Source organism: Aythya fuligula, chromosome 27, assembly GCF_009819795.1.
Source record: "Aythya fuligula isolate bAytFul2 chromosome 27, bAytFul2.pri, whole genome shotgun sequence".
Lineage (NCBI taxonomy): Eukaryota > Metazoa > Chordata > Aves > Anseriformes > Anatidae > Aythya > Aythya fuligula.
Window position 1 is genome coordinate 900709 of NC_045585.1, and position 251303 is coordinate 1152011.

At 64.2% G+C, this 251303-nt stretch overlaps 29 protein-coding genes across 32 annotated transcripts in view; 15 read left to right on the plus strand and 14 right to left on the minus strand.

The window, feature by feature from the left end:
* Nucleotides 1-14270, minus strand: part of GMCL1 (germ cell-less 1, spermatogenesis associated) — a 19366-nt gene extending 5096 nt beyond the window's left edge. The window contains exons 1-10 of the mRNA XM_032204101.1: nucleotides 14054-14270; nucleotides 12918-13041; nucleotides 10307-10403; nucleotides 9430-9527; nucleotides 8839-8951; nucleotides 8157-8222; nucleotides 7906-7990; nucleotides 7605-7695; nucleotides 6880-7020; nucleotides 2485-2554 (exon numbers count right to left, since the gene is read on the minus strand). Of these exons, the coding sequence (XP_032059992.1) occupies nucleotides 2485-2554; nucleotides 6880-7020; nucleotides 7605-7695; nucleotides 7906-7990; nucleotides 8157-8222; nucleotides 8839-8951; nucleotides 9430-9527; nucleotides 10307-10403; nucleotides 12918-13041; nucleotides 14054-14253 (1085 nt within the window). The 5' untranslated portion in view covers nucleotides 14254-14270. The remainder of the gene's footprint in view (nucleotides 1-2484; nucleotides 2555-6879; nucleotides 7021-7604; nucleotides 7696-7905; nucleotides 7991-8156; nucleotides 8223-8838; nucleotides 8952-9429; nucleotides 9528-10306; nucleotides 10404-12917; nucleotides 13042-14053) is intronic.
* Nucleotides 14271-14840: 570 nt separating this feature from the next.
* KCNIP3 (potassium voltage-gated channel interacting protein 3) lies at nucleotides 14841-18731 on the minus strand. Its single transcript, XM_032204199.1, has 8 exons — nucleotides 18421-18731; nucleotides 16836-16960; nucleotides 16689-16758; nucleotides 16526-16596; nucleotides 15965-16072; nucleotides 15684-15788; nucleotides 15548-15610; nucleotides 14841-15355 (listed from the first exon to the last, which is right to left on the minus strand). Exons 1-8 carry the CDS (start codon nucleotides 18521-18523, stop codon nucleotides 15308-15310), a joined length of 693 nt encoding a protein of 230 aa, XP_032060090.1. The 5' UTR covers nucleotides 18524-18731; the 3' UTR covers nucleotides 14841-15307.
* Nucleotides 18732-20325: 1594 nt separating this feature from the next.
* On the plus strand, nucleotides 20326-21446 carry LOC116499394 (cytochrome c oxidase subunit 5B, mitochondrial). The gene is made up of 4 exons (XM_032204113.1): nucleotides 20326-20478; nucleotides 20607-20680; nucleotides 20962-21061; nucleotides 21176-21446. Exons 1-4 carry the CDS (start codon nucleotides 20385-20387, stop codon nucleotides 21286-21288), a joined length of 381 nt encoding a protein of 126 aa, XP_032060004.1. The 5' UTR covers nucleotides 20326-20384; the 3' UTR covers nucleotides 21289-21446.
* Nucleotides 21447-22474: 1028 nt separating this feature from the next.
* PURB (purine rich element binding protein B) lies at nucleotides 22475-24071 on the plus strand. The gene has a single exon (XM_032204060.1). The coding sequence runs from the start codon at nucleotides 22475-22477 to the stop codon at nucleotides 23528-23530; it is 1056 nt and encodes a 351-aa protein (XP_032059951.1). The 3' UTR covers nucleotides 23531-24071.
* Nucleotides 24072-30379: 6308 nt separating this feature from the next.
* Nucleotides 30380-34786, plus strand: LOC116499362 (histone H2A.V). The gene is made up of 5 exons (XM_032204061.1): nucleotides 30380-30459; nucleotides 33438-33515; nucleotides 33790-33903; nucleotides 34113-34242; nucleotides 34451-34786. Exons 1-5 carry the CDS (start codon nucleotides 30457-30459, stop codon nucleotides 34510-34512), a joined length of 387 nt encoding a protein of 128 aa, XP_032059952.1. The 5' UTR covers nucleotides 30380-30456; the 3' UTR covers nucleotides 34513-34786.
* A 2026-nt stretch (nucleotides 34787-36812) lies between these two features.
* MAT2A (methionine adenosyltransferase 2A) lies at nucleotides 36813-40801 on the plus strand. The gene is made up of 9 exons (XM_032204189.1): nucleotides 36813-36947; nucleotides 38255-38332; nucleotides 38424-38546; nucleotides 38622-38734; nucleotides 38808-38951; nucleotides 39062-39280; nucleotides 39356-39538; nucleotides 39629-39762; nucleotides 40255-40801. Exons 1-9 carry the CDS (start codon nucleotides 36857-36859, stop codon nucleotides 40355-40357), a joined length of 1188 nt encoding a protein of 395 aa, XP_032060080.1. The 5' UTR covers nucleotides 36813-36856; the 3' UTR covers nucleotides 40358-40801.
* Nucleotides 40802-41595: 794 nt separating this feature from the next.
* On the minus strand, nucleotides 41596-46932 carry GGCX (gamma-glutamyl carboxylase). Its single transcript, XM_032203979.1, has 15 exons — nucleotides 46908-46932; nucleotides 46582-46815; nucleotides 46341-46499; nucleotides 45121-45286; nucleotides 44545-44623; nucleotides 44351-44457; nucleotides 44108-44271; nucleotides 43755-44023; nucleotides 43205-43336; nucleotides 42966-43117; nucleotides 42706-42875; nucleotides 42487-42617; nucleotides 42269-42416; nucleotides 41862-42057; nucleotides 41596-41782 (listed from the first exon to the last, which is right to left on the minus strand). The coding sequence occupies exons 1-15, from the start codon at nucleotides 46930-46932 to the stop codon at nucleotides 41629-41631; spliced, it is 2286 nt and encodes a 761-aa protein (XP_032059870.1). The 3' UTR covers nucleotides 41596-41628.
* A 455-nt stretch (nucleotides 46933-47387) lies between these two features.
* Nucleotides 47388-50136, plus strand: VAMP8 (vesicle associated membrane protein 8). Its single transcript, XM_032204202.1, has 3 exons — nucleotides 47388-47473; nucleotides 48922-49074; nucleotides 49904-50136. The coding sequence occupies exons 1-3, from the start codon at nucleotides 47471-47473 to the stop codon at nucleotides 50045-50047; spliced, it is 300 nt and encodes a 99-aa protein (XP_032060093.1). The 5' UTR covers nucleotides 47388-47470; the 3' UTR covers nucleotides 50048-50136.
* A 1109-nt stretch (nucleotides 50137-51245) lies between these two features.
* On the plus strand, nucleotides 51246-54198 carry VAMP5 (vesicle associated membrane protein 5; the record flags this gene model as incomplete). Its single annotated transcript, XM_032204203.1, has 3 exons — nucleotides 51246-51284; nucleotides 52621-52752; nucleotides 54091-54198. Coding segments are annotated over exons 1-3 (243 nt in total), but the record flags the coding sequence as incomplete, so codon positions are not given.
* Nucleotides 54199-55412: 1214 nt separating this feature from the next.
* C27H2orf68 (chromosome 27 C2orf68 homolog) lies at nucleotides 55413-57352 on the minus strand. The gene is made up of 4 exons (XM_032203981.1): nucleotides 57175-57352; nucleotides 56511-56621; nucleotides 55700-55838; nucleotides 55413-55596 (listed from the first exon to the last, which is right to left on the minus strand). Exons 1-4 carry the CDS (start codon nucleotides 57270-57272, stop codon nucleotides 55474-55476), a joined length of 471 nt encoding a protein of 156 aa, XP_032059872.1. The 5' UTR covers nucleotides 57273-57352; the 3' UTR covers nucleotides 55413-55473.
* On the plus strand, nucleotides 57271-61682 carry USP39 (ubiquitin specific peptidase 39). The gene is made up of 13 exons (XM_032203982.1): nucleotides 57271-57306; nucleotides 57670-57898; nucleotides 58314-58383; nucleotides 58483-58577; nucleotides 59016-59152; nucleotides 59249-59401; nucleotides 59499-59724; nucleotides 59807-59884; nucleotides 60008-60075; nucleotides 60177-60508; nucleotides 61192-61327; nucleotides 61414-61500; nucleotides 61584-61682. The coding sequence occupies exons 1-13, from the start codon at nucleotides 57271-57273 to the stop codon at nucleotides 61629-61631; spliced, it is 1695 nt and encodes a 564-aa protein (XP_032059873.1). The 3' UTR covers nucleotides 61632-61682.
* Nucleotides 61683-71151: 9469 nt separating this feature from the next.
* Nucleotides 71152-72713, plus strand: MRPS24 (mitochondrial ribosomal protein S24). The gene is made up of 4 exons (XM_032203983.1): nucleotides 71152-71184; nucleotides 71970-72056; nucleotides 72155-72266; nucleotides 72364-72713. The coding sequence occupies exons 1-4, from the start codon at nucleotides 71152-71154 to the stop codon at nucleotides 72645-72647; spliced, it is 516 nt and encodes a 171-aa protein (XP_032059874.1). The 3' UTR covers nucleotides 72648-72713.
* Nucleotides 72714-73437: 724 nt separating this feature from the next.
* Nucleotides 73438-82756, minus strand: NPC1L1 (NPC1 like intracellular cholesterol transporter 1). Its single transcript, XM_032203985.1, has 18 exons — nucleotides 82703-82756; nucleotides 81008-82533; nucleotides 80049-80157; nucleotides 79784-79948; nucleotides 79578-79706; nucleotides 79313-79495; nucleotides 78588-78702; nucleotides 78318-78445; nucleotides 77117-77206; nucleotides 76640-76830; nucleotides 76435-76562; nucleotides 75522-75642; nucleotides 75372-75427; nucleotides 75152-75302; nucleotides 74362-74593; nucleotides 73908-74021; nucleotides 73640-73802; nucleotides 73438-73547 (listed from the first exon to the last, which is right to left on the minus strand). The coding sequence occupies exons 1-18, from the start codon at nucleotides 82754-82756 to the stop codon at nucleotides 73438-73440; spliced, it is 3765 nt and encodes a 1254-aa protein (XP_032059876.1).
* Nucleotides 82757-83873: 1117 nt separating this feature from the next.
* DDX56 (DEAD-box helicase 56) lies at nucleotides 83874-90303 on the minus strand. Its single transcript, XM_032204174.1, has 14 exons — nucleotides 90256-90303; nucleotides 90015-90173; nucleotides 87921-88081; nucleotides 87643-87813; nucleotides 86739-86829; nucleotides 86382-86626; nucleotides 85913-86035; nucleotides 85195-85311; nucleotides 85000-85094; nucleotides 84798-84871; nucleotides 84627-84716; nucleotides 84427-84532; nucleotides 84188-84285; nucleotides 83874-84084 (listed from the first exon to the last, which is right to left on the minus strand). The coding sequence occupies exons 1-14, from the start codon at nucleotides 90301-90303 to the stop codon at nucleotides 84004-84006; spliced, it is 1659 nt and encodes a 552-aa protein (XP_032060065.1). The 3' UTR covers nucleotides 83874-84003.
* Nucleotides 90304-93925: 3622 nt separating this feature from the next.
* TMED4 (transmembrane p24 trafficking protein 4) lies at nucleotides 93926-96173 on the minus strand. Its single transcript, XM_032204175.1, has 5 exons — nucleotides 96020-96173; nucleotides 94825-94925; nucleotides 94605-94730; nucleotides 94355-94501; nucleotides 93926-94263 (listed from the first exon to the last, which is right to left on the minus strand). Exons 1-5 carry the CDS (start codon nucleotides 96159-96161, stop codon nucleotides 94114-94116), a joined length of 666 nt encoding a protein of 221 aa, XP_032060066.1. The 5' UTR covers nucleotides 96162-96173; the 3' UTR covers nucleotides 93926-94113.
* Nucleotides 96174-96580: 407 nt separating this feature from the next.
* Nucleotides 96581-98152, plus strand: LOC116499451 (interleukin-1 receptor antagonist protein-like). Its single transcript, XM_032204176.1, has 5 exons — nucleotides 96581-96610; nucleotides 96903-96963; nucleotides 97045-97133; nucleotides 97216-97340; nucleotides 97943-98152. Exons 1-5 carry the CDS (start codon nucleotides 96607-96609, stop codon nucleotides 98150-98152), a joined length of 489 nt encoding a protein of 162 aa, XP_032060067.1. The 5' UTR covers nucleotides 96581-96606.
* Nucleotides 98153-99564: 1412 nt separating this feature from the next.
* LOC116499305 (interleukin-36 receptor antagonist protein-like) lies at nucleotides 99565-101718 on the plus strand. Its single transcript, XM_032203986.1, has 5 exons — nucleotides 99565-99593; nucleotides 99699-99856; nucleotides 100415-100582; nucleotides 100675-100799; nucleotides 101509-101718. The coding sequence occupies exons 1-5, from the start codon at nucleotides 99565-99567 to the stop codon at nucleotides 101716-101718; spliced, it is 690 nt and encodes a 229-aa protein (XP_032059877.1).
* A 10668-nt stretch (nucleotides 101719-112386) lies between these two features.
* On the minus strand, nucleotides 112387-114334 carry ASTL (astacin like metalloendopeptidase). Its single transcript, XM_032203987.1, has 8 exons — nucleotides 114286-114334; nucleotides 113781-113836; nucleotides 113596-113686; nucleotides 113391-113508; nucleotides 113005-113186; nucleotides 112830-112911; nucleotides 112608-112738; nucleotides 112387-112520 (listed from the first exon to the last, which is right to left on the minus strand). The coding sequence occupies exons 1-8, from the start codon at nucleotides 114332-114334 to the stop codon at nucleotides 112387-112389; spliced, it is 843 nt and encodes a 280-aa protein (XP_032059878.1).
* Nucleotides 114335-115288: 954 nt separating this feature from the next.
* Nucleotides 115289-122422, minus strand: STARD7 (StAR related lipid transfer domain containing 7). Its single transcript, XM_032204092.1, has 8 exons — nucleotides 122322-122422; nucleotides 118930-119135; nucleotides 118622-118671; nucleotides 118124-118234; nucleotides 117946-118028; nucleotides 117504-117603; nucleotides 116951-117035; nucleotides 115289-115650 (listed from the first exon to the last, which is right to left on the minus strand). Exons 1-8 carry the CDS (start codon nucleotides 122384-122386, stop codon nucleotides 115460-115462), a joined length of 891 nt encoding a protein of 296 aa, XP_032059983.1. The 5' UTR covers nucleotides 122387-122422; the 3' UTR covers nucleotides 115289-115459.
* Nucleotides 122423-124249: 1827 nt separating this feature from the next.
* TMEM127 (transmembrane protein 127) lies at nucleotides 124250-130212 on the minus strand. Its single transcript, XM_032204179.1, has 3 exons — nucleotides 129945-130212; nucleotides 127050-127214; nucleotides 124250-126134 (listed from the first exon to the last, which is right to left on the minus strand). The coding sequence occupies exons 1-3, from the start codon at nucleotides 130210-130212 to the stop codon at nucleotides 125827-125829; spliced, it is 741 nt and encodes a 246-aa protein (XP_032060070.1). The 3' UTR covers nucleotides 124250-125826.
* A 108-nt stretch (nucleotides 130213-130320) lies between these two features.
* CIAO1 (cytosolic iron-sulfur assembly component 1) lies at nucleotides 130321-132673 on the plus strand. Its single transcript, XM_032204109.1, has 7 exons — nucleotides 130321-130477; nucleotides 131053-131201; nucleotides 131278-131389; nucleotides 131471-131559; nucleotides 131645-131846; nucleotides 131951-132038; nucleotides 132124-132673. Exons 1-7 carry the CDS (start codon nucleotides 130339-130341, stop codon nucleotides 132362-132364), a joined length of 1020 nt encoding a protein of 339 aa, XP_032060000.1. The 5' UTR covers nucleotides 130321-130338; the 3' UTR covers nucleotides 132365-132673.
* A 543-nt stretch (nucleotides 132674-133216) lies between these two features.
* SNRNP200 (small nuclear ribonucleoprotein U5 subunit 200) lies at nucleotides 133217-154258 on the minus strand. The gene is made up of 45 exons (XM_032204114.1): nucleotides 154161-154258; nucleotides 153290-153453; nucleotides 152080-152251; nucleotides 151779-151971; nucleotides 151502-151557; nucleotides 150820-150918; nucleotides 150338-150490; nucleotides 149764-149863; nucleotides 149451-149587; nucleotides 148424-148507; nucleotides 148020-148193; nucleotides 147240-147377; nucleotides 146915-147070; nucleotides 146382-146552; nucleotides 145998-146191; nucleotides 145259-145382; nucleotides 144704-144853; nucleotides 144420-144530; nucleotides 143524-143655; nucleotides 142959-143147; nucleotides 142221-142418; nucleotides 141599-141751; nucleotides 141391-141471; nucleotides 140980-141063; nucleotides 140421-140527; nucleotides 140071-140189; nucleotides 139650-139804; nucleotides 139302-139491; nucleotides 138931-139104; nucleotides 138165-138325; nucleotides 137655-137882; nucleotides 137135-137326; nucleotides 136861-137039; nucleotides 136504-136655; nucleotides 136116-136224; nucleotides 135869-135977; nucleotides 135506-135695; nucleotides 135189-135353; nucleotides 134839-134960; nucleotides 134555-134698; nucleotides 134296-134472; nucleotides 134021-134181; nucleotides 133853-133934; nucleotides 133680-133772; nucleotides 133217-133586 (listed from the first exon to the last, which is right to left on the minus strand). Exons 1-45 carry the CDS (start codon nucleotides 154203-154205, stop codon nucleotides 133443-133445), a joined length of 6411 nt encoding a protein of 2136 aa, XP_032060005.1. The 5' UTR covers nucleotides 154206-154258; the 3' UTR covers nucleotides 133217-133442.
* Nucleotides 154259-161542: 7284 nt separating this feature from the next.
* SEMA4C (semaphorin 4C) lies at nucleotides 161543-167809 on the plus strand. Its single transcript, XM_032204140.1, has 14 exons — nucleotides 161543-161669; nucleotides 162929-163077; nucleotides 163182-163244; nucleotides 163344-163442; nucleotides 164095-164191; nucleotides 164275-164391; nucleotides 164462-164613; nucleotides 164711-164886; nucleotides 164969-165113; nucleotides 165195-165417; nucleotides 165498-165613; nucleotides 165696-165853; nucleotides 165928-165998; nucleotides 166147-167809. Exons 1-14 carry the CDS (start codon nucleotides 161561-161563, stop codon nucleotides 166971-166973), a joined length of 2502 nt encoding a protein of 833 aa, XP_032060031.1. The 5' UTR covers nucleotides 161543-161560; the 3' UTR covers nucleotides 166974-167809.
* Nucleotides 167810-168730: 921 nt separating this feature from the next.
* Nucleotides 168731-171282, plus strand: ANKRD39 (ankyrin repeat domain 39). The gene is made up of 5 exons (XM_032204141.1): nucleotides 168731-168833; nucleotides 168956-169059; nucleotides 169651-169854; nucleotides 169927-170705; nucleotides 170971-171282. Exons 1-4 carry the CDS (start codon nucleotides 168731-168733, stop codon nucleotides 170062-170064), a joined length of 549 nt encoding a protein of 182 aa, XP_032060032.1. The 3' UTR covers nucleotides 170065-170705; nucleotides 170971-171282.
* Nucleotides 171277-179237, minus strand: CNNM4 (cyclin and CBS domain divalent metal cation transport mediator 4; the record flags this gene model as incomplete). The annotated part of the gene is made up of 7 exons (XM_032203988.1): nucleotides 171277-172522; nucleotides 172607-172782; nucleotides 173545-173644; nucleotides 173772-173941; nucleotides 174534-174671; nucleotides 174761-174904; nucleotides 177935-179237. Coding segments are annotated over 7 exons (2226 nt in total), but the record flags the coding sequence as incomplete, so codon positions are not given.
* Nucleotides 179238-180856: 1619 nt separating this feature from the next.
* Nucleotides 180857-190432, plus strand: LMAN2L (lectin, mannose binding 2 like). Its single transcript, XM_032203990.1, has 9 exons — nucleotides 180857-180995; nucleotides 182443-182561; nucleotides 183609-183726; nucleotides 184491-184573; nucleotides 186160-186192; nucleotides 186562-186723; nucleotides 186798-186912; nucleotides 188168-188287; nucleotides 188785-190432. Exons 1-9 carry the CDS (start codon nucleotides 180857-180859, stop codon nucleotides 188925-188927), a joined length of 1032 nt encoding a protein of 343 aa, XP_032059881.1. The 3' UTR covers nucleotides 188928-190432.
* A 151-nt stretch (nucleotides 190433-190583) lies between these two features.
* Nucleotides 190584-206331, minus strand: FER1L5 (fer-1 like family member 5). Its single transcript, XM_032203991.1, has 38 exons — nucleotides 206272-206331; nucleotides 204868-204996; nucleotides 204729-204791; nucleotides 204608-204658; nucleotides 204503-204533; nucleotides 203906-204003; nucleotides 203624-203667; nucleotides 203480-203553; nucleotides 203310-203404; nucleotides 203110-203223; nucleotides 202833-203013; nucleotides 202622-202760; nucleotides 201207-201633; nucleotides 200359-200472; nucleotides 200109-200272; nucleotides 199922-200036; nucleotides 198926-199102; nucleotides 198361-198463; nucleotides 198203-198280; nucleotides 197937-198118; nucleotides 197521-197619; nucleotides 196872-197033; nucleotides 196692-196787; nucleotides 195717-195830; nucleotides 194930-195061; nucleotides 194684-194839; nucleotides 194519-194610; nucleotides 193693-193863; nucleotides 192870-193018; nucleotides 192657-192796; nucleotides 192080-192168; nucleotides 191907-192002; nucleotides 191680-191821; nucleotides 191501-191600; nucleotides 191184-191377; nucleotides 190978-191087; nucleotides 190743-190890; nucleotides 190584-190658 (listed from the first exon to the last, which is right to left on the minus strand). The coding sequence occupies exons 1-38, from the start codon at nucleotides 206329-206331 to the stop codon at nucleotides 190584-190586; spliced, it is 4704 nt and encodes a 1567-aa protein (XP_032059882.1).
* Nucleotides 206332-207671: 1340 nt separating this feature from the next.
* KANSL3 (KAT8 regulatory NSL complex subunit 3) lies at nucleotides 207672-232446 on the plus strand. 4 transcript variants are annotated; one of them, XM_032204206.1, is made up of 22 exons: nucleotides 207672-207846; nucleotides 209165-209335; nucleotides 210002-210092; nucleotides 210400-210585; nucleotides 210762-210893; nucleotides 212009-212125; nucleotides 212692-212793; nucleotides 212908-212979; nucleotides 213290-213364; nucleotides 214251-214408; nucleotides 215302-215365; nucleotides 215870-216070; nucleotides 216313-216469; nucleotides 217640-217717; nucleotides 220588-220779; nucleotides 222465-222549; nucleotides 223387-223541; nucleotides 224022-224134; nucleotides 224718-224937; nucleotides 225158-225291; nucleotides 229340-229499; nucleotides 231754-232446. In XM_032204206.1, exons 1-22 carry the CDS (start codon nucleotides 207680-207682, stop codon nucleotides 232335-232337), a joined length of 3414 nt encoding a protein of 1137 aa, XP_032060097.1. In that variant the 5' UTR covers nucleotides 207672-207679; the 3' UTR covers nucleotides 232338-232446. The 4 variants fall into 4 exon arrangements, with proteins under 4 accessions (XP_032060097.1, XP_032060095.1, XP_032060098.1 ...); XM_032204204.1 differs by lacking the exon at nucleotides 220588-220779 and having other exon boundaries at nucleotides 207680-207846; XM_032204207.1 differs by lacking the exon at nucleotides 229340-229499 and having other exon boundaries at nucleotides 207680-207846; nucleotides 231754-231797.
* Nucleotides 232447-235398: 2952 nt separating this feature from the next.
* Nucleotides 235399-238898, minus strand: ARID5A (AT-rich interaction domain 5A). Its single transcript, XM_032204115.1, has 6 exons — nucleotides 238877-238898; nucleotides 238055-238223; nucleotides 237898-237950; nucleotides 237718-237815; nucleotides 237476-237623; nucleotides 235399-237271 (listed from the first exon to the last, which is right to left on the minus strand). The coding sequence occupies exons 2-6, from the start codon at nucleotides 238107-238109 to the stop codon at nucleotides 235979-235981; spliced, it is 1647 nt and encodes a 548-aa protein (XP_032060006.1). The 5' UTR covers nucleotides 238110-238223; nucleotides 238877-238898; the 3' UTR covers nucleotides 235399-235978.
* Nucleotides 238899-251303: the final 12405 nt, after the last annotated feature.

Genomic DNA, 251303 nt, shown 5'->3' on the forward strand with positions numbered 1-251303 from the left:
AGGTGGGATAAACACCCAAACTATTTACTTTAACACAAGGAACAGCCACATGTCTTGCCCTCTGAGATGAGTTTTAACCACAGGCACCTCAGCAGAGGTGTCAGCACGGCTTGCCAGCAGCAGAGAGAAGCAGTCACAGGAGCTCGGGCGAGACTCAGCCTCGTCAGACACTGCACAGTCCCGGGGAGCGCTCTGCACGCACACATCTCCCTCCCACGCGGCTCCGGAGGGCAGCATGTTCAAAGACCGTGAGCCATTACTGGCTACTAAACAAACAGTAACCTGGACGCCACCTCAAACCAGCGAGTCCACCAGAAGCTGAGGTGCAGCGAGATGAAACGCTTCGTCTCACCCACCGCTGGCCGCTGCCGCCAACAGAGACCTCGGCGATGAAGGCCAGAATGAAAGGCTCGGGCGGGAAGGTACCTGCTCCGTGAGCGCAGCCTTCTCCCCCTGAGATTTGCAGTTGTAGCCTTTAAAAAAGCTGCAAAAGAGAAAACCAGACAAACCAGACCTGGCAAAACACCCTGCGCATTCCAAGAGTCACCGAGATCGCCAGCACCGCGGCCGAGCGCGGGCGCTTCTCGTTTTGAGCCGCCGTGACCCCCGGCAGCTGCACTTCAGCTCGTGCAAGAGCTGCCTTTTCAGCAGCACGTATCGATGGCTGGCAACCCACACGGTCACACTGCTAACAGCAAAAAGCAGCAAACACAAAAAAGCTTATCTTGTGACTGAGTTTTGACGACTGTCGGTGCTCACTCTCTCGTTACCTGCGGTTTCTTATTGCACGTCAGCAACCTGCAGGCCAGATTTCCTGATGGGCGCCCATTTCTCGTAAAGTCGTTGATGGATCTACCAGCAAAAGGCTTCCCAAGACAACCGGCGTACCAGAACTCAGCTACGACCCCCCTATCTGAAACTGCAGGAGCTGCAGAGGCTCAGAGCTCCGGCCTTCACCACTTCCTGAAGCGCTGCTGCTGCCAAAGAACCGCTGCTTAAAGATCTCGATCAAAAGACCCCAGCCAGAGCTCTGGGGAGTTGTTATCCTGCTACATGATTACATTGAACAGAATAATTTACGGAAATACCTCCTGTACAATACACAATTAAGCCATGGAAGACACTGCCACGGGGCTAAAGGGTGAAGTGCCTCAGCCTAAAGGTATTTAAGAACAGGGCTGTTGGGGGCTGGTCGCTCTGTAGGCACCCAGGCCTGACCTCCAGCTGGAAAACTCTTCATAGCTCACTGCCAAACGCATCCAGGTAGCGCCTGCTCTTCACTTCTACCACTCTCCCATCCTCCTGCACGTAACTGCCACGCAGCACTGCCACAGACTGCACAGCCTTTGGGTTCACGTCAGGACACCGGCTCGTAGGCTCTTCAGAATGCAATTCATAAATTAAGCCCCGCTCTGCAATCAGGCGTGCTCATCTGAACGGCAAACGCTGGGCTAAGAGAACGGGTGGAAGAGGCTGTTTGTGGGTGTTTGAGAGGCAATAACACACACATCGCAGCTTCCTGACCTGACATTTGTCCTCCACAAAGCACACTGAAACCAAGGTCAGAAGACAAAGGCAGGAACAAGTTGCCCCGCTGCATTTCACCACCGTTTGGCTATTTAGAAGACACCTAGGAACCTGCTCCATGCAGCAAAAAGCAAGCAGAAGGAGAAGAAACAGCTCATGATCCCCACACGGGTGCAATACACGCCAAGTCAGCGTGCCTCGCTGCCCAAGTCACCAGGGGCTGCAGAAACCCCAAGGGGTCAGGGAGTTAGAATGAAATACAGCCACGTGCAGACCTCCAAAGGGCACAAAAGCACCACGTGCTCGCTGGTGGCACACTGTGGAGCTTCCTCGATGGCTACGAGGGAAAAAGCTGGAGGTGCTCGCGGCAGGGAGAGCGGTCAGCCAGATGCCAGAGGGGGAAGGCTGTGAAATGAGACGGGAACGAGGTGAGCAGGGTGCTGAGCCCTGCTGGTGCCGAGCCCACGCTCGCTGCACAGCAGAGGCAGGAGCAGAGGTGGGCACACAGCCACCCCTGCACAAGCACGACGGGACAAATGGCCTTCTGTGCTGGCACGGCCGCTCGCCCCGCGCCACAGCCGCTGGTGCACCTCGCCCAGGGAGCCGGGAAGCAGAAGAGGAAAGGCAGCTTCTGCATCCACAGGACTTCGCCTAAAATCACCCTTAAAATGTAAACTAGATAAGCGTAAACCAACAAAAGAAAAAATACAGGAGAAAAAAAAAAAAAAAAAAAACACAAACATTTACCTCTAGAGATATTTTAATTTACTGCGTAAAGGCCAGGAGGTCAGCCAGCCTGAGGAACAAATGGCTCCACGGAGAACAGTTTAAAACCAAAACATCCTTCCCCCCACCCCTCGGTAATGTCAGCTCCACACACTGAACATGGCAGAGTTTATACAAGAGGAAGGTTTCCAATTTAAGAAATAAATAAAGGAAATCCTGTAATATACCTACCCAATATCATTGTCTTGTTCTGCTCTGAGCATGGCAAACCACTGCTGTTTGTAAACAGAGGACAGCCATTCTAAAATTAAAAAAACATAAATGAGCTTGGTGTTGTCTTCGGAGCCGGGAAGGGGGATGTTCACAAACATTTCAAATAGAGAAATGAGGTTACAGTGAAATAATAAGCTTACGCCTGCTAACGGAGCGGCCTGAGCTCACCCACCAGCAGTAAGGGACTCGTGGTGTTCGCCTCCAGGCCCCGGCCACAGCAGCAGCAGCAGCACAGGTACGATCCAGCACCTACCACCGAGTAGCTCAGCACAGCGTTTGTCTTATCGAGCACTCGTGACTGCCAGGAATTAGGCAAGCAAGTAGATTTTGCTTGACACGAGGTCCTGTCAAGCAGAGGAGCTCGCTGACAAGCCCCAAGGAGAACCACAGACTTGAAGGGACCTCGAGAGGTTATCAGGTGCAGCGCTGCTTCCTGAGCTGCCACCACAGCTCTGCAGCAGTTGAGCAAGAGGAAAAACAAATGAAAGGGAAAGGAAGCAGTGACTCTTCCCAGATAGTGTGAAAAAGTTGCCCTCTGCTAGGAATAAACCTGAATCAGGGCTTTGAGCGCACTGGGAAGGTTTTATCGGCTCTGGTAACTTAGCAATTACAACCACGAGATAAAGCAAAACACAAATGAATAGTCTGTGAGTCAGTTACACACAAGGAATCACAGGCACCCAAAAGCACAGTGTGTAAGTCCTCAGGCGAGATAACAAAAGGGGCAAGTATGCAAGGTCACGTCCAAGAACAAGTTGCAGAGGAAGGGCTGCGATGAAAGGAACAGCGAGAGCCACCAGAAGCTTGGAACGAAGCACGTAGCTGATGAAGATGATAAAAGGGGGAAGAAGTGAGATCGCTGCTGAGCTCTCCTTAGATGTTCCCAACAAAGTTTTAAGCCAGCCCTCGCCCCGCTAGCTTAGAAAGCCAAGACTTGGACTCCACAGGACCAAAAAGTACAACAGAAGGTGTAAAAATGGCTTAAGGAGAACTACACAGTTAAGGAACAGAATGAGTGAACTAAAAGGGAGAAAAAAATCAGGAGGCAGGGCATTTTCTCTCTGTTCTTTCATATATACACATACAGCCCTCTTTTTCCCACCTCATGTTTCAGCTGCAGCTCATCTCTCAGCTCATAAACGTTACGAGGGAAAACAGCGCTCAGGAAATGCTCAGATGTGACCAGGTGGAACAGAAGGAGGAACGTTTCGCCCAGCAGACCCACGATGGACTTGTCTCTTACTTCCCCTCCGCACAAACAAGAACAGACCCTGCTGGGAGCCCTTGGTATGGTGTTGCAGTCCCTCCTGCAGCTTCCATGCACGTACAGAGCACAAAGAAGGAACTGCACCATTTCTTTCCACTACTCCCCACGCCGTTTCTTTCTTTCCCTCCCCGAGAACAACAGCCTGGAATAATCTAGAAGGCCCACACGTCACAACACGGAGCAGCCAGCAGCTGACCCAGGTACAACACAACCACCCCCACGCTGCCCGCTAGTTCTCTGCTCGAGAGGGCACCACCAAGACTTATCCGAGCCTCTTTTAATTGATGAGCAAAAGTTCCTCGTCTTACTACAGGTTTTGGCTGCAAGGAGGGAGATCAACGGATCACAAGGGCTCTCAAGCACCGAGCCCAGCAGCAAGACTTCATCGTGCACGCAGAGAGCTGCAGGGTTTGTTGTTCTTCCCTCCCGTGCTCCCAGCTCCCTTGGAATTCAGGCTTTTTGTTCTTAAATTAATAATCAGAGGTAGAGCAAACACCAGAAACTCTGCCTGCACTAACCACACACTCAAAACCTATCAGCTGCCTTTCCCTCTGTGCGACTGCCAAGCGTCCAAGCCCCTGCTGCAGCATTTATCACAGCCCTGAAAATGTAAACATTTTGTTCTCTCCTTCCCTGTGACTACACGAAAATTGCTTTCTGCTTTTCATTAGGCACAAGCAATCGGCTTCACAATTGCAATTAAAACTGTAATGATTTAGGGATTGCTCTTGCTTTGACATGCACAGAAAGCTGGCTGCTGGTTCTGTGTGGAGACGATTACTTATCCCTAGAAGAACATTAAGGAAAGGCTGAGCACTGCCCTTCTGGGAAATGGTAACAGCAACACGAAGAGAAGGAATTCCAGCCTGACGCTGGCAGATTTCTGGTTCTGTTTTATTGTTTTTCTGGTTTTCTTTCTTACTCACAAGCCGACAGAGCCACTTCACACACAAGTGGTCCGCAATTCTGCCGTGTCATCAGTAAAGCAGGTGAAGGCTTACGGGGTCATCACCCAACACCGTTTTATCTTTTGTTACAGAACGAAGATGTTTTGCAGCTGCATTATAACCTCTGCCAACATCAATCTTAAAAGCACTTAGCAGGGTGGATCGTATTTGCTTCCTAAATCACTTAGGCATATCAAATATCCCGCAACGAAAGAACAGATCTGTTCTTCGGATATTTTTTTTTATGTATAATGTAAAATTTCATCACTTGCTGCCCCAAAACTGCCCCACCTGCTGGCAGAACCGACCAAACCGTCCCCAGCCCGGCCCTCAGCTCTCCACAGCCCTCTGAAGTGCGCTGCCTCCCCCTGCTGGTCCCAGAACACTTTTTAAGAGACATTTGGAGCACACGAGTCGTGTTGCTCAGTTTTACTTTGTCAGGTTTCAGGTAGAAGACAAGTCTCTTCTCCATCTCTTAAGGTATTAACCCGAGCCAGAACTGGGGCAGGGAAAGCCAGAGCCTTCAGGCAGCAGCAAATGTCCACATCCACTCCATCAAAAGCTGCCTGGTGAGGGAAGACTGCCAGCTAGAAGAGCGACTAAACCATTATTTCTGGCAGAAGACAGGATGCAGCAGCACAAGGGAGGCAGAGCAAGTAAAGGGACGCTCGCTGCGTCATCTCAGTGACAAGGAAAGGGTCAAATCATTTAAGAAGGGTCAAAGAATTTGATCAGGCCAGCAGGCTTCACAACAAACACCCCACTGAGCCCGTTTTGGCACCGAGGTATCACGGTGCTGCCATCCGTGGAGGCATGAAGGAGGGAGCCAGACTGAGATCAAGAAATCCTTTTAATTCTACAGGAAAGGAGCAGTGGAACTGAAGGACGGGTTAAATATTTACGGGTGGCAAAAGCCCAGAGAAAGCCCAGGGCTACAAGCACGGACAGAAAGAACGCGGATGTCAAGGGGGTGCAAATAATGAAGAGTGATAAACAGCTCAATAAAGCGGCCTTAATTGACATCTGGCACCTGCACCTCCAGACACACTGAGGTGCAGGTGAATGGACAGGTAGAGCGGGGGCAGACACAAAAAATCAAAGTTGTATAAAAGAAACAGAGGGAAAATAAACCTGTCCTGGAGTTAAGAAGCAAAATTTAATGCTAGAAATCAACTATGATAAGAAAATAGAATGAAATATGGAACAAAGATACAAGGAGGCAAATTCCAAGGCAGAGCATCAGAAGGCCACTGCTACAGGGAGCACGTTAAACCGAGAAGAAAAACGTGGGGAGGGGGCAGCTGCTTCACAGGATAAAGACAGGAATGAAAGTGGGAGGGCATTTCCAAGCGAGACCCCAACCTGGCAACTCGTTTCCAGCTTTATTTGTCCGTCAGCAGCCAGGTTTGTGCAGCCTCCAAGAGCAAAGCCTGCCTGTGAGCTCAGACTTCAGCAGCAAGGCGAGAGGGGGCCTTTTGATTGCTTGGTATCCACTGATAATGTTATCAGCAGGAAGCTACAGCAACATGTACGTGGATTTCCATTCTACAGGCTTCAAAAAGCACCGGGGTCTAGAGATGGGATATAACTTACACCAGGCAAAGTGCAAAAAGAAAAAACCAAGAGCAGAGGAGTTACTTGCCCTTTCTCCTTTAAAAATATCCTGAATATCTGCTAGCAAGTACCATTTGCCTTTTGAGATGGGAGAAGAGCTTACAGTGTCCTGTGTTTTTGTTTTCATCACCAGGAATTATTCCAAAACCTATTAAAAACTGCCCAACTCTTTTTAGAAAGACACTGGCTAGAAAACAACTGAGCTACAGCAAGTTTTGCTCTCTTAAAAGGATTTTTCTTTCCACATCTGGGTCTCTGGAGTCACTTAAACCCTGGTAATGCACCGAGTATTGATTACAGCACATTCTGATAACCTGACAGAACACTTAACACACCTACGTATGCGCCTATTAAGACTTTTATGCATGTAAATATGCAGCTTCTGCTGAGTCTGCAGCCACAATTTAGGCTTTGAAGACCAACCGGGAAGCGATGAGGCAAGGCAGCGCACCCGGATCTCCCCGGTTACTCCGGGGAAGGCAGACGAGAAGCACAGGGAACTCGACCAGCTGGGTGCTCGCTCACCTGAGGGTATGAGGGAGTCTCTCTCGATAATTCGTGCCGATGCCAGGTCACTGATGATGTACTGCAGCCTCAGGTGTGTGAACACCGACAGGAACGCGTTCCCCTGCTCTGATTCCAGGAACGCAATGTCATCCTCAAAATCTGCAAGGCAACACACCCAGATTACAACTTGCTTTCCTAAGTATCTTCCAGCTCCTATTTCTGTTTGGGTTTTAATTGATTGGTCTGGCAGACAGGCTGAAATGGCTGGGGTTGGTCAGCCTGGAGGAGAAGGCTCCAGTAAGACCTTAGAGCAGCCTGCCAGGACCTAAAGGGGGCTGCAGGAAAGCTGGGGAGGAATTCTTTGTCAGGGACTGTGGTGACAGGACAAGGGGGAATGGCTTTAAACTAAAAGAGGGTGGGTTGAGATTAGGTATCATGCAGGAATTCTTTGCTGTGAGGGAGGTGAGGCACTGGGACAGGCTGCCAGAGCTGTGGGTGCCCTGGAGGTGCTCAAGGCCAGGCTGCATGGGGCTGGGGGCAGGGACTGGGGGCAGGGGCTGGACAGGATGATCTGTAAGCTCCCTTCCAACCCAAACCAGCCCATGATTCTTTGGCTGCTGGCAGAGATGAGCCTTCCCAGAGCAAACAGGGGAAAGCCTGGAGGCAGAGGCAGGCTGTCACATTTTACTTCTAGCCCACGTCTGCAGCAGCCCAAGGCCACACAGGCAATCCACCCGTCCTACCTTTCCTGCGCTTGGCAAACCAGGCATCAGCTTCGGACAGGAGTTGTTTCAGAGACCCGTTCCAAGAAGGCACTAGCTGAAGGAACATCCACTAGGTGAAACAGACAAACTCAGTAAGCCCATTGGAGAACTTCTTTTAAAAGAAGTAATATATTCATTATCAAAGTGATATTTTCATGATGCAGTCGTTCCTAAAAGACTTTGTGATGCCCCCTTAAATACCTGCACTAAATACCAAAAGGACTAAAACCATCAGCTTCATAAAGCAGCTGATGCAGGAGCACAACCCTCTGCTGAGTACCTTTTTGAGGGCAGTATACACGTCCATTTCCACTTGCATTACAAATAGGTTTGAAGAGCTGATCAGCTGTTTCATGAGGTTTATGCTGAAAAAAAAAAAAAAAACATTGTAAGAGTTCTGTGAAACAGCACAAAGACAAGAAAAGTTAGGTAATAAGCGTCAATAGCCTAGGAAGTTATGTGCAGTAATATATACTTCAGGAAAAAAAAAAAATGTACTTTATGACTGAAAGTTAACTGAAGCCTGAATACCTGAGTTCTTTGAAGAGCTCAACACTCTGGTGAGTCATCAGGTTATTCAAGAGCCATTCAAGGCACCTGGATTAAAAGCAAGGAATTAGTGCCTTTGGTTTTTTCCTACACACACCAACATTTCTGCAACAGCTGCTTGGGCTCCTCTAGATCACGACACCTGATTTCGCACAGCAGGGATGCCACCCACTGGATCAGTGTTCCCCAGGGTACAGCAAAAGCTAAACTCAAAATTTAAGAACTCAAAAACTACCACAAAAAGCCCTGATTCACAGCAGAAGGCAGCAGTTAGCTCTAACCTCAGCACTCTGCTCCCAACCACGTATTTATCCCTCCCAATTAAGATAAAGTTAACCTTCCATTTTTAATATCAGAGCAGCTTCGCTCTAAAGCGGTCTATAATCACAAATACTATTTTATTGCTACACTGAAGATAAAATAGATTGTATTTACTAATATGCTTCAGTAATCAACTCATTTACAGCACAGGGCAATCGATCTACTACAATCTACAGTAATTTTAAGGTAGATGATTGTAGTAGAAACTGGAAAACTAAATGGGATGAGCAGAGCTCAATTCAGACAGCTTTAAAAAAAAACAAGGTAACATTATTTTACTGTTTGTAACTTTACAATTCTAATTAGCAGCGTACAAAGCAGCAGGGAGAAAGTAAATTCTTACTTTTTCTTCACAGAGTCTAACCCGTATGTCCCTGCTGAATTATAATAACCACACACAGTTTTTGCATTAATGGTTTCCTTCATCGTTTCACCACATTGCTGGATTAAGCCATCCTGTGGAGACAAAAAAATAACCACAAATATTCAAGGTGTAATTTTCCAAACAGGAAGCGCAAGAGATTATGCAGTTCATATGAGTTTTCATGCCTGAGCTATTTACCCAAATCACACGCCCCACAGTGACCTGTGCAGCGTTATCTAGATGATTCCCCAGAAAAACAGCTTAAGTTTTTCTCGAGGCTCTCTCACTTGGAAGAACAGCTTGATGAATACCTCCAGGGCAGAACAAATGAGCTGGGAAAACCTACTTTAATCTATCTCCAGATACGATTCCTCCAAATCTCACTTAATATTCCAACCGAGTCTCAGCCACAGAGTTTTGAAACAAAACCAGGGCATTGTGTTTGGCTTTCTTTTCCACTTATTATACGAGAATTATGCGTTTATCTGGCTGAAACAGGACGTGTGTGTGTGTGTTACGAGCTGTTTGTCTGACAGGAGAGCACACAAACACCGCGCATTTATTACTTACAAGCTGCAGCATGCAGGCTGCTGCTAAAAGTGCAACTACTCGACTGGGTTTTATTAACACATCGTCTCTGTACAGTGAGCCGAAAGCCACCTGTAGAGCTGAAAAAAAGCACAGCTGTCAGACAAATGCAGGACGTTGAACCTGGAGAGCTGAAAGAAGCCTGAAATACAACCACGGCACTCGAGTGCATGCTCTCTACGACCATACTTATTTGCTCTTTAGCTAAAAAGCTAATATTTACCAGCCAAGCACACACACACACGGTACACACAAAACACACCATTAACTAATGAAATACGGCCCATTTCACTGTCTCAACAAAATATCCATCCCAAAATAGCTGCCACGTCATGTCACGGAGCAATGCAGAGAGCAATAAAGCCAGATAAGAAGAACCTACACCTCACGATCCCTCCGTGCAATCGATCAGCAGCGTTACACAGAGATATTCCTATCACGTTAAACATTTCTCTGCAGTTCTTCTGAAAAAAACTCTGCTGCTTCACTCCACAGGTCTCGGAAGCGCAGGAAAACGTTTTGTCAGCTCGCCTCTGTCCCCTGCCAGCACTCCACTCAAGAGCTTTTCAGGAGCTGGCAGACGAGGAGGCGATGTGCTCCACCACTGGGGTTCCCACAAGTCACGTACCTTGTTCTCAAGAGCTCCCTGCTGCCCAAACACCAAGGCGAGCTCCTCAGCAGCAGGCACCAACGTGAGCTCAGCCCTACCCGTGACCCAAATTCAGCTCAAAACCAAACGAGCACCGCACTCTCTCTCTCAAGTTTCTGATAGTTTTAAATTTCTGGGTTTAATTTTCATTCTATTTGTCAAATTCAAGCTAACTGCTACCTTCAGGTGAAGATAAAGGCTCCCCCTTACCTTCTACATCAATATTATGGTCAGGAATCTCCAGCTCTATGACGTTCATGCTCGATTCTCTCCATGATCCGCTGAACATACTGGAGAAGTAGCCTGACTACAGGAGGGGAGACGAGAGATACAGACCTCAGCTAAGAGATTCCGTTCAGATTAAAACACCCACAGCAGCACAGAACCCAAACCGTTCCCGTTTCCCTCTACGCCAAACAAAAGGCATTAGGGGAACATTTCACAAGCTGAAACATTCCGGCACACTCGAGAAAGGGCTACGTGTAATTGCTTTATTTCTGAAAGTGAAAACGCATCCAGAGAAATTGGACCGCACGGCTACAATCAAAGTAAAGAGCTTTAGAGGGCCAGAAAAGCCACATAAGCATTTCTCCTACAAACCACAGCACCGATGGGGATATAATTAGTCCAAGAACTAAGTCCTTAATGTTACCGGTGGGCAACAAAGCCTGCAGGCATCAGGGAACGCCAGTTTGGGTATTAAAGAAAAAAAAAAAAAAAAAAAGCATGCAAGACATCCAAATTAATGTAGAAGGCTGTAGTCTCGTACCAAGGACAGACACACACACCACTTATGGAAATATACCTTTATGATAAAGCGCAAGGCATAAAAAACTAGAATTTGATTGGTTTCCGTCCAAATGAAGTGAAATACACTGCTCTACTAGGGCTCAGGACTGTCCTCAGCGGCAGATGTGCGCATCCTGAGACTCTATCACTCCCTGAAGTTTACCTGGGAGATCAAAAAGATAAAGTCTATTTGTGCCGTGCCGCATTCCCTGACCTCGTAACTCAGCGCTTCAGCTCAGGGCAGGAGCAAATACCCGGTTTTACCTGGAGATGGAAATATTCCTACACCTTCAGCACACCCCGCAGTGCTGACGGCACACACCACGCTACGCTCAGAGCCAGGATCACCTCGCCAGCCACGAGGCTACCTCAGCTGTGCCACGCAGAGCAGCTCCTCGCTTTGAGGAAGAGTTTATTATTTCAGCGAACAGCGTAAGGAAAAGGTAATCCTTCATTTCTTAGCTCTGTCAGTCAGGAACTTCAGACACCAGGGAGACGCTCAGAGCCAGCCTGCTCAACCAGGCAGACGAGGAGACAGCTTCATTAAGAGCAATTTACAGAGGTGTTTCCGACCTCCAAAACTATTTCCTAGTGACAGAGCTTCAACTCCAAGACAAACCTAACTTGTAAGAACAGGAACTTAACTGCAGAGTTCCTCCTTGCAGGAGCCTCGTGTGCAGGAGGCCTCTGCAGAACAACACTGCTGCTTTCAAAGCCTGGTAGAAGCACCCAGGACGTGGTTTAACATCACCAGCAGCCACTCACACCAGGTTTTGAGGAGCAGCTTCATGGATTTGTGCTATAGCACCAACAGAACCACAACAACAATTAAAACCACCCATAACTATCAAAGGACTAACCAGCAGTGTGTCTATCCTGTTTGAGTCTGCCTGCTCAGCACGCTCACATCCTCCCTTTGTTGGCTGTAGATCAAAAGGGAGCTGGCAATCGGGGCTGTGTGCACCCTGACAAAGCACACCCTCTCTTCCATCCAGAGATTGGGGCTCTCCTCCCTCATTCATGCTCTTTAAAACACTCTAACATGTGCAAAACTAAAGGCTTTCTCCTAGAAGAGCACAGTGGAACTTTCCCACCATGGCTGATGTAAGGAATTGTTGTACCTGCACCATATTTGGTTAATAAAAGCAAAAAAAAGCCAGAATTCACTCCTGCTGTCATTTGTGACACCAGGAAAACTGCACCCAGCCACTGAGTGTCTCACCCTGACACCTCCTCGTAGCTCAGAGCCCTGCACTGTTTGGCTGCAGCTAGCAGAGAGGCACACACATCTTCAGGTAGAGCACCTGGAGCTGTTTCCTCTTCTGGCTCCAAATAAATTGCTCCCGAGGCCAGACTCCTGCTTTACAGGTGCCGCAGCCAAGCGAGAGGCTCCAAGCTTTGCCCCCACTTCTGTCCCAGGAGAAGCAGCCAAGGAAGCACTGCACAGAGAAAACCTGGGCGATTCGTACCAAAACCCAGAGCAGGGCACAGCACGTGCGGCGTTCACACAGACCTCCACAGGTTGCTCGAGGGCTGCTCTGGAGACGCAGCCACAGCAGAGCCCCTGCGGGTCCCTCCCCGAGGGAAGCCAAATCGAGGCGGGGGCTCCACGAACAAACCCCTCCTGGAGGCGCTTTGCTTGCTCTGCAGTGACAGCAGCCTCACGGGAGCCCCCCAGCTGCTCGTCTAACAGACAAGAACAGGTTCTCCAGACGCCAAGAGACAACTCCCAGCAGTTTTCACAAAGGCCAGGCCGTGGTTAAAGCAAGCAGGTTCGAAAACTAACAGCAGAAGGGAGCTGAAGAAGCCGTTTGCAGGCACGGAGCCACAGCCACGCTCCCTGAGGTTGCTTCCCAAAGCCCAACAAACAGTGCTCGGGGCCACCACACAACGAGAGCGGAGTGGGAAACACAGGAAAACAGACAGGAGCAGGAAAACCTCCATCCGTGTGGACTGCTATTATTTTGGGGGTTATTTGGGTACTGTTTCATTAGCCGCCTTTATCGCACCTTGCTGTAAGCCAGCAGCTCACCTGGCACAGATAGATCTTGTGCAAGTTCCACTCCTCCCCCAGCGCGCAGATCTTGATGTCACTGTTCTCGCCGTTGAGGAACAGCGTCTGATAGATGTACTTGGAGGTGCTTTTCAGCTTCTTCCTGCTCGGAAAAGCAGACAGAGGCACGCTCCTTGAAAACCCCCTGTTACACAACAACACTAAGCAGAGCACTTCACAGTTTGGGCTTTTTTCTTCCCAAAAAGCTTGACCCTACCCCAGTTTGTCCCTGCCCCCAGGTGCTCCCCAACAACCTCCCCCAGCCCTTTTCCCTACCCCCCCTTTTTGCATAACCTCCCCGCAGCCTCACTAGGTCCCCACACGCCCCCCAACCACAGCCCCTCAGCCCCAAACCCTGCAGCAGCCCCTGCGCCCCCCACCTCCAGTTCCTGCAGCAGCAACCCCCAGAAGGAAACCTTTAAAAGGCCCCAGAACCCCCCCCCCTTTAAAACGCCCCCAGAGCCCCCCCAAGGGCCCCAGACTCCTCCAAGAAGCCCTGAGCCCTTCCCACCTTCCCCACAAATGCCCCAGAACCCCCTTTAAAAGTCCCCCCCAAAAGTCCCCCTGAACTTTGGACCCCCAAAAGGCCCCCCAACCCACCAAAAAAATCCCCAGAACCCCCCCAAATACCCCCAGATCCCCTCCAAAACCCTCAAACACCCCAAAACCTCCAAACAGGCTGCAGAGGGCCGCTTTAAAAGGCCTCAAAATCCCCCACAAAACCCACCCCCGAATTTCTGACCCCCCAAACGCCCCCCAACCCACCAAAAAAGCCCCAAAACCTCCCCAAAATTCCCCAACCCCCCCAGAATGCCCCCAAAGGACCTCAGAACGCCCCCAAAGGACCTCAGAACGCCCCCAAAGGACCTCAGAACGCCCCCAAAGCCCCCAAAACCCCTGAGAACCCCCCAAACCCTCCCAGAACACCTCAAAGACCCCAAAACCCCTGGACACCCCCCCAAAGACCCTCAAAACCTCCCTAAACCTCCCCTACACCCCAAAAAACACCTCAAAGACCCCATAACCTCCCAGATCCCCCCCAAAGAGCCCCCAGACCCCCCAAAAAACCCCCAGGCCCCCCAGAACCTCCCCGAGCCCCCCAAACCCCCCCGGACCTGCGAGGGGCGTTGAGCAGCCGCTCCTCCCGCTCGGCCTCCCCCTCGCTGTCGCTGTCCCCGGCCCCCTCGGCCCCGCCGCGCTTCCTCTTCCCCCCTCGGCCCCCTCCGCCGCCGTCCCCGGCCCCCGGCGACGAGGAGGAGGAGGAGGAGCCGCCGCCCCGCCGCCGCCTCAGCACCCGGCTGCTCAGCGAGCCCATGGCCGCTCCGCCGCCGCCTCCTCCTCATGGCGGCCGGGCGGCGGCGGCGCCTCAGCAACGGCCGGAGGCGGCCATGGCCCCGCGGGCTCTGCGCATGCGCGGCGCGACGGCGGGGAGAGGAGGTGCGCATGCGCGGCAAGCGAGCCGCGCGTCTGCGCGCATGTGCTGGGGGGCGTGAGTGTGCGCGGCTCGCTTTGCGCATGCGCAATCGCTTCGTTCCCCTCCCTGTGCTCACTTCGCCCTGTGCGCATGCGCAGCTGCCTCTGCCCGCTCCCTCTGCTCCCCCTTCCTTTGCACCCCCTCCCCTTGCGCATGCGCAGTGCTGGGGCCGGGCTCCATGATGGAGCCAGGCTCCATGGAGGGCTTGGCCTTCCTTCTCCTCCTCCTCCTCCTCCTCCTCCTCCACCACCATCACCAATAAAATGTCCGTTTCCCACCCACCCAGAGACCCCCCTGTCGCCCTTCCCAGACAGCCCCGCTTCGGTGTAGGTGTCCACTTGCCAGCCCCATCTTTTGGGGGAAAAAAGCCGGAAAATGGCTTCGCCTCCGTGTGAGAGCCGCCCCTGGTGGTGGTGGAGGCATGCGGCTGGGTGCTGGGTCCCTCAGTGGTCACCCGTTGGTTTATTTAAAGAAAGCGAACAAACAAAAAGAAACAATCAGCCCAGGTGGATTTGCAGAGGGTTCCCGCCCTCACCAGGACATTTTGGGGTTTTCGCCCCCATCCCTTCCCCGGGGCCCTCCCCACCGCCCCGTCCCCAAAGTCACTTTTATTTTTTTTCTGTAAATCCTCGAGGTGTCAGTTCCGGTGCTGTGACAAGGTCTTCTGCACCCCTGGCCGTCCCCTGGGGCAGGGAGACCCTGCTTTGGGGAGTTCTGCCCCAAAAGTGGCTGGCAGGGGCGGCTCTGGCTGCTCAGGTGGACAAGCCAGCAACGTTCTCACTTTTAACGTTTCCTGCTTATTTCGAGTGTTTCTTGCACCTTGAGCATTAGGAGCCTCGCGTTGTGTCTTGAAGGGGTCAAAACCGATCCTCCCCTGCACCCCACGGCAGCGGCTCTAGATGGTGTTCTCAAAGATCTGCATGGAGCTCATGATGTCCTCGTCCTGCGAGGGGCGAGAGGGACAGGTCGCAGCCCCCAGACCCCCTGCTGGGACCTGCGCTTTTGTGTCGCCCCCCAGAGACCTAAAGGGTGCAGCCTCCTCTCCCCCCAAACCCATAGGGACGTCCCTTTGGAGGGGATGAGGCCAGGGGGTGAGGAGGAGGAGGTGGCACTGAAGCCCCCCCAGGTGCCCCACCTGCTGGCACGTCTCCAGGAACTCCTCGAAGGTCACCACGCCGTCCCCGTTCCTGTCCATCTTCTGTAAGGGAAGAGCTCAGCGGGGGCCGTCCCCGTCCCTGTCGGCAGTGTGCCGGGGGAGAGGCCAGGCTCACCTGGAAGAAGAGCTCCACGTGCTCGGCGGGCGCACTGTCCCTCAGGGCGGGCAGGGTGCAGCGCCCCATCATGTCGTAGATGGACTTCATGATCTCCAGCATCTCCTGGGGAGGGCACAGAGCGGGACCGGGGTGACAAAAACCTCCCCAATCCCCCCCCATGCTCCTTCCCAAGGAGGCCACCTCCATCCCCCAGCCCTGTCTCCCTTGGTTTTGTCCCTCTCTGGATGTCCCTATGGGTGCCACCACCCCCGCCGCCCCCTCCTCGTCCCCCGGGGCACCTCCTTGGTGATGAAGCCGTCCTTATTAATGTCGTAGAGGTTGAAAGCCCAGTTCAGCTTCTCCTGCACCGTCCCCCGCAGCAAAACGGAGAGGCCACCGACGAAATCCTGCCCGAGGGACAGTGGCCATGAGCGGTCCCCACACCGGGACACGTCCCACCTGCAGTGACCCCCTTCCAGACCCCACAAAAGGCTCCGCAGCGCGGCCATCGACCGCGGGGACTTCTCCTATCGATCCCGCTGCTATTCTGGCTCCTATCTATTTTTAATCGCCTGGGATGCGCCAGCCGCTGCCGCAGGCTCCCCGCAGCCCCCCGGCACCTGCTGGCAACGGGGCTGCAGATTTTCGGGGGGCACCACCATTTGGACCGGCTGATCCCGACCATGCAAAGCCTCGCCGAGCCCCTACCCAAGCATCCCTCCTCACACGGCCCTCCCCGGGACTCCTATCTGATGAATCACGCTGCTGGGCACACTCGCATCGAGCCCAGCATCCTCAGCACCGCCGAGGGTGGTGGCACCGGTGTCCCCCTGCGGCACTGGTGTCCCCCCACTGCTCACCTCGAAGCAGAGCGCCCCGCTGCCGTCGGCGTCGAAGGCGGTGAACAAGAAGTGAGCGTAGGCGCTGGCGTCTGCGGAGGAGAGACAGGGGAAGTGGGGGTGTGGGAGCACCCCGTATTTTTTTTTTGGGGGGGTGACGCCACCCCGGGGTGCCCCCACTCACCGCCCTGCGGGAAGAATTGCGCGTAGATGAGCGTGAAGGTCTCCTCGTCCACCCGGCCACTGGGGCACTCCTGGGGGGGCAGAAGGGGCACCAGGTGAGCCCCATGGGGCTGCGGCCGCTCCCTGAGACCCTTCCCTGGGCACTCACGCTCTTGAAGCCGCGGTAGAGGGACTGCAGCTCCTTTTTGGTGAACTTGGTCTGCGCCTGCAGCTGCTCCAGCCCCTCGGGTTGGTGCCGCACGGCCGAGAGCTCCAGGTCGCCATCGCTGCTGTCTGCGGGGACGTGCGGGGCTGAGCGGGGCCTCCCCAGCTTTGGGGGTGAGCGCCGGGACCCCCGTGGTCCCCAGGGAGGGGATGTGATGGCGAGAGCATCGCGGCACCCCGCACCTTACCCGCCTGGACCTGGCTGTGCTCGGGAACAAACCTGGAATCCCCCAAACCTGGCAAAACCCGGCAGCTCTCCCCGTTGCGATGAGGAACTCACCCGGGGCGGCTCCATCGGCTGCTAGCTCCGGGTTTCACCGCCCGGGTGAGGAAACGGCTCTGTCAGCGCTTGGAGGGCTTCCCAGGAGCTGCTGGACTGTGCCCGCTCCGGCAGCGTGATCCCAGAGCACCCCAAAGCATCCTGGAGCATCCCCGGGCATCCCAGAGCATCCCGGAGCATCTCCGAGCATCCTGCAGCCTCCCCAGGCATCCCAAAGCATCTTGGAGCTTCTCAGAGCATCCCCATGTGTCCCAGACCATCTTGGAGCATCCCCGGGCATCCCAGAGGATCCCAGAACATCCCAAACCACCCTGGAGCATCCCAAACCATCCCGGAGCATCCCCTGCCCAGGCTCCCACCCGCACCGCGTCTGCCTCTCACGTCCCTCTCCCCCCTCCCCGGCTCTCTGCGCCGTCCGTGCTGCCGGAAGGTAATTAATAAATGATGCCTCGTTAATGTTTCCAGCCCGGGAAGCCCCCGCGGAGCCGTTCGATGCTGAGTGGAGTCAGCAGGAACTTCGGGATGGGGAAGGTGGGATGGGGTTGGGGAGAGCCCCGGTCATGCCGCGTGTCCCCAGACTGGGGGGGGACACCCTGGGGACCCCCAATGGGCTGCACTGGGGGTTACTGGGCTGCCGGGCTGGGGTTGGGGTGTAGAGGGGCAGTGTGGAGCCCCCTGTCCTCCTGGCTGGGGTGGGATCGGACTTGGGAGTCCTCAGAGAGACATTTTAGAGAGGTTCGAGGGGTCAGTGCGGGATTGGGGATCCTCAGCACCCCATCTCAGGGGGATTTTAGGGGACCCTGCAGGCTTGGTGGTCCCCAATCTGCCATCTTGGGGGGTTTCAGGGGTCAAGGTGGGCTTGGGAGGTCCCCAGCACCCCATCTTGGGCAGGTTTGGGAATCTGAGGGGGCTTCCCCAGCACCCTGCCCCATGGGCTATAGGTTAGTACAGGCTCAGAGCTCCCCAGCACCCCATTTGGGAGGGTTTTGCGGGGCGGTGTGTGCTCAGAGCCCCCCAGCAGCCCATTTTGGGGTGCTCAAGGGGAGACCAGGGCCGCAGCATGCTCAACGGGGCTGTGACGTGGTGGTGAAGGACACCCCAAAACCTTCGGGGTTCACCACGGAGGTTCCCGGAGAGGCACCCACACCACCAGCAGCCCCTCCACGAGGAGCATCCCCGGGGTCACGTCCCCACCGTGGGCACCCCAAACCACGTCCAGCCCCAGCCCGGGGAGGGGGCCGGGGGTTACCTTCGGCAGAGATGGGCTCCAGGATGCCGAACTGCTTGAGGACGGCGATGAAGAGGAGGATGACCACGGCCACAGCGCACAGCTCCATGCCCTGCATGGCCATGCTGGGCCGGGGGCACCCCGGGGTGGCGGCGGCAGCGGCGGCGCCTTCGGGTGCTGCGGCGGGGCCGTCCCCTGCCCTCCGCCCCCCCGGCCCTGCCCTCCTCCCTTGGCACGCACCCACGCCTTCGGACACGGTGCTCGCCCTTTTTTCCAACAGTCTCTCGCTTTTTCCAATACTTTCTCCCTTTTCCCCAATACTTTCTCCTTTTTTCCTATACTTTCTCCTCTTTTTCCCAATAATTTCTCTTTTTATCTAATAGTTTCCCCTTTTTCCCTATACTTTCCCCTTTTTTTTCCAATAGCTTCTCTTTTTTTCCAATACTTTCTCATTTTTTTCCAATAGTTTCTCTTTTTTTTCCCAGTAATTCCTATTTTTTCCTGTAATTTCACATTATTTTCCAATATTTTATCATTCTCTCAATAGTTTCTCATTTTTTTTTCCCAATAGCTTCTCCTTTTTTTCCCAATAGCTTCTCCTTTTTTCCTCATTCTTTTTCCAATAGCTTCTCCTTTTTTCCTCATTCTTTTTCCAATAACTTCCCCTTTTTCCCAATGCTTTCTCTTCCTTCTAACAGTTTCTCATTATTTCCCATTTTTTCTCCCTGTTTCCAATGTTTTCTCCTTTTTGCCAGCAATTTCTCCTTTTTTTTTTTTCCCCAATAGCTCCTCGTTTTGTCCATCTTTCCACCTTTTCCCCCATATTTTCTCTTTTTTTTTTTTTCCCATATTTTTTCTCTTTTTATTCTTTCCCAATATTTCCTCTCTCTCTTTTTTTTTTTTTTTTCTGCATTTTCTCATATTTCCAATACTTTCTCCTTTCTTCCTTCAAAACACAGCTGGGGGGCAAAATGGGTGCTTCCTGTCTCCCCCCACACATCACCCATGGGTGTCCCCTTTGCCTTGACATCCCCCCCCCCATTAAAAACACACCAAAAAAAAGGTTCCTTTACCCCCCCAGCAGACTGAGGCGGGCAGTAATTACCCCCCAGCAGGGTAATTAACAGCCCCCCTTCACAGCCCGATGGCTGCCAGCAGGCATCGATCCCTGCCTGCAATATTAACGAGGGCGAGCCATTACCGCCGCTCCCGCGGGTGCGATGAGCGCAGCCTGTGCTCAGCAAAGCGCGGCCACCCCCGCCACGGGGCCAGGGCTTCGTGTCCCCATGGGACCCCCAAGGATGAAGGGGGAGCCAACTTGGCAAGCACCAAGTTGCCAACACGCAATTAGCGCGGCGAGGGCTAACGAGCCCTGATGGGGGAGCGATGGGGATGAGTAAGCAGCGCAGGTAGCGGCCGCTGGCACTGGGCCTGGGCTGTGCTGGGGGGGGCACTGAGTTATGGGGGGAAACTGAGTTATGGGGAAACTGAGTTATGGGGGCACTGAGTTATGGGGAAACTGAGACATGGGGAAACTGAGGCACGGTGTGTTTGTGGGGACTTTGGCTGTGTCTGTCCATCTGTCCGGCACCAGGACCATGCCACCACGTCACTGGGGTTATGGGGACCTGTCCCCATGGTTGCGGGCCAGCCACGATGTCCCCATGGCCCTGGGGACGCGTCCCCACCGCCATGGGGCCTGGCCTCAAGCAGCCCCATGGCCGCCTTCACCCGCACAGGGCCCGTTGCTAAGGCCAGGCCCCGTTGCTAGGGGCGTGGCCTCACACGGAGGGCGTGGCCAGTTGCTAGGGGGCGTGACCAGTTGTTAGGGGGCGAGGCCTCGATCTCAAGGGCGTGTCCGGACACTGAGGGCGGGGCTCGTTGCCCCGGGCAACTCGCGCCCTGCGGCCACTTCCGCCGCGCCGCCACTTCCGCTTCCGCCGCCGCCTCCGGAAGTGCCGGGTGCCGCCGCTGTCGCCGCCGCCATGGCCTCAAGGTTACTGCGGGTGAGCGCGGCCCTGCGCCTCCTGCCCGCCGCCACCGCCCGCGCCGCGCCCGTCCGGCACCTCGCCACGCCCGGTGAGCGGGGACGGGGAGGGAACCGGGCAGGGAACGGGCACCGGGAACGGGGAGCGGGAACGGGAACCGGGGGGGGTGCGGGGGGGAGGCCGCGGGTTCCCGGTCTGACGGCGCCGCCCCTCCCGCAGGAGGCCTCGCCAGCGACCAGGAGCAGGCGACGGGGCTGGAGCGGAAAGTGCTGGAGGCCATGAACAAGGGGCTGGTGAGTGGGGGGCGGGGCGGGACCGGGACCGGGGGGGGGGAGGGGGGGATGGGAGAGGCCGGTTTGGGGGGGCTGGGAAAGGAGCGGGGGGGCCGCGCCCAGTGTGGGGGGGGCTCGGGGGGAGGGATCAGAGCGGGGGGCACCGTGATGAGGGGCGGGGGAGGGGGGCGGAGTGCCTGGGGGGGGCTCAAGGGCTGGGGGCTCACCCTCTGTGCCCCTCCCCCATTTTCTGTCCCCTCCCCCCTCTTTGTGCTCCCCCCATCTCTGTCCCTCCCCCCCAGGACCCCTACAGCATGTTCCGGCCCAAGCGCTACGCGGGGACCAAGGAGGACCCCAACCTCGTGCCCTCCATCGGTGACAAGCGCATCGTGGGCTGCGTCTGTAAGCACCCCCCCCTTCCTCACCCCCTTGCCCCCTCCCCCTTTTCTCGTGCCCTTGTCCCCGTCCCTCTGTCCCTGTCCGTCCATCCCAGCTGCTTTCTGTTCCCCCCCCCAGGTGAAGAGGACAACAGCTGCGTCATCTGGTTCTGGCTGCACAAGGGGGAGGCTCAGCGCTGCCCCTCCTGCGGCGCCCACTACAAGCTGATCCCCCACGAGCTGCCCCACTGAGGGTCCGGCCCAGGGGGGGCCACACCGGACCCGCCTCAGCACCCTGAGGACCCCCCCTCCCAGCACCCATCTGGAGTTTTCAGAGCCGCGCCGTGCCGCTGCGGCGCTCGTTGTGTTGTTTGTGTTCCCCCCTCGTATAAAAACGAGTTGTGTGTGGAGACCTGGCCCTGGTGGTTCTGTACCGGGGAGGTGGGGGCAGCACCCATGGGTGCGGTGCTGGAGGGTGCTGCAAGGCGGTGGGGTGGGGGCACTGAGGGGGTGTTGCTCACCCTTGGGTGCTCCCCTTGCGAGGGGGATGGCGGGAAGGGCACTCTCTGGTGCTGGTTGCCAGAGAGGTGACACTTGGGGTTGTGGGGGGGTGACAGCGCCGTGTCACTGTCCCCAGACTCCCAGGAATGCGTCCCTGCAGCCGTTATTTCACCAGGGCGGCTCCTGCCCTTGGCAGAGGCGCTTCCCAGGGGTGGGTTTCCTCCAGCAGCCCCCCAGGGAGGATGGAGGTGAGGCTGCTGCATGCTCTACGGGGGTCACCGCGCTGTGCCCCAGTGCCGTGCCGCCCCTCCCAGCCTCCAGAAGGGGCCAAGGACAGCGAGGAGCTGGGGGGGCTGCCGGGGGGGGGGGTCCCCATAGCCCCAGTGCCCCCCCTGCCACCGACCCCGGGAGCGGGGCCTCCCCCGGCCTCCCCCTGGCCACAGGTTTGGGCCCCAAGGGTGGGGGTGGTGCAGGCCCAGGGGCTCCCAGCCCCCTCCCCCACCCTGCTGGGCTCCCCCCCAGACGCTGCGCTCCCTGTCCGTGACGTCACGCGCGCCGCCGATGACGTCACGTTGCTTTGACGCAGCGCGGCGCCGCGTCCTCCAATGGGAGCCGCCGCCGGGCGTGATTGACAGCGGGGAGGCGGGCGGGACGAGCGGGGCGGTGACGTCACGCGCGGGCCTCAGGGCGGAGCCGGGGGCGGGGCAGTGGGCGTGGCCTCGCGCTGGGGGGCGTGGCCTCTCGGCGGCAGAGGGCGCGCGGGGACGCGGCGGGCGGAGCCGCTCCCCCCCCCCTCTTCCCCCCCAACGGCCCCACGTGGGGCGCGGCGGAGTGCGGCGGTGACGTCACCCCTGTCGCAGAGGGGCGGGGCCGCGCGCCGGAAGCGGGGCGGGCGGCGCGCGCGGAAGGAAGGGCGGGCGCGGGGCGGGCGGCCAAGATGGCGGACGGCGACAGCGGCAGCGAGCGCGGCGGCAGCGGCAGCGGCAGCGGCGGGGGGGGCGGCGGGGGAGGCTTCGCGGCGCCCCGGGGAGGCGGCGGAGGAGGGAGCGGGGCCGGCGGCGGCGGCGGAGGAGGCGGCGGAGGCGGCGGCGGGGCCGGCCCCGAGCAGGAGACGCAGGAGCTGGCGTCGAAGCGGCTGGACATCCAGAACAAGCGCTTCTACCTGGACGTGAAGCAGAACGCCAAGGGGCGCTTCCTGAAGATCGCCGAGGTGGGCGCCGGGGGCTCCAAGAGCCGCCTGACGCTGTCCATGGCCGTGGCCGCCGAGTTCCGCGACTACCTGGGCGACTTCATCGAGCACTACGCGCAGCTGGGGCCCTCCAGCCCCGAGCAGCTGGCGCAGGCCGCCGGCCCCGGCGGCGACGAGGGCGGCGGGCCCGGGCCGCGGCGGGCCCTGAAGAGCGAGTTCCTGGTGCGGGAGAACCGCAAGTACTACCTGGACCTGAAGGAGAACCAGCGCGGGCGCTTCCTCCGCATCCGCCAGACCGTCAACCGCGGCCCCGGCGGGCCCGGCGGCTTCCCCGGCGGCCCCCCCGGGCTGCAGAGCGGGCAGACCATCGCGCTGCCCGCCCAGGGGCTGATCGAGTTCCGCGACGCCCTGGCCAAGCTGATCGACGACTACGGGGGCGAGGAGGACGAGCTGGGCGGCCCCGGGGGCGGCGGGCCGGGCGGCGGGGGGCTCTACGGGGAGCTGCCCGAGGGCACCTCCATCACCGTGGACTCCAAGCGCTTCTTCTTCGACGTGGGCTGCAACAAGTACGGCGTCTTCCTGCGGGTGAGCGAGGTGAAGCCGTCCTACCGCAACGCCATCACCGTCCCCTACAAGGCCTGGGCCAAGTTCGGCGGCGCCTTCTGCCGCTACGCCGAGGAGATGCGCGACATCCAGGAGCGCCAGCGGGACAAGCTCTACGACCGCCGCGCCGGGCCCCCCGGTCCCGGCAGCGGCAGCGGCGCTGGCGACGACTCCGACGGCGACGACGTGGACGACGACTGAGCCCCCCGCCGCCAGCGCCCGCCGGCCTCCCCCCTCCTCTTCCCTCCCTGCCCTCCCCGGACCCCCCTTCCCCTCCTCGCCGCGACGGGGAGAAGGGGGCCCCGAGCCCGCCTCCGAGTCCCCCTCCCTGGCCCCCGGCTCTGCCACCGGCGAGAGGAGAGAGAAACCGGCCCGACCGCAGCCACCGACCGCGTCCCTCCCTCCTCCGCGCACGCCCCGACCCGCGCCACCGGGACGAGCCACCGGCGTCCCCCCGGGGACGAGCGCCCGGCCCCCCCCCTCCTCCCTTCATCCCCCCCCCCCCCGCCTGCTGCAGCCCGAGGACTCCGCGCTTTTTTGGGGCCGGGGGTGCCTGGATCCTCTCTCCTCTCCCGTCCCGCCCCGACCCCCTCTGCCCGTGTCGGCGTCGTGCCCCCCGCCACCACCGAAACCAGCAGCCCGGCGCCCCCCGGGGAGCCGCCGCACGCCGGCTGGGGGGGAGCGAAGGAGCCGGCGAGCTTTCGGCAGCCAGATGCCATGCGGGGGGGCCGTCTCTGGACCAACGTCCATTGTCTCTTATTTTTTTCTTCTTTTTTTTTTTTTTTTTTTTTTCCTCCCCCCTTTGCGGAATCGTTTTGTTTTCTGGGATGCGAACTGCTAAACTCCAGGCGCCTGAACTGGAACCCGTAACTGAGCTAGTGCAAAGCTGGCAGGTTTCTGAAGATAAAGGAACACTTCTCCTGTTCTGATTTTTTTTTTTTTTGGATTATTATTAGTTTTTCCCCCCCTCCTCCCTTCTTTTTAACATGGGGGTTGCAAAGAGAGGTAGGCTAGAGAAAAAAGCAGGCACAAAGCACAAGGCAAGCTCGACGGATCGGCTGCTGCTCGCTGGAGATCTTCCCCTCCTCTCCAAATAAGGTGGGCTCGAGCGAGCGCCGGGTTGGCAGCGGGAAGGCCAGGCAGGATTCCCCGGGCGGCCGCGAGCGGGGCCGCCGCCGTCGGATGAATTTTTCCAAGCCCTGGCTCGGCCGGGAGGACCGGCGGCCAGGAGGAGCGCCCGGCGCCGCGCGCGGGACTCGGAGGCCTCGGCGGGCACGCGCCCGCGCGACGCCGGCGACCTCAGGTGCAGAAACCCAACCCGTTGGTCTTCGCCCGCGGATTTTTAACACGAACTCGATGCGTTTCCTCAGTACCTCACGCCGTGCGAGCGGCGGGGCCGGCGCCGGCCGGCTCGTTAGCGCGACGCAACCTGTGGGAGCTCCGACGAGCGCTGGGACCGCGCACCCCGGCGGCCGGGGCGTTGGATTTTTATTTTTTTCTCTTTTTTCTCTCTCTTTTTTTTTTTTTTTTTTTTAACCACCTCGCCGTTTTCACCAGAGACTGGCTCCTGCCAACAACTCGTCCAGCTGCTCCGGAATAAAAGTGGGGTCCTTTCAGCGATCACCTCTGTTATTAAATGGATTTTCACTCTCAAATGGTCTTTTTTTTTAGCTGATCGGGTCAGTCCTGCCCCTCCAGAAAGGTATTTTTTTAGCCACATTATCCTAGTAACTTTGAACTGAATGGGGAGCCCGCTGTTCATTCCAAAGTTTCAGGTATCATTGTGTGACACCTTCTAGAGTCTCTAGGACTTTTTAATTTTTTCCTCTCATGATTTTTTTAATTTTTTTTTTTCTCTTTTTGGAAACTGTGCATGCCTGCCCTCTGAGCTGCCTTGTTAATTTATTGTTGCGAACCCTTCTGCTGGCATCCCCCTCTCCGCGCTCTCTGTTCGCTCCGTATTTATTGGAAGGCGAGGAACGGCCCCGCAGCGACTCCCCACGCGGCCGGCCGGGGGGGCACCGGCTCCGTCCCCCGCCCCGAGCCACGGGGACAGCCCCACGCGGCCGCCCGCCACCACCTCTCGCCGCCCTCCCGTTGTCCGTAGGTCTTTTTAAGGGATTTTTAACGAGAACTTATTTTTTTTTTTTCCTTTTCCTTCCGTTTTCCCCCGTTTTTTAATTCTTCTCCGTCGCAAAGAACTCGGTTTCCTAAAATCCTAACGGGAGCAATAGTATTTCTCGATGTCCGAATCACATCCGTACACTTGTACTGTATTTTGTACTGTAAGGCAGCTGTTTCCAGTAATGTCCTGCTGTATTTACCGATGTGTTTTGTTCACACGCGTTCAGTTCTTTGCCGCGGAGAACGCAGCGCCGCGGGCCGGCGGCGAGGAGGAGGAGGAGGAGGACGAAGGCGGCCCCGGCCCCGCTCGCCGCCCAGGACGCCGGCTCCGCGCGCAGACCAGCATCTCGTCCCCTCGCTTCGGTGGTGATGGACTTTCTGTTGCTCAGCTGCTGTGAGCCAGTTCGGTTCTTGCAAAGATGCAGGCGGTACCTCTCCTTTTGAAGAGGATTATATATATATATATATAAATATATATATTCTTTTTTTTCTTTTTTTTTTTTTTTTTTTTTTTTTGGCTGAAATTGCAGTAACTAGCCTTACCTTTCTACTCTGTGGTAGCGGCGCGGGCTTCGCGGGCCCGGCTACGCTGTCGATAGCTGCCTAGGAAAACACGTGGAAGAGGCAAAGAGGCAAAGATCACGTCCGCCAAAAAAAAAAAAAATGTCCAACCCACTGCCGCAGACGGCGTTCGCTTTGGCAACCAGAAACCTTTCTCCCGCCGGCGCCAGGCCGGCCGAGCGATGTATCTATGTACAGAAACCTTCCGCAGCTCCATTTGACCTTCCAGCACACAGGTGAGAAGAGCAGAGCGCGTCGGGGGAAGAAATCTCGCAGCAAAAAAAAAAAAAAAAAAAAAAGGAAAAACAAAACGATTAACAGAAATTAGTTTTTTTTTATTTTTATTTTTTATAACCCTGCCAGCGGCCGGCGAGAGCGATTTTCGGAGAGGTGGGCGGGCGAGGAGGTGCTCCTCGCGGTGGGCTTCAGCGGTCGCTTCGTGCTCCGGGAGCTCGATCCCAAAATCGCCCCCGTGGCGGGCGGGTCGGCCGGTGGCTGTGCGATGTGTGCACCTGTAGGGGTGCGCGCAGGAGGCTGGGGGTTGTTTCTTTTTTCCTTTACGGTTCGGATTCGGTAGAAAACGGGCAAAATGTTGTTTGTGTTTTCTTTTAATGTTTTATGCCGGAAGGGGGAAATCCCAAATGGTTGGAGCTTCCAGATTTCTGTTGCCCCAGAAGGGACGGTTTGAGAGCGCAACTCTATCAGAGCATCTGCTGTACAAAAGGCAATGTAAATCTTGTATAGCACCCCAAAAAAAACTTAATGTAAATACCCGAGACGTCTGGGCCGATCGCCCGGAGCCCGAGGCGGCCGCAGAGGGGTCCCCGCGGGGATCACCCCCCAAAAAAAACAAAACAAACCCAACCCCGCGGCTCCACTACAGTCAAAACTGCTTCAATTTCCCCGCTCCCTCCTGAGAGAAAAGGAAAAACCACGGAGCGTCCCTGCCGTGCTCCCGGCCGGGCGCACGAGGCCGGTGGCCGCCGTCCCCACGCCGAGCGGCCCGCAGGACGACTCGCGAGGACGGAGCTCTCCGGAGAGGGGCGGTTCCTCTCGTTGGCGAAAGCCTCGCCAACTTCTTTTAGAAAAGAAAAAAAAAAAAAAAAGAAAAAAGAAAAAAAAAAAAAGAACCGTGAGCGAGTGATGACGGTACTTCAGATGCACAAAGGAATCTCTCAGCAGATATTCGCCCGAGGAGCGCGGCCTCGGCTCGCGCCGCGGGGCCGGGAGCGGTTTCCCACGCGGGGTTCCAACGGGAGCGCCAGGCGTGCCGCGAGGACGAGGCGGCGGGAGGAAGGCTCCCTCCTCCTCCTCCCGGAGCTGGATGTTTGCTCGGGGTTTGTGTTGCTGGAAGCTCCCGTCCGGCTTCCCAGCTGCTGGGGAGCGGCGCTCGGGAAGGCACCCGCTCGGACGGACGGGAGCGGAGAGCCGGGACAGAGGGGGACAGAGGGCGGCGGGCTCGCGGCCCCCGCCGAGCTCCCCCCGCGCCCGGGGCAGCGCGGTTTTGGGGAGCTGGCGGTGCTGCTGGTGGCCGCGAGGCTCGAGGCCGCGTTACCAGCCTCAAAAATGCGTCGGGAGGCACGAGGCCACCAGAAGGGACGACCGCGGGTCTGTCCTGCACGGGGAGTGCTCTCGTCCCCGGGGCAGAGCTGAGGAGGTGAAACATCGGCGCAGGGCGAGGCAGAGCCTCGGCGAGAGCTGGAGGCTGAAAGAGAGAGAGAAAAGAGAGAGGCACCAGGGCCGGGCCTGGCTTCCGCAATATCTGCTGAGAGCCCAAAACGTTCACCCCGAAGTACCTTGACGAAAAGAAGAAAGTTTTATTCCTCTTATTTTTTTAATGAAAGAAAAAAAAAAATAAAAGCAAACCATGCACTTTACGCGGCCCAGCGCGGGGGCTGCCGGCGCCCGGAGGGGCCCCGTCCCCCTCTCCCACGGCAGCGGGGCCGATTCTCATTCCCTTCCTCTGCGGCCGGCGGGGCGGCTTCGGGAGGCGCCGGGGAGCGGCCGGCGGTTGCCGAAGGCAGGTCCTGGATTTACCACTAGCAAAGATGACGCCCGACGTGACGAACTCCTCATGCTAGCGAGCACTCCTTACCGTAGCAGATTTTTGCAAATGGAGTTTTACAGTCTATATTTAAAGAATTGTATGTTTGTAACAAATAAAAAAGTATGCGGAAAAGTGAATGAAAAACCCACCCGGCCCCGGTCTCGCTTTTTTTTTTTTTTTTTTGGGGGGGTGTTGGGGGTCGGTGTGGGGGGCTTCTGATCGCTGTGGGATCCTCCCGGAATTGCTGTGGGGGCCCTGGTGCTGGTGGAAGCGCCCCGAGGGCCACCTCGTCCCCCAGTTGGGCTCTGGGGACAGCGCAGCCCCTTGGGGGGCCCCCCTGAGGCGTGGGGACAGCTGGGGTGGGCTGCGGGGGGGGCATCGCGTGCAGCTGGCGGGCGCAAGTGCGAGAAATCGCCCCCGTCGAGGGAGGGGGAGGGCAGAAAGGGTTTGGTGCAAAGCTCGGTGCATACGTGTGGCACGTGCGGGTGCCCACGGCCGTGTTCCCCCCCCTGTTTTCGCCCCCCCCCCCCCTCCCAAGCAGCGCTGCAGCCCACGCCGGGCCCGCACGCGGTGACGCAGGCGCCGCAGCCCGCGCCGCATTTAGCTCTGCGGCTCCCTGCGGGCGCGGGCTCATCTGAGGACACGGGCGGCAGCCGCCTGCGCACTGCGAGCCGTGGCCGTCGCCGCCGCCGCCACCACCGCACGCAGCCCCTGGGCTCGGGGACCTGGCGTGACCCCATCCCCAGAGCCGGATCCGTGCTGCTGCCTCGTAAAAACGAAGCGGTTGGCGCTCCCCCCGGGTGCCAGCTGCTGCGGTGGGGGCCGGGGGAAGGCTGAGGGGGCTGAGGGGGGCTGCAGTGAGCCCCAGGGACAGCTGCGGGGGCTGCAGGCGCCGGCAGCAGTTGTTGCCTGCGGGGCAGGTGCAGGCAGTGGGGTTGGGGGGGGCAGATCCACTGCTGAGCTCGCCCCACACCCCAAAAATGCTGTGGGTGCATTAATAGGCACGGTGCTTGGTGCTGGGGGGGTTGGTGGGGAAATGAGGCATCAGGGGGCCTCTCCTCCTCCTCCTCCTCCTCCTCCCCCTCCTCCTCCCCAGCCCACACTCCCCTACCTCTCCTCCATCGCCTCCTCCCTGGCAGTGTCCGTCCCACGCATCCTGAGGCAGCAGCCGGGGCGCCCCCTGTTGTGAGGGCAGGTCTGGCTCCGCAGCTCCTTCCATGTTTTTTTTTTTTTTTTTCATCTCTTTCCATTTTTCTTTTTTTTCCCCTTTGTAGAGTTCACAGCCACGGCCAGCCCAACGCAGAGCTCCTCTGCAAAAGGGCCTTGTGCTGTGCTCCCAGCGCAGCTTCCCTGATTTCTGTCCCAATCCCTGCTCACTAAAATCCAAATTTCCTCCCCAAAATTCCCCTCCCCGCCTCTCGGTGTGTGCCCCGAGCTTGGCTTCGCAGCGGAGCAGGGAAGTTTTTTTTCCCACCTACCATCACAGCCACCCCAAAGACCTGCAGCGGCCCCCGGGAGGGATTTTGGGGCTTTTTCCGCACTATTTGACCAAGGCCGTTACCTGCGGCCTTCCCCTCCAAGCCCCTGGGCGAAAAGCTGCCCTCAGCCCCCCGGCCCCGACCGAAACCCGCACCGGGGGGGCACCGGGGCCACTCCAGCCCCTCCGTGCTCCCCTTTAGGGCATCAGCGGCCTTTATTAGGGGAATTTCCTGCGAAAAAAAATAAAAAAACACCACACAAGGGCGCCCCCTCGGCGTCCTGGGGGTGAATTCCCCTCAGGCCAGGCTGGGAGCCGCGGCCTCTCCTCAGGGGGCGGCGCTGGGGCCCCTCAGGGGGACGGGCGGGCGGACAGACGACGGCCTCGGGGCCTGGATCACAACCGGGAGCCCTCCCGAGGCCGCCCCCGGTGCCCGGTTCCCGTCCCCGGTTCCCCTCAGGGCCCCGCAGCCGCCCCCTCCCCCCTCGCCTCACAAACAAACAACCCGGGGGGCGGGGAGAGAGAATGGGCGGGAAAGCCTCTTCTCGCCTCCCATTGGCTCCGCCGCCTGTCTATCTTCTCAACCCCGCCTCCCCCAGCGCGATCCTCTCTTTCTATTGGCTCTCCGCTGCGTCACTCCTCCGCACCGCCCCCTCCCCTCGGCCCTGCGTGCCGTGTGCAAAGCCAAAAAAAAAACCCCACCGGCCGTTAAACGGGCCGAGGGGCGGGGCCAGCGGAGGGAGCTGGAGAGAGGGGGGTAGCAAGAAGCCGCTCGCCGATTGGCCCGAGCGGGCCGTTCAAATAAGCACGGCGCGCCGTGATTGGCTGCGGGGGTCTCGGCGGCGGGCGTCGCGCTCGGGCGGGTCATTGTCTGGCGGCTCCTGAGGCGGCTCCAGCGCGGACTCGGGCGGCGGCACCATGGTGAGGGGCGGCGGCGGCTGCCGGGCTCGGCCCCCTCCGGGGGGACCCGGGGAGGCTCCGGGGGGGGCCCGGTGGGACCGGGGGTGGCGGGGGGGGACCGGGGAGGAGCCGCAGGGGGACCGGCGGCGGGGCCGGGCCCTGTGGGGGGGGGGTCAGGCCCTGTCAGGAGGCCCCGGGCCCTGTCACGGCCTCCGGGCCCCGCCCCCGCTGCCGCTCGCACCCCCCCGGTCCGCTCCCGGTTGGAGTCGCGGGGACACCGGCCCGGCAGCGGCCTGCCCCCGGTCCCGTACGGGCTCCTGGCCGCTCCCTGCCCGCCGCGGCCCCGTGAAGAGGCCCCGCGCGTTGCCCCGGGCTGCGTCACACCGAGGGGAGACCCGCGCGGCCCCGGCCCTGCCGCCCCCGCTGGTTGCCGGGCTTTGGGCCCCTTCGTCCTCCGCGGGGGCTTCCTGAGGGGGGCTTTGGGGAAGGAACCGGGGGTCTGACCCCCTGCGGCACCCGAAACTTGGGGGGCAGGCCCCGCTTGCGCCGCTCCTGGTGCTTGTTTACTCCTCGCGGGGCCGTGCTGCTGCCGGGTTTACAGCCGGCTGCTGGAGCTCGTGCAGATTTTTCTGATTTTTGTCTCTTCCCGGAGCACACGCAGGGGTGGCAGCTCCGGCCTGGAGGTCGCCGCGTTTGTTTTTTTTCCTCCCTTTTCTCCTCGCGGTGCCGGGGTCTGTAACTTCGAGAGCAGCTTAGGCTAGGAGGAGCCTGTGCTGGCTGAGGTGGAAGTGCCGGGCGAAATTATGCAACCATCGCCTCGCTGCGTTGCTGGGCGCCCTGGAGCTGGTGGCTGCGGATGAAAAACTTGGTTTTTTTTTTTAGCAAGTTTGGGTAGGGGAACACTCTCTGAGAGCAGCTCACTGTGGTGTCAGCAGGGAGAGCTGCGGGGCCGGGTGTCCCGCCCGGTGCTGTCAGTAAATATTGCCAGTAAACAGCTGCCAAAGTTTGTTTTTCTCCTTGAAAACGCAAATGCGGAGGCACGTGTTTATAGAAGTGATGGAAGCAGCTCCCCGCTGCCTCGGAAACAGAGCGAGGTGTGTGGGGGCTCCCAGCAAGCAGCTCCTCATGGTGACAGGGACCTGTGCTCCCTGCTCGCTGGAGCCAGGGCTTGGCCTGGATTGAACAGGCCCTGACTCTGGAGGGAAAGGCAGTGGTGAGAGATTTCATTAAACTGGTTCTCTGCTAGTAAACTAGCAGAACTGTGTTTCTCTGCCTTGCTCCTGCGCTGGGTTATGAGTGCTGCAGCCTGCTGCACAGCTTTTCCTCGGGAAAACACCAGGGTTCAGGGATGTCAATGGCCAGCGTGCTGTCCCCAGGTGGGTAGGGGCTGACAGCTCGGCCTCTGGCCACACAGCTTCCTTTTGGGGGTGGAAAACCAGGTTAGCGTGGGGTGCGAGACTTGAGTGAGAACTGAATGCACCGCAGGTGTTAATTCCTGGGAGTTTCTGGTCAGTGCGTGCTGGGCAGCTTAACCTGCCGGCCTCTCCCAGCCTCGCTTCCCAAGCAGAGGAAGAAATCCCCGGGCTCAGGAGGAAGGCTGGGACGAGCTGCGGTGAGGGGCTTCTCCTTCCCGGGATGGGGACAGCCCGGGACTCCCAGCCCCTGGTGTCCAACCCCTTCCTCTTTGCTCCAATATGGAGCGAGCAGGAAGCTGCCAGCTGGGGGACCTGAGAGGGAAGTCACAAAGCTGGCCAATAACAGCTCGTGGGGCGAGCACCCAGCGCTCTGTGCCAAAGCTGCCTCGCCAGGAAAGAGAAGCCCGGCTGAAAATATCCCGCCCTGACTCTTTGGCCCTGAACTTGGAAGCTTTGCACTGACACGAGGAGCTCCGCTTCCTGCTCGGGATCCTCAAGTGTGGCACCTCACAAAGCTTCTCATGGGTCTCCCCGAGCTCCCTGGGTGTAGGGGATCTCACCCTCGCTGCCGTCCCAAAGGAACCGGGGCCGGCCAGTCCCAAAGGAAGCCCCGTTGAGGTTCCGGCTGCCGAAGAGCCGTGCTCTTCCCAGGTGCCGGCCTTCCCTGCGTGCCACCCTCGTGCTTCACGCTGCAGGAAGCTGGCCCCAGCTCCACCACCTCGCCCAGCACCGCTCCGCTTCCAGCTTAGACACCTTCCCGTGCAGCTCGGGGCCTAAAGGAGCTGCTCGGACACTGTCCGTGCTGCGCAGGGACACGGGCCTTGGGTGTGCTGCACAGCGAAGCCTTTCCCGCGGTGAGGCAGCGCCTTGCTTTGGGGATTAGCTCAGCTGGCCGTGCCTTCGTCTCCTGGGGAGCTGCGGATCCCGTGGCTGCTTCTGGCAGAGCAGGAGGGGCGGCTGCTGGCTGGCTGTGCCCATCCCCTTTGGACTGGGATGGTGTCGGGGTCAGGACAGCCCGGCCTGCCCGCACCTTAGGTACAAATTGCCTCTCCTGCACCCCTCGCAGCCTCCAGGAGGCTCTTCCTGTCAGAATTAATGACTTCGGGCTTTAATTAGTGCCTCGCTCCCGTGATCCCTTTTAGGTGGATGTCAGAGAGCCGCCCACACGTGGCAGCTTCCTCCTCATCCCCCTGTGGCTCCCAGAGCCGCACGCGGGGCTTTGCGGGACGCTGGTGGCAGGGAAAGGGAGCGCCCTGGAAACCCGCGTGACCCACGGATCCTGGCGTTCAGAGGGGGAGCTGCTGTGTGCCTGCAGGAGCCAACCCCACACCCAGATTCCTCCCAGCTGCTGCACGACACCTCCTGCTCTCCGCTGGTTTCCCCCCGTTTGCCGCCTTCTGGAAAATAATGGAAATAGTGGGAACAGGAAACGTAAAAATTCCGCTGGCCTGGTAGCGGAAACGCGCCTGGGGCTGCTCTGAAGGCAGCAGGCCCGGCAGCGAGCACCGAAAATTATCACGGGGGGGTGAGAACCGAGGTGGCTTCGTCAGAGGGGCAGGACTAACGAGGGCTCTGTCTCCGCAGGCTGGAGGTAAAGCTGGCAAGGACAGCGGCAAGGCCAAGGCCAAGGCGGTGTCCCGCTCCCAGAGAGCCGGGCTGCAGGTAACGGGCGGCTGCCTCGCGCTCCCGGGCTGTAAAACATCGCGGAGGTGACAAACCTCCTGCTCCCGAGGGGCGGGGTGCCACAACATTGTTTGTTTCCCCTGTTTTGGCAAAACAATCATGGGGAATAAAGGGGAAGGGGAAGTGTTTGCTCCTGGCTCTCAGCGGGAAGCATCCGTCCCGGGGCTGGCCTGAAGGCTGCGGGCATCGCCTGGGGGCTGTGGGGCTCTGCAGGTGCCCGGTGCTCACCCCGTCTGCGTTGCTTCCTCTGCAGTTCCCGGTGGGCCGCATCCACAGGCACTTGAAGACCCGCACTACGAGCCACGGGCGAGTGGGAGCCACCGCGGCCGTGTACAGCGCCGCCATCCTCGAGTACCTCACCGCCGAGGTGAGGCGCGGCGCGAGCAGCGGCCCAGAAAGGCCCCAAACTGTTGGGGTTTGCTCTGGTTTTATTCCCCATCAGTTCTTTTGTCCAGTTGGTTTTAGCGTTGGGAAGGCTGCTTGGGTTTCTGGTGGATTTATAAAGGGGGAGGCTGTGGGGGGGAAGGGAAAAGGAAATTTGGGGAGATGCTCACGGCGCCGCGGGTCTCTCGCCAGGTGCTGGAGCTGGCAGGCAACGCTTCGAAGGACCTGAAGGTGAAGCGCATCACTCCCCGTCACTTGCAGCTCGCCATCCGTGGCGACGAAGAGCTGGACTCCCTCATCAAAGCCACCATCGCTGGGGGAGGTGAGTGGGGCCGCGCGGAGAGGCAGGAGGGTGATTTTGGGTGGAATTCAGCCTGATTAGCGAGCGAGGTCGCCCGTGGCTGCGGATTCCAGCCCGGAGCAGCGCTGAGGCTGGCAGATTTCTGGCAGGGCGGGAGGGAGGCTGGAATTCCCAGCAGGCGAGCACGTGGCGGTGCCCGCGGAGCGCTGACGCCTCCTTCTCCCCGCAGGCGTCATCCCCCACATCCACAAGTCTCTGATCGGGAAGAAGGGACAGCAGAAAACCGCGTAAAGGAGTCGAACCCAGCCCGCGTCCTCCCTGTCGTTGTACTGTAACCGGGACAGAAGAAAGCCGGGGATATGTGGAATTTTTTTAAGGCATAGTTCGATGGCAGAGCATAGACAATTGACCGTAGGCAGGAGCAAACATTTGTATGGTCTTTAGGTTCCAAGTTTTTTGACAAAAAGTTACCTTGTCACGTGGCAGCGATTCGTGTGTTGATTGGCTAGGTTTCTCCCGTGTGTTTTATACAAAAATGGAACGGATAAACCATTTTTTACAAAAACCCGCTGTCGGCCTGTGGTGTTGGGGGCCCGGAGGGGGGGTTTAGGTGGGGCTGTTTCCGCAGGAGATAACGCCGCGCCCCCACAGCGTTATCTCGCAGCTGGAGGAAGGCGCTGAGGAGCGGGACACGGGGCCAAGTCCTGCCAGGAACCACCCAGGGCTCCCCCCGCACCCCCGGAGGTAAGGGGCAGCAGGGTCGGGTCCCAAAAAGGGGCAGCACCCCTAAAAATTGCTACAGCCTCCCCCCCGCGTGGCCTCCACTTCCACCAAGCTCCCGGCCTCCTCTTGGGGCCTCCCATACCCCAAAAACCACGGCGCTGGCAGCCCCCAGCCCCTTGTGCACCCCAAAACTTTGGGTCCTGGGCACCCCGCACCCCTGTGCCCCCAAATTTTCCCCCTCCACTGGGGCCTCCAGGGGCCCCCCCAGGCCCTGGGTGGAGGTCTGGGTGCGGTGTGCTCCCACCCCAAATGCAAATAGGGCTGGCCCCGCCCCTATGCAAACAGGGGGGGCAAAGGGGCTCCGCCCACAGCCCCTGCAGCTGGTGGGGTGGGGCGAGAACTGGCCTGGGGTGTCTGTCTGTCCTGAATACATGGGTTGGGGGTGTCTGTCTGTCCTAAATGTGTGGGTTCAGGGAGTCTGCCCTAAATATGAGGCTTGGGGTGTCCATCTGCCCTAAGTACAGGGGGTCCAGGGTGTCTGTCTGTCCTAAATATGCGGGTTGGGGAGTGTCTGTCTGTCCTAAAAATGAGGCTTGGGGTGTCTGTCTGTCCTAAACGTGTGGGTTCAGGAAGTCTGTCTGTCCTACATCCATGGGTCCAGGATGTCTGCCCTAAATATGAGGCTTGGGGTGTCCATCTGCCCTAAGTACAAGGGGTGCAGAGTGTCTGTCTGTCCTAAATATGAGGGTTGGGGTGTCCGTCTGTCCTACATCCGTAGGTCCAGGCTGTCTGTCCTAAATATGCGGGTTGGGGTTGTCTGTTTATCCTAAACATGTGGGTTCAGGGCGTCTGTTTGTCCTAAACATGTGGCTTTGGGGTGTCCGTCTGTCCTAGGCACGTGCTCCGAGATGTCTGTCTGTCCCGGGTGTGTCCGTCTGTCCCAGCGCTGTGGGTCCTGCCTGTCCGTCTGTGCGCCTATCTCGGGATCTGTCCGTCTGTCCTGGCATTTGGGGCGTCCGTCTGTCTGCAGCGGGTGTTCCCGGTGTCCGCCTGTCCCGTGCGGGGTTCCCGCTGTCTGTCTGTCCCCCCCCCCCTCCCCCCCGTCCGCCTGTCCCCGCCCCGGGCCCGGCCCCAGCGCTGCAACCCCCGCGGCCCCTTGCGTCAGGCCCGCGGCCCGGCACAAGATGGCGGCGGGAGGCGCCGGGCCTAGGGCGGGAGGGGGTGGGGGGGAACCGGGGAGGGCGGGGGCGGGGCGGGAGGGCGGGGGGCGAGGCCCCGGTGCGGCGGAGGGGCCCCGAGGGGAGGGGGGCGCCGGGGGGGGCGCCGCGGGCCGCACAATGGCGGCGCCTGAGGCGCGCAAGATGGCGGCGCCCGGGAGGGGCCGTCCTCGCCGCCCGCCCGCCGCCGCCGCACTGCGCCTGCGCGGCCCCGCGCCCCTTCCCGGCTTCGGGGCTGTGCGCATGCGTCCCCCGCGCCTCCCGCCGCCGGGCACAGCGGGCGGGTCCATGAGGCCGCGCGGGGGGGGGAGCGCGCCGGGGGGAGCCGCTCGGTGCCCGCTGCGCCGCGGGGCGAGGGCACGGAGGGGCGTCCCGGTTTCGTTACACACCGAGCTAACGGCTCGCTTCCCCGCGGGCTGCTCGGGGCGGCGGCACCGCTCGGGGCAGCGCTCGGCGTTACGTAACCCGCCCCCCCCCGCCCGCCCCTCGTGGTCCCGCCTCCCCGCCCCGCGGCGCGGGCTGCGCGCGCCATTGGCCGGCGTCGCCGGGAGGGGCGGGGCGAGGAGGGTATAAATAGAGGCGGGGCGGCGGGCGCCCTGCTCAGTCCGCCGCGGCCGCCGCAGCTGCTGCTCCCCCGCTCCGCCCGCCGGCACCGCCCCGCGCTCCGCTCGCCGCCCGCCCGCCTCCCCGCCGCCATGAACGGGCAGCTCAACGGCTTCCACGAGGTGTTCATCGAGGAGGGCACCTTCCTCTTCACCTCCGAGTCCGTGGGCGAGGGGCACCCAGGTGCGGGCCGCGCCGGGCCGGGCCGAGGCGGGCAGCGCGCAGGCGCGAGGCCGCTTCAGCGAGGGGAGGGGGAGAGGAGGAGGAGGAGGAGGATAAAGGGGGGGGGGTCGCGCGCGCTCCCGGCTCGGGGAGGGGAGGGGGGAGGCGATGACGCCACCGGGCGCGCGCGCAGTGGCGGGGCGGCGCGCGCCGCATTGCGGGCCCGGCGCGCACGTGGTTCCCGCGTGGGGAGGGCGGGGGGGGGGGGGTGAGAAAAAAAGGGGGAGGGGGAGGTTTTGTGCCCCCCCCCCATTCAGGGGGGGCTCCGTACCCACCCCCGGGGCCGTGAGTCACCGCCGTGACTAAGCAGCTTCCGGGCCGCCCTGAGCACCGGGCGGACCCCGGTGTGTGCCCCCCCCCCCCTCCCGCCTCATTCCGCCTCCACCCCCCTCATCCCTCGTTCTCGGCCCTTCGGCATCCTCCCGGGCTGCCCCCGGTGCCGTCCCTTTGTGCTCTCCGTTTTCGGAGCTCTGCCCCCCCCCCTCAGATCCTGTTGTCGTCGTTTTCCATCCCCCCCCCCCGCAGCCGCCCTCGTGCTCCTTTACTCGCCCAGCACCGGAGCTGCCGGGGCCGTCACGTGCCAGCAGCGGGGGCGATGAAGCAAGGCAGGCACAAGGCACGCGTGCCCCTCTTATCGCCCCGCGGGTGAAGGTCCGTCCCCGTCCCGCTGCCCTTTCACCCCGGGCAGGGGCGAGGGGAGCCTCCTGCAGCCCCCTCCCCGCTGTGGCGCGGCGCTGGCCTCTCCTCCTCTCCTAAATCCGCCCCGAAAGGTCGCCGCCAAGGACGGTGAAGCTGCCTGCTTGCTGTAGGGCCCTTGGGACGCCCTGCAAGGGAAGTGGGGGCTCCTGGCCCCAAATAAAGCATCCTGGGTGCTGGGGGGGCTGGACAGCCACTGGGACCCTCTCGCCTGGCAGGGCACACCTGGGGGCCGCCGCAGGCACCAGAGAACCCATTGAGAGCAGCGCATGGGGCAGGATTAGGGCCGCCAGGGTGCTGCTGCCTGGCCCCACGGTGCCGTTTCCCTCTCGGCAGTGCTGTAGGTGGCTGAACCTAAGCCCTGACCCAAATGTAACTCGAGCTCCGAGGGTTTAATGGGCAAATGCCTGAAATTCCACGCTAATAACCCGCAGCGGGGACAAGGAGAACGCTGTGTTCAGCGGCTTAATGGGAGGCCCGTGCCCAGCTCGGGCAGCGCTGGCAGCTTAGGGTGGTGGAAGCTGCGGCAGGAAGGGCCGCGCCGCGCTGACGGCCCCGTGCCTTCCCCCCAGATAAGATCTGCGACCAGATCAGCGATGCCGTGCTGGACGCGCACCTCAAGCAGGACCCTGACGCCAAGGTGGCCTGCGGTGAGTCAGTGCCCGCCCGGGGAGGCAGCGCGGGGTGGGCAGGGCTGGGGCTGACCTCCCCTCCCCTCCCTTCCTCTTCCTTTCCCCGCAGAAACGGTTGCGAAGACGGGGATGATCCTGCTGGCAGGAGAGATCACCTCCCGAGCTGCCGTGGACTACCAGAAGGTGGTTCGGGACACGATCCGGCACATCGGCTACGACGACTCCTCCAAAGGTGCGTGCTGGGGATGTTCCCTCGCAGCTGGCGGTTCCGGCGGCCCCGCTCAAACATTTTTTTCCCCCCACTCAGGCTTCGACTACAAGACGTGCAACGTGCTGGTGGCCCTGGAGCAGCAGTCCCCGGACATCGCTCAGGGCGTCCACCTGGACCGCAGCGAGGAGGACATCGGGGCTGGTGACCAGGTGAGGCTCGGGGCCGCCTCCTGGTGCCCGCGCTGAGCCGGGGGCGCCGAGCTGGAGCACGCCTCTCCCGCAGGGGCTGATGTTCGGGTACGCCACGGACGAGACGGAGGAGTGCATGCCCCTCACCATCGTGCTGGCCCACAAGCTGAACGCCAAGCTGGCCGAGCTGCGGCGCAACGGCACCCTGCCCTGGCTGCGCCCCGACTCCAAGACGCAGGTCAGGGCCCTACGACGGCCCCGCTGCGGCCGGCCCCGCGGAGCTGCCTCACCCACCGGGGACCTTTGGGGCTGCTCCGCGTCCCCTGAGGCTCCGGCATCTCGTGGCAGGTGACGGTTCAGTACATGCAGGACCGCGGCGCCGTCATCCCCATCCGCGTGCACACCATCGTCATCTCGGTGCAGCACGACGAGGAGGTGTGCCTGGACGAGATGCGCGACGCCCTGAAGGAGAAGGTGATCAAGGCCGTGGTGCCGGCCAAGTACCTGGACGACGACACCATCTACCACCTGCAGCCCAGCGGCCGCTTCGTCATCGGCGGCCCCCAGGTACGGTGGCGTCCCGGGGGGGCCTCTCCCCACGCCGGCGCGGTGCCGTGCCGGTGACGCCGCTCTCCCCCGCAGGGTGACGCCGGCCTCACCGGCCGCAAGATCATCGTGGACACCTACGGGGGCTGGGGGGCCCACGGCGGCGGCGCCTTCTCCGGGAAGGACTACACCAAGGTGGATCGCTCGGCCGCCTACGCCGCGCGCTGGGTGGCCAAATCCCTGATCAAGGCCGGGCTGTGCCGCAGGGTGCTGGTGCAGGTGGGTGCCGCCACGGCCCCGTGCCCCGGGGAAGGCTCCTGGTGCTGCCCGGGCCTTGATTCCCATCGTTTTGTGTCCCCCCCCCGTCAGGTCTCCTACGCCATCGGCGTGTCCCACCCGCTCTCCATCTCCATCTTCCACTACGGCACGTCCCAGAAGAGCGAGCGGGAGCTGCTGGAGATCGTCAAGAAAAACTTCGACCTCCGCCCCGGGGTGATCGTCAGGTAACGCGCGGGCGGCGGGCACCGTAGGGTGGGCGAGGGGGGTGGCGGCGGGGCGGGTGGCGTTGGCACCGAGCGCGCGCGGTCCCCTCCGAGAGCGGCTCCGAGTGGCGCGGCCGCGGGTGCCCGAGCAGAATTGGAGCCGGCCGCCTCGCGGGCACCGCCTCGTGCCGTCGGCGCCGCCTCTTCCGCACCTGGAAAACGGCCGAGGTAAAGGGCCAGGAGCAGCCTTTGGGCTGGGACGCGAGCCGCCTCAGCCGGAAGATAAGTGCTTTTTCGGGCGGACCGGGTGCTGCTGAGGGGTAAGTATCCGGCGGCAGCTGAGCGCCGCGCGCTTGCAGCTTCTCCGCCTTGTTGGGGGCGGCCGGGGGAAGCTGCAACCGCCCCGGGCAGGGGGAGCAGGACAGGGCAGGCGGCGCCCGGCCCCGCAGGCAGGGAGGTGTGAGCGTGGCGGTGCCTGGACCTCTCACTGAGCGCGGGACTTGTATATTCCAGGGATCTGGATCTGAAGAAGCCCATTTATCAGAGGACTGCAGCCTATGGCCACTTTGGTAGGGACAGTTTCCCCTGGGAAGTTCCCAAAAAGCTAAAGTACTAAAAAAAAAATAAGTGTTAGGCTTTTTTCCCCACTCCTGTTGGCGTAGGCTACAGAGAAGCTTTCAGGCTCTGGGGGAAAGAGCTCCTCTGCCCTCAGCTCTCCTGTCCTCCCTCTGCTCTCGCCCACCGCTGTCTGTCGCCAGGATTTCGGTTGCGTGGGGACCACACGCGGCCTCGTGCCTCTCCCCGGGCCCCCCCCGGCCCGCGGGGGCGAGCCCCCTGCCCGCCCCACAGCCGCCGTGCCCCCCTCCTTTGGCTTCTTTTTAATCTCGTGACGTCTGAGCTCCGAGACGGTGCCCCCCAAACTCTCGCTGTCCCACGGGGGCTTCCCCGCGCCCCCCGGTCCCGCCGGGACCTCGCTGGTGCTGGTTTTGTTCTTAACCGGATTTTAACCTCTCTGCTCCCACCTCTTTCTCTCTTTCCCTCTCGGAGGACGTACGTGACACGGGGCTGGGGGGGGGGGTGGGACAGGCGTTAAAGCCGAGCCCACCCCCGTCCCACGTGCGGGTCTGGTACCAGAGGAAATTTTGTCTTTCTTTTCCTTTTTTTCTTTTTCCTTTTCTTTATAAGAAAGCTGAAGTTGAACCCACAACTGCACAACCCCCTCCTCCTGCCCGAGCTCTGCGCTGGGGGGGCTCGGCCGAGCTTTTTTTTGGGGAGGGGGGGGGAAATAGGCCCTTCATACTTGAACGTTTTTCTAATGGTGTATTTATTGTGTGCTGAGGCGCGGGGCGTGAGTACAGAGAAGCCCCCGGGCTCAGACGGCAGCTCTTGATTTTCCTGAAAGCCCCCCCTGCACCCCGACCCCGCCTTTCCCCCACCCCGGGGAGGCCGCCACGGCCTCCGAAACGGGGTGAAAAAGGAGGGGTTTGGGTCGTCCTGGGGGAGATGGATGGGGGCAGGCAGCTTGGGGCGGCTGCCCCCGGGAGCGCGGCGCATTTGGCCGGTGTGGTACAGAGAAGCCGGCTTGTTTACCTGCCCGCCCCGGGGCCCGCGCCCCAGCTCCTGCCTTAGTGGGGTGGGGGTGGTTTTGGGGGGGGCTTTCTCTCTTTTTCTCTCTTTTTTTTTTTTTTTTTTTTTTTCCTCTCTTCATATTTTTTCTGGAGGTTTTATTACATTTGTTTCAATTTCACCGATTCCAAAAAGAACACGAAAACCGACTCAATAAAACTGCTAGGTTCTACCTGCCTGCCTCAGCCTCTGCCTGCGGGGGGGGGGAAAAAAGAGTGCGGGGAGGGGTGAGTTTAAAAAAGGAGACTTTATTGGGGGCGCTCAGAGCTCGGGGGACGCCTGCCCCTCGCCCTCGGGCCGCGTCCCCTCCTCTTCCTCGCCGCGCCAGTTGGCGAAGGCCACCTCCTGCGCCAGCTGCTCCAGGGGCGGCCGGCCCAGCGCCAGGTTGCGCAGGGAGATGAGGGTCATCAGCGCGCTGCGGGGGGCAGAAAGGAAGAATCAAGGAGGGGTTGACACAAAAAAAAAGCACCAAAAAGGCTGATTTTGGGGCTCACCTGCGCCGGAAGAGGTAGTACTTCTTGCGGAGGAAGCGGTGGAGGCGCTGGCCGAGGCTGGCCTCCCGCCGCCGCCCCAGCTCCTCCAGGCGCCGCTGCCGCCGCAGGAACGCGGCCACCACCGGGTCGGTCGGGGTCCCTGCCGCCAGCGGCTCCCCCAGGATGGGCCGCAGCTCGGGGGGCAGCGGCTCCGTCTCTGTGGGGGATGAGGGGCTCAGTTTGGGGGTGCATGTGGAGTTTTAGGGGGCTCCCCACCCCAGCTTTGTGGGATGCAGGGCTCAGTTTTGGAGTCTGTGAGGATTCAGGGGGCTCCCTGCCCTGGTTTAGGGGGATGTGGGGCTCAGATTTGGGGTCTGTGAGGATTTGGGGAGCTCCCCACGCAGGTTTTGGGGGGGGCCAGGGCTCACCGGTGCCGTTCTGCACCCGCTCTCGCAGCTCCTGCAGCCGCGTCAGGTTCTTCTCCAGCGCCAGCGCTGTGGTGTTGACGTAGGTGTACATGTAGCAGGAGGGCTCCGGCGACACCGTGTGCACCTTGTGGTACTCCCCGGGGGGCACCTTCCACGGGGGGGGACACAGCATGGGGCTGTCAGCCCCCCCAGCACCCCCGGGACCCCTCCCCACTCACCTGCAGCCCCTCGCCCTCCCGCAGGCTGTGGTTGCGGCGCTGCTCCACCAGCTCCACCAGCACCTCGCCGCGCAGCACCCGCAGGCTGGTGTTGCCCAAATCCTCGCTGACGAAGTTCTCCAAGTGCAAGCCTGCACCCCGCCAGGTTGGGTTGTTTTTTTTTAAGGTGCTTGGGGAGGGGGGCTCAAGACCATCCTGCCCTGCTCCCCGTGCCCTCACCGGGGAAGTCGGCAATGAAGACGACGTCCGTGTGTCCGTCCAGGCCGCTCTCCAGCTCCTGCAGCCGCTCGCGCCACGGCGACAGCTCCAGCAGCAGCGGCAGCAGCCAGGGCGTGCGGCGCCACGGGGACCACTCGGCGCGCACCAGGTCCACCCGCGGGTCCACCAGCCTGCGGCACGGCGCTGTTAAAACCCCCCCAGACCCCACAAAGCCCCCCCCACCAACACGCAGCCCCCCCCCCCAAATCCTGGGCCCCCACCTCTGCTGGAAGCGCTCGTTGATGGAGACCCAGATGTCGAAGTAGAGCTGGGGCTGGGAGATGTTGTAGCGCGGCAGGATGGCGCTGAGGCACGTCGAGTACTGCTTCAGCATGTCCGCGTGGTCCTTCCAGCGCCGGCTCTGCGTGAACACCTTCTCGGGGACCCCCCCCCCAAAAAAAAATATCACCGGCTGGCCTCCTCTTCCCCCTTTTACCCGCCCCTGGACCCCGCCGCTCACCCCCGGCTTGAGGTAGCCCACCTCCCCGGTGAGCCCGTCGCGGTACGTGATCTTGACGTGCTGGTGGAAGCGCGAGTGCACCATCATGTCCCACGAGTAGCCGTACAGCCCGTTGGTCCAGTTGTTGTAGCCCTGGGGGGGTGGGGGTGGCAGAAGGGGTCGGGGTGTGACCCCCATCAGTGTCCCCGTACCCCTCCGTGCCCCCCCAGCAGTGTCCCTGTAGGTCTGTGTGCCCCCCAGCAATGTCCCCATGCCACTCAGCAGTGTCCCCATGCCCCTATGTGCCCCCCACCACTGTCCCTGTGCCCCTATTCCCCCCCCAGAACTGCCCCCATACCCATGTGCCCCCCACCAGTGTCCCCACACCCCCCAGCAGTGTCCCTGTACCCCCAATTCCCCCCCAGCACTGTCCCCGTGCCCCCCCCAGTACCCCCACACCCCCCGCCACCCCCAGTAGCACTCCCACATGCCCCCAAGCAATGCCCCCCATGTCCCCCCCAACACTCCCCCTTCACCAAACCCCCCCAAAACGCCCCCAAACCGCCCCCACCTGGGTGATGAAGTGGGAGTAGGGCAGGAAGAGCTGCTCCGCCACGTAGAGCAGCGTGAAGGCGGCCGCCAGGTGCTGCCGGAGACGAAGCCCCCCCCGCGCCCCCTCAGCAGCCCCTTCCCCGTAGTGACAATCGGGGCTGCGCTGGGGGGGCTCGGTGCTGGGCAGCCCCCCCCGAAGCCACCGCGGGCAGCGGGCGCAGAGGCTCCGGGGCCAGCTGGCGTCGCAGAAGAGCCCGCTGCTGGCCAGCATGGTGTAGGAGAACATGCCTGGGGGGGGGACGGGACGCATTATTAGGGACCCCCAGACCCCCCCAGGCCGTCCCCGGGGTGCTGCCCCCCCCATCCCCTCACCGATGCTGAAGAGCTGCGAGTTCATGCAGTGGAAGTAGGTGACGAAGACGAGGGCGAGCGGCCGCGTGGCGTCGAAGAAGAGCAAGAAGCCGGCGGAGAGGTCGAGCGCCAGCCCCCCGCCGTGCACCACCAGCAGGCTGGTCATCTCCTCCGACAGCACCAGCCTGCCAGGACATCACTGTCACTGCCGTTGTCACCCCAAACTCCCCTCAGTCCCCCCCCCCCGGTGCCCTCCCTGCTCACCGAAAGGGCGCGAAGAGCCAGTGGCGCCCCAGGGAGCTCATGGAGTAGCCGCCCACCCAGTCGGCGTCCAGCTTCTTCAGCCCCGCGATGAAGTAGACGATGAAGATCTGCAGGATGGGGGGGTGAGGATGGGGGGGGGGTGACACGCACAGGGATGTCCCACTGTCACCTGTGTCCCCCCCCCCGGCACCCACCTGGGCGCGCAGCAGGGTGTAGTTCCACAGCGGCACGTGGGCGTTGCGCTTCTGCGGGCGCAGGAGGCCATCGATGGACCTGCGGGGGGGCAGGGGACACCACGGGGACACCAGGGCTTGTGACACCATGGGAGGACCTCGAGCCATGGGGATACCCAGGTTTGTGTCACCTGTTTGGGTCCCCTGAGCCATGGGGACACCGGGGTTTGTGTCACCCTGAGGGGACCCCAAACCACAGGGAACCACGGGGACACCGCGCTTTGTGTCACCCATTAGGGGACCTTGTCCCCAAGAGGACACCAGGGCTTGTGCCACCCCTTAGGGTCCCCTAACCATAGGGACCCTGATGTCCCAGATGGACACCAGAGCCCACCCCACCCCCTTGGGGACACCAAGACCAGTGCCACCCCCAGGTGACCCCCTGCCACCCCCTCCCACCACCTCAGCACCCCACACCCTCCCCATCACCCCATTACCCCCAGCACCCCCATCCCTTTTCCCCCTTACCCCACCACCCGGCGGCATCCCCCTGTCCCCCCCATGTCCCCAAGTGTCCCCAAGTGTCCCCGTGCCCACCAGTAGCGGTCGGCGCCCACCAGGGCGAGCTGGAAGGCCAGCAGCCCGTAGAGGTAGGAGTGGTTGTTCCACGTCGTCTTGTCCAGCAGCAGCAGGTACCAGTAGGGCCCCAGGAAGGCCAGGGTGCTCAGCCGGTAGCAGAACCCCACCATGATGCCCAGCGCGCCTGTCGTCACCCGCTGTCACCCGCTGTCACCCACTGTCACCCCCCTGTCACCTCCCGTCACCGCCCGTCCCCCTTGCTGCCACGGCGTCTGGCCCCATCCTGCCCCAGCGCACGCTCCCCATGGGGTCCTGTGGCACCCAGCCCCGTGCCCCTGTCCCCATTGTCCCCCATCGTGGTGGCCACCCTCATGTGTGCTGCGCCCACCCCGGTGCCACCCAGCTGTCGCCGTGTCCCAGTGTCCCCATGTCCCTGTCCCCAACACAGTGGCCATCCACCCCCATGTTCCCGCGTGCTTGTCCCCATCCCACCCCGATCCACGTCCCCATGTCCTGAAGCGCCCATCCCCGTGTCCCTGTATCCCCCCCTGACGTCCCCATGTCCCCACATCCTGATGTCCCCGTTTCCCCGTGTCCTGATGTGCCCATCCCCATGTCCCTATATCCCCCCCATGTCCTGATGTCCCCATGTCCCCAGGCCCCTCTGTCCCTGTGCCTCCACGTCCCCGTGTCCTGCTGTCCCCACCCCCACATCCCCATGCACTTTTGTCCCCATGTCCCTGCGTCCTGCTGTCCCCACCCCCACGTCCCCATGCACTTTTGTCCCCATGTCCCTGCGTCCTGCTGTCCCCACCCCCATGTCCCGATGTCCCTGTGTCCCTGTGCCCTATGTCCCTGTCTCCTGATGTCCCTGTCCTCGTGTCCCCATGTCATGCTGTCCCTGCGTCCCCCTGCTCCATGTCTGGATGTCCCTGTCCCCGTGCCCCATGTCCCTGCCTCCTGCTGTCCCCGTCCCCATGTCCCTATGTTCTGATGTCCCCGTGTCCCTGTCCTCTCGTCCTGCTGTCCCCATGTCCCCATATCCTGATGTCCCTGCCTCCTGCTGTCCCCATGTTCCCCTGTCCTGCTGTTCCCGTGTCCCCATGCCCTGCGTCCTGCTGTCCCCGTGCCCTCTGCTCCTGTCCCGCCGTCCTGCTCTCCCCGTGTCCCCATCCCCGTCCCCGTGTCCCCGTGTCCCTGTCCCCATGTCCCTGTCCCCGTGTCCCCGTGCCCCGTACCCAGCAGCATGACGCCGTACACCAGGTACATCCAGTCGAGCGGCAGCGGCCGCAGGCCGGGCAGCAGTGGGAAGCGGCAGACCTCCAGCCCGTCCAGGTACCGGTGATCCAACCGCGCCAGCCCCCGCTCCTGCGGCACGTCCAGCGCCATCAGCAGCCCTGGGGGCGCGGCGGGGACACCGTGAGCCACCGGGGGCCGCGGTGCCGGGGGTCCCGCTCCCGTCGCGGCGGCGCCGCTCACCGAAAGCTGCCCGGAAGGCCCCGAGGGCGGCGGGGTCGCGGGGGCGATGCAGCAGCCGCACGAGGCGCCCCCAGCTCGCCAGCTCCCGGGGCTCGAAGCCCAGCAGGCGCCGGGCACGGCCCGGGGGGCGCCCACCGGGGGGGTCCCCGCAAGGCACCGGGGGCTCCTCCGGTAGCGGTGGTGCCGCCGCCGTCTCGTCCGCCCCGCGTCCCGCTCGCCGCCGCCGGGCTGGGCCTGGAGGGGCAGAGGTCAAGGGTCAGGGGTCAGGGGGTCAGGGGGCGCTGGGGGGCTCCCGTTGCCCTCCCGGTGCCGCCCGCTGCCCGCACCCATCGCCGCCGCCGCCGCCGCCATGGCCGGTGCCCGCCCCCCCCCCGCCACGTCACCGCCACCACACCGCCCGGCGGCCAATGAGGAGCGAGGGGGGCGAGGCGAGGCCCCGCCCCCTGACCTCTGACCCCGCTGACCTCTGACCCCGCTGCGGTCACCGACCCGACCCTCCCCCCGCTTTCCCCTCCCCCCCCCCCGCTCGCTGCCCCCCCCCGAGGCCCCTCCCAGCCCCGTGACCTCTGACCCCAGGCCCCCTGCCCCCCCCAACCCCCCTCTGACCCCTGCCCCCCCTCCGTGACCTTTGACCCTTGACCCCTGCCGCTCTCCCCTCCCCTTCACCCCACGGTGACCCCTCGGGGCTCCCTGACCCCGCCCCCTTAACCTGGCCACGCCCCCCGCGCCTGGCCACGCCCGTTTTGTGTTGACCACGCCCCCTGACCCCCCCGCGCCCCCGCCCCCTGCCCCCGCCCCTGCCCCGGGCGGTGCCGCCGCCGCCGCTCCCGGAAGCCCCGGGCGGGAACGGGACCGGCACCGGGAGCGGCACCGGGCAGCGGCTGCGGCCATGGTGAGGGGGGGGCGGGGGGGCCGGCACCGGACCGGGACCGGGACCGGGACCGGGACCGGGAAATGGGGAAATGGGGAAATGGGGAAATGGGGAAGTGCCCCGGGGCCGTTGGGCTGCGGCTGCCACCGGGGGGCGGGGCTGGGGGCCCCATGGGGAGCCTCTGGGGGGGGGGCGTGGGGGGTCGGGGGGGTCTAGGGGGGCTTGGGGGGTGTATGGGGGGAGCTACAGGGCACCTGTGGGGGCTTGGGGGGCACCTATGGGGGCTTGAAGGGTGCGGGGGGGGGGCTATAGGGCACCTGTGGGGGCTTGAGGAGCATCTATGGGGGCTTGGGGGGGTGTATAGGGGGGCTATAGGGCACCTATGGGGGCTTGGGGGGGTGTATAGGGGGGCTACAGGGCACCTGTGAGTACTTGAAGGGCACCTATAGGGGCTTGGGGGGTGTATGGGGGAGCTATAAGGCACTTACGAGTGCTTGAGGGGGTGTATGGGGGGGTTACAGGGCACCTCTGGGTGCTTGGGGGGTCCCTGTGGGTGCATGGGGGGGGGCTATAGGGGGTTATAGGGCACCTTTGGGTGCTTGTGAGGGTGTTTTGGGTGCCTATGGGTGCTTTGGGGATACCTGTGGGGGTTATAGAGCACCTATGGGTGCTTGTGGGGGTGTATGGGGTTCCTGTGGGGTTCTTGGGGAGTACCTATGGGTGCTTGTGGGGTGTATGTGGGGGCTATAGGGCACCTATGGGTGCTTGGAGGGTGTATGGGGGGGCTATAGGGCGCTTACAGGTGCTTGAGGGGGTGTATAGGGGGGGTTATAGGGCACCTCTGGGTGTTTGGGGGGTGTATGGGGTGCCTATGGGTGCTTGGGGGGGTACCTGTGGGGGTTATAGGGCTATATATAAGGTATGGGTGCTTGCAGGGGTATATGGGGTACCTGTGGGAGGTTATGAGGTACCTGTGGGTACTTGGAGGGGGGTATATGAGGTGCCTATGGGGTGCTTGGGGGGGTTATGAGACACTTATTGGTGCTTGGGGGGTATATGGGGCACCTGTGGGTGCTTGGGGTGGTGTATGGGGTGCCTATGGGTGCTTGAGGGCACCTACGGGTGCTTGGGTGAGTATACGGAGCACCTATGTGCAGTTGAGTGCCATCTATGAGTTCTTGAGGGGAGGTATGGGGCACCTATGGGTGCTTGGGGGGGCGCTTATAGGCCACCTGTGGGTGCTTGGAGGGGTATATGGGGCCCCTATGGGGCGCCCAAGGGGTTACGGGGAGCTTATGGGGTGCCTGGGGGTGTTCAGAGCCCCAGTGGGGTGCTGGGGGGGCGCTTGGGGTGGGCGTGGGGCAGCTCCAGCTTCTTGGGGGCCTCTTGGGTGCTGGGGGGGCTCCTCGGGGGCTGTGTGGGGTGGGCATGGGGGTGCCCCCCACCCACCGAGGCGGTGCCGGGCGCAGGCGGACGCCCCGGGGGGCAGCGAGCGCGTGCGGGACCTGCAGCGGGAGGTGGAGGGCGTGAAGAGCATCATGAGCCAGAACGTGGAGCGCATCCTGGCGCGGGGGGAGAACCTCGAGCACCTCCGCAACAAGACCGAGGACCTGGAGGCCACGGTGCGGGGACACTGCGGGGACACTGGGGACATCGCGGGGACACGCGTCTGTGGGAGCAGGGGGGGTTCCAGGGTCCCTATTTGGCCACGTGGTCCCCAGGGTGGCACCGGGACCCCAGGTGGGGATGGGCGCGTGGGACCTGGGGTACCCCCGGTGTGGCACCGCGTCCCCAAGGGTCCCCAGGTGCGGGGCGCCGGGTCCCCGAGGTGGCACCAGGTCCCAGAGGTGGCACTGTGTCCCCAGGGGTCCCCAAGGTGGCACCAAGGTCTCCAAGGGGTCCCAGATGTGTCTGGGGCACTGGGTCCTGAAGGGGGCACCAGGTCCCCAGATGTGGGCCATGAGGTCCTCAAGGTGGCACTGGGTCCCCATGGGATCCCTAAATGTGTGGGACCGAGTCCCCAAGGGGTCCTTAAAATTGGGGCATTGGGGTCCCTACAGGTGACATCAGGTCCCCAGGGGGTCTTTAGGTGTGGGGCACCAGGTCCCCAAGGTGGCAACAGGTCCCCAGGGGGTCCTTAGAATTGGGGCACTGGGTCCCCAAGGTGACACCGGGTCCCCAGGGGGTCATTAGATATGGGACATCGGGTCCCCAGGGTGACACTGGGTCCCCAAGGGGTCCCAGATGTAGGGTCCCAGGTCCCCAAGGGGTCCCAGGTGTGGGGCACGGGGTCCCCAGGGTGACACCGGCTCCCTGAGAGGTTTCAGCTGCGGGGTCCCCAGGCGGGTGCGGGGTCCCTGTGGTGGCAGCGGGGTTCCCAGTTGGGTGCGGGGTCCCCAGGTGGGTGCGGGGTCCCCCCGGTGCCCCCCCCTGAGCCCCCCGTCCCCGCAGTCGGAGCACTTCAAGACGACGTCGCAGAAGATGGCGCGCAAGTACTGGTGGAAGAACACGAAGCTGCTCCTCATCCTCGGGCTGCTGGGCGCCATCATCCTCATCCTCATCATCCTCCTGGCCGCGGGCGTCATCCCCACATAGGGGACCCCCCCACACCCCCACCCCCCTTTCCCCCAGCTTGGGGACCCCCCCCCCAAGATGCAGCGGCCCCATAAAGGCAGTGCCGAGGAGCTGTGTGGCCGTGTGTGGGACACGGGGGGGGGACACGGGGGGGGGACACGGGGGGAGCGGTGCCAGGCGGGTGCCTGGCGCCTGGGGACAAAAGGCGCCGTGTGACACACGGGGGGGGCCGCGGCTGGGGGGGGGGGACCCGCGCCTTGGGGGGGCTCCTGGGGGGGTCCGTGGGTTGGGAGGGAGTTCTGGAGGGATCCCACATTTTGGGGGGGGTCTTGGTGGGACCCAGGGCTTGGGGGGGTTCAGGGGGGGCCCCATATTTTGGGGGGGGGTCCTGGGGAACCCATGGCCTGGGGGGGGAGGACACAGGGCTTGGGGAGGTCTTGGGGGACCCATGGGTTTGGGGACAGTGCTGGAGGGATCCCACACTTCGGGGGGGTCTTGGTGGGACCCAGGGCTTGGGAGGGTTCGGGGGGGACCCCACACTTTGGGGGGGGCTTGTTGGGACCCAGGGCTTGAGGGGGGACACAGGGCTTGGGGGTCCTGGGGGATCCCACGCTTTTGGGGGGGTCCTGGGTGGGATCAGCATTTTGGGGGGAGTTCTGGGGGAAGCCCACACTTTTGGGGGGGTCCTGGGGGACCCATGGCTTGGGGGGGGACACAGGGCTTGGGGGTACTGGGTGGGATCCTCATCTGGGGGGGGGTCCTGAGGGGACCCATGGCTTTGGGGGGAGTTCTGGGGGGACCCCACAATTTGAGGGGGTCCTGGGTGGGACCCATGCTTTTGGGGGGGGGGGGTTCTGGGAGGACGCCACCCTTTGGGGTCTCCTGGGGGGGGGGGGCTGACACTTTGGGGGGGCTCTGGGGAGAACCCAGGGCTTGAGGGGAGGTCCCGGGGGGGGGGACCCAAACTTACGGGGCCGGGGGGGTCCAGGGCGGGCCGCCTACTTATGGGGTTGGGGGGGGCGGACCCACAGCCGTGGGGTTACGGGGACACGGGGGGGGGGCGGGGACACGGCTCGTGGGAGCGGCCCCACGGGGGGGTCACGGGTGTCCGGGGGCGCCCCCACGGGGGGCGGGGCTGGGGGCCGGGACGGGCGCGGCTGCTCCGGTCCCGGTCCCGGTCCCTGTCCCCGGCCGGTGCCGGTGCCGGTCCTGTCCCTGTCCCTGTCCCCGTCCCCGTCCCGGTGCCGCCCGGAGCATGGTGAGCGCCGCCGCCGCTTTCGCTTTCGGTTCCCGGGGGGGTGGGAGCCGGGGGGGGCCGGATCTGTCCCCGCCGCGTCCCCGCGCCCCCATAGGCCGTGTCCCCGTGGCCCCACACGCCCCGTCCCCGTTTCCTGGGGTCCCCGTGGCACCCGACCCCCCTGTGCCCTGTCCCCATGTCCCCCTGTCCCCGTTTCCTATCCCCTGTTCCCACGGGTCTTGTGTCCCCATACCCCCCCCAGTGTCCCCATGCCCCCCCCAGTCCCCGCATCCCCCTGCTCCCCACGTCCCCCCATCCCCGTGTGCCCCATTCCCACTTCATAGGGTCCCCGTGGTCCCCACGGTTCCCGTCCCGGTGTCCCCCTGTCCCCGTGGGTCTTGTCCCCCCGTTTCCCTGTCCCCTCATGCCCACGGTCCCTGTGTCCCATCCCCGTTCCCACACGCCCTGTCCCCGCAGTCCCAATGTCCCCATGGTCCCCTTGTGCCCTGTCCCCACCCCATGTCCTGTCCCCACTGTTCCCATGGGTCCCATCCCATGTTCCCCGTGTCCCCTGGTCCCTGTGGTCCCCATGTCCCCACAGTCCCCGTGTCCTCCATCCCGGTGTCCCACATGCCCCATCCCCTTGGTCCCCACGTCCCCAGGGTCCTCGTGACCCTCCTGACCCAATGGCCCCCGTGTCCCCATGTCCTCCCCTCTCCTTGTCCCCACATACCCCATCCCCAGGGTCCTCATGTCCCCAAGGTCCCCATGTCCTCAAGGTCCCCATGTCCCCAAGGTGCCCACATCTCCCAAGACCCCCAAGGTCTCGGTATCTCCAGGGTCCCCATGACACCAAGGTCCCCATGACACCAAGGTCCCCATGTCCCTGAGGTCCCCATAGGCCCTGTCCCCAAGATCCCCAAGGTCTCCATGTCCCCAAGGTCCCCACATCCCTGAGACCCCTGTGTCCCCAAGGTCCCCATGTCCCTGAGGTCCTCATATCCCAAAGGTCTCCATGTCCCCAAGGTCACCATGTCCTCAGGGTCCCCATGTCCCCAAGATCCCCCAAGTGCTCCATGTCCCCAAGGTCCCTGAGGTCCCTGTGTCCCCATGGTCCCCATGTCCCCAAGGTCCCTGTGTCCCCAAGATCCCCATAGTCCCCGCATCCCCCAGATCCCCATGCCCCCGAGGTCCTCATATCCCCAAGGTCTCCACGTCCCCAAGGTCCCTGTGTCCCTGAGGTCCCCGCATCCCCACGGTCCCCACATCCCCAAGATCCCCAAGTCCCCCACGACCGCAGGGTCCCCGAGGTCCCCATGTCCCCAGCGCCCCCCCGGTGACCCTGGGGGTCCCGCAGGCGGGGCTGGCGCAGTGCCAGCGCGAGGCGGAGGAGGTGACGGAGCTGATGAAGCAAAACTTCGCCAAGGCGCTGGAGCGCGAGGGGCGCCTCAGCGACCTGGACAGCCGCGCGCAGGAGCTGCGGGCCATGGTGGGCACGGGGACACGGGGACACATGGCTGGGGGGGACATGGCATTTGGGGACATCCAGCCTAAGGGGACACTATGGGGACATATGGCCTGGGGGGATGTGGCACTTGGGGAGCACAAGGGGGAATTACAGCCCAGGGGGATGTGGCACTGGGGGGACACGTGGCTGGGGGGGGGACACAGCATTTGGGGGGATGTTATGGGGACATACAGCCTAGGGGGACATTATAGGGACATATGGCCTGGGGGGATGTTATGGGGACACTATGGGGACATCTAGCCTAAAGGGGACACTATGGGGACATATGGCCTCTGGGGATGTGGCACTTGGGGAGCACAGGGGGGGGATTACAGCCAGGGGGGAGGGGCACTTGGGGGACACTGTGGGGACATATGGCCTGGAGGGATGTTATGGGGACACTATGGGGACATATGGCCTGGGGGGACAGGGCACTTGGAGGGATTTATGGGGACATATGGCTTGGGGGGGGGCACAGCGTTTAGAGGGACATTATGGGGACACTGTGGGGACATGCAGCCTAGGGAGACACTATGGGGACATATATCCTGAGGGTACATTATGGGGACACTATGGGGACATATGGCCTGTGGGGATGTGGCACCTGGGGAGCACAAGGGGGATTTACAGCCCAGGGGGATGTGGCACTGGGGGGACACATGGCTGGGGGGGGACATGGCATCTGGGGGGATGTTATGGGGACACTATGGGGACATCCAGCCTAAAGGGGACACTGTAGGGACATATGGCCTCTGGGGATGTGGCACTTGGGGAGCACAGGGGGGGGATTACAGCCGGGGGGGGGTGTGGCACTTGGGGGACATTGTGGGGACATATGGCCCAGGAGGGACATTATGGGGACACTATGGGGACATACAGCCTAAGGGGGACACTATGGGGACATATGGCTTGGGGGGGGAGGCACAGCATTTGGAGGGACATTATGGGGACACTGTGGGGCCATGCAGCCAAGGGGCCACACTATGGGGACACATGGCCCAGGGGGGACATGGCATTTGGAGGGATTTATGGGGACATGCAACCCAGGGGGGACACTGTGGGGACATATATCCTGAGGGGACATTATGGGGACATATGGCCCAGGGGGGAGGGGGGCATGGCCCTTGGGGGAAAATATGGGGACAGAGCCCCGGGGTTGGCCCTGGGGGGGGGGGGGGGGGGGCATGGTGGGGACACTGTGGGGACAGTATAGGGACATGGATCCTGGGGGGGTCATGGCCTTGGGGGGGGGACATTATAGGGACAGTATGGACAGATAACCTCGCCGCCCCCCCCCTAATCTCGCCGCCCCCCCCTCAGGGCGAGACGTTCACGCGCAGCACGCGGGCGGTGGCTCGGAAGCAGCGCGCGGGGCACCGGCGGTGGCAGCTGGTGCTGGGGGGGGCGGTGGCCGTGGGGCTGCTGCTGCTGGTGGCCATCGCCCTGGGGCTGGGGCTCGCCCCCCGCGGCTCCCCCGCGCCCCCCGGCCCCGGCCCGGCCCCCCCGGCCACCGGCAGCCCCCCCACCCCGCCCTGACACGGCCCCCGGGGACCCGGCGGTCAGTAAGGCGTTGTGGTGAGTGCTGGGAGACCCTACAATAACAAAGCGCCTGGAGATGCTCCGGGAGACCCTACGGTAAATAAGACAGTGATGGGAGACCCTACAATAACAAACCACTAGGAGCTGCTTGGGGAGACCCTACAAAAATAAGCTATCACAACAAATACTGGGAGACACTACAGTAACACACCACCAGGAGCTGCTTGGGGAGACCCTACAGTAACAAGCCAGCAGGAACCCCCTCTGTGAGACCCTACAATAACAAACCACCAGGAGCTGCTCCGGGATGACCCTACAATAAACAAACATCAGGACCTGCTTGGGGAGACCCTATAAAAATAAGCCAGCGCAACAAGCACCGGGAGACCCTACAATAACAAACTACCAGGAGCTGCTCCGGGGACACCCTACAATAACAAACCAGCAGGACTCTCTCTGGGAGACCCTACAGTAAATAAGGCTGCAGGATCTGCTTTATGAAGGTCCGGTGACAACAACCCACCAGGACTCGTTGTTGGGAGACCCTACAATAACAAACCACTGTGCCTTGCACCAGGGTGACCCATCAATAACAAACCTGCGGGGCCTGATGTGGGGAGACCCTACAATAACAGGCCTGTGGGATCCGCTGCAGGGAGACCCTACAATAACAAACCAGCACGGCATGCTCCAAGAAGACCCTACAATAATACACCAGCAGGACTTGCTCCAGGGAGACCCTACAATAACAAACATCCCTGCCTCACCCCCAGGAGACCCTACAATAACAACCCTGCAGGGCCTGATTGGGGGAGCCCCTACCACAATAAACCATCACAGCCCACCTGGAGGAGACCCTACAATAACAACACAGCGCGACCTACGGCTGGGGGTGGGGGGGCGATCCTGTCCTGTCCCCCCCTAATCTGGGGACACGGCCCTGGTGGCACGATGGGGAGGGGACGGGGACCTCGGGGACCCGGTGACACTCGGGGGGGGGTGACAGCGACACGGTAGCACCCCCGCCCCGTGCCTCAGTTTCCCCAGACACAGCCACACGCAGGGGGGGGCCTCGATCCTGTTTACTGCCCCCCCCCCTCCAACAATGAGGACCGGGGGGGTGCCAGCAGCCGTCCCGTCGTCCCCGTTGTCCCCCCGGGGGTGTCACCGCGCCCCCCCGCGCTTGCTGAGCTCATCCTGCACCCGCTGGCACAGGGCGCGCCGCAGGGGGGGCTCCAGGGGGCTGCGGGCACACACCCGGCGCGTCACCTCCTCGGCGCTGTCCCCCTGCGGCACCCGGGGTCACCGCGGGGCTGGGGGGGGGGGGACACAAAATCCCCGGGGGGGTGTCCCCGTGTGTCCCCGTGTCCCCCCCCCCCCGTGTCCTCACCTGGTGCACGATGACGCTGGTGACGCGCCCGTCGTCCCCCTCGAAGTCCAGGCAGAAGAGCCGGGGGCCGCGGGGCTCCGGGGGGGCGGGTGCCGCGGGGGGGGGCGGGGACCCCTCACCGGAGGCGCCCCCCCCCCCCCTGCGGGCCACCCCGGGGTGGGGGGAGGGGGTCACCGAGGGTGGTGCCCCCCCCCTCCCCCGTGTCCCCCTCCCCCCCAGCACCGTCACCACCCCTGGGTGCCCCCCACCCCCACCCCTGGGTGCCCCCCCAGGTCTCTGGGGGTGCCCCCCCCCACCCCAGCCCACCCTTGGGTGCCCACCCTAGGGAACCCCCATTACTGGGTGCCCCCCACGCCCACCCCTGGGTGCCCCCCAGCTCACTGGGGGTGCCCCCCCCGAACCCCACACCCACCTGGGGACCCCCCCACACCCCCCCAATTATTGGGTGCCCCCCCCCCGACTCACCAGGGACCCCTCCCACCCCTCCCCTAACCCCCCCCTTGGGTGCCCCCCCTGCCTGTGCCCACCCTTGGGTGCCCCCCCAGCTTACCAGGGGTCCCCCCAAGCCCCCCCCACCTTTAGGTGCCCCCCCCACTTCACCAGCCCCCCCCCCAAGCCCCCTGGACCCCTCCCCTTATTGGGTCCCCCCCCCATGCCCACCCATGGGTGCTCCCCACCCCTCCCGAAGCCCCCTGGACCCCCACCCATTGGGTGCCCCCCCCATGCCCGTGCCCACCTTTGGGTGCCCCCCAGCCCCCCCCCAAAGCCCCCTGGACCCCCACCCTTGGGTGCCCCCCCCCTCTCACCGGGCCGCCGTGGCCGGTACACCGGCTGGTCGGGGCGGCGGGGCCGGGGGGGGGTCGCGGTGTGCCGCCCCCTCGCCCGCCCCCGCGCCTGCCGCACCGAGCGCTCGTAGGCATCCCTGGGGCAGCGGCACCTCAGCACCCACCGGTACCGGGGGGCACCGGGGGGGGCACCGGGGGGTACGGGAGGGTACCGGGGGGGTGTTAGGGTACCGGGGGGGGGCACGGGAGCACCGGGGGGGTACCCGGGGGGTACGGGGGGGGTATTGGGGTACCGGGGGCGGGCACCGGGAGGGTGTTGGGGCACCGGGGGGCTACCGGGGGGGTTACTGGGGTACCGGGGGGGGCACGGGAGCTGCGGAGGGAACCAGGGGGGTACCGGGGGGGGTATTTGGGGTACCGGGAGGGTATGGGATGGTACCGGGGGGGTATTGGGACACCGAGGGGGGGCATTGGGGCACCGGGGGAGACACGGAGGGGTCCCGGGACACCGGGGGGGTCATTGGGGTACCGGGGGGTGTCCCGGGAGGGTACCGGGGGCGGTATTGGGGTACCGGGGGGGTATCGGGGGGTTATTGGGGCTCCGGGGGGGGCCCAGCCGGTGGCATCGGGGTCCCGGGACCGCAGGGGGTGGGATCCGGTTGAGGGGGGCGGGGTGGGCGGTGCCGGTACCTGGCGAGCTGGTTGCGGCGGATGTGCCGCACGAAGCCGTGGCTCATATCGAGCCGCCCGCCCGGCCGGCGGCAGCGCCACCCCGCGGCCGCCTCCATGAAGCGGCGCCGGGAGCTGCGGGAGGCGCCGCCGGTACCGGGGCCGCGGCCCCTTTAAAATCCCCGCCGGCCGCCGCGGGGGCGCGCCAACGCGCATGCGCGGGGAGGAGGGAGGGGCAGAACCGGGCAGGGCGTTGCGCGTGCGCAGTGGGCAAAACGAAGCCCCGCCTCTCGCCGCGCTTGCGCGGTGGCGCCGCGGCGCATGCGCAGTGCGCGGCCATGTCCAGCCGCGGGAAGCGGGACCGGGAGCGGGACCGGGACAGGGAGCGGGGGGGGGGGGGGGGGCGGCTCCGGCTCCGGCTCCGGCTCCGGCTCCGGCTCGGGCTCGGGCTCGGCGCGGGGCTCGGCGCGGAGCCGCCGGGAGGGGGAGGGGGAGCGGGGCCGGGGCCGGCGGGAGGCGGAGCGGGGCCGGGACAAGCGGGAGGCGGCGGAGAGCGGCGGCGGCGGCGGCTCCGGGCCGGGGCTGGGCCTGGGCCTGGCGGGGGGCCCCGCGCGCATCAAGAAGGAGCCGGGGGGAGGCGGCGGGGCCTGGGCCGGGCCCGCGGCTGCGGCCGGGAGCGGGCCCGTGAGGGTGAAACGCGAGAGGGAGCCCGAGGGGGAGTCGGACCCCGAGCCGGAGCCCGCCGGTGGGCGAGGGGGGGAACGGGGGGGGGCTGGGGGGGGCACCGGGAACCGGGGGGCGTTGGGGTGGGATCTGGGGGACACCGGGGCTGGATCGGGGGGGACACCGGGAACCGGGGAGCACCGAGAGGGCACCGGGAGGGGTCTGGGGGCTACCGGGGAGGGATCTGGGGGGGCACCGGGAACGGGGGGGGGCGTTGGGGTGGGATCTGGGGGACACCGGGGCTGGATCCGGGGACACCGGGAACCGGGGGGGGGATTGGGGGGCCCCAGGGCTCAATTTGGGGGCACCACGTTGGGATCTGGGGGTACCGGGATGGGATCGGGGGGCACCGGGGGGGGGTTGGCACCACCCCGGGCACCGTTTCCCGCCACCCCCTCGTTAACGAGCCCCTCGCTAATGAGCCCGGTGCCCCGCAGTGCGCTATGGCCGCTTCGACCCCGAGGACCAGCGCAGCCGCCACTGCCCCTACCTGGACACCATCAACAAGTGAGGAGGGGACGGGGGGGGAACGGGCACCGGGAGGGGGCACCGGGCGCACCGGGGGGGGGAGTCCCGCGGCCACCCCACGGCTCTGCCCCCCCCCAGGAGCGTGCTGGACTTCGACTTTGAGAAGCTGTGCTCCATCTCCCTGTCACACATCAACGTCTACGCCTGCCTGGTCTGCGGGAAGTACTTCCAGGGTGAGCACCGGGGGCAGCATCCCAGCCTCCCCCCCCTCCGCAGTTCTTTTTTGAGCCCTTTCCCCATCCTTCCTGTCCCTTTTTCCTGTTTTTTTTTTTTTTTTTTTTTTTTTTTTTTTTTTTTTTTAGGGATCCCCAAGCCCTTTCTCCATCCCTCCTGCCCCTGTTCTCGTGGTTTTGGGGTGGCCCCAGCCCTTTCCCTATCCCTCTGGTCCCTGCTCCCGAGGTTTTGAGGGCACCCTGAGTCCTTTTCCCATCCCTCCTTTTCCTCACCCCTGCAGTTTCGGGGCTTTTTGGGGTGCTCTGAGCTCTCCACTCATCCCTCATCCCTCCTGTCCCTTTTCCCTCTGGTTTTGGGGCTTTTTGGGGCACCCTGAGCCCTTTCCCTTCCCCTCCTGCCCCCCCCACCCCTGACGCTTTCCTCCCTCTCTCTGCCAGGCCGGGGGCTGAAGTCCCACGCCTACATCCACAGCGTGCAGCTCAGCCACCACGTCTTCCTCAACCTGCACACCCTCAAGTTCTACTGCCTGCCCGACAACTACGAGATCATCGACTCCTCTCTCGAGGACATCACGGTGCGGCCCCCCCGCGGCCCCCCGCCACCTTCCCGGCCCCGGGGCTGCCCCCGGGAGCCCCCCGCTGAGGCCGTTTCCCCCTCCCCGTCCCTGCAGTACGTGCTGAAGCCCACCTTCACGGCGCAGCACATCTCCAACCTGGACAAGCAGGCCAAGCTGTCGCGCGCCTACGACGGCACCACCTACCTGCCCGGCATCGTGGGGCTCAACAACATCAAGGCCAACGACTACGCCAACGCCGTGCTGCAGGTACGGCCCCCGGCTTGGGTTTTTTGGGGCTGCATGCCCAAAAAAAAGGAAAAAAAAACCTTAAGGGGGCTGTGTCCAACCCTGTTCCCGCCCCCAGGCTCTGTCCAACGTCCCCCCGCTGCGGAATTACTTCCTGGAGGAGGACAACTACAAGAGCATCAAGCGCCCGCCGGGGGACATCATGTTCCTGCTGGTGCAGCGCTTCGGGGAGCTGATGAGGAAGCTGTGGAACCCCCGCAACTTCAAGGCGCACGTCTCGCCCCACGAGATGCTGCAGGCCGTGGTGCTGTGCAGCAAGAAGAACTTCCAGATCACCAAGCAGGGTGCGGGGCGGCGCGACGTGGGGGGCGGTGGGGAGGCACCGCCGCCGCGGGCACGGCTCTGATTTCGCCCCCTGCCTTGCAGGGGATGGGGTTGATTTCCTCTCCTGGTTCCTCAACGCGCTGCACTCGGCCCTGGGCGGCACCAAGAAGAAGAAAAAAAGTGAGAGGGGGGGGTTTTTGGGGGGGTGGCATCCCCCCATGGGGGGTCATGGCCACAGGTGGTGCTCGCCACCCCCTTTTTAAGCTGGGGTTGGCCCCCAACGTCCCCGTTCCGTGCCCGCAGCCATCGTCACCGACGTTTTCCAAGGCTCCATGCGCATCTTCACCAAAAAGCTGCCTCACCCCGACCTGGTGAGTGTCCCCTGGGGCTTGGGGGGGCTTCCACAGCCTGGGAGGGGGCTTCCCACCGCCCCCCCCCAGCCCCACGCTGATCCCCAAGCCCGGTCCCGCAGCCGGCCGAGGAGAAGGCGCAGCTGCTGCAGAACGCCGAGTACCAGGAGACGATGGTGGAGTCCACCTTCATGTACCTGACGCTGGACCTGCCCACGGCGCCGCTCTACAAGGACGAGAAGGAGCAGCTCATCATCCCCCAGGTGCCCCTCTTCAGCATCCTGGCCAAATTCAACGGCGCCACCGAGAAGGAGTACAAGACCTACAAGGAGAACTTCCTCAAGCGCTTCCAGCTCACCAGGCTGCCGCCCTACCTCATCTTCTGCATCAAGCGCTTCACCAAGAACAACTTCTTCGTGGAGAAAAACCCCACCATCGTCAACTTCCCCATCACGTGAGTGCCCCCCGGGGGGTTTTGGGGTGCCCCAAGGCCTCAAAAGGGTCTCCCCCGGTGCCTGAACCTGTCCTTGGCAAGCTGGGGTGCGCAGGTTTTTGGGGTGCTTTTGGGATCTCCCCTCGTGCCCAAACCCGTCCTTTGCAAAGCGAGGTGCACACATTTTTAGGGTAGATTTGAGATCTCCCCTGGTGCCTAAATTCGGGCTTTGCAAAGCTGTGTGTGTGTTTTTGGGGTGCCTTTGGGATCTCCCCTGGTGCTCAAACCTGTCCTTTGCAAAGTGGGGTGCTCAGGTTTTTGGGGTGCCTTTAGGATATCCCCCAGTGCCCAAACCCACCCTTCGCCAAGTGGAGTACACACATTTTTGGGGTGCCTTTGAGATCTGCCCTAGTGTCTGAACCCACCCTTTGCAAACCAGGATGCTCAGGTTTTTGGGGTGCCTTTGGGATCTCCCCTGCTGCCTAAACCTGGGTTTTGCAGAGCAAGATGCTCACTTTTGGAGTTCTTTTGGGATCTGCCCCGGTGCTCAAACCCATCCTTTACAAACGGGACTGCTCCCATGTTTGGGGTGCCTTTGGGATCTCCCCCGGTGCCCAAACCTGTCCTTTGCAAAGTGGGGTGTGGGCGGGGATCCCCGGGGGGGGTTTTGGGGTGGCGTGGGTGCCCACGGCACGTCCCCACAGCAACGTGGACCTGCGGGAGTACCTGTCGGAGGAGGTGCAGGCGGTGCACACCAACACCACCTACGACCTCATCGCCAACATCGTGCACGACGGGAAACCCTCCGAGGGCTCCTACCGCATCCACGTGCTGCACCACGTGAGTGGCCCTCCGGGGGGGTGAGGGGGGGACCCACAAAAAGGAGCCCCCCGGCGTCACCGCCGTCCCCTCGTGTCCCCTCGCAGGGCACCGGGAAGTGGTACGAGCTGCAGGACCTGCAGGTCACCGACATCCTGCCGCAGATGATCACGCTGTCCGAGGCCTACATCCAGGTGAGGGGACACGGGGACACCTCTCCCACTCCAAAATCCCCCCCCCACGTTGCTCACCCCCCTGGTTTTCCTCCCCCCCTCAGATCTGGAAGCGGCGCGAGGAGGATGAGACCAACCAGCAAGGCGCCTGAGCCCCGCGGGGCCGCCCATTAAAGGACTCCACTTGTATTTTTTTAAAAAAACCTTTTTCCGCTCTCTGTTGCCCCAGTTTCGCCGCAAGAGGTGCCTCGTGGTTTTCGCAGCTTTGAGGTGGCCGGGGGAGGTGTGAGAACCCGCCCGCCCCCGCTTCAAAGAAAAAAGAACCCCAGAAAAACCAGACGGAGGCGAGCGGGGTGCTGGGGGTGCTGGCATCCAAGCTTTATTTGGGGTCGCTGCGGGGCCGGGCACGCTGCAGGCTCCTCCTGTCCCCCTACAGCCCGGCGTGGTCCTGGCAGTACCGCAGGGCCTGGCAGGGAGCACGGGGGGCACGTTGGGGGCTGCATGTCCCCTCTGTGTCCCTCCGTGTCCCTTGTTACCCTGCCCCTACTCACCTTGCAGCTCCGGGCGGCCTCGGGGCTGGAGCACCAATAGGCCGGGCCCAGGGCGCAGGGTCCTGGCTTTGGGGACAGCTCCAGGTCCTGCAAGGAGGGGACACGGGTGGCAGCAGCCCCAGGGTTGTCCCTTGTGGAGGTGACACGTTTGGAGGGGTCCTGGCGTGCCCCGTGGTGTCCCCCTTGGGGACAGTGCCACAGCCCTTGGAGCTGGGGCACCTTCTGGGGCTGTGGCACGGGGACGTTGGCCTGAGGCACCCTGGGGTGCATCCCCTGGGGCCGTGAAGTCCCCTTAATGCTCCTGGAGTGTCCCCTGGGGCTGTGACACCCTGGGGTGTGTTCGTTGGGGTGGTGACGCCCTGGGATGTGTCCCTTGGGGCCATGACAACTTTCTGGGTTCCTGGCATGTCCTGTGGGGTGGTGACACCCTGGGGTGTGTCCCTTGGGATTGTGAAACCATGGGATGTGTCCCCCGGGGCCATGACAACCTTGTGGGTTCCTGGCACCTCCTGTGGGATGGTGACACCGTGGGGCGTGTCCCTTGGGGCCATGACAACCTTTTGGGTTCCTGGCATGTCCCTTGGCACCGTGACACCTTGCGACGCGTCCCTTGGGCCCACGCTGACCCTTGGTGTCCCCGGCACGTCCCCTGGTGCCGTGCCACCCACGATCACCTCACCGGGCCCTGTGCCACCCTTGGGTGCCCCTCCACACCCTGGGCTCACCCCCCAGCCTTTCACCCCTGCCCCAACTCCCACCCTCACCTCGTGCCCCGCACGCAGCGCCGCATCCTCCTGGTCCCCGGGGGGCCGCGGCGGTGCCAGGGGGGCACAACCGTCGTCCTCGGGGTGGCAGGCGAGGAGCAGGCGGCACAGCAGGCGGGGGCCCAGGCGCCCCAGCACCGCCTCCAGCAGCAGCACGGTGTAGCGCTCGGCCAGGCACTGGCACGTGCCCGCCACCGCCACCGGCAGCACCCGGCACAACCGCGACACCGCCGCCGCCGCCGCCTCCTGCGGGCGCCGTCCCCGTCATTTGGGGGTCACCCCGGCTTCGGCACCCCCCCCCCCCCCCCCCGTTAGCGTCCCACCCGCCCCCCCGGCACCTTGGGGATGGAGGCCTCGAGGCGGCTGATGAAGTTGCGGCACAGCCAGCACAGCGGCAGCGGCATCGGGAGGTCCTGGCCCTGGGGACGGGGTGGGAGTTGTGCCCAGACAGAAGCCCAGACGGGTGCCCACAGATCCCACACAGGCCATACAGACGCCCCCAGATGCCCCTGTAGGTGCCCATATAGAAGCCTATATGGATACCCACAGGTGCCCATATAAAAGACCACATAGGTGCCCACAGCTGCCCCTATAAAAGCCTGTGCAGATGCCCATGTAGAAGCCCATGTAGATGCCCACAGATGCCCATACAGATGCCCATATAGGTGCCCATATAGGTGCCCACAGGTGTCCATACAGAAGACCACATACGTGCCCCCAAGATGCCCATATAGAACCCTATATAGATGCCCACTTAGATGTCCCCCAAGACACCCATACAGAAGCCTATATGGATGCCCCCAGATACCCCATAGATGCCCCCAGATGCCCATATAGACCCCTGTAGATGCCCCCAGATGCCCCCAGATGCCCATATAGAACCCTATACAGATGCCCCCAAATCCCCCCTGCAGACACCCCACAGATGCCCCCAGCAGCTCCTACCTGCGGGCGGGCGCTGGGTGCCCTGAGTTGGGGGGGCACGGCCAGGACCCCCCCGGGCTCCCCCGGGCACAGCTCCAGCCGGGCGCAGACGGCCGAGGGCTTCTGGGGGGACACGGTGAGGGCACCCCCCGACGGGGAGGGATGGGGTGGCGCAGGTTGGGGGGGCCCCAACGCCTGGGTTTGCTCCCCAGCGTGGGGCACCTGGCACCCCGAGGTGCCCCCCAGTGGCACAGGGTCCCCAGCACCCCAAGGTGTCCCCAGGTGGCACGGTGTCCCCAATCTTCCCAGCACCCTGAGATGTCCCCAAATGGCATGGGGTCCCCAGTATACCCGGAACCCCAAAGTGACCCCAGTCTTTCCCCCACCCCAAGCTGTCCCCAGGTGGCATAATGTCCCCAAATGGTACGGCGTCCCTAATCCCCCCACAGCACCTTGCTGTGTCCCCAAACGGCATGGGGTCCCCAATCTTCCCAGCACCCTGAGGTGTCCCCAAATGGCACAGTGTCCCCAGTATCCCCATCACCCCCAAATGTCCCCCAAATGGCACAGTGACCCCAACCTACCCCACACCCCAAGGTGTTCCCAAACGGCACCGAGTCCCCCCCCAGCACCCCCGGGCTCCCCTGCCCACCCCTCACAGCACCCATGGGTGCCACTCACGAGGTGCTCCTCCAGGTGGGTGACGAGGAGGGCGAGGTACTCGTGCACCAGGTTCTGGCAGGGGGTCACCATGGTGGGCACCGGCAGCGCCGTGCACTCCCGGCGCAGAAATCCCTCCACGGCCACCTGCACCCACAGCCACGATGGCACCCGCGGGGGCACCCGCACCTCGTGTGTCCCCCCCCCTTGGTGTCCCCCCCGTGTCCCTCAGCACCTTGGTGGCCGACTCGTTGGCCATGCGGATGAGCAGGGTGACGACCTCCTGGCAGTCGGCGCACATGTCCTCCTGCGAGGGGGGGGCACCCACACCGGGACGGAGGCGTGTGGGGACGGGGGGCACGGGGACGAGGGGTACAGGGCACGGGGAAAGGGGCTTGGGGACATGGGGACATGTGGTGTGGGGTATGGGGGCACGGGGAAATGGAGTTGGGGACTTGGGGAGAAGGACTTGGGGACATATAGCATGGGGACACGGGAAAAAGGACTTGGGACATATAGGATGGGGTATAGGACATGGGAATGGACTTGGGGACATGGGGACATATGACATGGAGGATGGGGGCATGGGGAAGCAGACTTGGGGACATATGACGTGGGGACACGGGAAAAAGGACTTGGGGATATGGGGACATATAGTATGGAGGGTAGGGACATGGGAAAGTGGACTTGGGGACATGGGGACATGGAGAAATGGACTTGGGGACATGGCAATGGGGTGTGGGGACGTGGGGCATCATTATATGGGGAGGTGGAGTGGGGGACACACAAACATGTGGCGTGGGAACGTGGAGATGGGGCATGGGGACAAGGGGCGCGGGGCGTGGGAATGTGGGGACAGAGGGACACGGCGCGGGCCATGGGACATAGGGTATGGGGCATGGGGCAGGGGGACACGGGGGGCACAGGGGACGGGGGAGGGGGACATGGGAACACGGGGAGGGGGTCACAAGGACACAGGGTCATAGGGCATGGGATATGGGGTGGGGGGGACACAGGGAGTGGGGACGGGGTGGATGGGGAATAGGACATGGAGATGTGGGGCCGTGGGGCCGTGGGGCCATGGGGCTGTGGGGCCGTGGGGCCGTGGAGATGTGGGGCCGTGGGGCCGTGGGGCCGTGGGGCCGTGTCTCGGTGGCGGCGCTCACCTTGGCACTGGGGTCCCAGCCGCGGCGGGTGCAGAGCCCCAGGGCCCCGCAGCGCAGCGCCGTCCCCCAGCTCTGGCACCAGGCGTCGGGGGGGACCCCGCAGCGCTCCGCCGGCCCCCCCAGCCCTGCGGCCACCGTCAGCACCAGCGCTGGGACCCCCCCCCCATAGCCCCCCCAAATTCCCCCCTTACAGCTCTTTGGGTGTGGGGGCAGACCCAGGTGGCCAGGACCCCCCCTACCCCCAAATCCCATAATGGGGAAGGGCCCCCCCAATCCACTGCCGTGTCCCCAAGGGGGAACACACCCAGATTTGGGGTTATGGGGGCACCCAGATTTGGGGTTGGGGGGTGCCCAGCCCTGGGGGGGCTCACGGTCCCTACCTGAGGTGGCACAGAGCAGGGCGAGGAGCAGCGTCCGTGCCAGGGACGGGGACGAGGACGGGGACGGTGGCAGCGCCATGGTGGCGGTGTTGGGGCCGTGCCCCGCGGGCTCTTATAGCCCCGTGGGGACGGGAGGTGGCCGCTGGGACGGTGCCAGCACCACGGGGACACGTTGTCCCTGTCCCCAGCCCCGCTCACAGCAAGGGACAGGGCCCTGGAGGTGTCCCCCCCACCCCCCCATAGCCATGTCCCCATCGGGGTCCCCGTGTCCCCATCCCACCCCCGCAGAGGACAGGCAGGTGCCACCCCTGTGGTGACAAAGCTTTATTGTGCTGGGAAGGACGGGGTGGTCACAGCGCTGGGGACACGAGGGGGACATGAGGGGGACACGGGTGCCATCGGGGGTCCTCAGAGCCAGCTGATGCCTGGGGGGAGAAGGGGAGGAGGAGACACCACGTGGTGTCCCCGTGTCCTCATGGCTCCGTGTCCACGAGTTGTCTGCCATGTCCCCATGTCCCCAGCCTCCCTGTCCCCGTGCCCCACACCCCCTGTCCCCCCCACATCCCCATCTCCCCCATGCCCCAAGTTCCCCCGTGACCTCCCATGTCCCCAAGTTTTTACGCCCCCCCCGTGTCCCCCAGCCCTCCCATGTCCCCACACCCCTATGTCCCCCACCCCCATGTCCCCATGTCTCCAAACCCTGTCCCCCGCACCCCATGTCCCCAAGCCCACCCCCAATGTCCCCAAATCCCATGCCCCCCATGTCCCCATCCCCTGCCATGTCCCCACACCCCCACACCCCTGTGTCCCCAACTCCCATATCCCCACCCCCCACGTCCCTCTATCCCCATGTCCCACACCCCACACCCCTGTGTTCCCACGCCCCATGCCCCCCTCCCCCCGGCAGCACCCATGGGTGCGCCTTCCCGGCAGCTCTTTGAAGCTCCGGCCCCGGCCCTCGACTCGAGAGCCCTCGTGGGGGGCTCGAGGACCCTCCAGGCGGGCAGGGCGCACGGGGCCGGCTTTGGGGCCGGGTTTGGGGCTCACCTGGCTCAGACCCCCTTGCGGCACAGCCCCAGGTGGGTGCAGACGCGGTCGGGGGCCTCGTGGTGCGCCAGCGCGTCCACTATGGGTGTCACCCAGCGCTGCAGCAGCCGCTGGCACCGGGACTTCAGCGGCCCCAGCCGGCCGCAGACGCGTTGGGTGACACGGGTCACCTTGTCCTGAGGGACCCCCGTCAGCACCGGGGGCACCGGGGGGCACCAGGGGGCAGGGAGGGGGGATATGGGGTGGGGAAGGGGAGAGGGGGGAGAGCGGTGGGGGATGCGGCTTTGTATGGGGACACCGCACGTGGGGATGGCTTGGGTGGGGGACGGAGCTCCTATGGGGACACGGGGCGTGGGGATGGCACCTGGTGTGGGGACACCTTGTATGGGGACACCTCACATGGGGACACCTTGTATGGGGACACCTCACATGGGGACATTGGCTGGCATGGGGACACCTCATAAGGGGACACCTGGCATGGGGACACCACCTCATATGGGGACATCACCTTGCATGGGGACACCTCACATGGGGACACCTGGCAGGGGGATGTCATCTTGCATGGGGACACCTCATATAGGGACATCGCCTGGCATGGGGACACTTTGCATGGGGGTCACCCCACATGGGGACATCGCTTGGCACGGGGACACCTCGTCTGGGGACACCTCACACGGGGACATCACTTTGCATGGGGACACCTCGCATGGCGCCACCCCTTGTGGGGACACCGTGCGTGGGGACAGCTGACACGGGGACCCCTGGTGTGGGGACCCCAGGGGCCGTGGGGACGCTCCGTGCGGGGACGGGGCCGCTCACCTTGTCCTTGACGTCCTGGGCCACCTTGCCGAGGGACTTCACGGTGCTCCGGCAGATCCAACAGCGCCAGCTGCTGGGGAGCTGCCCCCCCCCGCCCTGCGCACAGCGAGCCCTCAGGTAGCACCCATGGGTGCCACGGGAGGGGGCCGAGCCCCAGTACCCCCTGGCTGCCCTCCCAGTGCCCTCCCAGTGCCCTCCCAGTGCCCTGGGGGTGCCCCCCTTGGTCTCCACCCCAGTGCCCCTTGGGTGCCCCCCAGTGCCCCCCCGTGCCCCCCCAGTGCCCCCCAGTGTCCCCCAGTGCCCCCCAGTGTCCCCCCAGTGTCCCGGTGTCCCCTCACCGCGCTGTCCTCGTCCCCCAGCTGCAGCCAGGGCCCATCCTCGGTGTCCCCCGCGGGCAGGGTCTGGTGTCCCAAGGGGGGGCTCTCCGCCCCCACCAGCACCAGGGCTGGGTCACATCGGGGACGTCAGCCCCAGCCCCGCTGTCCCCGTCCCCCCTCCCTGTCCCCTCACATCCCCGGTGTCCCCGTCACCCTACTCCTTATGTCCCCGTGCCCCTGTCCCCGCCTTGTCCCCAGTGCCCTGGCCCCAGCTGTCCCCTAAGTCCCCAGCCCCACCGTGTCCCCATGTCCCCATCCCTCTGGTCTCCATGTCCCCTGTGTCCCCATGTCCCTGTCCCCACATCCCCCATGTCCCTGTCCCCTGTGTCCCCATCCCCATGTCCCCATCCCTCTATTCCCCAGGTCCCCCATGTCCCCATGTCCCCATGTCCCCATGTCCCCCCATCCCTCTGGTCCCCATGTCCCCATCCCCATGTCCCTCATGTCCCCATCCCCAAGTCCCCCATGTCCCCTGTGTCCCCATGTCCCTGTCCCCACCATGCCCCCACCCTCCCCATCCCAGTGTCCCCGTCCCCCCACATCCCCCCCATCCCCATCTCTCCATACCCCCAGCCCCCCCCGTCCCCATGTCCCCATCCCCATGTCCCCGTCCCCTTGTCCCCCCCTTGTCCCCCCAAGTCCCCCCCAGTCCCCCCAGTGCCCCCCAGTCCCCACCAGTGACCACGGGGAGCAGGGCCAGCAGCAGTGGGGCCATGGCTGGCTGTCCCCGCGCCCCGGGGTGCTTTATGTCCCCCCCCCGGAAGGAGCAGGGAGGGCTCCCCCCCCCCGGGAGGGCCCCCCCAAAACCACAGCAGCCACGGGGGGGGGTGGAGGTGTCCGGGAAGGGGGGGGTGACGTGGCACTGGTGGGCTGGGGGGGGCTGGGGGGGGACAAGGGACATGGGGGTGTGGGGGCACTGGGGGGGGCAAGGGGAGGGCAGGGGGACATGGGGGGGACAAGGGGGGGCGTTTTGGGGACACTTTGGGGACCTTGGGGCATGGTAGGGCACAAGGGGACAGTGGGGGGGGGGGGCTGGGAGAGGCCTGGGGGGGTCAAGGGGACATGGGGGGCACCGGGGGTGGCGGAAGGGGGACATGGGGGGGGCGCTTTGGGGACCTTGGGACATGGGGGGGGCAAGGGGAGGTGATGGGGGGGGGCATGGGGACATTGGGGGGGCTGGGAGAGGCCTGGAGGGGGTCAAGGGGACATGGGGGGCACTGGGGGGGGACAAGGGGACACTCTGGGGACATGGAGGGACCGGGGGGGCACTGGGGGGGGATGGGGGAGGACGAGGGGCGGTGATGGGGAGGCTGGGGGGAATTTGGGGGGGGGGCGAGGGGACACCGGGGGACATGGGGGGGGTCACAAGGGGACACCAGGGGGGCATGGGGGGGGTTGGGGGCACTGGGGCGACAAGGGGGGGGCACTTTGGTGTGCGGGGGGGGGGGCAGGGGAAGTGATGGAGACGTTGGGGACATGGGGGGGGGAAGGGGACACCGCGGGACGTGCCGGGGGGGCAGTGTCCCCCCCCCCCGCTGCCCACAGTCACGTCCCCTCGGAGCCCGAAGCCACCGCGGGGCGGGGGGGGGCGGGGGGGTTACGGGCAGGGGGGCACGGAGGGGGTGGGGGGGGTGGGGGGGGGCCGCCCCCTTCCTGTCCCTGTCCCCTGCGGGCACAAACCTCAGCCCCCCCCGGCCCCCCCCCCGCCTTCCGGGGTGCTGGGGGGACCTGGCCTGTGGGCAGCCCAGTGCTCCCAGTGCTCCCAGTGCTCTGTGTCCCCAGCTCCCAGTGCTCCCAGTGCTCCCAGTGCTCCCAGTGCTCCATGTCCCCAGCTCCCAGTGCTCCCAGTGCTCCCAGTGCTCCCAGTGCTCCCAGTGCTCCCAGTGCTCCCAGTGCTCTGTGTCCCCAGCTCCCAGTGCTCCCAGTGCTCTGTCCCCAGCTCCCAGTGCTCCCAGTGCTCCCAGTGCTCTGTGTCCCCAGCTCCCAGTGCTCCCAGTGCTCCCAGTGCTCCCAGTGCTCCATGTCCCCAGCTCCCAGTGCTCCCAGTGCTCCCAGTGCTCCCAGTGCTCTGTGTCCCCAGCTCCCAGTGCTCCCAGTGCTCTGTCCCCAGCTCCCAGTGCTCCCAGTGCTCCCAGTGCTCCCAGTGCTCCATGTCCCCAGCTCCCAGTGCTCCCAGTGCTCCCAGTGCTCCCAGTGCTCTGTGTCCCCAGCTCCCAGTGCCCCCAGTGCCCCCAGTGCTCTGTGTCCCCAGCTCCCAGTGCTCCCAGTACTCCGTGTCCCCAGCTCCCAGTGCTCCCAGTGCCCCCAGTGCTCCGTGTCCCCAGCTCCCAGTGCTCCCAGTGCTCCCAGTGCTCCGTGTCCCCAGCTCCCAGTGCTCCCAGTGCCCCCAGTGCTCCGTGTCCCCAGCTCCCAGTGCTCTGTGTCTGCAGTGCTCCCAGTACCTCCCCAGTGCCCCCAGTGTCCCCAGTACCCCCAGTGCTCCCAGTTCCCTCAGTACTCCCAGTATCCCCCATGCTCTCCATACCCACAGTGCCCCCAGTGCTCCCAGTTCTCCCAGTGCCCTCAGTGCTCCCAGTGCCCCGAATGCCCCCAGTGCTCCATGTGCCCAGCTCCCAGCACCCCCAGTGCTCCCAGTAGCCAGTACCCTCAGTGTCCCCAGTACCCCCAGTGCCCCCAGTACCCCCAGTACCCTCAGTGTCTCCAGTACCCCCAGTACCCGCAGTGTCCTCCAGTACCCCCAGTACCCCCAGTACCCCCCAGTACCCCCAGTGTCCTCCAGTACCCCCAGTACCCCCAGTACCCCCCAGTACCCCCAGTGTCCTCCAGTACCCCCAGTACCCCCAGTACCCCCCAGTACCCCTAGTACCCCCAGTTCTCCCAGTACCCCCCAGTGCCCCCAGTACCCCCAGTGCCCTCCCGGCCGCCAGGGGGCGCTGCCCCCTCCCCAGGCCCCGCCTCCTCCCCAGGCCCCGCCCCCTCCCAAGATGGCGGCGGCCGCGGTCGCCCTGACGCTGAGGGTGAGCGCGGCGGGGACGGGAGGGGGGCACGGGGGGGGGACACTCGGGGGGACACCGGGGATGGGGCACGGGGACATGGGGGTGGGGACACCTAGGGCTCGAGACACCAGGTATGGGGACACCAGGGACATGGGGCATGGGGACAGCGGGGATGGGGACAGCGGGGATGGGGACACTGGGGATGGGGACACTGGGGGCTCTGGGGACACCGGGTATGGGGACACCGGGTGTGGGGACATAGGGTGCAGGGCATGGGGACACTTTGGGTTCTGAAGAAACCAGTTACGGGGACACCAGGGACATGGGGCATGGGGACACGAGGCGTGGGGACACTTAGGGGTACAGGGACACTGGGTATGGGGACAGCAGGGACATGGGGACACGTTGGGGTATGGGACACTTAGGGGTGTGGGGACACCAGGGACATGGGGACATGAGGTGCGGGGACATTTAGGGGTATGGGGACACCAGGGATATGGGGCGTAGGGACAGCGGACAGGGAACACACACGGGGCACTGAGCGCTTGGGGCTCTGGGGACAACAGGTATAGGGGACACTGGGTATAGGGGACAACAGGCACAGGAGCCTGTGGGGACATCGTGTACGGGGTGCTCCAGGAATGGTGGCTCAGGGGACACCAGGTGTAGGGGACACTGTGCACAGAAGCCTGCGGGGACACCACCTACGAGTAGTGGTGGCCCTGGGGACCCCGCCTGAGCTGTCCCAGGACACTGGGGGGACCCCGGGGCCACCTTGTGCCCCTCACCCCCTCCTGCCCCAGCAGGCAGCGCCCCGCGGCGTCCCCATCCTCAGCCACGTCCCCGTCCTCACCGCCGCCCGCCACCTCCACACCACCCCCGCCTGCCTCAAGGTAAGCACCGCCGGTGGCGTCCCCGTCCCCACGGCCCTCAGGGACCACCCCACGGCCCTCGGGGACCGTCCCCGCTCTGATGCCACCTCCCCCGGCAGACGCGGGCGGCGCGGGTGCGCGTGGGGAAAGGGGACAAGCCGGTCACCTACGAGAAGGCGCACCCGCCACACTACATCGCCCACCGCAAGGGCTGGCTGTCCTTGCACACCGGTAAGTCACCGCCGCACCCTTGGGCGACAGGGCTGGAGACCGGGGGCGGGGGGAGGAGGAGCGGGACGTCCGACCGCGTCGCCCTCTTCCCTCGTAGGAAACCTGGACGGGGAACTGGGGGCGGCGGAGAGGACGGTGGAGGACGTCTTCCTGCGCAAATTCTTCCACGGCACCTTCCCCGGCTGCCTGGCCGACGAGGTGGTGCTGAAGCGGCGCGCCAACGCGCTGGTGGGCTGCCTGCTGCTGCTGCCACACCTGGCCCCCGCCAAGCTCTGCTTCCTGGTGGGCTACGCCGAGACCCTCCTGTCACACCTCTACAAGTGCCCCGTCCGCCTCGAGGTGCAGACGGTGCCCGCCAAGGTGGTCTACAAGTGGTTATAGGGCCGGCCCCGGGGGGCTCGGGGTGGGGTTGGGGGCGGTGAGGAGGAATAAAACGAGGCTTCGTGCTCCCCCGGTGTGGGTCTTTGAGGATTGGGGTCTTTGGGAAGTCTGGTTTCTACCATGGCCATGTGTCCTGTGGGGTCTTGATCTCCTGGGACCTGTCCCCATTTTGCCCGTGTGCCCCACGGGGCCTCGATCTCATGGGGACCTCCTGTGGCCCACGTGCCCAGCACGGTTGTGTCCCCACGCTGCCCTTCAGCCCCATGAAGCCCTGTCCCCAGGACACTCGCGTGTCCTGTCCCCAAAATATTCTTGTGTCCTTGTCCCCGTTACATCCATGTGCCCCAGGTGGCGTTGTCCCCAACATCTCCATGCATCCCAGGTGGCCCCGTCCCCACCACACCCGTGTGCCCCACAAGTCCTGTCCCCAAGATATCCATGTGGCCGTGTCCCCAGCACGTCCGTGTGTCCCATCCCCGCGTGTCCTGTCCCCATGTGGCCCTGTCCCCACACTGCCCCACCCCTGTGCCACCTGTGTGCCCCACAGGACCCCGTCCCCATCATGCCCCGTGCCACCCCGCGTGTCCCCATCCCCACCGGTGCCCTGCGCGCCCGTCCCCGTCCCCGCACAGACGCGGTGACACCGCAGAAGCCGATGCACTTTCTGTATGCTGCGTGCCCACGCCCTGCCCAGTTAAACCCAGTCACTGGCTCTGAGAAAACCAGTTTAAATACGACCGCGGTATAAAAAGCAGCAGCAGGACGGGGCACGGTGGGGGGTGGCGGGGGCTCAGCACCGCTGGCGCACCGAGCCCTCGAAGCAGGGGTTGCCCAGGGCCAGCCCCGTGTCCGGCCCCGCGCTGCCCTTGCTGTCCCCCGTTGTCGCCTGGGGACTGGGTCCTGCAGGGAAATAACGGGGTCGGTGCCGTGTCCGTGCCCTCCACCACCCCGCTGTCCCCCCGGTGTCATGGCACCGTCCCCCGGGGCCTTACCCATGTAGCTGAGGAGGACGGGGAGGAAGACGAGGCCGTGCGCCAGGCCGGCGAGGGTGATGATGAGGTTGAGGCGGAAGAAGAAGATCTGGATGAGCTGCGCCTTGGCGAAGGCCAGCACCACGATGCCCGGCAGGTTGGTCATGGCCACCCCGGCCACCACCTGCGGCCACGACAGGGTCAGTCATCGTGACCGGGTTGTCCCCTCCCCGCACCCGTGGGTGACCGGCAGCACCCCGGGGTGCCCCCGCGGCCGTGCCGCCCCCACCTTGCTGCCCATGGTGACGGTGGCCTCGGCGGCGCGCTCCACGCGGGTGGGCTTGGTGCTGTGGGCGAAGGCGCAGGTGAGGTGGGACACGAACTCCACGGAGATGCCCACGGCCTGTGGGGACAGCGGTGTCACCGGGGAGGGCACCCGTGGGTGGCTCCCCGGGGCTGGCACGGTGCGGGATGGGGGGAGGCGTGGGGCACCCACGGTGCTTGTGCACCCCACGTGCCCCAGGTCCTCAAGCTGTTGTCCCCGGGTGTCCCCAGGTCCCTGTGCCACCGCAGGTAGCACCAAGCCACCAAGGTCCTCATGCCACCTTGTGTGCCGTGTCCCCACGTCACTTGTGCCACCTCCTGTGCTCCCCAAGGTCCCCATGTGCCACCTCCCGTGTGCCCCAGATCCCCGTGCCACCTCCTGCGCCCCGTGTCCCCGTGCCACCCCGCATGCCCCGCACCGCCACGAGGTTGATGAGGGCCACGGCGTTGTAGGGGATGTCCCAGAGGGCCATGATGCCCACGGTGTCCAGCAGGATCATGGTGATGGTGATGAGGGTGGCGATGCTGGAGCGCAGGTCCATGCCCAGCAGCACGAAGGAGACGAGGAAGGTGGGCACCAGGCACAGCGCCAGCGTGAACAGGCCCTCGCCCACCACCGTCAGGTACTGCTCGTAGTACACGTACGTCACCCTGCCGGGATTGTCACCGCTGCTGGCACCCCGGGGTGGCCACCGGGCACCCCTGTCCCGGGCCAACACCCCCGGAGCCCGGCCATGAATTGGGCTCCCACGTTAACACCAGTAAGGAACTGGGGTGCCCACGCGGAGCGTGAACCAGGCACCCCAAAGTGGGGCACCCAAAGTGGGGCACCCACATTGACACCCAACTGCGCACCCCTAGCTGGGCGTGCTGATCCCTAGCTGGACAGGGGGAACCCACCCTGGCCCTTACCTGGGCACCCCAAACTGGGGCACCCCAAAATAGGGCACCCACACTGACACAGGCTGGGCACCCATAAATGGGCACCCTGACCACTGACCGGACAGGGGGCACCCACAGTGACCCCAAACTGAGCACCCCAAACCGGGACACCCACACTGGCACAGGCTGGGCACCCCTAACTGGGCACCCATGCTGAATCCTCACCGGCCACCCTGACCCCAAACTGGGCACTGGGCACCCACCCTGAGCCCCCCCCCCGACCTGGGGGGCACCCCCTCCTTTCCTGACCCCTGCCAGGAGGCTTACGTGTAGGGGAAGACGCGGAAATCGGGGTCGGTGCCGGGCACCTGGCGCAGGGTGCCGGTGATGTTTTCAGCCAGGGCGCGGGCAGCCCGCAGCGCCGCCGTGTACTCCTGCGAGGTCCGCAGCGGCCGCTGGTACGCCATGAACCGCGAGGCTGGGGGGCAGCGGGCTCAGCCGGGCACCCCGGGGTGCCCCCAGCCCCTGCCACCCGCCCCGCACTCACCCATGATGGTGCCGTTGGCGTCCATGCTCACCGCCGTGTCGTAGGCGCCCAGGCCGCTGTGGGGAGGGGGCAACGGGTCACCCGTGGCTGCATGGAGGGTGCTGAGCCCCACCCTGGGGACCCGCCGTGGCACCCTGGGGTGGCACCTACCCCTTGGCGCACTGCAGGGTGGGGAGGTCGTGGAGGAACCAGGGCAGGAAGCGCTCGAACTCCTCCACCGTCGGCCGCCGCGTGGTGTCCAGGCATTGCCCCAACAGGCAGCTGATGTCGTCTGTGGGCACGGCCGTGGGGACCCAGTGGGAAGCAGGGTGAGCACCCAAGGGTGCCGCAGCAGGCACCCCGTGGATCCCCCGTGGGAACAACGGGCACCCAGTGGCACCGTGGCAGGCACCCAGGAGGAACCCAGTAGACACCCAACACCCCCCGTGGTGGGCACCCAAGGGGCACCCAAGGGCACGCAATGGTCAACCAGTTGGCCCCGTGGTGGGCACCCAGTGGGCTCCATCACAGGTCCCTAATGGGAACTCAGTGGGATCCCAATGGAAATTAAATGGGATCCCATTGGGAACTCAATGGGCACCAAGTGGGAACTCAGTTGGATCCTGATGGGAACTCAGTGGGATCCCAGTAGGCACCCACTGGGAATTCAATGGGATCCCAATAGAGACTCAGTGTGATCCCAATGGAGACTCAATGGGCACCCAGTGGGGACTCAATGGGATCCCAGTGGGAATTCAGTGGGATCCCAATGGGAACGCAATGGGATCCTAATGGAGCTCAATGGGCACCCAGAGGCATTCCAGTGAACACCCAATGGGAACTTGGTGGGTACCAAATGGGACCCCATAGGCACCCGATGGACTTCATGGTGGGAACCAATGGGCACCATCACAGCACCCGATGGGCACCGTTGCAGCACCCAATGAGAACCGAATTGACGCCCAGCGGGCACCCAATGGGATCCCAATGGGCAGCACGGCGGGCACCCAACATCCACCCACCAGGCATCGCGGTGCCCCCCACCCCAGCAGCCCTCCCCCATCGAGCACCAGTGCCCACTCACTGCTGGTGGAAGGGCAAAACTGCCCGCTGAGGTTCCCGAAGAGGTGGATGCGGCAGCAGCGGCCGGTGGGGTTGAGCCAGTCGAGGAAATCGTCCACCCAGGAGGTGGCGGGGATGGCGAGGTAGGACCTGGGCAGAGGTGGGGCTGGCAGGGTGCTGGGGGGGCCGTGCCCCGCTGCCCGCCCCACGCCCCGCGCCCCACTCACACGTTGGGGAAGCGCGTGGCGTACTGGATCATCTGCGTCAGCGAGTTGTCGTCGCAGCCGGCGCTGGAGCAGATGGCGTTGGTGCCCTCGGTCGAGGAGAAGTTGTAGCCGCTGGTGGTGACGAAGTAGGTGGGCACCCCCACGGGCAGGTACTGGTTCATGTCGGAGAAGTACTGCAGCATGTAGGAGTCCTGGCGGTGGCAGGGGCTGTGCTCAGCGAGGGTGGTGGCGCCCAGCCCTGCCCGCATCCCCAAACAGGGGCTCGCTGTCCCCAGGTGTCCCCAAAGCAGGGCTTGGTGTCCCCTTGGCCATGCTGCGTCTGCACGGCCCCACGTTGGGTTGTGCCCTTCCCATACAGGGCCACGCTCGTCCAGTGCTGTCCCCACATGGGGCCGTGCACGCAGCCATCCCATCCCCGCATGTCCCCGTCCCCGGGCACCCTGTTGTCACCACATGTCTCTGTCCCCCGGGTGTCACCTCGGGCATGGCGATCTCCTGGTCCAGCCCCACGGTCACGTGCAGCGTGAGGTAGAGCCCGGCGAAGGAGAAGAAGAGGAAGAGCAGCACCTGGGGGCAGCACCCGGCCCCGTGAGGGCACCCCATGGCACGGGGCACCCCCAGGAGCCCCCAGAGCCCCAAACACCCCCAAAGCCCCCCAGCCTGCCCCCAAATGCCCCCACATCCCCCTCTCTCCAAGACTCCTGAACACCTCCAGATGCCCCAGCCCCCCCTGTGCCCCCCACCTCCCAGGACCCCCCAGTCCCCCCATATACCCCAAAGCCCCCCCCACATCCCCCTGCGCCCCCAGCCCCCCACTGACCACCAGAGGCCGGATCAGGCGGTGCAGCAGCAGCGGGGTGTAGAAGTGGTCCAGGAAGGGGCGCAGCACCCTCAAGCCCGGCCCCGTGGGGCCCCCCTTCTCCATCCCACAGCAGCAGCAGATGTCAAAGCGGGCAGCCTAAGGGTGCCACCGGGTGGGTGGGTGCCCCCGGGCCCCCAGATACCCACAGGAACCGCACGCCAGCCCACCAACACCCTTGGGTACACAGGCACCCCTATGCCCACCCTGGGCACCCTCGTGTCCCATGGGCACCCCATGGGCACCCCGGGTATCTTCAGGTACCCCATGGGCACCCCACGCCCTCCAGTTTGCCCACTGCAGGCACCCAAAGACCCATGGGTGCCCCATGCCAACAGACTGGGTGCAGCGACACCCCGCGCCCTCCCTGGGTACCCCCCTGCCCCATAAGCACCCTGTGGGCACCCTGCGCCCATCCAAGGTACTCAAAATACCCACAGGCACCCCATGCCTTCCATTTTGCCCACCCCAAGCACCCAGAGACCCATGGGTGCCCCACACCAACCCCATGCACATTGGGTACAGAGGCACCCCGTGCCCACCCACGGTACCCAAATACCCATGGGCACCCCAGGTGCACCCCACGGGCACCCCAGTTGCACCCCAGTCACCCTCCCACCCATGGGCACCCCACACCCTCCATTTTTTCCTCCCCCAGGCACCCAAAGACCCAGGGGTGCCCCATGCCAACCCCACACACATTGGGTACAGAGGCACCCTGCACCCACCCCAGGTACCCAAATACCCACGGGTACCCCACACAATGCCCCAAACACCCTTGGGTGCCCACCCTTGCACCCGGGGGCACCGGTGCCGTACCTCCTGCCGGCGGGCATCAAGGGCCAGCAGGGCGACGAAGCCCGACATCTGGAGGAGGAAGTCGAAGGCGATGGCCACCGAGGCCGTGAGGGCGAAGGTGCGGACGGCGGGCATGGAGGACAGGGCGCCTGCGGGCACCCCGGTGTCAGCACCCCGGTGTCAGCACCCCGGTGTCAGCACCCTGGTGACACCGTTGGGGTGCACCGCAGCCCTGCAGCCACGTGCGGTCCCTTGGGTGCGTGATGCTGGGGGCACCCCTGTCCCACTCACCCAGGAGGAAGCAGATGACCTCGGAGATGCTGCACAGCAGCATGCTGGGTGCCACCTGCGCCAGCACCCGCCCGATGTGCTGCTCCCGCGTCTCGCCCGGCTCCCGCTGCGACTGCTGCTGGCCGGGACGGGAGGTTGGGGTGCCCGCCCTGCATATGGGCACCCGGCGGCCTGGGGGTGCTGCCGCGTGGACAGCGGGACACCCACGAGTCCCCCGGGGACCTTCCCATGTCCCCAAGTCCCACTGGGATCCCAGCCATGTTCCTGGGAGATCCCTGCACCCATGGGTGGTCCTTTGTCCCATGGGGACCTCCCCATGTCCCCAAGCCCCATTGGGATCCCCATCATGACCCTTGGAGACCCCTACACCCGTGGGTGGCCCTTGGTCCCATGGAGACATCCCCATGTCCCCAAGCCCCGTTGGGATCTCCACTGTGACCCTTGGAGACTCCTGCACCCATGGGTGGCCCTTTGTCCTATGGGGATCCCTTGAGCTCAATCATGCCCCCTACTTCCCCCTTTGGGACCCTCCAACCCAAGGGTGCTGCCATGCCCCATGGGGACCCCAGAACCCAAAGAACCCCTGAGCCCACCCCAGGGGGACCCAAGGCTGCCCCCATGTTCACGTACCCCGCAGGGATCCCTGCACCCGGAGGTGTCCCACAGGGACCTCCCCACACCCATGGGTGCTCCCGCACCCTCCAGGGACCCCCAGCGGCACCGACCTGGTACTCCTGCACAAAGATGAAGATGTTGTCAGCACCCACAGCAAGGACGAGGAAGGGCACGACCTCGAGGATGATGAGGGATGAAGGCAGCCCCAGCAGCGCCAGGAAGCCCATGGAGGCGAAGACGGCGCCCAGCACCACGGCGATGCCGCCCAGCGCCAGCGTCACCTTCGACTCCACCTGCGGCAGGACCGGGACACCCATTCAGCACCCGGCGAGCACCCTTGGGTGCCAGCACCTTCCCTGACTCCCCGGCCGTTACCAGCACGCGGCGCCAGGCCGTGTACTCGCCCAGCGCCAGGGCGATGTAGGCGAAGACCACCAGGTAGCTGACGGCGAAGACGGGGATGTCCTCGCCCGTGGTGCGGTTGATCTCATCCTCCAGCGAGCGCTGCGGGCACGGGGCAGGTGAGCAGGGGCACTGGGGCACCTCTGGGTGCCCCCCACCCCACCGGCCACACGCCGTACCTCAGCCATGAAGGAGACGGAGAGGTTCTGGCTGTGGTTGCGCTGGAAGTCGCGGACCACCTCGAGGAAGCGCTGCTCCCAGCTCAGCACCCACTTGTTCCGCGGGTCGCTCCGCGGGAAGTTGTTGAGGGAGTAGGTGACGATGAGCGCCTCCGCCTGCGTGTACTCGGAGTCTGCGGCACGGCACGGCACCCATGGCACCCCGCTGCACCCCATCGCACCCCACTGCACCCCACCGCACCCCATCCCACCCCACTGCACCCACCCACTCACCCGGGTAGCCTCCGAGGGCAATGTAGGGGAAGACGGGCCCCCCGTACTCGGCCATGCAGCTCAGCTCCAGCGTCGTGATGTCCTTGAAGGAGAGCGGGGAGCTGGTGGGGACACGGCACCAGTGAGCGGGGGCTGCGCCCGGTGCCCCCCACCACCCACAGCCCGTGACCAAGCCCTGCTCCTGGCAGGCATCGCCCTGACCCCGTAGCCTGGTGGCATATGGGCAGTGTGACACGTCCAGCACCCCACGGGCAGCACCCTGACCCCACAGCCCAGCACCCTATGAGCACCCCACCATGTCCAGCACCCCATGGTCATCAGCCCGACCCCATAGCCCAACAGCTCACAGCCACTACACCACAACAGCAACCCACAGCCAGCACCCTCACCCCACAGCCCAGCAACCCACAAGCACCATGCCACATCCAGCACCCCACAGGCATCACCCTGACCCCATAGTTGACCCCCCCCCAAGCACCCACCATGCCATGTCCAGAACCCTATAGGCATCACCCTCACCCTATACCCCAGCACCCCACAAGCATCACTCCAACCCCACAGCCCAGCACCTCATAAGCCCTGTGCCATATCCAGCACCCCACAGGCATCACCCTGACCCTATAGCAGAGCACACTGTGAGCATCGTGCTGTGTCCAGAACACCACAGACCTCACCTTGACCCCACAGCTGAGCACCCCTCGAGCACCGTGCCACATCCAGCACCCCACAGCCATAGCCTGACCCCATAGCCCAGCACCCCATGGGCATCACCCTGACCCCATAGCCCAGCACCCCACAAGCACCATGCCAACATCCAGCACCCCATGAGCATCGCCCTGACCCCATAGCCCATCACCCTACGAACCCCATGCCAACATCCATCACCCCCCAGCCATCATCCCGACCCCACGCAGCGCCCAGCACCCCGCAGGCAGCCCCGTGGGCACCCACTTGACGCAGTAGATGAGGTGATCGTGCCAGTCCACGGTGCCGGTCTCCTTGCCCACGGTCTGGGTGGCCTCCATGGCCAGGTGGGTGCGGTTGTTCTGGAAGTACTGGGTCACGCTGTTGATGCAGCAGTCGGCCAGGCTGGGCTCGGAGGGGTTGAGGGGCGCGTAGCAGACGTCCTTCAGCGTCACCTCCCTGCCCTCCTCCTCCATCCAGACGCTCGCCCCCGTCAGCTGATCCTGCAGCTCCAGCAGCGCCTCCAGCACCTCGGCCGACAGCACCCCGCTGAAGTTCTTGGCGCCCAGCACCACCGAGTTGTAGGTGGCCCCCGGGCGCTGGTCCCGCGCCGTCACAATCACCTGGCAGGTGCGCAGGAAGGGCCCGAAGTGCTCGTCGTAAAACGCCTTCTCCTGCCGCGCCTGGCTGCCCGGCGCTGACCACAGCTCCACGGGGTCGGTGGTGAGCTGCAGGGTCATCATCCCGACCGACAGCCCGACCGCCACCACCGCCGCCACCACCAGCACCGGCACCGGGTGCCTGGCCACCAGCGTGCCCCAGCGGCGGAAAACATCAGCCAGGAAGCGGTGGCTGTAGGTGCCCAAACGCACCGCACAGCCCTCACGAGGAGCCGGCGCCGCCTTCTTCTTCTTCTTCTTCCTGCGGCACATCAAGGCAGTGAGGAAGACGAGGGCGAAGAAGCCGAAGAGCAGCACGCAGATGACCAAAGCGCCGTCGACGGCGCCCAAGCGGAAAGGTGGCGCGGGGTCGGGCGGCGCGGGCACGGCCGGGCAGGACTCGGCGCAGTCCTGGCAGGAGCAGGGCTGCTGGTCGGCGCTGAGCGCCTCGCTGCAGCCCCACACCCGCTCATCCAGCGGCTCGATGCCGTCGCCGGGCTGCGTGCCGTTGGGCACCAGCTGGAAGTCGATCTGCAGCGGGGCCAGCCCGTTGTTCTTGTCGCCCTGGAAGTCGAGCCAGCGCTGCGTGGTGCAGAGCCGGGCGCCGTAGATGCCGCACATGGTGTCGATGGCATAGCCGCCCGTGGCCGGCAGCCGCACGTCCTTGCAGGAGTTGAAGGCGGCGTCAGCGTAGCGCTGGCTGTAGAAGCACTGGTACTCCACCACGGCCTCCTGCTGCACCCCCAGCACCGTGGTGCGGTTGACCATGCGGGTGACGTTGGTGAAGAGGCTCTGGTCGGGGCTGCAGATGTTGTTGCAGTAGAGGTTGGCGAAGTTGCGGGAGCAGGAGGGGCAGCGGGCCAGCACGGTGCCGGACAGGGCCACGCTGACCTGCAGGGCGGTGAGCTGCCGCACCGTGCAGCACACCCGCGTGTCGTTGTCCCCGCGCACCAGCTCGGGGCAGACGGAGCGCAGCAGCTGCAGCAGCGGGCCCGTGGCCAGATGCGCCGGCCTGTTGTAGAGGCAGGGCACGTTGGAGGACACCAGCGAGACGTTCACCTCGGGGTTGCGCCCGCATTCGTCGTAGAAAGCGCAGTAGCCGGCGCGGTGGATCGGCGTCAGCTCCGGCGCGGCCTGCGGGGCGAGGAGAGGGGCGCGTGGGGGCTCAACCCATGGGGAGCCAGCTCGCTTCGGTGCCCCCGGCCTCTCCCAAAACACGCCAGGCACCCAACACCCATGGGTGTCCCCCTGCTGTCACCACCCCTCCGAACCTCACCGCGCTCGGCCACCCCCAAGCACCTACCAGCGCCAGGAGGGCGCCGAGCACCGCGCTGGCCAGCGCCGGAGACGCTGCCATCGTGGGCAAAAGGGTGCTGCCGGCTTTGCCCGGCCCCTATAAGACCCCGTATCCCTTGGGCGGCTGCCACCTGTGAGGTCTTCTGGCCTGATGGCACCGAGGCCAATCAGCCGGCGCCGGAGCTGTAAAGGCGCAGTGATCATTAACCTGGATCGATCGGCACTGTCAGCTGGCGCATCCCGGCGGGGAGGTGCCCCGACTGCCGGGTGCCTGGGTGCCCCCCTGCCCAAGGGAGTGGGCACCTGAGTCACCCACGGGGAGTTTCGCACCGCTGTTGCCTACGTGTTTTGGCAGGGCTGTGCCCACTGGGGACGTCCCCGTGGGTTTGCAGGAACACCCAAGGAGGCGCTGGCGAGGCTGTGCCAGCCGTGGGAAACCCGTTCTGCCTGGCACAGGGAGCGTCGGGCACCCCGGGGTGCCAAAGCGCACCCCACAGCACGTGCCCAGTCAGCGAGGGCAAGGAGGAACAGGGCTCGCCTCCCTGCCTGCCCCACGGGGCGCTGAAACTGCTTCTGTTAACAGAAACGGGGCTGCCGTGCCCACCTCAGAGTCCTCTGCCCCACCAAGCTGCCAGGAAGGTTCAGGGCCACCGGGCAGCCTTGGAGAAGCGTCGGCCCCGATAAGAGACCAAGGCCCCGATAAGAGGCAACGGCGGGTGATAGGGGCACCGCGGCGCTGCCACCCGTCTCGCACGCCACGGGCAGGGCCGGGCACACAGGGCAGGCGGGCACACGGTGAACTCGGGCGCCCCGAAGGCGCTGTGCTGGTGGCACACGGGTGCCAGGCTCTGGGGGACGAGCGCCTGCCAGCCCTGGAGGACGGATGCCAGCGGGCGGCGGGCACCGTGGTGCCGTGGTGGTGCTGGGGTGGGGGTGACGGGTGCCTCGAGGGGATGGGGGGGTCCAAAGCTGGCACTGCTGTGCGTGCTGTGCCCTTGGCCCCATTTACAGCCTTGGTATCGATAAGGGGGGGGGGGTGATAACGCGCTGGCACCTTTGTCCCGCATCTGAGGCTTCCCACCCCTGCGTCACCAACCCTCCCCTGTGCCCCTGCCACCGTCACGCAGCCCGCGGGCACGGCGCTGCCCGGCAGGAGAAGCACCCCACCACACGGCTGGCACAGCCCAGCGGCACCTTTATTGCGCGCGGCCGCCCGCAGGGGACACCCCAGGGACACCCCATCCGCCAGGGGGGCTGCGAGGCAGCTGTGGTGGTCCCAGGCACAGCCCCCGGGGGGGCAGGGGGGGCTCAGGAGGACTTCGTGGCACGGCGCTTGGTGCGCTGGCGGGTGTACTTGAAGCTCTGCAGTGGGTTGGCGTTGCGGCGTGCCTGTAAGGGCAGAGAAAAGCGGCGTCAGACCCTGAAAAAGCAGGGGACAGGTGGGTACCCCCCGTGCCCGGGGGGTTTTGGGTCACAACTGTCCCGCACTCACCGTGGGGCCGCCGCGGCGGCCGGCACCGGCGTGGGACAGCCGCAGCCGCTTGTGCTTCTTCAGGTTGGGCTTGGCGATGCTGCGGAGGCTGGGTGGCACTGCGGGCATGGAGCGGGGCATCAGAGGGTGAAGCGCTTTCCAGGGACACCCCCTGGCCTTGCACCCCTCTCCCTGTTTTGGGGTCTTGTGTCCCCACCCCTCCCCGCCACCCCGAAGCCGCCGTCGGGCGCGGGACGTACCCAGGTAGTCGGGCACGTTGCGGAGGTGAGGCTTGACGATGGCGGGGTGCAGCGGCTTGTCGTGGCGCAGGACGTGCAGGTCGCGGGGGTTGTCCTCGAAGTACGTCTGGGGACGGGGAGGGGACGTCAGGGGGGGGCTCCTGGCACCCCGCACCCACCCCCGTGCCCACCCCACAGCCCCCTCGGGGTGCCGGGGGTACCTTGAGTTTCTCGGAGTTGAGCAGCTCCTCCTTGATCTCCCGCAGCCGAGCCTCCTTCACCGCCTGCTTGGTGACGGAGCGCATGGCGTCCTGGGGGACTCGGGGTCAGAGCCGGGGAGGGGGCACCGCCGCCACCCCCCCGTCCCCATCCCCGTCCCTGCCCGCGCTCACCCGGCAGCGGTACCGCAGGCCCTCGATCTCCTCCATGCAGAACTTGTAGGGCTGCAGCATGGACCCGCCGTTCTCTGCGGACACACACGGGGACGTTCCCTGGGGACACTCCCGTGCCCCCCGGCGCCCTCGGGGACACCCCCACGATGTCCCTTGGCACCCGGTGCCCCCCACCCCGCGGTGACAAAGCCCCCCCCCTGACCTCCTGCGAGCCTGTCCTCGATCTGTGCCAGCCGGTCCCGCTCCTCGGGCAGCACGAAGGTGAGCGCCGTGCCGGGGTTGTCCGCGCGGGCCGTCCTGCGGGCACGGAGGGGTGCAGCAGTGGGGCGCCCGCCCAAGCAACCCCAAAAGGCCGCCCCCACGCCCCCCCCCCCCGGAGCACCCAAGCCCCCCGGACCTGCCCACGCGGTGGATGTAGGACTCGACGGTCGGCGGCACGTCGAAGTTGATGACAGCGGCCACGTTTTGGAAGTCGATGCCCCGCGCGACGCTGTACTCCGGGTCCTTGCCTTTGCTGGGAGGGGGGAAAATGTGATGGGGGGGTGGGAAGGGGAAGGTGGGGGGGATAAGGGGACACCCCATGGGGATGAGGACAGCAGGGGCAGACACCCATGTGGGCATGGCTTTAGGATCGCCCTGGGCATGAGGACACCCTCATATAGGGACACCCCTGAGCGATGCCCATGGTTATGGGGACCCCTGGGGCCACGGGGACATGAGATCCCGATGCAAAGAGCCCCCCATGAACAAGGGGACAGCCTGGGGACAGGGACACCCCTGGGCATAGACACTGGGACCTCCCCTTGGCACAAATCCCCCAGAAAAGAGAAAATCCCCCAGCAGGGGAACGCAGGGACACCCCGGGCATGGGGACGGACAGAGCAAGGACGTCCCTGCAGCATGGGGACCCCGTGGGGCACGGGGACATCGTGGGGGGCACAGGGATCCCGTGGGGGGCACAGGGACCTCGTGGGAGGACACGGGGACCTCGTGGGGGGCACAGGGATCCCATGGGGGACATGGGGACCTTGTGGGGGGACACAGGGACGCTGCTGCAGACCCTGGGCCCCGTTCGCTGGGCATCGCCCTGCTGGCACCCACGGGTGCCCGCTCACCCGTCGGCAGCGCCCTTGCGCTTCTTCTGGGGGGGCTGCCCCGCGGGCGCCTCCAGCGCCTCCTCGTCCGTGGCCACGATGTAGTCGTAGAGGCCGCGGTTGAACTGGGTGATGACGTGGCACCTGGGGACACGCGGGGGGCCCTCAGCACCGCCACCTCCCCCCCGCCACCACCCCAACGCTAGGCCCCCCCCGGGCGTTACCCTGGGCACCCCAAGCGCACCCCACATCCCCCAGACACCCCGCGGCACCCCGTGAGCACGGGGCTGTCCCCCGCGGGCAATCCCCATCCCTCAGCACCCCACCGCCCTCCCAGCCCTTTAGGGGCACCCAGCAGCACCCCGTTCCCCACGGGTGCCCCCAAAACCACATCTCACACTCCCCATACCCCTCCCTCCAGCAGCCTGGCTCCCCGAACCCCCCCCAATTCCCTCCGGGGCACCCCATCCCCGTCCCCGCCGCGCGTTACCGGGAGCGCGCGGGCAGCTCGGAGTTGAGGGCGCAGGCGGCGATGCCGAACTGCTCGAGGAAGAGCTTGAGGCGGTAGCAGCGGGCCAGGGCGCCCACGAAGAGCAGCGCGCGGCCCCGCAGCAGCGCCAGCTTCAGCAGGGCGCAGAGCAGCAGGAATTTGTCCTCCTCCGTGTCGCAGCGCACCACCCACTGCTGCAGCTGCGCGCCGCCCGGCAGCCGGGGCTCCTGCGGCTGCACTATCACCTGCGAGCACCCCATCAGGGCTGGGGGGTCGGGGGGAAGCCCCCCCACATCCCCTAAATGGTGCCCCTGGGGTTGCCGCGCCCACCCCGAGCCCCCCGCCGCGCCCGCTCACCGGGTTGTGCAGCACCAGCTCCTTCAGCGCCTCCACGTCGGGGTTGAAGGTGGCCGAGACGAGCAGCGCCTGGTAGATCTTGGGGAGGTGGCTGGGGGGGCACGGGGGGCTCAGCGCTGGCCCCGTAGTGGGGTCCCCCCTCCCCTTCGCCTGACGGTGCCCACCCAGCCTGCGGGGGCACCCCAACCTCCCCCCCAGCACTGGTTGTGCTCCAAAACCCGCAGAGCATCCCATGGGACCCCCAAGTCCCCGCAGCCCAGCAGCACCCCACAGCTCTGGATGTGCCCCCAAACCTCCTCAGTGCCCCCCCCCAACCCCTACCCGTGTCCCCACTGCCTCCCCTAATCCCACCATCACCCCACAGTCCTGGACGTGCCCCTGAACCTCCACGATTCCCCCCTAACCCCCTTCCCCCCCACATCCCCACAGCCTCCCCTCACCCCAGCAGCACCCCACAGTCCTGGACTTGCCCCAAACCTCCCCAGTGCCCCCCCAAGCCCCCACCTGCACCCCAATGGCCTCCCCTCACCCCACCCACACCCCACACTCATGGCCGTGCCCCCAAAACTCTACAATGCCCCCTCCAAAACCCCCACCCATGTCCCCATAGCCCCTAACCCCAGCAGCACCCCCACAGTCACGGATGTGCCCTCAAACCTCCCCAATGCCCCCCCAACCCCCCCCATATCCCCACAACCCTGCCCACACCCCAACCCCCCCCAGTCCCGGACGTGCCCCCAAATTTCCCCAATGCCCCCCCAACCCCCTCCATATCCCCACAACCTCCCCTCATCCCAACCCCCCACAGTCCCGGACGAGCCCCCAAACCTCCCCAACGCCCCCAAAAACCCCTCCCTCACCCCCATAACCCCTTTCCCCGCGCCCCCCCGGCCCCCCCCCTCACCACAGCAGGGCCTTGAGGTCGTCTCCGAAGCCGAAGGAGAGCAGCAGGTCGGCCTCGTCCAGCACCAGCAGCTCCAGCGAGTGCCGCAGCACCAGGCTGCGCGCCTCCAGGTGCGCCAGCACCCGGCCCGGCGTGCCCACCACCACCTCCGGCCGCTCCATCAGCACCGGCCTCGGGGACAAGGCACAAAAAAAAAAAGGGTGGGGGGGTCACCCCCGCTCGGGGGACACCCCCGGGGAAAGGGGAAACGCAGGGGACAAGGGGAGGGGGCTGCTCACTTCTGGGCGGCGAGGTCGGTGTGGGCGCAGATGTCGGCGACGCGCACGTGGCGGGCGCAGAAGGCGGCGAGGCGCCGCAGGCTCAGCACCACCTGCAGCCCCAGCTCCTTGGAGGGCACCAGCACCAGCGCCCGCACCGCCTGCGCCGCCGCGCCGGGTGCCTGCAACCCCCCCACGGTGCCACCGTCAGCGCCACCCGGCCCCGGTGCGGCGGGGACCGCGGGGATGGTGGCAGCGGGGCTGGGGGAGCTGCGCCGTGGGACCCCGCGGAGGCCCCAAAGCCTGTGGCACCCCATGGAGCACCCCAAGCCCCCCAAAAAAACCCAAAGGCCACAGCCCCCAGACACCCCATGGAGTCCCCCCAAAGCCCACAGCCCCCAGGCACCCCATGGAGTCCCCCAAACCCCATGGCACCCCATGGAGCCCCCCCAAACCCCACAAAAGCCCCAAAGCCCACAGAGCCCCAGGCACCCCATAGAGTCCCCCAAAGCCCGTGGCACACCACGGAGCTCCCTAAGCCCCCAAAAAACCCTAACCCCACAGCCCCCAGGCACCCCATGGAGTCCCCCCAAAGGCCACAGCCCCCAGACACCCCATGGAGCCCCCCAAACCCCACAGAGACTCCCCCCCCCCTCCATGTGATGCTTTAAGAAGCCCACATGCCCTAGTTCCCCCCCCCCCCCCGGTGCTGGACACCCCCTGGAGCACCCACACCCCACAGTGCCCACCAATTCCCAACACCCCACAGCGCCCCTGTTCCAATCAGCCCCCACCCCATGGGTCCCGCACGCCCCGGGGGTGCCCACGTGGCCCCCATCCCTCTCACAGCCCCCACCCCAAGGATCCCACAAACCCTGGGTGCCCCCACGCCCACCAGCACCCACCCCACAGACCCCACACACCTCATGGGCCCCATCCCTCTCAGCCCCCACCCCAAGGAGTCCACCCACCCCAGGGTGCCCCCGTCCCTCTCACAGCCCCCACCTCATGGAGCCCCCACACCCCAAGGTGCCCCCGTCCCTATCAGCCCTCACCCCATGGAGTCCACACACCCCAGCGTGCCCCCATCCCCCCTGTCAGCCCCCACCCCACAGATCCCAAACACCTCATGGCCCCCACCCCTGTCAGCCCCCACCCCATGGATCCCACGCACCCCAGGGTGCCCACATGGCCCCCATCCCTCTCACAGTCCCCACCCCACAGATCCCAAACACCCCAGGGTGCCCCCATGCCCCTCACAGCCCCCACCCTACAGAACCGACACCCCACACAGCCCCCACACAGCCCCCATCCCTCTCATAGCCCCCACCCCATGGAGCCCAAACACCCCAGGGTGCCCCCATACCCTCTCACAGCCCCCACCCCACAGAGCCCACACCCCACATGGCCCCCACATGGCCCCCACCCCAGGGTGCCCCTTCAGCCCCCACCCCATAGAACCCAAACACCTCATGGCCCCCATCCCTCTCTCAGCCCCTACCCCACAGAGCCCACACCTCACAGAGCCCCCACACGGCCCCCATCCCTCTCATAGCCCCCACCCCATGGAGCCCCCTTCCCCAGGGTGCCCCTCTCCCTCTCACAGCCCCCACCCCAAGGTGCCCCATACCCCTCTCAGCCCCCAACCACACCCCCCCCAACCTAGGGTGCCCCCATCCCTCTCTCAGCCCCCACCCCACAAAACCCACACACCTCATGGCCCCCACATGGCCCCATCTCTCTCCCAGCCCCCCCCCAGGGTGCCCCCCCCCAGCCCCCACCCCATGGATCCCAAACACCCCAGGGTGCCCCCACCCCATGGTGCCCCCATCCCTCTCTCAGCCGCCACCCCATTGATCCCAAACACCCCAGCGTGCCCCCATGCCCCTCTCAGCCCCCACCCCACAGAGCACACACCCCACATGGCCCCCACACGGCCCCCCCCAGGGTGCCCCCACCCCACAGCCCCCACCCCATTGATCCCAAACACCCCAGGGTGCCCCCCTCCCTCTCACAGCCCCCACCCCACAGACCCCAAACACCTCGTGGCCCCCACATGGCCCCCACATGGCCCCCCCCATGGAGCCCCCCCACCCCCCGGTGCCCGCCCGTCACCGCGGCCCGCAGCAGGCGGTGCAGCAGGGGCAGGCCGTAGGCCGCCGTCTTCCCGGAGCCGGTGCGGGCCCGGGCCAGGAGGTCGCGGCCCTCCAGCGCCGCGGGGATGGCCTGGGCCTGGATGGCGGTGGGGGCGGCCCAGCCCAGCTCCGACACGGCCTGGGGGGACGGAGAGTCACGGGGGGGGCCCGGACAGCCCCCCCCGGACCCCCCCCGGTGTCCCCCGGTCCCCCCCCGGTACCCGCAGCAGCCGCGGGTCCAGCCCCAGGTGCTCGAAGGCCGCCGCCATTTCGGCCCGGAAAGGCCCCGCCGCCGCCCCCTGGCGGTGTGGGGGGCTCGGGGGCACCCTTGGGTGCTGGGGGAGAAGGGGGCAACCCCCCCCCGAGGGGGTCGCGATTCCAGGGAGGGGTTTTGGGGTGTTTGGGGCGGAGAGTGCGCCTCGTCCACACTGCAGGACCCCCAAAACACCGCCACCCCAATCAGCCCTAAAGTACCCCAAAAAGCAGCCCCGCCACCACAAGGCACCACATCCACTCTAAAGTGTCCCCCAAAAGCACCCCCACCTCAAAAAGCAACTCCAAAAAGTGTTGCAAATACCTCCAAAAGCACCCCAACCCCAAAAAGCATCCCACTTACAGCACCCTAAAAGAAAGGCCCTCATCCACTCTAAAGTACCCCAAAAAGCACCCCCATCCTCAAAAGGCACCACATCCACACTAAAGTATCCCCAAAAGATACCCTCCCACCCCCAAAATACCCCTCATCTGCCCTAAAATACCTCCAAAAGCACCCCAACCCCAAAAGCATCCCACTTACAGCACCCTAAAAGAAGCCCCTCATTCACCCTAAAGGTTCCCAAAAAGCACTCCTACCCCAAAAAGACCCCCAATCAGCCCTAAGGTACCCCAAAAAGCACCCCCCATCCCCAAAAGGCACCACATCCACTCTGAAGTACCCCAAAAAGCACCCCCGCCCCCAAAAGGCACCACATCCCCTCTAAAGTATCCCTAATAGCACCCCCACCTCAAAAACACCCCTCATCTATCCTAAAGTATCACAAAAAAGCACCCCCATCCCCAAAAGCACCCTCCCCGCAGCACCCCAAAAAGGCCCTCATTCAAAGTACCCCCAAAAGCATCCCACTTACAGCATCCTAAAAGAAAGGCCCTCATCCACCCTAAAGGATCCCAAAAAACACCCCTACCCCAAAAAGGCCCCCAATCTGCCCTAAAGTACCCCAAAAAGCACCCCCATCCCCAAAAGACCCCTCATCTACCCTAAAATACCCCCAAAAGCACCCCATCCCCAAAAAGCATCCCACTTACAGCACCCAAAAAAAAAAGCCCTCATTCACCCTAAAGGACCACAAAAAGCACTCCCACCCCAGAAAGGCCCCCAATCAGCCCTAAAGTACCCCTGCCCCCAAAAGGCACCACATCCACTCTAAAGTACCCCAAAAGCACCCCCACCTCAAAAGAGCCCTCATCTACCCTAAAGTATCACAAAAAAGCACCCCCCCACAGCACCCCAAAAAGACCCTCATTCAAAGTAACCCCAAAAGCACCCCAACCCCAAAAAGCATCCCACTTACAGCACCCTAAAAGAAGCCCCTCATCCACCCTAAAGGATCCCAAAAAACACCCCTACCCCAAAAAGGCCCCCAATCCACCCTAAAGTACCACAAAAAGCACCCCCCCACAGCACCCCAAAAAGGTCCTCATCCAAAGTACCCCCAAAAGTACCTGCACCCCACAAAGAGCACCCCAAAAAGGCCCCCATCCACCCACAAGTATCCCTCAAAGCCCCCCACCCCAAAAGCACCCCCCAGCACCCCAAAAAGCACCAATGCATGCCCAGGGACCCCACAGCCTTTATTGATCCCAAAATGTCCCCCTCAAAACCTCACAGCGGGTGCAGGCAGCGTGCCCCAAGCCCCCTCCAGTGCCCCGGTGTTCTGTGGGGCTGCGGCCCCCCAGGTTTGGGGAGGAACCCCCCCAGGGTTTGGGGTGACCCCCTGGGGGTGCTACACTAGCTTCTTGGCCTCAAAGATGTAGCCCTGCACCGAGCACCCCAAAAAGGCTCATCATCCGCCATAAAGTACTCCAAAAAGCTCCCCATCCCAAAATGCACCTCACACACAGCACCCCAAAAAGGCCCCATCCACCAGAAACTACCCCAAAAAGCCTCCTGACCCCAAAAAGCACCCTGCACAAAGGACCCTAAAGGCCCCTCATCCACAGTAAAATACCCCCTCCCCCAAAAAGCACCCCAAAAAGGCCCCTCATCCACCCTAAAGAAACCCCAAAAGCCCCCCCACTCAATCCACCCCACCTCCAGCACCCCAATAACCACCAGCTCACACCCAGGGACCCCACAGCCTTTACTGATCCCCAAAAAACACCCCCAAAACCCCAGAGTGGGTGCGGGCAGCGTGCCCCCAGCCCCCTGGCATTTTGTGGGGGCTGTAGGGCTGTGGCTCTATGGGGTCGGGGGCAGCCCCCCGGGTTTGGGGGAACCCCCCCGGGGTTTGGGGTGGCTACACCAGCTTCTTGGCCCCTGCACATAAGACCCCAAAAAGGCCCCCACCTGCCATAAACTGCCCCAAAAAGCCCCCTACCCCAAAAAGTACTCTGCACACAGCACGCCAAAAAAGCCCTTCAGCCACCCCAAAGTATCCCCAAAAGCCCCATACCCCAAGAAGTGCCCCACAACTCCTCAGAGGCTCCCCCCAAAGGCTCCTCATCTACCCTAAAATACCCCCAAAACCACCCTCTCCCCCAAAGATCACCCAAAACGGCCTTTCATCCACCCCAAAACGCCCCCCACCCCAATCCACCCTACCTCCAACACCCCAATAAACACCACCTCACGCCCAGGGACCCCACAGCCTTTATTGATCCCAAAAAAAAACACAGTGGGTGCAGGCGGCGCGCCCCCAGCCCCCTCCAGCCCCCTGGCGTTCTGCAGGGCCGTGGCTCCCTGGGCTTGGGGGAACCCCCGAGGTTTGGGATGGCCCCCCTGGGTTTTGGGGTGGCTACACCAGCTTCTTGGCCTCGAAGTAGCCCTGCACGTAACACCCCAGAAAGGCCCCCACCTGCCATAAACTGCCCCCAAAAGCCCCCCACCCCAAAAAGTACCCTGCACACAGCATGCCAAAAAAGCCCTTTACCCACCCTAAAATATCCCCAAAAGCCCCATACCCCATGAAGTGCCCCCTCAACTCCTCAAAGGCTCCCTCAAAGGCTCCTCATCTACCTTAAAATACTTCAAAAAATCACCCTCTCCCCAAAAATCACCCGAAATGGCCTTCCATCCACCCCAAACCCCCTCCACCCCAATCCACCCTACCTCCAACACCCCAATAACCACCAGCTCACGCCCAGGGACCCCACAGCCTTTATTGATCCCAAAAAAAAACCCACAGTGGGTGCAGGCAGCGCGCCCCCAGCCCCCCGGCGTTCTGCGGGGGCTGCAGGGCCGCAGCTCCCTGGGCCCGGGGGAACCACCCCGAGGTTTGGGGCGGCCCCCCTGGACTTTGGGGCGTCCCCTCCAGGATTTGGGGTGGGCTACACCAGCTTCTTGGCCTCGAAGTAGCCCTGCACATAAGACCCCAAAAAGGCCCCCACCTGCCATAAACTGCCCCAAAAAGCCCCCCACCCCAAAAAGTACTCTGCACACAGCACGCCAAAAAAGCCCTTCAGCCACCCCAAAGTATCCCCAAAAGCCTCATACCCCAAGAAGTGCCCCACAACTCCTCAGAGGCTCCCCCCAAAGGCTCCTCATCTACCCTAAAATACCCCCAAAACCACCCTCTCCCCCAAAGATCACCTGAAAAGGCCTTCCATCCACCCCAAAACGTCCCCCACCCCAATCCACCCTACCTCCAACACCCCAATAACCACCAGCTCACGCCCAGGGACCCCACAGCCTTTATTGATCCCCCAAAAAAACCCCACAGTGGGTGCAGGCAGCGCGCCCCCAGCCCCCCGGCGTTCTGCGGGGGCTGCGGGGCCGTGGCTCCCTGGGCCCGGGGGAACCACCCCAGGATTTGGGGCGGCCCCCCTGGGCTTTGGGGCGTCCCCTCCAGGATTTGGGGTTCCTACACCAGCTTCTTGGCCTCGAAGAAGCTCTTGAGGTGCCGCATCTGCCAGATGCCGGTGAGGATGAGGATGCCGGTCTGGGCGATGGACCACCAGAGCACGCGCTGGTTGGTGCTCTCGCTCGTCATGCGGAAGCGCTCCTCGCGGTACTGCGGGATCGAGACGGGGGGGGGGTTAGCGGGGCGCAGCCCCCTCCCCAAAGCCCCGTTTTTGGGGTGCGGTTGTGGGGCGGCCCCTCACCCGCTGGTAGTTCTGCTCCTTCTGGATCTGCTCCACCTGGTCCAGGAGCTGCCGGGCGCGGAGCTGCAGCTCCGTCAGCTTGTCCTTGGCGGCGATCTCGGGGTAGTTGTTGGTGTGCTCGCCCACCTGGATGTCCAGGTGCACCCGCTGCGGGGGGAAACGGGGGGTCAGCGTTTAGGGGGGGACCTCCCCGCGCCCCTCCTGGCACCGTGAGACCCCCCCCGGTTATCCCGGGACCCCCCCTCGTTACCAGCTTGCCGCCGGCGAAGAGCGCCATGCGCGTGGAGTTGGAGTGCAGGCAGATCTGGTGCTCGCCCGGCGTGTGCGAGGTGAAGGTGAAGCGGCCCTCGGAGCCGTACTGCCGCGACAGCACCACCTGGGGGGGGGACACACAGCCCCACACGTCGTTATTGTCCCCCCCATGACCCCCCAAACCCGCCCTGAGCCCCCCCCCCCGAGGTGCTGCCCACCTTGCCGTCGGGGTCCTTCACCTCCACGTGCATGCCCAGCCCCGGCGTGGAGGGCAGGAAGGCCTCGGACTGCTTGTCCCACAGCTGCGTGCGGTAGTTCCCTGCGGGGCGGCGGGTCGGAGCAGGGACGCGGACACCCCCAAAAACCCCCCCGACCCCCCCAGAGCTCCCCCGATCCCCCTAGAGCCCCCCCAACACCCCCAGAGTCCCCTCAACCCCCCTAGAGCCCCCCCCATCCCACAGGGGGTCGCCCCCTTTCCTCGCCCCATCCCCGGGGGTCTCCCCCTTTCCCCTCCTCGTCCCCTGGGGGCTCCCCCGTGTCCCTGTGTCCCCCCCCTGCTCCCAGGGGTCTCTCTCCTCGCCCCCCTCTCCACTCCCTGTGCCCCCCCCCGTGGCTACCTCACTCCCCAGGGGTTTTCCTGTCACCCCCCATCCCCGGGGGTCTCTCACCCCTGTCCCCCCCAGGCTCTCCCCCCCCCCACCTGCCCCATTCCCGGGGTCTCCCCGTTGTCTGTCCCCATTCCCGGGGGTCTCTCTCCTCACCCCCCCTCTATCCCCTGGGTTCCCCCCCCCGTTGCTACCTCTCTCCCCGGGGGTCTCTCCCCCTGCCCCCCCCCCATTCCCGGGGGTCCCCCCGCTGCCTCTCCCCGTCCCGGGGCTCTCTCCTCTCTCCCCCCCGACTCCCGGGGGTCTCCCCCCCCCTTCCTACTCCGGCCCTTCCCCCTCACGCCCCCTCGGGGTCTCTCCCCCCCTCCCCCTCTCCCTGCCCCGTTCCCGGGGTCTCTCCGTTGCCCCCTCAGCCCCGGGGCCCTCCCCGGTGCACGGGGGTCCCTCCTTTTGCCCCCCCCCCCCATTCCCGGTATTCTCCCCCAGCACCACCTCGGTCCCCGGGGGTCTCCCCCCACTCCCGGGGGTCTCTCCCGTTACCGCTTCAGCCCCGAGGCCTCCTCAGCGCCTCGCGGTGCCCCCAGGACCCCCCCCCCCGCTGCTCCTCCGGTACCCTGGGACCCCCCCCCCCGGTAACCCGAGGCCCCCCCCGGTAACCTGGGGGCCCCCCCCGGTAACCCAAGGCCCCCCCTTACAAACCGAGGCCCCCCCCTCGCCCCTCCCCCATTCCCGGTGCCCCCCCCTCACCCCCGCTGCCCCTCCCCCCCCCCCCCCCAAATCCCCCGGTGCCCTCCCCGCCGCCCCGCACCGATGACCATGGTCTCGTCGGGGATCTCCTCGATGAAGCAGCGCTTCTCGGTCTCCCCGATGTGGAAGTAGAGCCCGTGGGCGCCCCAGGCCGCCAGCACCAGGGCGGCCACCGCGGCCCGCAGCCCCCCGCCGCCCGCCATGGCCCTCCCCGGGCCGCCCCCTCCCCGCTGCGCACCGCGCATGCGCCGCCCGCCCCCCACCCCGCGCACCGCGCATGCGCCGCCCCCCGCGGCGGCCACTCACCGCTCCCCACGCCGCGGCTCCCCCGGCCGCGCGCTGCGCATGCGCCGCCGCCTCCGTGGCGCGCGCCGCCAGGTGGCGCAGCGGGGAGGGCGCCGCGCTCGCAGCGGGGAGGTCGCGGGTTCGATCCCCGCCGCCGCCGCCTCCCTGTGGTTTCCCCCCCCCACCACCACCACCAACCTCCTCTGCGTTTTCGTTGTCCCCACGGAGCACCCATGGGTGGGGGGGGGGTGGGGCGAGCCCTTCGCACCCTGCTGGCAGTGTGGCAACACCCCCGCGTCCTTCCTTCCTTCCTTCCTCCCCCAGCGGGGCAGCGCAGCCGGGGCGGGCGGCGTGGGGCGTCCCATGGGTGAGCGGCACCGGGGCCACCGGGAGGGCGCTGGGGAAGGGGGGGGGAAGCGGAACCGGGAGCGCTTGCAACACCGGCAGCCCCCCACCCCATCCCCGCCTCCGCGGGCTGGCAATTTTGGGAGGGAGCCGCCGAGCCCGCGGGCTATAAAGGCGAGGGGCGGCCTGCCCCACAGCGTGCCCCACAGCCTGCCCCATAGCCAGCCCCATAGCCAGCCCCATGGCCAGCCCCATGGCCAGCCCCATAGCCTGCCCCATAGCGCTCACTCTCACCCTCCTCATCCTCTGTGCAGAGGCCGAAGGCTTGGCGTCGTGCCACGCGCCCACCCTGCAGACCAAGGTCTTCAAGTACCGGTAAGGGGCGGGGGGCACGGAGGGGTCCCGGGGGTGCCGGGGGGTCCCGGTGGGGACGTTGGGGTGACGGTGTCCCCGCAGGATCTGGGACATGAACCAGAAGTCGCTGTACCTGCGCAACGACCAGCTGGTGGCCGGGCACCTGCAGGGCGCCAACGCCGCGCTGGAAGGTGAGCGGGGGCTTGGGGACACGCGGGGGGGACATAGGGGGGGGCTGGCGGTGTGACACGTCCCCCCCCGGTGTCCCCACAGAGAAGGTTTTTTGGGTGCCCAACCGCTCCTTCGAGCACGCCCGGCTCCCCGTCATCATGGGCATCCAGAACGGCACCCGCTGCCTCGCCAGCCCCGCCGCCCCCCAGCCCACCCTGAGGCTCGAGGTGACGGATGGGGACACCGTGGGGACACCGTGGGGTTGGGGACACTGTGGGGCTGGGGGCACCGCCGGGATGGGGATAGCTTGGGGATGCCATGGGGATGGGGACACCATGGGGATGGGGACATTGTGGGGATGGGGACGTGGGGACACCATGGAGTTGGGGACACGTTGGGGACACCATGGGGTTGGGGACATCTTGGGGATGGGGAAGCCTTGGGGACAGTGTGGGAATGGGGACACCATGGGGACACCATGGGGATGGGGACACCATGGGGATGGGGTCACAGTGAGAACAGGGACACTTTGGGGACACCACAGGGGTGGGGGCACTGCGGGGCTGGGGACACCATGGGGACAGAGACTCTATGGGGACAAGACCCACGGGGAACACGAGGATGGGGACATCGGGGATGGCACCACCATGGGGACAGGGACAACGTGAGGATGGGGCCACACGGGGAAGGAGGTGACAGCGAGGAGACGGGGACACACCGGGACCACACTCACGGGGCCGTGCCGGGGGGATGGTGGCATCTGGGGGGGGGTTGGGGGGACACCGTCAGCCGGCGCAGCCCCCGGCGGTGACACCGGTGACCGCCGCAGGCCGCCAACATCACGGAGCTGCCCCGCGCCGGCGAGGCCTCGGCGCCCTTCACCTTCTTCCGCTCCTACAAGGACGGGCTCTGGCGCTTCGAGTCGGCCGCCAACCCCGGCTGGTTCCTCTGCACCTCGGCGCGGGCACACGAGCCCCTGGGGCTCTCGCGGCACCCCGACGCCAGCCACGTCCTCGACTTCTACTTCCAGCTCTGCTGAGCCCCCCGGGGACGGTGGCACCCCCCGGGGACGGTGACACCCCCCCGGGGATGCTGGCATCCCCCAGGGGACGGTGACATCCCCCCAGGATGGTGACACCCCCCGGGGACGATGACATCCCCCTGGGACAGTGACACCCCCCCGGGGACGGTGACACCCCCCCGGGGACGCTGGCATCCCCCAGGGGACGGTGACATCTCCCCAGGATGGTGACACCCCCCGGGGACGATGACATCCCCCTGGGACAGTGACACCCCCCTGGGGACGGTGGCACCCCCCTGGGGACGGTGGCACCCCCCCCCGAGGACAGTGGCACCCCGGCAATAAAGGCGCTTTGCTCCCCAACATCGCCGTCGCCGTGGGTGGCACCGTGACCCCCCCCCTGTGTCACCGCCCCGGGGTGCCCGGCGTTGCGCCACGGCCTCGGCGGGGACGGGGACGGGGAGTCCCCGGGGTGGGGGTGACGCAGGCGGCGGGGCTGCCCCCGGCGGGGCACGGCCCCTTCCCGTATCCGGCGCTGGCGGACGCCTCCCGCACGGCACGGCCCCCGCCCGCGGCAATGGGAACGGGAATGGGAACGGGAACGGGGACGGGGAAGGGTGGCGGCGTGGGAATGGGGTGGCGGCACGGGAATGGGGTGGTGCAGTGCATGGGGTGCTGGGGATGGGGACCCGGGGGTGTCTGGGGGGGGGCAGGGTGTGTAGGACCATGGGGAGGGGGCACAAAGGGCTGTGGGGATGCGGGACACGGGAAAGTGGGGACAGGGCGCATGGGACCCTGGGGACAGGGCATAAAAGACCATGGGGACAGGGCTCAAGGGACCACAGGGCACAAAAAACCAGGGGGCACACGGGACCGTGGGGACAGAGCCAGGGGCAAGGGGCACAACGCACGTGGGGCACTGAGGCCAGCGGGCATGGTCCCGGGGGCACGGGCACACGGTGCTGCGGGGACAGGGCACGGGGGACCACGGGGACAGCCCACAAGGGACCAAGGGGACAGGGCACAGGGGTCACACCGCGGGGACGCTGCAGGTGAGTGGAGGACGCGGGGCCCGGCCGGCATTTCGCCATCGCGCCGCGTCCGGGCTCATCCCTGGGGCGGGCCCTGTTCCCACGCCCTATAAGTGCCACCAGCGGCAGGTGACAACGCAGAGGACACCGCTCCCCGGCAGGTTCTCGGAGACCGACACCTTTGCAGGTAGCGCTCCCGATGGGGACGGGGACGGGGACGGGGACGGGGTCAGGGTTGGGGTCGGGGTCGGGGTGCCGGCCTGCTGGGACCGGCTCCGGGCAGCGTTCCGGGGCCGTTCACTCTGGAGCCTACTGACAGCGCTGCGGGGCGGTGATGGGGGGAACCTCCCGGCCGGTTCTCCCCAGCGCTGCCCCCCCCTCTCTCGCGCAGGCTCTGCCATGTCCCACGCGTCCGCAGCAGCCCCCAGGTGAGTGGCGGGGGCACGGGGCCACCCGCTCGGGGACCGAGCCACACGGGGACCGAGCCCCCCGGCACGGTGTCAGCCGTCCTCAGCCCTTTCTTGCTCCTCCAGAGGCAGCGCCAGGAGCCCCCGGAGGTGCCGGGACCATGCCCAGTGCCGGGAGCACCCACAGGGTGTCACCCTGCTGGGGACCTCGGGGGACAGTGGCCCCGTGGAGGCCGTCATCGACCCCGACATGGAGGCCTTGTTCGATGAGTTCCTGGGGAAAGGTAGAGGCCGGGGGACACGCGCCCTGTCCCCATGGTCCCCCAAGAGCCCCATCGCCATGTCCCCTTGTCCCCTTGTCCCCTTGTCCCCTTGTCCCTGTGTCCCCTCCCTACATGCCCGTGATGCCCCATGTCCCCTTGTTGTCCCCGATGCCCTTGTCCTCCATCCCCATGTCCCCATTTTGCTTCCTCCCCATGTCCCCGCGTCCCCCCTCCACATGCCCATGCTGTCCCCCTGTCCTCCTGACGCCCACATCCCCCATCCCTGTGTCCCCTGTCCCCACATCCCTGGGTCCCTTCCCCACATGCCCGTGATGCCCACAAGTCCTCGTGTCCCCATGTCCCTACACATCCCCAGCTCCCTACATGTCCCCAGACCCCAAAATATCCCCAGACCCCCAGACCCCCATGCCCCTAGATGTCCCCACACACCCCCATGCCCCTCCACGTCCCCACGTCCCCCCGACACCCAGATCCCCATGACGCCCTCACCCCCATCCCCACGCCCCGTGGTCCCCGCACCCCCACGACACCTCCCCGTGTCCCCGCGTCCCCTCGCAGTGAGACCCGTGGAGGAGGGGACGGTGACGATCTCGAGCACGGTGGAGGTCCCGGCGGGGGCGCAGCCCTACCACTACACGCTGCGGGACACGGAGCACAAGGCGCTGTGCCTGCAGGGGGGGCGCCTGGTGGCCCTCAGCCTGCAGGGCGCCAACGACGCCCAGGAAGGTGGGTGCCGGGTGGGTGGGTGGGTGCCGGGGAGGGGTCACCCCCACCCATGGGTGCCCCTCGCCCACCCGCTCGCCCCCGTCCCCCCGCAGAAGCCATCAGCGTGGTCCCCAACCGGCACCTGGAGCGCCGGCGCTGCCCCCTCATCGTGGGCATCCGGGGGGGCAGCCAGGCCCTGTCCTGCGGCACCGGCCCCGAGCCCCAGCTCAAGCTGGAGGTGAGCAGGGGGGGGGTCCCCGAGCACCCATGGGAGACAGGGGGGGACACAACGGGGTGGGGTGCCCGTGGGGGTGATGGGGGTGGGGGTAGGTGGAGGTGGAGGAGACTTGGGGGGGTGGAACCAAGAGGTGGGGGAGTGGGGAGGTGGGGGGTGGCACCCCAAGGTGGGGGCACCCCAAGGTGGTGGCACGCTAAAGTGGGGTCAACCCCAAGGTGGGGTCACCCCAAGGTTTTGTCAGTCCAAGGTGGTGGCACCTGGAGGTGGGGGTTTCTGGGATGGTGTCACCTCAAGGTGGTGTCACCCCAAGGTGGTGTCACCCTAAGGTGGTGTCACCCCAAGATAGGGGCGCCCTAAGGTGGTGGCACCCCAAGGTGGTGTCACCCTAAGGTGGTGTCACCCCAAGATAGGGGCGCCCTAAGGTGGTGGCACCCCAAGGTGTGGGTTCCTGGGATGGTGTCACCCCAAGGTGGTGTCACCCCAAGCTGGTGGCACCCCAAGCTGGTGTCACCCCAAGGTGGTGGCACCCCTGGTGGTGGTGGCATCTGGAGGTGGGGGTTCCTGGGATGGTGGCACCCCAAGGTGCTGTCACCCCAAGCTGGTGGCACCCCAAGGGGGGATTCCTGGGACGCCGCCACCCCTTGGCGCTGCCACCCAGAGGCCGGGGGTGTCCCCGGGGTGCCGGTGACACTCGGTGACACCCCCGCAGGAGGTGGGGGTGCTGGACCTGTTCCGTGCGGGGGACCGCGCCATGCCCTGCACCTTCTACAAGACGTTCGGGGGCTCCACGCACACCTTCGAGGCGGCCGCCTTCCCCGGCCACTTCCTCAGCACCACCCCGCGGCCCGGCGAGGAGCTGGGCCTGGCCCCCGCGGCCACCCCGGACGCCATCACCTCCTTCTACCTGCGCCGCAAGTGACCGGGGGGGGGGCACCCATGGGTGGGGATGGGGGTGGGGATGGACTCCGGGGGGAATAAAGGTGCTGGCTGCAGCGGCTGGTGTGCGGAGTGAGTCTGTGGGGCAGGATCAGGCCCCCTTTGGGTCGGGATCAGGCCTCCTGTGGGGCAGGATCAGACCCACGTGCAGGGCAGGATCAGGACCCAAGTGCGGGTTGGGATCGAGCCCCCCATGGCTCAGGATCAGGCCCCCTGTGGGTCAGGATCAGGATCCAGGTGTGGGTCAGGATCAGGCCCCCATGTGGGACAGGATCAGGGCCTCCTTTGGTATGGATTAGGCCCCTGGTGTGAGGCAGGATCAGGCCCCCCATGGGTCAGGATCAGGCCCCCTTTGGGACAGGATCAGGCCCCTTGTGGGGTCAGGATCAAGCCCAGGCCTTGCTCAGGATCGGGCCCAGACATGGGGCAGGCTCAGACCCAGCTGTGGGGCAGGATCAGGTCCCTGTGGGGCAGGATCAGACCCACACGTAGAGCAGGATCAGGACCCAGGTGTAGGTCAGGATCAGGCCCCCTTTGGGTCTGGATCAGGCCCAGCAGTGGGGCAGGATCAGACCCACGTGCAGGGCAGGATCAGGACCCACGTTAGGTTGGGATCGAGCCCCCCATGGCTCAGGATCAGGCCCCTGTGGGTCAGGACCAGGCCCCTGTGGGGTCAGGGCCGGGCCCCATGTTTCAGGCTCAGCCCCCAGTGCTCAGCACCCCCCCCCCCACGGTGGCTCAGCACCAGACCCAGTGCCAGGATCAGGCCCCCCCACCCCGCCCCCTTCAGGACCACGCCCACAACGGGCGTGGTCTCCAGACAGGGGGCGTGGCCTCGCGTGTGCCCCCTGCCCCACCCACCCGAGGGGCGGTGGAGGAAGGGGCGGGGCCAGCCGTGGCCACGCCCCCGCGCCGCGCGCCGGCCGTGCCGGTAAGGGGAGGGGGAGCGGGGGGGGGGGGAGCGGGAGCCGGGAGCCCCCCCCCCACCCCCACCCCCCCCCCACGCCCCCTCCCCAAATTTCCCCCCCCAAATCCCCCCCCCGCCCCTCGGCTTCCCCCCACGCCCCCCCCCTCTCTCCCGTGGGTGCCCCGTGGGTGGGGGGCGTTGGGTGTGGGGGGGCACCCGCAGGGACCCCCCCCCGTAGTGACCCCCCCCCACGTGGGGGTGGGCACCCACGCGCGATTTTGGGGACCCCCCCACCCCAAAAACACACCGGAAGCACCCGCTGGGGGGGCAGGGGGGCAGGGAGACCACCCCCACCCCCCCCTTGGGGTCCCCACCCTTGGGTGCGGCTTGGGGGGGGCACCCACGGGGACACGCGTGGGTGGGGGGGGAAAAGGGTGGGGGTGGGGGGGGGGCAGGGCGTGGGTGCCCCCCACCCGCGGCTCCCCCCTGGGGCTGCTGTGGGGCAGGGGGCGTGGGGTAGGGGGCGTGGGGGGGGGGGACACGAGTGGGGGGGGGACACGCGTGGGGTTGAGGGGGGGGCGTGGGGGGGGGCACGGGGCTTCCTCCCTCCCATCCCCCCCTTCCTGCCCCGGTAGCGGGGCCGGAAGCCGGCGGGCGGTGACGTGGGTGACACGGGGACGGCGTGGGGCGCGCTGGGGGGGGCCCCGGCACCCGGCCCCCCCCCGGCACCCAACGCCCCCCCCCCCCCCCCCCCCCCACCCATTAACGGGGCTCCCCCTCTCCCCCCAGGTCAGCCCCACGGCCATGGGGGGGGCCGCGGTGAGGCCGCCGAGGCCGCGGGATGGAGCCGGGGGGCGGCCGCCCCCCCGGTGCGCTGGCGGCGCAGGACGCCATCGTCTTCTCCGACGCCCCCCCCCCGGCCCCCGGCACCCCTGGGCCCCCCCTGCCCGCCCCCGCCGACGTCTTCTGGGCCAGCCTGGTGCAGGCCCAGCTCTGCGTCTGGGACCTGCAGGGCGCCATCGACGGGGACACCGGTGGCACCCACGGTGGTGGCACCCATGGTGGTGGTGGCACCCATAGCGGTGGTGGTGGCACCCACGGATCCGACCCTGGTCCCCAGGGGGGCTCTCAGCAGCGCGTCCCCACCCATGGGACCTCCTCCTCTGAGCCTGTCCCCGTGTACGGGAGCGCCCCGGCCGGCCGCGTGGGCACCCATGGGTGCTCCTCGCCCCCGAGCACCCTGATGGAGCAGCCGAGCTGCGGGGCTGCCTGTGAGAGCTTCGCACCCGTGGGTGTGGGTGGGAGCACCTCACACGAGCACGTGGGCACCCGTGGGACCACCATGGCCACCCATGGGACCACCTCCTCCGAGTCCATCTTCACCTATGGGAGCACTTCTCAGGAGCACGTGGCCACCCATGGGACCACCGTGGCCACCCACGGGACCACCACCTCCGAATCCATCTTCATGTATGGGAGCACTTCGTATGAGCATGGGGGCACCCATGGGACCACCCCCTCCAAGCCCACCTTCCCCTATGGGAGCACCTTGTCCGAGCCCGTGGCCACCCACGGGACCACCTCCTCTGAGCCCATCTTCATGTACGGGACCACCCCACACGAGCCCGTGGCCACCCATGGGACCACCACCTCTGAGCCCACCGCCACATCCAGGAGCACCCCACACGAGCCCACCCACGGGACCATCTCGCCCCACTCCTTACCCATGGGTGGGGGCATCTCCTGTGAGCACCCACCGCCCGCTGGGACCGCGTCACCCATGGGTGGCTGCTTCTCCTACAAGGACATGGCCCTGGGTGCAGGATTCTGGCAGGAGCCCCGTGGGTGCGGGGCCGTGGACAGGAGCATCTCGCACGAGCACGTGCCCACCTTCGGGACCATCGCACCCAAACCCGTGCCCACCCATGGGACCACGTCCTGGGCGCGCGTCCCAGCAGATGGAAGCACCTGGAACCAACCCGCGCCCCCAGACGGGGCCGCGTTGAGCAAGGCCTCGCCCGTGGGGGACACCAACGTGTGGGAGCGTGGCGGTGGGAACACCTCGAGCATGGCGTGGGAGCCTCCTCCAGCGGGTGGCACCGCGGTGACCAAGGCCATGCCCATGGGTGACACCAGCTCATGGGATCATGTCCCAGCCCATGGCACCACCTGGACCAAGTCCATGGCCATGGGTGGATCCATGGCATGGGAGCACGTCCCAGAAGATGGGAACATCTCCACCAAGTCCACGCCGACGGACGGCACCACGGTGACCACGTCTGTTCCCAAGGAGGACACCAGCTCATGGGGGCACGTCCCAACAGATGGGACCATGATGACCAAGTCAACGCCCACGGATGGGAACATCTCGACCAAGTCCATGGCCATGGGTGGCACCACGGTGACCGCATCTATTCCCAAGGAGGACACCATCTCATGGGGGCACGTCCCAGCCGATGGGACCACCTTGACCAAGTCAACGCCCTCAGATGGGAACATCTCGACCAAGTCCACGCCGATGGATGGCACCATGTCATGGGAGCGTGTGCCAACGGCTGGGAGCATCTCGACCGAGTCAATGCTCATGGATGGCACCACGGTGACCGCGTCTGTTCCCAAGGAGGACACCAGCTCATGGGAGCGTGTCCTAACAGATGGGACCACCTGGACCAAGTCAATGCCCACGGATGGGAACATCTCATGGGATCATGATGCTCCGACAGATGGGAACATCTCGACCGAGTCCATGCCCATGGGTGGCACCACGGTGACCACGTCTATTCCCAAGGAGGACACCATCTCATGGGGGCACGTCCCCACAGATGGCACCATGATGACCAAGTCAATGCCCACGGATGGGAACATCTCATGGGAACATGTCCCAGCAGATGGGAACATCTCGACCAAGACCGTCCCCACGGGTGGCACAATCTCATGGCAGCACGACCCAACCCATGGGAACATCTCCACCAAGTCAACGCCCACAGACGGGACCATGGCACGGGAGCACGTCCCAGCCGATGGGAACATCACCAAGTCCATGGCCACGGGTTGGAGAATCTCGCCCGATCCCACCACCGCGGATGGGAGCGTCTCACCCAGCCCCATGGCCGGGACCTCCTGGCCCAACCCCACGGCCACGGACGGGACCTTCTCCCCCAAGCCCACCCCCGCGGATGCCACCACCCCCCAGGACCCCGCGCCCACCGACGCCACCGTCTCGCCCCGTCCCCCGGTCCCCAAACGGAGCGAGGAGGAGGAAGAGGAGGAGGAAGAGGAGGAGGAGGAGGACAACGAGGAGGATGAAGATGAGGAGGAGGAGGAGGAGGAGGAGCCCCTCTTCCACACCAACCCCCTCTTCTGCGGCCGGGCCCCCCCCTACAGGCCCCACCTGCCCCCCCTGCGCATCACGGAGCTGGACATCGCGGGCGCCCCCAGCATGGGGGGCACCCAGGAGGTAGGGGGGGGGGTGCGGGTGTTGGGGGGGGGCACCCCAAAACTTCCCCCCCCCCCATCCCCGTGCCCACCTAGCTCTGTCCTCGGCAGGTCGCGGTGGCCACGGGGGGGGGCGGCGCCAGCCCCGTGGAGCAGGGTGAGTGCGGGGACCCCCGGCCCCTTTTTTTTGGGGGGGGGGGGTCGGGGAAGGGGGGGCGATGCTGAAGGGACCCCCCCTCCCCATACGCCCCCCCCCTTTTGTCTTCTCCCACCCCAGGCCTGGCGCTCTCCAGCCCCCTGGACCTGACCCCAGGGGGGGGGCTCCAGGACCCCCCCTCAGAACCCCCAGGAGGGGGGGACCCGGCCCCCCCCAGCCCCGAACGCCCCCCAGATTTGGCACCAGTGGGGGGGGAGCGGGGCCCCCCCAGCCTCTTACACCCCCTGGATCTGCCCCCCCCCAGCTTCCCAGCACCCCCAGACCTGCCCCCCCCCAGCCCCCCACCCCCCTTGGATCTGCCCCCCCCCAGCCCCCCAGCCCCCCCAGCCCTGCCCCCCAAAAGCTCCCCAGCACCCCTTGACCTGCCTGCCCCCTCAGCACCCCCAGACGTGCCCCCCCCCAGCCCCCCAGCCCCCCCAAAGCTGCCCCCCAAAACCCCCCCACCCCCCCTGGTCCTGCCCCTCCCCAGCCCCCCAACCTCCCCATATCCCCCCCAGGGCGGGGGGCACCACCTCCCCCCCCACCCCCCACCCCCCCCGGCTTCCCCCCCCCAATATCCCCAGCCAGGGGGGCACCAGCCCCCCCCCTTCCCCCTTAACCTCCCCTCGACCCCCCCAGCTTTGCCCCGGGGGGGGCACCAGGAGCTCCCCCCCAGCCCCCGGACCCCCCCAATCCCCTCCCCAACCTCTGCCCGGCCGCCACGGGGACCCCCGGGGCCGGGGGGTGCCGGGGGGCTGTGGGGGCCCCCCCCCACATCGGGGGGTCACTGTGCCCGTGGGGGGGCCATGGAGCAGGGCCCCGAGCCCCCCCCCCCACCTCCCCTCGCCCCGACACGGAGGAGCTGCCCCCCGAGAGCGCCCAGGAGCCCCCACCGGACCCCCCCGCCAGCACCCATGGGTGAGGGACCCCAGCACCCCAAGTTCCTTGGCCCCCCCCCGTCCCCATAGCCCCCCCCATCTGTCTGTCTGTCCCCCAGCCCTCCCCAGCCCTCCACCCGTCCGTCTGTCCCCCCCCAATCCCCCCTCATCCCCCCCACCCCCCCAGCTCCACCCACCCCACGACCCCCCCTATTGCCCCTCCTGACCCCCCCCATTTCCCTCCTGACCCCCCATGTCCCCCCCGACCCCCTCGACCCCCGTGACCCCGCCATGACCCCCCCATGACCCCCCCTGTGTCCCCTCCTGACCCTCCCCATTTCCCCCCTGACCCCCCCCCGTCCCCTCTGACCCCCCCATGTCCCCTCCCCGAGCCCCTGTGACCTCCCCTGACCCCCCCTGTGTCCCCTCCTGACCCTCCCCAACCCCCCCCCCGTTCCCCCCTGACCCCATGTCCCCCCCCGACCCCCCCCCCGACCCCCTTGTATCCCCCCCATGACCCCCCCATGTCCCCCCGTGACCCCCCCATGACCCCTCCCTGACCCCCCCATGTCCCCCCATGACCCCCCCGTGTCCCCTCCCGACCCCCCCATGACCCCCCCATGTCCCCCCTAACCCCCCCGTGTCCCCCCATGACCCCGCCATGCCCCCCCCTGACCCCCCCATGTCCCCCCCCCCAGGTGCCAGCCGGGGGGGCCGGGGTCCCGCGGGGACGCTCAGCGCCTGGCCGCCCGCCTCTTCCACCTCGACGGCTTCAAGAGGTCCCAGGTGGCCCCGTTCCTCCGCAAAAAGTTGGGGGGGGGGTCTGGGGGGGGGCACGGGGGGGGGCGTCCTGGGGTCGGGGACCCCCCCAAATGGCCTCACACCGCGCCCCCCCCCCCAGCAATGAGTTCAGCAGCCTGGTGGCACAGGAGTACCTGCAGCTCTTCCAGTTCGGGGGGCAGGCGCTGGACCGGGCGCTCCGGTAAATTTGGGGGGGGGAGACCCCCGGGGACCCCCCCCAGGTGATGGGGGAGGTCCTGGGGGGGGGCAGCAGGGGGAGGGAGTTTGGGGATGGGGAGGAAGTGGGGGGGGGCGATGGGGTTGGGGGGGGTTGGGGGGGGCACGTTTGGGGGCTGGGGGGGTGGGGGGGTGGATTTGGGGTTCAGAGGGATGGATTTGGGGGGGGGGTTGGGGCTGGGGGGTGAGATTTTGGGTCCAAGGGAAGCAAATTTAGGGGGTTTTGGGGTCTGGAGGGTCAGATTTGGGGGGTTGGGGTCTGAGGGGGGTGGATTTGGGGTTCAGAGGGATGGAATTGGGGGGTTGGGGGCTTGGGGGGCAGATTTGGGGTCTTTCGGGGTCGGGGGGGGCAGCTTCTTGTGCTGTCACCTTTGGGGTCTCCTGCGCTCATCAGAGGCAGATTTGGGAGATTTGGGGTCCAGAGAGGCAGATTGGGGTGCGATAGAGTCCGGGGGGGGGGGCAGATTTGAGGTCCAAGGGGGCAGACGTAGGGGATTTGGGGGACAAATTTGGGGGGTTTTGGGGTCACTGAAGGCAGATTTGAGGGGGGGCAAAATCTGGGGGGCTGCTGGGGGCCCAGGGAGCACCTTTGGGGTCCAGGACCCCAAATTCGGGATCTGCCGGGATGCGGGGCCGCAGCATCTGGGGAAGGGGGGTGGGGGGGTGTCCCATTTTGGGGGGGGGGGCCCTGTGAGCACCCCCCCACCCCAACCCCCACCCCCACCCCCCCCCAGGACCTTCCTGCAGGCGCTGGTGCTGACGGGCGAGACGCAGGAGCGCGAGCGCATCCTGGGCCACTTCTCCCGGCGCTTCCATCACTGCAACCCCGGCGCCTTCCCCTCGCCCGGTGAGACCCCCCCTCACCCCACAGGACCCCCCCCGCCCCACGGGACCCCCCCCACCCCACGGGACCCCCCCACAACCCCCACAACCCCTTCACATCCCCCACCCCCCTCCCCGTGCCTCAGTTTCCCCCCTTGGCACCCATCCGGGCACCCCTAAATCTTGCAGATGGGTGCCTTTTTTTTTTTTTTTTTTTTTTTGGGGGGGGCACCCCTATTTTTATTTTTTTTAACCCCCCCGTGTCCCCCCCCCCCAGACGCCGTGCACACGCTGACCTGTGCCATCATGCTGCTCAACACGGACCTGCACGGGCCGGTGAGCTGAATTTGGGGGGGGGGACACGGATGCGTGGTGACACCCCCAGCAATTTTGGGGTTCTGGAGGGGGGGGGGCACGCACCCACCCCCCCACCATGACCCCCGCCCACAGCGCCTCGGCCGTGCCATGACCAGCAGCGAGTTCGTGGCCAACCTGAGCGGGATGATGGACGGGCAGGACTTCCCCAAGGAGATGCTGAAGGTAACAGGGTGGGGAGGGGGCACTAGGGGTGAGGGGGGGGGCACCCCACAGCAGCCCCCACCCCAAAATCTGCTGCCCCCCCCCCCCCCCCAGGCGCTGTACAACTCCATCCGCACCGAGAAGCTGGAGTGGGCGGCGTGAGTATAGGGGTGCGGGGACCCTAAATTTGGGGGGGGTGTTTGGGGTCGGGGATGCCCGGTGACGCTGCTCGCACCCCAGGGATGAAGAGGAGGAGGAGGAGGAGCCCGGGGGGGGCCCCGCGGCCCCCCGGAAAAGCAGCACCTCCCTGGTGGAGCTGCCGCGCCAGGACGGGGCCACCACGTACCGCCGGGGCTGGCTGGCGCGAAAGGTGCTGGCCGAGGCTGACGGCAAGAAGGGTGAGAGCTGGGGGGGGATTTGGGGTGCCGGGGGGGCTGGCAGGGGGATTTGGGGGCTGGGGAGCAGGTTTGGGGGGTTTGGGGAACGGGGAGAGGATTTGGGGTCCAACGGAACAGGTTTGGGGTGTTTTGGGGAGCAGATTTGGAGTCTAAGGGACCAGATTTAGGGTGTTTGAGGGTGCAGGGAGAAGATTTGGGAGTCCAAGGGAACGTATTTAGGGTACTTTGGGGTTTGGGCAACAGATTTGGGGTGTTCTGAGGTTCAGATTTAAGGTCCAAGGGGACCAGATTTGGGGTGTTGGGGGATCTGGGGAGCTGCTTGGGGTTTAAGGGGCTCAGATTTGGGGTGCTTGTAGGATCACATTTAGGGTCTAAGGCGAGCAGATTTAGGGTGCTTGGGAGGGGTCTGGGGACCAAATTTGGGGTGTATTGAGGTCCAGATTTAGGGTCCATGGGACCAGATTTGGAATGTTTTGGGGCCTGAGGGGACCGATTTGTTGTGTTTTGGGGTCTTGCAGCAGATTTGGGGTGGTTTTGGGTCTGGGGAGCTGATACAGCATCCAAGGTGTCCAGATCTGGGGTCTTCTGGGGTCTAGGGAAGCATATTTAGGGAGTCAGAGAGGCAGATTTGGGGTTTGCTGGGATCTAGGGGGGGAAAGATTTGGGATGATTTGGTGCCGGGGCAGATTTGGGGTATTCTGAAGACTGGAAGGGGGCAAATTTAGGGTGTTTTGGGTACTGAAGAGGCAGCTTTGGGGCCCATAAGGACAATTATGGGAACCCCTGGCAGCTTCGGGGCCTGTCACATGGGGAGGGGGAATAGGACGCAAATTTGGGGTCTCTCAGGGGGTGCCCCCCCCAGACCCCAAACCTCACCCCCACCCCTCTCCCTTGGCAGCGCCCTGGGGCCGGCGGGGCTGGAAGCCCTTCCAGACGGTGCTGAAGGGGACGCTGCTCTACTTCCTCAAAGCGGGGACCCCTCGGCGGGGCTCCGAGCCCCCCGGGACCCCCCCGGCGGAGGCCGAGGAGCCCCTGGGGGTGCACCACGCCCTGGCCGAGCGCGCCAGCAAATACACCAAGCGCCCCCACGTCTTCCGCCTGCAGACGGCCGACCAGCGCGTCCTCCTCTTCCAGGCCCCGTGAGCGCGGGGACAACGCGGGGACAAGGCTGGGGAGGGGGCGGTGGTGGCACTGACCCCCCCGCCCCAATTTTTGTCTCCTGCCTCCCCCCCCATCCAGGAGCGAGGAGGAGATGTCCTCCTGGATCTCCCGCATCAACCTGGCGGCCGCCCTCCTCTCCTCGCCCCCTTTCCCCGCCGCCGTGGGCTCCCAGCGCCGCTTCGCCCGGCCCATCCTGCCCGCTGCCCCCAGCCGCAGCCCCCCGGTGAGCCGCGGGGACCAGCGGGGGACCCCCAAAAATTAAAAATCGGGGACCCCCAACGCTTCATTAACCCCCCCCCCCCCCGGCCTCGGTCCCTGCAGGAGGAGCAGCACCGAGCCCACGAGGAGTGGATGGAGCGCGTGGCCCAGGAGCTCTTCGAGCACCAGCGCAACCTCCCCGAGAAACGGGGCCGAGCCCGAGACCTGGACGAGTACCGGGTGAAGAAGGAGTACCTGCTGTACGAGGTGGGGGCGCACGGAACGGGGCGGGGGGGTCATAGGTATTGGGGGGGGGGGCACAGGGCTCACCCCCACCCACGTTTTCTTTCTCGGGGTGCAGAGGCGCCGCTACGAGACCTACGTGCAGGTGCTGGAGACCTGGATCAACTCCGGCGCCCAGGACCTGGAGGGCTGGGAAGCGCAGGCGGGGGCCGTGGCGGCCCCCCCGGAGCCCCCCAACCTCACCAAGGCTCACTCCAGCCCCTCGCTGGCCCCCGAAAACGCCCCCCCGGCCGGCATCCGGGTGAAGCGCAACATCTCCGAGCGCCGCACCGTGCGCAAAGTCATCCCCAAGCGCAACAAGAACCTGCTGTGACGGGGTCGGGGACCCCCCCCTTCCTTCTTTGGGGATCCCCCCTTTCTTTTTTGACCCCCCCCACCTATTTAGGGCTTAAGGGGACCCCTCCCCACTTTGGGGCTGCCCCCCCACCGCGGTACGAGGGTCCTCGGGGCACCGCCGGCAACAAGGGGGTGCCCCCCACCCAGGATCGAGGACTCAAACTCAGGGAGACCCCCCCCGTGTCCCCGGGGGAGGACATGGGGGGGTTGGGGGGGGGCCTGGCCCCCCCTCCCCAGCTTGGCTGCCTTGCCCCCCAGCTGTGCGCCCGCTGCCTGCTGCTGCCGGACACGTCGTCTCGGGGAGACGGCGCCGTGCAATAAACGTGTGTCACACCCCCGCCTCCTGTCCCCGTGTGTCCCCCCCCTGGCCCCACGGGGACACACAGCCCCGGGGGGGGGTCCTCATGTCCTGGGGGGAGTCATCGAGGTGACAGCAGTGACGAACACCCCGATTTATTGGCACTGACAGCACCCGAGGGTCTCAGGGGGACGTGGCGGTGGCATCGGTCCCCGCGCACCGCGCCGGCGCTGTCCCCCCCGCGGTGGGCTCTGTCCCCTCCGGGGTGGCTTCGGTCCTTGTCCCCACGGAGAGCGGTGTGCCGGCGGTCAGGGGCCCTGGATGGAGGGCGGGGGTCACGCACCCTGCAGACGGGGCACCCTGGGGTGCTGCCACCCCCTGTCCCCTACCCCAGTGCCACCCACCTTGGGCGCAGCCGTACAGCCGGTTGACCCGCGCCACGTCGGAGGCGCTGAGTCCCCGGCGCTGCCCCAGCACCGCCCGGGGGTCCCGCAGGGGTGTGATGGTGGGCTCGGCCCCGCGGCTGAAGGCGTAGCTGGGACAGGGGGAAAAAAGGCCAAAAAGCAATGAAATCACCCCAAAAAAAACACAATTTGGGGGGGTGCAGGAGGAGGGGCCGCGCTCACCGGCCGTAGTGCAGCACGGAGGAGTAGTCGTAGCCCACCAGCGTGTTGGCCGAGCGGGACTTCACGAAGTTGCCCTCAAAACCTGTAAAGGGAGAGGGGTCAGAGAGAGGGGGGCTGGCGGTGACACCCCCCCAGCACCCAAGGGTGGGGGGCACCCAGCATGGGGGGGGCTCACCGGGCAGGACGTGGCTCCAGGCGATGCTGATGAAGGCGTCGCGGTCGGGCCGGCTGTGCTCATGCCCGAAGCCCACCGCGTGCAGCAGCTCGTGCAGGGCCACCCCTTTGCCCCCCTGCAGGCACGGGGGGGCCAAGGAGAGGAGCTGCGGCCCCCCCACACGGCCCACGCTGGAAAAACACCTGGGGGGGGGTTAAAATTTAAAAAAAATACAAAAGAAAAAGGACAAAAATGAGGTGTCAGCGGATGCTCAGCAGCCTGGGGGGCTCCTGCGCTGCGCCCATGGGCCATGCCACAGGCAGGCGTCCCCCAGCACCCGTGGGTGCCCCCCCCCCGGTGTCCCACCCCCCCACAGGGGCTCGCTGTCCCCCCCCCACCCCACTCACCCGCCCATGGGGGCGATGGCGACGAAGTCCCGCTGGTGGGAGCGGGGCACGAAGCGGATGCAGGTGAGCCTCGCCAGGTCCCCCAGCGCCTCCTCCAGCACCCGGGTGCTGCTTGGGTCTGGGGGGGGGCGGGTCACGGCTCTGAGCCCCCCCAGGGCAGCTCTGAGCCCCCCCCGTGCCCCCCCACCGCCCGGGCATCGCCTACCGAAGCGTCCCGACAGCACGTAGGGGATCCACACCAGCCCGCGCCGCTTCGGCCATTTGGGGTTCGTGGCTCCAAAAGCTCGGGAGGGGGCCTGGGGGGGGGCCGGATGCAGCCATCAGCGCCCCCACACCACCGGGACCCCCCCCAAAATGTCCCCACCCCCCCCAAAATGCCCCAGCACTCACCGCCCGCACGATGTCCCCCTCCAGCAGGGTGCCGGGCGCCTGGAGCGGGGCGAGCGCTGGGGGGGGGCAGAGGGGGTGAGGGTGGGGGCTCAGCCCCAAAATGGGGTCGGGGTCGCCCCCCCCGTGTTGCCCCCCCCTCACCTCTGTTGATGCTGAGGATGGCGTCGCCCCGCGGGGTCTCGGTGGGGTCTGGGGTCCCCCGCTGCCCCGCGCCCCCTGCGGGACACAGCCCTGCACCCCACAGCACCAGGGGGTGGGGAGGGGGCCACGACCCCCTCCCGGGGGGGGCCCACAGCCCTACAACCCCCCCACACCTCCCCCAGGGGGGTTTGGGGCAATGCACTCAGTGCTGGGTGCTTCAGCCGTGGCGGTGCCCCAAAAACCACAGCAGTGCCCATGAACCCCCAAATATCACCCCAAATCCCAAATATTCCCCCCAAATGGGGGGCAAAGCCCCCCCCTCCCACCCCAAAATCCTCAGTGGGGAGGGGAGCCCCCCCCTCACCCGCCAGCAGCCCCAGGAGGGCACCGAGGCCCACCCAGAGCCCAGCCATGGCACCAACAAACCCCAAACCCTGAGGAAATGCCCCCAAAACCTTTATATGGGGCAGGTGGGCCCCCACCTGGGGGCTAATTAATGGCTAATTAATAATTAGAGCTGCGGGGGGGGGGGGGTGGGCACGTTGTGCCAGAACAGCAGCAGGTGCGGGGTGCTGTGGGTACCAAGGGGACAAGGAATCCACCCCAATAGCTGTTTGGGGGGGGTACAAGGGGGGTCCCAGACCCCAAAGCGGGGGACAGGGACCAGGCAGACCCCGCAGGGGTTCGTTAACACCGGGGGTTAATTAGGGGCTGTTCTGCTTCAACAACTGGCCCCAAGCCCCCTCTCTAGGGGTTTTGGCAGCCCGGAGCTGCCCCCCCAGCTGGGGGGGGGGTCGCACCCCAACAATTTGGGGCCGTTTGTATGGACTCGCCGCCACCCAGCAGCGGGGCTGCTGCTACCACAGGCCGTTTATTTGAGGTTTTCTGCCACCCTACAGAGCCCCCGCCCCCCACGGACCCCCCAGCCAGCACCCCCCAGCCAGAAAACCCCAGGGACACCACAGACTGTGGGGGGGGTCGTGGTTTTGGGGTCCCCCCCACCGCTGCAGGGAGGCCGTGGTGCCCCGGTTGGTGCTGGCAGAAAGGTTCCCCCCAGTACCCCGAGCTCTGCCCCCCCCCTACAAAGCAGCAGCAGCTAAAAACCAGCTCGGGGAGCCGCTTCCCCAGTTTGCCCAGTTTCCCCCAGTCCGGGACGCCCACGGCGAGAGTTCTGTTGGTGGGAAGGAGGCGCTGGGGCGGTGCTGATCCCTTGGGCGCTGGGCGCAGTCTGGCAGCGCGGGGCCGCGATGGCTGGCGAGACCCCAAAAGCGAGACCCCAAAAGGGAGACCCCAACATTTTGGGGTGCCGGAGTGCAGAGACGAGGAGGGGGCAGGCCCCGAATGAAGGCGTTGCTTCCTTTTTGGGGGGGGGGGGGGACATCGACGGGCACTGGGGGTGCTGACACGACACCGCAGCGGCCTGGCCACGAAGGGGACACCGGGGGGGAAGGGGGGCAGCGACCCCTTCCCCAGCACCCAGACCCGGCGCTGAGCTCGTGGGGAGGGGCACAGTGGGAAGGGAGCCCCCCCCCGGGGCGCTAGGCGTAGTCCAGCTGGGCCGGGCTGCAGCTGCCCTCGCTCTTGTGCTCGGCCGCGGGCACCCCGGCCTTGCCCTCGCCGCCGCCGCTGCCGTCGAGGGGCTTGGCAGCCATATAGTCCCGCACCTCCAGCTCCAGCTTCTTGGCCTTCAGGGCCGCCGTGTGCAGCTTCTCCAGGAAATCTGGCATACCTGGGGGGGGAGGCAGGGGTCAGCGGGGCTCTCACCCACCCCCCCGCCGCCCCCTCCCCGCTCTCATTTCTCTCGTTTCTCTCCTTTCTCCCCAGCAGCAGGAGCCGAGGCCCAGCTCGCCTCAGAGCGGCCCCACGGAGGCGTTTTGTTGGTTTGGGTTCTTTTTTTTCTTCCCCCCCCCTCATTTCCTGCCCCCGAGTTCAGCCCGACCGCAAGGCAGGCAGGCTGCGAGGCTCCCTCGCCCCAGACGTGCCTGGTGGTGAAACAGCCCCAGCTCCAACAGGCTCTGTGGTGGCTGAGAACAAGGGCCGGGTACTCTTTTGGGGGGTATTTTGTGAGGTTTTAGATTTAAACGAAAACAAATCCCTCCTTTGACTCACTGAGGGCTCTGCAGGAAAGGCACAGAGCGTGCAGGAGGTCAGGGCCAAGCCCCAGGCAGTCCCCTCATGCCCCAGCTCTGCTGCAGGTGGCTGTGGAGTGAGCCCAGCTGGGTCCTGAGGTGCTGTGGGGCTCAAACCCACCAGGCTCAGCCCCACGAGGAGGTTCCTAGAAGTTTCCTTTCCTCCCCCACTGCAGTTAAAGCCCAACTGCTGCATGCCCGGCACTCACAGCGAGAGCTGAGAGGTGCGAGCGCTGCCCTGGTGCAGGTAGGGGGGTCTGGGGATGCTGCCCCCAGCCCCTACTGCCCCCAGGGGGGCACTGAGCGGCTTAAACCAGGCAAAACCAGGTCGTGGGGTAAAAAGAGGGCTGGGGGGGGGCAGGAGGTGGGTGTGCTGCGTGCGGGGAGCGGCTGCATTCAGACTCCGCCATCTACCGCAAAGCACGTGATGGGGAGAGGAAAAAAAAAAAAAAAAAAAGACAAGCTTTCGCAAGAAGTGGGTTTTGGTTTTATTCCCCCCCCACTTGAGCTGCAGCGAGCAGCTGGAGCCTTAGGGCGGCCCCCTTGTGGGAGTCCCAGCAGGTGCTGCACTTACAGGAGTTTTCTCTCCTGTTTGCTGACATAACAGGGAAGAACGACAGCCCAGAGCTGCTCTGAAGCAAGGACAAACCAGCTCATTTCAGTGAAAAATGAAAGAGGATCCTGCTGGGCTCTCATTCTGCCCGGACTCTTTCCTCCTTGCTGCCCGTAAGCCAGGCACAGCTCCCTACCCACGGAAAGGGACGGGCAGCTGCAGCACCACCAGCCCCATTTTTAACCATTTTCAACCTTTCCTGCCCCGAGGGGGCTCAGGAGGGGGAAGGGGGGAGCACCCATGTGCACCCAGAGCAAGGAGACAGCGGTGCTGCAGGCAGGACTCACCGCTCGACACCATCCAGCTGACGCAGTACCGCGGGAACACCGTCTGCGGGTTGTCGCTGTAGGTCAGCAGGTAGTCGAAACCGTTCTGCAGGAGGAGGAGGCTCCGTGAGCTCCCAGCAGGCTGCCCACAGCCCCCCCAGCGAGCGCTGCTGCCTCTCAGGAAGCAGACGAAGTGTTAAAGAGGGAAGCACGGTGGTGGTGTGGAGCAGGAAAGACCCGGTGAGGGCACACGGGGAGTTTTTAGAGGTGGTTTTTGTGGAGACGGAAGGAGTCAGCTGCCTGCATTGACCCCACGCAGCCTCTTCAGGCTCTAGGCAGCCTGCAGAGATCCAGCAGCACTTCTTGTGAGAAGATTTGGTTGTAGCACTCGATGTTAAGAGGCTCGAGGCTTTTTTTTGAAGGCATCTGGGTCTCCGGAGCAACGCGTTCAGCTCCCCAGGGGCACCCAACTCCTGTGGGAAGGGCCTCGAGCTCCCGAGCCAGCACTTGCAGCCCTTACCCCCTAGGGTGAGAAGCAGCCGCGCACCCGCGCTGCCCAGCCCCCAGGACACACCTCGTCAAAGGTCTTGTGCGGGCGGATAACCATCTGCGACTCGTAGGTCCTCACCCGAACGTACTCCGGGTCCTCCGGGACGCTCGGGTGCTCCACAGCCCTGTGGGGACAGACGGGGGGCGTCACAGGATGGGCTCTGCACGGGGACGGCGCCCAGCACCAGCCCAGCCTCGACTATGTGGGAACTGGAGCTGCTTTTGAGAATGAGGCTGGATTTTCAGGCAGCTCCTTCAGGTTTTGAAGGAATTTTGGGAAAAAGCTCATTAAATCCACACCCAGCTCGTAGCAGTTGGTCTCAGCTTTGTTTTACGGGTGGGAAATGAAGGATTTCAGCTGCAGGACGTGACCTTAGTGTGAGACCCGTGGATCAAGGGGCACCACTGACCTCACGGCCTGGCAGAAAGACCTCAGGAGCTTGGCCAGGCTGAGCTGGCAGACGTACCGCGACACCAGGACCATCAGGTTGTTCTCCTTGTCCACGCTGTAGCGGCGAACGTAGACGTAGTCTCGTGAGTACATCGGGTACTGGGGGGAGAGAGAGAGAGAGAAGCGGCGTCAGCCCTGCCTGCTGCGGAGGTGCGGTGAGGAAACAGGAGAGGAAAGGAGGAGGAATCCCTCACCGGGAAGTGGGTCACCCAGTGAATCACTTCGGAGCCCGTGGCCAGGTCTCTCTCGATGACATCCAGCTTGATGACCAGCGAGTCCCACTTCTTCCTGTACTCCGTGTCCAGCTGGCAGCAACGAGAGGCTGAGTCAGAGCCACGGAACCCCCAGCGCTGCTGCGGGACAACAACCAGCCCTGCTCCTCGCCCCGTGGAATTAGAAATTCCTGGGTGATGCCAGGAGAAGGGGAAGGCAGGAGGGCTGCGCTGCCCCGCAGGGCTCGTGGGAGGCAGCCAGGAGCAGGGATGTGGAGGGTTCCTGCAGCCCAGCACAGCCCGCGTGTGCCAACGCCTCACTTCCAGCTGGGCTGAGCAGCGGAACCCAACCAGGGCATGGGATGACCTCGTCCTGCTCCTGGTCTATGCTACGGGCTGTCCTGGGTGGGGGTAGGTCGGGCAGACGGATGCCATTCCCCATTTCTGCTCCCCACCCCCTGGCAGCCGGGCTCCACTCACCTGGACGTTGAAGAACTGCCTGGGAGTCACGTCTGTGTACGTCCCAAACACTGCAGCAAAGAGAACATGTTCAGTCACAGGAAAATGCAAGTTTTACACCCCAGAAACCATCCTTCCCTTCTCATGTCGCTGCACCAAGGGGCTGGGATCCCCCCCCGAAGGGCTGTGAGGGGAAGGGACCCGGGAGGGGGAAGCACAGGACGGGATTTCACATTTTTTCCTGCAGACAGAGGCCAGGCAGGACGCACGAGGCGCAGCCGGTGCCAGATGTGGGGAAGAAGCCCCACGCGGGGCGCAGCGGGCGGTACCTCGGTACTGGTACAGGTGGGTGCCCTCGATGGGGCGCCGCCAGAGCTTGAAGTGCTTCTTGTCCATGATCATCTCCCAGGGCTGCTCTCCAGGGGCGCGCACCGCGTCCCGCTCCGACGCGGGGTCCGGGTGCTGGTACTCGTCTGGGGAGCCACCACGAAGCATGGCCGAGATGTTCTCCATGTGCTTCATCTCCTGCGCAGAGCTGGGGGGACACAGAGCAGTCAGAGACCAACCCGGGCACGGGACGGAGCCCGGGAGACCTGCAAAGCCTCCACGCGGAGCTAAAGGCAGCGCCTGGGGCTCGGTGCTGCAGAACGGCAGGGATCACTCGCTGGGCTGTGAAACACGCAGCCAGCGGGGCTGCAGCTTCCCCGGGTGTTTTAACTTCGGTCCCCAGGGTCCTGCGTTATCACAGAGCATTGAAACTTCGCTCCGGTGCGTTCAGGAGGGGCTCCCCTCGCATTCCCTCTCCCCAGGTAGAAGCCAACCGTGGCTAAAAGCAGTTGCCGGGTCTGCAGCACCCAGGGCAGGGCCCTGCCTTCCAGGAGAGGACCCAAAACCCCACGGGACACGAGCGGCTGCTCCGTGAGCGCTGCTTCTCAGGGGAGGTGCAGGAGGGCGGCGGGGCAGAGCCCGAAGGAGCAGGCAGAATTCTCCCCCGAGAGGAGGGGGGCGGCCAAAGCTCCCAGCACCTCCCGAGGCTGCAGCGGGAGCAGGGTCGGGTTGGGTTGGGAGCAGAACGGAGCAGGAGAAGGAGGGACACGAGGATGAAGCATTTGGGGAAGGCAGTGACTGAGCGCTCGCAGCACCAGCACGGTGCTGAGTCAGTGTGGGAGCAGCAGCCAGGGACTGGGGGGCACTCGGGGGGTGGCCCCCGTGGGAGGATGGAGACCCCACAGCACCCCGAGAGGAGACGGGGAGGGAAGGGGAGGGACTGGCGCTGCTCTGGAGCCCGAGCTGCACGCAGCAGCCAGCAGGAATAAGGCAAAGAGGACCACGAGGACCACCTGCAGCGGGAGGACAGCACGGGGGGGCTCTGCACACCACCAAAACCCCAAAATTAAACATCAAAAAAAGGCAAAACCTGCCCGTTTGGAGCTGCAGCCCCACCTGCACCACCCCACGATCAAACCTCCGCCCGGCTCGCGGTGCAGCCCCCTGCAGACACGGGGTCCTCACTCGCTGCCTGCAGCGCCCCCAGCCCCGCCGCCACCCCGAGATACTAATTAGGTGGGGTAATTAGCATCAGCCTTAATGAAACCGCCGCCTGGGAGCTGCGAGGCAGGTCTCGCTCGTCGGGTGAGGGCGGCTTGGTGGTGCCGGGGAGCCCCCGAGCTGCCCAGACCGGGAACAAAACCCCACAGAGATCCAGGCAGGAGGGGGCAGCTGCACCCCATAAGTGTGGGGCACGGGGGGAGCCCCGCTCCCTGCGTAAAGCCCGGCCCCATCCCGCGTGCCGAGGGCCAGGAGCGGCAGCGTTCCAACCCCGTGCCCAGCGGGTGCCAGCGCCAGGCCCCGCGATTTATTTCGGGCACAGGGAGCAGCCGGGCCCCGCTGCAGGGCCCTGGGGTCAGGCTGACCTCTGCCTGAGGCGGCAGCGAGCAGAAAACAAAACAAAAACCCAAATAAACCCAGCGGCAGCACCTGCCGGGAAACACGCCCCGTCCCTACCTCCCGCCCCCTGAGGTGTGCAAAGAGTAAAAATGCGATAAAAGAGCTCAAATTCCCCCAAAACGGGCCTGTGCTGCTGCAGCTGCTGGCATCGAGCACCTGGGGAAGAGCGAGGGCTCACAGCCCAGCAGCTCGTGGGCATTTTCTGCCCCAAACTCCTGGGTTTCCTCCCCGCTCTCCCCCTCCACGTCCCGAAGCCCCAGACGAGCTCCACACCAAAGGGTTTTTTAATCCCCCGAGGCGCAGCTCGCACCCTGCTGGCTCCTGAGCAAATCGGCTCAGGGCCTCCAACCCCAAACCCAGAGCGAAGGCACGAGGAGGGGAGCAGGGACACCAAGGCGAGGGCGCTGGGAGGGGATTGGGGCCGTCCCCGTAACCTTGAAGCGAGCGGCTCGGCCCCGAGTTTAATCCCACTCCTAATCCAAACCCTGCTGAGGCCACCACAAAGCGTGGCGCCGGGTTTGCCGGCCCCATACCGGCCCCAAAACACCTCGTGGCACGTGGGCGAGCCGCCTCCCTCGGGAATAAAATGGGATTTCTCCTCTCCTGGGCTGCACAAAGGTCGGCAGCGCACCCCTGAAGCACCCCAAGCTGCCCCAAAGCAGGGGGGAGGGGTGCAAGCGAGGGGCGGGCCTCGTTAAGGCGAGGATTTAATTGATTATTAGCTAAGCTCCTTAATGCAGTGCCAGGTACTGAGCCCCTACAGGGCGCTGAGCACCCACAGGACGGCGCGGCCGCGCGCTCGAGGCGCTGGGAGCTGGAATTGAAGAGGAGGAAAAGGCGGCGCTGCCGCGGCGTGCCAGAGCTGCCCATTAAGTTTTAATTACCCCCCCCCCCAGGTCCCAGCCTGTACTCACTAATTACGCTGCAACGAAGCCAGGGCGATCCCAAAAAAAACACCAAAAAAACGCCAAAAAGACCCAGCCTGGCCCCATCCCACCATAGTGAGGGTACCCTAGGGTGTCTGGGGGGTGCCCACCCCATGGGTTTGGTGGGACATCCCCAGCCTGGGGGCACCCTGAGATGTTGGGGGGGGGGGGGGGGAATTAGGGACCTTCCCTGTCGGTTCTGGGGTTAATCCCATGCCTGAAGGGGTCAGGAGGCTTCCCCAAGGGCTTTAGGGGGACCACAAGACTTAGGATTTTGTGGTAAGGGGGGGGGGGGGAGTTGGGGACCTCCCTGAGGGTTTGGGGGGCACCCCAAGCATGGGGGATGGGAGGGGGTCAGGGGCATTCCCAGAAGTCTGGGGGGGCACTTCCAGGTGTGGGGGCTCAGGCAGCATCCCCAGGAATTTGGGGGGGTCCCCCTGCCTAGGGGGTGGGCAAGGACCCTCTGCGGGTGTTCAGGGCCACCCTCAGGCATGAGGGGAGAAGGGGGGGGGTCAGGGATACCCCCAGGGGCTTGGGGGACGCCCCCAAGGGCTTTGGGGGGGGGGGAACCCTCTGACATGAGGGGCTTGGGGGGTGGGCAAGGACCCTCCGTGGCGGTTTGTGACCACCCTCAGGCATAGGGGGGGGTGGGGGGGGGGGGCTCAGGGGCACCCCCAAGATCTCAGAGCTCCCCCCCGGCTGTGGGGGCTCAGGGACACCCCAAGGAGCTGGGGACCCCAACAGATCCGGGGGCTCAGGGGGCACCCCGGGGAGCTCGGGGGGGGTCCCTGCGAGTCAGGACCCTCGGGGAAGGGGGGGGCGCGGGGTGGGGGTCGGGGGGCACGCACCGCTGCAGCTCCTCCTCCTCGATGCGCTGCCCGTCCCACACGAAGACCCCGGCCAGGGCGGCCATGAGGCGGGCGGCGGCGAGGGCGGGGCGGCCCCGGGCCAGCCCCCGCCCCCCCCCGGGCCCTCCTCCTCCTCCTCCTGCTGCCCGCCGCCCCCCTCCCCCTCTCTCCTCAGCCCCGCCGCCCCCTCTCTGCCGGCCCCTCCGCGGCCTCCTCGCCCGCTGCCCGCCGCCGGAGCCGCAGTGCAGCAGGCCCAGCAGGCCCAGCAGGCCGCGCCGCCCCGCCTGGCCCCCGGCGGGAGGAGAGGGAGGAGGAGGAGGGCGGGGAGGAGGCGGCGGCAGGCCCGAGGCCGGCGGGCGGAGGCCCAGGCGCGAGGCCCGGGCGAGGAGGCCGAGGAGCGGCCGCCGCGGCTGCAACATGCCGCCGCTCTGCCCCCGCCGCCGTCGCGCGGCGTCTGACGTCAGCGCGCCGCGCCGCCCGCTCCTCATTGGGCGCCGCCGCCGCCGCCCCGCGCGGCGATTGGGTGGGGAAGGAGGGGGTGGGCGGGGTCTGCAGGGGGTGGGCGGGGACAGGGTGGGAGGGGGAGTGGCTTAAGGAGGGGGGCGGGGCTGGGGGGCACGGGGCTGGATGGGGCCGGGGGCTGTGGGGTCGGGGGCAGCCGCCCCTAATTGTGGGGTGCGGGGGCACAGCCCTGTATGCACTGGGGTGCGGGGGCACAGGGCACTACTGGGGGGCGGGGGGCACAGCCCTTTATGGGGTGCCTGTATTTATTGGGGTGGGGGACACCAGCCTTGATTTATTGGGGTCCAGGGGGCACAGACCTCGATTTATTGGGGTCCAGGGGGCACAGGACTTTATTTATGGGGGTTTGGGGCACCAGCCTTTATTTATTGGGGTGCAGGAGGACAGGCCACTATTTATTGGGGTGCTGGGGGCACAGTCCTTTATTGGGGTGCTGGGTACAGGCCTTTATTTTTTGGGGTGTGGGGGCCACAGGACTTTATTTACTGGGGTTTGGAGCACCAGCCTTTATTTATTGGGGTTCAGGGGGCACAGGCATCTAATTACTGGGGTTTAGGGGCACAGGATTTTATTTATGGGGGCGCAGGCCTTTATTTATTGGGGTGCACAGCACAGGCCTATATTTATTGGGGTATGGGGCCACAGGACGTTATGTATTGGGGTGCGCAGCACCAACCTCTATTTGTTGGGGTGCGGGGGGCACCTGGACTTTATTTATTGGGGTGTGGGGGTACAGGCCACTATTTATTGGGGTGCTGAGGGCACAGCCCTTTATGGGGGTGCAGGGCACACGCCTTTTATTTATTGGGGTGGGCAGGACTTTATTTATTGGGGTGGGGGTCACCAGCCTTTATTTATGGGGGGGCAGGGCACAAGGCTTTATTTATTAGGGTCTATGGCACAGGCCTTTATTTATTGGGGTGTGGGGACTCAGACCCTTATTTATTGGGGTGGGAGCACTGACCTGTGCTTATTGGGGTGCGGAGGGCACAGGCCTTTACTTATTGGGGTGGGGGCACCAGCCGGTATTTATTGGGGTGCGTGGCAGCGGGTGCAGTCCAGGGGCATTTCTTGGGGTTCTGGCACAGGCGCTTAGAGGGGTGCAGGGCAACGGGGCGCAGGCGAGGGCATTTCTTGGGGTGCACAGGGCATGGGGCAGGGCAGCACAGGCCTTTATAGGGGCGCAAGGATCAGAGGGGGGGACTTAGGAGGGGCTGCCAAGTGGGGTGCGTGGCAGGGACGTTTTTTGGGGTGGAGGACAGCAGCAGACAGCGGGGATATTTATCGGGGCGCAGAGCAGCACGAGGGGGGAGCAGCGCGGAGCCCCCCCCCACAGCTTTAGGATAAAACCCGGCCCCGAACCCCCCGCCCCTGGTTTTGGGAACAAAGCGCAGGCAGGCACCGGGCACTATGTACACGGGTTTATTCCTCTGGAAAAGGGCAGGGCGCGGGACGGGGCCGAGGTGCGGGGTGTGGGGGACACGGGGACGGTGACAGAGGGGTGGCACGTGGCCCCCCCCTCCCACCCCGACACCTCGGGGACCTCCCCGCGTCCCGCCCCGACCTCCTGGAGCTACGTTTGTTAGTAGGGTGGGGGCGTCGCGTCCTTTTCCTTTTTTGGGGTTTTTACAGAAATACAGTGTTTATGCACAAGACTATTTACAGACGAGCCCTCCCTTGCATAGAGGCGCCGGGGGGGAGGAAGGGGGGGAACCCAAATCATTTTCCGGACACCCCAGCACCCCCAGACCTGGTTATTTTTGGCCGAGGGGGCAGCAGCGGGGTGGTGGGACGGGGAGAACGGCACTGGGGCTGTGCTGGACCCTTCAGATGACGCTGCCGGTGCCCGGACCAAAGCCCCGATGGTTTTGGGGCTGTGACGGAGCCACCCCCGGTCACATCCTGAGCCCCAGCGGGCGGCCGAATCCTGCCCAGGCAGCAGGAGGAGGAAGAGGAGCAAGCGGGATGAAGCAGCCGGGGGCAGGGCAGGGAACGGGGTGAGGAGCATTTGGAAGAGGGGAGCAGCATCGCGCAGCGTGCCGGCCCTAAAACTCCTCCTGGAGCCCCCCGCACCTCTGCCGAGCCGCCCCGCTGCTCCCGGGCTGGCATACCCACCCCGCGCAGCTTTCCCTGCTCAATTTGCCCCAAACGGCCCCAAAACAAGGCTGCTCTCCTTGCTGGCTGCCGTCTGGGTTTGGCTGCGGGACTCTCGGCACCGCGCGGCTCCCGGCAGCATCCCTCGGGGCTGGCGGAGGAGCGGGGCGGTGAATTCATTCATTAAAAGCGGGGCAGAAAAAAACATTAAAAGGGAGCGAAAAGCAAACCAGTCCCATTTCCACGGAGGTCAGGAACGTGCATAAAAGCCACAGCCGCAGGTGCTGCTTCTCGGGGCCGGCGCCGTACAAAAACCTCGGGATTTTCCTTGGGTTTGCAGCCCGGGGAGGTGCCACAGGGGTGCAGGTCGCTCCCGGGGCAGCTCCTCCGGTGCCGTGCCCCCCTCGCCAGCCTCACCGCGGGCACGGCGACGTCCTGGAAGCACCCCCAGCAGGCGGCGAGCCTCAGGAGTAAAGTGCAAAACGCGCGCCATGGGCACGAGCCGCGGGAGGGGAGCGGTGCCGGGGGGGTGGTGCTGTGCCTGCCCCCCTGCTGGGGCTGCTGCAGCCCCCTCCTCTCCCACGGCGCCTCTCCGCACGCACCAACACGCTGGCACACGCGTGTACCTGGTGGTGCAGGCAGGGTGGGCTGGGGCCGAGCTCGCAGCCTCCGTCGCGGCGCCCCGTGGTCCGCAGGGGGGGAAGGAGGGCTCGGGGGGCGGCTTCGGGGCTCGCCCCCGTCTCTAAATCCAACTCTAAAACCAGTCCTTCGCGCGGGACAGCCAGCACGGCTCCCCCACGGCGAAGCAGCCGGGACCGGCAGCCCCGGGGGAGGGCAAGTTTCGGGGGGGGGCACAGAGCCCTGCCCGCGCCCCGGAGCCGCGGCGGCCTCAGGGGGTGTACGCCGGGGGTGGCTGGAACTGGTTGATCACCTCGTACTCGGCCGGGTAGGGCTCGTTCTCCTCCATCTCCGACAGCAGCTCCAGGGCCTGCTCCTCCTCCTCGGTGGGGTAGTGGCGCAGCAGGTTGGCGGCCGTGGCGAGGATGGAGGCGCCCCCGGCCCCCGCCACCAGGTAGAAGCTGACGGCGAAGGTGACGTAGACCTGGGAGCCGTGGTACTTCTTGTGCTGCTGCTGCTGCGCCAGGATCAGCTCCGAGGCCCAGTAGCAGAAGCCGATGACGGTGGCGCACTGCAGGACTTGGGGGGGGGAAGAACAGCGGTTGAGGCACCAGGAAGGAATAAAAATCAGTGAGTTTACTTTGTGGCTAAGGCAAAGCCCCCCCACGGCCGTGCTCTGCTTGCCAGGGGAGTGGAGCAGGCAGAGAGCAAGGTATTGGGGCAAAAAAAGAGCCTGCCCAGCCCGTGGAGGTACCAGAAGGCTGAAATTCATCACAGGAGGGAGGAAAGCAGCAGGGAGAGGAGCGCAGCCTGACGGAGCCTCCCCTCTGCCTCCAGGCCAGCAGGGAAAGAAGAGGCTGAGCGCCTCCCTGTGAGCCTGGATGCTGCTGTGCTAAGGGTGTTTGTCCCCATCTCTGTGGGGGAGCCAGGTTAGGGAGGAAAAGCAGCAGAAAAATAAAGGAGCTCCCCTGGCGTGGCTCTGAGGAAGCAAACCAGCTCGCCCAGCTCATGATAAAGGAGGAGGAGCAGCGAGGCCGCGAAGCTGAAGGGATTTTGTGACCCAGAAGGAGCTGCACGGACACCTCGGTGCCCTGAGCCCCACGCCGTGGGCTCTGCAGCTCAGCGCCCTGACGTGCCGGCAGGGCTCAGGGGATGTAAACCTCCTGAGGCTGACTCACAGCACCCGACCTTCCCCACAAGGGCACGGATCTGCGCCACGGGAGCCCTTTGAGAAGCACAGCTCAGCGCCCCGTGCCCATTTGGAGGCGCTTGGTGTCCACCCCTGACCTCTGACCCCAGGATTTAGCTCCGATTCGGAGGCCAGAGCTGCCCTTGAGGGCTCTGAGGCTGCTCTGGCTGCAGACAGAGCTAAGGAAGAGCTCTGCACATCGGCTGGGCAGCGCAGCCCCGAGCTGAAAACCCCTTTCCTCGGATCAGGGAAGGGAATGTGGGGTTTCCCCGTGCAGCTGCAGCGACAGCCCTGCCTGGTGTTACCTGTGAGGATGTGGGCGAAGGCGTAGCGGCGCGTGATCTTCAGCGCCGGGTGCTTGGGCCCGAAGACGTCCAGCAGGAAGGCCGAGAGGCTGCAGATGATGCCCAGGAAGCAGAAGGCGGCGATGACGCGGAGCAGCAGCACGGTCTGGGGGTTCATGCAGTAATCTGCGGGGACATGGGGCTGCTGAGCACGGCGGCAAGCTGCCTTCTTGACCTGACCCCTCCCCAGTGCCCCGACGGTTTCACCCTGCTGAGCTCTCCTCCGGGCTTGGAGAAGTGGTGCTGTGCACCTCTGCCCTCCGTGAACCCGACCTTTGTTAGCTGCGGGCAGGGCATTTTATGGGGTGCTGCTGCAGTGGAAATGAAAGCTGAGGGAACGCCTCCAAACAGGGCTGCGCAGGTTCCTTGTTTTGTATGAACTGGGAGTTTACCGGGGAGCCTCCTTGCTCTGACACCGCTCAGCTCCGGAGCTGAAGGAAGCCTGGTCCCGCACCTCCCCGGGACATTTCGGTGCTGCCGGGGTCACCCCGCAGAACCCAACCCCATTTACCCCCATCTCGGGCACGCCGAGCCCTGGGGCCAGCCGAGGTGCTGCCGGACCCACCCCGGGCTGGGCTGAGGTCCCCAGGAGTCACCTCCCTGGGAGCTGTTTACGAGCAGCACCTGACCCAGCCTGGGGACAAACCCTTCAATTAGGGGAAATTAGCGTGCAGACGGGGCAGGATCCTCTTCCTGGCAGCTCAGCGGGGCTCTGCACCACGGTGACCCTACAAATACCAAGGGTGTTTGCCCTAAAGGCGTGTGGGGGTGATCCCATGCGGGGAAACCGGGTGGGTTTGCGCCAGAAAAACACCCGTGGGTGGGGAGAGGGAGAAGGAAAGGGCAGGCACGAGTCCCTCGGAACCGTGTGTCCCAAACGCCCCCGCTGCAGGGCACGGCTTTGCCACCCCAAAACCCCCCTGTATCGGGAGGGCAGGGCGCTGCTCCCCTCCTCTTCCCCTTCTCATCTCCCCACCGAGCTGCTCTGGTGCTCCCCGGGCCCTGCGGGGGGGTGGCGAGCACTTCCCGGCTCCAGCACCGAAGGAGAAGCAGCGAGGGGGATCCCGGGGGAAGTTGGAACCTTGGCTAAAAGCCACAGCGGGCACGAGTGGTCGGTCTGTCTGTCTGTCCTTCTGTCTGTCTGTCTGTCCTTCCGTCTGTCTGTCTGCCCCGGGTGGCACAGAGCTGGAGTTACAGCCTGGGGCCTCCCAGGAGCACGGGGAGCTTCCAACCAGGCTGCCCCACGGGATAACCCGAGCTGGAGGGGACCCCCTCCCCGGAGCCCTGCTGCTGCCTCCACTCAGCACCACCAAAAATGAATCCGTGGGCCTGAGTGCTGGCTGGGCGAACTGCAGAAATCATCACGGTTGGAAAATCCCTCCTCACCCTGTACACACAGCCCCTGCCACCACCGGCACCACCAAACCCAGTCCCCAAGCACCACGTCCAACCCCTCCTTGAGCACCCCCAGGGACGGGGACTCCCCCACCTCCCTGGGCAACCCGTCCCAGTGCCTGCCCGCTCTGTCTGAGCAGCAATGGCTCCTCATTCCCCACCTGAGCCTCCCCTGGCACAACTCGAGGCCGTTCCCTCTGCTCCTGTCAGTTCCCTGTGCGCAGAGGCCACCCCCCAGCCCCCCAGCCCTTCCTTCCAGGCAGTTGCAGAGAGCAATGAGCTCTGCCCTGAGCCTCCTCTTCTCCAGCCCTCTTCTCGATGCCCTTCTTGCAGTGAGGGGCCTCAGCCAGGAGAAGCCCCCACATCCCCGGGAGCCCCTCCCAGCTCCTGACCACCTCTGGGTGCAGGTCCCCTCCCTGCCACCCACCCCGAGCTCCCCGTCCCAGCTCTGTGCTGTCCCCTCAGCTCCTGGCGCTGTCCCCAGGGATCAGCGTTGCCCCTCTGCTTCCCTTGGGAACAAACTAAACCCCCAGGATCTGCCCCTAAACCCCCTCCCCTTGCTTCCTACACCCCCAGGGCCTGACCCCACACCCCCAGGAACCGGCTCCTAACCCCCTTCCCCTGAACTGCCAGGATCTGCCCCCACACCCCTTCCCCCAGTCCCTACACCCCCGGGGCCAGTCCCTAACCCCCTTCCCCCAACCCCTACCCCTATTCCCAGGCCCCTAAAGCCCCGAGACTGGACCCTACACCCCTAGGACTGGCTCCTAACCCCCTTCCCTGGCCCCTAAAACCCTGGGATCTGCCCCTACATCCCTTTCCCTGGCCCCTAACTCCCCAGGGTCGAGCCCCACACCCCCCTCCCCCGGTCATTACAGCCCCAGGGCCTGACCCTACACCCTAAGACCAGCTCCTACCCACCCCTGTTCCTCAGCCCCTACACCCCAGGATCAGTCCCTACACCCCTGGGGCCACTCCCTGACCCCCAAACCCTCAGGACCTGCCCCTAACCCCCGGAACTGGACCCTACACCCCTTCTCCCGGCCCTAACCCCCTTCCAAGGCCCTGAAGCCCCCGGATCGGACCCTAAACCCCCAGGATCGACCCCTAACCCCCCCAGAATCAGGCCCTAAACCCCTGGAACCTGCCCCTACCCCTGCTCCCCAGCCCCTAACCCCAAGGACTGGACCCTACACCTCTTCTCCCGGCCCCAAACCCCCTTCCCAGGCCCTGAAGACCCCGAATAGGGCCCTAAACCCCCCGGGATCAGGCCCTAAACCCCAGTGACCTACCCTTAACCCGCGGGACTGGACCCTACACCCCTTCCCCGGCCCCAAACCCCTTTCTCAGGCCCTGAAACCCCCGGGATCGGGCCCTAAACCCCCGGGATCGGGCCCTAAACCCCCTAACCCTGCCCCTTCCCCTCCCGCTCCCGGTCCGTCCCCGTGCCCCCGGTCTCACCGCGCAGCAGCTCGGGCTCCACGTAGCCCAGCACATCGGCGACGCCCAGCTCCTGCCGGCCGCAGGTGCCGCCGTGGATGCGGAGCCAGGCGGGCTCGGCCAGCGCCGTGCAGAGCGCCGTGATGGACAGCGCCCCGGGCAGCGCCGACGCCAGGCTCCGCTCCGGCTGCTTCGGCAGCCCCCCCCCGCCTCCGCCGCCGGCCCCGCCGCCCGCCGCCCCCCTCCGCCGCCGCCCCCCGGGCAGCCCCGGCCCGCCGGGGGTGTACATGGCGCCCGGCCCCGGCCCCGGCTCCCGGCTCCGGTTCCGCTTCCGGCCGCGGTCCGGTTCCGCTTCCGGCCCCGCCCCGCGGCTCGGCTGCTTCCGCTTCTTCCGCTTCCGGCGGCGGCGGGCGGCATGAAGGAGGCGCTGCAGCCGCTGTGCCGGGTGGCCGCGCACCCCGAGGCCCGCTGCTGGTTCCTGGCCTGGAGCCCCGGCGGCGGCCTCCTGGCGTCCTGCGGCGGGGACCGAACCGTGCGGCTCTGGGCGAGGGAAGGTGCGGGGCGGGGCCAGGAGCCAGGGGGGGCGTGGCTACTGGAAGGGGCGTGGCCACGGGAAGGGGGCGGGGTCAGGGAGAGGGGTGGGGCAAGGGGGCGGGGTCAGGGGGTTATGGGCGGGGTCAGGGGCAGGGGTGAGGCAAGGGGAGGGGGTGGGGTCACAGAGGCAGGGGGCGGGGCCACAAGAGGTGGGTGGGGCGGGGCTGTGGGAGCTGGGGGAGGAGCCCCAGGGAGTGGGGGCGGGGCCATGGGAGCTCCGAGGGAGGGGCTGGGGAAGGGGCGGGGCCACAGGGATGGAGGCGGGGCGACGGGAGGTGAGGGGGCGGGGTCACGAGTTGCGAGGGCGGGGCCACAGCACCTGTGGGCGGGGCTAAAAGCACGGTGGGGGGTCATTGAGAGGGTGGGGCTGCGAGGGGCGGGGCTTAAAGGTAAGGGCGGGGCTAAAGGCAGGGAGAGGACAGGGTGGTGCTGGGGGGCGGGGCCTGATGGCAGCAGGGGTGGAGCCTGCAGGGGTGGGCGGGGCCTGAGGCCACACCCCCTCCCCTCGCCCCCCCCCCCGTTTCCCCCCCCCCAGGGCCGGGCTGGGCGTGCCGGGCGGTGCTGGGGGAGGGGCACCAGCGCACGGTGCGGCGCGTGGCCTGGTCGCCCTGCGGCTCCTACCTGGCCTCCGCCAGCTTCGACGCCACCACCTGCATCTGGAAGAAGGGCGACGACGGCTTCGAGGTGAGGCCCCCGCCCGGCCCCTGCCCCCCAGCCCTCACCCCGCCACGCCCTGACCCCCCTCCCGACCCCTCCGCAGTGCGTGACCACGCTGGAGGGGCATGAGAACGAGGTGAAATCGGTGGCCTGGGCCCCCTCGGGCAACCTGCTGGCCACCTGCAGCCGCGACAAGAGCGTGTGGGTGTGGGAAGGTGAGTGGGACAACCCCGGGGGGGGCCCTGTGCCGCCTGTCCCCCCCCCCAGTGCCCTAACGGGGAGCGCTGTGCCCGCAGTGGATGAGGAGGAGGAGTACGAGTGCGTCAGCGTCCTCAACTCGCACACGCAGGACGTCAAGCACGTGGTGTGGCACCCCAACCAGGAGGTGAGGGCGGCGCCAACGAGGGGCTGGGGGCTTTCTGTGGGTGCACAGCCCCTCAGTGCCCCCTGCTCCCCTCTGCCCACCCCAGCTCTTGGCCTCGGCCAGCTACGACGACACGGTGAAGCTGTACCGCGAGGAGGAGGACGACTGGGTGTGCTGCGCCACGCTGGAGGGCCACGAGTCCACCGTGTGGAGCCTGGCCTTCGACCGCAGCGGCGAGCGCCTGGCGTCCTGCAGCGACGACAAGACGGTGCGCATCTGGCAGCAGTACAAGCCGGGCAACGAGGAAGGTGAGCGCCCCTCGGCCCCGTGAGGAGCAGCAGGGAACACGTCCAAGCCCCCGGGGCGTTGCTCGGTTCACCCCCGGTGCTGAGTTTTTCCTCTCGCTGCCCAGGGGTGGCGTGCAGCGGCACCGACCCCACCTGGAAGTGCGTCTGCAACCTGTCGGGCTACCACTCCAGGACCATCTACGACGTGGCGTGGTGCGTGGCGGCGCGGCCCCGCTCCCCTCGGTTCCCTTTGGCTTGGGGGGGAGCGGGGCTGACCCCCTGCGCTGCCCCCCTGCAGGTGCCACCTCACCGGGGCGCTGGCCACGGCCTGCGGCGACGACGCCATCCGGGTCTTCGAGGAGAGCGCCTCGTCCACGCCGCAGCAGCCCACCTTCAGCCTCACCGCCCACGTGCCCCGCGCACACTCGCAGGACGTCAACTGCGTGGCCTGGAACCCCAAGGAGCCGGGGCTGCTGGCCTCCTGCAGCGACGACGGCGAGATCGCCTTCTGGAAGTACCAGCGGCCCGAAGTCTGCTGAGAGCTCTCCCCAGAGGTTTCAGGCTGCGCTGCTGGCCACAAAGCCCCTTGTTGAGGAGAGCAGGACGGGGCCGGGGTGGGCAACCTCCTGCGTCCCACCTCCCCGCAGCACTTGGACTTCAGCCCTGTGGCAGCCTGCGGCTGAGGGGTTTGGTGGGGCCAGAAAGGAGCCTGCCAGCCGTGGGGGTCCTGCCACGCTCCCCAGGGACACACACAGCGGGGCAGCCCCCCTGCCAGGCTCAGGGAGACATCCCCAGGGCGTTGCTTCTCCCTCCTGCTCCGCGCTCAATAAATCCTTGCCCTGCTCGAAGCCTCCGGCTCTTCCTTTTGGGGCTGTCACTGCCCCACCTGGCCCCCGGGGGAGCGGGGTGTAAGCAGCAGGGCAGGGTGTGAGCAGCAGGGCAGGGTGTAAGAGCTGCCCCGGGGCTGGGGGAGGCTGGAGGGGGAGGCTGGCGACCAGGGAAGGGGTTGTACACCCCGTAACACACAGCTCCTGGGAGGTGGTGGAGGGTTGTGCCTGCCTGCTGCTCCCCGAAACTGCTACGGGGCAGCTCCTGGGGCCGGAGCTGACCTCTTTTCCTCCTGCCAAACCCCACACCGCCTGTTCTTCTTCCTGGCAGCTTGCTCTGCCTTAATTAGCTCTGCTAATGAACTTTTTGGAGCGGGCAGCGATGTGCAGCAAAGCCAAGGGCACGGAACTAAGTGTGAGCTGGGGACACACCAAAGCCCTTCAGCCTTGCTGTTGAACCCTTTAAGGTTAAAAAGTGGGTGGAAAACAGCCCCAACCGCTCCCATTTCCCCCCAACCACTCCTGCTTTCACCCTGCTTCCCCCACACACCCCGCAGCGCAGAGGAAGAGGAAGGGCTCCACATTTATTCCAGCTGCTGCAGCCGCACTGTGCTCCTGCACGCAGCTCCGCTCTAAAAAACACTGTACAAAGCATCATCATAAAAAAAAAAAACAAACACAAAACAAACACATGGCTCCACGCCTACGGAGGGGACACAACACCACCACGGCTCGGGTTTGGTCGCTGTCCTACCCGCAGATCCTCCCCGAGGAGCGGCGCAGCCCCGCGCTAGTCGGAGTCGCTGTCGCTCTCCGCTTCTTTCACGTCCACACTGAACTTGTACTCCTGGTCGCAGCCCATGTAGGCGTCGCTCATGAAGTACAGCGTGTAGTTGTGCGTCCCCGTGGCCGGGGCCACGAAATCCAGCTTCACCTAGGCAGCGAGGAAGAGCTCGTGTTGGGGCTGCGGGGGGCAAACGGCGGCCGCGGGGGTGGCCGGGGTGACGCAGCGCCCAGCCCCGCTCACCTTGGCTTTCTGCTGCAGCGTCAGGCGCTTGATGGAGATGAGGCTGTTGGACTTGGAGTCGCCGATCACCACCCACCAGCCCTCCTCGCGTTTCTGCGGGGGAAGAGAAGGGTTAAGGGGTGCCAGGGGGATGATCCCCAGCCTGGCTTACCGCCTGCAGGTCCGGCACGCACCTGGGGGAAGAGGGGAGCGATGACGGGGCCAGTGACCTCCTCCTCACGCTCCAGCTGCACCAGCACCACCACGGGCCCCCCGCTGCGTGGAGAGAAGCGAGGAACACGGTGAGGGCGTCCCCTGGGCTGACGCAGCACCGAGCGGCCGCGCCACCCTCCCCGCCTCACCTTCGGATGCTTTCCTTCTCCACCACCTCGTAGGACAGCTCGATGTTGGGGTAGCGGTTGCAGAAGCGGGCGACGTCGGCGATCTGGGCGTCGGAGAGCTGCAGCAGCGCGTTGCGGTCCTCGTCCTCCATCTCCATGATGTCGAAGACGCTCTCGACCCCCTGCATCAAAGCAGCTTTCAGCCCCGCGGCCACCCCACGATCCTCACGCTCCCGTCAGACCGTTCCCAATTCCCAGCACGGCGCCTTCCCCAGAGATGGGTAGAGGTTTTTTACCTTATCCGTGCAGCGCTTGATGTGCTCCGAGGTGAAGTGAGGCAGCTGCTTGAGGTAGGAGTCCTTGGACCACATGGCCTGGGTCACCATTTGCGCCAGCTCCATGGCGGCCAGCGCGGGGCTGAGCCAGCCGTTGCTGGACAGCACGTCCACGCACGCCTGGATCAGCCGGATCGCCTGGGGGCGAGGATGAGGACGGGTGAGAAGGCAGCACCGAGCCACACGCAGCGCGGGCGGGATCCCAGCCACCTCCCTGTACCTTGCTGAGGATCTCCTCGGTGTCCGACTGCAGCTCGGCGCTCAGCTGCATGCGCGACAAGTGGGCCTGCAGCAGGAGGTTGGTCTTGACGTGGGGGTCATTGAATTTGGGGTTGGTCAGCTTGTGGGGAACCTTCTGGGCCAGCTACGGAGGGAAATGACAAACCTTTAGCCCTACAGAGCAGACAATGCAGGCAGCCCTCCTCGCTGTGACCCCGCGGGACACGTCTGTCCCCTGCAGATCTGCCACCGCTGGCAGCTCGGCGCGGAGGCGCTGCCGCTCACCTGCCGCAGCAGGTTGTCCTCGTGGTGCCTGATGGGGATGTTCTCGTACTCAGCAGCGTTGGAGATGATTTCAATCAGCCCTCGCACCTTGGTTTTGGCATTGAGGGACATGCTGAAGAGCTCTGGGCAAGACAGAAAAAAACAAGGTCAGGGAAAAGCAGGCGGCGTTCACCACCACGATACAAGAGAAGCCTTCAGGCAGACAACACCCAGCCTCGTGCTAAAGGAGGGAGTTTTATGCAACCACCCACGTGTGCAGAGCTTTCTCTACCCACAGAGCAGGAAGAGGACAGAGAGCTGGAGCACCAGCAAGTGCTCGTGTATGCCGCCCACCCTGGCAGAGCCCGTACCGATGGTGGTGTAGTTGATGTAGTAATAGGCTGCGATCATCCCCAGGTTCAGCGGGGCCACGTCCATCTCGTCCTCGATGCTGATGCACTTGGACTGCTCCAGGTCACTGAGGGTCTGCTCCACCAGCTCGGAGAGGTGATCAGAGAGGTGCCTGTGGGACACGCCTGCAGGTACAGCAGCATCGCAGTGAGGCTCAGGAATTCCCCAGGACGGACAAAAGCTGCTCTTGTGGAAGCAGAGCCCCCGAGCAGAGGGTCCCCGGTATCCTCCCTCACCTCCCCCACCCCGTATCCCCGGGGCAGAGCCCTCTGCTCACCCTGCAGGTTGTAGTAGTTGGGGTTCTGGGTCATCCTGCGGTACAGGAAGGTCCAGGTGAGGTAATCCACCGCGTCCTGCTTGTTTTCTATGGTCTTGGTGACAATCTCGGCGTTGAAGTGGTCGTGCATGCAGTGGTCCAAGTGCGACTCCACGGGCAGGGGCTCGTAGAGGAATTTCTTGAAGAAATCCTAAAGCAGGGCAGAGGTAGAGGGGAGGGGATAAATAAACCCAGCACCTCCAGGATCCCAGAGCACCTCCCAGGCTGCAGGGCTCTCAGCGAGGGCTGCATCGGCCTGCCCGAACATCCCAGACAGGAGATGGACATTTGCAGGCCAGAAGCTGCGCCTGGCCCCTCACCCACCTTCTTGGACCCCTGGCACATGATGACACAACGGCCCTCGTCGTCCTGCAGCGGGCGGTTAGCGTGGCCCACCATCTGCAGCACGTCATAGATGGGGTAATCCACGTACCTGGGGCACACAGAGGGTCGCTTTCATGAAGCGTGGCTGCTCCAAAGAAAGCTACCGGGGCCTCGGACCCCGCAAGGACAGGGAGAAAGCCCTAAGGGATCAGGGCCCCATTCCCTCGTGCCCGCCCTCCACACTCACGCGTGGATCTTGCCGTTGTAGTACTGCGTGTCCATGATGATCACCAGGTGCGCGGCGATGTTCATGCCCCAGCAGAGGCTGCGGGAGGCAACCATCACCTGCACTGCGCCTGCAAGGCACGGGGAGAGCAGTCAGCCCACCTCACAGCCCCTGCTGGGGTCACAGACATCTCACAGAGAAAGACGTGGAGGTCCTGCACTTGCACCCACGGCTCTCAGCATACAGGAGAGCCCAGAAGGGAAGGTGGAGTTTAAGATCACAGCCTTTTGGGACCAGGGAGGCAGAGAGACCCGGGCAGGCTGTTATCTCCAGCCCAAAGACTGCAGGCACTTTGGGGGAAAAGGGTTTAGGGGAAGAACAGCCGGTGCGTCCCCTTCCACCCCCTCACCAGAGCTGAAGAGCTGCTCCACCACGCGCCGCTCCATGGCCGTCAGCCCCTCGTGCAGGTAGCCCACCCCGTTGACGAGGGTCTCCTTCAGGGTGTTGTCATTCAGCTTGTCCAGGTACGGCACCAGATCCTTCTCTGCGCAGTGCAGGAACCTGACGGAGGCAGGGAGCAAAGAGACTGCTGGGCACAGCGAGCCTGGCCCTGTCCCCCCTGGGCACAGCAGGTGACATCTGATGACACCAACCGATGGGAAAACCCTCCCCCAGCCCGCTGAAAATGCCAAAATCCTGCCCCTGCCTCAGTCAGAGGAGGGACAACGGCCCTGCACCGAATCCCCCGTGGCCACGGCACCGCTACCTTTGCCTCTGGACGTCCGAGGCGCACGTGGTGAGGATGTTGATGGCCGTGAGCCGCGTCTGCTTGCGGGACGGGACAAAGACGATGACCGGCTTCTTGGGAGAGTGCTTCATGATGGCGTGGTAAACCGGCTTGGCCATGGAGAGCAGGCGAGTCTGCGTGTGGCTGATGTTGAAGCCCTGCAGGGGAGAGGAGCAGGCAGCGATGCCATCCGGAGAGCAGGCAGAAGGGAAGGGGAAACGGGAAAAAGGCGACGGGGTCGTCAAAGCCCTACCTGGATGTGCAGCTCCAGCGGCACGGGGCGGACGTTGGGGTGGAAGTTGAAGGTGGAGGTGGCACTGCAGCCCAGCCAGTGCGCCACGTCCTTGGCGTTGGACAGGGACGAGCTGAGGGCCACGATGCGGATGGGCCGCTCGATCTGCGAGGAGATGTAGCGCATCCGGGAGCAGATGACCTCCAGCACGGGCTGCGGGAGGGATGGGACAGGTTGCAGCAGCAGCAGGAGGGAAGCACCAAGCCCCCCTCCTTGGGCACTTCAGCCCAAGCCCCCTCATGCAGCCACAGCCATGGAGACCCCAGAGGACACCACTCCTCAGCTCCTCAGCTTCCCAAGGGACCTGGGGCTCCTGTCCCAGCCCACCCCACAGCTTGGGGAAAGATCCCAGCAGGAAAAGCTGACCTCAGGCCAGAGGTGAGCAGCCAGCCACCCCCCTGCAACTCCGCATCATCTCCAAGACCCACACGACGACGAGGGGCACCCCAACGACCCGCACCCTCCTCCCCAGCAGCCATACCCCGTTCTCGCCCCCGATGAGGTGCACTTCGTCCACGATGAAGAGGTTGACGTTCTGGACGTTCTTACGCTGCTTCCAGCGCCGGGACAGGATGTCCCACTTCTCGGGAGTGCTGATGATGATGTTCCCTTTGCCCAGCAGCTTCAGGTCGGTGCTGGTCTCCCCCGTCAGCAAGACCACCTTCTTATTGAGGCGCTCCTGGAACTTTTCGTACCAGTCCATGAAGACCTGCCAAAACGCAGGGGATGCTGCTGTCAGGCTCACATTAGAGGAAATTGTACCGAGTCCTTGGGGACAGAGATGTGCAGCTGCCAACGTCAGCACGTCAGCAGTGGGGTGGTGTTTCTTTGCTCCCTCACAGACAGGAGGAGACCACAGCTCAGCAGAAGCCTCAGGAACCATCCTGAGGGACGTGGCAGCTCAGAAGGGATGGGGAAAGTGGAATGGGACAAGAGGAAATAAACCTAAACTGGAGCAAGGTTCCGGTTCTCCTCAGGACGCGGGGCCTACCTGCTCTGCCAGGGCTTCCATGGGGGTGATGTACACGCAGCGTCCCTCCGAGTTCTGGAGCAACATCCTCAGGATGGCAAATTCGGCACAAATGGTCTTCCCGCTTCCCGTGGGGGCGCCCACAAACACGTTGTCGTCGCTGTTATAAACGGTGTTAAACACTGGGGGCAGACGGACAAGACAGAAGAGAGCAGCTTAACGTCATCTCCAAGGTTTTCTACCAGAGCCCTGGGAACGGGCAAGGACAACACAGCCCGGCCCCAGCCCGCACACGGAGGAGCTGTTTTAGGAGTTTCAGCCCAGGATCCACTGAACAGAGCACTCCGTGACACTACCTCCTCAGCGTGAACTCCCTATTTCCCTATTCTGGCTATGCCCAGGAAGATGAACACGGGCACAGCAGCTTTGCTTCACTCCCAACCCCATCCCTACAAGCAGCACAGAGGGAAAAGTCTGGAGCCAGCTGGCTCTGCAAGGCTGAGCAGTGTCAGCACGGACACAGCTCCCAGGAGCAAACCTGCTGCCAGGCAGCCCCAGACAGGCTGCTTGATGTTCTTGAGGAATTTATCAAAGCTTCTTTGCCCCATGGAGAAAAATTTCAAGCTGTCAAGCCTCTAAGGCTAGGGGAGGCAGAAGGGATACTTTTTTTTTGCTGAGGAGTTCCTCACGTTACATGACGACACCTCACAAAAGCAAGGGCATGGCACTGTGAATGCCAAAACAGCCAGACCCCCGTCTGGAAGAGGTGAGCAGAGCTGGTACCCACCTTGAGTCTGGATAGGGTTGAAGAAAGGGAACTTGTCCTGGTAGAGGCTCTCGAAGGCGCTGTTTCGCAGGGCGGACACGGGCAGGGGCTGCAGATCCAGCAGCTCAGTCGGAGGAGGGTATTTTTCAGGGAGGATCAGGTGGCGGAAGGAAACGGGCAGCTGGGTCTCGCAAGCTGTCAGACACACGCAGCATTTTTACCTCAGAGAGCGCTCCAGAGCTTTCATCTCTGAGCTGCCCCTCTCAAGGGGATCCCCAGCCCTCCTGTTGCTTGGATGGCAGAAATCTTTCCCCCACACAGCTCCAAAGGAGGTCCCGAAGCACCCTCAGACCCCAGGGAGAAGCAGGGGGGGCTGGCGGGGTGAGACTTACAGAGCCAGCGGTCGGAGACCACGCGGATGAAGTACTGCGGGGGCAAGGGCTCGAACACGGGCACAAAGAAGGTGACGAGGTGCTCGTCCTGCGCGTACTTGGCTTTCAGCAGGAAGTACTCGTGGTGCAGGATCACCTCGCTGTCCACGTCCTCCACCAGGATCCAGAAAGCTTCAGATGAGCCATGCACCTGAGCAAGAGCAGCCGTTACCTTCCTGCCAGGGTCCAGATCTCCCTTCTGGACCTCCAGGAACTGCTCAGCAGCTCTCCCGGAGCGTGGTAATTAGCCTGGTGGTACTTAGCTGCCCCCCCTTAATGACAGTGGCTCTTCTCCTGCGCACAGCTCACCTTCTCATCCCACTGGAAGTCAGGGGCGATAGTGAGCTCCACCTTCAGGGTGGAGCGGGTAATGGGCTGCAGGTGGACAGAGAGCTCCAGCTTTGGGAACAGATGGACGTATTTGTGGATTGTCTTGCCCATCTTGGGCATCCGGATCAGCTCCCCTGCAAAAGAAAGGCACTGCTGTCAGGACAGACAGACAACAGCAGCTCCCAGACCGAGCTGTGTTCACAGCATCTGCAAGCCAAGCACAGCCGGAAGGGTGCAGGTGCTGGGGCAAAGCTTCAGCTTTCTGCAGGGTGTACCCAGACCCCGTGGTTTTGCCTCTTCAGATGGGACCAAACACCCCAACCCCTGCGCCAAAACCTGGCAGAGGGGAACAAAAGAGGCAGCCACCTCTCCCTGCTGCATTTGCCCCGCGCCTCAGTACCGATTTCGTTGTGGTTCAGGTCGTAGAGCCGCTCAAACGGGAAGTTCTTCTTCTCGATTTTCTTCACCACTTCTTCAGGCAGCTTCTTGAACTGGCGCAAAGGACACATGGACTGCCACCTGCGAGGACACCGCAGGGTGAGACGGGCAAAGAAACAGGGTGAGGTGAGCAAAGAAGCAGACACAGCAGCCTTCAGAGCACCAGGTTCCTCCTGCTGTCAGGAACCAGCCCGCAGCCAGACACACGTGGTGGGTGGCAGCTTCACACCCTGGCCATGCTGGAGAACCTCATCGTGTGCCAGAGGCACCCAACCTGCAATCAGAAATGACCTCGGAGGTGTTCTGACTTACATGCGCTTGTCAATCATCTTGCAGAGGTTGAGGGTCTTGTCGGTGAGCTGCGCCCAGCCTCGGTTCAGGACTATCTCGAAGATGGCACGCATCAGCCGCCCAGCAGACTGCGGGAACAGAGAGCAGCTCTCAGCGCGTGGCTGGGATCATCCCAGTGCCATTTCCTCCTTTCTACACATTTTCCTGCCCAGCCACACGATGGTTTGAGCTCAGGTCCTTCATCCCAAACGCCCACAGGAGGAGCAATTACTCGACTCCCAGCCCTGGCAACCTGGCACTTGTGGAAGAAGAACAAGGCTACGTGCAGTCCTCCAGCGCGGAATTATCTCAGGATTTTGATTACAAATTGAAGATGCCAACGAAGATCTGATTCCCACACTGACAGGAGTTAGACCTCCTTTCCGCTGACAGCTCTAGTTACTTTCAAAGCCATTCACGAACACAAACTAAATCCCTGGGGTGCAAATTGTTGCCCCTCTTAGCAGGAAGACTGCGATGTGGCTGGACTGCAAACACCCAGGAGGAGATGGAGAGGCCCCAGCCACGTTCCCTCACTCACCTGGGTAACGTACACCATGTCTGCCATGAGAGCAAAGCCTTCCAGCTTCAGCTGCGAGATGAAGGCCTGGAGGAGCACGTTGATCTGGGGAAGGAGATCAGAGAGGGTCTCAGTGCCAGCTGGGTCTCCCCTGCGCCAGCACTGGTTCCAGAAGGTTCTGACACACGGCAGGACAGGAGTGGTCAGTGGGGCTGAGTGCCCTTTGCTGCAGGACAGCGAGCCCACCCAGAGCAGCGTCTGCAGCTCGTTGGGCATCTCTGACGTGTGATCCGGGACACCCCACAGTGGGAAGAGAACAGAAAGCTCCCCGTGAGCAGACCATGGTGGCATTTGGCACAGCAGCTCTCACAAGGATCACCCGTCCCTCAAAAGACAGGCAGAGAAGTCCCCTCCTGGGCAGGCAGGGCTCACCTTGGCGCTGGGCTCCTCGATGCTCTCCTTCACTGGGATTGGAACTCGCTCCAGCAGCTTCTGGAGCTCCAGTTTCTCCTCCTGCAGAAAGCCAAGAGAGGAGAGATGAGAACAGCCCCGCACAGGACAAGCTCTGCATCATCCCCGGCAGCACAACGACCAACAGCCTCAGGGCTGTATCACTTGGGATGGGTTTGTGGCTCCGTACCTCCCTCACGGTGATGTTCCTGAACTCTGAGGACAGCGAGAAGACCCGAAACAGTTCGATTTCACTCAGGGTGGGCTTCAGGAGCTGGTTGTAAGTTTGCATCGTCTCGTTGGTGATGTAGTAGTGGCTGGCAATGCGGCCCAGCTCTGTCACCTACAGCAAGGACAAGCCAGTGAAGAAGCAGAAAGACACCCGACTGCTCACGGCGCAAACAGCAGATACTGAACAGCAGGGGAGACATTGCCAGGCAAGCCAAGTATGAACTCTCGGGCTACAAATCCCCCAGGAAAGCTGCTTTTCCTGGTACACAACTGCACATCTCACACCCTCCCCTTCTCATCTCATTCCCTCTGAGGCAATGAGAACACAACAGGAGTGTGAATTTGCTTAGAAGACAGCAGCAAACACACCGTGATGAGACCAGGGTTCACACTGGCTCTCTCTGTGCCAGCAAACAGCTCCCTGGAACCACAGACACACACAAAGGCAGGTCTGAACGAGGCAGCCCTCCCTGGAGTCTGTATTTCACCAGCGAGATGCCTCTTGCATCCTTTCTCTCAGCCAGAGGACGCTCCTGAACAGCTCTGCCTGTCCACAGCTCCTTTCCCAGGTCCCGTCTCACCTGGAAGTTCCCCGTCTTCTTGTCGTACTTCACCAGGTTGTTCTTGTCCAACATGAGGGCTGCGGTGTGGACCAGGTCCAGGCGGCGCTGGTCCAGCAGCGGATCTCCCTTCAGGTCATCGTGGGATATCCCATAGAGCGTGGGGGAGCGCAGCATGCGGATGTACAGGTAGGTGTAGCCCAGCCAATTCACTGCATCCTGAGGGAACACCAAGACACCGTCAGAGCCGCCAAAAAACCTTCCCCAGCAGCAAGGATGACGTGCCAGCACCAAGCCCAGTGCTCCCAGCACCGGTGTAGGACGCAGCGGGCTAAGCTCAGCTGAAACTTGCTGGGTCAAGATCAGACAGGAGCTGAGAAGCCCACTGGTCAATACACGACTCCTCTCCATCAGAAGAATCTTAAGGGGTTATAGAACATGAAAACCCACCCTCTACACACAGACTCTTCCCCAGTGTCCTTATCCAGGGGGAAAACTCTGTCTGCTCTGAATGCCAGAAGCAGCTACCCATTTCCCCGACAGCTTGGCATTTCTCATGGCTGCCCTTCCAGATCCCTTAAAAATCTCCATTACATTTGCTCCCTATGCACTAAAGAAATACGCTGCAAGTTCCTTTACTCCCCTGCAGCGACGCTGCTTTTCCCCAGCACGGACCATCCTTTGCCTACCACAATTCCATCCGGCTCTCTGGGAGCAACGAGGGCTGCGTGTACCCAGAGGGCAAAGATTTGTGCTCACCTTTGCGTTCTGCACATTCCCGAGCACAGTCTCTGCATTCAGCATGTCTGGGAGCTTCGACACCATCTGACTTTCAATGGGGAGCTGCTGGTTGAGCAGGGACAGGTAATACTGCAGCTCACCGTGGGATGTGATGAGGATCCCCTCACCTTTGGTATCGTACTGAGGCCTCCCAGCACGCCCCAGCATCTGAGAAATGAGAAAGCGAGGTCAGCAAAAGATAAGAGCTTTTAGCTTGGCAGTTTCTCCTTGCTGCTGTGACCTGGGGCTTTACATCCAGATTGCTCAGCCTGCCGTTACTTCTAGTTGGCAGGAGACACACATAAATATCTCAGATGTGTCTGGGCAAGATAATGGGAGAGGAATCATTTGTCTTCTCTGCTCCCGATCTGTTCCTCCTGTGCCCTCACAGCAGGGCAGCTCCCAGAACAGCTGAGAGTCTGGCAGTACAGAGCAGGGAGCCGCTGCACTGAGAAAGTACAGAAGCAGACCTCAAATGCACCTCAGCAGGAAGGGAAAAATCCAGCCCCGGGGCATGGCAACATCACTGTTAGCAGAACTTCACCTGCAGGATGTCCAGAGCGCCCAGCTCAGTCCAGCGCCCCTTCTCAGGGCTGTACACCTGCGTCCCTTTGATGATGACCGTGTGAGCGGGGAGGTTCACACCCCAGGCCAGCGTTGCTGTGGACACCAGAACCTGTAGGAGCAGCAACAGTGATCAGCAAAACCAGGCAGAGGCCCCTTCCTAGTGTAACGAGCATCCAAAACATTGGCCAGGCACAACAGGGACAAGGGCTGGGAGCTGTGACTGTCTCAGCAGTTCAGCAGAGGAAGGTCAGACACAGCAGGGCTTGGGATCTTCAACCAAATTTGCCAGCTGACTGCACGGCTCGGGGAAATGACCCTGGGAAAACCCTTTGCCTACCAGTTATAACGCAGACACTGAAAAGATCACTGTGCAGGAGTGCCCCAGCGCATTGCTATTTCCCACCAGAACCTCCTGTTTTGCTGAACAAGTTTTCCCAGCTAAGAAGCAGAAGCATTTAGATTTACTTTCCTCAGAGTTCACCCGATTTGTGAAGTTCTTTGGGTGACAAGCCTCGCCCCATGCTGAACTCCTGCTTTTTTGAAGCAGCTGGTTTCCTACTGAGCTGTTACATCCTTGTAAGAATCAAATAAAACTCAGTGCCTGGTCTCCAGGATGAAACTTGTAGAGGAGACAGCCTGCTCTGGGACAGACCTCTAACTTTAATCACTCATCTAGGTACTAGAGGAGATTTTGCCCTCTCCACTCCTGTCTACGTGCTTTTAATTTCTGTCCTGTCAAGGCTCTCTTCAACAGGCATTGATTTTGCACAAAGGGCTAGTGGAAAACATGCTTTGAGTATTTCTTGTGAAGGACCTTCCCCGAACAACCATGCCTGGAGGAAGCAGCAGCTCCTCCTGGGAAGCGGGGCTCACCTGGATGTGCTTGTCAGCAAACAGATCCTCCACCAACGTCCGGTCCACTCGCGTCATCCCAGCGTGGTGGATGGCAAAGCCGTAAGGCAGAAGGTCCTTCAGCTCCAGGTTCTGCAGCAAAAACACAACCAGCGTGAGGGTTTCTGAGCCAAGCAACACCGGGGAGAACAGCAGCGACAGAAGGCAGCGTGTGGCCTAGAGGGCTGCAGATCTGTGACTGGAAGCACCTTTGGACCCGCACTTCTGCTCTGGCCGTGTCAGAGCAGCCCTGACCACGCAATCACCTTGCACTGCTCAGCTTCTGTCCTCAGGACCTCGGTGGAGGCCGAGCCCTCCCGCAGGAAGAGGCCCAGGGTATCTTTCTCCAGACACATGTCCCTGATGGCCCGGGCAGTCTTTCCAGTCTCCTTCCTGGAGTGAACGAACACCAGCACCTGTCAACCAAGCACACGGCACCACTGCTGAGAGACAAATCACTGCGGCAGCTGGCAAGAATTCCTGACCCAAGCTGCTCTTCATGCTCACGATGGGAAGTTTAACAGATTTAGAATTAGCCCAGCTGCCCGGTGAGCCACGCTACTGCAGCTAGCACACAGCCAACAGAGCTCCTGATCTAACTGGGCAGCACCGCAAAAACTCCCCCAAAGAGAAGTGGACAGGTCATCCGCTGATCAGACAGCTGGCACGGAGAAGAGAAGTTTGTGTTCCTTCCCCTCCCAGCTGCCATCAACCACTCAAACCTACCCTCTTCGCCTCAGCAGCACTGCTGCAGCTACAGCAACTTCAAGTCTCACCACCATGGTTAAGTGTGTCAGGAACGACAAAATAAAATATCAAACCTGGTTCTTTCCAGCATGCTCCATAATCTTTTCGTAAACAATCTCGTTCATTATCTGGAAGCGCTTGATGGCTTTCTTCTCCGTGATACCCACGTAGGTCTGCTCCAGGGGCACCGGGCGGAAGCTGTCAGAAGAAAACCCAAGGCCATAAACGAGCAGAAGGGAGAAGCGCTGACACAAAGGTCTGGTCAAGAGGCATTTCTTCGGCCACACCACTTCCCCTGCACAGATCCTGTATTTTGCATTACTGAGGTCAACACACTTCCTCGTGCCTCAGCTCACTCTAAGATTTGATGGCTCTGGTTCTGCCCTGTTTAACGCCGCAGGAAGGGACAGCAACACTTGTTCTTATTTCATGGAATCCACTTGCTATGCGCACACTCAGGGAGCAAAAACAGTGTTTCAGAACTCCCACAATATTAATCCAGGCTTCCTCCAAACAGCTTCTGCAGCACACAGTGGCAGTTTATCTGCCTCCTCTAACGCGTATTCTGGCAAGTACAACACAGAAACCCTGACACGCATCCTGAGGCTGTATTTAACTGCTCTAGTCCTGAATGTGCGATTTCTGGCGTGTGTAAGAGCAAACAAAGACAAGGCTAAGCCAGGCGAAAGGCCCGGTGAGAGCCTGGCATCATCTGGCAGACACACACAGCTGCCTCCACAGGAGGCCGGCCTTCCCCACCTCTCCACAGCTACCCACAGTCAGAGCAAATCCTCTCCCAGCCTTTTGCAGTACCTGTTATCAAAATAGAACAAGCCTTTGGCAGGGTCCACTCTGAGGAACGTCGCCACGTCCTCGTAGTTGGGGAGGGTGGCGCTCAAGCCGACGAGCCTCACGTCCTCCTGCGTCATCTCGATGTTGCGGATGGCTCTGGCTACCAGCGACTCCAGGACGGGCCCTCGGTCATCGTGCAGCAGGTGGATCTCATCCTAAAGGGGGGAAACCACAAGAGTTCCACCCCTGCTCCAGCCTGGCTCTATTTTTTTCCTTTCCTAGCAGACCTGCTGAAGCAGGCTCACCCCCACAGCCCAAAATCAAGTCCGCAGCCAAGCACCAGAGACATTTTCAGCTGCCAACACGTGCTGAAGAGCCGCGTGCTCGGGGCTTTGCGGTGCTCACCAGGATGACGAGCCGCACCAGCTGGGTGTAGGTGCGCTCCCCTCCCTTGCGCGTGATGATATCCCACTTCTCTGGGGTGCAGACGATGATCTGGGTGGCGCTGATCTCCTCCTTGCACAGCTGGTGGTCCCCCGTCAGCTCCGCCACGTTGATGCCGTACGTCGCCAGGCGCTAGGAGGAAGCCCGGGGCTGTTAGGCTGGATCAAGGCGCGTTCCCCAGGGTGGTGTTAGAGCAGCACGGCCCCGAGGCACTCGCTGGCAGCTTTATAGGATTCTATAGGATTCTATTTTATAGGATTTTATAGCCCAGGCTGGTATCCTGTACCAACACACCCTGAGAGCCTACTGAAGCCAGACTACACAAACAGAGATTAAGGAACAATCCAACCCATACTCTCCTAGAAAGCTTCTGCCAGACCTTCTATCCTTCTGCCAGACCTTCTATCCTTCTGCAAGCATAACAAAGCCACCGCAACACAGCTCCGTTTGCCCAATCTCCAGTTCAAGCAGGGCGGGCCCAAACCTCTCCTTACCTTCCCAAAGCTGCCCACCATCTCCTGCACCAAGGACCTCATGGGTGCAATGTAGATGATCTTGAAGTCATCCACGTTGATGGTCCCGTCCATGTTGATGTGCTTCCCGATTTCTCGCAGCATGCACATGAGTGCCACGTTCGTCTTCCCAGCGCCCTAGATGGCAAGCAGAACCAGTCCCATCAGATTCACATCCTCTCCTGGATGAATGTATGTCCCAGAGCAGCCACTCTTTTCTGCCCCAAAAGATCATTTTTCCAGAGGCTAACGAAGTATTTCTCTTCCCCCTCCCCATCACAGGGAACCCGGGTGTCAGGATCCTTACCGTGGGAGCACAGAGCAGCAGGTTCTCATCCGACTCCAGCGCCGCACGGTAGAGTTTGCTCTGAATACGGTTCAGAGTTTTAAATCCCTCAAATCCAGCCTGGGCATATTTGGGCAACTTTTCCACGGAAACCAATTGCTGGAAAGGGAAAAAAAAATAAATAAATAAAACTCGATGCCTTTGTTTCAGTTCCTCACAGGCTGCAGGGCACATGTGAGACCTCAGAGACACGCTGGGGAGCAGCGGGGTCATATTGTCTCCAGATGGCAGAAAGAGGTGAAGCCCCGTGCCCTGCGATCACGGAGCAGGTTAGGGAGAGATCAAAGCAGGCACATGAGCCTGCCCGTGCACTCCCAGCAGCACAAGCCACAGCTGGCTGCACCATCAAAAAAGCAAATCCCCGCCGTGTTCTCCTGATGGAACGGATCAGCCCGCATTTCCGCTGCCCAGCACTGATCAAAAGAGTTAATTTCTCACATGGTGTGCAATGCATCAGCCAGACCTCTGGCCCAGCTGCCTCACACAGCACAACGGTGAAACGCGAGCAACAGCAGAGCCGAGGGCTCAGCACAGCAGCCGAGTGGGGCAGGGGTGTCCTGAGACAGAACAGAAATCAGGAACCCTCCCCGGCCACATGAAATCCCTTAGCTTAAAGCAGCGATCCTTCAAGAAATTTGGAAAGGGGTCACACCATACGAAGGCCGGCTGAGTTCCAGGAAGTATCGGCGATACTGAGAGCAACTCAGCGCCAAATAAGTGGCAACAAAGCAGGTCACCGACCTCTTCAGAGCCAAAAGGCTTCGGCTTCAGGGCCGGCACGTGCACCTCCTCGTAGCCCTTGCGCTGCCTGCGGAAGGAGCCGTCGGGCAGCTGGCACCGCTTGTTGGCCATGAAGTGACTGCCCTGAGCGAACACCAGGTCCTCCAAGTCCAGCACCTGCCGGGGAGCCAGCGCCTACAGACAGCAAAGGGGGAGTGAGACAGGGAAGAGGCGAGGAGCGGAGAGCCCCTTCCTGGTGCTTCTGTCCTGGGACTGCCGGTAAAGAGACTGCATCCAACCGGCAAGCGCCTCTTCAGTGCACGAGGGGCTTGTCCTGGGCATCTTCCCAGCCACGACACTTCAAAAAGACTTTTTGCACTTAGGACAGGGCTAGGAACTTTGGACAGGGCTTTGAAGAGTCTCACCTCTCCTCCCTGGTCGAGGTCCATGGTCTCCAAGTCAGTGTCCATCCGGGACTGACGGACACGCTCCCGCCGGGAGCGCTCCTCCTGCAAGGAGACCAGAACTGAGCACTCCGCAGAGCAGCGCCCACACGAGAGCTGCCCAACCTCCTCCAGACCCAGGGGCTCTCCTGCCACGCACAGCTCCACACCCTGCCAGCCTGCACAGCCCGAGTGCCCCACAGCAGGACTTTTCTCAAGTACAGGCATTCGTGTCACCAGAACCTGTGATTCTGGGCAGTAGTTTTTTGGTCCAGGACCTAAACTTACTTTGCAGGAGAGCACAGAAAGAGAAGCAGGGAGTGAAGGCACACAAACCTGCCCTACTAAAAGCCCAGTGCACAAAACATGCCAACAGCACTCCTCAGAGACACAAAACTGGCCCCTCATGTCGACGTAACTGTTGGTTCTTTTTTTAGCTTGGTTTGTTTTTTTTTGATTGGCTTCTGCTTTTTTTTTTTTTAGTGTAACAACAAAGCAGGAATATGATGTTACTCCAAAATAACAAAACAAGCCCACGCTCAGTCACGGAGCTGCTATTCTCCAAAGGCCAAGCAGAGCAAATCCAGCACTGCAGTAAGCCTGTGGAACGCTGCTCTGAATTGTTTCTTGGCCCGCGGTGTTCAAACACTGGTGATTAGGATTTGAACGGAGGTGAGCAGAGCGGTTCATGGCAGCGAGCCTCGCACTGAGGGGGCTCAGAGGTGAAGCAGAAACGTTACTAGAAAGTTAACACCAGCACAAAGACGCGAAACTTGCACACATCAACGTTTTTCCTGGGAAAAGCAGCCATCTGAGCCACTTAAAATAGCAGACGATAAACACGCTGCCTCTCAGCTGAGTCTCAGTGGTCACCTAAGCAACATTTCCCATGCTTACGAGATCCCAGCTGACTCAGCAGGCTCCTCTCACGCAAACAAAACACGCAGCTGAGTGACACAGCTCAGGCAGCAGCAAGGATCCTACGGTTCCCCTGCTCGCCCAGCCTTACCCGGATGAGATCTTCCTTCTCTGTCTCGTGCAGCTGATACAAGAACTTGGACAGCTCAGGGTCTGCTTCCATCTTCCCCATTATCCTTTCTTTTTCAGCTTCGCTTTGGGCACTGGCCAGCAAAGTGCAGTACAGGACTGAAGAGAGGAAATTAAGAGATGGCAGGCGGTCATAAGGCTAGAACCAGGAGGAACAAGAAGAACCCGAACTTCACAAAGCAACACGGAGGGCAGTGAAAAAGCCCTGGGTGGCACTAGAACCGGGTGTCAAAACAGGAAACCAAGGTGGCAAGGTGATGGGGAACACCACTCACTCATCATCCGATGCTGCCGCAGCACTTTAATGAAGTCGAAGGTGTTAAAGCCCAGGAGCAGAACGAGCTGGTTCTCACATTCCCGGTCATCGCTTGCAGTCTGGCAGAAGACACGAGGCACAAGCAGTTACCTCTGCACCGTGCAGGAGAATCCCTCTTTGCACAAAGTAAAACGAGAACTGAACTCAAGTGGAAGCAAACAACAGCTCCAGGCAAGACGAGGTACCTGACTCAGGCTGCAGATAAAAATCCCACCCTGTCTGATTGCCCCCATCCCCATGAGTCACGACACTCAGCACACGAGCATCAGCCCCAAAATTAGCAGGGCAACAGGCCTGGCTTACGACAATCTCCCAGCAAACACTGTCAGAAAAACCAATCCCCTTGGAAGAACATCTCTCTGCATGTTACGACCTCTAACCTCTGCTCCAGTGCCCATCTTGTTGGCACACGCGGGATAGCAACAGCTGCACTTAATCGTTTAGTTTGAAGAAAGGGAGCGTGCGGTGTCAGGGCAGCTCCCTGCCTCCCTGAAGGGTCCTGGCAGAATCCTGCACGTCGGCAGGCCGCTTACCTTCAAGATCTCCAGCACTTCGTCTGCCTTCTTCTGGGACACGATGGCGTCATCGTAGAAGCGGCTCAGCTGCCGCTGAAGCCAGAAGGCATCGATGTCTCGGGGGTGCAGGTCCTTCTTCTTGGAGCTCATCAGCTCCCCTGATGCCACGAGCTTGGGGAAAAAAAATAAATACATAAAAATAAAAATAAAAACAAAAACGTCATCTTCCTCCAACAACAAAGCGGGCACCTGACCTCTGTGCCGCGGAATGAGCGTTTTGGGGCTCCCTCTACCCACCCAGAGGAACCTGGAACCCGCTGCAGCCGTTTGGCTGCCAGACCCCTCACCCTGCCATGTTACTTCTGGCCTGCACCAGACAGCAGCCCTCATGGCCGCCTTCCACCCGCCGACGAGCTTAACTCCATCCCCAGCCCAAAAGGATCCCTGGCTCCCCTCCAGATGACCCCGAATCACGATCCACGTCCTCCTCGGTGACTCACGTTGGCTGAGAGGGTGCAGCGGACGACAGCTTCATCTCCCTCCATGTCGTCATCAGACGCCTCGTCACGCACTTCGCCATAGATGTCCTCGTCCCCTTCCTGTTGGAAGAGGAGTTCCCGTAAGCAGCTCTCACAAACATCAAAGAGAAGCTTCCCCTCGACAGAAATGAGCGATCTGGCAACTCCTTCCTGATGGGAAACTGAGCTTGTGCTTTTAACGTCAATATAAGGCTGCTGCTCAGGTAGAGGAGGGTGCAGTACACTTATTTTGACTCTTAGAATCCTACAGAGAGGTTTTACTGGTGACTCCAGCAGGCTCACATTTGTCTCTCTCATTCTCTCAGCTTCTTCCAGAAACAATCCCAGCGAGCATTTCTGTGAAATACTTCCAAACAGCGCATTTGAATTCATCCCTTCCTCCTGAGCTGTCAAGTTTCCCCAAGAGATCTAAATACCACCATCTGTTTTCCATCGTACTGACTCATGATAAGCCTTGGATTAGCAAGATAATCAACAAATCCTCCCAAAGCCAGGAAGCGGCATCTAAAATAATCCCTCCTCTCCTTCCTGGCAGAGAGAGCCCGGCCCGAGCCCGTGCCCACTTCCCAACACGCCCGAGGGACACAGACAACAGTCCCCGTGCAGGGGCTCAGCTGCCAGGCTGCGGCTCCTCATCGCTCACCTCCTCGTCAGACTCGAACTGCACGTTCACGCCGTACGTCTCGTCAATGTTGTCATCTGCAGGGAAGAGCGGAGTTAATTAAGCAGAAAATCTGGGGGCCATATGCAAGGCTCGCAGCTCCCCGCACCCCACCTCTGCACGCCCGAGAGATGAAAAGAACGGCATTTGGGGCTTGAAAGCTCTCCAAGCGTTTCCTAGGCTGTGTGAAAACGCGGCCCCTGGAGCAGCGCTGGGCCTGGCAGTCCCCGGGGCCGCAGGACGGCGCGTGTGCCCGTACCCATGTTCTGAATTTCCTTGTCGCCGCCGTAATCGGTGATCTTCTTGCCCAGGTTGACCAGCACGTGGTAGCGCGTGTCGTCCGTCTGCCCCAGCAGCAGGTCGATCTCCTTCCGCCTCTCCTTATCGCGCAACTTCTCGTTCTTCAGCACTGCCAGCACCTCGTCGGCAGCCCCGCAGAGGATGTCGCGTGGCTGCGGAACGAGTCACACCACACATTTGATGTGGGGAGGGGTTCGGTGCCGGTCCCCCTTTCTCCTCGGAGCAGTCCCACCCATTCTGGCCCCGTCCCACGCCCTCACCTGGTCTCCGAGGGCGGCCTGGATGAAGCTCAGCAGCACCTCGTAGGTCTCACGCGTCTCCTTGGTCTTGGGCTTGTAGATGATTCCCACCATCTCGTCAATGCCCTCGGACAGCAGGGTGTAGCCCTTCATCTTGTTGATGTCGTGCCTGTCCTCGTCACGCTTCCTTCTCCTGCAAGGGGGGAGCGCCTGGGTCAGGCCCCGAGTGGGGACTCCTCCAGCCAGCACCGCCACGGGATGAAGTTCATCACCTCCATCCCTATGGGCTCACGAGAAATCCCAAAAGTGGCGATGCCACCTTGGTGCCTGACTGCCACCAGTGAGGACTGGGAGCAGGGGGCTCAAGGCAGCGCTCTGAGCAGCTCTGTCCCCCTGCCCATAAGTCCTGTGGGGGCGGTGCTCTCATTGGGATTTTATTGGGCCCCTCACTGCAAGAAGGGCATCGAGGGCCTGGGATGCGTCCAGAGCAGGGCTACGGAGCTGGGGAATGGCCTGGGACACAAGGCCTGTGAGGAGCGGCTGGGGGAGCTGGGGGGGTCGGGCTGGAGAAGAGGAGGCTCAGGGGAGAGCTCATTGCTCTCTGCAACTGCCTGGAAGGAAGGGGTGGGGGGCTGGGGGGCGGCCTCTGCTCACAGGGAACTGACAGGAGCAGAGGGAACGGCCTCGAGTTGTGCCAGGGGAGGTTCAGGTGGGGAATGAGGAGCCATTGCTGCTCAGAAAGAGCAGGCAGGCACTGGGACGGGTTGCCCAGGGAAGTGGGGGAGTCCCCGTCCCTGGGGGTGTTCAAGGAGGGGTTGGACGTGGTGCCTGGGGACAGGGTCAGTGGTGCCAGTGGTGGTAGGGGGATGATTGGACCAGATGATGTTGGAGGGCTTTTCCAGCCTCGGTGATTCCATGATTCCAAGAAAAAATAAAGGAACAGATTAAGCTTTAATTTCGCACTTCACTTTTATCTTCTTGGAGCAAGCACCTTCAAACAAAGCAAGCGAGCCGCCTGCACACCCCAGGTCAGCGGCTGTTAGCGCGCAGCCCTGCGCTCAGGCTACCGAGGCATTTTCACCACAAAACCCTCAAATTCTCCTACATTTACAGGACTAAAACCAACAAAGGATGGTTTAACTTAACATGTTAAGTGATGATGTTAACATCACTTAACACCATGGAAGCCAGACGAGCTGCGCGGAGCTTCGCCCCCCCTGCCCCCACTCACTTGGCGCGCCGCTCCTCCTGCATCTGGGGCTTGGTGCGCTGCGCCTTGTCCCCCATGCGGGTGCCCTCCAGCTTGCCCACCAGCGACAGCACCTCGCCCGTGGGCTCATCCCGGCGCGTCCGGTCAATGAGTGAGCGGTCGGCTTGGAGGACGAGGTTGGAGTTCTGCGGGACAGAACGGCGCCCGGTCACCGACCCTTTACGCCCTTATTCCCATCCGTTCACCCATTTACCGACCCTTTACACCCTTATTTCCTCCCCATTTACCCATTTACTGACCCTTCATGCCCTCATTCGCCCTCCATTCACCCGTTTGCCGACCCTTTACACCTTTACTCCCATCCCTTTACCCAGTTACCGACACTTCTCACCCTTATTCCCCCCGTTCACCCACTCACCGACCCTTTACACCCTTATTCCCATCCGTTTACCCATTTACCGACCCTTTATGCCCTTAACTCCCCCTCTCACCGACCCTTTACACCTTTATTCCCTTCCCTTCACCCATTTCCCGACCCTTTTCACCCTTATCCCCCCCGTTCACCCGCTCACCGTCCCTTTACGTCGCCGTTCCCGCCCCGCCACCGACCCCTTACACCCTTACTGCCCCCCCCACCCCCCAAACCGTGCCCGTGGCGGCTCCGAGCCCCTCAGCGGGCTCAGCACCGGGTTACCGGCGGCGTAACGGGGGGGGGGAATGGAGAAGGAGCAGGGGGAGCCCCCGGTGCGGCCGGGGCCTGAGGGGGTGGGGGCGGGGAGGGAGCCCCCTGGGCCCGGAGGCCGAGGCCCGGGGAGCGAAAGCGGGGTCCCGGGGGTCTGGGGCCGTGCCCCGGGGGGCGAGGCCCGGTCCCGGTGCCGGTCCCGGCACTCACCGCCTTGTACTCATACTGCAGGCTGCGGGCGGTGACGTCCGCCATGTTGCCGCCGGGCTGGAGGAGGCCGCGCCGCCACCGTGCCCCGGTTCCCGGAGCGGAACTTCCGGGCCGAGCGGAAGCGGCCCGCTGCCGGGCCCCGCCGCGTGCCCACGACCCGGAAGCGCTTCCGCCGCGCGGCGCCTCACGCGCGCTGCGCCTACACCCCCCAGCATGCCCCGCGGCGCGCAGGGGCGGGGACAACCCCCTCCCGTCCTCGCTGATTGGCTGCGACCTCCAGGAGGCGTGCCCTCCCCTCGTGCCCTCATTCTCCTCCCCCAAACACCCGACGCCGATTGGCTGCTCCGCAACGCCCCCCCCGCTCCCCTATTGGCTATCCCGCGCGTCACCGTTGGCCGTTAACCCCCCAACCCGGGCCGGCCGCCTCCCATTGGCTCCCCGCGGCGCGAGCCCCGCCTTTTCCTCGCAGCCCCGCCCCCTCCGCCGCCATCTTGAAGCCGGCGCTGCTGAGGGAGCCCTGCCCGGCCCCGCCATGACACCGCCGGGGCGGCGGGAGGAGGCGATGGCGGCGCCGCCGCCGGGGGAGCTGCGCTGGTACCAGATCCCCCTGTCCTCCGCCCGCGTGCCGCGCTCCGGCCTCTTCAGCTACGGCTTCCAGGCCAGCCTCCGCTCCTACCAGGAGCTGCGCGCCCGCCGCCGCCTGCGCATCGGCCGCCCCGTGGCCCCGCCGCCCCCCGGCCTGCTGGCCCCGTGGCCGCCCCCACCGCCACCGCCACCACCGCCCGGCCCGCGGGCACCGGGAGGGGCTGGGGGGACAGGTGAGGGGGTGGGGAGGGCGCTGGGACACCCCCTGAGGCACCCCCGGGATATCGGGGTGGGGGTGGCCCCGGTGTCGCCCCCTGGGGTTGTCCCCACAAGGGGCACGGGGCAGCAAGTGACCCCATTGCCATCCCCGTTGTTGCCCCCAGGAAGGGCACGGGGCGCTGGGGGGAGCCCGGTGTCATCCCTGGTGTTGTCCCCAAAATATGCACCCAGTGACCCCGTTGCCACCCCCATTACCATCCCCAGGGACACCATGGGGCACCGGGTGGCTGCAACCCCAATGGCATCCCCAGTGTCGTCCCCAGGATGGGCACGGGATGCCCAGTGACCCCGGTGTCATCCCCGGTGTTGTCCCCAGAACATACACAGGGCAGCTGGTGACCCTGTTGCCATCCCCAGTGTCATGGCGTGGGTCAGCGGGGTGGCTGCTGACCCCGGTGTCATCCCCAGTGCTGTCCCCAGGACGGACACAGGGCGGCCAGTGACCCCAGTGTCATCCCCAGGATGGGTACGGGGTGGCCAGTGTCGTCCCCAGTGTTGTCCCCAGAGTGGACACAGGGCACTGGGGTGGCTGCTGACCCCAGTGTCACCCCCAGGGTGGCCAGGGGGCGGCTGGTGACCCTGGTGTCATCCCCGGTGTCATCCCCGGGGTGGCACAGGGCGTTGCTGCCCCAAGCAGCCCCGTGCTGACCCCCGCCCTGTCCCGGCAGCCCCACAGCTCCCCACCGAGCCCCCCGGCACCCAGCAGGAGCTGAGCAGAGCACGGCAGCCCCGCGGCCCTGCTCGGCCCCACGGCAGGCAGCGGGACGCGGCACCGCGCCGGGAGGAACCGCGCCATCCACGCCACAGCCCGGTGCCGGAGGTACCCACGGGGATCCCCGGGGCTGCCGGCAGCCGTGGGCAGCACGGCATGGCCAGGACGGCGCCGCGGGGAGCAGAGGAGGCAGCGGGGAACACCACGACGGGCTGGGAGTCCCCGGGGGACAGCGAGGACGACCTGATCCCGCTGCAGGACCTGCTGCTGCTGGGCAGCGCGCCCCCGAGCCCCGCTGAGCCCCGCAGGCGCCTCAGCCCCTACCCCGTGGTGCTGAGCCCTCGGCGGGGGTCTGGGGACGTCCTGCCCGGCCCCGGCCCTCTCCGTGCCCGGCCCCAACGCCCGACGCCCCTCACCAACAGCCTGGAGGCTCTGCTGCGGGAGAAGAGGTGAGGCCGCCCCCGAGGGCGCACGGGGACGGGATCCCCGGCGAGACCTCACCCCGCCCGCCCTCACCGCCCCCCGTGCCAGGGAGCAGCGCCCCGCGCCCGCTCTGCCCTGGGTGCCCGTGGACGACGGCAGCCTGCAGGAGCCCCCGGGTGACGCCGCGCAGCTCCCGGAGGAGCACAGGTACGGCCGCCACCCCCCCTGGGCACCCCTCCCGGGGGGGGCTCCGTGCCCCCCGCCGCCCCCTCAGCGCCGTGCCGGCCGTGCCGTGCCGCCCGCAGGCTGCTCCTGGCGCTGTTCGGCGTGGAGCCGCGGCTCATCCCCACCGTGCACCCCGGGGAGCCGATCTTCAGCGCCCAGCCACCGCCGGCAGCGCCGCCCAAGCTCGACGCCCGCGGGCTGCAGCCCCACAGCATCCTGGAGGGGCTGTTCCTGTGGTGAGAGGCTGCCGGGGGGGGACGACACAGGGACACAGGGACGCATGGCGGGTGCCTCTCACCCCTTTTTTTGTCTCTCCCAGCGCCTCACCCACCGGCCAGGCAGCGTTTGTGCGCTCCGGGCTCCTCAGCCTGCTGTACCGCTCCGGCACCGCCTGCCCGCCGCCCGTCCTGCGCTGGCTGTTCCAGGTGAGCCTCCGCGGCCAGGAGGGGGGCCCCTTCCCCGCGTGGGCCCCCCCCCCCTGCTCACCCACCCCCTTCCTCGCTTTGGCAGCTGATGTGCCTGCGGCCGGACACCACCAACGCCTTCCAGGCGATGCTGGACATCTGGCTGAGCACCGGCGGTGAGCGCGGGGCGGGCGCGGGGCTGCCTCGTCGGGGTGCCCTCCGGAACCCCCCCGGGCGTGCTCCCCGCCCGCTGTCACCGTCCCCTTGTCCCCAGGCGAGCCCTGGTGCCCCACGCTGCAGGACATCGGCCAGGCCTTCGCTCACCTGGGCGCCGACCTGGGCGCCCTGCGCCGCCGCCGCCTGCTGCCCCCCGAGCTGTGCCCCGTGATCGAGAGGTGAGCCCCCCATCGGCACGCGCACCCTTGGGTGGCACCGCCCCGCCCCCGTGCCAACCCCTCGTGCTCCCTCCAGGCTCCCGGATCCATCCTGCTGCCCGGGCCGGGCGAGCCTCGATGCCGCCTGCACGCCGGCCTTGGTGACGCAGTTTGGGGACATCTGCAAGGTGGGAGCCAGCCCCGTCCTGCACCACCCCTTCGTTACGGCCCTCCTGCTAATCGAGCAACACCAGCACCCTTTGGGGTCGCCCCCACACTCCCCCTGCCTCGTTGGGGGGTGTCGGAGCCCCCCCGCTCACCCCACACCTTCCCCTTCAGTTCCTGGAGCTGTGCGTGGCCGCCCAACCGCGCCGCTACCCGGACCGTGCCCGCCGGCTGCTGCTCGCCCTGCTCTGCTTCCTCGGCCTCGACCGGGCGCTGCGCCGCCAGCCGCTGCCCGACCTGCAGCAGCTCCTGCTCTGCCTGCTCGAGGGCATCGCGGACTGGCGGGGACAGGTACCGGGTACCGGGGTGGGGGGGGAACTCGGCCGCCCCGCGCCCCGCCGGGAGCCCCACGCCGCCGCTCAGCACCCCCCTGCCCTCTCCCCGCAGCTCCCCGCGCTCTGCCTGTCCCTGAGCCAGCTTTCTCAGCACCACCACAACCTGCTGGCCCTCGTGGGGCTGCTGCCCGATGTCACCAGCAGGGGCAGGTAGGTCCCCAGCTGTCCCCGTGCCGGGGACGGGGACCCCGGCGGGAGCTGGCAGGGCCCCTCGGGCTCGGTGCCACGCGGCGCGGGCTGGGCCGCGTCTGGCTCTAATTCCTTTATTCCAGCCGGTTGCGCAGGCACAAAGCGGGCAGGAACCGGCTGCCGGCGCCGCCGCCCCTCGCCACGAGCAGCCGGAGGGCACCGGGGTGACGCTGGCGCTGCGGGGACAGCGCGGCTCTGGCAGCGGGGCCGGTGGCACGCGCCCCGTCCCTACGCTCTTCCCCCCCTCTCCCCAGGCAGCTCCGCAGGCGTCTGAGCCTCTGCATCATGGCCCGGCTGCTGGGCAAGCCCCCCGGCGTCACGCTGCCCTTCGGGGCAGAGGTGGGTGAAGCCCCCCGTGCCCCCCTCGGGGGTGGCGGTGTCCCCAAGTGTCCCTGACCCTCGCTGTCCCCGCAGCTCCTGGCGCTGAGCCGGCTCCTGGAGCTGTCCCGGCCGGACACCCTGCAGTGCCTGTCACCCCACGGGCACCCCGCTGAGCACCAGGACTCCGAGCAGGAGGTGGGGGCGCCCCTGGGGGCCAAGGGGGTGACGTTGGGGGGGGTTTGGGGACACCCCCGAGGTGCCACCAGCTGCCCGCACCCCGCAGGCCTGCTACCTGAGCCACAGCCTCCTGCGCCTCGCCGACGCCGTGGTGGGCAGCGAGCGGCCGCCGGGCGAGCAGAGGGTGAGTGGCAGCCCCGAGGGGGGGGGGGCGTTGGGGATACCGGGGGTCCCCTCGGTGTCCCTGACCCCCCCGGCGTGTCCCCGCAGGGCCACCTGGAGCGTCTGTGCGCGCAGCTGGACCGCCACTTCGGGATGGGGCTGCGCGAGGGTTCGGGGCTCCTCTTCCGCACCCAGCTCAAGGGCCTGGCCGCCCTCCTCTACGTCAAGTGGCAGGACCTCCTGGCGTAGGGGGGGGGGGGGGCGCGCCGGGACCCCCCCGAGGTGCTCGGGGTGAAGGCGCAGCCCCCCGGGGTGCCCCCCACCCAATAAACCCCCCCCCGACCCACCGAGCCCCGGTGCCGCCTCCGTGTGGGGATGGGGAGCCCCGGAGGGGGGGGGTCCTGGGGTTTGGGGGGGGTCTTGGGGAGATTGGGGGCGTTGGGGGGGGTTCGTGGGGGGGGGGCTGGGGGGTTTGGGGAGGGTTTGGGGGGGTTTGGGGGTGGCGGGGTCCCCCCGGGGGTGCCCCCACAGCCGCGCCGCGCTAACGGGGGGTGCGTGGGGAGGGTGGCGGGGGGGGGGGTCCCGGGGTTCCTCCCGGTGCCGGTGCCGCTCGGACCGACCCCCCCCCCCTCCGAGCCCCCTCCCCCCGAGCCCCCCGCCCCCGGTGAACGCGGCCGTGACGTCAGGGGGCGGGGCCGAGCGGAGCCGCGCGGCGCGCTCCCGCCGCCGCCGCCCCGAGCCTTCGCCGCCGCCGCCTCCTCCTCCTCCTCCTCCCCCCGCCGCCGCCGCCGCCTCCCCCCCCCCCCGGGGGCCGCCCGCCCCCGCCGCGCCCCGAGGTGAGTCCCCCCCCCCCCCCCCCGCCCCCTCCTCTCCTCCTCCCCCCCCCGCCGCCCCCGGTTGCCCCCGCCCCGCCCCGGTATTGTTGTGGCGGAGCCGCGGGGGCGGGGGGAGGAGGGGGGAGGCGCTTTGTTCCCCCCGGTACCGGGGGTCGGCACCGGCTCGGGGACCCCCCCCGAGCCCCCTTTTCTCCCCCCCCGGTGCTGTCGGTACCCCCCCCCCCCCGCCCCGATCCCTCGGTGCCCCCCCCCCGGTACCGGCAGCCCCGGCCCCGCTGCTGGCGGTGGGGCCCCCCCGCGGGGTTGGGGGGGGGCGGGGGGCTCGGCCCCACGGGGGGGGGACCCCCGGGATGGCACCGCTGGGACCCCCCCCGCGGGTGTCCTGCGCCTGCAGCGGGGGGACGGGGACACCGGGACCGCGGCACCCCGACAGTGCCTGCAGCACCCTAATTGTGCCCCTGGCACCCCAATTGTGTCCCCAGCACCCCAATTGTGTCTCTGGCACCCCAATTTTGTCCCCAGCACCCCAACTGTGTCCCTGGCACCCCAATTGTGTCCCCAACACCCCAATTGTGCCCCTGGCACTCCCGTTGTGCCGTGATCCTGCAGCTGTAGCTGTGGCACCCCAATTGTGCCCCTGGCACCCCAACCATGCCCAGAGCACCCCAGTCGTGTCCCCTGCACCCCAATTGTGCCCGTGGCACCCCAATTGTGCCCGTGGCACCCTGCCCCTGCTCCTGGCCCTGGGGCTGTGCCCGTGACACCCCGACTGTGCCCGTGGCACCCCAGTTGTGCCCACAGCACCCTGGTTGTGCCCATGGCACCCAGACCCCGCTCTCAGCCATGGGGCTGTGTCCCCGGCACCCCGACCATACCCCTGGCACCCCGATTGTGCCCGTGGCACCCCGACAGTGCCCGTGGCACCCTGGTTTTCCCCGTGGCACCGTGACCCTGCTCTTAGCTCCAGGGCTGTGCCCCTGGCACCCCGACGGTGCCCCTGGCTCTCCGGTTTTGCCCGTGGCACCCGGACCCTGCTCTTGGCCCTGGGGCTGTGCCCGTGGCACCCTGACTGTGCCCGTGACACCCCGACCATGCCCACGGGACCCCACTCGTGCCTGTGACACCCCAGGGGTGCCCGTGGCACCTTAATCGTGCCCCTGGCACCCCAAAAATGCCCATAACCCCCCCGTTTTGCCTGTGGCACCCTGACCCTGCTCTTGGTGGCACCCCAACCATACCCATAGCACCCCGACCATGCCCCTGGCACCCCAAAATGCCCCTGCTCCCCCCCCACCCCCATTCTTGTGACCCCCCACCCGTGCCCCTGACCCCCCATCCATGCCCACGCCGTGGGCGCCCCCTCCTCCCACTTCCCCCCCCCCCCAGCTGCCACGGGCAGCCCGTCCGGGGCGTCCCCCGTTCCCACGCCCGTGGGGGGCCCCTTCCCGGCCCCCCACCCTCCCGGAAACCCTTCCCCAGCCCCCCCCCCGCTTCCTGCTTCCCCAAGAACAATTCCCGGCCGCCCGCTCGCTCGCCCAGCCGCATCCTGCCCCGCCGGGCGGGGGGCAGCGGGGGCACCCCTGGGGTGCTGGGGCTGCTGCCGGGGAGGGGGGTGGGGGGCACGGGACGGGACGGGGGGGTGAGGCTGTCCCTGGAGGGGGGGGGGGAGGAAGAGGAAGGGCCCGTTTCCTCCTGCGTGGCCCCCCCCGGACCCGCCTGGATGCGTCAGGGCGGGAAGTGGCCGGAGGAGTGACCGCGGGGACGGAGAGGGTGGGGGGCACCGCGGGCTGCACCCCCCCAGCAGGGTAGGGAGCCGCTTGGGGGGCACCCAGACCCCATCAGGGAGCGGGGGGTGGTCTCTGCCAGCGGGACAGATTGAGCCCGGGGGGGCCGCACACCTACAGGGGTCCCGGAGAGCCCCCCCCCCAGGACCCCGACCCCACGCCTCGTGTCCCCCCGCCCCGTCCCGCGTGGGGTGCCGCGGCCTCGTGACGCGCGGCCCTCAATGCCCGCCTTGTCCCCGCGCCGCCCGCGTGACGCCGCCACCGCCGGGGGTGACGCCCCGTAACCCTGACCAGGGCTGGGTGTCCCCCCCCACCCCCACCCCCTCTTTCCCCTCCCCAAAAGCAGCCCACCCCCCCCCTGCCGGCACCATGGCCCCCCGCTCGCTGCTGGCCCTCGCCTCGCTGCTGGCACTCGTCCCCAGCGCCGCCCCGGGGTCCTCGTGGAGCGCCGTGCCCCGAAAAACCGTCCCCTACGCGGGTGAGTACCATAACCCACCCCCCCCCAGAACGGGTCCCCGGCCCTTTGTCCTGTCCCCCGTTGTCACCCCGGTCCCCGTCCCCCTGCCGTGCCCCGTGTCCTCATCTCGGGGCCGTGCCAGCGCCCGAGGTGCCATCCCTTGGCCGTGCCAGCACCCCGTGTCCCCCATCTGTGCCGCGTGCTGTGTCCCTGTCCCCGTGCCATGCCAGCCCCGGTGTCCCCGTCCCTTTGCTGTGCCCCGTGTTCTTGTCCCCATGCTGTGCCAGCACCCGGAGACCCCCAGCCGTTTGCCGTGCCGGTGTCCTATGTCCCCGTCCCTTTGCCACGTCCCTTGTCCCCATCCTCGTGCTGTGCCAGCACCATACATCCCCTTTCCGTGCCCCATTGCTCCATCCCCATGCCCTGTGTCCCCAATTCCTGTGCCGTGACAGTGCCCCATGTCCCCGTGCCCGTGCCCCCTGTCCCTGTCCTGTGCCAGCGCCCCTGTGCCGTGTCCCATGTCCGTGTCCCAGGCCCCGTCCCTTTGTCACGCTGCTGTCCCCGTTCCTTGCCCCGTGTCCCTGCTCTGTCCCCACACTGTGCACGGTGTCCCCGTGCCGTGCCTGTGCCCCAGCCCCTGTCCCTTTGCCGTGCCGCTGTCCCCATTCCACACCCCGTGCTCATACCCGAGCCCCCCCTGTGCCCCTGTCCCCGTGCCCCAGACCCCCTGTCCCTTTCCTGTGCCATTGTCCCTGAGCTGCACCCACACCCATGTCCCCATTCCTATACCCTGCCCCATGTCCCCGTGCCATGCCCCCTGTCCCTACGCTGTGCCCCCCGTGCCGTGCCCAAGCCCCCCGGCCCCGTGCCGTGCCCCCCGTCGCTGTGCCGTGCCCAGGCCCCCCCCAGTGCCCCCATCCCTGTCCCTTGTCCCCGTCCCCGTGCCGTCCCCGCCCGGGGCCCTGCCGCCTGCCCTGTCAATGGGGCCTTTCTGCGGGCTCGGCCGGGGCCTGGGGGCGGGCAGGGGGGGCTCGGGGGGGGGGCGCGGGGTCTCTCCAAAGGCCGCTGTGTTCCCCGGCGCCGCCAGCGCCTGCAGCGGTGACAAAGAGCCCTTTGTGCGCGGGGGGCCGGGGGGCTTCCTGCGGGGGCCGCGGGTACCCCGGGGTGCCAGCGGTGCCCACCCGTGGCCTGGGAGGGGGTGGGGACGGCTGCGGGGACAGCGGTGGCCTTGCCCCGATGTCCCCACGGCCCCCCCACCCCCCCGCTTTGACGTCCCGCAGAGCTGAAGGACGCGGCCAAGCGCTTCTCGCAGGGGGGGGTCTCGCACTACCTGACGCTGACGCTGGACGAGGCCGAGGCGCTGCTCTACGTGGGCGCCCGCGAGGCCGTCTTCGCCCTGGCCACCGGCACCGTGGAGCTGAAGGCGGCGGTGAGGCCCCCCCGGGAGCTTTGGGGGGGGGGAGATTTTTCTTTTTATAGGGGGGAGCGGCGGGGCGAGCCCTCCTGCTGACTCCTTTTCTCCCCCCTCCCCAGATCTCCTGGGAGGCCCCCGTGGAGAAGAAAGCCGAGTGCATCCAGAAGGGCAAAAACAACCAGGTCGGGGGGCGCAGAGGGGGCTGTGGGGGGGTGTGGGGCACCCCCAGTTTGTGTGTCCCCCCCCCCCCACCATTAACCGTGTGTTTCACCCCCCCCCAGACCGACTGCTTCAACTACGTGCGCTTCCTGCAGAGCTACAACAGCTCCCACCTGTACGCCTGCGGCACCTACGCCTTCCAGCCCAAGTGCACCTACATCGTGAGTGTGGCCGCCCCCACCCCGCTGCCAGCCCCGAGGGACCCCCCCCCAAAAAGCCCAGCCACGTCCAGTGCTGCTCCCCCTGCTGGGAGCCTCTGCCTGGGGCCTCTGCGTTAGGCTGTGGGTTCCAGGGCAGCCCCCTCTGGGGCTGGAGCTTCATTTTGGGGAGGTCCCTGTGTCCAGGAGCATCATTTGGGGGTGTCCTTGTATCAAGGAACGTCATTTGGGGGTGTCCTTATGTCCAGAAACATCATTTGGGGGGGGTCCCTGTGCCCAGGAGCATGATTTGAAGGTGTCCCCATGCCTGGGAGCATGATTTGGGGGGTCCCTGTGTCCACGAGGGTCTTCTGGGGGGTTGTCCCTGTCCCAAGGGATATCATTTGGGGCTGTCCTGTCCCCAGGAGCATCATTTGGGGCTGTCCCCGTGTCCAGGAGCACCGTTTGGGGGCGTCCCTATCCCCAGGAGCATCAATCCAAGGCCGTCCCTATCCCCAGGAGCACCATTCGGTGTCCCTGTCCCACAAAGGCCATCCAGGGGTGTCCCTGTCCCCAGGGGGGGTCACCTGGGTTGTCCCCGTGCCCTGGGGCTGGTTGGGCGCGGGGGGATGTGACGTGGGGAGGGGGTTTGGCCCCCCCACTCCTGTGCCCCCAGGAGCTGTCCGGCTTCACCCTGGACCAAGTGGCTTTCGAGGACGGCAAGGGCAAGTGCCCGTACGACCCCACCAAGGGACACACCGGCCTCATCGTGGGTAGGTGGCACCGTGGGACACCCCCTGCCCCCCCTGCGGCCTCGGGGGGTGCCCACCCTGCCCCTAACCCCCCCCCCTTGCAGACGGCGAGCTGTACTCGGCCACCTTCAACAACTTCCTGGGCACGGAGCCCGTCATCCTCCGCAACCTGGGCCCGCACTACTCCATGAAGACGGAGTACCTCACCTCCTGGCTCAACGGTAGGCCGGGCTCCCGGGGAGGGCACGGCCCCCCCCGGCCTGCTGCTACCTGTCTCCTTTTACCCCGCAGAGCCCCACTTCGTGGCCTCGGCGTACGTGCAGGAGAGCGCAGCCAGCAGCACCGGGGACGATGACAAGGTTTATTTCTTCTTCAGCGAGCGGGCGGTGGAGTACGACTGCTACGCGGAGCAGGTGGTGGCCCGCGTGGCGCGGGTCTGCAAGGTACGGGGGGCGTCCCCCACGCAGGGTGCAGTCCTGGCGTGGCTTGGTGCAGCTGGCAAAGGTGCCAGTGCTGCCCTGACGCCCGCTCGGTGCCCAGGGGGATGTTGGCGGTGCCCGCACGCTGCAGAAGAAGTGGACGACCTTCCTCAAGGCCCGCCTGGTGTGCTCGGCGCCCGAGCAGCAGCTCCACTTCAACCGCCTCCAGGCCGTCTTCACCCTGCCCGGGGCCGACTGGCAGGACACGACGTTTTTTGGGGTCTTCCAGGCCCGCTGGTGAGCGCATGGGAAGCGGCCCCACAGCCCCCAGGGGGCTCCCAGTGGTCGGTGCCCCCCCAAACCTTCACTGTCCCTGCAGGGGGGACGTGGACGTCTCGGCTATCTGCCGGTACCACATCCTGGAGGTGAAGAAGGCGTTCGAGGGGCCCTACAAGGAGTACCGGGAGCAGGCGCAGAAGTGGGGCCGGTACTCGGACGAGGTGCCGAGCCCCCGTCCCGGGGCGGTGAGTGCTGGGGGGGGCACGGGGCCGTGGCAGAGGGGGGCACGGGGCCGGCCGTGCGCTGACGGCGCCGTCTGTCCCCAGTGCATCACCGACTGGCACCGCCAGAACGGCTTCGCCAGCTCCCTCGAGCTGCCCGACAACACCCTCAACTTCGCCAAGAAGCACCCGCTGATGGACGAGCCCATCCTGCCCCACCGCGGGCGCCCGCTGCTGCTCAAGAAGGACGCCAACTTCACCCAGCTGGTGGTGGACCGGGTGACGGGGCTGGACGGCACCATCTACGAGGTGCTCTTCATCGGCACAGGTACCTGCCGGGCGGCCGGGGGGGACGCAGGGTGGGCTGCGGGCGTGGGGACGCCCCTCACCTCCTGCCACGGCCCGCAGGTGACGGCTGGGTGCACAAGGCGCTGAACCTGGGCGCTCACGTCCACCTGGTCGAGGAGCTGCAGGTTTTCGAGCCGGCGCAGCCCGTGGAGAGCCTGGTCCTGGCGGGTCGGAAGGTGAGCGGTGCCACGGGAAGGGGCTGTGGGGTCGCGTGGTGTCACCTCACCGTCACCTCACCGCCTGTCCCTGCCCTCGCAGAAGCTGCTCTTCGCTGGCTCGCGCTTCCAGGTGGCCCAGCTGCCGCTGGCCGACTGCAGCCGCTACCAGTCCTGCACGGACTGCGTCCTCGCCCGGGACCCCTACTGCGCCTGGAGCCGCAACGCCAGCCTCTGCGTCCGCACCGAGGGCCTCAACGGGTAAGGGGGTGCCCGCGGGACTCCCCGCCGCGCTGCGGGACCCCCCTCACCTCCACCGCCGTCTCCTCCCGCAGGTCCCAGCTGGTCCAGGACGTGCTGAGCTCCGACACCCGCGCCTGCACCCTGCCGCAGGTGGCCAAGCAAGGTGAGACCCCGCGCCGCGTGGAGCCGGGACGTTGGGGACGTGTCACGGGGGTGGCAGGGCACGTGGCAAAGCCTTGGCACGGGAGGTGACAGCGCAGGGACACCCCCGGTGCTGTGCGCCCCCCTCCTGACTCTCCCCTCTCCCCCAGGGCCCATCATCCCCAAAAACGTGACGGTGGTGGCGGGCACCGACCTGGTGCTGACGTGCCGCCTGGGCTCCAACCTGGCGCAGGCGCTGTGGACCTTCGAGGGGCGAGCGCTGGCGGCCGAGCAGGCGCTGGTGCTGCACGACGCCCGTCTGCGGGCGCTGGTGGTGCCGGGGGCCGGGGCGCAGCACAGCGGCACGTACCGCTGCTACTCGGAGGAGCAGGGCGCCCGGCTGGGCAGCGAGGTGTACCGGGTGGCGGTGCTGGCCGGCCCGGGGGTGCCGCTGGAGACGCGGGCGCCGCTGGAGAGCCTGGGGCTGGTGTGGGTGGTGGCGGTGTGCCTGGGCGCCCTGTGCCTGGTGCTGGTGCTGGTGGTGTTCTCGCTCTGGCGGCGGCTGCGGGAGGAGCTGGGCAAAGGCGCCAAAGCCATCGAGAGCACCCTGGTGTACCCCATTGAGCTGCCCAAGGAGCCCCCCAGCCCGCGCTTCGTGCCCAGCGCCGCCTCCGACTCGGACGAGAAGCTCTGGGACCCGGCCAGCTACTACTACTCGGACGGCTCGCTCAAGATCGTGCCGGGCCACGCCGTCTGCCGCAACGGCGGCCCCCCCGGCGCCACCTCGCCGCCCAGCGCCATCCCCGGGCAGCCCCTGCACTCGCCCACCCGCATCCACCTGGGTCCCCTGCGCGGTTCCTCCTCCAACGGCTACATCCGCCTGGCGCTGGGTGCCGAGGAGCGGCCGCCCTGCGCCGACCTGGCCGAGGAGCTGCGGCGAAAGCTGCAGCAGCGCCAGCCCCTGCCCGACTCCAACCCCGAGGAGTCGTCGGTCTGAGCCGCCACCGTGCAGCCGCACCTACCTCAGGGCCCGGCACCCGCCACCGCCCGCCGCGGGGAACGCCGCCCCGCTGCCAGCACCCGCCTTGGGGCTGCAGCACGGGGAAGCGGCACCCGGCTCGGGGCCGCGGCACGGGCACCGGCAGCCACCTGGGCACCGCGTCCTGCCTGCCTTGGGTGACGCGGCCGGGGCTCGGCCGTCCCCGTGCCACCACCTCCACCGTAGGTACTGCGCCCCGCGCGCTGAGTCTGGCTTTGGGAACCGCCACCCGGGCACCGGGACAAGGCTTGGGGACCGGGACCCGTTTTGGGGACCGTGTCCTAGGCACCGGGACAAGGCTTGGGGACTGCGTCCCAGGCACTGGGACAGGGCTTGGGGACCCCGACCCGCCTTGGGGACTGCGTCCTGCGCCCGGGGACGGGGCTTGGGGACGGGCACCCATTTTGGGGACCGTGTCCTAGGCACCGGGACGAGGCTCGGGGACGGTGTCCCGGGCTCTGGAGCCTGCTCGGGGCCCCGTGGCACAGCGGGGGCCACGTCCCGGGCCCTGGGACCAATTTTTGGGACGGCGACCCGCCTTGGGGGCCGTGCCCCGTGTCCCCCCCGCCATGTCCCGCCGCGGGCCCTTTTCGGCCGCCTCCACGAGGACTTTTCGGGTTTTTTTTTCCTTCCTGAGAACTTTTCTATCCGCCCCCGCCCGGGGGGGCCCGGCTGTAAATACCCCCCCCGCCTGCTGCCCCCCCCCCCACCCCTGCACGCCGCCCGCCTGGGCCCCTTTTGTATAACCCCCCCCCCTCCCCCAGTGTAATTTATTTGTTACCGAAATATATTTATTTGCTGTAAATACCCGAGTATTTTTATATTAATAATAAAAAGGAGGAAAAAAAAAAAGAAAAAAAGGAAAAAAAAAAAAAGCGGGGCTGCGTCCGGTGCTGGGGGGGGGGGGAAGGGGGGTGCGGGGCCCCCCCCCCCGGGTGCTGAGCTCATGGAAAACGGCGGCGCTCGGGGCTATAAAAGGGCATCGCGGCGCCGTTCCCAGGCCGGGGGGGGCCCGGCCGCCCCCCGGGGCCTGCGGCTGCCCGGGGCTGGCCCCGCGCCCGGTGCCCCCCCGGTAGGGACCCGATTGGGGGGGTGGGGGTGGTCCCCGGGGGGGGGGGGGAGCCCTGCCGGGAAGCAGGGACAGGGCCGGAAGCGGCAGCCGGGTCCCGGCGGGGCCTGGGAGCTGGGCCCGGAGCCAGGCGGCGGCCCCGGGGCCGTGGGAAGCGGGGACGGGGCGGGGGCACCGGGGGGGCACCGGGGGAGGAGGGGAGGGGAGGGGGCGCCCCCTGCCGGAGGGGTGGGGGAGTGCGCATGCGCTGCGGCCCTCGGGGAGGGGGCGCGGGGGTGCTCGGGTGAGTTCGGAACCACTCGGGAGGCTTCGGGAGTGCTCGGGTGCCGCTCGGCTCCATTCGGCTCCGCCGGGCTCCCTTCGGAACCACTCGGGTCTCTTCGGAACTACTCGGGTACCTTCGGAATCACTCAGGTGTCTTCGGGACCGCTCGGGTCTCTTCGGAACCACTCGGGTGCCGCTCGGCTCCCTTCGTCTCTACCGGGCTCCCTTCGGAACCACTCGGGTACCGTTCGGGGCCCTTCGGAACCACTCGGCTCCCTTCGGCCCCGTTCGGGTCTCACTCGGCTCCCTTCGTCCCCACTCGGCTCCCCCTCGGCTCCGTTCGGCCGCGCTCGGCTCTTTCCGCCCCCTCCCGCCCCGGCCGATGTCCGCGGGCCGCCGCCGCTCCCCCCCGGGGCCGTGCTGCCCCCCGCGGGCGGCGGTGCCGGGCGTGCAGCAGAGCCTGCCCGAGATGGACTTCGAGCGGGGTCCGCGGCCGGGCCGGGCCGGGCCGGGCCGGGCCTGGGGGGGGGCGGTGAGGGGCGTGGGGGGGCCGTGGGTGCCGGTTCCCGGTGCCGGTTCCCGGTCTGAGCCCGGTCGCTGCCCGCAGGGATCTGGGCGGCGGCGCGGGACGGGGACGAGGCGCGGGTGCTGCAGCTGCTGGAGCGGCGCGGGGAGCCCAGCCAGACCGACACGGCCGGGTACACAGCGCTGGTACGGGGGCACCGGGCACCGGGGGGCACCGGGGGGCTGGGGGGAGGGAGAACCGGGAGAGCACCGGGGAATGGGGGAGGGAACCGGGGGGGAACCGGGTATATGGGGGAGGGAACCGGGGGCGCCGGGCACCGGGGGGGCACCGGGAGACACCGGGTGTCTGGGGGGAGTGAGAACCGGCGGAGCACCGGGGACCGAGGGGGGACACCGGAGGGCACCGGGGACCGGGGGAGGAACTGGGGGAGCACCGGGTACTGGGGGGGAGAACCGGCTACCGGGGGGCACCAAATACCGGGGGGGGGGGGGAGAAACCGGGGGGACAACCCGGCGGAGAACCGGGTACCGGGAGGGGGGGGGAACCGGGTGGGCACTGGGTACCGGGGGGAGAAACCGGGGGGGAACCGGGTACTGGGGGAGGAACCGGGGGGACACTGGGTATGAGGTGGGGGCGGCCACCAGGGGGCACCGGGCACCGGAGGGGGGAAACCAGGAGGGCACCGGGTACCGGGGGGGAGAGAACTGGGAAGGGGGCACCGGGTGGGCACCGGGTACCGGGGGGAGGACCCGCTCACCCTCCCCGTTGCCCCCCAGCACTACGCCAGCCGTAACGGGCACCTGGGGGTGTGCCGCCTGCTGCTGCAGCGCGGTGCCCGCTGCGACGCCCGCACGCCCGGCGGTGCCACCGCCCTGCACCGCGCCTGCTACTGCGGCCACCTGGCCGTGGTCCGGCTGCTGCTGGAGCACGGCGCCGACCCCGCCGCCGCCGACGGGGACGGCCGCACCGGGCTGCACAAGGTGGGTGGCGGGGACGGGACCCGGCCCCGGTGCTGCCCGCGGTGCCGCGCGTGACGCCGGTGTCGCCCGCAGGCGGCCGAGTGTGGCCACCGGGACGTCTGCGCCCTGCTCCTGCAGCTCGACCCCGCGCTGGCGGCCGCCCGCGACGCCCGGGGACGGCGGCCCTGCGACACGGCGGACCCCGCGCTCCGGGACCTGCTGGATGGCTGAGGGGGGAGCGGTGAGGTCGGTGTGGATTTGGGGGGGGACCCGCAGGGCTCTGTCCCTGCTGGAAAAAAAGAACAAAACGAGGTCCCGGCACCAAAACCCGGCTCTGCCTCTCTGTCCCCTGCGCATGGTGTGGACGTGGTGGTGGTGGCGCACGGAGAGCGTCGGTGCCGAGATGTGGGGGCAGGGGGACAGCGCTGTCCCCACACGGGAGCAGCGAGGCCGGGGCTGCACCTCGGGGACCTGGGAGGGGACACGGCCCTGTCCCAATCCACCCCCCGGGGACTTGCAGGGCGCTGTGGAACGGGCAGGGGGTGGCACCTCCTTTTGGCCTCCTTTGGGCCAGGTGCGTGACCTTGTCGCTGCCCCTCTGGCAACCTTTTATCGCCTCCAAAACCAAAACACTGGGACAAAAAAAAAACAAAACAGCTTCCGTGTCCCCGCTCCCAGCCCAGGTGGCTTCGGGACGGATCCAGCCGGGGGCCCGCGAGTGCCCACCCGATGTCGTCAGGGTGCTGCGAGGAGCTGCGGGTCCTGCGGTTGCAGCTCGGGGTGGAGGGAGAGCCAGGACTTGCCAAAGGGCAGCTTCGCACCCCAAAAAAAAGCCAGGTGCTGCCCTGCAGCTTGGGGTGACAAGGGACAAGGTGGGTGACAAGGGACAGCCCCAGGAGCATCCCGGCAGGCAGAGGGGGCGCCGGGCAGGATGCTGAGGGGGGCGGGTGGGGGCAATCGGCCACCCGGTGCCCGCGGGGCCGTACCTGTAGGGGAAGGGTGACGAGGCCGGCGGGATGGCAGAGCTGTGGGGTGAAGCATTTCTCACCAAACCCCAGCTCCTGGCTGGGCAGCGTGGCGAGGCCACCTCAGAGCCGCATGCTCTGGGCCACCAGTCCCAGTGCTGTCACCTCCCAGGACAGAAACGCCCCTCAAATGGAGCTGGAACCCCCCCGTGCTTCAGCTTGTGCCCGGTGCCTCTCGTCCTGTCATGGCACAGCTGGAAAGGGACCGGCTGCGTCCTCTGGACACCCCCCGCAGGTATTTACACACCTCCATGGGGTCTCTGGGATCAGCACCCCCCCGACCTGCTGCCAGCACCCCTCCAACGCCCCCAGGATCCCCTTGGGGCTCCCCAATACCGAGGGCGAAGCGAGCGGGCAGCCCAGGAGCTCTCAGCCTCTGTTCCCCACCCCAAAGCACGCAAGAGGCCGACGATACAGATATAGAGATTTTTTTATTACCCAATCGGCAAAAAAATAAAATAAAATTCCAGAGTCGGTTCCACAACCTGGGGGGGAGGCTGCAACAGCGGCACCGGCCCCCGCGGGGCCTCCGGGCCCGGCCTCCCCCTCCCCAAAATATACAAATCAAACCCGATGCGAAAAATAAATACAGATTCTCGGGGGGGGGAAGGGTTGCATAGAGGAAGATTTAATAAAAAAGTTTTTTTTTTTTTATTTCCATCATGATTTAATATTATTATTATTATTTCTAGCATCTCCCCGCAGAAGAACCTAGGACCTGATAGTCGCGACACGATTAACAAAAATAATTAACCTTCTCCCAATAACTTACAGCGGTCACCCAGGGGACTTGTGCTTTTTGGGGGGGGTGGGGGGGGAGCCCCGGCGGCGAGGGGGGGGTCCCGGCTGGCGATTTCGGAGAAACTCCTTGGGAGGAGGCGGAGGGGAGCCCCCCGCCCGTACTTTGGTCACTAGCTGTGTGCCGGATCCTGCCCCCCCGAGCCCCCCGCCCCGGGGCCGCGGCACTCCCTGAGTCACCCCCCGCCCCGTTCCGCCTCCGTTTTATTGATGTTTTATTTTTGGGGGGGGTCTCCCGGCCATCCTCAGCACCCCCGCTGGAGGCGGGGGGCTGGTGGCGGAGCCAAGCCCCTCACCGCGGCCTCGGGCCCGGTGCGGTTCTCCGGGAGGAGGCCCGAAAACGCCCCCGGGGAGGCCGTGGGGGGGCCCGGCCCGCGGGACCTGAAGCTCCCTGAGCTGCACGCGAACGAACGTCCGCCCGGCCGCGGGGCCTCCGGCCTCCACCGCGCTGAAACCACGGAACCAGTCTCCAAAAAGCAGCAGCAGCAAAACCGGGCTCCCTTTCGGACCGCGCCGCGGGTGCCTGCGGCGAACGCCGGGCGCGTCCGTTCCCTGGGCGGCCGGCGCGGCCCCGTACCCGCTCCGTGGCCACCGGAGCGTTGCTGAGCGGGGCAGGGTCCCCGCAGGGCGGCTGCGGGGGTCCCCGACGCGTCCCTGGCCCGCGGCCGGGGTCAGATGGAGTTCTCCATGGGGCTGTGGTTGCTCCGGCGGCTCAGGCAGTTCCTCTCGTTCAGGAGGCTGGTGGTCTCGTCGGCGGGCTCCGGCTTCTCCGGCGGGTCGGGTTTGGGAGCGCTGCTGTCTGGGGACTGGGGACAACTGTCCATGCGGGAGGCGGTGAGGCCGTTCTGGTACTCCTGCCGCGTGATCTGCGGGGGGAATGGAAGAGGATTGGGGTGGAGGCCGCGTCCCCTAGGAGGCCCCGGCAGCCCCCCGGCCCCGTGCAGCCTCACCTTGACGAACTGGAGGTCGGTGAGGGCGCGCACGCTGAAGTCGGCCACGTACGGGGCGCCGGCGTTGAGCTGGTTGTTGCTGCCGCCCACGGGGGACGAGACGGAGTCGGAGCGCTCGTGGTAGCTCAGGGAGGCCGAGCGGTTCAGGCTGCTGACGTGGGATGGGGAGCGGGTCTCTGCGGGGACGGGGGCACGGGGTCAGCACCGTGGCACCGGGCAGGGTCCCGGTGGGTGACCGCGGTGCCGAGCCCCCGGTGATGCTGCCCCTGTCCCGTAGGGTTTGGGGACACGGAGCCAAGCACAGTGGTGGGACAGACGTGTCCCCGAGTGCTTGGTCCCTGCCTGTCACCTCCAAAGGGTCCCCAGCTGGAGCCCAGCCACAGCCTCCAGTTCCCCCTGCTCTGGGGACAGCTCCCGTGGGACCGAGCCTTAGGACGCCGTCCCTGCCCTGCTGATCACTCCCCCTGCGTGGGAGTAAAGTGGGGAGGTGACAAGGACAGCGCGGTGACGTGCTCCAAAAGCCAGAGGTGCCACAGGGACCGAGTGCAGCCTCGACACAGGGGGGGCTCACTGGCCCAGCCACTGCTGGCTCCTCCGTAAATAACCACAGAGGAGGCAGTTGGGGGAAACCAGGGTGGGTGCGGGGTGTGTGGGGCCCTTGTGCCACTATGAGCGGGACCAGGTGCTCGGCTCTGTCCCCACAGCCCGTCACAGAGGCTGCTGGAGCCACTTCTCCTCCAGCAGCAGCAGGATCCTGAGTTGAGCAGTGAGGAGCCAGCCCAGCCCCAGGGGCAAAGCTCCCGGTGCTGCGTTCATGTGGCCAGGGTGGGGGGGACGCCTAAAAGTGGGGGGCTCGGAGCCTCCTCCAGCACCTCCTCTTCCCAACAGCAGCTCTAAAACGGGCGGGGGGCTCTGCCCACACCATGGGGGACGCTTACCCGACACCGGAGGCGGGCTGATGGCCATCACCCCGTAGTAGGAGAAGGCTCCCGCCTCGAACTTCATGCACTCCTTGCCGGCCTCCACCTCCACCTTGCCCTGCAAGGGAGAGACGGTGTCGGGCTCCGCACACCACGTCCCGCGGCGCTGGGCTGGGTGGAAGGAGGCTCCCCAAAGCCCCCTGGGGTGACGGCTCCCCCCGGGGACCCCACGCGTGAGGTGGTACCTGCAGGATGAGGATGAAGTAGTCGGCTGACTTGTTCTTGGTGTAGAGGAAATGGCGCGGGGACTTCTTGTTCTCCTCGTCAAACTTCAGCTCCTGGATGACGTCCGAGTACTTGAGCAGCCGCAGCAGGATCTTCTCCGAGATGAAGTTGGGCGTGAAGAGCGTCACCTCTGAGGGCGAGGCGGGACGGGGTCAGAGCTGCTGGGGCTCCCTGTCCTCATCCCATACCCTCGGAGGGGGGTACTGGGGGAAGCAGGGGGACCCCAGGCCCCACTGACACCTCCCTGGGCACCTCCACCAGCTGCAGAGGGAGCGCAGTGAGGTCCCCACGCCATGGGATAGGGCTGGCAAGTGCCAGCACATGGCCAGGACCCTCCTGGAGGGACACGGCCCTTCCAAGTGTCAGTGCTGCCACCCCTGAGCCCCTTCCCTTTTCGTTTTGGGGGACAGGGTGGGAGGACAGCGGGGTCTCGTAGTCACAGCCCCCTCTCTCAATGTCTCCTGCCAAATCCCTGGCTCCTGCTTCAACGCAGCGACCGCCGTGCCCCCGTTTCCCCACCTCTGGGATCCTCCAGGCAGGACAAGGCCACCGGAGAGGCAGTGACAGCACCAACACGGCCCAGCTGCGGGGACACGGAGCCAGGCAGGGCTCCCTGGCAGGGCACGGGGCTGGGAAAACCCACAGCAGCCGAGCTGGGGGCAGACTGCGGGCTCCCTGCGGGCACCACCCCAAAAACCGCGCAGCATCCCCCAAAAACTCACCCGTGGAGAGGAAGCGGTGAGCGGCCAGCAGCAGCTGCGGGGACACCTTCACCTTCAGCTCGTTGACGGGGTCCTTGAAGGCCGAGAAGTCCCTCTTGTTCTTCTGGTTGCCCACCCGCTTCTTGCTGCGGTTGTCGGCTGCGGGGAGCGCGGCGTTAGCGGGGGGCGGGCGGCACCCGGGGGACCCCGGCACGCGACGGGGACGCGGGGCCGAGCCCCGGACCTACTGTAGGTGTCGGATTCGTCCAGGATCTCCGACTTGATGATCTCCTCGATGACGTCCTCCAGCGTCACCAGCCCCAGCACCTCGTAGAAGGGGTCTCCCTCGCCCTCGTTGTTCACCTTCTGCACGATGGCCAGGTGGGACTTCCCTGCGGGCACACGGACGGACGCTCAACATGCACCGGGCACCCCGATCCCACCGCCCTGGGGGGTCCCGGGCAGCACGGGGGGGACAGGACCCTGCCACCAGGCCCAGCCTGTCCCTCCGCAGCACTTGACCCCAGGCGGGGAACAATAAACATGTGCAAATCGAAACGAGCCCCTGGGCTGGGCGCTCCTTCCTAATTTAATGACAGTAATTAAGGCCGTAACAGCGGCGCCTGCTGGGCTCGGGACATCTCGGGGCGTGGGCTCGGCCGGGGGGTCGCAGGAGAGAGGGGAGGGGTCCTGGAGGCACCGTCCCACGTCACCGGGGCCTGGGGACATCGGCACAGCTCCGTGCCAGCACCACGGGGCAACCAACGCAGCCACAGCCGCGTTTCCACCAGCGGCCACCACCTCCCTGGGCCTCCCTGGCCACACTGACCTGGGCTGACCCAGCCCGGAGGGAATGTTCTGGGCACCTGGTGCTGCACGGAGCCAAAATACCCAGGGGGAGAGAGCCCAGGGCAGGGAAACGCTGCCTGCAGGGGCCAGGTCCCCAGGAACCCTCCCCAGCCCTGACTCAGTAACTCCTCTGGCTCCCCGGGCGCAGGTTGCCTGCTTCAGGGTAAATCGAGCGCTGCCATCCCCTCGCCACGAGGCTCCGTTTCTCTTGCTTCAGCCAAAACCTCGCCAACAAAGCAACAAAGCTCGCTGCCGGCCACCGCCTTCGGGAATTCCCTGCCCTGGGCACGAGGCTCGGCCCCAAAATCCCCACGCCGGCGGCCGGCCGCGCTCCGCACCCTGCGAGCCACCAGGGCAGGCGCTGCCCTCCTGGCGCTGCCCTCCCCGGGGCTCTCTGCTCTTTAATCTCAGCGCAGGGCGGCCGCGGGCGGCTCATCGCCACGCTCCCACCCAGGAAAAGGCTAATTTTAGAGATGGGCACCGCGCGGCTCCCCGGTTCCTCCTCCTTCAGCCAAACACCCGCGGCTCGGGCGGCCCCGCTGCGGCGAGGCGGCGAAAACGGCACCGAGGGGAGCCCGTGGCCATCGTCGGCGTTTGGCCGCGCCGACCCCGTCCTTGGCCGCACCGACAGCCCGAGGGAGCGGCGAAAGGACGGCGGCACCAGCGGGGCCCAGCCCCGATGAGTCAGGCCGCGGTTCCTCCCCGCGGGCCAAGCGAGGACGAGAGCAAAGGGCGTGACGGCGGCGTGCCCGCGGTGGGGACGGGCCCCGCTGCTCGCTCCAGGGCTCCCCGGTGCCACCACGGTCCCCACGTCGATGGGGACAGGCCGATTCCCAAGGCCGCCGCTCGCTGGCTGTGTAACCCAGTGAGAAGTCCACTTTTCCGCTTCCAGGATGTGCAAGAAGCAGCCGCGGGGTTTTGGGGTGTTCGTGGTGCCCATGGTGGGAAGCCAGGAGGGGACAGACAGACCCCAACCTGCTCCAGGCAAAGCCCTGGTGCTCCCCAGTGCTCTGAAGGGGTGAAATGTCCTGTCCCTGCTCCAAACTTCACGCTGAGCTGGCACCAAAGCTGCTGCAGGAGCTGTCACCCTGGTGCCAGCCTTGGGGACGTGTCCGTGGCACCAGGGAGTGCCCCAAACTGCCCCACAGTGAGGAGGATCAGGAGCACAGCGGGTTGATTTCCTCTCCTTATCCTTCTGCCCAAAACAGGTTGAGATCAGCAGGGCGAGGGCGGGGGCTGTCGGTGGGGCGGCACCCCCAGGGAACGGGAATTTTGGGGTGACCCCAGAGAGGGCCCCCCAAATCCTCCCGCTCCTGAGCCAGCTATGAAAAGCAACATCATGGCAGGACGTCGGCGGCTTTGGAATCAGAGCGGGCGCGCTTTAAATCCTTTAATAAGGATTCGTCAGAGGGAAAGCCGGCGCCAGCAGCGGCCGTAAGCCCAGCTCCAGCAGCAGGGCTGCAGAATACGACCCCGCTCCCCTTCTGCTGGATTTTGGAAACGGGGCCGGGGGTGGGAATCCCGGCCCGGTGCGAGATGAACTGAGGGAAAAGCACCGGCCGAGAAGGCTCGTGGTCATCGGGGACAAGAAGCAGAGGCTGGGAGGCGATGAGATCCTGTCGTGGTCGCAACCACAAGTGACACCGAGCCGCAGCGTGGTCCCCGTGCTGATGTTTTGGGGTGTGGGGGCAGCACGGCTGCAAAGGGAAGGCCGGAACCGAGCGTGCGGCCACCGAGCTCTGCCCTCAAGGATTGGCCTGGCTGGGACCTACTGAATCCTGGCCCAAGCTCCAGCAGAGCTCCTGCTGCAGGCGTTGTTGTCAGATCCCCTAAATCCTGGCGTATGGTGCAGGTGACTGCCCCGAGCCGCAGAATGTCGCCAGTGCCACAAGGACAGGGCCAAGTGCCCCCGGTGTGAGCGGAACGGCAGCCGGAGGAGCAGCGGGGTCACGGCGGCGTCACCCCACAGAGCTGCTCATACCTGGCAGCAGGGTCCCTGCCTGGTCGGGTGTCCCTTGTCCCCTCGCTAAGGGACACGGCGCCGAGCTGCTGCCAGCCCCTCCTGCCGCCGGGCGCGCTCGGTTTTCGGGGCCAGCAGGAAACTCGGGGCCATCCCGCGCGGCAGGGCAGGGCCCTGAGGAGGGAGTGGAGCCGAGCAGGGAGCGGAGCAATTTTCCAGCAGCGTTTCAAGGGCCTCCGGGGCCGATAATTAAAAGCGAGGCGCAAGTAAACACTCTCAGAGCGCTTCTAGAGGCGGGCGCCCAGCAGAGATTGCTCTGCCTCCGCCGCCCCGGCGCCGTTACGGAGCGATCCCCGGGGGCGTCGGGCACCAAGACGGGGCCGCTGCCCGTCCCCAGCACCCCGGTGGGGGCTCCGCAGCCCCCTCGTTCCCCTTAAAGCACCCAAAAAGCTCACGGCCGCCGGGCAGCTCCGTCCCTGGAGAGCTGCCAGGGAGGCTCGGCCGCAGTTTTGCTTCCGGCATCGTGCAACCGGAGCTGGGCAGAAAGCAAGCGGCGGCCCCGGAACGCGTCCCCCCGGTGCGTTTGGCCCCCCCCCCGGCCCCGACCACTCACCCTTTTTGAACTCCTCCAGCATGGCGTCCAGCTTGGTGTCGTGGAAGACGACGTGGACGGGGTGGTTGTAGAACTTGGTGATGGTCTTGAGGGGCGTGCAGTCGTCGGGGTCGACGAAGGCCAGGTCCTTGATGTAGAGGATGTCCATGATGTTGGAGCGCTCGTCCTCGTAGACGGGGATGCGCGTGTAGCCGCTCTCCATGATCTCCGACATGGTGTTGAAGTCCAGGATGGCGTCGCTGTTGATCATGAAGCAGTTCTGCAGCGGGGTCATCACGTCCTCCACCGTCTTGGTGCGCAGCTCCAGGGCGCCCTGGATCATGTTGAGCTCCTCCCGCACCAGGTCGTTGTAGGGCTCCGTCACCTTCAGCATCTCCACCAGCTTCTCCCGGTTGTAGACGGTGCCGATCTCCTGGCCCAGGATGCAGTCCAGGAGCTTGCTGATGGGGTAGGAGAGCGGGAAGGTCACCAGCATGAAGAACTTGGTGACCACGATGGTGTTGGCGCCCACGGCCAGCCCGTGGCGGGAGCAGAGCGCCTGGGGCACGATCTCCCCGAAGATGACGATGCCGATGGTGGAGGCCACCACGGCGCCGATGCCGGAGCCGATGAGGTCGTCGAGCAGGATGGTGAGCGTGGTGTTGACCAGCACGTTGCCCAGCAGCAGCGAGCACAGCAGGTAGTTCCCCTTGCGGCGGATGGGCTCGATCTTGCGCGCGTAGCGCTTCTCCTTCTCCGTGCCGCAGTTCTGCACGATGCGCAGCTCCATGGGGTCCAGGGCCATCAGCCCCAGGTTGAGCCCGCTGAACATCCCCGACAGCACCAGCAGCCCCCCCAGCAGCGTCACCTGCAGCCACGGCGGCAGCAGCGACTTCTTCTCCTCCAGCACCACCAGCTGCCCGTCGGGGCCCCGGTGCGGCAGCCAGGGCTGCCCGGGCCCGCGCTGGCTGCACAGCACGTAGGTCTTGGCCCTCTCGTCCTTGCGCAGGGGCTGCACCCGCACTCGCAGCAGCGCCGAGGTGCTGCGGGGCTCGGCGGGCCCGGGCTGCACCACCAGGTCCTGGGAGCGCTCGGGGCAGCTCCCGTTGCCGTTGGCGGCGGCCGAGGCGTTGGCGTCGGGGCGCAGCTCGGCGAACGCCACCCGCTCGCCGGTGCGCGGGCCCAGCCCCAGCCCGTAGAGGCGCAGCAGGAGCTCGCTGCCCTCCGTCACCCGGATCGGGCCCCGCGCCGCCGCCGCCGGTTTGGAGCTCTCCTCCAGCCGCATGCCCAGGATCACGCTGTCCCCCGCCGCCGCCGCCGACACCGGGGAGCCGCCGCCGCCGCCCGGCAGCGCCAGGAGGAGCAGCAGCGGCGGCAGCAGCGGTGTGGGGGTCGCGGGGCTCCGGCCGCCGCCGCCGCCGCCGCCTCCGCCCGGTCCCGGTCCCGCCGCGCCCCCCCCCCCTCCGCCACCGCCGCCGCCTCCCCGCCGCCGCCCGCTGCCCGGCGCCATGTTGGGGTCTCGCGGCCGCCGCGCTCGCCGTGACGTCACGCGGCGGCGCCACGCCCCCCCCCGCCACGCCCCGCCCGGCCGGGAGGGGGAGGCCGCGCCCCGCCGCGCTGCCCCGCCCCCTCCTGGCGGAGCGCGGGAACGCCCAGAGAGGGGCTTAAAGGGGCGATGGACGGTGGGGACCACAGGGGGGGGAGTGGGGGGGATAGGATAGGGTAGGATAGGATAGGATAGGATAGGATAGGATAGGATAGGATAGGATAGGATAGGATAGGATAGGATAGGATAAGGTGGGATGGGATGGGATCGGGTAGGACAGGATGGGGTAGGATAGAATTAAATGGGATGGATAGGATGGGATAAGGATGGGATAGGGTAGGGTGGGATGGGATAGGATAGGACAGGATAGGACAGGACGGGGTTAGGGGTGGGATGGGATGATAGGACAGGATAGGAGAGGGTGAGATAGGATCGGATGGGATGGGGTAGGACAGGATAGGGTAGGATAGAATAAAATGGGATGGGATAGGAGGGGATAGGGTAGGATGGGATGGGATTAGGATAGGATGATGGGATGGGATGGACAGGACAGGATAGGATAAGGAGGGATGGGATGGGATAGGGTAAAACAGGATAGAACAGAATTGGATGGGATTAGGATAGGATAGGATAGGATAGGATAGGATAGGGTGAGATAGTATGGGATGGGATGATAGGACAGGATAGGATAGGGTGAGATAGGATGGGATAGGATTAGGATGGGATGGGGTAGGACAGGATAGGGTAGGATAGAATAAGATGGGATGGGATAGGGTAGATTAGGAGGGATGGGATAGGATAGGGTAAAACGGGATAGAACAGAACGGGATGGAATTAGGATAGGACAGGACAGGACAGCACATGATAGGGTAGGATATGGGGGTATCTCTTATGTGGAGTGGGTCAGAGTGCAGAAGGAGAACGGATGGGGAGCAAAGGTGGGGAGATATGGTATAGCGCTAAGGGCACGGGGGGCGCTGAGGGCATGGAAGGGGAAGGTATAAAGGCATGGGAGGGGGCTCTTAGGGCATGGGGGGATCTCTTGCGGGGTGTCTAAGGACATTGGGGGGTCTAAGGGCACGGAGCGGGGATCTAAGGACAGCGGGGGTGGGGCGCTAAGGGCGTGGAGAGGGGCACTAGGACCCAGGGCGGCCGCTAGGACCTGCGGGACACGACTCGGGAAGCCGAGACCTGGCGGGGGGGCGCTAGGACCCGCGCAGCCCCGGTCCCCTCCCCGCTGCGGGCCCCGAGCCCCTCCCAGAACTACACTCCCCAGCACGCCCCGCGCGCTATCCCCGCCCTCCTCCTGACGGACGGCGCCGGGCGGCCAATCAGCTCGCGGCACCAGCGGGGCGGGGCGGCCAATGGGCGCGCGGGGCGGGCGGCGGCGGGGGAAGATGGCGGCGGCGGCGGGCCGGTGGCGGCCCGGGCTGTGGCTGCTGGCCGCGGCCGTGGCGCTGCGCCTGGGCGGGCCGCGGGCGGAGCAGACCGAGGAGCACCTGAAGCGGGAGCACTCCTTATCCAAACCGTACCAGGGTCAGTGGGACCGGGACCGGGACCGGGACCGGGATCTGTACCGGTACCGGGAACGGCACCGGGGGTCGGCGGGGCCCGGTACCGGGAGTCGAGGTGGGGGGCCCGGTACCGGGGGTGTGGGGCCCGGTGCTGGTTTTGGGGTGCCGGGGTTTGGGGGTGCCCGGTACCGGGTTTTGGGGTACCGGGGGGCGGTGGGTGCCCGGTACCGGGGCTTGGGAGGTCCCGGTGTGTGGTTCTGGGGTGCCGGTAATTGGGGTACCGGGGTTTGGGGTGCCCGGTACAGGGGTTTAGGGTACCCGGGACCGGGTTTTGGGGTACTTTGGGTCGGGGGGGGGCGGTATTGGGGGTTGGTGGGGCCCGGTACCGGATTTGGGGTGCCGGGATTTGGGGTACCGGGGTGTTGGGGGGCCGGTACGGGGATTGGGGGCACCGCCTACTGGGGATTGGGGTGCCTGGGTTTGGGGGGACCCGGGACTGGGTTTTTTGGGGGGGGCCCGGTGTCGGATTTAGGGGTTCCAGTGCTGGGTTGAGGGTGAGGGGATTTTGGGGGTGCTGGGATTTGTAGGGTGCCCGGTGTGGGGCTTTTTGGGGTGCCCAGTACCAGGATTTGGGTGCCCCACGTGTGGTTTAGGGGTGTGGGGATTTGGGGGTGCTGGGGTTTTGGGGCACCAAGTACCGGGTTTGGGGTGTGGAGGATTTGGGGTGCCTGGTACTGGGTTTTGTGGTGCTGGGGTTTGGGGGCACCCAGGTTTTGGGGTGCTTGGTGCATGGGTTTTGGGTGCTGGGGACTTTTGGGGTGCCCAGAGTGGCGGGGTTGGGGTGCCAGGTTTAGGGAGCAGGGGCTTTGAGGTTCCTGGTACCAGGATTTGGGATGCCCGGTGTGGGGGTGCCAGGGCTTTGGGGTTCCTGGTGCTGGGACTTGGTGTGCCCCGTGTGGGGGATGTTGGTGGCAGGGCTTTGGGGCGTCTGGTCCCAAGTTTGGGGTGTGGGGGGTTTGGGGTGTCCTGTGCGGAAATTTGGGGTGTCAGGGGTTTTTGGGGTGCCCACTGAGGGGGATTTGGGTGCCTGCTGCTGGGTTTGGGGTGCAGGGGATGTTGGGTGTTTGGTATGGGGATTTAGGGCACCTGGTACTGGGTTTTGGGTGCCTGATGCTGGGGATTTTGGGGTGCCAGGGTTTTGAGGTGCCCAATACTGGGATTTGGAATGCCCAGTTCTGGCGGTTTGGGGTGCCTGGTGGGGGTGTTTTGGGGTGCCCAGTGAGTGGCTTTGAGGTGCTGGAGATTTGGGGGGCCCTGTGCAGGTCTTTGGGGTATTTGGGTGCCGGGGCTTTGGGGTACCTGGTGCAGGGTTTTGGGGCTACCTGGGCCCTGGAGCTTTGGGCTGGCGGGCTTTTGGGGTGTGCCAGGATTCGGGGTGCCCGGTGGCGACCGCGTGTGTGGGCCGGCAGGCGTGGGCTCGGCCAGCTCGGGGCTGTGGGACCTGCAGGGCAATGCCATGGTGATGCCGCAGTACATCCGCCTCACCCCCGACCTACAGAGCAAGCGGGGCGCCGTCTGGAACCGCGTGGTGAGCCCCGGGCTGGGGGGGCAGCGGGGCCGGGGGGGGGCTGGGGGTACCCCCCGTGGGGTGGGGTAATGGGGTGGGTGAGGGGCAGGGTTTAGAGAGGGAGGTTTTGGGGTTAGGGGGCAGGTGGAAGGGTTTGGGTGTGGGAAATGGGGTGAATTTGGGGGAGTTTGGGGGGTTGGGGAAAGGGGGGGGGGAGCTGGGGGTGTGTGGTAGTAGTGGTTGAGGGATTTTGGGGAGTTTGAGGATGGGTGGGGGTCAAATTAGGGCAATGAGGGAGGTTGGGGGGGGGCAGGCCAGCAGGTAGGAGGGAGTTATTGGGGTGTGGGGGTGGTTGGGTGGGGGGTCTGGGGTAAAAGGGGGGGAAATGAGGGGGGAAATGGGGGGGAGGAGGGTGAGGGGGGCGGTGGGAATGGGGCTGGGGGCGGCAACACTGAGGTTTGCAGCCTGGGGATTCCTGCGTGGGCTGAGCCCCCTTTTGGGGTGACTGCTCTGAGGGGGGGTTCCAGCATGAATCTGGGGGGGGGTCTTGGGCTGCCCCATCCAGAGCCGTTCCTATAAAACACTGAGGGAGGTTTGGGGTTGGGGTTTTCGGTCCTCTTTGCAGCTCCCACAAACACCGCTGCCTGTGTGAGGCTCAGCTCCCGCCGGGCTCATCGTGTGCTGCGCCCGTTCCCGCAGGGAGCTCGTTTGCAGCTCAAGCTATAATTGGCTCGGCAGCAATTAGGAGCAATTAGGAGCGGGGCCATTCCCCACACCCCTCCGGCCGCCCATTCCCTGGGCACAAGTTGCCGACCTCGCTGCGAGCCCGGAGTCGTTTCCTCGGCTTCTTATAGCCCTGGGCTACAACCGAGTCCCTCGGCCTAATGATGTCCCTCGGGGTTAATTAAGAGATTAATTATCCTCGCTCCCATCTGAAGCCCAGGGAAACGGGGAGCGCCCGCGGGCTCGGCAGGGCCGTGGGCTGTGGTGGTGGTCGCTGCCTGCCCCTCGGTGCAGGGGGGCGTTGGGGGCTCCCCGATTTCACGCCCTCGTCCCCTCCTCCTGCAGCCGTGCTACCTCCGCGACTGGGAGCTGCAGGTGCACTTCAAAATCCACGGGCAAGGCAAGAAGAACCTGAACGGCGACGGCTTCGCCATCTGGTACACCAAGGACCGCATGCAGCCAGGTGAGAGCAGCGGGGCCCTCAGGACGGTGCCGGGTGCTGGCCGGGCTGCCTCGGGAGCCCTCTGTGGAATTGCAGCACTGTGGGGCCCGAGGGCTGCTTCCCCTTCATGCCGGCAGGCCAAAAAGGGAGTGACCGCCGTGGGAGATGCGTGGTGCTGGGGTTTGCAGGGTCTCTGGGAGGCTGGAGCCTGCTCGGCACCGTTGGGGCTTGTTTGCCTTGCTTGAGGCGTGCAGGGCGCTGTGCCTGGAAGCGTTGGGGCTTCAGCTCGATAGGGACTGGGCTGGGGAGGAAGCTGGAGCCTGGCTCAGCGCAGGGCAGGGGATTTAGCCTGTCCCTCTGAGTGGTGCCTGCAGCACCGAGGGTCTGTGCGTTCGTTTATCCACACAAGGCTGCGTGGAGCCCTGGAGCTCTGCAGTGAAGCCCTGTTCTGCGAGGTGACGTGGGCCCTCGCGTAGAATCCAGCAAAAGCTGGGGGCAGAAGAGCCCTCCCCAGTGATCCCCTCAGCCTGTGGCCTGGGTCTCCCTGCCACCGTGGTGTCAGCAAGCCTTTGCATGCCCTGACCCTCTACACCTTGCGAATTCAGCTTGCAGAGGGTTTCCCTCAGTGATTTGAAGGTAAACTTGTCTCTGCGCAAGCTGGAGAGCGCCAACCTCACTACCTGGCACAGAGAATGATGCAAAGGAACGCGTGGCCAACCCTGCCTGGCACTGCGATGCCTTCCTTGCCCCGCACCATCACCAGCAGCCCATTTTATGTCTTCTAGGACCTGTCTTTGGAAGCAAGGATAACTTCCTGGGCCTGGGGGTGTTTGTGGACACCTACCCGAACGAGGAGAAGCAGCAGGAGGTGAGCAAGGGGCGATAGCTGGCACCGTGCTGCTTGCAGGGTGGCACACGCAGCGCTGGCTCAGCACCCAGGTTATGGCCTGCAGCTGGGGCAGCCCTTCAGCCCCACGGCGAGGTGTGGTGGCCTCGGGCTCCTGACTCGGAGGCCAGCTGGCTGCAAGCAGACGCTGCTTGGCTTCCTTTGCTCCCTTTCCCTCTCTGTGTCGTTGGTTTCCACCCAGGGAAGCGATAACTTGGGTAGGTGAGAAGCTGCGGGGTGCTTCTGTCGTCAGCTTCACCCAGAGGAAAAAAAAATCCTGGGGTAGGAGAAAATTGGTGGATGGTGGATCTCATCACCTCTGCGTGGCGAGCTCCTGCGCTTTCTGAAGGCTGCTGGCAAGCAGCAGTTGAGGGGAGGCTGTGCCACGAGCGTGGGCCTTGTAGACCTCAAGCAGAGCAGCAGCCAGCCCCGGCCTGCTGAGCTGTTTTACGGCAGCCAGCCCTGCTGCAGGGCACGCAGCGTGCCTGTGCCGTGTCCCTGAAAGGTGCCCGTCTGCAGACCTTTGGGTTCAGGATGCGTTGTTTGTTTGCCTGGGGTTTATTGGTTTCTGTGGAGAAGAGGGTGCAGAGGCAGTTAGAAGCGGGCTCCACCCGTCCCGATGCTGGAGTCAGTTTTGTCAGCCCGAAAACAAAGCTGGCCCTGCCCTTACTTCCAGCTGCCCCTAGAAAACGGGCGTTGTTTTACCGTTTCACCCCAAGACGTTGGCACCAACCACCCCACAGCACCACCGTTACTCTTCACTGCGCTCCCCGAGGGACAGGGGGCACCGTTTGGATGTGCCCTGACCTCGGAGCTGTTGAGCAACCGGCAGCTTCTGGTCAGGCGTTGCCAGCAGCCTGTCCTGGCGCGGGGCTGGACTTTGTGCCCACAGCAGCTCCCTCCCGTTACCGGCACTGCTCGGGGACTGCCGTGGCACTGGGTAGGTGAGGGGTGAGGCTGTCCTCTTGACGTGCGGGGCTGTGGCCGTGCTTTTCTGAGGTAAAGAGGCACAGCAGCTCTTCTCTAAACAAAATAAAATCATTTATGGGACACGTACGGCTTAATAGCACAGTCAGCAGCTGGAGGGGCTGCCCTCCTGCCCCCGAATGAGGAAGGACAGAGGTGGAGGAGCGCCAAGCAGGCAGTAACGGTGGGGGGCTCACGGCTGCTTTTTCTCCTTTAAAAGTGAAAGAAGAGTTTTATTACTGAGGGAAGGGGGCAGGTGGCTTGTGGGACCCTTGGGAGCTGTTGGGGAGCTGTCGGTCACGGTCAGTGTCAGCGCCTGTGCTCGGGCACGTGGCTTTGTGCAGGAGAGCGGCTGCGCTGCACGGTGAGGAGCAGAAACGTGCTGCACGAGGGGGTTTCTGCCCAGCCGTGCTGCTTCCTTGCCCTGTGCCCCGGGATTTGGGACCTGGCCCCTACAACCCCCCTGTGCCTTCAGCCTGCGCTAGGCAGACAGCGTGCTGAGCTCTGCAAACTTCCCAGGTTGCGAGTTAATCCTAAGCTCTGGTCCGTGACCATTTTGCTTCTGTGCTCTTTCTTGCTTTGCGATAACCCCGGACTCGCAGGCTCAGAAGAGGAGGTACAGCCCGGGAAATCAGGTACTTGCTCTTGCCAACCCACTCGTTTCCAAGCTCTTTGGCTTCGCCTCCTTTCCCCGTGAGGGAATTCCCTCATCCGAGCTCCAGAAATCCCCGTGCGAGCAGGGAGGCAGGCGTGGGAGCTGCTCTCCATGCCAGCTGCTCGGTAGCCACGGCTGACCCAGAGGAGGAAGGCTGGAGGGTGGCGAGGGATCGCGGTCAGCTGCTGAGCCCAATTTGGGGAGGCACAGACGGGGAGTGAAGGAGTTTGGGGTGCGCAGGGTGGCGCGGCTCTTCACCCCGCAGGTGTGCCGTGACGCTGGCACGGAGTGGGCAGAGCGGTGTGGGGGGGGAGAGCCCCAAATTCACCCCCCGGCCTTGCCCCCGCAGCGCGTCTTCCCCTACATCTCTGCCATGGTGAACAACGGCTCGCTCACCTACGACCACGACCGGGACGGGAGGCCGACCGAGCTGGGGGGCTGCACGGCCATGGTGCGCAACCTCAACCACGACACCTTCCTGGTGATCCGCTACGTCAAGAGGAGGCTGACGGTGGGTGAGGATGGCCGGGGCCGAGCGGGCAGCCCCCAGCCCCCCCGGTGCTACCGCAGCCTCCTCTCCTTCAGGTGATGATTGACATCGATGGCAAGCACGAGTGGCGGGACTGCATCGACGTGCCGGGCGTGCGCTTGCCCCGCGGGTACTACTTCGGGACCTCCTCTGTCACTGGAGACCTGTCAGGTACCGCCACGGGGCCCCGAGTGCTGCTTCCCGAGCAGCTCTGGCAGGACTTAAGCAGCTTTGGGTGCTGGAGGTGCAGCTGGGTACGTGGTGGGGCTCACGGATGTGCCCGAAATCTCTCCGTGCTTTAGGCACCCCCAGGCTGTGAGTGGGAGCTGTGGTTTTTCGTCTTGCTGCAGTTCCCTAGGAGGCAAAACCCCGGTCTGGGTGTGCTGTGCCCCCGAGCACTTTGCTTGAGCTCCTTCTGCCGCTGGGTCAGGCTGACGGTGACACCCAGACGGTGACAGGGACACGGCCAGGCTTCAGCCAGCATCTCAGAGCAAGCGGCAGAGAAACGTGAGGGTCCACCTCCAAAATGCGAGCCCTGGGAGGAGTAACACAGAGCAAGCACTGAAAATCTCCTCCTGTGCTCTCCTGGCTCGACCCGTAGTGGCTGGGCATGGCCCAAGGGCGGTGCTGGAGGGAGCTGCACCCCGGGGGTTAAAACACGGGGGTGCTGTGCTGCCTGTCTGCGTTTAGTTCACGTAACACTTTGGATTTCCCAGCCCAAGAGTGGTGTTGTTGAGGAGGGGACCAGCCAGGTGTGTCTGGAAGCAGTGGTGCAACCAGGGCTGATGGAAATTGGGTTTTGCAGGGAGCCGAAGCCCTCTGCTTTGTTTTTCTCACTTCTAGCAGCGCTGCTTGGGGTGCCGGGAGGCCTGAAGTTACCCCGCTGTGTCTCTTTCAGCAGGTTTTAGCCCCATTTCGAGTTATGCCCCTACAAAAGCTCATTGATGGCCAGCGCCGGGCCCATTGTTGGCTCCAACAAAAGTTCCTTTTCTTTCTCAGATCTCTGCCTAATGCCCTGGGAGCTCGCAGGCTGGCGTGGAGCACTCGCCTTGTCCCACTAATAACTCGGCAGTCACAAGCAAAGGAAATAGGGGCCATGTGAGGCTGGTTCTAACACGCTCTTTTTCGGGTGGCTGAATGCTTTGGGGTCAGATGATCTCCCGGCCTGGGCTGTTGTTTCTCGGTTTAAGTAGCTTAAAGCTTCCCCTCGTCAGTGCTGGAGGAGGGCCCCGTGCTGGGCGCAGCTTTCAGCCCAGCGTGGAGCCTGCCCCGAGAGGTGAGTCCTCCCCGTGGCAGGGGACAGCCGGTGGCCTGGGGCTGGTGCCCGAGTTGTAACGTGCCGTGGTGCCACCGGTGGCACTCGGATCCCCAGCTGGAGCCGTGCCGGGCGCTGACACCTCAGGGCCTGTCTCTGCTCTGCTTGCAGACAACCACGACATCATCTCGCTGAAGCTTTACCAGCTGACGGTGGAGCGGACGCCGGAGGAGGAGAAGCGGGACAGGGAGGTGTACCTGCCCGTGGTGGACAACCTGAAGCTGCCGGGCAGTAAGTGGGGGGCTCACGGAGCAGAAAGCGCGGCGCCTCACCAGCAAGCCAGCCGAGCTCCAGCTGGGATCAGGAGGCCCGTGCCCAGATTTCTCTCACCCACTGCGACACAATCTGGGTCACAACCTGCCCTCGTTTGGCACAGGCGTGCTTGGAGGAGAAGCGCTGCCATCCAGAGCGTGCCAGGCTACCCATGCTCATGGCATCACCAACACGAGCTGTGCTGGGCTGCCCAAACCTCACAGGGGCTTGGACCCTGGTGGTGTTCGCTCCTGTCCAGAAATGTCCCCCCCAACGTGTCTGCTGGCTGTGTTACGAGGCTCTCACCAGCCTGCAGGGCTCCCAGAGCCTCGTTCCCAGCTACGGGAGCTCTTCCCACTGGTTTTGTGTCCTTCCAAACGAGCTCCCTGGAGGAATAACCCATGGGCAAAGCAGTGGGAGGGCGGGGGTGAGCTGATGGCCCAGCTCACAGCCGTTCTTCTTCCTTTGTCTCGCAGTGGAGGCGCCGCTGGAGCCCATGAGCGGCCTGGCTCTCTTCTTAATCGTCTTCTTCTCCCTCGTTGCCATCGTCTTCGCCATCGTGATCGGAGTCATCGTCTACAACAAGTGGCAGGAGCAGAGCCGGAAACATTTCTATTGACTTGGGAGCCTGCCTGGGATGGCCCCCCCATAGCCACACCCTGGCCCCCATCCCAGGCTGGCCAGAGCCCGATGGACCTGGTCCCGCAGCGGGGTCCCCGGTGTCCCCAGAACCCCAGCGGGGACGGCCACCACTTGTCATCGGGCTCCAGGACCCCCCCGATGTGAGCGGGGACCCCCAGCACAGCAGGGCTGGGGCCGGGTGCTGCGGGGACGGAGCCGCTGTGCCCTGAGGGCTTGCTGGGAGCAGGAGCCCCGCTCTGGGAGCTGTTTGGGGCTGGGCTGTGGGGTTCTGGCAGTGCCCAGCCCCCTCTCTGCTGTCCGGGGAACTCAGAGGTCGCCGCCTCGGCTGTGAAATCCCGGCTGAGAGCAACGCAGCGAGCGGAGCCCGGCCGAGCGCCCTCGTTCCTTGCCAGGCTCCGACAGCAGCAGCCCCTCTGCAGCGGTTTCCTTTCCAGGAGGGGTTTGCCGAGCTGCTCATCCCCCCCCAGGCTGCTTTTTAGGCCGTCTTTAGAGACCGGACTGCTTTCCCTTGGTTCCTCGAGCTCCCCCCACCACCGCACAACCCCTCCGTGTCCCTTCAGCCTCCCCCATTTGGTGTTTTGGGGCTGCTGACGGATTTCCTGATCCCCAGCAGCTCGAGCTGGCAATCCGCCTTCCCCCTGGGGGCTTAATTCCCTGCTCCCCTCTTTCACCACCCTTTTGCTGCTGCCTGTGGGGGCTCAGCCCCTCTCCCCCCTCCAGCATGCCGCTGCCCCCGCACGCCTCCCGCACCGGTGCTGTCTGCATGCCCGTGTCGTGGCTTCACCGGCTCTCCCCAGGGCTCCTGCTCGCTGCGTCCCGACCCCGCCGAGCTGCGCGGGCCTCTCGGAGCCGCAGCTCCTGCCCTGCAGGGAGCCGTGGTTTATTCCTACCTCAGCACCTTCTTGCTGTGTTTTTCTCACCGGCGGTCGCCAGAAGGAACAGCACGGCCGGTTTTGCCCCCAAAAGGATGGGGCGGCCGCGTTTTCCCCCCCTGGAGACCACATCGAGCTCCTGTGGTCGCTTTCCCAGAGCGAGGGGTGGTGGCAGGGGGTCCTCAGAGGGACCCAGGAGAGGGGAGAAATGAGGTTCAGGTTGTCCCAGGAGCATCCCAGCACCTCTGGGCACATCCAGATGGCGAATCTGCAGCACCCTCCTTGCTGGGGCAGGGCTGGGAGCCGTGGCCTCTGTACCCCGCTGCTTCCCGGGTGCTTTCTGACCCAGCCCAGGGGAGCAGTGGTGGCTTTTTTGTTTGTTTTTCTTTTTTTTTTTTGTGAGCAACCACTGCTTTTTTGGCACAATGCTGCCGCCGGGGTAGGTGGAAGTTTTTTTAGAAGTGCCCAGGCGTTCTCGTGGCCTGAAAGGACTATTTCTGGCGTTTTGCCTCCGTATTTTTTTGCCTGATGACCAGGAGTGAAATGCGTGCACCTCTTCCCAGAGCTGTTACTGGTGTCTTGGAATAAATGTTGGTGTGTGTGACACGGCCGTGCTCCTGGAGGTGAAGCCAGCAGAGTCGGGGGACGATGCTTTGCCCGTCACTTGAGTCCTGTTTTATTGAAGAGGTGACTTTGGGGGGGTGGCAGCCCCTTGGTGCTCCCCCCACCCAGCGTCCTCGTGCCCTGGGGGTGTCCCCAAATCAGGGCTTGCTTGCAGCAGCGCTGAAGGGATGCCAGCCTTGGAGAGGGTTCACCAGCTTCATGGCCAAGTAACCCTGTGGGGGGCAGAGAGGGGAGCTCGGGGGGGGCTCTGGGCTTGGCAGAGGGATGGATCGGGGGGGGGGGGGGGCTGCGCTCACCGGTGCGGCGTAGATGAAGGTGAGGATGAGGGCGAGGAGCAGCAGCAGGGCCAGCCCCAGCACGATTCGGCAGCGGTGCCGCCGCCAGAGGCCGTAGCGCAGGCTGCGCAGCGGAGCCTGCAGCCACAGGAACGACCCCTCCGGCCGCCTGCAACGACACCCAGCTGGGGGCACCCGCTGACACCCCCCCTGCACCCTTTTTTTTTTGGGGTGGGGGCTCAACCCGGGGCCTTACAGGGGTGGCTGCAGGGCCGGGTACATGTTGGGCTCCTCTCGCCCTTTCCCTGCCGGCCGCTCCTCTGCCTCCTTGGCCTTCAGCAGCTCCAGGCTCAGCTCCAGCTTACCCTGAAGGGGGGGGGGGGTGGATTTGGGAGGTGGGGGCCAGGATTTGTGCCCCCCTCTCATCGCCGCCCACCCTTTTTCCCCCCCATCCTGCCCTACCGACAGGCGCCGCTTGCCACCCTCCTGCACGGTGCAGGGCCACCAGCCCTTCACCCGCTTCTGCCGAAAAAGGGAGAGGTGGGGGGGGGCCCGCGCCCCCCGCCAGGGCCAGCGGCTCGGCCGCGGCGTCAGGGCACAGTCCTGGGGGCGCCGGGCTGGCTGCGGCAGCCGGCTGAGCTCCAGCTCCAGGACACCTGCACGGGGGGGGAAAAAAAAAAATGTGGGTGCCCCTGTCACCCATGGGTGCCCCCGTCACCCGTGGGTGCCCCCCTCCCCCCCAGCAGGTGCTGGGCAGGGAGCTGGAGCTGGGGTCTCACCCAAAAAGTCATCGGCCGTGAACATGTCGTTGTCCCACACTTGGAGGATGAGCTTGGGGGGCAGCTTCTGCACCGTCTCGTCCAGGCTCCAAAAATGCTCCTAAACAGAGGGAAGGAAAGCGGGGGTCATGCCCGGTGCCCCCCCCAGCCCCATGCCTGCCCCAAAGGGACCCCGGCACCTTTCGGGGCAGGACGCAGAGCCGCTCAGCCACCAGGTACTCGAAGGGGAAGACGAAGCGCCAGTTGAAGCTGCCGTCCCCTTGCAGCGAGCGGTAGTGCACGTCCGTCCTCTGCCTCTGCTCCTCCAGCCCGTCCAGCCACCTGCCGTGCCCCGGGGGGACGGGACGTGGCTGCCACCCTTGTCCCCATCCCCGCCACCGGGCCCCCGGCGGTGGCTGTGGCTCACCCGGTGACGTAGATGTCGCTCATCCTCTGCCCGGCCACGTTGGTGTCCCTCAGGTCCACGTCCCGCGTGTTCCACACCACGCAGCGCAGCTCGTACCTGGAGGGGGACGGGGACGGGGACGTGCCACCTCCCTCCCCCCACAGGACGTCCCTGTCCCCTGGTGGGGTGCTCACCTCTGGGGCTTGCGGGGGGTGATGTCAACGGGGGGGCCTGGGGGTCCGAGGCTGGCGGGGAAGACGTCCACCCACATCTGCACCTTGCCCTGCACCGAGGGGCAGGGGGACGCTGGTACCAGCACCCCTTGTCCCCTGTCCCCCCCTGTCCCAAGGTGTCCCCAGTGTCCCTGCCACCTGCCCCCAGCATCCCCCCTTGGCCTGTCACCCCAGGGTTCCCCTTATCCCCCCAGCACCCAACCAAGTCACCCGTGTCCCATTTGTGTCCCAGGTACCTCTTTATGGCCCAGGGTCCCTGTCCTACCCCCGTGCCAGTGTCCCTGTCTGTCCCTGTCACCCCAGGGTCCCTGCTGTGCTCCCCAGCATCCCTTTATGTCCTAAAGTCCCCATCACCCTTAGGTCCCTCCCCACCTGTGTCCCCATCACCCCAGGGTCCTTCCTTATCCATGTCCCCATCACCCCAGGGTCCCCATCGCCTCTCCTGCTCCAGCACCCCTCCCTGCCCAGGAGCCCCTGTCACCTCAGGGTCCTTGTCACCCCAGGGTGCCCACCATCCCTCTGTCCCTGGTGTCCCCACCTGCTCCAGCCCAGGCTGGGTGCTGTTGTAGAGCGTCCGCGTCTCGAGGTGCTCGGGGACGAGGTGACAGGCGCGGAGCACGTGCAGGGCCAGGCGCTCCCGGGGCGCCCCGGGGTGCCGGTGCGCGGGGGGGCCGCTCTCTGCAAGGCCGAGCCCTCGCACCACCGCAGGGGCCCCGTGACCCCTCCCCGGCACCCCCGGACCCCAACCCACCGAAATGGCTGAGCAGGAAGGTGGAGCACCCGAAGGTGACGGCGGTGCCGTCGGCGCTGAATTCGGGTGCCGGCAGCCCCTGGGTGCGGGCGAAGTGCTCCAGAGCCCGGCTGGGGCTGAGCTGGTCCCTCCAGCGCCCGGGGCCAGCGCTGCGGGCACGGTGAAGGGGCTGGGGGCTGTGGTGTCCCCTCCCCAGCTCCCAGTGCCCCTTGTTGTGCCCACCCCATAGCCCCGAGCCCTTTATGCCCATTGTTGTGCCAGTCCCATCTCCCTGTGCCCACCCGATCCCCCTGTCCCCTCTCCCCTTGTGCCACTGGCAGCTCCCTGTGCCCATTCTGTCCCCCTGCGCCCACCCCGCCCCCTTCCATGTGTCTGTGGGACCCCCCACCCCATCTCCCTGTCCCCAATTCCCCCATGCCCATCCCCGTGCCAGCCCCATCCTTGTCCCTCTGCACCCATCCCCTTGTACCTACCCTGTCCCCATCTCCGTGTGCCCACCCTGGTGCCCACCACCTCCCATCTCCTTGTACCCATGCCATGCCCACTGTCCCCAGCTCCTGTCCTCAGCCCTTGGCCCATCCCCATGTTCCCCTTCATCCCCATCACCTCGTGCTCACCCTCCTGTGCCCTCCCCATCTCCTTGTCCCTATCCCTTTGTCCCCATCTCCTCATCTCCATCCCCTCTGCCCTCCCCATTTCCTTGTCCCCATCCCCCTGTGCCCGCTCTCTCCCCATCTCCTCACACCCAACCCCACGTCCCTATCACCCCGTCCCCACCCCAGGTCCCGGTGCCCCCGCTCCGTGCCCATCCTGGGGCACCCACGTGCGGTACAGGCGGGGCAGCCCGCAGTGGGCGCGGAAGCGGGACAGCAGCCGGTTCTCCAGGTCGATGGTGGTGCTGCCGATCTCCTGGTCGGGTGGCAGCAGGTCGTAGTCCAGCAGCGAGACCCGCAGGTCCTTGTCCAGCGGGATGGTGGCCGTCACCTCGAACATCCTGGCAGCACGGCGCCGTCAGCCCCGGGGACCGGCACCCACGGGCATTGGGACACTCAAAGGTATGGGGACACCCAAGGGCATGGGGACACCCAAGGGTATTGGGACCTACAGGCATGGATCTGCCAGCATGGGGACTTGGTGACATGATGGCCTGGTGGTATGGGGACCCACCAGCACGGGGAATGGGGACCTCCTGGCACAGGGAGCTGCTGGCATGGGAAATGGGGATCTGATGGCACGAGGGTGTGCTGGCATGGGAAGTAGGGCAGGAGAATGGGGACCTAAAGGCATGGAGACCTGCTGGCCAAGGGACTTGGTGACACGGTGACCTGGTGTTAAGGAGACCCATGGGCACTGGGAATGGGGCATCTGGTGGCACGGGGACCTGCTGGCATGAGGGGTAGGGATGTGGTGGTCCAGGAGCCCTCCAGCATGAGGAACAGGGACCCAGAGACATCGAGACCTGCTGGCAGAGGGACCGGGGACACGGTGGCACGAGGACCTGACAGCTTGGGGACCCAGTGGCACAAGGACCAGGTGGCACAAGGAATGGGGACCCACCAGCACGGACCCTCACGGGACACCTCGCCTCGGTGCCAGCCTGATGCCACCCAGCAGTGGCAGTGCCACCGAGCCACCCGCGCTGGCCCTACCTGCCGAAAACGGGCTCCACGGTGTTGGGCACGTACTGGTCCCGCTGGCCCAGTGTCTTCGTCCCCAGTGAGACGCGGACGTAGGGGTCACACTGGCAGCATCGGGGGGGACATCAGGGTGACCCAGGGGGACATGGGGTGCGGGGGACATGGGGGTGGCCTTACCAGCCCATTCCGGTCACGAGGGGACAGGTCGAAGGCGCGGACGACGTAGACGCGCACCAGGCACTGCTGGGGCTGGCTGGGGGGCAGCTCCTGGAAGTGGCGCGGTGGGGGGGGCACCCCGGGGTCCTCGGGCAGGGGGTAGAGACAGAAAAGCCCCTGGAGGTGGGAGGGGGACAGCCCGGCTGTGCACCCCGAGGTGCCCTGGTCCCGTGTTTGGGGTCCCCATGGGACACCGGGGGCTCTCACCTTGAACTCGCCCACGGGCACGGGGTCCTCCCCGGCCCCCAGCGGCCCCCCCGGCTGGTAGAGGGGAAAGGTCTGGCAGAAATCCTGCAGCCCTTCGAATTCGGGCACCGCCTCCAGCTCGCAGCTGTAGACCTGGGGGCATGGAGGTGGCTGGTGGGGCTGGCCCTGTCCCCATCGCTGTCCTCATCCTTGTCCCTATCCCCAGCTCAGCCCCATCCCCGTCTTGGTGCTTCTCCCCACCCAGTCCCTGTCCCCTTCTTTGTTCCTGTCCCCATTCCCAGCCTTGTCCCTGTCCCCATCCCACCTTCCTTCCTGTCCCTGTCCTTGTCCTCTTTTTGTCTTCATCCCTGTCCCCATCCCAAGCCTTGTCCCCATCCCACTGCCTTCTTCATCACCATCTTGTCTTTGTCTCCATCCTGTCCCTGTCCTCATCTCTTCTTCCTCCTTGTCCCCAGCCCAGTCCCTGTCCCCTCCCCACCTTTATTCCTGTCCCTGTCCTCGTCCTGTACTCATTCCTGTCCCCATCCCCATCCCTGTCTCCATCCCATCCCCTTCACCACTTTCCCTGCCCCTGTCCCTGTCCCCATCCTGTTCCCCTCCCAGTCTCCATCCCTGACCTCATCCCCCTGCTGTCTTCATCCCTGTCCCCATCTGAGTGTCCCCAACCGTCCCTGTCCCCATCCCCATCATTCCCATTGCCACCCCATCTCTGTCCCAATCCTCCTCTCCATCCTATTCCCATCTGTCTCCATCCCCATCCCTGTCCTTACCCCCTGCCCCAGCTCACCTTGAGGCTGTCCCTGTGTGTCCCCCGGTGGCTCTTTGCGGTGTCCCCCATGGCCGCATAGAATTTGCTCCACCAGTCTCCTTCATCCTCATCCTCTTCCTCCCTCTCCGCAGCCTGGTGGGGAGCAGGGTGAGGCGGGGAGGGGTGGCCCCGGTGCCCTTGGAGGCCCCGTTCCCGTGCCCACCTTGTCCACAGCCCCCTTCTCAGCGGTGACCTTGGGCAGGATCTGCGGGGAGCAGAGGGGACGCCTGGGGAATGGGGGTGGGGGGCCGGGGACCCCGCTGTGGGGCCAGCGCTGCCGGGAATGGGTGGGTGGGGGACAGGGGGGGGACTCACCTGAGCGATCCTGTCCCAGGCAGCGGCTGTGCAGGGAGAGGGGAAAGAAATCATCCCAGAGAGAGGGAGGGATGGGGAGGGATGGGGGAGGAATAAGAAGGGATGGGAAGGGATGGAGAAGGGATGGGGAGGGATGGGAAAGGGATAAGAAGGGATGGGGGAGGGATGGGAAAGGGATAAGAAGGGATGGGGAAGGAATAAGAAGGGATGAGAAGGACTGGGAAGGGATGAGGAAAGGCTGGGGAAGGGATGGGAAGAGAGGCACAAGGGATGAGAAGGGAGGTACCGGGGATAAGGAAGGGATAGGAAGGGAAGGGGAAGGGATGAGATAGGGGTGGGAAGGGGTGGGAAGGGGTAGGAAGGGATGGGGAAGAGATGGGCAAGGGATGGGAAGGGATGGGGAAGGGGTGGAAAAGGATGGGGTGGAAAGGTGGAAAAGGAGGGGATGGGATGGGAAAGGGAGGGACCAGGGATGGGGAAGGGGCTACCAGGGAGAGGGCAGGGATGGGCAGGGGGCTGCCAGGGATGGGCAGGGGCAGGCAGGGCTGTACCAGGACCAAGGCTCGCCAGGGGGGCACTGTGCCCGTGTGGCTGCCCCCCGCCGTGGGGCTGGCAGCAGAAGCGCCCCAGGCCCCGCACGCACGCCTGCCCCAGCTCGGGCCGGTACCCGAACCCCTGCGTGTCCAGCACCCGCAGCCGCAGGGGGGGCACGTACTCCTCCTCCGCCGGCAGGTGCTGGGGACAAACCTCGCCGTCACCCCGGGTGCCACCAGCAGCACCCCCGGGTGGGCTGCCCCCCCCCCGGCCCCCCGCCCTCACCAGCGGCAGCAGGAAGGCGTTGATGGGGAAGTTGGGGTTGGCGGCGAGGTCGGCGATGGGGGGCGTGCGCAGGACCTGGCCCCCGCACTGCACCTCCAGGCTGGGGGCGCGCACGGGCAGGGGGGAGCGGCCGCGCAGCCCCCGCAGCCCCCACGCCAGCACCTGCGGGGTCCCGCGTGGCTCCTGTCACCCCCCGGCATCCGTTCGCCCCCTGCCCTTGTCATTGTCCTGTCTCCATCCTTTTTTTCATTGCTGTCCTTGTCCCCAATCCCATCCCCTTCTTCATCGCTGCCCCGTCCCCTCTGTCTCCATCCCTGACCTTGTCCCCATCCCATTTCCATTTCCATGTCCCATTCCTATTTCCCCACCCCGTCCTGATCTTGTCCCAGTCCTGTGTCCATCCCAGACCCCATCCCATCCCCATCCCATCCCCATCCCTGTCCCCATCCAGTCCCCATCCAGTCCCCATCCTGTGCCCATCCCATCCCCATCCCATCCCCATCCCATCCCCATCCTGTCCCCATCCTGTCCCCATCCCTGCCCTGTCCTCACCCACATCCTTGCCCCCAGCCACCCCGTTTCCCCTCAGACCTCCCCCCCACCCCACCTCCCTCCCTGTCCCCATCCCCGTCCCCGTCCCCGGGGTCACCTCGAGTGCCACCAGCCGCAGCAGGGGCCGGATGCCCAGGGGGACGCTGAAGGTGCCGTCCCTCCACGGGGGGGTGCTGAGCTGCGCCAGGGCCCCCTCCTGATGGGGTTGGGGGGCACAAGAACGATGGGGACAGGTTCCGGGTGCCCCCTCGCCTCCCCCCCGGTCACCCCTCACCTCAGCCTCGTGCAGCAGCTCGAAGGCAGCCAGCAGCTCCCCCGCCGGCCCCCCCGGCCCCTCCAGTGGGTAACGTCGCAGCCGGGGGGGCTGCCGGCACCCCAGATCCAGCCACACATGCGGGGTGCACACACACCGCCCCAGCAAGCTGCCAGCACCCTGCAAGACAAAGCCAGGGCGTGGGTGCCCCCCACCCATTGGTGCCCCGCACCCATGGGTGCCTCCCCCCCCCGCCGTACCTCTCCTTCTTTGTCAAACACCTCCACCACCACGGCTGGGGGCTCGTCGCGGACCCCCCGGGGGTCTCCGTAAAGCAGCACCCGGTGGAAGAGCAGCGCCTGGTCCCAGCGGGGGTCCAGGGTGCGGGCGAGCACCCGGGTGCTCTGGCTGACGTGCACGAAGGACACGTGGGCGATGGGGTCTGCGGGGGCGGCACCCACCGTCAGCACCCCGGGGTGCCTGCTGGGGGGGTCCGGGGTGCCGGGGAGGGTTGGGGGGGTCTCACCTGCTGTGGTCTTGGTGCCGTGGGGCGCCAGCTCCAGCGCCTGGAAGAGGTAGCAGCGCAGCTGGAAGTAGCTGGGCCCTGTGGGAGAGGCAGGGGGTGGCAGGGGGTCCTGTAACCCCCCCCCCGGGACCCTCCCCTCCTGGCACCCCGGGGCTCACGCTGGAAGGTGCAGAGGATGAGGGGCATGGGCTGCTGCGGGCGCCCCCGGCCCCCGGCCCCTGATGCTGGCTGCTCGCCCTCCGGCACCGCCGCCTCCGTGCCCTGCGGGGTTGGGATGTGGGGCAGGGGGTCAGCCTGCCCCTGCTGCCCCCATGTCCCCCTGTCCCTGCATCCCAACGTCCCTGGGTGCTGCTCTCTCCATATCCCGGGATCTCCATGTGCTCTTGTCCCTGCACCCCCCATCCATAAATTCCTCTCTCCCTCCATCCCGTCCTCCCTTTGTCCATCCCTCTGTCCCCCCTCCCTCCATCCGTTTGTCCCTACACCCCTGTCCCTCCATTTCTCCGTCCCTGCATCCCTCTGTCCCTCCCTTGATCCCTCCCTTTATCCCTGTCCCCCCATCCCTCTGTCCCTACGTATCTCCATCCATCCATCACCCCATCCCTTTCCCCTTTTTTCTGTCCCTCCATCCCCCCACCCTCACAGCCCCCTCCCCAGCACCCCGTCCCCATTGCCCCCTCCCCAGCTCCCCCTTCCCGTGCCGGCGGCCAGGCGCTGCGGTACCGGGGAGCCCTCGAGGAGGAAGAGGGGGGCCACGGACGGGGGCTGCGATGGCACCATGCGCCGGTGCCAGCAGCGCCGCCGGCACAGGTCCCCGGCGCGGGGCCGCAGGTGGAAGCGGCAGCCCCACAGGGTCGCGTACTCCCACGCCTCGTCTGGTGCTGGTGCTTCGGGGCTGTGCTGCGGGGACACGAGGCACGCAGGGGACGGTGGCACAGGGAGCGGGTGGGGGTGCTCAAGGCACTGGTGGCCAAAGGCTCATCCCCACCACCTTGTCCCTGCCACCCCCTTGCTGTAATCCCCATCCCGTCACCCCCATCCCTGCCACCCCATCCTCAGCACCCCCAACCTTGCAACCCCATTCCTGGCACCCTCTTACCTGCCACCCTGTCCTGGCCACCCCATCCTTGTCACCCCCGTCTCATCACCCCCTTCCTTGCCACCTTGTCCCTGCCACCCCACCCCTGCCACCCCCACCCTGTGACCCCATCCCTGCTACCCCACCCCTACCATCTCCACCCTGTGACCCCATCCCTGCCACCCCCATCCCTGTCACCCTGTCCCCGCCGCCCCAACCAGCTGGAGGAAGGTGGCCACGTCCTGCTCCTGTCCCTGGGTGCCGGGCTCCCTGCGGCGGGTGCGCAGCCAGCGCCGGCGCCGGTGCGTGTGGTACGTCTTCTCAGCGGGGTGCCACGCCAGCGGGGGGCTGCCGGGTGCCGTGCTCGCCCCGTACTCCCAGCCTGTGCCAGCCGGGTGTCCTTGTCACCTCTGCCGCCACCACCCTCCCCACAGTACCCGCTGGGGACGCCCACTCACCAGCCTCATCCACGGCCCCCGCCATGTCCACCCGCCAGCTGTCGGTGATGTGCCAGCCTTGGGGACAAGCCACCTCCTCCTTGGGGGGCACCGCCGCACCGGCCTGCATCGGGTGGGAGCTGAGCATGATGGTGCCACCCCACTGGTGGCATCCCCATTGTCCCTGTGTCACCCCTCACTCACAGCATCGGTGTTGGCTACGGCGGCAGGTCCCCAGTCCCCGCCGGGCTGCCGGCTCTCGTTCTCGTACACCTCCTCCAGCACCTCGCCCAGGTTGGCCTCGGCATCCAGCAGCAGCCTGGGGACAGGGACAAGCCAGTGTCACCTCCCCGTCCCCTCCAGCTCAGCCCAGGGTCCCCAGGGTGCTCACCGCCGCTGTGGCTCCACGGCCCAGGGTCCGTCCCAGCGCCAGCCCTTGGGGGGCCGGATGCGGTGGCAGGGCAGCCCCGCTTTGCCGGTGATGTCGGAGAAGCCGGGGCGCCCCGGCAGCCCCCTCCCGCTCCACTTGCCGAGGAGCTTTGTCTGGTTTTCGTACTGCAGCGAGACCAGGGTGGGGGGCTCAGAGGAACGTTGGGGATGTCCCGGTGTCACCGTGTCACCGTGTCCCTCCTGGTGCTCACCGTCTCGGCATAGATGTGCAGGGTGCCCTCCAGGCACTGCGGCAGGTCCCGGCTCTCAGCCACGCGCCCCAGCCACAGCCGGACACGGAGCTGGGCATGGATGTGGCCCGAGGCCTGGGGGACATGGGGGACATGGGGGGACATGGGGGATATGGGGGGATACGGGGGTTATGGGAGACGTAGGGGGACATGGGGGACATGGGACTTAGGGGAGATGGGGGGGGATATTGGGGACATGGAAGACAGGGGGGTTGTGGAGGATATGGGGGATATGGGAGACATGGGGGCACATGGGGGACGTGGGGGATATGAGGGATATCTGGGACATGGGACACGTGGTGGGGACATGGGAGTTGTGGACGGACATGGAGGATATGGATGGGGCACAGAGGGAACAGGGAGGGGACATGGAGGAGACACAGAGGGGACAGAAGGGGCACGGAGGGGATGTGGAGGGGACACAGAGGGGACACAAAGGCATCATGGAGAGGACATGGAGGGGACATAGATGGGGCATGGAGGGGAGATAGAGCGGAACTGGAGGGGATGTGGAGGGGACATAGATGGGACTGGAAGGGAAGCGAAAGTGACATGGAGGTGACATTGATGAGACACGGAGTGACACAGATGGATGTGAAAGTGACAGGGAGGTGACATTGACGGGACACAGAGTGACACATGGATGGGGTGTGAAAGTGACAGGGAGGTGACATTGATGGGACACTGAGGGGACATGGAGGGGATGTGGAAGTGACATGAAGGTGACACTGGTGGGACACAGAGGAGACACATGGAGGGGACACAGAGGGAACACGGGGGGGAGGTGGGACACCCACGCTGCCCCCTACCCCCAAGAAGAGGGTCTGGGTCCGGCCGCAGAGCCTCCCGCAGGCGGCACGGCCACGGGGCGAGAACACCAGGCAGTGTGCGGGGACACGGGCGCAGGCCACCCGCCGCGGCCCGCTCAGCAGCCACAGCAGCACGTCGGGGACACCGGCCTGCGGCTGAGGACGGGACGGGGCTGAGGACAAAGCCCCAGGGCCGGGCACCGGAGAGAGGCCTCGAATTCGGGGCCTTCCCCTCACCTCGGCCGCCAGCGCGGCCACGCGGCCTAGCCAGGCCTCAGCCTGTGGTAGCAGCGCGGCCCAGCCGCCATGGGGGGGGCTGGTGGTCGCTGCGGCGGCCATGAGGCGCAGGAGGTGCAGGCGGGCAGCACGCAGCTCCGCGTCCAGCGGTGTCTTGGGGATCTGCGCCTCCAGCACCGGCAGTGCCACTCTGCGGGATTGGGGACACCGGGATGGGAACAGCGGGGGGCACGCCGGGGGTGCTTGCCCATGGAACTGCCTCGTTTTGCACCAAAATGCCACATTTCTAGCCCAGAAGTGTGCTGGTTTCCAACAGAATTGTCACTTTTCCACCCCAGAGATGTCGTTTCCTCCTAAAATGTTCCATTTACACCCCAAAAGTGCCTGATTTTCCCCCAGATATGCCCCATTTCCATCCAGGTATGCCCCATTTCCTCCCCCAAGTGTCCCATTTTCCCTTAAAAATGTCCTATTTCAACCTAAAGTGTCCTATTTCCACCCCAGAAGTGCCCCATATTCTCCCAGAAATACCCTTTTTACCCACAGATATGCCCCATTTCCCCCCACATGGCTCATTTCTACCTCAGAAATTCCCTCTTTTTTTTCCCGGATATGCCCCATTTCCCCCTAAAATGCCCCTTTTCCCCTGCCCCAGAATTGTCCCATTTCCCCTCAAATGCCCCATCTTCACCCCAAAATGCTCCATTTACCCATAGATATGCCCCATTTTCCCCCATATGTCCCATTTCCACCCCAGAAATTCCCTATATTCTCCCCAATGCCCCATTTCCCTCCGAAATACCCATTTTGTCCCCAAAGCACCCCATTTTTATCCCCAATTGACCCACTTTTTCCCTTCAAGCCCCATTTCCCCCCCAAATCGCCCCAGTGCAGCTCAGCGGGTGCTGGGTTCCCCTCCACATCCCACCACCAGCACCCTGGGGGCTGTTGGGGGTCTGCAGGTGGGAATGTCTCAGGGGTGCTGCACCCTGGGGGACCCGTGGGCCACCCATGGGTGCTCACCTGCAGTCCCGCGCCAGCTCCCGGAGCAGCCTCCTCCCGGCGTCCCCGCAGGTGGCCGTCCCCGCGTCCCGCAGCGCGGCCACATTTGCCTCCTGTGGAGCTCACCGCTGCCCAAAAACTGCCTGCTCTGGGTGCTTGCCCCCCGCCGCCCCCACCCATGGGTGCTCACCAGCCTCTGGGCCATGTTCTGCAGCAGGTTCGCGGCGTCCCAACGGTGGCCGGCGTCCTCCCAAATGGAGGTGACGGCCACCACCGGCTTGGCGTCGTACCAGGGCAGGTAGTGGTAGCGATTGCCTGCGTTCGCAGCGGGATCAGCACCCCCGTGGTGACCCGGGGAGGGGGGACAGGGGTGTCCCCTGCGCTCACCGTCAAAGAGGGGGTGGCCGTGGGGGGTGGTGGAGGCGGCGGGGCGGCACGTGGGGTCACCGGTGTCCCCGTAGTTGCCGATGCTGAGCTCGAAGCGCAGCAGCTCGGGCGCAGGTGCCAGCATGGTGGCCGAGTAAAACACCCCGCACAGCCCGAAGCGGCGGCGCCGGGGCAGGAGGCGCTGGGGATAGAAAAGCCAAAATGCCTCAGATAATTATGGCCATTATTGCCGTTAAAAAGAAAAAGCCCCGGCGGTGGCGTGGCACCGTGTCCCCACCTGCACGCGGGTGACGTCCTCGGAGGCGATGGTGTCCTGCTGGCGCCCATCCGGGCTCCTGGTGTGGGTGCTGAGCTCCAGAAGCACCCGGCCCCGGTACGCAACCCCGGTGTCCTGCAAAATAAAGGGGGGGGGGGGACAGCTGGGGGCTGGTGTCCCCTCCCCAGTATGGGTGCTGTCCCCCCCACTGCTGCACTCACGCTGGGGGTGCTGGGTGTCCTGGCAGGATCCAGCCGGGGGCCGTAGAAGGGGAGAAAGCTGGGTCCAAAGCAGGGTAAGAAGCCAGAGACCCCCCCTGGGAGCAAAAAAAGGGGGGTTCAGTGAAGGGGACGGGGTGCTTGGGACCCCCCCAAGGTTGGACCCTGCTCACCTTGAAGCTCGGCGCCAGCGGAGGAGATCTGGGAGAGGTGCAGGGTGGCGGTGCCCAGGACCTTGGCGTGGGACCTGCAGGTGGGCAGTGATGGGTGGGGGGTGATGCCGGGGGCCCCCCCAAATTGAGGAGCACCCCACTTACCCGCTGACGATGGCCAGCTCGATGGCATCACAGACGGGAGGCAGCTGCCAGGTGGCAAAATATTGGGGGGGGAGAGGAGGGCGTTAATTAGGAGGGGTTTTAATTGGGGGTCCCCACCCGGGGGGGGCGCAGGAGGAACCTCACCCGCAGCGGGAAGAAGAGCACCTCGTTCCACGCAGGGTTGGCATCGGGGGGCATCACCCGGGTGCAGAGCTGGGGGGGGGGACACAGCCGTCATCCCCCGCCCACTGCCAGCACCCATGGGTGCTCCCCGCCACCCACCGTCTTTCCAGCAAAGCTGGCTCGCACCGCTGCCGCCACGAAGCCCCGCTTGCCGCCGGCCGGTAACACCGACGGGAGGTGCGACCGGGTCGGTTCCTCTGCACCAGGGAGGGAGGACAAATGAGTACGGGGACACCCAGTGTCCCCAGTGTCCCCCGTCCCCGTGGCGCACCCTGGGGCAGGTCCTCGGCGCGGTAGACGTGGAGCTGGAGCGTGGCCACGCACGGGGTGAGCGGCGAAGGCTGCAGGAGGTTGGCCTCCACCTCCTCGCTCCCTGCCGGTTCCTCCGGCTCCTGGATTGGGGGGCAAAAATAACCCCAAATCAAAAATAATAATTAAAAAAAAAATCACGGGTGCGCCCCAGGGGGGTCTCAGGGTGCTGGGTGGGGTGCTCACCGCCGCGGTCTCGCCGGCGCGGAGGACGGCCAGGCTGACGCGGAGGTAGCCGCAGGATCCGGCCTCGGGGCACCGGGGGTGCTGCAGGCTCAGCCACTTCCAGCTCAGCCTGCGACCTGCCGCGGGGACACCCGTGTCACCCCCCCGGGGTGTGGTGACACCCCATGGGCACCCACCGCCCCACGGGGGGGGCTCACCTACCGGGCGCGTTGTAGATGGTGCCGACATCCAACTGCGGGGAAGCAAAAAGGGAGGAAAATGGCTAAAATGGGGTTTTTCACCCCGTTTCCCTGCTGCCACCCTCACCTTGAAGGTGCCGATGGTGGCCTCGGCACGGACGGCCCGGGAGTTGAGCACCTGTGGGGTTGGGGACAATGTCAGCGGCCACCCCATTGTCACCGTCCCCGCAGGTGCCACTGGCCCCGACCTGGATGTGGATGGGCACTGCTGCCAGCTGGATGGGCGTTTGGTGGAAATGCTGGGAAAACACCTAGAATTGGGCAAAACTGTGAGCGCGGTGGCGGGCGGGAGGGGGACACCGGCGGGTCCCCGTCCCCTGGGGCCACCTCGTTGTAGTAGGGGTTGTTCCCCGCGCGGATCCTGGTCCTGAAGCGGTGCTCGCCGATGAGGACCGTCACCACCGGCTTGATGTCATTGCCCTGCAGCTGGTGGCCCTCGATCACCCTCACCCGCACCTACGGGACACGTGGGGACACGGTGGCCACTGTTTGGGACAGCGCCCCGGGTGCCACCGCACCCTTGGGTGCCCTACCTGGAAATCCTCCTTCCTCCCCGCCGCGGGCTTAGCGTGGTGGCGCGGTGGCCCCGGTGGCACCCCGATGGCTGTCCCCACCGCCGGGGAGAGGCATGGGGGGGACAGGCGGGGTGCCACCCATCCCTGCTGGGGTGGCACGGTGTCCCCTGCTCCCACCTGGCCGGGGGGGACGTAGGAGCAGCGGACGGTGACAGTGGCCCCCGTGGGACGTCCCCGAGGGTCCAGCAGTGGGAGGTGGCTGAGGGCGAGCGGCAGCCCGGGCTCCTCCGCCAGCCGGCCCAGTGGCACCGTGGTGGCACCCAGGTCCCTGCAGAGGACAGGGATGGTGAGCACGGCCACCCTGGGGACAGCACCCTGCGGTGCCCACCCATGGGTGCCACTCACCCCTGGGGTGCCGGCTGGCCCCAGTGCCGGAGGCGCAGGACCAGGCTGGCTGAGGGACGCAGGGGACGCGCGCCCAGCGGCCACACCAATGTCTGCGGGGCAGGTGACAGCAGTCAGCAGGGTGGCACGAGTGTCCCCATGCCACTGCTGGTTGTCCCCGTGCCACGTCACCTCATTCCAGGTGGGGTTGCACTCTGCTGGCACCACCCGGGTGCTCCTGGGGACACCTGGGGGGGACAGGAGGGATGGTGGCAGCACCCTGGGTTGGGGACGTTGAGGTGACACTGCCCCTGTCCCCACGCGTGGCTGGCACCGTCCCATCACACGAGGCTGCTCGATGCCATCCCATCCCGTGACGATGACAGATGCCACCCCGTCCCATGAGGATGGCCAACCCATCTCATGGGGACGGCCACCGCGGTGTCCCCCTGTCCCCCCGGTACCTCTGAAGCGGGCGGACACGTGCACGCCGGGCCCAGCGCCCGTGGCTGCCGGGATGTGGGCACTGGCCACCAGCAGCCGCAGCATGGCTGTGTCCCCGTGCTGTCCCCGTGTCGTCCCCATGCTGTGTCCCTGTGCGGTCCCCGTGCCACCGAGTGGCTGTCACCATGGCGCTGCCACCGGGCTGTGTTCCATAACGGCACCAGATGCGCCGCGGTGGGGACAGGCAGGGACACTGCTGCTGTCGGTGGGTGTCCCCGTGTCACCAGGTACCCGTGTCACCCTGTGCCCTGTCCATGCGTGGCCGTGTCACTGTGCTGTGTCCCTTTCTGCGTGTCCCTGTGTCATGGTGTAACCCGTCTGTCCGTACCTGTGTCCCCGTGTCCCTGTGTCCCCATGTCCGTGTCCCCACATCCACGTGTCCCCACATCGCTGTGTGCCCATGTCCATAGGTCCCTGTGTCCCCATGTCTTAGTGTCCCATGTCACCGAGCCCATGTGCCCCGTGTCACTGCATCCCCATGTCCGTGTCCCCATGTCCCTACGTGCGTGTGCCCCCTGTCACTCCGTTCTTCTGTGTGCCTGTTCCTGTGTCCTCATGCTCATGTGTCCCCCATGTCCCCATGTCTGTGTCCTTGTGTCCCCGCATCCACATGCCCCAAGCCACCGTGTCCCCATGTCCCCATGTCACTGTGTCCCCCCATCCATGTGCCCCACACCAGTGCACCCCCATGTCCTGTCCTCGTGTCCCCACACCCATGAGCCCCAAGTCCCCACCTCCCCGTACCCCTGTACCCACATCCATGTGTCCCCATGTCCCCGTGTCCCCATGTCCCCATGTCCCAATGTCCTTGTGTCCCCATGTCCCCATGTCCCTTTGTCCCCGTGTCCCCATGTCCCCATGTCCCCATGTCCCCATGTCCCTGTATCCCCATGTCCCCATGACCCCGTGTCCCCATGTCCCCATGTCTCCATGTCCTTGTGTCCTTGTGTCCCCATGTCCTTGTGTCCCCATGTCCCTGTGTCCCCATGTCTCCATGTCCTTGTGTCCCCATGTCCCTGTGTCCCCATGTCCCCCCATGTCCCCATGTCCCCCTGTCCCCATGTCCCTGTGTCCCCATGTCCCCCCATGTCCCCATGTCCCCCTGTCCCCATGTCCCTGTGTCCCCATGTCCCCATATTCCCATGTCCCCATGTCCCCATGTCCCCACGTCCCCATGTCCCTGTGTCCCCATGTCCCCCCATGTCCCCATGTCCCCCTGTCCCCATGTCCCTGTGTCCCCATGTCCTTGTGTCCCCGTGTCCCCATGTCCCCCCATGTCCCCATGTCCCCGTGTCCCACGCCACCTCACCCCACATCCCCATCCCGTTGTGTCCCCACATCCACGTCCCCACATCCCATACCCTTGTGCTCCCACATCCCTGTACCCCAAGCCACCTCCCCGTTGTGTCCCCACCCCGTTGTGTCCCCCCCGTGTCCCCACCCCCACGTCCCCCCTCCCGTCCCGTTCCGTTCCGCTCTCCATTCCCGCCCCGCTCCGCTCCGTGCTCCACTCTCCGCACTTTCCCTCCCCCCTCCCCCCGCGCATGCGCCGTCCCCTCGGTGGGGGGGGGGAGGTGCCTCCCGAGGGCTGCGCATGCGCAGTTCGTGAGGGGAGAGGGGGGGAGGGGGGCGGCGCGGCCATGGCGCAGCGCGACCGGGAGCGCGATCGCGATCGGGACCGGGATCGCGACCGGGACCGCGACCGCGACCGGGAGCTGCAATGGTCGGCGCGGAGGATGGGCACGTCGCTGCTGCTGCAGCTGTCGGCCCACGAGCGGGAGCTGGACCTGGTGTGCCTGGACCACAGCTACGCCAAGCCCTGGAGCGCCCACCCCGACGCCAGCGCCGCCCGGCCCGCGCGGATGCTCTTCCTGCCCCCCAGGAGGAGCCCCGGCAGCGCCCTGTGAGCCGGGGGGGGCTGGGGAGGGGCCGGGGGGGGTGGGAGGGAGTGGGGGGAGCTGGGGAGGGGTCGGGGGGGGCTGGGGAGGGAGGGGGGAGGGAAAAAGGGGGGGTCTGGGGTGTGGGGGGGGGCTGAGGGGGCTGGGAGGGGAAATTGGGGGGGTTGGGGGATGGGGGGGGCTTCTGAGGGGGCTGGGAGGGGAAAAGGGGGAGGTGGGGGGGTTGGGAGGGGTGGAGGGGGCTGGGGGGTATTGGGGAGGGGTCGTGTGTGCTGGGGAGGGAGGGGGGGAGGGAAAAAGTGGGGGTCTGGGGGGTGTGGGGGGGGCTGGGGGGTGTGAGGAAGGGCCTGGGGGGGGTGGGAGGGGAAAATAGGGGGGTTGGGGGATGGGAGGGGGCTTCTGAGGGGGCTGGGAGGGGAAAAGGGGGGAGGTGGGGGGGCTGAGGGGGGTGGGAGGGGTGGAGGGGGCTGGGGGCTGCCAAAGGGGGGCCTGGGGTGGGGGCTGAGGGGAAGGAGGGGGGTGTGAAGTATGGGGGGCTGGGGGGGCTGGGAGGAGGGGCTTGGGGGGGGTTCTGAGGGGAAAGGGGGGGTCTGTGGGGTTTGGGGGGCTGTGGGGCTTATGAGGGGGTGTAGAGGCCTGGGGGTATTTAAGGAGGGGGTTAGGGTTGCTTCTGAGGGGAAAGTGTGGGGTCTGTGCAGTAAGGGGGTGTCCTGGGGGGCTGTGAAGGGAGAGGATGGGGCTGGGGGGGCTGTATAGGGCCTGGGAGTACGGGGAGGGGGCTGGGTGTTGGCTGGGGAGCTTTTTGGGGGTCTGGGAGCCTGAGGGGCTGAGGGGACGGTGGAATGTGAGGCAGAGCCTGGGGGATGTGGGTTGGGGAGGCTCTGGAGGAGGTCCTGGGCTCTGTGGTGGGGAACATGGGGCTGAGGGAAGGTCTGGGGGCTGCAGCAGGGCCTGGAGGGGGTCAGAGCAGGGCATGGGGTGGCCGGGCTTGGGGGTGCAGGGGCTTGGGGTGGAGTTCTGGGCCCCCAGCGGGGTTCGGGAGCTTCCTGAGCTCTGTCAGGAGCAGCACAGTAGCTGGTGATGAAGCTCAGGGGCTCGTGGCTGGCTGCAAACACCTGCCGGGAGCTCTGGCTGCATCGTTAGGCGTTAGCCAGGACGTTCCCACAGCTTAGACAGCTCCTGCTGCCGCGCTCACTCACAGCCAGAGCCGGGGTCCGGGAGACGTGGCCGGGCTCAGGCCCCCAGCTGGCTACAGATCCTTTCCCGTTTTACATAGCAGACCCCGTTCTCTAACATGTGTTTTTTTTTTTTTTTCCCTCGCAGCGAGGCAGATGTCCCCATCGACGTGGAGACGGTGACGCCCACGCCCGTGCCGCTGTACGACAACCAGAAGGCGCGCAGCGTGATGAACGAGTGCGAGCGCCACGTCATGTTCGCCCGCACGGACGCGGACGCCCCTCCGCCGCCGGATGACTGGGAGGAACACGTCAACAGGTAGCTGGGACCCGCTGGGAGATCAAACGGGGGCTCGAAACAACCCCACGCTGCCCAGGGTGGGATTTTTAGTGTGATGTAATACACAGCAACATTCCTGAACTGACTAATGTTCAAAGAAAACCAATTTTTGTGTCCAAATTCTTTGTTTGCCTGCTGTAAAAGCTATTAGGTTTAATGGTAGAGGCTGGCCCAGCTGCTGAAGCTCCTGCACGCTTCGTGTGCCGCTGTCTCCTCTCTTTGGAGGAGCTTGGGACAGTGACACCTTCGTCCCCAGCTCAGCCCTATTCCAGTGTTGAGGACTAAAAAGGAGGACGTCTGTAAATTTCCCCACCCCATAACCTTACCTGTGACTGTTGTCAGTCAAGCCGTAGGAACAGTAATTTTGAGCGACAGGGAGATAACCTTTGCTAAAAGGAACAATTATTTTACTCTTATTTATTGTTTCTGTTGTTCTAATGCTTGGATGTTCAGCGGTACGCCCTGGTGACGCGTACAATCTAAGTGGTTTTTGTTGAGCAGTCTTTTAACTTAAATCCTCGCTAGCGAAACTTGCTTTTTCCATAGCTGTAAGCAGGTTCTGGAGGTGCAGCTGCTGCCCAGCTGTGCCTGCTCACCGGACCCAGATGCCTGTGTCCAACGTCAAATCTTTGGTTTTCTCCCCAGGACGGGTTGGACAATGGCTCAGAACAAGCTATTTAACAAGATCCACAAAGCGCTGCAGTCCGACAGGCTGGCGCGCTTGGCCAACGAAGGGGTAAGATCTTGTACTCCCTGCTGCTCTTCCACCTTCCAGCAGATTCATTGCCTGGTTTTAGTCCCCCTTAGCAAAGCGGCTTGGTCAAGACAAAAGTCTTTGCTCTAGGGTTCTGTGGTCTTAAGAGACAGGCAGCTCCGGACTTGTTTGAGGCGGGATTTTGTCCTCGCTGGGAGGCTGTTGGTCCGTGCTTGTTGCCAGAGGGCTTTGAGCTGCCCAGGCTGATGCTTTCCTGTGGTTTGGGGTGCACGTGGCATGCTTGATTTTTCCCCTAACTGTGTTTCTCCTTTAATTTCCTGGTTCTCAGGCTTGCAATGAGCCGGTCCTGAGGAGGATAGCGGTGGACAAATGTGCCCGGAGGGTCCGCCAGGCGCTGGCCAGTGTGAACTGGGACACCAAGCTGATCCAGTGGCTGCACACAACGTTGGTGGAAACCCTCAGTTTGCCGGTGTTGGCTGCGTACTTGGACGCTCTGCAAACGCTTAAAGGAAAGGTGATGAAAGCAGTGAGAGACCTTAGCCTCCTACCACGCTCTCCCTTTATAAAGCTCATTAAAAGGAAGCTGATGGAGTCTCTCTCCTTTTTCTCTGGGGTGGCGGGGATGATGTTTAAAAGCCCCTTGGAAGAACGGTGTGCATGTACTCAGTCCTTCCTGGCCTCTGGTTTCAGATCCCCACCCTGATCGATAGGATGCTGCTCTCCTCCACCGCGAAGACGGGGGCAGCAGGAGCTGAGGCTCTGTCGCTGCTGCTGAAGAGGCCGTGGGACCCGGCAGTGGGTGTCCTGTCACATAACAAACCAGTGAGTGCCTCCGGGGACTTGCAGGGAGCGAGAGGCCATTCTCAGCTCACCAAATGGTTTAGGTTGGAAGGGATTTCAAAGCACATCTAATTCCAGCTCCCCTGCTGCGGTTGGCGTACCCCCGGGCTGCCCAAAGCCCCATCCAGCCTGGCCTTGAACACTTGCAGGGATGGGGCAGTGGTACTGGCAGGCCCCTATATGATCTCCTCGGAGCCTTCCTGGAGGCTGAACAATCCCAACTCCCTCAGGCTGTCTCCATAGCAGAGGTGCTGCAGCTTCTTGATCATCCTCGTGGCCTCCTCTGGATTCCTCCTAGTATCTCCAGGTCCTTCTTGTGCTGGGGCCCCAGGGCTGAACACAGGGCTCCAGGGGGGGTCTCACAAGAGCAGAGCAGAGGGGGGACAATCCCCTCCTCACCCTGGTGCCATGCTGCTGGTGGTGCAGCCCAGGACACAGGTGGCTTTCTGGGCTACAGGCACACATTGCTGGCTCGTGTCGAGCTCCTCATCAACCACCACCCCCAGGCCCTTCTCCTCAGGGCTGCTCTCAATCCATTCTCCACCCAGCCTGTGTTTGTGCTTGGGATTGCCCTGGCCCAGATGCAGACTGGCTTTATTCTTCCTGTTCTGTTTTCTTCTTCCTTCTGTCTCTTTCCTGCTCCTTGGACTCTTTTCCTTCTGGTTTTCAGCCTTGCTCAATGAAGGGACTCCTTTTGTTGGACCCGTTTTCCCCCATACTATCCCGAGGTAGCATCTGCTGGGGAAAGCTTGCGCATTTAAGGAGCTCTGCAAGATCCCTCCCACTTAGTGCAGGCCAGGCTGGGCTTTGGGTTTATAAATAACCATTTTAATTCTTCTGTGGCTTATCAGGGTTGTGCTGAGAGTTGCTCCTTTTCAGTCCCCACCTGGGAGGATGCTCTTCCACAGGCTTCCACCAAGAAGCAGTTCATGTAGCATGCGGTGTCCTCTCACGTGTAGCTTTGCTTAAGTTGCCCCCGTGAACTTCACCCTTGGTGCACGTGAGGGTCTGGAGCAGCAGGAGGATGGGGAAGCAGGCAGCGAGGTTTGGGGTTGGGATGTTGCCTTCCCTCATGTATCTCTTGATGAACTTTGCAGAGCAAATTGCCTGGTTCCCCCCTCATCCTGATTGCTTCCTCCGGCCCCTCCAACTCCATGTTCCCCACTTCTCGACGGCACCGCTTCTGGCAGTCGCAGCTTTCCTGCTTGGGGAAGGTTTGTACGCTCGGGTTTGAAGGCAGGCACATTGGGAGCTAGTTCACGTTAGCAGCTGTGGTAGGCTGCAGCTGCTGAGCTTATTTTTGTAACCCATTGGTGCACTAAAATACTTGCCTCTGCTAAAAACAGAGGCTGGCATCTGCCACCTGCAGTGTTTGGCAGCTAAGGCACAAATTGGGCTGAAGTTGCCCAATTTAATTTATTTGGGGTCATGTCAGGAGACTTGCCATCCAAAGCCAACTGTCTCCAGCAGTTTAGGTTGTATCATTCTGTTAAGAATTTGAGTTTTCCAGTAGGAAGAGGTTGGAGGAGGGAGGCTGTGGGTCACCTTGGATACAGAGCTGCTCGCAGTGCTCTGTGTGTTGGGCATACCGGGTGTATAGGGGCGAGGTGAGCAGCAGAGGTTGTCTCTGGAGCGAATTTCCTCTGTTTTTTTGGTAGCTAGAAGAGAATTCCACGGGAGAGACGAAGCACAAAGTTGTGTGCAAACTGGTTTAGCCTGTGCCTGTTGCTGGTGCCTGTTGTGCCTTTGTTATTTATTCATTTTTCGTTCCAAATGACAGGTGATTCCCATCGCCACCCACCTGCTGAACAACGGCAGCGGGGTGGGAGTGCTGCAGTGTCTCGAGCACATGATTGGCGCGGTGAGGAGCAAAGTGGCAGAGGTAAGAGCAGCAAGAGCAGGACGAGTCTGTGCCCCCCTCGCCTGCAGGTGCTGCGGGGCCCATTGGCAGCGTCCCGTTGTCTGTCCCTCCATCGCTGTCCTTTTTCTCCCGTAGATTCACAACCACTTCTCTCACAAGCCGATCATCCTGATCGGGTGGAACACGGGTGCCTTGGTGGCCTGTCACGTAAGTGCCTGTTTCGTTTGCATGCGCTCAGGTGATTTGAAAATTTCAGTTCAGTGTTTGGTGCCTTTGAGGCTCTGGAGAATTATTATTCTATTCCCCTTCTTCTCGCTGAGGCCTGGCTTTGAGATGCATCCTTTTTAGCCATGGGGGCATAAAGGAGTTTGAGTTCCTTGGTGTTTCCCCCCCCAGTCCTTTTAAGCACCTAAGCAGAGTCTAAATATGTGAGAGATCTCTGTGCCCTGAGCCTAGCAAAGCGACCTTTACAGCAGAGGACTGTGAGGGTGCTGACCGTTGTTGCTTTTCTACCCAGGTTTCAGTGATGGAGTACGTCACTGCAGTTGTGTGCCTTGGATTCCCTCTTCTGACAGTTGATGGCCCCAGAGGGGTAAGGACTGAAGGGGATGAGGGTGCCACTTAAAGAATTGTTTGATTTTTAACCTCCGTGGACTGTTTCATAGAACGTGGTTTGGAAGTCCAGTGATAACTGGAAGATTTTTAAGGAATGTGTCTGTGATTTTTTTGTTTGGAGGGGATGTGCCCAGCAGGCAGAAGTGTTGCATCTGTAACAGGTTTCCTGATGCAATAGCAGGCGTGTGAAGTCCTGCGTTTGCTTGTCCATCCTATAACGTGGTTTTGCAGCTCCTTCCTTGGGTCTTACACGAGTGTCGCTTGTTGACTGTGTCCTTTGGCACCAGAGATGGTGACTTAAAGTCATTTACGTGGATCCCAAATTAATCCTTTGCTAGCTGACCAGTTTGTGACCATGTTGGGAATGGTTACAGTTGTGCTGGTGAAATAACCAGTTCTGAGACTAGTGGAAATCCCTATCAGCCCTGTGTAAAAGACATCTGTTAGGGGAGGGTGCAGTGCTTGAGCAGAGTTCTCTTTAGGATGACTGCATAAACCCCATCGGGGCTCACCCTGGAGAGCTTCACTGCCAGTGGACGTGCTGTTGGCACTGCTTCAGCTTTGTCCTGGGTTTGTGTGGCAAAAGCTCAGAAGAGGAAGGGTGAGTTGGAATAGGGTATCTGAGATGTGCAACCTTGTCCAGGCAAACCACGCAACTCATAATTTCCTTCCCTCCAGGATGCAGTTAGTACGCGCTGGGATCGCGTGTGAAGTGCTGCCTGCTCCTCCATGGCATATGCTTTCCTGTTGGGAAGTGCTTACCTGTTTGGGAATGTTTGGGAAATGCTTCAGAAATGTGTTTGGCCCCAAAGATTGCGTCCTGGAACAGCCCTTCTGAATTACAGTCGCCCTTGCTCTTGCAGGACGTCGATGACCCCCTCCTGGAGATGAAGACCCCTGTCCTCTTTGTGATCGGTCAGAATTCCCTGCAGTGCAACATCGAAGCGATGGAAGATTTCCGGGAGAAAATCCGAGCTGATAACAGCATGGTGGTGGTGGGAGGAGCAGACGACAATCTCAGGTGATGTCCTGTGAGGTGGATGCTCTGCCCTGAAGCCCTGGGCAACACCTGAGTGTGCTGCTTACAGAAAAACTTGGCCCTGCCTAATAATGCTCTGTCAAAGCGAGCAGTTGTTCAAAGCCCAGTGTACTGGATAGAGAGATGGTTGGTTGGTTTTTCTGGGATAAATCCACATTGCTTCTCCCAGTGGGAAGTAGAAGAGCACAGTAGGTATGACACTAGAGCAGGTATCTGCTTTTTCTTGCCACCCTGGCTCTGGAGCCTGCAGCTGATGGAGGCTGTGTCCAGTATCGGGGTAAGGGAGGCTCCAGGAGCCTTGCAGGAGGCGCTGAAGGTTTCAGTGAACTTTGGAGCTTGATCTCCAGTCACACTTGTGTGTCTGAGATAACTGCACCAAAAACTGGAGCAAGGTGTGTATAAAAACAGGTTTAGCCTGATGCTAGAGCTGGATCCAACAATGCAAACAATATTTTGGAGCACTGTCAAAGTCAGAAATCCATAGCAGGAATAGTTACTGAAGGAGAGGAAAGAAAGAAAAGTCAAACTCTGATAGTGGTCTGAAGACAAAGCTCTGAAGGAAAGGAAATGTATTTGCTTTGCAAGAAGCTTTAGTCATAAACTGAGCGATGCTGGGCCCTTGTTGCTGTCCCCAAAGCTCTTCTCAGCACTTCTGAGGATGAATCTCGTCTTGCCAGCAGACGGTGCTCTTGAGTTGAGCACTAATGGAGTCGGCTCGTACCCTACTCTGTAGGGTCAAACTGTGTAAGGGAGCAAACTGGCCATCGTTGGAGTTTTATTCTCTGGTGAAGAATCATATAGGGAGTGTGAAAGGGGAAAAACAATATTTGTTGGCTTCCACGTGTTTGATTTTTTTTATTTTTATTTTTTACTAGGATAAGCAAAGCCAAAAAGAAGTCAGAAGGCCTGACCCAGAGTATGGTGGACAGGTGCATCCAGGTAAAGACAGAAATCTTCCCTGTATGGCTGTACCTGTAAAAGGCCCCTGCTGAAATGTCTCTGATCACAAGTTACAACCTTGCTGCCAGTATTGGTTGAACAAGCGTAATCTCTCTCAAGTGGTTTTTGAAGTGGTTGTCCTCCGACAGCAGGAGAGATGTGAGCTTCCTGTTTGTGTACTTTAAGCAAAGATCACTCTTCTGAGTCTTCTCCTCTGCCTGGGGAAGCAAGCAGTACTTTGGGGAGCACTGGGGAAACCATCACGTTTCTCTTCCATGTGTCAGAAATCAATGGAGTTAGAAGCTTTGATGAGAAATCAAGGTCTGCCTGCAAGGGTTGAGGGTTTCTGCTTGTGGAATATTAAATCCGGAATATTAAATCCGGAGAGCCCTATCAGTTTGTCTTTGAGAACATTCAGTTCTTTTCTTCAATTTTAGCTGTGAAGCTGAATTATTTAGAGACCTGCGCACCGCACAGCCTAACGATTAGTTTCATCCTGCCTAGGATGAAATAGCTGACTTCCTGACTGGAGTCCTCACTCGAGCGGAGAGCCACTCGGGCTCTGATCCCCGTGACCTGGACGCTGAGAAGAAGAAGAAGCCGCGTGACTCGACCCGGAGGGATCTGTCGTTTGATCTGCCGGAGAGAACCAGCAGGCCCACCTCACCAGCAGCCAAAGTGCCCGCTTCGCCGTCGGGCTCGGAGGTAGGGGCTCCCTCTGGGATATGGCGAGTGGGGAAGGCTGAGCCGTGTGCTGCTGAGGTGTGGTAGGGTTGGAAGAGGGAGGCAAGAGGATCTGAAAGCACAAACGGCTTTTGAAGGGGCAAAGGAACCTTTGGATTTAGACCTGCTTCAGCAGAGGGATGCACGTTCTTGCCTGCACTGAGAGTTAGGATTGCCTCTCCTTGGAGAAACGCGGGGGTAAGGTGTTCCTTCTCTTCGAGCAGGACTTGTCCAGCGTCTCCAGCAGCCCCACGTCGAGCCCCAAGACTAAAATGGCTGCGGTGTCCTCCATCCAGAAGCCCACCCAGATCAGCACTACGCAGCTGCTCAAGAGGCAGGTGCAGAGGACGGACACTATCCTGACACACAAGCAGGCACAAGGTAACCTCCTGCGGCTTTTCCACCCTCTTCCCTCCGAGCACCTGGAGTTTTGGTCTTTATCTGCCCCGACCCTTTCAGGTTTTGTCTTCTGAGTCCTGTTGTGAACTCCAAGCTTCCCGTGGCAGTTTGCTCTGCAGCTCAGTTCCCCGTTCCTGTCAGCTGAAGGCAGCAGCTTGTAGGGGGTTGAAATTAGGTTGGAAACGGTGTTTCTGCAGCTCACGGAGCCTCGCTGCTGTTCCAAGTGGGAAGGATTTTCACGTGCTCTGGCTGACAAAACTGCTATGTAGCCGTGCTCTGATTCCCTTTTGGGTGTGAGCTCCTTGACTGGTGTCTCCAGGCTGCTTGGGAGGGAGATGGAAGGTTCTCAGGTGATGGTTGAGGCTACTGAGTTGTGACTGGAGCAGTGGGCCTTTGGTAATTAGCCATCCTGCATGGAACAGCAGAGGAAAACCCGCTCTGAACTGCTTCAGCTATGGGGTTTTGTCCTGTCGGATGCTGCTTAAAAACCTTATTGTGCAGCTTCAGTCTGGTTGTGATAGCTGTGGCTGTAGGTAAGGGTTTTGTCGCTGAGGATCCTTTCTGGCCAAAGCAGCAGGAGTGGGGAATAGTTCTCATCCTCCCTTCTGGCCTCGTTCCTTTGCTCAGGACAGACCTGAACAGACTTGTTGTCTCCTGCAGCAGTGCGACCACGCACTCTCTAAAGTCTTTGTGTTGCTCAGGCTAGGCTCCAGAGGGAATTTCAAGCTTGGATCTCGTAGTTTCTCAGCTCCTGGACTAAAGAACTCTGTTCCTCCGTTGTCGTAGCCGAGGGGAAAGGTTCTAGCTAGCACAAGGGAGGCAGGAGGACGGTTTGCCTCGTGTAGTGAGGAGCGCTGCTGCGGCGTGCTGTCCGTGCCTGTGTCGTGGCAGCAGGTGGTGAGGGACGCGCTGGCTGTGGGGCTGGAGAGGGCTCGTGCTGCTGGGACGCTGCAGAAGCTGGGGCGATGCCCGGCGTGGCGCGGGATGCGCTGCGCTGCCATCCGGAGAGGAGCTGAGCGTGTCTCCTCGTGCCCTGAGCTGTCTGCCTGCCTGCTGCCAGGTCTCTGCGCGTCGCAGTGGTGTTCCTGGAGGTCGCTGCCCCCCCCTCCAGAGCCGGGCTGTGATACTGTAATTCTCTCTGATTCATTTCAGCTCAGTTTGCTGCTTTTCTGAAACAAAACATGCTGGTGAGGAAAGCTCTTCCTCCTGGCACCTCTTCATGTCTCTTTGGTGAGTATCTCCTCACTTCTCTCTGTCTCTCTCCATCTCCCTCCTTTTCTCTGTCTCTCGGCTTCCTTCTCTCATCATTTTCCTCTTCCCTTGCATTGGTTGGGGGATGTGGCCCAACGTTGTCCCCTCGTCCCCTGCTTTTTTTTGCTTTCTCATTGCTGTATCTGAAGCTTAAGCAAACGGCTCGCGTGCTAGCTGAGAGCACTAACGCCTCCCCTTCCCCTGCCCCGGGAGGTGAATGCTGCTGTAACCTGGCAGCAGCTCTGCTCCGAACTAAAGCTTCGTGGACGGTGTGGTGACTTGTTGGGAAGCTTGAAGACTGACTGCATGCTGGTGGAGCTCCTTACTGCAGGGTGGCTGTTGGGCGTGGAAGCGAGGAGCTCCCGAGTGGAAGGGGCAGACGGAGAGGCTGGAGCAGCGTTTCTTGGCCAGAGGGAGCTAGAGAAGAGCAAAGAGAGCAGGGAGAGGGATGGCTGCGGGGTGATGGTGGTGTGGTGGGAGAAGGACGTAAAGGATTGAGTTTGTTGACAAAGTTTGGCTGTGCTGAGCAGGACACAGGCCGAGGGGAGCACTCGCTGATCCTGTGGGCTCCTGGTTGGGTGCTGGAGCACCCCGAGGTGGAGGTCAGCACGTGAGGTGCTCCGAGGGCTAGGCACTGAGGGGCAGGATGTGCAGTGTGAATAACGGCGCGTTTTGGTGGCTCAGGAGGCAGTGACTGGGCAGACCTGGGGCTAGGGGAGGAAGAGAGCTTGACGTCCAAGGCTCTGGGAGGCTGCGCTGCCGTGTGGGGTGGCCGTGCTCAGCTCAGGTGACCCCGGGAGCTGAGAGCACTGCTGGGGGTGACAAATGCCTGCAGCACCCCCGGTGCTGGTGCTTTTAATTGCTGGGGATTCAGTGACCTCCGTGCTGTTTTGGCACACCAAACACACACACGACACAGTCCAAACGTGTGCACAACCATGGTGACAAAGCCCTGAGGCACAAAGACCAAGGTGGTGGCTTTAAAGGTTTCTTCCTCCCTCGAGCCCTGTTTTCAAGAGACCTGCTGGTCTCCCCGTGAGTAGAGCTGAGCCTGGGAGCTCAGGTGGAGCTCTGTGCTTGCTGTGGGGAAGAGAAACCACAGTGGCCAAGTCGGGTGCCTGGATACTTTATCGGGGATGCTCTGGCTTCAGCCTGCCCTGCCTTTTGCTAAGACTGAAGGTCGTTAACACCTCAGGGCTCGTTACTGCGCTGGCTCAGCTGCTTGAGCCATGAGGTAGGAAGCTGGGGGTGACCAGGAGGGACTTGGGGTCGCTGCTCACTGCTTTGAAAGACTCCTAACGCCACTGCCTGTGCCCTTTCCCCGTCCTGCCTGGCTGGTGGCACTCACTGTGGCACCCTGGGGGGCTTCGGTGCCTGCAGTCCTTGCACGCTGGGCGAGGTCCCTCTGGGCAGTGGTTCTGTCCGAGCGTGTTCGCAGTCAAGCAGGAGGTGTGGGAGCGTGCACGAGTGTGACCAAGTCACACGTCACAGCCGTGGGTCTGCAGCAGTAGCAGCACAGCAGGCTCGGAGCTTCTCCTGGGGAGCAGAGCAGCCCTGAGTTGCCTGTTGAGGCGCCCGACACCGAGGGGTTTGGGTGCAGCCTTGTCCCAGCCCGCAGCCCAGAGACACGCAGGTAGTGGGGTGTGCAGGGAGAGGAATAAATGCACATACACAGCACATCTGTGGACCTGCTGTACATAATCTATATAAACAAAAAGATGCCTGTATCCTGGCTTCCAGGCTGGTGACTTGGAAACCCAGGAGGTTTATCAGCAGGGAGTTGGCTGCCTCACGGCTCCCTCTGAAAGCTCCAGGTGGAGAGGGCTCTCCGGAGCTTGTCCCAGTGCTGCAGATCACGGCAGGGCTGTGGTTGTGAGAGCTGCCAGGCTGCCAGTGCTGCAGCAGGAGGCAGATCCATGCTCTCGTTTGCTCCACCAGCGTTTCAGCTCAGGGCTGGGTGACCATGCACCAGCAGTGGGGTGTGCAGAGAACGGACGGGTGGGGTAACCCCTCTTGTCCTCGTGCCATCGATCCTGTCTTGTGACCCCCTCTTGTCCCCGTGCCACCCACAAGCACTTGTTGCGGGCTCTCTGTGCTTTTTGGACAACCCTTTCCCCAGCAAGCTTATGCTGTAGGCAGAATGAAACGGATGTGGTGGGTCAAAAGGACGCGACAGCAGAAGGAGCCCTTGGCGTGGAGGAGAAGTCTCAGCTTGCTGCTTTTCTCCCTAGTGCCACGCAGCGTGGGGTGCGTGGGGCTTGGCTTTGCTGCAGCGCCTCTTGTGCTCATGGCTGCTTCGCTTAGCGCCTCCCGGCCACCTGTACGCTCCTGTCCAGCCCTCTGAGGGACATTTCTGAGCGCTGGAAGGGACGTGCTGAATGCCAGGCACACAAAAACCTCCTCTCTAACCCCAGCACTGACAGCACGCCTGCACCAGCTCTGCGAGTCTGCACCTCCGTCCCCCTCGTCTGGAAGTTAGGGATGCTGGAAGGGTCTGATGCCGGGAGCGATTGCACTGTGCTTGGAAATGAAAAGTGTTCACGTGAAGATGTGTTATTACCGTAGGCATCCATTTTTTCTTCGCTGCAGAGGGCAAGACGGGCTCTGTGTGCCTGTGAGCAGCTTAAGCTAAGCGCTGACCCTGAGGCAGCAGCGTGGGGCACGCAGGAGTCAGCGCAGGTGGTGAAAAGGAGAAGCGAGGGGTCCCGGTGCATGGGAGATGGGCAAGGCTGGCATGAAGGGAGCTGTGGAAGTGTGCATGGGCATGTGTCCCTTCTCCGCACCTCGGAGCAGCGCTGACCTCGAGGAATCGGCCGTCGGTTTCAAAAAGCTACTTCTGTGTCCCCTAGTTCCAGTCTCCTCAGAGCACTCGGAAGGGGCTGAGAGAGACGATGTGCGCGTGCAGCTGAAGAGGCATCAGGCCCCCAGCCCGACCCAGTGCAGCAAAACTTCCAAACGAGCCAAAATCAAGGTGACCATTGTCTCTCACGGAGATGCTGCGGGCGTGGGGAACGGAGCACCCCTCACCACCCAGGCAGAAAGTGAGTTGCGATTGCAAAGCCGCTTGGTAGCCAGAGAGCGGGGTCGTGGCGGCACCCAGCTCCTCCGGGGCACGGCGTGGGGAGGGGAGGGGAGCTCTGGTCTTCTGCTTTTTGAGGAGGCAGCTGCAGGAAGGAGACGGAGGCTCGAGGTGCGATGTGGTGCTCTAGGGGGTAGCTGGGGACGCGTGGGGGCCGGCAGCGCGTAGCCAGGACGTTTTCCGTAGCAGTTTGGGTCGCGTGCTTCAGCGAGGTGCCTGACGGCAGCCTGGTGAGCTGCAAGGAGAATTTTGTGCCTTCCTCTGAGGCTTCGAGGTGCTGCTCCTGGCAAGGCCTCGCTCCACGTAGGTCGTGCGGGTCTCCGTTTCTGCTGCCTGCTTGCGTGTCCCCCGCAGCGGAAGCAAAGCTCTCCCCAGGAACGCGTCATGGATGACGGCGATCTGCCTCCCTCTGGAAGACTTCACAACTCAGCCAAGCGCCCCTTGGGGCTGTGCAGTCACCTAAAATCCAGGACAATTTGCCCTTCATACGCGTGCTAACAAATGGCAGCTCCTCTCCTGCCTGCGGGGCTGAGCAAACCCACTGCCGCGGGCGCTGCAGGAGGTCCTGTCCAAGAAGAGGTGATGTGCTCGGTCATCTTCCCCTCGAGCCTTCGTGAGGAGGGCAGAAGCTTTGGCTGCTCTCGCTCCTGTACTCAGAGGATTTTGCCTTCTTGCTCTCCGTGCTCGTGCTAAGGACTTCCTCACCTCGGAGCCCAGCTGTGTAACGCTGATGCTTGTTTTTAGAGCTAGCTCGGTGCAGTGCAGGGCTGGAAGGTCAGCGTCTCCGTCTGAAGCGTTAGGAAATTGGAGGGTTTTCCAAGCTGAGAAGTAACTGTGTTCCTTCAGAAGGATTTCTTGGTTAATTAACAGTTGTTTTGAAATGTGAGAATTAACTAATAAATACACATCCTTTCTTAGGGTTACAGTTCATCTTCGGGCAGCTTTGAGGATCTCTGGTTTCTGGAATCATTTTTATTTTTTTTTTTAATTTTCCAAACTTTACTTCTTTCCACAGAAAGGAAATGAGTTGCAGAAGTAAACACGAACCAAACGAGAATTCCCTCTTACCGTGCGTGAGCAGGAGGAATGCACGAGGCAAATGCAGTTGTATCCCAAAGGCCGCGATAAACAAACATTGTGACACAATAAACTATTATTGTGACTCGCCGCATCCCTGTGTATTTTGTAAAGTGTCTGTAAAGAATGCTTACAAAATCCAGCTCCAGCAGCCAGCCAGACCCTAACCGAGCGCTCGAGGCGTAGCTCTGTGCCGTGAGGACAAGGAGGAGGGGATTAGCGGAGGTGACGCTTAGGAGAGAGAATTGCGTTTGGTGGTGAGGGCCTGAGTGGCCGCTGCTGTCAGACTTTGAGCCGGTTCCTTGAGTCCTGCCTGTCGTCACGCTCTGACAACGACAGCTTTCTGGTTTTCCTCACAACTCTGCTCTCTCTGGTACTCCTGACCTGTAGCGCGGTGCCTCCAGTGTGTGCTCATGGCTGCAGTGGAGGTTTCCTTGAGAAGAGGTCTCGTGAGCAGGATGAGCCCGTGGCCAGCAGCTCTGGGCTGTGCCTGGGGGTAGTGCGTGAGACAGGGAATCCCTCAAGCCTCGTGGAGGAGGGAGAGTTAGGTTTCTTCTTTTTCTTTTGCAGTTGTCTCCGGAAAGCCGGTCCCCATGGCTGTCGGTCAGTCCGTGTCAGGTGTGAAGGAGCCCTTCGGACTGCTCACCGCCTCCAAGTGAGTGCAGCTTTGGTTTTGTAAGCCCTGCGCCTCGTTGAGAGGCTGCTGGTATGAATGAAACACCACAACGTGGTGCTTTCTGTGCGTGGAGCTTCTTGGTAGCTTGCTTATGGCTGGATTTCTCTGAAGAATGGGAGACACGTAGGCTCCCAAAAACTATTTGTCAACTGGTGGTCGAATCTGAGAATGGTGGAAATGGGCAGATGTGGAAGGTGATGTGGCTGTTGGGCTGTTCCTGTATGGTTTATCAACTCCAAGTTTGCTGCAGAACTGCTGATGTTTGTCTTTTGAATGACTGTGCCGTCGTCTTTGCCAAAAATTCAGTGTTGTCTTCGTTCTTTGATAGTTGAGCATTTTTTTTCCAAAGATAGCGAAAGAATTCTCAATATTGGCTCTGAAGTTAACGGGCCACTGGGATTTCTTCTGAGGAACAAATGTGGTGTTGACAATCTCTCACATCGCTGTTTTCCATTTTAATTTAAACCATGCTTCGGAGAACTGGACCCCAGCTGATCTGGGTGGGGAGAGGAAGAGCTGTCCTCAGATAGAAAGTTGATTTTTAATGGAAAAATTTCTCTCCAAGGTAGACTGTGTTGTGCAGGGTGGCACAGCCCTTGCAGCACCTTCCTTCTGAGCTGGAAATGCACAGATTTTGCCCCAGGTGCTGCAGTGGACACAGGGAAATGTCTCTTGCTTTGGATTTTTTTAGCTCATCACCTCCCCACCTAACGCTTCCAGAAGCCCTGCTCGGTTGGTGACAGCATGCTGTCAAAGCCATCTTGCGTTGCTCTTTTTATCCCTAAGAGGTGCCTTTCTCTTCTGCTCGCTTTGTAGGCTGAGCTCAGCAACAGAAACCTCCTCCATGAGCCCTGCTCCGTCTGCCGTGATCCCCAGCAGCACGGCGCCCAGCGCTTTCCATGCCCTGCAGAGCAGGCTGGTAGCCAGCAGCGCCCACTGCATGCAGGCCCAGCCAGCCAGTGCCCTCCAAGGTACCTGTCTCTTGTGAATGTAAAAGGTAAACCAGGTTCCAAATCATTCAGGGGATCCTCTTTCTTGCGTTCACTGGTTGCTTTGGGTTCAGCCCCGCAGTGGCTGAGGTAGTGCTTTGCTCTTCAGAGCCTGTGGAGGGCCAGAGGGATGCTATAAGTGAGGCTGAAGGTTCAACAACCCATTAATTGCATCATTTTCATGTCACGATGCCTCGAGATACCAAACACGACCTCCTTTTGGCAGTACGACTGCTCCTGCCCACTCGTACGTTGCCTCCCCTCTCTCACAGATGACATTGGTCGCTGCAGCAGTGAAACTTGCTGGGCTGTGTTCATGGGGTAACTTGGAGCATCCCTACAGGCTCCTTGGGATGCTGCTCTTCAAAGCACAGTTCTGCAGGCACTGCTGTGTGACAGAGCTAGAATTCCATGGTGGTTAGTTCTCCAAGGCTAATTTCTTTGTTCTTTCCTCTTTTCTAGGAGCAGCATCTGCCAGCAGCCTGCTGCAAGGGCTGAGCTTCAGCCTGCAGGACATCGGGACCAAGTCGTCAGCCCTGCCTGCCAGCGTGGCTGCTGCTGGATCACCCGTGCAGGTACTCAGCCTGCAAACGTCAGAGGTTGCTCTCTAGAAGGAAGCTGTGCGGGGGTGACGTGGCAGAAGCTGGAGCCCAGATAATGTGTGGTGTAGGACCAGGAGAGACGAGTGGTGCTAGGTGTGAGCTGCAGCTGCAATAATGTGCCCCGGGTTTGACAGGTGATGAGGATAAGGGTTCCCATAAACGGCCTTGGTTCCGGGGAATGGGGCTGTGGGAAATTGTACTCAAAAGTGGGCTTGGCAGCCACCTAAAAATGCTGATAAGGGTCTGGAGAATGGGGAGGAGAGGATCAGCAATCTGTCCTCTTGTCCTTCTGTGATCCCGTCAGGCAGTGCTCCCCATCCTTTCAGTCTGAGAGGCCTCAGTAGAGGCGGAGCCGAGCCAGCCTTTCTCCCAGTCATGCTTTCAGGCTGAAATGAGTCCATGCAGACTGGAAGGGACAGCTTTACCTGCTTGCAGCCGCCAGGATGAAGTGTGGAAACTCTCCACCTGACCTCTGGCTCCTGCGGGAGGCAGAGGCTGTGCCCTCCCACCGTCCCCAGTCCTCCCAGGTGCTCAGTGCTTCTGCTTCTCCTTCCAGACCTCAGCTGTGAAGACACCCACACCGATCCAGAACCTGAGTGCCATCACCACAGGCACGGGCACGATCGTCCGCACCATCCCAGTCGCCACCTCCTTGTCTGTGGGAGCCTCGGCGAGCGGGAAACCCACGGCCATTCACCAGCTGCTGACCAACGGGGGACTGGCCAAGCTGGCCAGCAGCCTCCCTGGCTTGGCTCAGATCTCCAACCAGGCAGCAGGTGAGGCAAGCAAGCGCCGCAGGCTTCTGGAGCGCCCCAGGCCTGGTATTTCCAAAGTTTATTCCGCCTTTGTGGTGCTCCGAGCTGTAGCTGTGCAAAGCTGCATGTGGTAGCAACTTGTGAGCTTCCTCTCCTGGGAAGAGACTCCTGATGCAGCCCTCGTGGGTGAAGGTGGCCCCGCAGTTCTGTGCTTCAGGGCTGTCTCGCTTGTGTTTTCCAGGCTTGAAGGCCCCAACGACCATTACTGTGACGCTGCGTGGGCAGCCCAGCAGAGTGACCACGCTCAGCCAGGCTGCCATGGGGGCTGTGCAGCCCCAGCTCGACGAGCAGCCCATGCAGACGCAGGCCCCTCAGGTAATCCTCGGCGTCACCTCCCTAGAGAGAGCGTTTGCTGTGATCAGAGAAAGCTCACGGGCAGGAGTGGCTGTCCTGGGGAGATGTCTCTTGGTCGTGGCATCTCCCCTGGGTTTGAGCCTTGTTCTTTTGCTGAGGCTGTGCACAGAGGGGCCTTGCAAGGTGGTGGTTGGAGGACCCAGCTTACCTTCACATCCGTTAGCAGCAAGGTCGTCTCCTCCAGAGATCGTACTCAGTGTCCTGCTGGTACCACACTGAGGAAATCTCTGTCTAGTTCCTAATGCTGACATCAGTATGGAAACTTGTCGCAGCTCTGGGCTCTCTTGGCAGTAACAGGGCTTGGTGTGAGGGGGAGAGCTGCTGCTGCAGCATCTGTCCTGTGCAGGGAGGAGAGTGGGTTGGCTGCGCTGTCTGGGGGGGGTCTTCCTCTTGGAAATGCTGCTCCTGACTCTCAGGTGCCCCGATGTGACAGCAGGGGTCAGGGTGCTGGACTCTTTCCTGCTGCAGGACCTCATCTTCTGCCCCGTCTCGTTGCTGTGCTGTTAAAACCAATACACAAAGTGCTCAGTGCATGCTCCAAAGTTGTCTGTTCACAGCAGGTCTCCTTGTGGTGGTGGATCACTGACAGAAGGAAATGCTTTTGCTGTGTCCATGCTAGAGGTGTGCCACGTCCTGCCTCAGAAGGGTCCTGGCTGCCTCCCAGCTTCCCAGGATGAGACTTGGTGTAGATGAGTTGAGAGCACAAGAAGCTGGAGAGGGTTGTTTTTAATTTGTTGTTGTCGTGGTGCTGAAGGCAGTGGTCTTGGGTACTGTAACGCAGACCTCTCCACCCCAACACTTGGAGGTAGCCGATGTGGTAGGTTTGCTACAGATGTGTCCCTGGGCTCTGTCCTAACTCACTGCCAGTTTGGAGATGGATCCATAAATGTGAGGGTAGCAAGATCGGTTCTGATGCCCAAGCTGGCAGGGACACCCAAGGAGCGTGCAGTCCAACTCCTGGCTCCACACAGGACCCCCTAAAAATCAAACCCTGCGTCTGAGAGCGTTGTCCACGGGCTTCTGGAGCTGTGGCAGGCTTAGGGCTGTGACCACTGCCCTGGGGAGCCGAGGATGCTCAGGAACAATTTCCTTTTGAACAGCCTGAAGGGAACCACAAACTGAGCTGTTGAGGGTCCGACAGTACAACAAAGTAGCGAGCTTTGGAGGTAAATGAAAGCTTTGAAACGTGCCAGGAGCTCTGAATTCACTGGGCTTTAGCTCGGGGTCATCAGAGGAGCCCGCAGAGAGGGGACAAAGCGGTGCCAGCAACATCCCCCAGCCTAAAAACTTTGGGGTACAACTGACTGCCCGGCAGGAGCTGAGTAGTGACTCGAGACAGACATTTGCAGGGAAGCAGAAGTTCAAAGACAAGAGAACAAATTCCCAGAGTGATAAACCCTACAGCTTGGGCAGTCGGGTGAGCATGGAGCGAGGGCTGCGGGGATCAAGCTCCAGCTCCTACAAGCTGGTGCTGAAGGCTGAGGGCACTGGAGGATGCCAAGGTCTCTCCAGCGTGGCTGGGGCTCTGTTCTCCTGCACGCGGGGTTTTCCTGCTCTTGATACTGCTCGTGCAGCCTGGGGCAGGTGAGCTGGTGGAGGAGACACGGAGCAATCTTTGCCTTGTAGGCAAAGCCCTGCGGTTCTGTCAGGGAGGCAGCTCGTGTCGTAGAGGCAGGGAGCGTGCTTCTGCTCCTGGCTGCGGCCTGCCGAGGTTGTTCAGGGCTGCTCAAAGCCCTGAGATGTGTAGGGAGGCATCGTCTACAGGTCAAGCCTCTGGATGGAGCTGGGTAAGTCTTAACAGCAGCCACGAGTCCTTAATTTGTCCCGTGCTGCTTCAGGGCTGGCCTTGCATCCCCCGTTGCCGGTAGTTTCCACACAGGCTCCTGGTTTGCTGCTGGGTAAAGCTGAGATCCGGGAGCATCCGTGTCCTTCCTCCTTGACTTGTCTGTGTTTCTTTCAGTCACTTTGTAGCACAGCAGAGCCTGCGAGTGCTGGCAGAGCCGGGCTGCTGCCCACTAAGGTAGAGCTCAGAAATGCAGAGCTAGTGGCACTCAGTGCAGCTCCCACCTGAGCAGAGGGTGAGTCACGTCGTGCGGCCTCGGAGCTCCCAGTCTCAGTTTTGGGCTCTTCAGAGGCCGTTGGGAGAAACCGTGAGACCTGGCGTGCTTCCCTCTGTGCCCTTTGGTACCTGTTTGAGATGCTGGAAATCCATCTGGCAGAGCAGCAGCTCGGAGGTGAAATGAGACCTGGCACAGACTGCTCGGCGGTTGCTGGGTGCCTTTGTGGGTTCGTGTTTTCAGGCAGCGACACCTGAAACTGCCTGGCTGACCCGAGAAGCTGCAGAGCTGGTCGCAGGCTGCTCCGGACGTACAGTGCTGAGCTTGTGTGTTCAAGGTAGTGCTTAATTGTGTGGTCGGTTGTGAGAGCTGCTTCAAAAGCAAACTGAAAGCAGGCTTTTACAGGAAATGGAATGAGCTGTGTGTTTTTGTAACTAATTATAGCCCTTGACATCAGCTTGTGTGTACCTTTAGCACATCGGATTACGTAATCCACCAGGGCTTCCTGTAAAAGAGCAAATTTACAAAAGGCTCGGGGGGATTATGCCAGAGCTTAAACTCTTGTGTTTTCAGCAGTAGCCAAAGCCATTGTTGGTTGGGTTTCCTTTGAAATTCCAGCTGACGGCTCCACTGTGCCTGTGCAGGAAGCGTGAAGCCCACGCATGGGCTGTGATTTAAAGCTCTGGGGGCTGGGGCGATGCCTGTAGCAGCTGAGATGCAGTTTGAGTGGGTAACTTCTTCCTTCCCCCACGGGCCTTACAGGGGAGGCAGGAGGCTGAGGAATCTTCCCGGGGAGTTTGGCGCAAGTGTTTTCTGAGAGTAGCACAGTAAGAAAAGCAAAAGTGTTTGGGTGGCTTTAAAGTGAAAATACAAGCAAGCTTCAGCTTCTGTTTTCAAGGAACGGTTCCACCGTGGTTTGAGCAGTGCTTTCTGTGTGAGTTCCTCTCTGCAGCGTGGTTGTATCCCGGTAGCAGTTCTGTAAAATGTAGTGATGCTGATGCTGGATTGTGGTCTTGTCCTGCCACGAGGCAGAAAACCATTTACATTGCAACAACCAGAGCTATGAGCTGAGGTGCTGGTTTGAGCTGCGGGCAGGGATCTCCCCTAAACGGCACGAGGCAAGCGAGGAGCCTCCAGCCCTTGGTGCTGCCTGGACCCAGCCGTGCTGGTGGTGGACGTACCACCCCTTGGTGGAGTCTGACATTTTTGCCTCCTGGGGCAGAAATTAGTTAAAACGAATGGAGCACCACCAAATTGCTGCGCAGGGCGTGGAGGAGCAGGCTGTGACCTGCACGAGCACCAGGTGGGAAGGGCTCGGACTGGAGCTAAGCCGTTGTTGGTGATGTTTGTCCCTGGTGGAGGAGAGCGAGTTGCCTGAAGCCTGTCAGTCCCCGAAGGCCACGTGTGCCTTAGGACACGAATCCAAACTGCCCGGTTATCCCAGTGCTGGACATCTGTAAGCACCCGGTGGACACCAGAAGGACTTGTAGTCTTCCTCTGGCACCTGGGGAGCTCTTCAGGTGCCACGGACGGCGTGTGCCGCGTCCAGTCTTTGCTGGTGCTGGCAGTAACAGCGCCTTGTTCTCACAGCAGGTCTGTGTGCTCTGGGACTTGTGTTTGAGCTCCAGTTCCTGGCGGTTGCTTCGCTGGTGCTGCAGAGAGCAGGAGAGCAGGCCTGGCCTCCCTGGCAGCCCGCGGTGGGGACGGGGTCCCCTGGATCCGCGGTGGTGCGGATCCTGCCTGGAGTTTAGACGTGACTGATGGGAGCGAGGGCAAGGCTAGAAGAAGCAGGGAGGAGGCGCGCTCTGATCTTGAGGTGAGGGACAGCGCAGGCCTCGAGGAACGGCTGCAGCCCCCCAGCGATGATCCAACCCCTCTCCACCTGGGGTCCTGGCGCTCCTCGCAGCGCCGCGGCCGCTCCCAGCAGCTCTCCGTTCCTTTAACCCCTCCAGGCTCCGGACGGTGCAGTTGGGAACTTGGCCGCCCCAGCTTCCAGCGCCGCCTCTCCTGGCAAGCTGCTGTCTCAGATGGATCTCAGCAAAGCCCAGGCTGGCGCAGAGATGGCTCCTGCCGACCCCGCAGCCCACCTGACCGCCGCGGCAGCACCCGTAGGTGAGGCGCATGGCAGTTGTGGGGCGCGGGCAGCCGGCCTGGGGGCCAGAGCGGAGGCCGGCTTGGAGCCATGCCTGCCGGGTGACGTGTGCGGAGCCCCTCTGGGGAGTAGCTGCCTGAATGCTGCTTATTTTTAAGTCCGTTGCCTTTTTTTTTTTTTTTTTTTCCTTATTTTTTTCCCCCCTCCTTTGAGTTAGGTCCCCTGTGGTTTCTTTGCACAAGTACATGCAGTTCTGATTTCGCTCCGTGCAGTTGACAAAGAGCGGGGTGTAAAACGTGAGCCCGAACACAGCGGGCTCTGCAAAAACCTTCAGCTTGTGTGTAGGGCCCCCACCACACGCTGGTAGCACTAAGCACTCTCCCTGCTGCCTACGTTTATTTACCTTGCCTGGAGAGAGCAGACCCATCTGATTACACCCGAGCAAACATTGCATACCCAGCTGGTAGCCTCACACTACAAAAAAAAAAATTAAAAACCTCCGCAGAGCGATGATGCAGCCCGTTGCATCCTCAAAAGGCTTCTGCACAGCAGAGCCCGCCTCCAGCCACGCCAGAAATGTGTTTTCCTTTCCCTCATCCAGCTGATTTGCCAAGCCAGGGGAAGGACAAGCAGGTATTCAGCACCCAGATCTGGTGGGTGAAGTTCGGGGGAGCTGTGCCAGTTTCCCAGAGGTCAAACAAGGCTGCTCTGGACCATGTCGATGCGTGTGCTGTTTCACCGTGCTGTTGGCTCCTCGCAGGCATCAGACCCAGCTGTAACTCTGATCGTCGGCGCTGGCTGCTGCAGACCCCCAGTCTCTGCTGGTCTCCCCCAGGACTCAACGGGGAGCTGCAGAAGCACTGGGTTTAATCCTGTGGTTTTGTGTTTTATTTTACGTTGCCCTTTTATGTTTGGTTTTGGTCTTTTTTTTTTTTTTTTGGTCGTCATTAGTGGATGAAGTCAGATCCGTGGAGAGCTTTACCTGCTTTCGCTGGAGGTTCGTTTTGGCTCTGTGTGCAGGGAGAGGACCGGTTCGGAGCCAAGCTGCCAGAGCAGCAGAGCGGACTGGGGTGTTAGCACAGAAGGTGTTCCAGCCGGAATATCTTTCATGGAGCTTTCATGGAGCACTTTGTGCTGCTGCCCGACAGCATCGTCGTGTCTCTGTGCCCCTTCCCAGCCTGTGCAGGGGTTTTAGCCTCCTGTTCCTGCTGCACGTCTGGCCCCTCTCATCCCCTGCGGGGCGGTGGGGTCGGCGCCCTGCCCTGGTCAGGCAGTCGGTCCTCTGCCTTCGCTCTGAGTCCTCCGTGCTTGAGCCTGGCACCCTGTTCTGGAGAGCTCCACGCTGCCGGTGGAGCTCGTGGTGAGCTCTTGCCGCTGAAGAGCGGGAGGGACACCGCGATACATCTCTGATACCATTGTGTCAGAGCTGTGGTGTGCTTCGGGTGAGCCAGCGCTGCTGCTGTGCTGCTCCCTGCTCAGCCATGTGGGCTCCTGGGGGACAGCAAGTGGCCTTGGGTGACCGCAGGGGCGAGCTGTGGGCTTCTCCGGGTCGGGGTCTTTCTGGTCAGCATCATCTTTGACCAGCAGTGGGTCTCCAGGCTTCAGTCAATGTCCCGAGCGCATCTAACCCCAGCGATCAGATTGCAGAGACTGTGACCCCTTGCACTCTGGGCTGTGGTAACCCCAGATGTGGCCGGGGAGCAGGCTTGGATGGGGTAACCACCGTGTGCAACCCCTGCTGTTGCCTCACAGCGCCAAGGGCTTCATTTCGTGAAGCTGGTGACTTTTAGCTGCCTTTGAGGTGGAGCGTGGTGAGTGTCTGAGCACCTGCAGCAGCGTCTGCCCTCGCTGCTGGTGGGATGGAGCTGGAGATGCCTGAGCCGGGCGAGAGCTTGCCCTGAGCCAGGCTGCTGGGAGCAGCGTGAGCTCAGCGTGTCCGTGGCAGCTTGGAGGGTAGGATGGCATGGACCTGGCCAAGAAAGAGCCACAAGGTCCTGTCCCCACGGGAAGGGACTGTGTTAGGTGAGACACTGAAGGAAGAGAGAGGCTTCCGTGGGGCATCTGAGAGGTCTGGGGAGGGGGCTGGCAGGTTTGGGGTTTCCTTGCGGTGCTCTGCCCAGGCTGTGACAGCAGCGGGGTTTGTTGTGGATGACAAAACGAGGCGAGTTGTCTCTCTTCAGCCTGAAACCCTACAGCTGTGCTGCCGGGGGGGCTCAGCTCGGGGTGGGCACCTCGTCCCCCCAGCCGCTGACCACGCTCTCCCCTTCCCCGCAGTGACCAGCGCCAGCCCCATGAAGACGCTGTACGTCATGTCGGACGCCAAGCTCTCCGCGCTCACCAAGTCCGTGATGGGTGAGGCTACCTCAGTCCCCCTCAAACTGCCAGGCATCCAGCCTTCCTCCTCCTCCTCCTCCTCGTCCGCCAGCTCTCCCACTGGCGCCGTCACCTTCGCCACCTCCCCGCTGGCCGGCGCTCCCAGTCCTCCCGGCAGCCTGGTGCACCCAAAGGTGGGACCCGTCCTGCAGACCGCCTCCAAGACCGTCATCCTCACCTCGACGCTGGCCACGGTGAAGGGCGACGGGGCCCTCGGGCACCTCGGGGAGAAGGTCAGCCTGACCAAGAGCGCCTCGGCCCTCGGCCACGCTCTGGGGACGATGGAGACCCTGGGGAGGGTTCCCTCCGTGGTGGACGACGGCAGCACCGTCATCCACACCAGAGAGACTCTGGCCAACAGACACTTGCTGCCCCAGGGCGTGCTGCCTGCAGGGGCTGGCACCACGCTGATAACGCTGGGCAGCAGCCTGGCCAGCTCCTCCATCATCGCCGCGGCGGGGCCCACGCTCAGCCAGAAGCCGTAGGGACCCCGGGGACCCTCGGCCAGGGCCGTGGGAGGACCCAGCAAGGCTGCAGGACGGGAGAGGAGCAGCCCCGTGGTGAGCAGGGGCTGGTTCTGGCTGTAGCAAACTAGGGGGATGTTTTCTGGTTTTGTTGCTGTTTAATAAATCTTTTTTTTTTTTTTTTCTTTACTGACTTTGTTGTACCTGTCTCTTCCAAAAGCAGCTCTGGTAGCAGCCCAGCTGTGGGCTTGTTGGATGCTCTGGGTGTTTGGAGGAGACCAGTTCTGTTCAGGGCCTAATTTCTCTGATCTCTCTCGCCACGAGTGTGTGGACAGACAAAGCAGTGTGCAGGCAGGGAAAAATTCACGCTGTGGGTCCTCGGAGCCAGCTGGGTAGCAAGGAGGGAGGCTCCTCCTGCCACTGCTGTCCATCCGTATGTCTCCTCCAGGTAGAAATTCCCTTCTACTTTTGGAATATTGGAATTTGTTGAAAAAGGCCTGACTTTACGTGGGGGCTCCAGGCAGATTTTTAACCCTCACAGCTGTGTGTGACAGGGTGGAGCAGCACCGACAGGCAGGGGAAAGCACTGGGGACCTGAGCACGTTGTGCTTAAAACGGGGAAGCAGCAGAAGGGGCACCGGAAAGGTGCTGAGCCCCACAGTGGGTCCCCAGGGGATGAGGTGAGGCTGGGTTTGGTGGCTTCCCAGGGCCTGTGTCTCGTGGGGCTCAGGACCTGCAATGCCCCTGGGGCTGTCACTGGGCTCTTGGGGATGCTTCCACAGCACAGAGCTTAGGGCTGTGATTTTGGGGGACTTTCTGTGGCTATTGGGGGTAATCCCAGTGCCCAATGCTATGGTCTTGAGCCCTCAACACTCGCTTCCCATGAGGGATGTGGGGCACAGAGTGCTGTTTGCCATCCGAGATGCCTTCAGGGAGCACGAGCCTGTGAATGCGACTGCGGTGGGGGCAGCCCTGCACTCCCCACCCCGCTGCAGGCACGTTTCCGAAATCTCCGCTCACTTCCTCATCCTATTTTTGGCTCTGCCGAGCTGAGACAGCGACCAGAAGAGAAAGGGCGATCGGTGCGGGAAGCCTGGAAAGCAGCAGGGGATAAACAGCTCAACCTTCCCTTGGGTTTGCTCACTGGGAGAGATGGCACGAGGCTCATCCCACCCTTCCTGCGCTGTCCGTGTACCTGCTCCAGATACTGTGCAGCTTTTGGGGCACTCACGTGGCCTTCGGAGCCTCACCACCGCCTCTTGTGACCTGGACTTCGCGCCCCACCACTGGTGAGTAGAGGTCTTGAGGGTGCTGAGAAATTATTGCGAGTTTTGCCCTTTCCCTGGACTGCTCCCCCAAGACCTTGCTGCACCCAGGGCCTGCCTCACCTCGCCTCCTTTCCCTGGGGCTTTGTGGAAAAGTTGGCAAGGTTTGATTTTGTCAGCCAGCTGGGTTCAGTCCAGGCAAAGCCTCTGCCGGGGGAGGTTGTATCCAAACGGGGTTGTAACGGGGAGGCCGGACAGCGCTGAGCTGAGCCTGCAGCTGCGGACCCGTTGCTCTCCTGACTTTCCACCGACCCTGCTCCGAGCCCTGCCGCTAACCCCTGCTACCTGCACCGAGTCAGGGGCACGCTCTGGTTAAAAATGGGACCAGATGCCCTGAGGTGCAAAACGCATCACCTGCTACTGCTTTGTCTCTTCCCCATGGGCCCTGCACCTCCCAAAAGGCACGTGGAGCTTTCCCACAGGAGCCAGCACCAAGTGGGGACGGGCTGGGTCTCTGCTTGCTTCCTGCACTGCGGCTGCACGAGGGACACCGTGACCTGCCGCGGGACGTGAGGGGTGGCCACGAGGCACAGCTCTGCCAATCCCCCTGGGCACGGACCAGGGCAAAACGCAGCCTGGATGAGCTTAAACTGAGAGACCTACGGACAGAAGCGTGTGCACGGCTCCTAAAAGCTTGGTCAGCTGCCACCCTGCTGTGTTTTCGAGCAGCCCAGCTCTGTCCTAGGCTTCAAGTCACGATTTCCCTACTGCAGTGCTGCTGGAAGGCTGAGGGATGGGGCGCTCCCATTTCGCCCCGGTGCCCTCGCTCCCAGGTGCAGAGGGAGCACTCGAGCCCTGGGGCTCACAAAGCTGTAGGCGGTTTGGTGGCAGCATTTGGGGCACAAGAAGTGCCGGGGCAGCCTGCAGTGTGTGTGTGTCTCATGTCCAGGCTGGAGGACCCACAACTGACTGGTTCTACCACGCTGCAGAAAGCTGCTCCCTGTCTCAGCAGCGATGACTCCTCTCACCAAGTCTAACCCTAAAGGCATCCTGGTGACCAGCACTGCCTGGGGATAATTTTAGCTCTTTTTCTGCTTTCTGTGGAAGCAGAAGTGGTCCTGCAAAGCTGATTTACCGCTGCTGCTCCATTTCTCCACCCAAAGCCATCACCCTCCTGGGGGATGAGCAAGTGCCACCAGCTCGTTGCCCTTTCCACAGCTCACAGCCAGGAGCGCAGTCAGCAGTTGCTCTGGTGGGGAGCAGCTGGTACAAGAGAGTCCTGAGGGTCCCATGAGGAGTTCAGGTTGTTTGCAATGGCTCATCAGGAGCTCCTGCAGGCAGAAAGCAGCTGGAGCTGTGCTGTGCAGGTCTATGTGGGTTTGCTCCTTCCTCTGGAGTTGTCCTGGGCCACCTGTCTGCCACCAGTGTGCTCCTCTCCTCTCCCCAGCTCCTGTCCGAGGTGCTGCCTGTCCGTCTGTCCCCTCCCAGATGTTCTCAGCCATGCAGGAACATTTTGGAGCCAGGCCCCCCCACGGTGCCGTCACTGCACTGCCCTCAGCCCTACGGCACCCGCAGCCGGACACACGGATGCTCCAGGAAACAGCTGATAGTCCTCGGGGCTGGCAAAAAGCTGCCAAAAATGATACAGGAAAACCTCTCCTTCCCCAGGGAATGGGGGCAGCCCCGCAGGTAGGTCTCAGCCTCAGGGTTGTGAAACGCCTCCAAAGGTGAGGCTGGTGCCCCCCAACCCCACCCTGGGAATCCCAGAAATCAAGGACACCCCAAACACCGCCAGGTTGGGACCATCCAGCCAGTTTTATTTTGGGATGCTGCCGTTCGCCACCGGCTCAGCCCCTTGGGCTGTTGGAGGTGCGTGGTGGCAGCGAGAGGAGCAGCGGGCATGCTTCTCACGGATGCTTACCGCGGTCCTGAGCCCCTGAACAACCTCCGGAACCCCCTGCCCAAGGCAACGTCGTTTAAAAATAAAATTGCATTGCTTCCTAGGAGTGAGCAGGGGCTGTGTACCAGGGCGCTGAGCAGCATCCAGGTGAGGTGGGCACAGCCACCGCTCGGCTCAGCCTCCTCTCGGCGCTGGCCACGTGAAACTGCGTGGGGCGCGGCATCTCTAACAAAACAGAAACCTGCAGCTCACTTTGCTCCCTTTTTTATATATATATATAATATATATATAACCTTGTGATATGGGTAGTTAAGTCACCGGCGAACGATGTCAGATACAAACAGCTCTAAGATCAGGAGTAAAAATGACACGGTCCAGCTCAGCTCGTCTCTGCCGTGGGACGCGGCGGCTCTGAAGCAGCGATGGGCTCCGGCCACCGCGGCACCCCCACGGCCACCTCAGCGGGGACGAGGCCGGTCCGGATCGGGGCGAAAACCCTACAGCTTGGCATTGCGGTGGAAGGCCGACGCGTGCGGGGTGGTGTAGGAGGTTTGGCTGTGCCACGTCGCCACGGGGTAGAGCCGGTGCTGCAGCGAGCTCTCGTAGGACGCGGGGTAGTGCCCGGGACCGGTCGCCAGCGGCCGGCACAGGTCGGAGGGCTGCGTGGAGGCGGCTATCAAAGGGCTGGGGAAAGCAGGGATAACAAAGGGGTTGACGGAGAGGGACGGCATCAGCGGCGCTGCCGGGGTTTTGAGGTGCTCCAGCGGGCTGGCGAAGCTCACCGGGAAACGCAGCATCGCTCCCTTGTAACCGTCCGGGGCTGGAGGCACGGCGGGCAGCGGGGCGGCGTAGCCAGGACCGGGCACGATGGCTTTGGGCTTGGCCAGCACCGGCTGGCCCCCGGGCGAGCCAGCGCCCTTGTCCCTGCCCTCGGGCTCCTTGACGAAGGGGGACACGGCCCGCAGCTTCTTGCTGGGGCCGAAAGCCTCCTCCTCCCGGCTGCGCTTGCCCCCTGGCACTGTGGGGCTCTGTGTCGGCGGCGCGAAGCCGGCCCCGGGGGGCACCCGGCAGGATTTAACGGCGCTGAAAGCGGCCGCCCGCGGGCCCTCCCCGCTCCACGCTTGCCCCGCTTTGCTCCGCAGGTCTTGGGGCTGCTCCGTGTCCTCCGGCTGCGGCTCCAAAAAATCCTTCAAGCTGGAGAAGTAGCCCCCGAGGGGGTGGCAGCTCACGGGCTTCAGCACCTTGTTGTGGTAGGCATGGAAGTAGCCGGTGAAGACGGCGGGCGCGGGGCCCCCCTCCTCGGCTCTGGGGTAGGGCTGGCTGTCTCTCCCCCCAGGGGAAGCGCTGGGCACGGATCCCGTCTCGCTCCGGCCACCTCGGGATGGATCCTTAAATCCAGGAGGCTCTGGGCTCCTCTGCTCCTCCGCTGGCCGGGGGGGGTCAGGGCTTGTGCTGGGGTGAGCGTCGCTCGCCCCGCGCCGGCCCTCGGGGCAGTGGCGCTTGTGGCAGTGCAAGGACTCGGCCTTGCTCACCTGGGCCAGCAGCTTCTTCTTGGCCAGCGGGGACATGATGGGGTGGTTGCCTTTGGAGTAAAAGCTGGAGAAGAGCCGTTTGTAGGCTTCGGCGTGGGCTCTGCAGGTGCCCGCACACCCCGCTGAGGGGCTCGGGGCTGGGGCCGCGGGGCTGGCTCGTCCTTCAGCTGGCCGGCCTCGCTCCGGGGCCTCCGCCGGCTCCTCCTTGCTGCCTCCGGGGGTGGCCACAGCCTCAGGCTTCGCCTTCTCCGGCGGCATCTGCAACCAAAGGGAAGTTGGGGTGGGGGTGCTGGGCCCCCTGCCCACCCCACTGGGTTTCCCCCCATGTCCTCCACTGCCGGAGGCTCAGCCCTCCGCTCTCCTCCTGCCCCAGCTCCTTCCACGTGCCCGGGATGGAGGAAGGGTCTCCGGGGGGCTCGGGGCTGCTCCCAGGCTCCGTCCCAGCCCCACGGGGCTGCGCACCTGCTCCCGGCCCTTCTCCTTCTTGCTCCTCCTGCTCTTCTCGCCCGTCTCGGCGCCCTTGGAGACCTTGTACTGCTTGCGGGGCTTGCTGGGGGGCAGCGGCTTGTCGTCCTCACCCTTGAGGTGCCGCACGTACGGGAGGACCAGCCTGCGGGGCGAGCGGGCACGGCCGTGAGCGCCGGCCTCGGATGAATCCCAGGGAGGGGAAACTGAGGCATGGAGCGGGGCTGCTGCCCCCCTACCTCTCGTAGTGGCGCCGGGTGCAGGTGGCCGCGCTGGTGCTGCCGGGGCTGCCCCCGAGTTCATCGTAGACGTTCTTCCAGAGCCGTCGCCCCGTGACCTGCGGTGGGGACGGGTTAACCCCTGCCCAAAACCCCCTTTGGGTGCCAGACAGCCCCCATGGGTGCTCCCCGGCTGCTTACCAGCTCGTAGGCCCCCAGCTTCTCCACCGCCTTGTAAATCTTCCAGAGGTTAACTGGGAAGAGAGGAGAAGGCGTCAGCGGGGCGCAGCGCCCACCAGCCCCGCTCCGAGCCCTCACCCCCCCAAAAACGCCTCCCCCCTGCCCCGTGGGGCCGTACTCTGCTTGAAGCCGAGGTGGGGGATCCTCTCGATGGGCGTGTGCCGCTCCTTCATGAACTTGTAGAGGCTGACGAGGAAGGCCTCCTCCTCCTCCTTCTCCCCGCTGGCCACCGCGTCCTCCTCGGACGCCTTCGGCCGCTCGGAGCCATCCTCGGGCAGCGGCGGCTCCTGGGGGACACGGCGCTCAGGAGGGACCCTGCACCCCGGGGTGGGGGGCACAGAAAAGTCCTGCGGGGGAAACTGAGGCAGGGCAGGAGCCCCCCCCACACACCCGCTCCCACCCCGCCTTGGCAGCCCGGGGGCATTTTCTGAGCTCTCCGTTCGTTACTCGGCAGCCCGGGCAGGCGGCCAAGTTGGTCAAAGCGCTGGAGCCGCGCGAGAACACGAGGAACGGCTTCCAGGAAAACAGAAGGGCAGAAATTCTTGCTCCGTCCCCCCCCCCCTTCACCCCCCCGCCTCCTTTCTCAGCTAAAAATGTTTCTCGTTTGTTTGTTCTACATTTTCCGGAGTTATAAAACTTGTTGCTATTTTTGGGCAAAGCAGCTGCTCGGCTCCCAAAGTACTTTTTCTTCTTCTTTCTATTCTTTTAACCGCTTGTGACAGCCGCGGCGTTTCAACGGCCGAACTATTTCGAGGCTCTTTTTTTTTTTTTTTTTTTTTTTAAACAGAGGCCGCCGGGGATGCGGGGTCAAAAACCCCGAAACCCACCGGACCCACACCCCCAGGGCCCCCCCACCTCCGTCGGGCTTTTCACCAGCACCCCAATTTTGCTTTTTTTCCCCCCAAAACCAGGACCTTCGCCCTCCTCCTCGCTTTCTCACCCCGTCGGAGGCCGGCGCGGGAGGCTCGTGCCCGGGGGGCTGCTCCGAGGCGGGGGACGGCTGCTGCGGGGCTGGGGGGGGCGAGGTGGCCCCCGGGCTGTGCAGGGTGGCGGGGGGCTCGGTGGGGCCGGGGGGCTGCTCCCGGCTGTCCTCCATGCGGGGAGCGGCGGCGCCCTCACGGTGAGCCCTGCCGGGGGGGGAAAAAGGTGAGAAATGGGGAAAAAATGGGCAAAATCCCCCCAGTTCGTCGCTTCCCACCCCCAAATCGTCGCTGCCCCTCCCAAAACAGGGGGAAAAAGGGCACGGTCCCCCCAAATTATCCCCCCAAATAAGGAGCAAGGGGGATGCCTCACGCCATGGGGTCGCCCACCGGGGTTTTCCCCCCAAAAATATTCCCCCCCCCCCCCCCCAGCCTGCCCCTCCCTGCCCAGCGCCAACTTTTTGGGGAAAAACCCTCCGAAAACGGTTAAAAAAATTTAAAAAGAGGGATGGGGGGGGAGAGGGGTGTGGGGGAGGGGCGGTCATCCCCAATACTCCGAGCTCGGGGGGGGCAGCCCTGTGGGGAGGGGTCCCGGGGGGGGGTCCCGCGCCCGGTGCCGGTGCCGCTCACCCGCCGCCGCCGCCGCGCCATGTGACTGCCCGCCTATTGGGCGGTGCCGACACGCCCCCGCCGCCGATTGGGCGGCGCCGCCACGCCCCCGCCGCCGATTGGGCGGCCGCGCTGCTCGTCCCCGCCGGCGAAAGGGATGCTGGGGGTTGTAGTCCTGCCGCCCGTGTGAGCCCGGGGATGCGCGGGGAACACGCGTGTGCAAGGGGGCGCGGGGGGGGGGGTGTTTGTGCACGTGTGTGTTGGGGAGGGGTTGTATGTGCGTGTGTGCGCGGGTTCGTGCGTGTGCACGTGTGTGCAGGCGTGTTCAGTGCGTGTGCACGTGTGTCTGTGTGTGTGCACGTGTGTCTGTGTGTGTGTGTGTGTCTGTGTGCGTGTGTGTGTGTGTGTGCAGGCGGCTCGTCCAGCGGGGTGGGTGGGTGTGGGTACAGCTGGGTGCGTGCCCAGGGGCTGTACACGCGTGAGCGAGCAAGTTCATGTGTGCAGATACGTGCCGACATGCGTGTGTGTGCGTGTAAGTGTAGGGGTGTGTGAGTACAGGCGTGTACCTGTGAGTATGGGCGTGTGGACATGAGTATAGGCATGTGCAAATGGGTATAGGCATGTGCATGTGCTTAGAGGTGTGTGCATGTGCATAGAGGTGTGTGCATACGAATATAGGGGGGGGTGTGAATATAAGTGTGTGTGTGTGAGTATAGGTGTGTGTGTGTGAACATAGGCACATGTGTGTGAGTACAGGTGTGTGCATGTGGGTAGAGGTGTGTGCATATGAATATAGGTGTGTGAGTACAGGTGTGTGCGTGTGCGTACAGGCACATACGTGTGAGTAGCGGTGTGTGTGAGTGTAGGTGTGTGTGTGAGCAGAGGCGCGTGCACGCGGGTCCCGGTGAGCGCGCACACGTGCGTGCCAGAGCTCACGTGTGGGTGCCGCGGGGCACACGCGGTGCCCGTGGGGTGCGCGCCGCCACACGTGTGCACGCGCAGAAACACGCGTGAACGTGCGCGTGCACAGCCCGGGCCCCGGCTGTGATTTCCCGGCTCACGCCCGGTTCCCGGCACTGCGAGCGCGGCGGGGCTGACGCGATTTCCTCCCTTTCTGCGAAAAAAGCAGGAAACCGGCGCGCGGCTGCCCCGAGCGCAGGGGGGTTGGGGGCTCTGGGGGCAAAAAGCGGCCGCTTCGGGGGCGAGCAAGAAAAGCGGCGTGAGAAAGCTGCGCTGCGGCAAAGCAGGAAAGTTTGAGCCCGAACAAACTCCGGCGCCCCCCGCGGCACCGCGCTCCCCGGCCGAAGGCCCGAGGGATGCTCCCGGGACCCCTCGGCGCTCCCCCCAAATTCCCGGTGACCGGCGGCGGCCGGGGGCGTCACGGCCGGGAATAGCGCGGGCGCGGTGCCAGGCGGGTGAGTAACGCCTGAAGTCACCGCGGGCCCGCCCCCACCCTGCGCCCACCGCCCCCACCCTGCGCCCACCGCCCGCCGCCACCCCGACCCCAGCCCCTCGCCAAAACGAGGGGGGCAGCCCCAAAAATACGGGAGGAGGAGGGGGGGGGGCTCGGTGCCGTTGGGTTCGCCGCGGGCTCATCGGCGGGACCCCGAGCCCGGAGCCCACTCGTGTTCGGCCCCACGCGGCGCGGCCGTGGGGCGGGGGCCGCGCGGTGCCCCCAGCCCGGTGCCCCCCGGCACTCACCGGTTCAGGACGCGAGGGGCGAGCGGCTCATGGGCGGCCGGAGGAAGAGCGCTGTGGGGCTGCTGGTGTTACTGGGACGGGGATGAAGGGCTGAGGATGACTCATCCCCACTCAGGGAAGTGGCGTGTGTGGCTCTGCGTGTGCGATTGACTCTTTCCTTACCGGAACGGACGGGCTTTTCGGGGCTCTCGCCAACCGGCAGCCGGCACCTCGCTGTATGACTGTGCCGGACTTTCCGGCTCCAGCCCCCCCCACACCCCAGCTCCGATCCCGGTGATGCTGCCGGGGCATTGGGGACATCACCGGGGCCGGGTCCCCGTGCCCTGGGTGCCGGTGGCTGCGTGGCCCTCGTCTCCCCGCTCCCCGGGTGGCTTCGTGCCCCCAGCTCGGTGTGTCGGGGGTGGGCACCGCGGCGTTGTCCCTGCCCGGTGTCCCTCCCGGGCTGGAAATGGGCACCGAGCCACCGCTGTGTGTCCCCCCCCTCGGCACCCCCGGGGCTGGGACCGTCCGGTAAAGAGGGAGCGAGCCCCCGGCACCGCCCCGGGGCTGGGCGCTGCTTTCCAGGGACGGCGGCTCCGTGCCACCGAGAGGGACCGTCCCTGCTCCCCGGTCCCCGGTCCCCGGTCCCTGGTCTCTGGTCCCTGGTCCCTGGTCCCCAGCCCGGGTGTCGCGGTCCCGCCACCCACAAACAGGGGCTCTGGGGGCTGGGGGGCTGCTGGAGCACCCATGGGTGCTCAACCCCTCGGCATCCCGGCCGAGAATCCCCCCCCGGCGGGTTGTGAAAGAGCCCCGAAAAAAAAAAAATAAAAATCCCCCGGTGACTCATTTGGGGCTAAACAGCCAGAAAAAGCAGAACCGGGGGGGGGTCGAGGGGGACGGGGACGTTTCGCTCCTGTCCCCCCCACACACACACCTTGGGGTAGGAAAGGGGCAAAGGAGCCCCCGGGCAGGGGACAAACGGGAGGGGGCTGAGACCCCCCCCCAAAAAGCCGGCGGGGAGGGGAGAGAGGAAGAAGCAGGATGAGCCCGAGGGGGGAGGGGGCAGTGGGGGGACCCGGGGGGGGCTTTTGGGTGCGATATTAACCCTTTCGTTCCAGGAACGCTCTCGCTTGGGCTTGACTCAGCAGCAGTCAGAGCGAAAGCCATCCCTCGTCCCCCCCCCCTGCTCGCGAGGGGCCTCCCGTGAGATTTACCAAAAGAGGGAGAAATGGGGCGGGGGGGGGGCAGCAAGTGCGGCCCCCAGCCCGTGCCATTGGAATAAAAGGAGTTGTTATGTTAATTCCCAGGGTGAACGCTCATTGCTGGGATGGGGAATTTAAAGCCCCCCCCGCCCCGCAGTGTCGCAGCCGGAGCACTTCGCCCCCACGCTGCCCCCCCCCCGGGGACCCCCGGTGCTGAGCCCCGCTGGGACGCGGCGATGCCGGGCAGGAAGTTGGGGCAGCAAAATTACCCCAATAACAGCGAAAAAGAGCTTAAAAAACCCCAAACCTCTGCTTCCTATTCCCCGCTCCGGTTTCTATTCATGTGTGTGTGTGGGGGGGTTATCGGGAGGAGGTCGGGGCCCCGCATCGCTTTGCCCGCCCCGTGCCTCAGTTTCCCCTTGTGCGAAGCCTCCTGCGGCTCGCGATGGGTTTGGGAGCGACCGAGGTGCCGCTAGGGGCCGGTGTCAGGCTGGGAAAAGCCGAATTTAAGGCTGAGTCCCCCCGGTGGGGGCCAGCCCGCGAGGGAAAATCGCCCCCCAGTGGGTTTGGGTTTTTACCACCACGCTTGGGGGAAGCAGCGAGCGGCTGGGGAGGGGTCGAGGCAGCGCTGGGGTCGTCGGCGTGCTGAGAGGTGGCAGGGGGCAGCCCTGGGCAGAGCACCCCGGGGTCCTGCCGTGGGCTGCTGGGGGTAAACGGGAGGGAAATAAGGGGAAAAGGGGGAGGGAAGAAGGGAAAAGGGAGAAAAAGAGAAAAAAAAAAAAAAGGGGGGGGGGAAGGAAATAAGGGAAAAGAGGTGAAAAGGGGAAAAGGGGAAAAGGGGGGGGGGAGGGAGAAAAGGAAAGAAGTGGAAAAGGGAAAAAATAGGGAACAGAAAAAAAAAGGAAAGAGAAAAAAAAAAGGAAAAAGAAAAAGGGAAAAGAAAAAAGAAAAAAGAGAAGAGAAGAGAAGAGAAGAGAAGAGAAGAGAAGAGAAGAGAAGAGAAGAGAAGAGAAGAGAAGAGAAGAGAAGAGAAGAGAAGAGAAGAGAAGAGAAGAGAAGAGAAGAGAAGAGAAGAGAAGAGAAGAGAAGAGAAGAGAAGAGAAGAGAAGAGAAAGAAAAAAGAAAGAAAGAAAGAAAGAAAGAAAGAAAGAAAGAAAGAAAGAAAGAAAGAAAGAAAGAAAGAAAGAAAGAAAGAAAGAAAGGAAGAAAGAAAGAAGGAAAGAAAGAAGGAAAGAAGGAAAGAAAGAAGGAAAGAAAGAAAGAAGGAAAGAAAGAAGGAAAGAAAGAAGGAAAGAAAGAAAGAAGGAAAGAAAGAAAGAAGGAAAGAAAGAAAGAAGGAAAGAAAGAAAGAAAGAAAGAAAGAAAGAAAGAAAGAAAGAAAGAAAGAAAGAAAGAAAGAAAGAAAGAAAGAAAGAAAAGGAAAAGGGGACAAAGAAAAAGGGGAAAAGAAAAAAAGGGGAAGGGCAAAGGGAAGAAAGGGAAAAAGGGAAAGGGGAAGAAAGGAAAAAGGGAAAAAGAAAAAAGAGAAAAAGAAACAAAAAAATGGGAAAAAAAGAGAAAAAAGGGAAGTGAAAGGAAGGAAAAAAAGGAAAAGGTGCAAAGTGAAAGCCTGGCTGCTGGCTTTTCCTCAGGGAAGGAAAAGCTTTTGTCTGTGGGTGCAAGCAGGTTGGGGGCAGGTGAGGGGGATGTGTCCACAGCCCCTTGGGGTGTAAGTGGCCACCAGCAGGTTTGTTGTGGCCCTGGGGCCCCCCGAGCTGCCACCTCCCCCCCCCCCCCGGTCACCTCCCCAGGGCCAAAGCCACCGGGCGCGTGGTCACGGAGCTGTCCGGTACACGTGGGGAGCACAACTCGATGAAATCTGTCGTAATTAATGATGCCATGATTAATGATGGCAATTATTTGATTACACCCTGCGGCAGCCCAATTAGCACCGTGGAGCCCAAGGAAGCCCCCATGGGGCCGTGTGGGGCCACCCCACACCTCTGGGCACTGTTTCAGCCCTGCCCCACCAATTCTGTGCCCCTGACCCGGGGGCTCCCCGTGGCCCCATCCCATCTCCATGCCCTTGGGTGAGCGCCTCGAGCCCACCCTGCTCAGTGAGGGGGGGGCGTTGTCAGAGCAGCAAACCCACCCTTAACGTCCCCAAAATGCTTGGGGACAAGGGGACCCATTGGCACGAGCACCTGGGTGCATGTGCACCTGCTGCATGGTGATGGAGCTGCGCACGGGGGGCACGGAGACCCTAAAGCAGCGGGGTGTCTGCAAGGGGCGGGTGCAGGCAGCACCCTTGGGTGCCCCTACACACCCTGAACCCCCACCCTGGGGCAGCGCAGCCTCTTCTCTATGGCCTCAGCCGCTCAGCCTCCGCCTGCAGCCTCCGCACATCCTGCGCCCTCCGCGAGGCCGCTTCCTGAGCGGGGCAGGAAGAGCGCGGGCTGCCACGGCGCCTCGCAGGGCAGCCCGAGACCCCCGGGGCGAGCCCCGGCCCCATGCATGGAGGTGGCCGCCGGCCCCCCCTGAGCCCCCAGCCCCATGGCTTTCCTCCGGAGGCTTTTCCGTTTGGGTCCGGAGAAGAAGAAGCCGAGGCGATGCGAGCACGTCAAGCGGGACGTCGACCCCGAGGAGGCCTGGCTGGTGCTGGGCGAGCTGGGCGATGGGGCCTTCGGCAAGGTCTTCAAGGTAGGGGGGGGAACGAGCAGCCAAAAACCACCGCCGGTCCCCGAGGATTCTGGAAACGCGCTTTTTTTCTTCTCTTTTTTTTTCTTCTTCTTTTCTTTTTCTTCTCATTTTTTCGTCCTCCGCGCTCCATCAAGCGCGGAGCTCATCGCCATCATGCAACCAGCCAGAAACCTTCAAAATGACCCCAGATTTCTAGCAGGGGGTGGCAGGGTGCAGGTCCCTGAGCGTTGGCTCAGCACAGCCTCATCCACACCGCCCAGCGTGGGGGGAGCCCCTGTTTGGGTCCCTGTGGGACGCCGCTCACCGCCCCCAATTCACCGGCAGGGCGCAGCGGGGATGTTTTCCTCCTGCACCATCGCTGCCACCGCGGTGCAGAGGCAGGAAACCCAATTTGCTGCTCTCTGGCCCCAAAGCAGCAGCAGCCACCTTCCGGCACCAGGGCTGGGGGTGCGCGATGGCCCCGCTTCTAAACCATCCCCTTCCCTTTGGCACCAGCTCTTTTCTTTTTTTGGGGGGGGGTGGCCGAGTTCCTCTTTGTAGCACCCGGTGACCCGGGGTGGGCGCCAGGCAGCAGGGATGGGGCAAATCCCCCTCTCCCCCCAGCCCCAAATCCATGCAGGCTGCTGCTAGGGTGGGATGCGGCACTGAGGTGCCCCTTAAAATCTGCAGGTCCTCCCAGTGCCCCCCCAGTGCTCCCCAGCACCTCATAGTACAATCCCAGTGCCCCCCAGTGCTGCCTACAGACCCTTGATAACCTCCCAGTGCCCCCCAGTGCTGCCTAGAGACCCCCAGATCCCTTCCAGTGCCACCCAGTACCACTGAGACACCCCCCCAGTGCTTTCTGTGCCCCCTATTGCCACTAAGAGACCCCCAGCTCGCCCCCAGTGCCCTCCAGCAGCACCCAGAGCCCCCAGGCACACTCCCAGTGCCCCCCCAGTGCCGTCAGGCAGGTGGAAAACCTCTCCCCCAGGCACAAAACAAGGAGACGGGGGCATTGGCGGCAGCGAAGGTGATCGAGACACCGAGCGAGGAGGAGCTGGAGGATTACGCGGTGGAGATCGAGATCCTGGCGGGCTGCGACCACCCCAACATCACCAAGCTCCTGGACGCGCTCTACTGGGACGGGCGGCTCTGGGTGAGCGGCGGGGACACGGTGGGGGTGAAATGTCCTTGGCGACAGGGGGTTGGGGCTGGCGAAGGCACTGTTGCAGATTTTGGGTGGATAACTCAGCTCTTACCCGCAGATCTTGGTGGAGTTTTGTCCCGGCGGGGCCGTGGATGCAGCGATTTTGGGTAAATAAATGCGCTCCGGGTTACAAGCGCGGTTATCGGAGGGGTGGGAAGGGGGACTGGCAAATCTTGAGGTATTTTGGGGCAGGTGTAGGACCTGCAGGAAGGGTCAGGGTGCAGCTGGGGTGTGTGGGGGGGTTCGTTAGAGTCCTCATTAGCGGCGGGGTTCATTTGTGCTGCCGGCAGAGCTGGAGAAGGGGCTGACGGAGGAGCAGATCCGAGCGGCGTGCAAGCAGCTGCTGCTGGCGCTGCAGTACCTGCACGGCTGCAAGATCATCCACCGCGACGTGAAGGCCGGCAACGTCCTGCTCACCCTCGATGGGGACATCAAGCTGGGTGAGCCCCGGGGGGACGCAAGGATGGGACCCCCCCTGGGGGTGATTTATGCCCCGAGGGTCCCCTCCAACCCCTGCTTTCTGCGCTGCAGCCGATTTCGGCGTCTCTGCTAAAAACTCCAGCACCATCCAGCGCCGGGCGTCCTTCATCGGCACCCCGTACTGGTAGGCGTGGGGTGGAAATCCCAGGGGAGGTGGTGGGGTTTTGGGGTGTCCCGAGCACCCTGCGCCTTCTGTGGCTGCTCGCCACCAGCCTCGCTCCTGCTGCAACCCCCGGAGCATCTCGGCCAGAGCCAGTGCCAGTCCCAGGCTGGGTTTCTCAATAGCACGGAGAGGAGCAGGGCTGATGGGGGTGACAGCCCCCCTTGGGCAGCTCTGGGGGTGTCAGAGGTCAGATCTGCGAGGGGAAGGAGCCCGGGGTTGGTTTCAGAGGGAGGCGTCAGCTCCGGCACGGGTGGTCTTGGCCCCTTCCCCTCTCTCCTGTGCGCAGGATGGCCCCGGAGGTGGTGCAGTGTGAGACGTCCAAGGAGAACCCCTACGGCTACAAGGCCGACATCTGGTCCCTGGGCATCACGCTGATCGAGATGGCCGAGATGGAGCCCCCCCACCACGAGCTGAACCCCCTGCGGGTGCTGCTGAAGATCGCCAAGTCCCAGCCGCCCACCCTGCGTCACCCCAAGAGGTGGTGAGTCCCCATGCAGCATGCGGGGAGTCCCCTGGGTTCACCCAACACGGAGAAGACCTTGAGCTCACCATGCTGACCCGAGCCCCATCACTGTCCCGTGTCCCCTAGTGCCACGTCCACAGCTCCCAGATCCCTGCAGGGTTGGGGACCCCACCACTCCCCCCGCAGCCCCTTCCAAAGCTCGACCACCCCCTGCGTGAAGAAATTCCTCCTGACGCCCGATCCAACCCTCCCCTGGTGCCATGTGCGCCCACGCCCTCACGTCCCATCACTTGTCACTGGTGCTGGTGGTGCTGGGAGAAGCTGTCCCATGGGGACCCCGAGGCAGGGGCAGGCAGGACGGGGTCGTGAACCGATGGACGATGTTGGTCGTGGTTCCTCCACGACACAGCACCGGGGGTTCCCATCACACCATGACCCACGGCAGGTGACACGGGTGGGCAGTGCTGGGCTGGGGACCTTCTGCCAAGCTGTCCAATGCCCCCCCCGAGCCCCTTGGGGACCACGGCCCGAAGCAGCCCCCCCACACTCATGGGGACCATCCTGCAGGTCCGAAGACTTTAAGGACTTCCTGAGGAAATCCTTGGAGAAGAGCCCCGAGGCGCGCTGGTCGGCCACGCAGCTCCTGCAGGTGGGTGGCCCCCGTCCCGTCCCCACCCTGCCTGTCCCCAGTGGTGGCCCCCAGCCCCATCCCTGCTCATCCCCGGCTCCTTCTCAGCACCCCTTCGTGGCGGGGGTCTCCGACAAGCGGCCGCTGCGGGAGCTGGTGGCCGAGGCCCGGGCAGAAGTGCTGGAGGAAGAGGATGAGGAGGAAGCTCCGGGCCCCTCGGTGCGTGAGTAGTGACCAACGCGCCGTGGGTGCAGGGGACGGCTCCCCCCGAGACTTCCCATCAGCTTCACCTCACCTCCCTGCCACCGTCCATCCCGCAGCCCGTCCAGGAGCATGGAGGCTCCTCCTGCCCCCCATCCCCGAGGGAACCCCTGCAGCATCAGCCCCCAGCCCCAGCGGGGGGGCTCAGCGAGGAGCCCCCCGTGCGGACGGAGGTAGTGCCCAGGAGCAAGACAGCGTCCAGCGACTTGAAGTCAGCGAGGAGGAAATCCTCACCCATACCCACGGGCTCCCTGAGGATCCCCTCGAGGAAGCCGTCCGAATTCCTGAAGCTGATGCGGCGCAGGTCGCTCTTCGGGGGGGTCAGGGCCCAAGAAACGGCTCGGGAGCAGCAGGGGGGGGAGGCGAGCGGCTTGGAGCACTTGGAGCTGGGTGCGCCCCAGGGGACGGCGGAGGCAGGAGGAGACACCCAGGGGTGCCAGCAGGAGGGCAGCGTCCCTCCGGGGACCCCCTGCACCCCAGCTGAGCCCCCCCCAGGGCCAAGCCAGGAGGGAGACCTCGCTGAAACGCAAGAACCCCAGCGTGGACCTGGGGCTGAGGAGGGAAGCCAACACACCGATACCCCAGCCGTGGATGAAATGCCTGCGGAGGGACAGCTCGCAGCCCCGCTGCGCCCCGTTTCGCCCCCCAAAATTGATGAGAAAAAGGAATCAAGGCGTGCTGCTGCTCGTAGCCTGCCCATCCTGCCGGGGCCCCCAGATGGAGCCGATGGGGGCCGGTGTGGAGGCTCTGCCAAAGGGGTCCTGGGTGAGGATCCAGGAGGACGGAGGACAAAGCAGCGCCCAAGCTGTGCTGGTGCCCACACCGAGCACCAACCGTGGGGTGGCTCCCAGCTGGTGGCAGCCCTGGACCTGTGGCCCTTGGGGACCAACGCCTGGAGCTTCAAGAAGCTCGCAGAGCATCAGTGCTGGGTCACGGCACCCTCACGAGGTCCAAAAGTTGAAGCTGGCTCCATCGGGGCTGGAGGTGGCCCTGGGAAGGACGGGGACAGAGCAGAGAGGGCACCCACGGGACCTGAGGGTGATGGGGAGCCTGAGGACACCAAAACAGAGGGGGAGAGGGTGCTGCAGGAGGGGGCATCATCGGTGCCCTGTGTGATGGAGGAGGAAGCCGTGGGGTCAGAAGTGCCTGAGGGGGGGCAGGAGCCCCCGACCGGTCAGGGAGAGGATGGAGAGAGGAACGAGGGGGAGAAAAACTCAGCCGAGTGCGAGCCCATCGCTGGCTCCTCGGCCCTGGTTAGGCAGGAGGCTGGGGGGGAGGAGGAAAAAGCCACCAACAGCGATGAAACCCCAGTGGAAACTTCTCCTGGTGAAGCCCCGGTGCCGGCAGGAGCCCAGCTGGAAGATGAGACTGGGGAAGGGTGTGGAGACCCCAATGCAGCGGGGGGTGCAGCCGGCCTGGCTGAGACGATGCCAACAGGAGAGGAGCTGGAAGCAGCCCCTGCAGGAGGGGGACCTGCCGGTGAGGGAGCCCAAATGGCAGCAGGGGATTCATCCAGCGTGGAGATCCCGGGGGTGCTTAAAGAGGAAGAGAAAGCAGAGGACGGCCCCAGAGATTGCCAGCAAGGGGCTGCTAATGGGAATGGCTGGAGGGGACACGATGGGGACGACGGAGAGCTCAGGGATGGGGCACGGCTTGGAGATGGGGCACAGCTCGCTCCAGCTCCTGGAGAACCTTTGAGGGATGAAGAGGTGGGCGGCTTGGAGAGTCACCAAGCGGTGCCAGAGCCCCTTGGAGCACACCCAGAGGCCACGAACACCTCGAGCGTTGCTGCTCCTGTCCACTCCCCCGCCCAGGTGCAGACAGCATGGGAAGGGAACGCACCAGACCCAGCGGTCATGTCAAAGCAAGGAGAAGAGCCACCTCCCGCGGAAAACCCTGCAGCCGTGCAAGATCTGAGCACCCTCCCCGTGACACCGCAGCCTCCCCCCTCTGTCGGGGAAGCCCAGCAGGTGAGCAGCTCGCAGGCGACGTGACCCACGGCGCTGCCCCCTGCGCACGGGCTCCACGTTAGGTTTGCCCAATTTGGGGGTCAGCTGAGCTCCCACCGTTGCCCCCAGCCGCAGGACCCCCCCTCGCTGCGAAGGACAGTGAGGAAAACCCGCAGGTTCGTGGTGGACGGCGAAGAGGTGAGCGTGACGACCGCCAGGACGGCCAGCAGGGCCGGGCCGAGGGACGAGAAGACGCGCTCGGCTCGGTGAGTGGAGGGAGGCTGGGGCTGGGGGGGGGGCCTTTTTCCAGGCTTGCGGCCCCCCTCCCATCCCAACTCGCCCCCCCCTTTAGGCGCCAGGAGCTCCGTGAGCTGCGGGTGCTGCAGAAGGAGGAGCAGCGTGCGCAGAGCCAGCTGGAGCAGAGGTTCCACCAGCAGCGGGAGCAGATGTTCCGCCACATCGAGCAGGAGATGACGGTAACGGGGACAGGGGCTGGCTGCGACTGCGGGGTCAGAGAGGGGCGCACGGCCCCCAGCCCGTGCAGGGAGGAGCTGGGGTCTCACTGCAGGAGATGCTTTTGGGGGTTCAGTTGGTTCGGTGGCCACATCCCCGGTTGTCCCAGCCCCATCGATGCAGTGCACAGGTCACTTTTTGGAGGGGGCGCTGCCTGCTCCCGGGTGTCACCGCAGCCCCCGTTAACCCTTCCCCTGCCCCTGCGTGGCAGAGCAAGAAGGAGTACTACGACCGGGAGGTGGGGAGCTGGGAGCGGCGCCACCGGCAGCTGAAGGAGTGCCAGGAGCTCAAGTACACGGCCAGGCTGCGCGACGAGGCCAAGCGCCTCAAGGCCCTCCAGGAGAAGGACTGCAGGAGGAGGCTGCAGGAGCTGAAGGGCGATGGGAAGGAGGTGAGGGTCCGGGATGGTGCTGTCCCCCCCCGGCCGTGGCACCAGGACATGTGCCACTGGGGACCATCTGCTGTGGGTGGCCGCAGGAGCAGCGGTTCCTGCAGCAGCAGCAGCAGGAGCTCAACGCGGCGCTGCAGAGGGTGGTCCAGGAGCACAAGAAGAAGATGACGTCCATCGACTGGGAGTGCATCAGCAAGATCCACAGCCTGCGGCGAGGTGGACGGGGCTGGGAGGAGGAGGAGG

Excerpts from the sequence above, each read along its gene's own strand:
- KCNIP3 (XM_032204199.1), bottom strand. The coding sequence starts at position 18,523 with ATGGCCATGCAGGGCATGGAGCTGTGCGCTGTGGCCGTGGTCATCCTC. Across the intron at positions 16,759-16,835 it reads TCTACCGCGGCTTCAAGAGC|GAGTGCCCCAGTGGCCGGGT; the intron begins GTGAGTGCCCAG and ends CTGCCCCCCCAG. Across the intron at positions 16,597-16,688 it reads GCAATTCTTCCCGCAGGGCG|ACGCCAGCGCCTACGCTCAC; the intron begins GTGAGTGGGGGC and ends TCTCCTCCGCAG.
- LOC116499394 (XM_032204113.1), top strand. The coding sequence starts at position 20,385 with ATGGCCTCAAGGTTACTGCGGGTGAGCGCGGCCCTGCGCCTCCTGCCC. Across the intron at positions 20,479-20,606 it reads CCGGCACCTCGCCACGCCCG|GAGGCCTCGCCAGCGACCAG; the intron begins GTGAGCGGGGAC and ends CCCCTCCCGCAG. Across the intron at positions 21,062-21,175 it reads GCGCATCGTGGGCTGCGTCT|GTGAAGAGGACAACAGCTGC; the intron begins GTAAGCACCCCC and ends TCCCCCCCCCAG.
- PURB (XM_032204060.1), top strand. The coding sequence starts at position 22,475 with ATGGCGGACGGCGACAGCGGCAGCGAGCGCGGCGGCAGCGGCAGCGGC.
- LOC116499362 (XM_032204061.1), top strand. Across the intron at positions 33,904-34,112 it reads TCGAGTACCTCACCGCCGAG|GTGCTGGAGCTGGCAGGCAA; the intron begins GTGAGGCGCGGC and ends GTCTCTCGCCAG. Across the intron at positions 34,243-34,450 it reads AGCCACCATCGCTGGGGGAG|GCGTCATCCCCCACATCCAC; the intron begins GTGAGTGGGGCC and ends TTCTCCCCGCAG.
- MAT2A (XM_032204189.1), top strand. The coding sequence starts at position 36,857 with ATGAACGGGCAGCTCAACGGCTTCCACGAGGTGTTCATCGAGGAGGGC. Across the intron at positions 38,333-38,423 it reads TGACGCCAAGGTGGCCTGCG|AAACGGTTGCGAAGACGGGG; the intron begins GTGAGTCAGTGC and ends CTTTCCCCGCAG. Across the intron at positions 38,547-38,621 it reads CTACGACGACTCCTCCAAAG|GCTTCGACTACAAGACGTGC; the intron begins GTGCGTGCTGGG and ends CCCCCCACTCAG.
- GGCX (XM_032203979.1), bottom strand. The coding sequence starts at position 46,932 with ATGGCGGCGGCGGCGGCGGCGATGG. Across the intron at positions 42,876-42,965 it reads AACGAGCGCTTCCAGCAGAG|GCTGGTGGACCCGCGGGTGG; the intron begins GTGGGGGCCCAG and ends GCCGTGCCGCAG. Across the intron at positions 42,618-42,705 it reads CTTCATTGCCGACTTCCCCG|GCTTGCACTTGGAGAACTTC; the intron begins GTGAGGGCACGG and ends GGCGGGGTGCAG.
- VAMP8 (XM_032204202.1), top strand. Across the intron at positions 49,075-49,903 it reads CCGAGGACCTGGAGGCCACG|TCGGAGCACTTCAAGACGAC; the intron begins GTGCGGGGACAC and ends CCGTCCCCGCAG.
- USP39 (XM_032203982.1), top strand. The coding sequence starts at position 57,271 with ATGAAGCGGCGCCGGGAGCTGCGGGAGGCGCCGCCG. Across the intron at positions 59,725-59,806 it reads CTTCCAGATCACCAAGCAGG|GGGATGGGGTTGATTTCCTC; the intron begins GTGCGGGGCGGC and ends CCTGCCTTGCAG. Across the intron at positions 60,509-61,191 it reads ATCGTCAACTTCCCCATCAC|CAACGTGGACCTGCGGGAGT; the intron begins GTGAGTGCCCCC and ends ACGTCCCCACAG.
- C27H2orf68 (XM_032203981.1), bottom strand. The coding sequence starts at position 57,272 with ATGGAGGCGGCCGCGGGGTGGCGCTGCCGCCGGCCGGGCGGGCGGCTC. Across the intron at positions 56,622-57,174 it reads CGCCGCAACCAGCTCGCCAG|GGATGCCTACGAGCGCTCGG; the intron begins GTACCGGCACCG and ends CCGCTGCCCCAG. Across the intron at positions 55,597-55,699 it reads CCAGCGTCATCGTGCACCAG|GGGGACAGCGCCGAGGAGGT; the intron begins GTGAGGACACGG and ends CGGGTGCCGCAG.
- MRPS24 (XM_032203983.1), top strand. The coding sequence starts at position 71,152 with ATGGCGGCGGCCGCGGTCGCCCTGACGCTGAGG. Across the intron at positions 71,185-71,969 it reads CGGTCGCCCTGACGCTGAGG|GCAGCGCCCCGCGGCGTCCC; the intron begins GTGAGCGCGGCG and ends CTGCCCCAGCAG. Across the intron at positions 72,057-72,154 it reads CCACCCCCGCCTGCCTCAAG|ACGCGGGCGGCGCGGGTGCG; the intron begins GTAAGCACCGCC and ends CTCCCCCGGCAG.
- NPC1L1 (XM_032203985.1), bottom strand. The coding sequence starts at position 82,756 with ATGGCAGCGTCTCCGGCGCTGGCCAGCGCGGTGCTCGGCGCCCTCCTG. Across the intron at positions 74,594-75,151 it reads TTCCGCGTCTTCCCCTACAC|GGTGACGTACGTGTACTACG; the intron begins GTAAGCCTCCTG and ends CAATCCCGGCAG. Across the intron at positions 74,022-74,361 it reads CCCTCATCAACCTCGTGGCG|GCCGTGGGCATCTCCGTGGA; the intron begins GTGCGGGGCATG and ends CTGTCCCCACAG.
- DDX56 (XM_032204174.1), bottom strand. The coding sequence starts at position 90,303 with ATGGCGGCGGCCTTCGAGCACCTGGGGCTGGACCCGCGGCTGCTGCGG. Across the intron at positions 88,082-90,014 it reads ACCGCCTGCTGCGGGCCGCG|GCACCCGGCGCGGCGGCGCA; the intron begins GTGACGGGCGGG and ends GGGGGGTTGCAG. Across the intron at positions 84,872-84,999 it reads CGAGGACAGGCTCGCAGGAG|AGAACGGCGGGTCCATGCTG; the intron begins GTCAGGGGGGGG and ends GTGTGTCCGCAG.
- TMED4 (XM_032204175.1), bottom strand. The coding sequence starts at position 96,161 with ATGGCGGGCGGCGGGGGGCTGCGGGCCGCGGTGGCCGCCCTGGTGCTG. Across the intron at positions 94,926-96,019 it reads CGACGAGACCATGGTCATCG|GGAACTACCGCACGCAGCTG; the intron begins GTGCGGGGCGGC and ends GCCGCCCCGCAG. Across the intron at positions 94,502-94,604 it reads TCTTCGCCGGCGGCAAGCTG|CGGGTGCACCTGGACATCCA; the intron begins GTAACGAGGGGG and ends TTCCCCCCGCAG.
- LOC116499451 (XM_032204176.1), top strand. Across the intron at positions 97,134-97,215 it reads CGCCAACGCCGCGCTGGAAG|AGAAGGTTTTTTGGGTGCCC; the intron begins GTGAGCGGGGGC and ends GTGTCCCCACAG. Across the intron at positions 97,341-97,942 it reads AGCCCACCCTGAGGCTCGAG|GCCGCCAACATCACGGAGCT; the intron begins GTGACGGATGGG and ends TGACCGCCGCAG.
- LOC116499305 (XM_032203986.1), top strand. The coding sequence starts at position 99,565 with ATGTCCCACGCGTCCGCAGCAGCCCCCAG. Across the intron at positions 99,857-100,414 it reads CGATGAGTTCCTGGGGAAAG|TGAGACCCGTGGAGGAGGGG; the intron begins GTAGAGGCCGGG and ends GTCCCCTCGCAG. Across the intron at positions 100,583-100,674 it reads CGCCAACGACGCCCAGGAAG|AAGCCATCAGCGTGGTCCCC; the intron begins GTGGGTGCCGGG and ends GTCCCCCCGCAG.
- ASTL (XM_032203987.1), bottom strand. The coding sequence starts at position 114,334 with ATGGCTGGGCTCTGGGTGGGCCTCGGTGCCCTCCTGGGGCTGCTGGCG. Across the intron at positions 113,509-113,595 it reads CGTGCTGTCGGGACGCTTCG|ACCCAAGCAGCACCCGGGTG; the intron begins GTAGGCGATGCC and ends GCCCCCCCCCAG. Across the intron at positions 112,521-112,607 it reads GCTGTACGGCTGCGCCCAAG|GGCCCCTGACCGCCGGCACA; the intron begins GTGGGTGGCACT and ends CCCTCCATCCAG.
- STARD7 (XM_032204092.1), bottom strand. The coding sequence starts at position 122,386 with ATGGCCGCCCTGGCCGGGGTCTTCGTGTGGGACGGGCAGCGCATCGAG. Across the intron at positions 118,672-118,929 it reads CCACCTGTACCAGTACCGAG|TGTTTGGGACGTACACAGAC; the intron begins GTACCGCCCGCT and ends TCTTTGCTGCAG. Across the intron at positions 118,029-118,123 it reads ACTGGGTGACCCACTTCCCG|TACCCGATGTACTCACGAGA; the intron begins GTGAGGGATTCC and ends CTCTCCCCCCAG.
- TMEM127 (XM_032204179.1), bottom strand. The coding sequence starts at position 130,212 with ATGTACACCCCCGGCGGGCCGGGGCTGCCCGGGGGGCGGCGGCGGAGG. Across the intron at positions 127,215-129,944 it reads GGAGCCCGAGCTGCTGCGCG|ATTACTGCATGAACCCCCAG; the intron begins GTGAGACCGGGG and ends ATGTCCCCGCAG. Across the intron at positions 126,135-127,049 it reads CTTCGCCCACATCCTCACAG|TCCTGCAGTGCGCCACCGTC; the intron begins GTAACACCAGGC and ends CCCCCCCCCAAG.
- CIAO1 (XM_032204109.1), top strand. The coding sequence starts at position 130,339 with ATGAAGGAGGCGCTGCAGCCGCTGTGCCGGGTGGCCGCGCACCCCGAG. Across the intron at positions 131,202-131,277 it reads AGGGCGACGACGGCTTCGAG|TGCGTGACCACGCTGGAGGG; the intron begins GTGAGGCCCCCG and ends ACCCCTCCGCAG. Across the intron at positions 131,847-131,950 it reads CAAGCCGGGCAACGAGGAAG|GGGTGGCGTGCAGCGGCACC; the intron begins GTGAGCGCCCCT and ends CTCGCTGCCCAG.
- SNRNP200 (XM_032204114.1), bottom strand. The coding sequence starts at position 154,205 with ATGGCGGACGTCACCGCCCGCAGCCTGCAGTATGAGTACAAGGCG. Across the intron at positions 153,454-154,160 it reads TGCAGTATGAGTACAAGGCG|AACTCCAACCTCGTCCTCCA; the intron begins GTGAGTGCCGGG and ends TCTGTCCCGCAG. Across the intron at positions 149,864-150,337 it reads AAGTGCTGGAGATCTTGAAG|ACTGCAAGCGATGACCGGGA; the intron begins GTAAGCGGCCTG and ends GTCTTCTGCCAG.
- SEMA4C (XM_032204140.1), top strand. The coding sequence starts at position 161,561 with ATGGCCCCCCGCTCGCTGCTGGCCCTCGCCTCGCTGCTGGCACTCGTC. Across the intron at positions 165,614-165,695 it reads TGGTCCTGGCGGGTCGGAAG|AAGCTGCTCTTCGCTGGCTC; the intron begins GTGAGCGGTGCC and ends CTGCCCTCGCAG. Across the intron at positions 165,999-166,146 it reads GCCGCAGGTGGCCAAGCAAG|GGCCCATCATCCCCAAAAAC; the intron begins GTGAGACCCCGC and ends CCTCTCCCCCAG.
- ANKRD39 (XM_032204141.1), top strand. The coding sequence starts at position 168,731 with ATGTCCGCGGGCCGCCGCCGCTCCCCCCCGGGGCCGTGCTGCCCCCCG. Across the intron at positions 168,834-168,955 it reads CGAGATGGACTTCGAGCGGG|GGATCTGGGCGGCGGCGCGG; the intron begins GTCCGCGGCCGG and ends CGCTGCCCGCAG. Across the intron at positions 169,855-169,926 it reads GCCGCACCGGGCTGCACAAG|GCGGCCGAGTGTGGCCACCG; the intron begins GTGGGTGGCGGG and ends TGTCGCCCGCAG.
- LMAN2L (XM_032203990.1), top strand. The coding sequence starts at position 180,857 with ATGGCGGCGGCGGCGGGCCGGTGGCGGCCCGGGCTGTGGCTGCTGGCC. Across the intron at positions 186,724-186,797 it reads ACGTCAAGAGGAGGCTGACG|GTGATGATTGACATCGATGG; the intron begins GTGGGTGAGGAT and ends CCTCTCCTTCAG. Across the intron at positions 186,913-188,167 it reads TGTCACTGGAGACCTGTCAG|ACAACCACGACATCATCTCG; the intron begins GTACCGCCACGG and ends CTCTGCTTGCAG.
- FER1L5 (XM_032203991.1), bottom strand. The coding sequence starts at position 206,331 with ATGTGGGGACACGTGGATGTGGGGACACGGACATGGGGACACAGGGAC. Across the intron at positions 204,792-204,867 it reads ACAACCCCTACTACAACGAG|GTGTTTTCCCAGCATTTCCA; the intron begins GTGGCCCCAGGG and ends GCCCAATTCTAG. Across the intron at positions 190,659-190,742 it reads CCTTCATCTACGCCGCACCG|GGTTACTTGGCCATGAAGCT; the intron begins GTGAGCGCAGCC and ends TGCCCCCCACAG.
- KANSL3 (XM_032204206.1), top strand. The coding sequence starts at position 207,680 with ATGGGCACGTCGCTGCTGCTGCAGCTGTCGGCCCACGAGCGGGAGCTG. Across the intron at positions 216,071-216,312 it reads CTTCGCCGTCGGGCTCGGAG|GACTTGTCCAGCGTCTCCAG; the intron begins GTAGGGGCTCCC and ends CTCTTCGAGCAG. Across the intron at positions 217,718-220,587 it reads CACCTCTTCATGTCTCTTTG|TTCCAGTCTCCTCAGAGCAC; the intron begins GTGAGTATCTCC and ends TGTGTCCCCTAG.
- ARID5A (XM_032204115.1), bottom strand. The coding sequence starts at position 238,109 with ATGAAGGAGCGGCACACGCCCATCGAGAGGATCCCCCACCTCGGCTTC. Across the intron at positions 237,624-237,717 it reads ACCCGGCGCCACTACGAGAG|GCTGGTCCTCCCGTACGTGC; the intron begins GTAGGGGGGCAG and ends CTCGCCCCGCAG. Across the intron at positions 237,272-237,475 it reads AGGAGAAGGGCCGGGAGCAG|ATGCCGCCGGAGAAGGCGAA; the intron begins GTGCGCAGCCCC and ends CTTTGGTTGCAG.